Genomic DNA, 288,358 nt, shown 5'->3' on the forward strand with positions numbered 1-288,358 from the left:
ATTCAGATTTTCTTTTTCCAGAGCAAATGGAGGTGGTGGTGGAGGTTCCTTGGGAACTCCCCAAAATCTAGCCGATTTTAAGCGTTAATGAGTAGTAACCGGTAGTAGGGCGGAGATGATCAACGATTTTCATGTCGCGTGGGCAGCACTTTTGGGCCAAATTGTTGTTGTTCCGATCAGAACAAAGAACCCTACCTGCTCTCGCCATCTGTCAACCTGCGCCCTGTGATATCGCCCTTCTGCCTCCTTCTTATCGCATTCGCAAATCGATCGAAAATTTTGAACCATGGACCTCCGCCCGGTTTTGGGTGTGCTGAATCCTCCACACGGCAGCCACTGTGAGGCTTCCCGAGCCCTAGTTCCCGACATCTTTCACCGACCACGACGAAGCGCATTCGGTTGGTTTGATGGGCGGCCTAGCCGTAGTGCTGCTTCCCATTGATTCCGCTTCCACAAATTCCACCATACAGCTCCGGTGCAGGCACAGAGAATGGCGAAATTTCACTTCCGATGTCAATACGAACCTTTAAAACCATCTCCGATAGCACCGTGTGAGAGAGAATGGGTGTGCGAGAGAAACTGCTGAGTTTGGCCGTGCTTTTCTTGCCTGCTTGCTGCGTGGTGGCGGTTGGAAAAACTAAGGGGTGTGTGTTGTGGTTTGGTGTACCGTTTGCGAAACACGGTTAACTTGCTTTCTTTGTCGTTGTGCCTGCCACTAGCGCTCTTGTTGCATTGGGAGAAATATAAGGCGATGGGTTTTTTTTTCTTTTGCCTTTTTTTTAAATAGAGAGCGAGAAAATCATCCAGGAAAATACGTATCGTCCTTTCGCTTTGCACTTTGTGGCAGGATACAGCACAAACAAAAAAAAGGGGGGGAGGGGGGGGGGAGAAAAGAGCACCCACCATAGATGTGGCTTATGCAACGATGAAGTGTTACCATCTAGCTCGCCGTGAAGTTGTGATGAGATGGAACCGGAAGGACTGGGTCTCCGTTTTTCCACTCGTTCTAGCTCGCCGCACGCGCGCTTAAAGTGCTTGAAGCAACATATTTTCGCTTCACCTTGCTTCCACTGTACTTTGTAATAGGCAAACAAATGATGATGGCTTTTCCAGGGCGTACGGTGCCTGCATATGGTGAGATAGAAAGAGAGAGAGAGAGAGAGTTTTCCGATAAAGCATGTTGCAGCACACTTGGGTTCACCTTCAAGCGGTGTAGGGGTGCGAACAACCCACACTCAAAGGAAAGCCACCTACACATACAAAGGAATGAGGGAGAAAAAAATCCACCCACAGCTCTTCAACCCACCCCCCCCCCCACCCCCCCTTCCCTCCCCAGCAGCGTTCTGTGTGTGTTTGTGTGTCTGGCAGTTGGCAGCGGTTTTGAGTGGGAAGAATAACAAAATAAATAAATAATTAACCATTTTTTCCTTGTTTTTTGTTTTGTTTGCTTCACAGGTATGTATTGGCCAAGGGCTATCCTTTCGACGTAATTGGAACGCAGCAAGCATTTTTGTCCTCCTCCGGTGGCGAGAATCTGCAAATCTCAGGAAATCAGCTAGGTAATAGTGGAATTGGCGAAAAGGATCGCTTGATATTGCACATTTAACGATGCGTTCGCTGATTAGCTCGTTAGAGCGACCGTCAAAGGCACTGGATTATTATCGACTGTGTGTGGGTGGGTGCGGGTTCAAATCTTGAAAACCTATTTGCGCTTTGAATTCGTTTTTAATTATCCCAATTATCCCAATTTCTCCATTAAAGAGACGTGAAGCTTGTGCCGGTCACGTGTAAACGAGGTTTGCTTGCTTTTTTGCATTGAGAAGGGGTATCTTTGCTCATTGGGTGAAAATTTTCCACCCACACCCATAGACTTACAAAAAAAAACAAAATGTTCTGTGTGTGGCGGGAGGAAATGGATGACGACAGAATTGTTAGGTTTTTTTTCTGTTCCTTCGCTTGAAGTGTATTGAAGAGGAGCAAAGTTTTGGAACGAACGGAACTGGCCCTTGGAAACAACGCGCAGGAGAAGATTTAACGCGTCGTAAGGAAGTGTTTGGGAGGGGAGGAAGTGGGTTTGAAGGTAGCGGGGGTCGTAGTCAAGGGAGTAATATAACGGAATAAATATGCTTTATGTACGTACGCGCGTTTGTTGAGCCTTATGTGCGGGAAAGCTACACTTTTCCCAGCCCAACATTCCCGGTTGCTGCCAGTGTGGTGTGTGTGTGTGTGTAAAAAAGAGAAAGAGAGAGAGACTGAGGTCGGAAAAATGAGAAGAAAAAAAAAGTTAAAGCCACTTCAAGGCGCAGGGAAAAAGAGCTGCCAGATTGCTTTCCGGGCTGGCTGGCTGGCTGGCTGGCAGCAGCAGCAGAAGAGGAAAAGGAAAAACAAATTCCCTCACTGGGTACGGCTCAGTTTTTCCCGGTAGTACTACTGGTGCTGTTGCGTTGCTGCACCCCGTGCTGTTGTACACACGCAATCTTCGCGGCTTCTTCCGATGGTGGTACAACAATTTCAGTCCAGAGTTGTTGTTTTTTGTTCTTCTCTCTGCACGTCTTTTTCTTTCATCTCTTCTGCCCTGCTTCCTACTCGCTCCTTTTCACAAGGGTGTAACTGTGTTTGTGTGTGTGCGTGTTTTTTTCTCAACACCCCACCCCCGATATTGTTGAACCCTGACAGCATCATTATGTATTCCGGACTTCGATGGATTATTTTTAAAACCATTCAAACCTCCTCCACGCTAACCGCACGTTTGTCGCGCTTGTGGCGGTGCTTATCATTCGGTTGGTTACGGGCAAAATCACAATAGTGTGCTGGGGCGCTGTACTTAGAAGGAAGAAGAATGTTTTACAACTACGTGAAACCCCTCATTGTTGGTACAAACATTTATTTTTACAAGGTAAAACGTAATTGTATAGGCATGATCTTAAGCAAATATAGCAATATGGCCTTCTTGATGAAACAAATAAAATAAAATTTAAACGAATTGATATGCAAGGGGAGAGGTGTTTAGTGGATGGATGTGTTTGGTGAGAAAAAATTGAAACATTTCGTTTCTGCTCAAGACTATCGAAAGTTTTCCTTAAAACTCTGTACGTTATTCGATACCTTGGGGCTTGCTGCCTGGGCTCTTTCATAGTAAGAATATAGGATTTTTATTTTGTTCTTTCTCCTTAACAGTACATTGCTTGTTCCTTAATCCTATAACAGTACATTGCTAAAATTTATGCCTTGGGTATGTGGTGGGTCAAGCATCCATTAGCATGCCCAAAGACACACAAAATTGTGCTCGAAAAACGATATTTAAAAAAAAAACTTAAATGATCCTGGTCACGGCACCAAACATGCATCCCCGTACAAAGGGTTGTACCCCTTTTGGAAATATGTATGATTGTGTGTGTGTGTGTGTGCCTTAGAGATCTTTCTTTCTCTCGTCTCTTTAGTTTTAAATTTTACAAAAACAATACGGCCAGAATTTTTTGAAAAAAAATCTAAATTAAATTTCGAAGAATCCTTATCACAACACTAAAGGTGTTCTCTTCTAAAACTATCTAGCCCTTTCGATGTGAGTGTATGCGTGTGTGTTAGTGTGTGACTGCGTTGGAGGTTGTTCTTTCTTACCCTTTTTTATTTTAACCTAAGAACTAAGGAAGGACCTAAAGGATTCTGGTCACAGTACCAAATATGCTCCCTCATGGAAGAAATTATCCCTTATCGATTGTGATCGCGATTAAATGTGTAAGTCTTAAGTGTTTCTTATTTTTTTCTTCACTCGAAACCACACTAAAAAAATAACAAAAAAGAAATACAAATTTCAGCAATACGGCCAGGCCGTCCTTTATAAAAAAAAAAAACAATTTCGAAGGATCCTGGTCACCGGCACCAAAGCTGTTTTCTCGTGCAAGAGAGTAGCCCCCTATCAAACCTACTTTTGCGTTGGTGTATGCGTTTCCTTATTTTCCCCTATTGCTTGAAATATCATTATGTTTGCTTTAAGATACAAAGGTAGAATAAAAAATCTCGAAGGATCCTGGTCACCGGCACCAAATGCGTTACAGGCAAGTAGCTGCATACAGGATCTGCGTTTGGGCTTGAGTGTGTGAGAGTTTTTCTTTACTATACTCTTTAAAATGTGTCAGGGAAATGGAAAAAAAAAACTTAAAATCGCAAAACAGGATCCTGGTCACGGCACCAAACCGCGTCTTCGCCTACCAAAGGAGTAACTAGTATCGAAATAATGTGTTAACGTTTCTGCATTTTTCTTCCCAGTTTTCCCCGGTTTCTTAAATTGCACCGGGAGCGAAAGTAAATAGTGTATGACCGCACCACCCACCCTTCTGTTACACCATTCTACATTCTTCGGTTCGGCCCGGCAATGGTTCACCCGATTGTTGCAACAACGTTGCCTGTGTGCAGACCCCGGTATCGTGTTGCATTTATATATGTAGGTCTCTCGGGTAGATAGACAAGACTTTTGCCGGTGGTTGGTACCCACACACCTTCCCCTCACTAGGCACACGGGCAGAATGGGGCTTCTGCTTCGGTGCATAAACCGCGTGTCGTTGCTGCGGTCGCGTGCGCTGCATTGTCAATCTTGTCAGCAAAGCTTCGCACCGATCGTCCATTGCTCGGTAGCGCCGCGTACCTATACATATGTATAAGGAAGGGAACAAGAGAGAGAGAGAGAGAGGTGGAGAGAGTCGGCTAGTAAAAGAAAGATATGGAAGTGAGAAAGAGCCGCAGTACGAGTTGAACACATGGGCCGCGCGCGCGTTGCATATGATGCCGTTCGATGCCTAATTCGATTCGCCCTTTGCATCGTACAACCGATGCACCAGCCGGTATAAATAACTGTGGGCAGTGACTGCGTGTGCGTACCTGTGCGTCACGACATGCGTTTATGTACACAACCATGTTCGTCCACTCGGTATTCCGTCCGTCCTCCCGGCCGGTGCAAACTGCACTCGAACCGTTGCAGTCCAACATTAAAGAAACACACACGCACGCACCGAGCGCACTACGAGTTGCTTCACGTTCTTTCTCTCTTTCCCATGCACCTTGGGGGGGTTCTTTAGATAGAGAGGCGCCGCAGTGGATGGTGAAGACTTTTCACACCGCGAAACGGGTTTGATCGAACCCATTGCACCGTTTTGCTGCGATTTCTATTCAATTTCGGTGTGCAATCGGGGGAATGCAACTTCACCGGGAAAAAGGTCTCATAATGTACTGCTTCTCCCTGTCTGCTCAACACCTCCACCCTTGGATCTTACCCCACGCTTACCTTCGGGAAGGGTGTTTCTATCCGCTGGATCCTCCTTCAGAATAATGTCCACTTGGCGTGGTATGTGTGTGTGTTTGTGGAGTGGGAAAAAGAGAAGAGAATTAGTTTGGTGAATGTTGTATGATATGTTCTGGTCGATGTTGCTGCCATTATAGGTAACTAATAATCCAGAAGTACCAGCACTGGGGGCTCTGCAGCAGCAACAACAAAAAGCTCTGGTAACATTTCAACGCACTAATTGGAACGCGAATCCGGACCAGGCTCGAGATCAGGGTTCATGAATCAATCCCTCGATACTACTGTGAGGTGAGTTGTGTGTGTAGCAAAGGGACTGCTACCCGGCGGATATCCTGGCGCGTCCCAATTCTGGGCAATGAGGATATATGCTAGGCTGTCGATAGTGCTGGTGAGGCGAGCGCTTCCGTGTGGTCGATGTCTAGCAGCTGTCCGGGGAATAGCTCTTCGGTCCGAAACGCCACCAGTCAGTAAGACAGAGAAGCAGCATACACACACGGTGCATTTATAAATACATAGCGGAAAATCAAACACAAACAGGCCGTGTAGTAGCCGGCTGTTGGAAAGGAAACGGGCGATAGTGCGCTGGCGAAGAACGAGAGCGATACTGTTGCCAATATATTGCCTCCCAAGAAAAAAAAAAACGATGCCGGTGGCGAACTCTATGGGAGGTGTGTGTGTGTGTGGACCTCGCTATATTTAAGGTATTAATCTAAACAGGGCAATGCTGGGTGGCATTACTGAGCCTTTTTTTCCCTACAGGTCTACAGACCCTGCTCAAACAAATAGTTCCGAACATTACATCATGATGACGAGTCGAGGATGGCCTGGACAAAACATTTGATGGTCCCGGGGCTAACTAGCGCCTACTGATAAAGCGACTCTTTCATTAGTCATCGCTCAGCAGTGGAGCGGTGATAATGTCTGGTCTGCCCTGCCATGTTGCACACGGTCATCTCCAATTTCTGGAGGCTTTTGCTTTTTCTTTGGAGGGCGAGAACTCCCTACCGCTGCTTGTGAATCCTCGCAAAAGCTCTCCCATCTTCAAGTCCTCTCTCGTGTATTGAGGTGATGCTGTTGTGCATCAGCTGAGCCATAACTCCCTAGTCTCAACGCCAACCACTTCAACGTTTGACTTCTTACCAGCACTGGCATGGAGCGAGTCCCGACCACCCTACAAGAGCAGCTACTCCAACTGATAACTCCATATGCGATACACATCTCCATCGGTTCTTGTTTCGGTAGCAAGGAAAACCAAGAACTCGGTTCCATATGAGTGTTGGTCGTCCAACCAACTTAGTTGTAAGAACAGTGTTAAAAATGCTGTGTGAGTGTGTGTGTGTGTTTGTCCGCGTTATGTCACCAAGGGAAAAGGGAGAAGGTGCGGTTATCTCGAGCATTCGCCGTTACATTGTATATTAACAGCAATAATGGCTGCCAAGGAATTGGGTGCCTCCATGTATATAAACATATTAGGAAGAAAAACGGGAAACGCAACTCTACCCTCAGCGCAGAATTTACTTGTTCGCCCCGTTTTTTTTGTATGTTCTAATTCACTCTCTCTCTCTGCTTTTGAGTGTGTATGCGTGTGTGTGCAACATCAAACTGTTCAAGCACAACACGAGTGGAACTGAGAAGCGGAGGGTGAGTTCGCTTGTCTCTGATGTAACATGTGTTACGATAGAGTATATCACCCAAGGTCATTCCCAAGCGAACGATTTCGTTGCTTTTTGGAACGTTTTTTGACTAAGATTTGACCGTCCAAACACGGTCAAAAACCATTAAAAATAGCAGACGGATTTGACCATTTGCTCTTCACAGGCTCTCACTCTCTTTTCCTTTGCAAAAAAATGGTCAAAAAACGGTTACTTTATTGACTGTATTTGCATGGGAGACGAACAGGCATATACAAGCAAAAAAAAGTATATATGGTGTTGTTCCTTGTTTGGCTTGGTTTTGCTTTGTCGCCAACGCGTTTTTTTGGTGGTATTTATTTCATGTTCGCTCTTGTTCTTCACACGTGTTTGTTCTTGTCGCTTTCTTCTATGTGTAGGATGGATGATTGCACCAGAGGAGACGTTTTGTGGCTAGGCTAGGGGCGAAGTGTGAGGTGTATCGATATTGTGCGAATTAGTTTGCGCGGGTTTTGTTCCAGGCGAGTGCAGACGCTTTTTTTTACAGGAGCTGTAGTAAATAGGTAAGTAAGAACGGGAATAGAACTTGGTTATGATCGGATTTACCTTGTTTGTTTGATGTGTTTACGATTTGAACCACCGAGGCTGTGTCGTATGTGATTGTTATGAGATAGGTTTTGTTCTAAGCTATGCATGTTGAGAATTATACCGTATGTGTACCGTGTCTGTGAAAAGACGATACAATTTAATGGAAAAAGCTTGCCAACTATGCATACCGTTTTGACAATTTGTTTGTAGGAACCGATAATGCAAATTATTTTGCATTAACAAATAAGCGTTTCTTTGTTTGATGTTTTAAAAGTAATCGGGAATCATGTCTTAAGAAAAAAATTAGCAATTATATTCAGTTAAGCTCTATTTTTTTTTTATTTTGCATTGTCCTGTATCATTGGGACATGTTTAAACGTGCACGCACAGCACAACTTGCTGCAATTCGCGCGACATGCCTCCAGAACGGAAAGTAGAATAAAAATTTACAGCGTTTAACTTGTTAAATATTTACTTTCTCACAAAAGCAGGCTCAGTTTTAGTAAAGTTATCTCTTAATTTGTAATTTGATATGCATGTATATAGCAAAAATACGGTTGTTATGGCTTATGTATATATTCAACAGCAAAAGTTCCTCTTCTCATCTCATTCCTCTTTTAAACACTCAATCCACCCAACCGCATGGAAATTTCCATAGAGTTCTCCTCGCTTTCCTCGGTTCCACTTACTCCTTCATAACATCCGATCTGCAAATATCCTTACCCTGACCTCACGCATGTAGGAAGGAGGATATCCTTACCCTGACCTCACGCATGTAGGAAGGAGGATATCCTTACCCTGACCTCACGCATGTAGGAAGGAGGATATCCTTACCCTGACCTCACGCATGTAGGAAGGAGGATATCCTTACCCTGACCTCACGCATGTAGGAAGGAGGATATCCTTACCCTGACCTCACGCATGTAGGAAGGAGGATATCCTTACCCTGACCTCACGGATGCAAGGAAGAACAAAAGATTACCCTGGCCGATCGTAACAAATTCGCGAGTATTGGGCTGTGTACGCATCGGTCAGGGTGCATAACTACTCATGCTGACTCTCCTTCGCATTGCGGACTCCTTCGCACTGCTTAAAAATTGCAGTGCTATTCCAAAAAGGATATAAAAAGGGGTTGCAACCCTAATTAACGAGAGTTGTCTTAAAACCTTCGTACACAAGAGTTGTTGTAACCATCGGAAAGTTCAGTTGCTAACCTAAGCTATCAGTTACGCGTCACACAAGCAAATAAAGTGTTATAGTGAAAACCAATTCAGATTGCTTCAATCATTGTGTCGAAACAACAGTTGAAAATCATAACATCAAACTTTGCAAAAGATTCGAAATGGAAACGACAAATAAGGAGGACATGTGGTGTGAGGACACCTACGAAGAAGTTGGTACAAACCAAGTTCCAACCATTCAGTTTCCAAATAGTAAGTCAGGTAAAGTGTTTTTTTTTTTATGTTCAAATAATATAAATTACATTTTCCTTTGCAGTTCCAAACCTCCAAATAATCAAAATAATAGGGGAACCACAGCTCAATTCCACGAACAATAATAATAACCTTGCAGTCGACATGCAGCCATGTAGTAAGTTTCAAAGCGGTCAAAACGATTCGGTTCTTTTTAATTATATAGCATTATTTTTAACTTTCAGATTCTTCTTGTCATGCCAACACCGAGAAATGCGCGGATCGAGCAATCCAACCAGATGAAATTTGCGGCAATGAACAAAGTATGTGTTACTTTTTGAGTATTTTGTCTATGTGATACGATGTGCGAATTTTAAAATATTCTCATTTTTATTATAGCTAACAAAAGAGCAAAATTGTCTTCAGAAGCAGAGATTGCGGAGCTTAGAGCCAAAGTGGATCGGTTAGAGAAAGAAAATAAGTATTTAAAGGATCTTATAGACAATAAACTTGATATACTTATTAGAAATTCAGCCCGGCATCGAGAAGCCGTAGAGGAGTTAGTCGCTGTAAGTTGTCCTAGGCAAGGTCTACTTTCTAGGAACGAATTTGAGCTAGCCAAGCTTAATACAAAAGAAGAATTAGATACCTTTGAGCAATCGATTAGCACTGACCCATCATTTAAAGAAAATGTAGTTAGGTATTTGCAGAGGCAAATAACAGTCGCAGATGTAGACAGTCGATTACATGAAGCGCTTGATTTACTTTTTACTCGACCATTTTTTGCCACAATCAGGTGGACTGGAAAAAGTAAGCCGGGATCAACGAAGATAGAGTTAAGGAAGTGTGAAGGCATACTTCTTCTGTTAAAAGAAATAGGAAGTAATGCGAGAGTTTTAGCAACTCCCAAATACGTTGCAGATTTTTTAAAAATTCGTCTTAAGCACGCTCCGTCTCGAGCTAACCTTTCTCCTACCAAACACACTTCTCTTCATAAAAAAGAAATTAATTCATTAATCATTAAGTACTTATCATGTAGACGACCACCGACATAAATGATATTTATTTATTTATTGAGTATTACGGTCCGATGCCGTATTGTCAATATAAATGATATCTCTCTGAAAAATTATTATTAATATCGAGTTGTTGTTTCTTTCTTAAATAATTTGCTATACACTAATTAAGATCTTATTTAGTTTCATTGCATATCTTCTTCTTCTTCTTCTGTGGCACTACAACCTCGAGAGGTCTCGGCCTGCCATTTCTGGCTTTCTGTGACTTAATTTTACCCGTAGAAAAGTAGTCAGCCTTTCGTACGGGGAGGCGGTCTGGATGGGATTTGAACCCCGGCCCTGCCGTGTTAAGACCGGCGCCGCTGTCGCCTCGGCCACCGGACCGCCGCAATATGGGTAAATAAATGTGATACTTCTCATGAAATGAACTACATATTTATTATCTAAATTGAATTCACAGCACATCTACTCTATCAATGTGTGTATTAAAGGAACAAACACTATTTCTTGCACAGAGCTGGTTGGAAGAGCTACTAACTTACACAGTTTTTGATCAGTGTATATTTCGAACGTAGTTTCTGGCAAAGCATTATTGAAGCTTTTGAATATAAACATTTCACTTGATTCAATTGGGTCATCGAACACTAACTCTTTCGAATTTAGTTTTGGTCCTCTGATACATATTTTGTTGTTACATGTTTCTAAAACATGATTTGCTGAATGAAATTTAACGATACTATTGTCTTTTGACGGCGGTCCGGTGGCCGAGGCGACAGCGGCGCCGGTCTTAACACGGCAGGGCCGGGGTTCAAATCCCATCCAGACCGCCTCCCCGTACGAAAGGCTGACTACTTTTCTACGGGTAAAATTAAGTCACAGAAAGCCAGAAATGGCAGGCCGAGACCTCTCGAGGTTGTAGTGCCACAGAAGAAGAAGAAGAATTGTCTTTTGTTAAAAACCAACAATTTCTTTGGTCATTTTGCAATACAAAATCTTCTGTTACAGTTACACTGATTGTTTTCTTTTTTTCACTTATTAACGGATAACAAGCATCTTTACTTTTAGGAATCTTAAATTCATCCAACTCTGCGAGTCTGTTAATGGCTTGTTCCAAGCTCTTCCATCCACTACGGAGAAGACGTTTCAAAAATTGAAGATGGTTTTCAAAAGGATTTGTCGAAATTAGTGATAGTGACCCAAACCTGAGCATTTCATCATAAATATGTTGCAAATTATGAAAATTGCTTGTCATGTACTGTCTGCCATACACGCTAGGGAAGTTTTCAACAAATTTGTTTAGTAACTGACCTGCAACGTGCCATTTACTTTTATGAACTGTTGAAGAAAACAGTGTAATGGCACAAAACAGTAGCATGAAGTGTTTGTACACCTCAACAGGCAGATGATCTTTAATGATGACAAATGACGCGTAATGCAAAAAAAATACGCACTCGGATGCTTTCCAATGATTGAGGTATTTGAGATGGCGTTGTTTCCTATGTACTTCAAGAGGTTTTAGTACTTTTTGAAAAGCCTCCGAAATCCGTTCGCATTGTTTTTCCGTCCATCGTTTTATGCCCAATGTACCGTCTCGCCATCCCAGAAGCAACCGCTTTGTTGCTCCTAAGTCAATAAGATGCATCCGATCTGTTACACATATATCTTCAATAATGTCGAAAAATAGAATGTCCAACAGAGGGGTGTACACTTTGCGGTGTCCGGGATAAGCGTCATTTCTGAATGCTGAATGTTCGTTTTGGAGCATTTAAACCGACAAATGTAACTCTATGGCCCAAATACTCTCCTTCAATAGTACATTTTAAACAGCTTCCGTAGCCGGTGTGGCTAGTAACACCTATAAAAAAATTAATTTAAAAAGGACTTTATACGCTGTTACATGCAATAATTGAAAAATATTTTACCTTTCACAAACGACCTTGCCGGCGTGTCAGCAACTATGGCCAAAAGCTAAACGGCGACATTTTCACCGTGCATGTCTAAACCTTTGGATATTAAATCATTCAATTCCTCAACCATTGGGCGGAGATACTGTTCGGTGCTCTCTGGTTTTTTTATAGCCGCAAAAAATAGCAACAGTCATTACCGGTGCTTTTGAATCCTCTACTATTTTAAAAAGTATTGGCCAGAATTTCATTGCAGAACTGTTATGCAACGGTAATCCATCAATGGATATAGTCAGCGTCAGTTGCTTCGAAGGCGGCTTGTCGTATATATGCGCGAAAATAATTTAAAATTTCAAATTATGGTTAAACATACACAATTTTTTTGACATTTCTAAAACTATTTACCGGTAGTAATTACACAAACTCTTTTTAATGCCATGGTACCAAAATTGTCCTCCTCCAATTTCCATTATTTCTGACGATGCGTCGCGTTTCGTTTGCAGCAAGGTTTTAGCAGTTGCAGGGACTTTTACATTAACCTTTCGGAATAACTTTAACACCATGTCAATGGACTTATGCGTGGCATTTGTTGACAATGCCCAATATCGAATTCCGTCTACTACGGACAACTTATCCAGCGTTAGAGCATTGTCATTTTTCAAAAAACTATCGTCATCCTCATCATCATTGTCAGAAAACATGTAATCTACCAATGGTTCATCTTCTTCCTCAATTTGGGGTTCATTTATACCGATTGGTGGTACTGTAGATTCATCTTCAAATAGATCTAAAGGTAACGATTGGGGGCCTAGAATGGAATCAATGATTTATTATTTGTCAACAGCATTGAGCACAACATGGGCTTACATGTTTCAGCTTGTGTCGCTTCTTGTCCAATTTCAACTGATGGATTCAGCGCCTTAAACTTGTTCGACCGCCGGTAAAATCTTCCACTTTTCCGTGCACGTTTTATATCCGACATTTAAAAAAAAAATCAAAATGTTCACATAAAACCATAAACTTCACACAAAACTTCTGCCTGTTCGCAAGTTGACATGAAACCACAATAACACTAAACGAAGGTAAAATACGATGAAGAATGTAAAGAAGAGTCAGCGACGTGTTATAGAAAAGAAAATCGGTTAACATGCACGCACACAAATGTACAGAACCGCCGGTTATGAGAGTGCAGCGTATGAGTTTGTACGGTCAAATCTCTGACCGTTTCTTGACTGAGAAAAAATAAAGCCGCCGTCGTACTCGCAATCTCTCGCGTTGCTATCTCAGCGTGGGAATAACTGAGAACGATTAGACAGAGAGAACACTTTTGTTCGAAAACGGTCAAAACTGTCTCGTTGGGTTATATTGTCACCAATTTACCACACCAGCAGCACAGTGCAGCTCTCACACCGACCGACACCCTCACTTCACGCGGATTCAAACGCGCTAAAAACACAAACTTTGATTAGCAGGCTTGTGTGTGTGTGTGTGTGTGCTTTTTTTTGTCTGTTGCCATATTTATTTCGCAACTTTGGTTGTAGAATGAAACTCACTTTGGGCAAGACGCGAGAAGAAGTGTAAGGTTGGGAGATGTGACGAAAAACGGTTAAAAAGTCTTTTCGCTTATCAGCGCTGCTGTTTGCACTAGTAAAAGCAAACACAAGTGATAACTGATGAAACAAAACACAGGCACTTGAGTTTATACTAGCTGGTTGAGAGACTCGACGAACTCGTTGGTCCAGCATAGATTTTGGTTCAAATTGCGATTTTTTTTTCTCATGACTCTCACTCTGTCTCTCTCTCTCTCACACTCTCTCTGTCTCGTTTACTCCCCCATATGGTGAAAGGGAAATAATTACCATTTTAAGTGATTAAACAGATAGTAGCACCGAAGAGTGAGTGACGCGTCACAACTATGGATTGTAGCAATAGGTGACACTTAGAGTAGAGCGGGTAGGTGAGACCAAATGGGAGCATTTTGTTTTTGCTTTTAAGGCTAGTTTAAGGCTTGTTAAAGGTAAAATTATTCCACCAGTACAATGTCTACTACTGTTCGAGTAGCTTGTCAAGAGATTACTTTGTTGATCCTGAGCATCGCTACCCTTTGTGTCCGTTCCCGTCTAAGGGCGAGTTTAAGGCTAGTTAAAGGTAAATTCTTCCTCCAGTATATCGTCTAGAGAGAGAGAGTTCTGTTCGCTGTTCAAGGATCCAGTCCGTAGATTACCTGGTTGGTCCTGAGCTTTACTGCCCTTTTATGTCCTTTCCTTTATTAAGGCAAGTTTAAGGCTTTTTAAAGCTAAAGACATTAAATCCATCCTCACCATCTTCAAAGCTCTCTTTATTGATCTAGTTACATTGTGTAAATATGACGCTACATTCTAGTTTCGGTACACTGAGATACATCTCGCTCTCTCTCTCTCTCTTTTGGTGGGCTAAGCCTCGGAGCCAGCCACTCATTTCATCATCAATTCCACAGCAAGCAGCAATGCTATGCCGCCCATGCCATTTTAGGTGCAAACACACCGTTCCGCTGTTCGGTTCACTTTACCCAACAGTCGTCGTCACCTCTTATTCTAGACCGAGGGGAGTACTCTCACCGTGCCACGAGGTCAACTGGTTTGAAAAACGGAAAAAAGAATCATCAAAAGAAAGACAGAGAGAGAGAGCACGAGAATGAGATAGAGAATGAGCAATAATGATAATATAGCATGCAACTCTGTTAGTAGCGAAGAAGCAGCAACTATGGAAAATCTATTCCCTCTGTTGTGTTGATTTGGAACGGCGCGCGCACTCTACACTCTCTCACGTTGGACCTAAGAAAGTAATGTGCCGGTACAGAATGAGACACAGGCGATATGCTTCTATCTCGTTTTTCGTTAGCAGCTGTTTTTGCCGACGCCTGCCTGTTGTGTTGGCTGGCGCTGGCCGAGGTCTGTCTCCCCCACTTACCAACAAGCCTGGCCACGTTTGCTGTGCACCGCAGAGCAACCAGAGAGAGAGAGCAAGAGAGAGGACTCACGAAATTTTGGTCGTTTGGGGGTACGATTTTAATTACCTGTGAGGTAGTTGACGGTTGAGTTTGACTGTCAAACGGTCAGTGAACGTTAGTGTTCCAAAATGGACCATTTCGACAGTTTGTGGATTGAAGCTTCAATAGAAAAGAGATTGTTTAGGACTCTTTTTAACTAGGAGATGCATGTTGGGAGCAGGGACGGAATAGCATAAAGTCGTAACTGTTCTGGAACCACTCCCGGTAAGGTGTCCACAAGCGTGATCTCTAGTCGTCACTCAGATCTCTGAAGGAACTCATTCTCGTACAGACATCGCAAGAGCCGTACTATTTCTGGTGGTGTAGTACATGATGCTTTGGGTCTCTTAACCCGATGTTGCATTCCAGCTGCAACTGTCGCCGGTGTTAGTCGCCTGGTCTCTGGTACGGTTCGTTCGTTTACTACTTCTCTCCTTTCCTATTTTTGAGTGAACGTTTGCCCCAATGTAGCCTGGCCTATCTGCCTAGACCGTTTCAGGCAAATGTGGACGTATGGGTTGGGGAAGCTGAAAGCAAAAACCGGGAGAAAGTTCGCCTTTCGGACGCGTAGAGTATCGCCATCGATTTGTAAAGACGATCGATAGTAACGAAGCCGCGGTGGTGTTGGTTGGCGGGCGTGGGATAATCAGAGGGCAGCGAGTAGTAGTTGGCCCAGAGCGGCCTCGGTGCATAGTTGGTGGACTTTCACCCTAACCTTGCTTCGGTCCGGTACATCATGCACCGAGCTTTCCACCAAGGAGAATATATATATATAGAGAGAGAGAGAGAAGGAGAGTAAGAGAGCGAGTGGGGACGAGAATATGGGGGATAGACGAGTGCATTCAACCGGTCTAACGTATCTCCCATCGCTTATCGCGTGAACCAACGCTGTCTGTTGTGTACAGTGTACATGTGGAAGTCGACGGGGCGCATATGTGCTCCTAGCCTAGCCCAATCGTTCGTTTTGTGGCCACAGTTTTCCCGTTGTGAAACATTGGTGATTTACCTGCGAAGTCGCCCATATTAGCCGGTAATATATACATGCCCGGAAGCAGGTGACGTCCGTTCGATTCCGAACCGAAGGTTAATATGGTGTTCACTTTTCATGCGAATGTCTGGATATATCCCGAGTCTGGACTCCGGACAATATAACCGTCAACTTCTTACTTTATTACTAATATTTCTGCCGTATGAAACGTATCCGGAACGATGATCTCAACCTAGAACCTCCGGCTCAAAATGACGTTATCCGGGCTCAAGTTGGAAGCATGGTTCCTGTGTGCGTGTGTGTGTGTTTCATTCTTTTATTTCCTATCATCATCTTCTGCTTTTCGTGTCCGAGTCAAGCCCAGAGATTCGGTTCCGCGGACCAATTTTATCGGCTTCAGACTTACTTTACCCACTTTCCCACTTCTCTACACATCATCACCATCGTCAGCTGCCATCTGCCACCATTGCGCCACACCGCCGCACCTCAGTAAACTGAACAACGACGAGCAGTGGCAACGCGCGCGCTTGTAGAGTAACGACAGCACACGCTGGGCCCCAGGTAGTTGAGGGGCTTTTACTTGCTCTTTTCCTTACTTACTTTTTCGCTTCGCACTGCTCTTATACCTCTCCGGTCGCCATTTTATAGCCATTTTAATTAGAGTGTTTGGTGGTTTTGCCGTTTCGTTTTGTGTTGCGCTCGCACGACCTGCTACCATGTTTTGTGTGTTTGTTGTCGGCTTTGTTTCTTTCGACCGATGCGTTTGGTGGTTGGATTTGGTTCCGATGCAGCGTTTGTTGAGAGTCGGTCATATTGAGGTTAGGAATTAAAGTGAGCAATTGTGCCGATGGCTTGTGCGGTTGTGTTGTACAGCCTGTATATCGGTAGAAGCGAGACTACTTTCGATGTCATCTTGCATATAGAGATCTTGACTTGACTTCAGATATTTGAGGACATACCGTTTCTGATGGCGACTCTTAGATATTTAATGAATGCTGCAGGACCTAACCTGTCCCAAGTGTGGATAAACGTGATAAAAGAGGACTTGTTACCAACGACGGCAATTCTTCCATACCCTTAAATGCTCATAGGACCTAACCTCTCTCCCAAATGTGGATAAATGTGATTTAAAGAGGACTTGTTACCAACTACCGCAGTAGTGTGTGTGTATGCAGTGTTAAGTGTACAAGAAGGGTTTTTCTCAATTTTCTTTCCCCCATTTGTGTGTGTGTGCGTGCTTCTTGTGAAGCAGGAATAAAAAGAAAACCTTTACCGAATCGAAGAAAAGCACCTGTGAGTACATTCGCGCAACGTTATCAAGCGAAACGCGAACCTCAAGGTGGCGATGGCACGGTGAGGAGGTGTAATGCGAGAACCACACATTTCTGCCGAGACCCGAGACCCGAAACCGGTAAACACATCCCCCACACATACAAACGTCCTTTACATTATATACAGCGTGTAGATGCGTGAGAGCTGGTGAGAGTATAGCTGACCGTTTCGATCCGCGGTACGTCGGAGAAGACTTGAATGAAAAGCCGCAACACTGACGGTTTTCGTAGTCGGCGTCGTCCGGGGAACTTGAATGAGTGGTATGGAGTTGGGATAATCGCCCTGGAACATTGTGATGAGTGCTTGTGCACTCTCACGCTTGGTCTCACTCTCTCTCTTTCTCGCTTCTTCTTTCTCTTTATCCATATCGCGGGCTCTCTCTCTCTCTTCCACACTGGCGCGAATCATCTGAGATCGGGTTTCTCGGGAGGGGGTGGGTGGCTTTGGTTGGGTCTGGGCCGGTCTTGGACCACCAAATTGGTCCATTCCGGAACGGTGCTGCAGCATTTTGTGTCGTGCGTTTCACGGCATGCGACGGCCCGCCGAGAGGTGCTTTCGCCGTGTATAACACTCACCCTAGTTGTGTTGCGTTGCAGGGTGCGCTGGTTAGTGATTTACCGGACACACAACCGACACAAAACCTTGAACGTGAAGGTTTATCCCGGCTCGTGGTTTTAGTTAACCCTCTTCTGTACCCGTAATCCGGATGCTATCGGTGGTGGTGGAGCTTGCGGCAGAGTGACACGGGTTAGTCGGGTACTAGCAAACACCGCCAACCATCTACCATCAGCAACTTCAACTCGCTTTTGGTGGGTACTTTGCACCGTTAGTTGTGTTACAGATACGTGTACAATAGATAGACCTACCGTGATGGTGCGTGCGTGTGTTTTGTGAATGTCTGCTAGAGGAAGAAATAAGAGAGGCTTACAGGGGAGGAGTAAAGCAAAAGAAGGTGATCCAGAAGAAATCAGCAAGGAGAACACAAAGGAAGAGTGGTTGAGTGGGTGATGCTCCAGCAAACCCGCAATCGCCAAAAGAAGAAGCAGTAAGAGATAGATAGGCTCCGGAGAATGAGAAATGAGCACAGAGCTACGACGATTTGCCACCGCCGATTCGCATCGACATCAGCTTCTTTGGGTCGCTTTTGCATTGTTGCAGGCAACCACAACTGGCCGACTGGCCGAGGTACCTGTAGAGGTGCGTGTGTGTGTGTTAGTGTGTTAGGGTTTGCGCCTAAACCCCAAACAGTGTGAGGTGTTCCGAGGTTTGAGAAGCGACGCCGTACACCTCGCGCCCACTATCGGGCCTCTGATCAACTATCAAACGTCAGCAGCAGCAGCAGCAGCAGTAGTAGCAGTAGTAGCTGCTGTAACCTCGGCTAAAGAAAACAGAGTGTAGTGTGTTGTATCTCTTTCACCAATGTGGTGCACGTGAGTGCGACAGGAGGGTGGTGGTGTTCGAGGGCGGGGGTTATATTATATAGGGTACAGTGCGCGGTGCAGTCTAGTGTTTCCTGCTTCCGGATGTGGTAGACGTTGATAATAGAGAGGTTGTGGGCGCTAGCGCACCGGGCCACCGATCAATTTGTTTCCCGAGTCTGCTTCAATGAAGAACAAGCAGCAGCAACAACCGGCACCAAAGAAGCAGAAGAAGCAGCAGCAGCAGCAACCGCAGCAGCAGCAGCAGCAGCAGCATTTGCTGCGCCAAGAACAACCCGAGCAGCAGCAGCAAAGCCTGCGTACATCACCTACTACTCCTCGCTACTATCAGCAACAATATCAAGAACCGCACCAAAAGAGAAGCCTGGACGATATCATGCTGAGCTCGTACTACATCTATGTGAGTAGCAAGCTTGTCATTAACACGTGCATTTTGAGGGGGGGGGGGGGGGGGAACAAGGGACCCAAGGTGACAAGATCTCCTCCTCCGTGTGTGACTGCTGCCAAGTCTCCAGACAAAATCATCCAGGTTTCGGTGGGTGGCCTGTCTAACAATATGTGAGATTAGACGAAACAGGGCAGAGCAGTGGTCGACAAACAGTGCGTCTTCTCACAACTCAATGTTTGTCGCTTCTTCTTTGCCAATGCTGATGCTCTGGCGTTTTACAAAACAAGATGCAAAAGGGCAGGGCAGGGATGTGGGGGGTTGGAACTCTGCGGGGCTTGTTATAGGGTGACGATAAGAATAGATTTGTGCGGCTGAAACAACAGATCTGTGTTAACAACAACGTCACCACCTCTGCCCTCCTTCACCACGTTCCTCACCGGTGGTCCGTTCCTGAGAGACTCATGCGAGACGGAGAAGCGGAGCTAGTAGTGGACATTAACAGCACACCACCAGCAAGAAGCTGCCGATCGGTATTTTTGCGAGGAATGTGAAATCACTTGTATCACGCTGGTGTGTGTGTGAGTTTTGTTGGTGTTGGGTGGGAGTGATGGAGGAAGGTTGAGGTAATCGCAGAGAGTGAGAAACTAGGAGCTGACTTCACTGCGACGCGGCAAACACCATTCATATACTCCGGTTTCCGTAGCACCCGTGCAGCACCCAAGCAGGCAGATCCCCCCCAGGAAAGTTGTCCGAGGCGGCATGTCTGAGGTAGAGCCAGGGATGACTGTGCGTGTGTGTGTGTATGGTATGGAGTGGAAATAAATCAAATAGAGGAGGGTGAACGGACCGAACGATGCGAATGGGCGAACGTGATTATCTCTCTCGACGGCTACGTGGGTCTCGGCGTTCAATTTTTTTTTCTTTCTGCTATTTCGTATGTTGTTGCTGTTGCTGCGGCCTGCATTTGATGTGGAGCCCGCACACTGCTGGCGCACTACCGCACAGGCCACCTTCATCTTTGCAGCGGGATGTGTTGTTGGTACCGCTGGAATATTCCATTCCCATCGCTAGCTGTGCTAGCCAAATGAACCTAGAGATGGGCAGCCCCGGTGACAGCGAGATCCAAATGGATGGTGTGTGTGTGTGTATATCGAGCCTGTATGGTTGAGGGATGGCAGGGTTGCGTTGATGGGAGAATGGTAAGCAGTGTCGATCGTCTACCTGCTTCCCTGGGCTAGTTCCATTGAGGTCCCTTCCGTCGAGTGGAGGTAGTTCCGTTGTCTCTCTGCACTGTTCTGGTTTTGTCTGTGCTTGCCTACGTGTATGCGCTACTCTGACGTTTCTGAAGATTGGGAACCTAATGTGTTGCAACTTCCCTGAGCTATCCATGACTAAGAATATCTCGGATGTCATCTTCTTGCTGGACGAGCAATAGACCGTCCAGTGTGTGTTACCCGATATCTCCGTCTCCGTCAAAGTCAAAGTCTGCGCAACCCCCCCTCCCCACCTCCCCCTCTCCTTTCCCGGTTGCTCATCGTTAACCAGGTATAAAACAATGTCTCTTCTGCGCCTACACTGTTGCGCGTCCTAAAATAGGACCGCAGGTGAAGGTAGCCAGAAACATCTCCTATCACCTCGAGTATGGCGTTGAATCATTTCACTCTCCGGCCGGTTGGGGGCCGGAAGCAGTGGGACTTGGATTGGAGAGCTGCACCCAGCATATGGGGCAGTACGCTAATAAGTCTTGGACCTTGTCGTGTATCGTCTTCGTATCGCCAATGGCCATATTGTCTCTGACGTCATTGCAGTAGGCGGACAGAGCACTGTGGACGTGGGACGGCGTCCCCCATACCACGATGGACCGTCACCTTCCTTCGACCATTTCGGACGATATTCAATTAGGGTTCCGTTGCCACCGGACCTTGCCGGTTTGTAGAAACAAATCAAGCACTCACACACACACGCGCGCATTGAGGCGAACGGTGACTGGGCGTGTTGGGGAGACGACCCGTAAATGCTACCGACGTCAGCAAGATGGCGAATATTGTATACAATTTGGACATTGCCGAAGTCGTACTAGTCCGGGGACTTTGGAAGATGATTTACCCCTCATTGCGAGGGAAGGCGCGTGAGTGAGGGATAGAAAAGCGCTTCTTCTTGATCAGCACTTGGTGCGCACATTCTTAAAACGGGACCAGATGGGAGGCGGGCGACTGCCCACCCACACGAGGCCTCAGTAATGCATGCATCCACAGTTTTGCTGGCTCAAAATGGCGATCCACAAACGACGCAATCCGTTATCAGAAAGCAGCAGCGGGGGGGATCTCGCTGCCCAACCAGGTCTCGAAGCACTGTTTTGCCCGTGCTCGCTTTCGTTCAAGAACGGTTGGCAAACCTTGAAGAATGGTCGGCGTAGACCGGACGGTTGTACCGTTGCTTTTTTTTCTTGCTGGAAGATGTCTTTTTAACTCCATTGGACTCTTAGGCTGTAGGGAAAGTTAGCCAGCCAAACATTCTATTTGACTGGGAGTTATGAATAGTCCAGGAATAGCCAATGATTATCCGGCTAGCTCCAATAATTTCTAACCATTGAAAAGGTTGAGTCCGTGACAGAGAGAGCGAGAGAGAGAGATAGAGAGAGAGATTTTCGTAGCTGGAAGCGTGACTTGGGATATTGGTAGGCCTTTTGAAGGCGTAGGTGAAACGGACACAGCTCCGGTGCTAGTTTGTACTTACGTTTGTGTTTGTGTGAATTTGTAGGGCTTTCGAATCGCGAAAAGCTATCCCCGCACATGCTCTTCCTACCCTCATCACCTTCTCCATGAAGATGGTTCGTATACACGGGTTTGCGGGATTGCCGCCCCATGTCAGATGGTTATGATGGTCATCAGGGCCTTCTGCCATTGGTAAGGGTTTTGTTGTGTGGGGCACCAGCACCTTTTACGTGTGCGGCTGTTATATGTCTGTGTGTTTTAGGCTTCGGGCTTTTAATAACTGCACTTGCAACCCTGAGTACCAGTGCGCATGATTATGCTTGTGTGTATGTGCCGAAGGTGGTGTGTGTACTTTGGGGAGCACATTGCCTTTCTCTTCTTCGATGCGGTTTCACCGCTTCGCCATTAGATCTTCATCTACCGGGAAGGCCTAGATTTGCTCCAGACAAACTACTCTACTCCCAACTCTTGGGGTACTACCGATGAGAGGGGCCTGTATATCTGATCGCATACATAGCATACACTGCTACCTCTGTGGAGCGTTTCGCGACTAGAATTGTATCCGTAGCCCGCGTTTTGGAGACCAGGGCCTCCCCTAATCACATATGCACTCCGAATTGTGGTTTTGTACGCCCGCCTGTCTCATCTCCGTTCGACGGACGGGCTTTTTCACATTCTTCTGGATATCGGCCTCACCGCTTCTTCCCGTGTACCGGGTTTTGGTACATATTTCAACGACGTGTCCCAAACCTTCACCTCTCCTCCAGCTCCTACCCGTCTTCGTGTTCCGGAGCTCCCCCATCAGGTGAGGCTGTGTTCGGTACCGTCGATTTAATGTAGCCCGCTCTCTGGTTTTCGAACTACTGCCGAACAAAGTCGAGTTAGGTAGGCAGATAGATAGAGGTGTATGTCTGGGTCGGTGTGTGTGTGTGTGCATGTGCTGGGAAGTGTTAAAGGAAGGTAGACAAGGGAAGCGAGATTTTGTGGATCATCCGCACAGCGTCGGTATCTCCCTTTGTTTCTCACGCCCATCTCTTCCGGGCCGTTTCCTCCGGTATCCCGGTCCTCAGGAATCACGGAACGCCATTGTAAATGGTGGGCATTGCATGAGAGATTGTGTGAGCGCAAAAGCCCTTTTTCGCCAATGGTTTTTCTCCATCTTTTACTGTGCTTCATCTGGACTCGCCTGCTCTCACTCGCGCCGGACACACAGATAAACGCAGCGGCACGCATACTCAAGCCGAGTTTTGCTCCGAGTATTATAAAGTGCGGTGTGTTGTGTGTTCTCTACCTGCCGCTTGTTTTTTGGGGCATGACTATCCCGCGCCGTTTGGAAAAGTTTTGCGTTAGGCGATCTTTCTTTTTCCTTTTGCTTTCAAGGGAGTTTTTTGGAGTGAGATGCTCTACACGTTACAGATTTGCAACACAACCCTAGCCTCGAAACGCTCCTAGTGCCCGAATCGTGCCGAGTCGTCCGGAGCGGGGCATCATCAGCATAAGCAGATACAGCAGCCTCCAAAGGCACGGTGCTGACTGGCGAATTGCGTGAAAGGACCCGGGGAACTATCTAAGCGAACCGTGGAAGAAACAGAAACCAATATCGGAGAGAAAAATGCCTTTCATTTTAAATCACCTCTCAGGGTTTTGCTTCTGGAGGAAAGTCCCCACACTACTGCTTCTCTATGAGCTCCTATTTTTGTCCTCGCGCACTCGACATTTTCGTCGAAAGGCAGCGAAAGAGGGGGCGCCCGTGGGACACCTATGGCGCGGTATGCAAAGACTGTGTCTCGTCTTCTTCACCCTGCTGGATGGAAAATTATTGCGAGCCGACGTCCGAAAGCATACCGAGATATAACCTCACAAATGGGTTGGGGTTCGCCGTCCCACAACTCTTCTGCGTGCATACACTCCACCTGAACCTGGAGCGCTCCGGCAAATTAAATCCGTGTGGTGGCTCTGTGTGTTTTCTGTTTTCCTTTCGCCCAAGTTTGTGGAGCTCTGCTGTTACTACTCCAACTCTGACTCTAACTCTATCAAACTGCCTACCAAAAGGGACCTCTCCCGGTTTTGCGCTCTGTCTTGTAGAATTCGTCGTGCGTACCAGGGTGTGTGTGTGTTCTCTGCTCTCTTTCCCGTACTTGACCGGTGGTGCCTAAAACGGGCTGAACGCCGGAGGTAGGTTAGAATGGCGAGGGAACGTTGTATAGAGATGAGGGAGATGAAATTCAACTCCCACCCTCCCCCTACCTGACTCCAACATTGGACCTTCACCTCCCAATAATGTGCCGCTCGTTGTTGTTCGGTGTATAAAGGTTTGAATTAATTATTGTCGGGTCGATTCGCAGCAGCTTCGCCCGTTAAAGTTGCGCATACGGGTTTCCAAACCCCGTATGGAGGTGTAGGTGGATTGGGCGCCGGGAGTGTGGGCTGCGGAAGGAAAGCGATGAATGTAATGAGACTCGGCAAACGGTTGATGTCTACAGCACACACACACAGCGGGAACCTCCGGGCCTTCAGGGAGGTACAGGAAAGGCCTAGAGCGAGACCCTATTAGCAGCTCCACCCAGACCCCTGTACGTTGTGGGATGGGAGAATTGGAAATTTGACATTCGCTTTGGAAAGGTTAGGTGCAACGAGCTTGAATCCGAGCAGATGAGCATGCCGTTAGATGCAATAGGATGGGTAAGCGAGAGCTGTAAGAGAGAAAGGGAGAGCGAGAGAAATGGAGAGGCAGCCACGCATTCCAATGTAATTGAAGATCCGGTGTAGGTCTTCGCAAGCTTGAAAAGCTTCAACCGTAGCCATCAAAGCTGCAAAAATGAATGAGCTCTTGTACAAAAACTGTCAAATATCTGACCTGTACTAGTTGTCGATGTTGGACAACAGATAGAGAACTGTCAATATAGAGGCTGGATTGAATTCTTGTAAAGCTGTCCAATCGGTAGTATATCTGATCTCGACCGATTGTCGATGGCCGATAACAAATCAAATCTGTCGGTTAGTAACCTACATACCCTCAGACATTCTCCCAGATGGCGCTCTTGTGCAACTGTCAAATAGTAGTCTGATGTGTCATTTTCTACGTGCCAAAGCTAATCCTTATCCGCAATTCCCTGAAGATGGCGTTCGGTCTTCCGCGTAGGAAGGAAATAAATAAATGTATTGCTGCTCTCTATATATATCTCTCTCTCTCTCTTTCGCTTGATCATTTTCTCTTCTTCTTTCTCGCTGCCTCTCTTTCTTTCTCCAGTCTTATCACGGACATTTTCTGTACCACCTGTATACCGCTCACATCTTCTTTAGCGTTACCGGCTGTTGTCCTTGAATGATCAGCGGGTGCGTCTTCGATTTCAACTTTCCCTCCACAATCTTCCCGTCCTTGCTTGCGGTGTTGCCCCCGAGAAGTTCGAAATATCCAGTTTTTTTTGCGTGCCCACTTCTTCCTCTTCCTCTTGCTCCGTAACACACGCACACAAGCGTATATGTGTCCGTCAAGTAAGAAGGTGAAAACTCGCATAAATCAACCTCCGTGCGGTGCACACGCAGGAGTCGGTCCCAGGTCCAGTGTCCGGCTACAGTACGGTGCCGGCTCAAAAGCAAATGAACTAGGTTTCTTTCAGCTTTTCTGTATGGATGTGTGTTGGTTTTGGCTGCATCGAATGGCCCCTTCGGAACTTCGAGGGACTTTATTAATTTCTCCTCAATAAAAACTACCCCCGAGAAGAAAAAAAACATGGCGCCCGCACCATGTGCTTTTTTGAGCCAATTTTTGCTGTATTGTTGCCGAAAATGGTTGTTCGGCTCGCACACACATGATGATGATGACCTTACGAAAAATGTCCGAGATAAGACCGAAGGGCCTGTTCAAAGTTGAAGTCACGCTCCGAAACTCGCTCTCGCACCAAGTGGGGCCATATTGTCGTGGACGTCGCACTGAGAACCGGCGTCTGGTGCATATTGAACAAACGTTTGATTTTTATGAAATGTTTGAGGCTTTAGAATTGAGATTTTTGTTCTCTACATGATGCGTTCTCCTCTGTGGTGTTGATGTGTTTCCCGGTGTGCAAAGTTTCTTTCCATTTGCCTGCCTTTCGCTTGGCTCCGCTAGTGTGTGCGGCATTTTGTTTTTCCTTCTAGTTGGTCCGGTGGTCGAGCTTATCGGTTTCGGTTCGTGGACGAGAATGGATCACGTGGATAGTAATGCCGAGTGGAGGGCAGTACCGAGAAGTGGAGGAGAGTATAAGCGCCAGTAGTTGATGACGGCACGAAGACGGCCATTTTGTGTGTGTCTCGGTCGGCTGTGCCATTAGTTTGCCATTTTGCTACCGCCACTCTCACTCACGCCCTTTTTTTTGCGTGAACTGCCTGCTGCTCCACTGAGCAGCTCGAGGTAGCAGAGTTGGAGACGAGACGAGCGTGTTATACCGTGCCGATACCTCGGGCAGAAGAAAAAAGGCAAGCGCCACACGAGTAGCGCGAGAGCACGGCAAGGGTTTTGATTGGGGATAGGGTGTTAGGTAGGTGGTGGTCGGGGTAGAAATGGAACAGAAAATGACGCGCGCGCGTGTACACAAACTTCAAGCGAATGTTAATATTTATAGGTACGTGCCCGAGCGCATACTATCTCGACCGAAGCGTCCTCGACCAGCCAACCCTCCACCACCTCGGCCGGGGAGAATCGGCCCCAGACGTCGTTTATCGCGTCCAGCAAAGGGGGGGGTCTCGTTACCAAGCCCAGCGGTGTTGTTATAAAGTACCGTGCTTCGCACGATGTCACCCCGGGTTGACAAGGAGTTTGTGAGAGGCGCTTCGATTTTGGGACCTTCTCTCCACAAAAAAAAAGACGACCCTTGTTTGAGCCTACCAGAAGGGAAAGCGAAACGAGGACCTGAAGGAGAGATTTGAGTAGGGTCCAACGGTTGGCGTTTCGGAACGCAAATAAATAAATTCTTCACCCGGTGACCACCGTGTCCACCTTCCAGAAACCCCATATCGGCCCCTCTTTCAGAATTCATGGAGTCTATAGAATCAGTGATATGTGCCGGGGCCGGAGCTGTGCAGGAGAAAGGTGGCGGAGAGGGATTAAGGCAATCGTGCACACACACACACACGCGCGGACACACATTGGTAGTTTATTTGTGATGCTAACCGATGACAACCAGCGCTCAATCGCGGGCTCACGCCATTGCGTGTGAACACATTTACGCTAGCGAAATCGATCCACCAACACGCACGGGACACTAGTGTGTGTCTGTGTACGTGATTTAATTCAACGGATCTGTGACTTAAGGGGAAACGAAGGGTTCTCCGCGGACAATGATCTCCGGTGTGATACAAAGGGAAGGGTCTATGCTTCATTTCTGTTCCTGTAAAATAATTTAAACAAAAAAAAGTGTAAGGAACAGAACTGGGCAGTATTCGATTAACCTTATCCGTGCTAATCCGCATGAAGCGTGTTTTAATGTTGCTTTTTGATTAGTTTTCTGAGGTGGTTTTTTCAAGATAACTGCTTAAAGTCTAGATGTACTTAATAATCCTTAATAATGTACCCGGATAATCCAAAGTAAGGCGCTTGACAGTACCTTACAGCAGCTGTAAATGCTGCTACGTTCATCTCGGAGTACGAGTATCAAGGGCACGGATAAACCATTATCCCGAGTAACAAGCATTAAGTATGTCCATGTGGATGTCCTCAATAGACTATTAAGGCTGGGTCTCTCTGCGTTATGCCCATGACATGACCAGTCTCGACCAAAGCCTGGAGCTCACTGTGCAGCTCATAAAACTCGCCAATTCAGTAGCTCCTTGATTATCCTTCTTTGCATACGGGTCCAAAGATACTTCTGAGATTGTCCTCTCCAATCATCAGTATTGGACAGAGTCCATGTCTTAGAGATGACCATGGCTGTAGTATGACCGATTGGTAGCCTCAGCACAATTTAGCTCATATCAACATTTATGTTGCTTTTGATGGCTATTTTCGGCGCCAGATAGATGAAAGGTGTTGATCTTGATGAGGAGCGATCACCCAACCGTACAACACTCCTGGGAAAATCGATGTCTGTTGGCGAGACCTAGACATCTCTTGACTAGTGATGTCATCATAATTTTGGATGTCTTATTTTATACAAGACACCTCAAACCAATGATGTCATCAGTCTTTGCCACTATCTGGATTCAGACTAATAGAAGTTTGTCACCTCTGAGTCTCGGATGGCTTTGTTCAGCGTCAGGTTGAAGGGAAGACTCACCATCCTGTCGCAGATCCTTGGTGGTTAAGAGTGATGTCCCTTCACCTGACATTGGGCATCATCATTCTAGTCTAGTGAGCTTGTCTTGAGGGATTTTTTGGTAATCTTATCCGATAGTATTACAACTTTAATTTTCTGTTTTAATAGGAAAATTGTTGCCATTTTTGACACACTTTTACTCTTATTAAACAACGCAGATAACAGAGAATTTTAAAAAGAAGAAACCCGAAAGAGTGTGAAGCAAACGAAGCGCTGAAATAAAATAGCATTTTACTGTGTGTACGCGCTTCAAATAACCAAATCGAAAGTTTCACCATTACGCGCGTACCAATTTTGGGGTTCACAAATTAAAACGTGAAGCGAAAACGAAACATCGTGCGAGCGGTTTAACTGCAAAACGCACGGCCGGTGCGTTTTTATTTCTTTTTTTTTGTTTTGTTTTATTACTGGTGTCCGCGTGCCAAAGAAGCTACGGTTTAAATGAGAAATGATTGAAGAAAATGCACAGCAAACGCCAAAAGCACCGGAGATTTTAAAGACCCAAAAAGCAATCAGCAACAACACAGCGCGTAAAAACAAAAGGAAGTAGAAAATTAAAATAATAAAAACCTTGGTCGAACTGGGAAGCATAAAACTGGCAAAGAAAAGCAACACGAGAACGAACTTCATTCTTGTTTCTATTCTCTTCTCTTCTCTTGTTTGCTTCTCATTTTTGGTGTGGAGAAATAATGGAGGTAGGGAAGGGGAGCAAAGAAGTGGAGGAATAAGAGGAGGAATGGGGGGGGGGTCTGAAGAATTACCGCCTCCTCCTTCCTTCTTCTACTAACCTCATGGGGTGTTCATCATCATCAGGACAGGGAGACTAGCGGATTGGATTGCATACTTTGAAAGCATACTTTTAGTTGTTCTGTTTTACGTTGCGTTTCCTCTTTCCTTCTTTTCTCTTCTTATGTCTTTGTTTTCTTTTTTTTCTTTGCTTCTTTTTCTTCTTCCCCTTTTCTTTCTTTCTCTTTTTTTCCTTTTTTCGTTCTTTCTTTTTTTTTGCTTACGTTTTTTCCCTCCTATTTTTTCATAATTTTTCCCCTTTCTCCGATTTTGCTCATCCTGAGCGCGAATTACTCCAGCCGGAAGCCGCTCTTCATTATCTGAATTTTGGACTAATTTGCAAAACATAAAAAAAATAATTGAAAGGATGTTCGCGTTGCGAAAGGCGAAAGTAAAACAGCTAGCAGCATGACAGTGTTGCTGCACGCAATTATACGAATGGTCAGGAATGTTTATGAACGCAACTAACAGTGACCTTTTCCGAATGATTATATGGTGTCCTTTTTATTTTACTTTAATTATACTTTTTGTTCGGGCGTAAGTGTTCTTCAGCGAGCTTGGTTAACGCCAATCCTGGAGAATGTGCTTCGCACCGCCAAACATTAAATCGAGGCACGAAGCCAAATTGGTCATTTGCACGAAAAGCAGGGGATGCACACGTGTTTCCTTTCTGTGTTAATGTTGGTTGCACGGTAGCTGATGTGTCCTTTCTCGGGGACTTCGAGGGATAAGGATGTGCACACCGAGATTTTCCCCCAAACCCTTGGAACCGATGTGTGTTTCCTTTGAATGTCTTGTGCGAAATTCTAATATGAATCTCTCACTCGCTCTCACGCTCTCTCTCTCTCTCTCGCTTTCAGATTTTGTCCTCCTCAAATATCTCATCTGAATATCCTTTTACGCTTGAATGGATTCGAAAGCCGGGGGTTTTTTTTCGGCTACCAGTTCCCGGCGACTATCGTTATGTCTGTGTTACATTTGTGACGTACCTGAACCACCATCTTTTCACACTTTTTCGCGAATAGGCGAAAAAGGGCGCAAGAGAAAAAAATAGCTGTGCAAAAGTATCCTTGGAACACTAGAAGTAGGGTGCGAACATTGAATGTGGCTGTGTGGTTGGGTTGTAGTTTCTCTCTTTCTACCTCTCTAGAGTAAGAAATCTTCGCAAACATCGCTAAGAGACAGAGAAAAAAAAACAATTCAAATCAGAAAGGATATTCCACAAGATGTATATAATGCAAGTGAGATAGATAAATATCTCCTTCTTCTTTACTCTTCTCCAATCGCTCTCTCGCTCTCTTTCTCGTTATGGAACCCCACTTATACTGCTCAGGCAAACAATACCAACAAGGTGGTTCTTTGAATAAAAATTAGAGCAACTACCGGCACGTTTCATCCTTCTCTGTTGAAGGATCCGTTCGCTGGAATGGTTATGTGTGTGAGTGCTACAATGTATTGGTAGTAGCAGCTCGGTGTAGGTTAGGCAAGGACGAGGGAGAGAGAGGAAGTGATCGGGACACGGGGACGACGCCCCACGGTCATGGTTCGCGAGCGACATCATCGTCATCCTTCTTGGAAGGCCATAAAGGAAATAGGATATACCATTACCCTCGAGCGCGCGCCCTTTCATCCTCTCGTCCCGTTTGGTCCTTCCGACCAGGCCGAAGCCTAGAAGCGTTTCGGAAGCAAAACATGTGGTTTCTCTCTGTATTGGTGTGTTTTGTATTTTCCTTTTATGCAGTTCAGTTTTCATTTGCCTTGCGCCTTATTATTGTCCTTGATGTCCTTTATTTTTGCCTTGCTGGTCGGGTATATGCATACATACCTTCATTTATGTGCGTGAAGGATGTTCGGAATCGGAAGAGAAATGTGAAGTAGCCGAACATGGCATTCTCGTTGGTGGTGACGCAGTTTTTTTCGGAACAGCTCAGAATTCTGAACTCTCTTTTCACACGATAATCGCACCCGCTTCCGGGAAATGTTCTGCTGCAGCCATCGGGCAGGCATCAGACCACCGTTAGTGGACTACTATCACTAGCCAACTTGTTCATCGTTAGCAGCTTCAAAGATGATGATGCGTTTTTAGGGTCAAATGGTGCAGAAGGGTTTGTTCTTCGCTCGTAATGCGTCACACACACATTTGAGGGTGATCCTTGGAGATGAAGAAGCGAAGAGCGAGGACCTAGAAACAATGGACCTTCCTAGCTGTTCCGAGTAGTGGAAGCGAATATTAAACGCGTAAAATGCGTCCCTCCTTAAACATTTAGTTGGTCTCCAGCGTGATATGGCTCGGGTATTGCGTGTTTATTTCCTCCAAGGATTTAACCTACCAGGGGGGGCACCAGAGTCTTGCACCTTTGGGCAGATGTTCCGCAGCACCGACTGTTACCAACAGGATATGTCCTTATGGCGCTTGGTTTATTTGAGCAAACTTTTTACATCAACACGTTGCGGTAACAGTCCGTAGTTTAGTGGGTTATGTTGCCGGTTGCGAGCACCGGTCTGGTAGCAGCTTCAAATCTCATTCGGACTCTAGAACCGTTGGATGTTAACCTTCTTCAAAAATCCTTACTGGTAGGAGATGTTAAATGACACATTTGACAGCCGACTGACAGCTGTCAATTTGAAGCAATGGATGATCCTATAATATATAGCTATTATGCTTTATTTTTCAACTATCTAATGTTAACAGATGTCATCAAGATTTCTTAAATATTTGTCAGGCGCTATAACCGCTTCGCGGTCTTGGTCTTCTTCATAAGTCCCCGAAACCGCAAGCGGTTTAGTGCCGTCGTCTGCCAATCCATTATCCTGAACATTCTGGTAGAATTTACCTCCCCTGTCGAGGTGTACTTTACAGACTGAGTCGCCCAGCACCGTTCTCATGACATGTCCAACTCACCAGAGTCTAGCGAGTGAGGTGATCTCACCGTACAGTTCGTAGAGAACACGTCTCTGTAGTATTTGACATCAAGCTACTGATGTTTATCCAAGTCACAACGAACTTAGTGGTAGAAAGCTCTAACCAGTATACATGAGGCTTCGTCCGAGATCGCGAGTACCTCTAAGGCGTTGTTTCACAATTGTGCAAAGATGATGTGATTGCGGCTAGTTGGATGGAGGAGGAGGGGCCGCGGGGGTGTTTGACACACATAAAACGTCACCGGGTTTTGCGCTGGTTGGCGGCACCCATTTGGCAAATGAAGATAGAGCGATAGAGCGACTATTGGTTGTATTTCGTTGTTTTGCTTTCTTTTAACCTTTAGCTTGACATGCTCTAGCCGAGCTCTTCTCTTTACTAAAGGCGCTCGATAAAGAGAGTACCGACGTGTTTTGCGTTTCTGTTGGTTAGTGCTACTGATTGTTATGTGTGTGTGTGTTTGTTTTTTGTTCGCCATTTGCGGTAGCGATAACAACATGGCATAATCGTTGCACTCCGTGTTCATTTTCGTTCCAATAGACTCGGTCATATGAGAGGAAGGCTGATGAGGAGGACTTACGGGAGGTTGTGTGTGTCTGTGTTGCTAAAGGGTGAGGGCAGTTTTAATGGGTACCGTGGGTTGTTATTTCATGCAAGTGGATACAACTATAACCACCCTTTAGCGTGTAGGAATATCCATTATTTCATCAAGAAAGCCAACAAAAAAGCACGAACCTCACTTGCGCAGTTAAGAAAACAAAAAATCTTCTCCCTCCACACCCAGAGGTCCCAGAGCTCAGTAAGTTGCTTTCACCCATCACCTTATTCATCCGCTAACAAGGTTCAAACAAGCGCTCCGGTAAAGTCACCGATGTTGGTGGTGGTCCACACACACACTGAAGAATGAATCTTAAATAAAGCGAGCAGATTTTGCACAGCTCGGGAAGGATTTGCATTGGTTTGCTATTGTCCAAAACTTTCACTTTCATTTTCAGGGATCGGAGTTCTCAACCGAAAGAGTTCAAATGGCTTTTTTCAGTTCATCGAATCTTAGCCGCCATATTGAAATCGGAGGGGTCTACGAAATATCATAACAAAAAGGTCGATTCAATGCTTGAGCACGTGTCCTGACGATCCGACGTGACAGAGAACATGGTAGATTGATAAAAGTGATATTAAAATGAACGTCACTGTATGCTAGAAAATGTCAAAATGGCTGCAAATTAGGTTTTGCTGAACTAATTTTCACATTCCGCTTTAGCTCGTGTCAAGAGTTGCTTAAAAGCGTGACTAATGTGTTGTTTTACACCCAAATATGGTCATAGGTTTCTCTTTTACTTCCTCTTTCTCACATCTGTCACTGTTTTCGGTTTTCCCCCCGCTCTATTGCTTGACGTATTTCTTGTTCAATTTTATGAGTTTTTTTTCCCACTTATTCTTCTTCGCTTCTCGGTTTTGATACGTTACGTAGCATCTGCCTTTTCTTCTTCGCCTTGTTTTTCTATCCGCCTTCGCTTCTTCCCCGTTGTACATTACGCGTTCAATCATTTGACGTTGACCGCGGCATTAAATGAGTGACCTGACACGCCACCCTGCACATGTGTTGGTGAGTGAACACGCGTGCGCGTTCACTCACTGCACGTCATTGAATAAATCAAACCGTTTTTCTGTGATGGGTTTTGTTTCAACAGGCACTCACCTGGGTACCGGGTACCTCATTCGGAAACCTCTCAACACTGGGTTGTGGAGAATTGGAGATGGTTTTTTTGTTGTTGTTATTTCTCACATCGATTATCGATGATGATGTACGATCGGCTGAGTTTATTTTCTTTATACGCCTATGTGTGTGTGGGAAGAGCCAAGCAACAATGATGGTGGGGCGCCATAAGTGATTGAAACAAATTATCCACTAATAACTGATAAGTCGAAAAGTGTGAGGTGCAATTGCGAGTGTTATGTATTAATCTACTACATCCCCGGGGTAGATTAAGGTCAGGTAGCTCGCTCGGGTCTGGAAGGTTTCAAGTACTACCGGGTTTATACTTTAAGGTTCGCTTGTTTGTCAACCTAGAATGCTAGTGGTTGGGGGGTAGAGCACGCAGCTTCACGTGACATAATACTGATGGCAGGGTGTAACGATGACAGTTAACGGCAATTAATGTCTACTGACATGAGTGTGAGATGTATGCCAACAATCAACTTTAATGCTAATACACTTCGTTACGCTCTTGATTGAGCAAGATCAACAAAACACCTCTCAGAACATCAAAATAATCGGCTTCTGTCAAGCAATAAATCAAAATTAACAGTCAGAGCTTGGCTAGCTGCCAGAGCACGCATACGGTGGCACGCGCTTCTCTGGTCTATCGTGCGTGACGGTCCAAACGTCACTGATAGCAAAAATGGATGTGCACTAGAGTGGAGCTCTCTCGCTCTCTGCAATACAGCCCCAAACCAAAGGACTCATGGGTGTTTCTGTTGCTCGGGGAAGGAACTCATCGGCAGCGCTTGAATGTGGTGCCGCCGGTGCGTATATTTACGCTACCTTTATGGTTTGTTTTGATCTTACCAGATGCCTCTCGTTCACTCTCTAACTCACTTTCTCTCCCTGTCTCTCTCGCGCCCACAAACACACACTGCTATGAAATGAAACCACCCTTTATACAAACATCACACAGAGCGCGTGTGGATAAGGGACTCTCTGGAATGATATGGGATTTGGGTTGTGTTGTTGCTGTTATTTCTGTAGCGGCGAACATGACCTTAAATCAAATGCATATGTGTGTGTGAGTGTGTTTGTTTTAAATACACTCACAACACTGTAGGACTACCGATTATAATGGGCATTAGCTTATGAGGCCTTTTTTGCGTTCCTCTCCGTCTCTCTATCTCGATCGAAGATGGTGGCGACACCGACCTAACCGACGGGCTTATTTATATCACCGACGACCGACGGTATTGGTTTTTTTTGCGTTACCAAACCGTCACTGTTAATATGATCGGAACTATCGGTTTTGTAAGTTTGGCGATGAAACTAACTGTAGCGACGGCCGGGCTGCGGTATTGACTGTTTGAAGATGGCGCTACGTCCTTGATTATACAGATGTCATTTGGTTTTGTTTGGAAGATCGTATAAATATATAAGATTCTATTGGGGATCTAACTGGAGATCTTGGCAGCTTAATATCGGCTAGACACGACTAGAGTCTAAGATACCTTAATTTGATAAAGGTGATGCACCGCTCAGACTCGACCGGTGCGGCATCCATGTTTGCCGAAGTGACGCAAATGTGTCAGCCATTATCGTTGGCCGTAATTATGCTAATATTTGCGCAAGGTTGTATTTGTGCGATCCACACCCGAGCAATGGTTCGTCCCATTGCATTGTACGCAATGTTCCCAATAGAAACTGTCCGACAACGGTCCAACCAACCTAAATCTCCCCACATTAGTTGCGTTAGTTTCCATTATAACTGTGTCTGTGTGTATGTGTGCGCGCGTGTGGATTCTTTTTTTTTCGCAATGCGTTTTATATTGCGATTAAACTTCCGTGTGAGTGCCTTAGGCCGTGTTTGGTTCGCCGGAGACTCTTCGCGCCAAGTCAGCTCTGGTAGAACTGGTTCTATATATACGGTAGGCCGAATACGGTGGTGCCCTTTTACCCACCGTAGCTTGTGGAGCTATCGCCGACCTGCATATGACACATGATATGTGCGCGTCGTTGCCACCGCTTACCAGAGGCACCACAGATATCGCCGCACGAGACATCTTCTGAGCCACGGTATCTGAACGCACACTCAGCACTGCTGCGTCGTCGTCTAGCCCTGGTACAGTGAGTGTCCGAGAGGCGTTGTCGCAGGGTCCACTCGCTTCGCTCTAGCTCTCACACGCTCGCCTCTGTAGCAGCGAACCGAACCTCGGTCCTGTGTGTGGTCCCTGTGTGCGGTGCGGGTCGATAGGTATCAGGCAAAACTAAGACAAAGCTCTCCACGCTCATTTGCATCGGGTCGCCACTCGCCGTATGCAACTGGCGGCATCCGCACCCCTGCGCCCCTGCGCGGATATATCGTAGAGAGCCTCACACCAATACCAATTAACCCGTAACATCCGCGGGGTGAGACTATTTAGTGCTTCCGTCTGACCGCCGACCGTCTACGCACACGGGGTTAATGGTGGCCCGTTTTGGGCTGAGCAGCGAATGAGCAGTGCCTCTTCTTGGGTGTTACCCTTAAAATGGGTGTACAGAGAGTAAGAGGTGTAGATGTGTGGAGATTTGGTTAGGTTTGATGGTGTTCCGCAGGCCCAACCGCAGCCCCAAACCAGCAGTGGCTCTGATCGGAGCTAATGATAACGATCCATAAATTAATTGCCTAGTTTACTGCTGTGGATTGGTGGTTTCCACCCAGCTGCATCAAATCCAATATTTGTTTCTGAGCTTGTAACTACACACAGACACACTCGAGCGGGGCGTGTAGTTGCAATCAGTGGAGCAAATATGTTTGTGCAGCCCACTAACAGGCGACACACTCAATCGCATTTACAAGTCATACGAATGTCCCTACAGTAACGACGTTTTGTGCGTAGTCTTTCGCTGTTGGATGGGGTGTTTTTTTTTTTTGGGAGGGAGGAATTCCTGAGCTCGATTTTTAAAGCGCCCTCGGAATTTGGAAAGTCATGCCCCATATGCACCTCTTCAGGGTTTTTTGTCGGATGACTCAAGCATTGATAAAGATTGTCCGAGGTGAATTTGAAGGAATTGGGGAAAAGTTTAGAGTGATATGGCGCTGCTCAGAGTAGGGCGTTAGAGGGGATGAAGATTTTCTGGTGAGATATCTGAGTTTCTGAGGATCTCTTCTCAACAAGTCAGATCAGGTGGCTGCGTAATTCTCATAGCTTCGACATCAGTAGCTAGACTTCACGAACTGTCCAGAACTTGAAGCAGTTCTTCCGATCCGCATATCCACAATAGCCAAGGACTCTGAGCCAACGAACTTCGAACCGTGTCCTTCAAGCTTTCGCAGTCTCTCTGATTGTCATCTCCATGTTGATAGACAATACGGTGACGACCCGTTCATAATGAAATAGAAAATAATTCTACATTATGATGGTGGTCCTCCGCAGGAGTCGCTTCAGGTAACTCTAACGGCTAGCGTGATTCTGATAGAAAAACCTTCACTCGGTGAATCTGGCAAGTTATTTCTCTGGTAGTCTCCCCGTTTTGGTACGTGCACCATGTTATACACACCGGATCGATTGTCTGAGAGCCGCTGATCGGATAGAAACAGAGGAATTTTCAGATCGGCGATATGGTGTGAGCGAGTGAGCACAGCAACAGCAAATGGTGGGGTGTGCTGTGTGCAAGCTAAGCATGATATGCCTCACTGCGCTAATACATCTCGTCGCTCCCCGCACCCCTGGCGGAGGGTTTGATGATGGGGTGTTGGAAGGGTGGTTGCTAAAGCGCTGACGCGCGACCCCAAAAACTTACTGTGTCGCTGTACACCGCTGCTGGTCGGTCGCTGGTGTACGTTCGACGGGGAAAATACGCGAAAAACGAAGGCAGAAAAGCAGCGATTGCTGCTGAGGCGCGGCGAGTGTTATAGCACCATTCTCTCGCCATTCAATGATGGGGTGGACGGAGTAGAGGGCCTTATAGTGGTGAGGTACATGGGTGGAGAGGTGCGGTCGCGGAGTTTTCCTCCTCCCTATAATCTGCACACAAATACAACCGGATCCTAGAGAGAGAGAGAGTGAGAGAGAGAGAGAGAGATAGAGAGAGAGAGAGAGAGAGAGAGAGAGAGAGAGAGAGAGCGAGAAAAGGTACAACGAGGGTGTGAAAAGGGTGTGAGGGACTGCGGGAAGTGCTGCGGGACCAGGAAGGGCAGCAAACGGTTGGTTGAAAGATTGAACAACTTTCCAGCCTATATATTTGTTGGGTTATGGTACGGTGTCTTTTCCCGCTCGCACGCGTTCGTTCAACTACGCTTTGGGAGTTGACCGAACGTAGACGAAATGGAACGTCAATTGATCCGTGTCGGGTCGTCGGTATGCACGGCGGCCAGTGAGTCTCCGTGTGCGCAGTGATTCTGAACTCCCGCACCGAAAATGCTCAAGTGACCAGCATGATTTTAGTTTAGCTCTCCGCCTTTCCAATGCGTTCCAGCACAACGGCAACGGAGGATATCCCAAACTGCTCTCTTCAAGGAGGAAACAGGGATATGGACTAGCCGTGTGTTAGTCTTTTTCACACCTGTCATTTTCCTGTGGAGCATGAGGCGAAAAAAGAAGGGGTAGAGAGATTGTTCGAGTGTGTCCGAAACCGATTCCCGGGTATCCTTTGTTGCTAGTACCGAGGGACCTGGAACAAGCTCTGGAATTTGTAGATCTATATCGCGAAACGGGGACCCCGGTTAGCATCCAATTAAAATGGCGCCCAGATGATCGAGGTCCCATAAGCTACTCTTAAGCTATTCGTGATGACCAACATTAACTGTTATGCTTATATTTCCATATCTGTTTCCTGCAGAGTTCTCAATTTCTGTAGGACTATTCGGGTCTTCTTTACCTCTACCAATATTGTCCTCTGTGTATCACCGCTCATGACTAGGTTAAAGCTTCCCGGACCTGGAAGGACAATTTCGATCGATAGGGACTCCCAGCAACAACAGCAAAGGAAAGAAACAGGAAAGAATGTCGAAAGCCATACAAGGAAGCATTATTCGCAGCCAGAACATATCGCGGCAGGGTACATGGCGGGTAATGTCCGCAGGATGTAGCGGGTCGACTGTCGCGAACACATTTAAAAACACACACACAGACACACACGGCTAATGTACATGGTGGAAAGATAGTTTCATCGAGCCAAGAAACTGCACACACCCTCATCACCTCCTCCCTCCGCCTTTAGAACTTTTCCTCCCCGCGCGGAGGACATTGGTTACGTCGTGCGTCGTGCACTGTCACACACTGTTCCGGCTGTGACAATGTCGAAGGGATATGAAGTCCTCTCGGTGCGGTGAAAAGCGGAGACCGCCACTCCGAAAAAGGCCGTCATTGCGCGTGTTGTTTGTATGAAAAAATAAAACATAAAACGAGCAGTTTTGTAGGGTTTGTGCGCTACTCTAGTGATGCGGCAACAAACCATCATGCACATCTGCATTGCCCACCTCACCATTATACCAACCTTCCTACCGCAGCAGGCCTTTCTCTCTCTCTCTCTCTCTCTCTCTCTCTCTTTCTCTCTCTCCATTGCATTGTGAAGCCAATTGGCCGCCCCGAAAGAAGTGAAAAAAAAATATGCGAAGGTACTTTTTGATGCAAGATGGTGGTGTGAGGAACGAAAGAGTAATGAACGTGCACATCGCATCATACCTCCCTCATCCTCGGGTTTGTAGACCCCGGCCCGGTGTGTGGCGGCTATGACGGCCACAAATCGACCGAAAAGAAAGCGTATCGCCACTGCTGCTGATGACGACGCTGCGGCCGCCACCACCACCACCGCTACCACCATCAGCCATCTTGGCCAATGTGTGTGTTGTTTGCCGCCGTCAGCCATATTGTTTCCGATTGTTGCCGACGACGATGACGGGGGTTGCCGTGTGTGTGTGTGTATGTGCGCTGCTGTGCGGTGTGTTACGTTTTGGTAGATTTTTTTTTTTTGCTGTTCGTCTTCTCCGTCCGACAGGAGTAGTGTGAGTAGGGTGAGACGGGTAAGCAAATGGCGGGCGTTGAGGGGATAGAATTGTTTTGTTCCTTTGTACCGCCCGGTACTCGGATGTATCTGCATTATCTGTTTGATTCGAAATTCTACCGAACTATAGATGGGGCTACCCGGTTCCAAAGAAATATCCTACCGGCGCTCGGATGTGTAGCTGTAGTAGTATTGCTTGTATTTTCCTACACCAGTAGGCCACGTGCTGGTAAATTTTATTGTACTTTAATTCGCCAGCGCGCGAGTGTGCGCGAGGGGATGTTGGTTCACCCACCTGAAAATAATAATATTTATTTATTTATGTTGTTGTTTTGTTGTTGCCTGCCCATATCCAATCCATCTCGCACGGTTTTCTCACGGCGCGGCGCTGGTTGACGATATGTAACCAATCAGTGTTGATGTTATTGCTTGGATACGGTATGCACGGGGAGAAGGATGGAGGTACGCGGTTCACGCGGGTAGACGGGGGAGGGGAGAGGGGGGATGGAGTGGTGGACTGGTTTGTCAAAAGCATGGAGATTCAATTGCGCAAGAAGCCGGAGACCAGCATTGATGAAACGGTTTGCATGTGTGTGTGTGTATTGCAGAGAGAGAGAACGCGCACTGGTTAAATGATTAAATGAGAAAGCGAGATGGCGCGACATGTTTCAAGCTGCGGGTGCGTGCGTGCGCTTCCGCTCCGATGTTCTCAATTTTGAGCATATACCCAGCTGAAAATTAAGGGGAAATTATACTACGCGCGAATCACACGCACACACGCACACAAGCCTACCTGTATCGTACACACAGCGCCTTAATAATGTGTGCCCGTTTATGGCAGTGGAAATGTGATTCGTTTCAATTACATTTTTAACTATCCATGAAGATATTCGATGTACAGTCATTAGAATCGCCAAAATCTGTCAACATTTTGTCACTAAGGTTTCGGCTTGCGATTGTGTGCGTGAGAGTGTACATTTGCACAACAAAAGTTTGACAGCCCTGCCGAGTGTCAAATCGCCACACACTGACCAGTAGCAGATCGGTCCCCGATGCCTACTATGTGTAGTGTGGCGAGATACGCCTGCGTCTGGTTCTCTCGCTCTCTTTCTCTCTCTCTCTCTCTCGCGCGCGCTCTCGCTCTCTCTTTTGCTAACCCGTCTCACTCGCACTCACGTTCTATTGGTTTTGCGGGCTGTTTGTCAAACAGAGATAGCATGCGAGAGAGAGAGAGAGTGAGAGAGCGCACGAATGTGTGAGCTAGAGAGGACGCTACTTAGCTCTCGGTGTAGTCGCGCCGCGCGTGCTCTTATGTGTGTTTGTGTGTAAAGTTAGTCTCGTCTCGATGTGCGAGAAGAGAAGCTAGTCCAGAGTTTCAGTGCAGCCTGTCAGTGACGACGACGGACGGACGAAAGGAACCGCTCAATTTTTCTTTTTTTTTTGGTTACCGTACATCTGCTTCTTCTTCTACACAAGCAACATCATCCAATCGGGCACAGCACCCGTGTCACAATCAAACCACCATCCAAATTCAAACCCCGCGCGCCGCGCTATAGCGAGCAGTGTGAATTTGCTGCCAAACACACGCGTTGCAAAGGCAGTGTGAGTTTCACAGCAAACGGCGCATAAACAATCGTTCGTGAAAAGGGAGAGCAGAAACAATCTCTATCCGCCCGCGCGACATCTTGAAAAGTTCAACGAAGCGCCATCAGGAGTAGTGTACAGTGTGTGCCGCGTGTGTGTGTGTGTTCCGAGTTTGTTCCTATTTGCGCCTAGAATACAGCGCCGCCGCCACGCCAATCACACCGAATTCTCGCCATTATTAGCGGCGCTCTCTCGGATACACACCAAATCAAACGTCAAGTGTTGTTTGCGCGCGCGTGTGTGTGTTACGGGGAGGGGGGGTAGAGCGCGAAACGCGTAGTAGTAGTAGTAGCGTTCAGAGAAGTAGTGCAGCCCAGGAGTAGCAGCACCAGTAGCAGCGCGCAACCAGCAACGGCCTTTTTTGCCTCTATTCGTCGAACAGTGTACGCTAACCGGGGTACACGACCACGTTACCGGAAAGAGAGCATCAGCCGAAAACCAGCCCGAACAAACGTCGGTTAGAAGAGCCGTCTCTTCCGTAACGAGCGCGGGCGCCTAGAAAGCAACGAGCGCAAGGGAAGCCATGTTGTCCATACGGTAATAGGAAGAAGTGGTTTGGAAATTCTCAGGCCCCCGTTTTGTTGGTAATTGTGATTGCCTGTGTGTGTGTGTGTGTGTGTGGGAAAAAGGGAAGGGACGGGATTTGAACCTTTTTTTTCGCGAATCAGAGTCGTCGGCGCGTGAGACGGAGGTGCGACAGAGACGGGCGAACGATTCCCTTTTCCTCTCCGTTCGCTGTTCAGAGTTGTCAGTTGTGTGTGGACCGAGGATCTCTCAGGCACGCTTTCGCTGAAATTAATGGACGTTGGTGGTACACACTCCGGACCCTGATGTACCTCTGTTTTTTTCGGGTTTTCTCTGTGTGTGCGTGATTGAGCCTTCTGAGCATCAAATTTAATTCTTGATTGATATTTTGCAGGCAAATGCAAACATTCAGGTCATAACATACCTTGGTCCTAGACAGAGTTCTTTCTTCATATTTCGACAAGCAATATCTTTAACTTCAAATTACAAAGACTCTCTCTTCCTAATGGAAGGACATCACGTAGAAGGATCTTGAAATATGGGGACACTCTTCTTAGTTTCCGGATTCTCATGATAGACAGTGTTTCAGAATGTATGCCTAGATAACGACCACCATAAAGCTCTCTGTATCGGTGGATCGATGTATCTCTTGAACCTCCTAAAAGCTGTTAAAGTAATGGATTCTCTAAATATGTATCATTAGTTTGGCAAACTCAATCATAAATGGCTATTTCAACTTCCGAATATTAAAAACCCTGTAAGGTATATCGTCTGACTGGCAGCTGCGGGTATATCGAATAATGTTGCAGTAATTGTACCAGGCCGCCATGATGGATTGTCGGTTGTGTTGTTTTGTACGAATCAACAAATGACCGATACCATGTGTATGTATATGTGTATGTGTCGCGCTCTCTATCGTGACGTTTCCAATTCATAATCGTGTAACCCTGTTTCTTGTCGCCCTGTGTGATGTTACGTATGCCTTGCCTTACTCACCAGTACAGCGCCCCAGGTGTGTCTCCCTTGTGCCTACACAACCACCAACGGTTCCTTGCGCTGTTTGTATCTATGTATATGTGTGTGTGTGTGTGTCCATGGGTCTAATCTTTTACCGGTGTCCTTTTCCCGGTACCTACCTATTGGTTTAACTGCTTCTGTGTTTGTGCGGGTTTAATGTTTAGCTTTGCGCTTTCAATATGGGTAGACATTTCCGTTTTGAACTTGTCCGTCTATAAGACCTATCAGCTCTCTTACCATCTTCTTCTTCTTCCTTGGCACTACAACCTCGAAAGGTCTCGGCCTGCCATTTCTGGCTTTCTGTGACTTGATTTTACCCATAGCAAAGCGGTCCGGATGGGATTTGAACCCCGGTCCTGCCGTGTGAAGACCGGCGCTGCTGTCGCCTCGCCTTCCGGGTCGCCCCAGGCATACCATAGGCATAGCAAAACAGCAGATCGATTCTTGCTAACCGGAACCGAAAATGCTCGCTGCATTGTGACGGCAATAGATGCGAGAGCGTTCCTCTTCCTCCATACCTACCATTATCTGTCTTTATAGCGTGTTCTCATGTTCTTCCTTACTTGTTTTCTATTCCTCTTTCTATCGGTTCCCTGGTGTGACAGATGTCGGCCGGTACGCAGCTGCAGATGGCACCACAAACAACAATAGTACAACAAGTTGGCCAGGTCGACCAATCTTCATCACACCATCACCATACGTCGTCGCACCATCTCCAGCAGCAGCAGCAGCAACAGCAGCAATCGCATCATCACCATCAGCCGCATTTTAACAGTGGCAATCAGCAACAGCAGCAACACCATCAGCAGCAAGTGACAACGGTGCTGAGCACGCACCAGCAGCAACAGCAGACGTCTGCTGCCGCCACGGCAGCACTCGCTGCTGTCCTGTGCGGTGCTGGTAGTGGCAACGGTGGTGGCGGCGGCAGCGGTGGTGGCAGCGGCAACGGCAGCAGTGGCGGCAGCGGTGGAACCTCTGTTAACAGTGTGGGAGGAGGAGGTGGTGGTGGTGGTGGTGGAGCAGCAGCAGGCAGTGGGGGCAATAATAGCGGGGCAACGGGGAACAGTGCCGGCAGCAAAGGAGGGTCCCTGGTCGATACGGCACAGCCGACAACGACCACCGCAACGGCGACCGCTGGAGTGGCGGTAGCGACGGCAACGCCACCCGGCACCACGCCCGCCCTGCATCCACCCGTCCAGGTCGGTAACCTCCAGCAGCAGCAGCATCATCACGCCCATCACGCGAACCAACACCATAACAACAACAAGGATCAGGACTCGAACATGAGCACCGGTTCGTCGCACAGTGATAAGGAGCCGGAAGCGATCATGAGCAGTCCGGCGGCCGGAGCAGCAGCACTGACGGTCGTCGCCACCACCACCACCACCACCCCGACCACGGAGAAGGTAGCGCGGGTGGCCTCGGAACGCAAACGGAAACGGAAGGCCCCGGACGATAATGGGGGACCGGGCGGTGGAGGTGGCACCGGTGGTGGTGGACCGGGAAGCGGTACGGGCGGGGGTCATTTTCGTGATAGTAGAGATAATATTAAGGGTCTGCGGTTGACGCTGCCACACCACAGTGATAATAAGAAGATAAAAGATTTTTTTTCTAAACACCCCGGGCTACCGACGGTGGCCTCGCTCCGCGTGTCCAGTAGTAGTAGTAATAGCCCGTTAGCCGGTGGTGTTACGTGCATCACCTCGATCAGCTCGGTCGGTACCGGTGGCGTTACCACCAATGCGGTCGGCGGTTCACTAGGAGCATTATCCAATTCCCCGCACGTGGATCCGGGTGGCGGTGGGAACGTCGGGTCCACCACCGGCCCTACGCGGAAAAGTCCTAACCCGCAGCAGCAGCAGCAGCAGCAGCAACAGTCACCCCACACTGGTGGTCAATATCCCATGTACCCTCCTAGTCCGCAAACGCCACTCTTGGGCGCCAGCATCGGGGCCAATGGTAACAGTGGCCACAACAACACCGGTACACCCCTGCAGCAGCAACCGCCGGACATGTTTAGCAGTAGTCGGACGCAGCTGCAACAGCAGCAGCAGGTTGCGACCGGTGCGGTCGCTGCAACGGTAGTCTCAACCCCATCGACACCGTCAGCCGGTGGGATCAGTAGCAGCGGCAGCAGTAATAACAACAACAACAATTCTTCCGTACAACAACAAGTTCCTCCATCTGTGTCGGCAGCCATGGCGGCGGCTGCAGCGGTCGAGGCGGCCAAAGCGGCCGCCGCAACGTCTACCCCCTCAGCAACGACGGTACTGTCGCCGATCATTACCCCGCTCGTCAGTGCGACCGCCTCGACCGGTGTGACGGGGTCGGGTGTGTCGTTGCAGCAGCAGCAGCTACAGCAGTACCAGCCGATCGTGCTGGTGGCGAACAACGCTAACAACACTTCGCTAATGCACCAGAAACAGTCGCCATCGGTGGTCGGGTCGACTACCGCCAGTCAGCAGAAGCAGCAGCAAGGCACCCAGCAGCAGCAGCAGCAGCAATCGGCGTCGGTAGGGACGCAGCGTGATTCCCAGAAGCAGACGACGGCAGCCCAGACGGGCAGTGCGTCAACGAACCATCAGCTGCACAGCACCAACCCGACGGCAGGAACGGTGATCAGTACCGGTAGCGGTAACAACTGCAACACTGCCCCCACCGACCATCACCACCAGCAGCGAGTCACGCTTGTGTCGTGCAGTACCAGCAGCAATAGCAGTAGTAACGGGGGTGGTGTGACCGGAGCAATCGGTGCCACGGTCACGACGGGGTCAAACACCCCTAGCACTGACCAGACGATCGGCAGCACCAACACGCCACTGATCACGACCTCCGTTGCGACCTCGACGACCAGCAACAATAACAACAGTGCCGGCGGTGTTACTGGCACCAGCGGTGGCCAGAACAACAGCAATTCCATACTCCAGCTGCCGGGTGGGGCCGTCGTCACCACCACCACCAACAAGTCAATTGCGCAAAAGTTGCAGCATCAGCAATCGACCGTCGCGACAAACACGACACCGGGCGGTGGTGCGCAACAGCAGCAGAGTGATAGCAGCAGCTCGAGCAATAACAATAACAGCAGTAACAACAACAACAACAACAACAACAATGGTAGCAACTTTGGCAGCAAGTTCGGGCAGCAGCAACCATCCACACCGACGACACCGACGGCAACCACCACCACCCTGATGCTGACCAAGTTCGTGCAGACGGATCTGACGCAGGCGGACATTACCGAGCGGGACCACGACTTCGAGAGCAGTCGGACGCGGGTCGACGAACTGTCGCGGTTGTCGGACGAGCAAAAGTGTCAGCTGAACGTGCACCAGAAGGCGATCGAGCAGCACAAGAGCCAGATCAGCAAGTGTGTCGAGGTGGTGAAAAAGCTGCTGAAGCAGAAGAGCAACATCGAGAAGAAGGAGGCGCGCCAGAAGTGCATGCAGAACCGGCTACGGCTCGGACAGTTTGTGACGCAACGGGTTGGCGCCACGTTCCAGGAGAACTGGACCGACGGTTACGCCTTTCAGGAGCTGGCGAAGTAAGTCTGAACATTTTGCTTTCACTTTCCCGGTGTATGTAACTGTGTATCTGTCCTTCTTTCCCCCGCACCTTACAGACGCCAGGAAGAGATCACTGCCGAACGGGAGGAAATCGATCGCCAGAAGAAGCTGCTAATGAAGAAGCGGCCCACCAACAGTGAGGGTGGCCGAAAGCGGAACAATTCCTCGGCGACCGGTGCCGGGTCGGCCGGTACTGGTGGTGCAGGTGATAGGGGTGGCACCGGTCCGGGCAGTACCGGTGTCGGTACGGGTGCGGTCGTTGCGATGGGCAGCGGGGGAGTGGTTGGTGGCAGTGCGGGCAATGTCGGGGGCGGTGGAAGTGGGTCGGCGCTGCATAATGGCAACGACAGTACGTTCCTGAAGCCGGACCCGGTAGTCAGCAGCAACAGCACGTTCACGCTGCAGGAGTACTACGAGTGTGACGAGATACTGAAGCTGCGCCAGAGTGCACTGAAGAAGGAGGACGCTGACCTGCAGCTCGAGATGGAGAAGCTGGAGCGGGAGCGTAATCTGCACATCCGCGAGCTGAAGCGAATACACAACGAGGATCAGGTGGGTTTGTTGGTTTGATGGTGCTTCTGCTATATTACAATTGTTGGTCTAACGTGTTGCCTCTATCTCTCGGCTGCAGTCACGATTCAACAATCATCCGGTGCTGAATGATCGGTACCTGTTGCTGATGCTACTTGGCAAGGGTGGCTTCTCCGAGGTGCACAAAGCGTTCGACCTGAAGGAGCAGCGGTACGTGGCATGCAAGGTGCACCAGCTAAACAAAGACTGGAAGGAGGACAAGAAGGCGAACTATATCAAGTGAGTAGATTGTTGCTAGATATGCTCTTGCGCCTTGGTTTAGGACCTCTCGAGCAATAGCTTGAAGCGAAGACAGGTCAGACCCATCTTCAGTTGTAGACCCAGACTTTTGAACTCTGTTAAAATCTTCCCATATCAACCGTTGTACGTTATCAACCTATCTCTCCGCCCTTTCACGTTATCTGCACAGACATGCACTGCGGGAGTACAACATCCACAAGGCACTGGACCATCCGCGGGTGGTGAAGCTGTACGATGTGTTCGAAATCGATGCCAACTCGTTCTGCACCGTGCTGGAGTACTGTGACGGGCACGATCTGGACTTTTACCTGAAGCAGCACAAAACCATCCCGGAGAAGGAGGCCCGCTCGATCATTATGCAGGTGCGTCCCTACCTAACAAGCGCGTCAAGAAGTCCATCAAGGTTAATCGTTCTTGTTTGCTCTCTTGTCCCCCTGCAGGTCGTATCGGCACTCAAGTATCTGAACGAGATCAAACCGCCGATCATACATTACGATCTGAAGCCGGGCAACATTCTCCTGACCGAGGGCAATGTGTGCGGTGAGATCAAAATTACCGACTTCGGTCTGTCGAAGGTGATGGACGAAGAGAACTATAATCCCGACCATGGTATGGACCTTACGTCACAAGGTGCTGGAACTTATTGGTGAGCAACGCAAGCGCAGTGAGCCCCCTCCTACCCCGGTGGCGTGTGTGTGTCTGTGTGTGTGTGTGTGTGTGCGTGGGGGTGGGGTTAGCGACCTCCTCCAGAGAACTAGCGACAAAACGATTAAGTAGATCGCAAACAAATGGTAGCATTATATGTGGCGTAACGTAACAAATTTGCTTCATTGTTTAGTATAGAAATTGGGGGCACCAAAGCCGTTTTTAAAAGTGGTTGGATTGTGGTTTTAGAACAGTTGAGTTGAAAGCTGTGTGTACAGTCTTTCTTCTTCTTTTTTTTTAGTAATTTACCAACCAAGCCATATACTAATTCTCTGTGTCCTTTTTGTTCTGCTCCCCATTGCTTCTACCATCGCTCGATGCAACGATCCTCTGTTGCGCGGTCTCAGGTATCTGCCACCGGAGTGTTTCGTTGTCGGTAAGAATCCACCGAAAATCTCGTCCAAGGTGGACGTCTGGAGCGTTGGCGTCATCTTTTACCAGTGTCTGTACGGGAAGAAACCGTTCGGCCACAACCAGTCCCAGGCGACGATCCTGGAAGAGAACACAATCCTCAAGGCGACCGAGGTGCAGTTCGCCAACAAACCGACCGTGTCGAATGAGGCGAAGGTAAGATAGATCGTGCCCCCACCTCGGTATGGAGCCATGTGCTTTACGGGCGCTAATTCGCGTTGTCGTCCCTCGTTCACAGAGCTTCATACGCGGGTGTCTCGCGTACCGAAAGGAAGACCGTATGGATGTGTTCGCACTGGCCAAGCACGAGTATCTGCAGCCGCCGGTGTCGAAGCACAATCGGTCGTCGAACGCGCAGAACCAGCACGCCGGTGGACAGAACAGCAGCAGCAGTGGTACCGGTGCCGGTGGTGGTGGTGGCGGTGGCGGCGGCGGCGGTGGAGGTTCGGGTGGGTCGGGCGGTGCCGGTGGTAATCAGGTCGGGCAGCAGACGTCCTTTTCCACCGGCATGTTCGGCAACATGAACCAGTCCAGCTCGTCTTAGCTATTTTTCAACCACAGTGGCAAACTGTTGCCACCACCAGCAGCAGCCTCAACGACCTGCGGAACTGTCGCCTCCTCGATCTCACCATCCTCCTTGTCGCCTGTGGTCAGTGCGGCCGCCAACTCCACCGCACCATCCACCGCGTGTTCCACCAGCGGCACCACGAACCCGCTATCCGCCGGTGGTGGTGCCGTCTCTAGCCAGCCCACCAAAAGCTCGCTTAAGCTGCTTGCCGGTGGGCCCCCAGCACCGCCGGCTCCTCCTCCACCGGCTCCACCACCGCCCCCCATCATTGGTGGCAGCAATCGTGTGATAATGGCGAACGGTGAACCGAAAACACGGAACGAGCGTATCGTGCTGATGGCGGCCAGTGAAACGATCGCCACACTACCGATCGCGGTTAGCAGTACCGGCAGCAGCACTACCACCGCTACGGGCACTACTGGCTTTTTCAGTTTGCACGCTAAGAAGGGTATCATCATTCCGACACCGCTAGCAAGCCGCACGACGAACGGTCGGCGTTTGCTGCATACGGTCGATGAGCTTCCTGCCGTGGTGCCATCGTTCAACCACAAGCCGGTGACGGCTGCCGGACCGGTGACCAGGTGTGGCCGGAAAAGTATCATCTTTAAGCAGCAGCAGCAGCAGCAGCAGGAACAACAGCAACAACATCCGCTCAATACTAACAACAATCAATCGCTTCTACTGCGCCGTCAAACGGACACGGCGAGCAAGCAACAGCAGCAGCCACAGCTGCTGCAGTTCCAACCGTTGCAGGACCACCTACCACCACTGCCACCGAACCATTACGGTGTGGGTGAGGTTGGTGCGGGTAGTCGGAATGGTTGCAGCGTGCTGCTACAGTGCAACAACATCAATCAACCGCTGCTCGGCCTTACCACCACGGCCGTCGCTAAGGGTGGCGTTAAAAGGCAGCAACACCTTCTACTGCTGCGCGATGGAGGAGGAGTAGGAGGAGGGGCAGGAGGCGGTGGAGGAGTGGGTGGCACGTTTGGCCGGCCGGCTGGCGGAACCGGCGGCATCAATCACCATCTGCTGCTCCCACCTGCCGGCGCACCCACACCAGCGGTGTTGGCCTCCACCGCCTCCCCACCACCTTCCCCAGCGTCGTCGTCCTCTTCCACGGTTGTGGCGGCAGCAGCAGCTGCGGCGGCGGCCGCAGCCGCCCACGCATTGCTGGCCGGCCGACGGCACTGCTGGCGAACCGATTAGCGACAGCTGGCAGATTACACCAACCAACACGGGACCGGTGAAGTCTGTGTACGTGTGTGTGTGTGTGAGCGTTGGATGGGCCTCCTCCTGTGTGTGTGCGCGGAAATGCATCCCAGAAACTACTTGCAGCGAAGATAGAAGAAAAAAAAGTCACACATTCCTCCCCACCCCTCCCCTATTGCATACAAACACATGCACACACAAACACACAGGCCAGCACACATGTACACACATACACAAATACACTCACATTACCGAAGGCGTCAAAGAGACAGAGAGAAAACTACCGGATCTGGGACATCAATCATAAACGTAAAGAAAACCACACAACTACTACTACAACTACACAACAACTACTACTACTACTACTATTACTATTAATAGCAGATAGAGGACGCAAGCACAGGCGCGCAGAAGAGGGAGGAGGGAAGGGTCGTCGACCCATTTGTAAAGCGATATAGGATAAGTAGCCACCGTTTTGCTCTGATTTTTCTTTTGTTGATTATCAACCGCCCCATTCTGCGAAAATAATTTAATTTCGGGGAAAAAAAAACCCGGATAGGATTGTACATAATAGTTGCGGGGGGGGGGGTTTGTTTTTTGCAGTGCTCTGCCTTTGTTTTAGAGCCTCTCTTAGAGCCAGCGTAGGTTTGCAGGGAACCTCCCACTACGTGTACAGTTGTTCAGCGCGCGCACCCCCAAAACAGCTCCCCGGGGTCGGTGGCGTCGTGTATCCTGTTGCAGTACCAATCCTGCTAGCAGTCCGTCGTAATCGCCTTTTTTAGTGCCAAAAAAAAAAAACATACAAAAAGAACAACTCCGGAAGCCGAGCAAGTGAAGAGTGGGGGAAAGGGGGTGGATAGTAGCATAAGGATATGCTCTTTTTTGTTCCTCACATCAGTAAAATTTTGCATGTGTGCCCGTGTGTTTGATTCACCTAGAGGCAGACGGGGAGGTGTCGAGGAATGCAGGATGGGTTTGGCTTTAGATTCATTTTAAAATTGGCTTTAAAGCTTAAAAGGTGAATTGCTTGTGCATTTCCTTATCTAGGAAATGTAACCCTAATTGCTATTAAGGTAATAATTGCCTATGCCTTTTTAAATGATCCTCAAACATCCATCAACTAAGTCATGTAATGATGCGCGGACGTCACGCGACTAGGTTCTATTAGATTACCCTTTAGATGGTAATTTCACTATTTTAATCAGTTTATACGATTTTTTTTAACTTGATTTTCCATTCCTAAACAGAAAAAGAGAGAGAGAGAGAGAGAGTGATCCACACAAGATCGGTCACATGGTTGATATAAAAGCAGAAAAGTAGGTTTTAGTTTACTAGAACTAGAACACACACCCACACATACACCCATAGCAGGATTTGTCAAAGGAGCTTATTTTGAGGGGTTTGCGCCCTACTTGCGCTACCTTGAGTTTTGTTAGCGAGCAAAGCCTACTATCCCCCCGTTTTTATTTTATCTCAACGTAAATTATTGCTTTTTAGATCACACCTCGGCGACTCGGCGCAGAAGGGACAACAAGAAGGAGAAGGAAAAGAGCGGATTATCTTAGACGCACGAGCCTAGCATAATATCAGCCATGGGGGGAGAGGGTGGTGTAGGACGATTCTCAAGGCAGGAGAAACAGTGGAGGGAGGTGTGTGCGCACTGCTTAGTAATGAACAGGAAAAGCAAAAGAGAGAGAGAGAGAGGGAGAGGGCGTACTAGAGAGCAAAACGGTTTGGGTTAAATACATACACACACCCTTGTACAGGACACGGCGTAAGCAAAGCACGGTCTAGTTTTTAAGAGCATATTAAATGTAACGACAAATAGCAACATCCCCTACACCCCTTGGAAAAGGCAACAGAGCAAACACTTTGTAGGGTTTTGTAAAAAATAGAAAGGAAAAGAAGAAGTAATAAAAGCATAACAAAAAAAGGGGAAAAAGAGCGACGCTCGCTTCGTTAGTAGGTAGGGCGGGTGGAGAACCGAGCAAAGATGAATTAGCGGATCCTTTCCTTCCTTCTCTACCTACCGCTCACACACACATCCAAGTATGCCTCCGTCGCCACCATCCCCCGCTTTCCCCCTTTACACACCCCCCCACCATCACTATCACCTTACACGGCTCTTAAAACAGCATCAAGTCCCTTAAAAAAAAAACAAGAATTGTAAATGTTGGAGCAAAATCGACGAACAATTGCATACTATGCCACATAAGAGGATGCGCGGTACCTAGAACGTTGCGGTGGTGTAGCAGGAAGAACGAAACAAACCAATGCACTTACACAACACCACCCAGGGCATCCCAGGGCGCGCTGGGAAAGGAGCGAAAGGAGCATGGGATCGTTTATGCTTTTGTTCTAATTTTGTACTATTGTAAATATAAACTGATCTTCTGTGAGAGAACTTAAGCCGTGTGGACACGTCAATGGTTTGGCCTTTTGTTTTGCGCGGTGTCCGACAGACCGAATTTCTTCCTTCTGCCTTTTTTCCTTAATTCCTTGTCGTTGCGCTGTGTGTTGCTTTTAAAAAAAGGCAGTCAAATTTAAAGAGAAAAAAAAAACACTCGTCGTCGTCCCACTAACTCTACCCCCCCTAAAACCGCCACATCTCATACCGGTCCTCAAATCCGTTTTATAAGTAAAGCCGGGCGGCACTCATACAAGGGTAGTGTTGAAAACAGAAAAGTTTGAATAAATGAAGTTAGAAAAAATACGAGAAGAGACAAAACCAACAGCCCCACCCCCACCCACCCCCTTACCCTCTGTAAGGTTCGGCAGGACACTCCGCGTGATACTCATATAGTCATTACGGTATACTTCCTAACTATACAAGTTGAAGAAGAAAAAAAGGAGGAAGCGTATTACAAAAACAAAACTACAAAAATTCAAGCAATTCAAACGCCACAAAACACAAACACAAACACACTGAGAAGCAATGCATTTTCTTTCTTTCACTTGCGCAAGTGAGAGAGATGGCGTGGGGCGCAGAACAAATCCGGGGAGGAAGCAAAACGATACAAATATTTATACAAACACTACTACTAGCCCGGTGTACCCAGGGATGTGTACTAGCTCGCCGACAACTGTAAGCAATCTATAATAGAAGGAAACAAAATGGGAACACAATTGTTGTACTGTTTTTTTTTCTTCTGTTTGTTCGATTTTTTCTCCGTTCCGTTTTTTGTTTGCCTCTGCTTGTTGTTATTCTTCTTACATTCAAGGAGCGATAGGCTGGTCTTATTGGTCCCCATGAAACACACCTACCTACAACGATACAACAAATGGGAGAAAATGGAGGCAGGCGAAGTATGTAGCAGAAGCAATAGGATTGAAATTCCATCGTACACAGCACAGTTTGCTGCCCTTTTTGAGCGCACTGTGCTTAGTTTATACCCAACTCAAACACAAACACAAAAAAAAGGGGGACCGAGAGAAAGTTTTGTGTGCGTGTGTGTTTAATGTGGTTTGAATGTTTGCGGCCAAAGGGTTTAAGTTGTGATGGACGCTGTTGTTAGCTGTGTTTATGGCCGCGTGTCAGGGAATGGAGATATGGTCCTCCGAGCTCAATAATTATGAATATTTTTTTTGTTTTAATCCACTAGAGAAAGGGAGAGAGAGAGAACAAACAAAACAGAGAGTCGCAGAGAAGGCAATACCCTGCATACAAAGACAGACACCCACACACGCTCATTGTTCGATTGTTTATTGCTTGTAAATAGCAGGACGAGGAACGAGACAGACATTTGTAGAACAAAATGAGAATAATGTAACGAGAGAGAGAGAAGAGGATATCCGCGTCATTTTTTTCTCAATAGTTTCCAATAGTGGGGTGGTGAAAGCCTAGAGCTAAGGAACATCTCAGGATGTGCCGCGCCGGCGTGTCCTGGCTAATCAAAGACGGTAATCAAACACGGTAGTGAGGAGATTACAGAGAGCCGCCTCTCGCTAGGTACGGGACGAGTGCTACTAGGAGCTGCAACTAAAATTTTGATAAAAGGAAAATTTAAGAAATCAACAAAACGAAACAACTAAAGCAAAATCAAATCACTCCAAGCTCTCTCTCTGATGCTCATTTACCTTTTAGTGAGTAATAGTATGGGCGTTTTTTAGCTACGCGGGTGGGATGCATACACATAATCCATAATCCCGCGTGATGTGGAGCTAAACCAGTGCAAGGACACACTCCAAAACACAAATACGTATATGAGATGCGTCTGCCGACCGCGAGATGTGCAAGAAGGGCACATCCCCCCCCCCCCCACCCTTAAAAGCGTATTTGGTTGACACCGCGGGAAACAATATCTAGGCATGCCATACCCTTCTCTCATTGGTGAGCCAAAGGCAAATGGGTTGAATGGGTAGGGTAGCTTCCCCAAGCAACAACTCAAGCAACAAAACCAAAACGGAACGCCGAAACCCTCACTCAAACCGGGAAAACTCTCACAGCGAATTGGCAAAGGGAAGAAAATTTAAGGCAAATTGACACGTTGCGCGAGACAGGTTCTCTAGGCTAGGCAGATATTGTAGGAATGGCAATAACACAAAAACCCGTGGCTGGTTTTTTTGTGGTGGGGGTGCTAGGGCAAGAAAAAGGATCGGTAACTTGTAGCTGCTGTACATAAAAAAAACGCTATAAGATTAGAACGCGATGTTGCTGTGTTCTAGATGGCAATAGCCCCATAGCCTCTGGGTGTACCGGCCAATCGGCGCGGATAGCGGTGAAGATGATGGATAAAAAAAAGGCGAAGACTCTTGAAACACGCAGGAAGGAAGGAAGGAAGGAAAACTTACACAAGGCTAAAAAAACAAATTATTATGGATAATGGGTAAATAAAATATTATAATTCTAGAAGCAAAACCTACCACTCACCGGTGCAAAACGAAAACCGATAAACCCGCGGGTGATGTGAAGCAACCGTAACTGGATGAACGAGCAGCCTCATTCCCTTCCTTTAATTGTGCGTGCCCGCACACGCTAGACAGTTAATGTTAAATAAAATAAAATTACAATGTAATAATACAATACACCCGCGCCACTAGCAGAAGAAGGGGGAGTATAGGGTAGTGAAAGGAGGGGAGGAGGAAGGGCGCGGGGGTGCGGGGATTAACCGGGGGTTCAGATGGCGGGGGGCGGGGGGAAGGAAAGTGATTAGAGCAATGCGCGGGGGAACCATTCCCTGTGTGAGCGTGTACGTGTGTGTGTGTGTGTAGAAAATGAAAAGCAAAAGAAAAGATCAACAGAAACAAAGGGAAAATCGAAACGAAGCAAAAATTAAGGTAATAAGGCTGGCAAATAATAATAGTGGCTGTTGGTGTGTGCAAATGGAAGAAAAAAAAGAGAAAAACAAGGGAAGCGATGTGAAAAGAGGAAGGAAAAGAAGCAACAAAAACATTTAATAAATTTAAAGTAATAAATATAATAAATAAAAGAACTATTGATTAATAAAGCAGAAGGGAGGGGAAAAAAGATGAAAAGGAAAAGAGAAAAAAAGCACAGCACCACCCAAAACACAGTCAGAGAAAAAAAACACACACACACACACAGAGAAACACAAGCGCAAGAAGGAAGTAAAGGAAACGGGGGTAGGAAAAGCAAGGAGAGCTAAAGGGTAGAAGAGAAGGAGCGAGCGAGAAAGAAATGAAAAAAATGAAGAAGAAAAAAAAACCGCGAATACAGATAAATAATTATAATAAATTATTTAAGATATGAAAAAAATCTTCTATATGTAATAATAATTATTAAAAAATTGAAATAAAAAAAAATAAATATTTAAAAAATTACCAATCGAGCGCGCGAAAAACGAAAAAGGAGATAAAATCTGTCGCAATAGCAATGCAAAAACAAGCAAAAAAAAAAAGAAACAAACATACAAAAACATAACAAACTCTCTTTTGACTTTGGTACTTTTATTTTATTTTTTATGTTTTTCTTGTATGTATGTGTGAGTGTGTGTTACTGTGCTGTTTAGTTTTCAATTTTGTTGCTTTAATTTTTTGTTCGTTAAAACGAGCGTAAATATCACCTAGATAATAACATTTAATTTAAGTGTTTAATTTTTTTTTACCTATTAACAGTGTTTTTCAGAACACAAAACAAGTGCCTGTATGTTTAAAACAATGTGCCAGTCGAGATGTTACTGGCCAAAACAGCTTATTGCTATAAACATGGAGACACTTGTTGACGTACACTGAAAAACTCTGTCAATATTGGTAAAACACTGACTTGCAGATACTGTTTCGAAACAAAGTCACACACAGGGCGCTGCTGACTATTCAGATACGGTTGACATCAAGTTACGGACACCAGAAATACCTGACCAGTACCTCTCGTTGATGTAGTGTTAAAGGTAGAGGAGTGGAAAACCTTACATTTACCAGTGATCTTGGTAAACCCAGAAGTTCTTCACGTTCAAATTTTGATGTGCTAATTACAACTGTCTTGGAAAAGTTTCTACATCAAACGTCAGGTAAGTTTTTTTTTCCTTTTTATTGGATTGGCTTACCGAATTTCAGAGATCTACGGACTATACTTCAAGTGGACTTGTAGCTTCCTTTCCGTAGTTTACCCGTAGCTGCTATGGTCCGCGGCAGCCCTGGAACAAGGTAGCGTAGCAGGTCTCCACATCCAGATAACAGGTAAAATTAACCAAGGAAGTTGAAAATGGCAGACCCACTCCTCTCACTAGCTATTCACAGCCTAAATAAACGACTTTGATTGGGGAGTCTCTTGTGGAGAGGTACCAAGGACCATAGCTGGTAGAGTGGTCTGGTGAATTTAGTCTTAGGATTGTTACTGGATGGGAATAAGCTGATCTCCATTAGACGTTCTATTAACCATTAAACTTTGTTTGTACTCTGTAAAAAGAACCGATATGTAATTGGATGGATCATATGGGCACAAAGTGATGGAAAAGTTTTAGAATTGTAATGCAAACGGTATTCCTTGACTTAAATTTACCTGTAGCTGGATAGTCAGTTCCGGGTACGAGGGGACGGGGTCCGCACAGGATTTAATATCCAAAATTACCTTCTCAAGGTGGCGAACGTCGATAAGACACGGTGCCAGGTAGGTAATCGTTTGCTAGAAATCTGTCGTTAGTAGGAATCCGAGCCTTAGGTTGATAGGTTGGACTCCATCCGCAGCCCTCGAGATCGCTGGGCTGCAAGACTATAGTTCTAGACTCGTGTCAGCAGAGGACTAGCATCAGTCTTCTGTCGTGTTGTTGAAGTCTTCTGGATCGCAGGAGACTGTGGAGGCCATAGTAGTCACAATTTTCCTTAATGGCCTTTCCTTGGTTGAGGCACGCTTGATGTGGTATCCACGAACCAAGTAACATAAAATACCTAGAGGGTCGTTACTCAAAGGATGTCTGGATCTGACAGGAATAGTCAGGATTTTTTTTAAATTTAAGAATTTATAATATTATTTAACTTAATCAGTTAAAATTACTGTTCTTCTAATCTAAAATACAAAAAAGCAGTTAATCGCCATCGCCTAGCTACAACAACCAAGCAACCCTGTCGAAGCTGTCTGTTGTCACCTTTGTAGGGATGGGCAGATCCGCCGCCGGAGTCGAGTCCGGATCCTGATTCCGCCCTCCGGTTTTTTTTTATCTAGGGGGGGGGGGGGGGGGGGTTAGGTGCATGGCTGGGGCTGTATGTGCAAAGCCATGTGAAGATTTTGCCATATGAAGACCGGCCCCGCATCCTGCGGCAGGAAACATACTGATTCCGTATGACCCGTATGAGCCGTATGACCTGTGAGGTAGGCAGAAAATGGTAGGAGGAAAATGCGCCATTACCGAAGGTAACACTTGCATTACTAAAGCAAGGTATTGCTTGCATTACCAAAGCCAAAAAATCATTATCAGCCCATGTTTTCACCTCTTCACAATAAATCAGTAAAAACTTATGTATAAAAAATCAATTTCAGAATCAAGAAAAAAAATCAGCATCAAAACAAACTCCGGACTCGTTTTTTATTCCAGAATCGTTTTGATTCCGGACTCATTTTGGATCCCGACTCGTTTTTTATTCCGCGCTCCGGATTCCCGTTCTGCTGCAAATGTATGTGTCGTGCACACTGTTCTGCGTTATCTCCTCTCTTCTTTGTCCTTGCCAGACGGTTGCTTGGTGGTATAATTTACGGGTAGAATTTTGGAGGCGACGGGGAAACTCCTCTTCTTTTTTTGCTTTCGCTTACTGTGTTTCTTTTTTCTTTAACAGCGGCTGCTTACTCGTCGTTGGTTTTGCACATCTTCTTTTTCTATTCTTACTCGGTAAACGTTACAATTTTTTCTTCTATTTTGTAATAGCGCACCAACACAGACATGCGCAAATCGCTTTGAAGTACATTCGTTACAGATTGTTTTACAGGATAGTCTGACCATGGTAAATTTGTTTGGGTGCATAAACCTTTAAATGATTTTGATCATGAAACTTCAACCTGTGCATTTTAAATTCTTAACCTGTGCCGATCTGCTTTAATGAGATTTGAGCAGTTTTCTCCCAGTCTTCTTCTTTTTTTTAAGCGCCGTTTTGTTATTGTTCTTTTTTAAAGCATCTTTAGCATCGGACTGTTAGAATTTAGCTTTTATTTCTCGTTTGCAATATTTCCTGATATGAATGTAAAATTTCTATTCATGTTAATACTAAATTTATATCATCCTTTGAATGATGATATGAAACTTGTGTCAAAGTGAATAAAGTCTTATATATATTTATTTATAATTCCAGTATTACGGCATGACGCCGTATTGTAGTATGCGAATAAAGTCTCTTAAACCAAAAAACTTTTTTTTAATTTCAATTTTTTCCGGAATCGAGAATCGTGCGTCATCAATAGGAGTCGGAAACATATTAAACGAGTGAATAGAAAGCATATGCATCTATTCCATAGAAAATGGCATGGACTTTAAATCATTTGAAGGTGTGAGTTTAAACACCCAAACAAATTTACCAAATTTGAGTAAACAGCCGCTGCGAAATGAAAAAGAAACACAGTAAGCGAAAGTAAAAAAAGAAGAGGAGTTTCCCCGTCGCCTCCAAAATTCTACCCGGAAATTATACCACCAAGCAACCGTCTGGCAAGGACAAAGAAGAGAGGAGATAACGCAGAACAGTGTGCACGACACATACATTTGCAGCAGAACGGGAATCCGGAGCGCGGAGTCGAAAATGAGTCCGGAACCAAAATGATTGTGGAACCAAAACGAGCCCGGAATCAAAATGATTCCGGAACTGGTCGGAATCGTTCTTTCAGATCGAATCGGACTCATTTATAGGCTGGATCGGATCGGAATCGTGATTCGAACCGGAGCGCCCATCCCTACACCCTTGGCAACTCGGTCGTACGCAAACGCGCACAGGTGCTTCCTGACAGTTCTCGAGCCGCTAGTGCTGTCAAAAAACACTCGAACCCGTTTTTTGGTCGACGCGGTCCCCTGGATTCCCTATTCCCTATTTCGGCACCAGCCAAAGGAGGCTGTGCAGTTTACGTTTCCATCGCGGGCGTTGTGTGCGTGCGTGTGGGCGCATTCGTGATAAGCGGCAGTCCGTGGTCAGCCACAATCCGAAAGCCTGCAGCAATCAAACAACAGACAACAAGTCAAGTGGTTGTGTGATAAATCGCCCCCAAAACATACACGGCACACCAATCCCGGCCGTGTAAAAGAGACAGGGACAGTGTGTGTGTGTGCACCCGGGGAACGAAGAAAGATAAGCAGCACGACACTTACACACGCATTCAGCCGAACAGACACACGGCTTTTGGGGTGCTGCTGCTGCTGGTTGCCAGAGAACTCAGTAAAATAAAATGGCCGGAACGCAACGAACCGTCACCGTAATGGTGGGCCTCCTGCTGGCCACGCTGGCCAGCGGACACTCGGATACGACCAGCGTACATCTGACGAAGGACAACTTTCAGACGGAGATCGATGGTGCCAACTACTTCGTCATGTTCTACGCACCATGGTAAGTGTTTCTGTGTGCGTGTGCGTGTGCAGCTTTGATTTATTTTTACAAAAACCGGTTCTAGCTAATAGCGGGCGTCTCGCACCGCCATAAGATTCTGATGCTTACCTATTCTTCTCTGTTCCTTGACGCTTCTTCGCGTCTGCCTAGGTGCGACTACTGCAAGAAGCTGGCCCCGACCTGGGCCTCCCTAGCCGAGGCCCGCAACGGTGATGCGGACGGGCTGGTAAAGATTGGCCGGGTCGACTGTACGACCGATGGGGATCTCTGCACGCAGCACGACATCACCGGCTACCCGATGCTGAAGTTGTTCCGCAAGGGTGCAGCGACCGGTGACGGTGGCACCAAGTACCGTGGCGGACGCGATCTGGCCCAGTTTAATGCGTTCCTGGACGAGCAGCTGGCGACGGTGGCCGGTGAGGGTGCGAAGGATGGGGAGGATGGTTCGCAGGAAGACTTGCCGGATGCACCGCCGACCCCGGTCTCACCGCTTACCGAGCTGACCGAGGACACGTTCGCGAAGCACGTCTCGAGCGGGAAACACTTTGTGAAGTTCTACGCCCCTTGGTGTGGACACTGCACGAAGCTGGCACCGACCTGGGAGGAGCTAGCCCGCAGCTTGGAACACGAGCGCGATATCCGCGTGTCGAAGATTGACTGCACCCAGTACCGGCCCATCTGTACGGACTTTGAGGTTAAGGGCTATCCGACGCTGCTCTGGATCGAGGATGGCAAGAAGATCGAGAAGTACACGGGACCTCGCACTCATGCCGACCTGAAGCAGTACGTGTCCCGGATGGCCGGTGGACTGAAGGAGGACGAACAGCAGGCAGAGCAGCAGGGTGATAAGAAGAAGGAGGAAGGCACACTCGAGGCTGGTGCCGAGCGGGATGACAATCGGTCGGTGGTGGTGCAGCTGAGCGAAGGCGATTTTACGCACGCCATCGCAAAGGGTGTGACGGTGGTGAAGTTCTATGCGCCCTGGTGCGGACACTGTATGAGGCTCGCGCCGACCTGGGAACAGCTGGCGGAGAAGCTGGCCGCCCGGGACGATGTGAAGATTGCGAAGGTGGACTGTACGGTGGACGCGAACAAGGAGCTGTGCGGCGAGCAGGAGGTGAACGGGTATCCGACCGTCTTTCTGTACCGTGAGGGTGAGAAGGTGACCGAGTACTTCGGCCACCGGTCGCTGGACGATTTGCACGAGTTTGTGATGCAGCATCTGCAGGACCATGGATCGCACGATGAGCTGTAGACAGACTGGCGTCCGGTTCCCCGGTCGTAATGCCGTTCCGTTTTGTTGCATTTAATTGTAATGTCGTGTCGAGTCAACTGTAAGGTTGAGAAGAGCCCTATTTTGGAAATTGAGTGTGGGTTTTAGGGTGGAAAGCAGGAGAAAGTCTTCAAAATTCAACGGAATAGTTTTTTTTCACACAAGGTTGCACACCGCCGAGGGTCACTGGTGAGAGAAAGGGAGAAATACATTACAAAGAAATATACATTGCGGGTGACGGCTATCAAAACCACCACCAACTATATTTGATCATTTTTCTTAGCTTGTCTAAGTCCATCTAAAATTACCAAATTTCAATTTAATCCATTTGATTTTGAAAACCTCCGAGCGAAAAGAAACAGCGTATTTTGCAAGCACGTAGAACTGGCGAACCCTGCAGTGGTAAAGCGCCATCTAGGTGTCAGAGTTTAAATCTGCTAATCTTGTTCCGCTAGCTAAACTTAGGCAGTGCTCTGGTAGCCATGCAACATGTACGACAGACATAAACCCTACCTGTGTAATGTGCCATGGTGCTCTGCTCGAAGCTAGACTACTGACTTCGAAGTCATACAAATGCAGACAAATAGGGATGAGTGACATATTAATTATTTCCATAATTGTTTAACACTGTTACATCACTTACATAGAGGCCCTGTCTGGTTCATTACTTCAGATAGACTGCCAGACCATAGGACGCGAACGTCTGTTTGTTGTTGGCGCATGTCTTGTACGATAGTTGTCAGAGTGCAATTCGTCTTGTTATGCAATTCGTAACTTTTTGCAGGGCTTTAGAAGGTTTATTACAGAGAACATCGTTTTAGATAGACATTTGCTATTGGATAGACACCTGATAGACTTATGTTGAGGCTCGAAAAGAGGACTATCGGCAAGATCAGTAAGGAGAAGAGAATTACATGCCTTCATGAGTCAAGATTTCAACAAAATTTATTACCACTTGAATCTCGACCACTCTGGTGTAAAGAAAGGGCACTAAGGTGGTAGACTCAGCTGGAGAAGTCGGAATCCAAATCCAATCAAGAACGTGTACGCACGATTGACTATCGAGCTACAGGTGAAACCAAGTCACAGAGAGCCAGCATTGGCAGGCTAAGACTTCTCGAGGTTGTAGTGCCAAGAAAGAAACAGAAGATGTAAAGGAAATCTACCAAACATGATCATCAACCCATGGGCGGTCCATGGTGGTAGATACGGCAGCGGCGCAAGTCTTCACACGGTAGAATCGGTCTTCAAATCTAATCCGGACCGTTCCCCCCACAGGAGGACTGACTATTCAACTATGCGGTATCAATAAATTTGGTAAGCCAGAAATGGCAGGCATGACCTTAAGAGATCGTTAGACCAAGAAAGAAGAAGAATAAGAAGAAGTGGACCACCAAAGTGGTTTGTCAGGCCGAGAAAGAAGAAAATGAAGAATCCTAAATCCTATACATAACCTTATAAAGACTTGAGTAAAAGGACCTTCTCCAATCATAATCGTCAAGCCTATATATAACTCTTTCGAGGCTTCAGGGTTATGATCGGAAGATGTCCCTTACTTGTGATTTGACCAAATAAAATTTATTAACCATTGCTCAGGATCGTTGGAAGAGTGGCCGACTCACGATAGAATATTTATCAATGATCTTCTCCATTTTCTGAGCACTGAGGCCTCTTTGAAGTAGGCTACACTACCTTACAGTGGAAGTTCGCCGGGAAATTAATATCGCAGGAAAACTCTCTATGAGACCTTTGTGCTTTAAGCGGACCGAGAATAGAGGTCTTCACACGTCACCAGCGTGTGTCGAAATCCGTCTGGACCGTTGCCTCGTACGCAGCACTGACAGACAGACAGAGACCTCTCGAGATGCTAAAGAAGAAGAGGAACAGAAGGACCTTCCCAGTGGTGTCCAAGTAGGCTTCATCTTCCGAAAGGTTGGACGATCTTCTCTCGAGTCTCAGCTAACCAGGACCCAAAGAACCACTTGGTAGATTGTGCTGGATCCAGAGGTCAAGTTTGGTGAAGAGACCTGATGACATAGGTCCTCGAATTTCTTCATCCGAACACTGTTGTTGCATGTCCGGAATTAAATCCCCTTTGGTCATTTTAAATCAAACCAAAGTTGGGATGAATCGCTAGGACCCGAAGGTCATCGTAAGTGAAACATCGTTAAAATTAAAGCACGCGCTATTCTTCTGTAAAATTAGCATACTTGATATACGCTCACCCCTCCCCAGAGGTCTTCTTACTTAACACAATGTCCTAGAAATGCACCCTATACTTAATTCTCCACCAACCTAGCTCCTGCTCGCACCAACCGCGCGTGCCTTGTGCCCGTCTTGGAGATTGCGCTGAGCCTATTAAACGCACTCGGGCTTCTTCTGGGCCCGCTGTTGTTGTCACCAACATATGCATGTTACCCTAAAACCAAGCACACAGATTCCGTTGCATACAGTTGTGTACGGTGGTGGTGTGGCCAACGATCGACACAACAATTGGCCCGATGTGACGTGTGGTTACATGCCGTCCCGGAGACGGGCAAGACACATGCCGCATGCTGTGGCGTCGTTAAATGTGCACACATAATTGAGCCCGGCACTATTCATGTAAATCGTCGACGCCAATCGATTTGTCGCCAATTGTCAATCCGTTTGGTTGGTTGGCTCCTGCTGCGAGTCGCGCTCGCCCAACTAACTTCTCGTCAACCCATGCAACCCGGCATTCGGTCGCGTCGGACATTTGCGGTTTTCCGCCCGCAATGGTTTCCCCGGTTCCGAGCTGACGCTACAAAAACGCACGTGGCCGTTTGGTTTGTCCTCGTCGCTGTACCGATGTGTCAAGCCCGGAATCCTTCCCGCGCCATCCTTCCCGCCGATGTGACAAATCCCTTTCGATCAGACAGTTTCCGCCATCCCGTATCGCCCACGGTCCGCACCATCCGTTGCCCCGAACGACAGCGACGGACCGTACCCGCCGTACGAATCGAATGTAAATAATATCCACCAATTATCGCAATTAAATTAATTCGACTCCAAATAAGTGAGCGATTGTTGTCGTCGCCCGCGTCTCCCTCGAAGGCTGTCGAGGCTATTTAGCTGAGATGGAGAAGGCACGGCAGCTAGACGATTTGCGATTTGCGAGTGTCGCGTGTTTTGTTGTTGCGTTGGTGTGCGTGCGTAACTCATGGCGGTACGCGGTTTGACAGAGACTTTTGTGGTCTGCTGGCGTTGAAAAGCAGGGAAAACAAAACGATTTTCACGTGTGGTGACAGGTATCAGCTTGAAATACATTCGCACCTAGTACATGTGGTTAAATTAGGTCAGTGAGGGCTGCGTATTTAGGCTGGTTGTACGATGTCCTCGATGCGTTTAATTTAATTTGGTTTGGTGCGATTTGGATTTCGGTTATGGGGCTTGATACTAGAACTAGTTAATAAGTTGCAGGTTGCAGAAGAGGCTTTGTGATATCTGATTGTGTCCTCGCCCTTTTAAAACTCTAATTGCAATATTCATCTGTTTATAATGGTAGTTGTTGTCAGATGTAACAGATTCTTGAGCTCTAGACGCAAGTAATCCTTTATGAAAATGCTCAATAAAACAGGCCAAAACTTAGTTACTTCATGGAAGATAGTATCAGCAGGATTTTTAGAATCTATTGGAAAAATAATACTGTGTCCCAACATATGTGCTTATGCCATAAGAATTACTCCTAAAAATCTCAGGATATGATCCCAGAATTCTTGGTCAGAGTAGCGGACGTAGCTGAGTATTTCTGTGCACTGATGTAGTGAATATCATCCAGACCGCCCTCCCGTACGTAGGGCTGATTACTTTGCTACGGGTAAAATTCAGTCACAAAAAGCCAGAAATAGCAGGCCAAGACCTGTCGAGGTTGTAGCGCCAAGAAAGAAGAAGAAGAAGATGTAGTGAATGGACATTATGTTAAGCCAAAGAAAAAGACTCCACTAATCATAGACGAGAAAATAACAATTTTAAAGCAATTTCTGGAATTCTGTCAGATGTATCTGCAGAGGTACCCTAAGCAGTTTGTTGAGCCTATGCTGCTTAGCTAGCAAAACATTTGTGTTCCTTTTATATTTACATATGTACAGGCACTAGAGTTCAATAGACTGGGTGGATATGCATTCAATAATTTACACAGGATGTCTGTGACTTAGTAGCGCATTACGTATCTTGGAGGCCTTAGGCGGAATCATAACAGCTCGAGCGTGTGAGATTTCGAGAGGAACAGCGATGAGGAATATCTCTGGGGGCACCACACGAGACCTCTTCATAATGCAACTTACACGAGACCTCTAATATCAGGCACATTAAATTTTAATAGTGGAGGCCTTTCGGTAACTCGGAATATCTAGTAGAGGACGCAGTGCTACCTAGTGAGGGTAGAGCGTGATGGTGAAGACAAGGCTGGTTAGTTGCTAGAGCTACTTTATGGAGAAGAGCTTGTTGTAGAGCTACTTTGTGACTTTGTGAGCTTCCTATTGATGTCAGGGGTACCTAGTATCGGCACATATTCCTGAAGAGAGGAGAGATTCATAGTGAGAACATAGCTTTCTAGAGATGACAGGGCTACCTAGTATCGATGGAGCTACTTAGTGCGGACTTCGCTTCTTTGTAAGAGAGAGCTGCCTAGCAAGGTACATATACTGAGGTACAGCTATTTTGGAAAGAATACAGTCTCCAAGTAAGGACAGGGCAACTTTTTATCGGCAGAGCTACTTACAGTAGAGCTTCATACAGAGGATAGAGCTATCTAGAGATGGGGTAGACCTACCTAGATATAGGGTAGAGCTGCCTTGAGAGAGGATAGACCTACCTAGCTAGAGGCTAGGCCTAGGTAGAGCTTCCAAGTATCGGTATAGTAAGTTTGTGAGACCACAACTACTTAGTGAGTGCACAGCTCCAAATTGACGATCTTTTTCGCGTGCGATCAAGTATCGGCATGGATACTTACTGAGAACAGAACAATCTAGTTCGGACAGAGCATCCTTGTGAGAGTCTAGGTGCCTATCAAGGGTAGAGCTACTTTATGGCGCAGAACTACATAGTGAGGACAAAGCTAGAAGACAAAGAAGCATATGGCTTCATATTAGATCGTATAATAGCTCTAGCTTCATCTGTAGCTCCATCGATTATTATTAATAGTTTATTAAGGTGAAGCCTCAATGAAATTCTCGAGCTCACTGCCCCAAACACTAGCTGCTGTGATGAAGATATCAAGCACCTAACCTCACATTTACACACCGAACGTCACTTGCCAGGCGAGATGAAAAACACACACAAAACAAACTTCGTAAACGAGCTAAGTGCAGTTCGGAAAACTGCTGCCTGTGCTTGCCTGAAGGTAGGCAAGAAAAAAGTTCTAATCAAATGGTTCTGCTTGTAGCCATCCAACCTATCCACCCACATGCCCACGTGCATACGCATCCGCCAGTCACACATGTCACTGTTGCGAACGATGGTTAAATGAATTTGCGTGTGAAAAGCGAACGGCGTACGGTAAGGCACAGTGCGGGTCGTAATAAATGTCATTAAGCCTATTAAGCAGTGTATGGGGTACCTCGGGACAACTCGTCGAGTACTTCACATCTTTACTCTCTCTCTCGCTCTCTCTTTCTCTCTCTGTCTTTCTCTCGTGTGCGTGTATGTGTGGGTTTGTTTAGTTCGCGTGTACGGTGGTATGCTTTTAGTCAATTAGTCACACGGTGTTGGACGGGGTTCGTTCACTTCCCGGGCTGCTGTCAAACTTCACTTGACAGAAGAAGCATTACACTACGTACACTCACACACACACACGCACCTTTCCCATCATCAGGAGCTTCATCGTGCGCAGGTTGCCGACATGCTGCCGAAACGTTGATTCAATTTCGTTTTGCTTCTTTCGGAGAAGGTCTGTTTTTTTTGGGGGGGGGGGGTGGTTTTGTTTCGGTAACCGGTACCGGGTATTTTGCATATTTTGGGTGCCACGAGGATCTAGGACGTGCTCGATTGTGACTAACACCGATACAAGCGGCCCGGGGGTTCTCATCATCGATTTCATCTCGTTTCTCTGTAACGCTCGTGCGTTGGTTGCGATGGTTTTGGCGGGTCGGTTGAACTCTGTGGAGGTTCAGTTTTTTGAAGTCCTCAAAATTGATTAGCTAATTCAGTTAATTTCTTCACCCCAAACCAAGTAAGTTAGTGTAAGTAAGTGGAACCGGGTTTTGAAGTGATGCTCACTCGGTCGGGAGCATCGATGGACCATCCTCTCTGGAACAGATCCCTGAACGGTACAAGGAACGGGTGAATCAAGGTCCTCCAAATTGGACTTGTTACATTGAGTGAGTGAGCTTAAATCAATCTAATGTGTGCGATATCCACTCATGGCCCTGAAATGCATCACTCATCGGATGCAGGACCGCATGTTCGCAAATCGAACATGCATCAACACTACTTGCGTCCGTCCAGCTCGAAGATAGATTGCGGTTCCCGGCAACCCCCGGGTACGGCCGAGTTCATGAGTCATCCCAGCCCAGTGGCCGATGATTGATGTTTTGCGCTGGCCTATGTGGGCCTCCCGTTTGCCGATTTGCCCCATCACGGTCCAGAATTTGAGGCGCGTAACGTAAACAAGAAAACTAGGAATGGTTGCTTGCCATTCCGCAGTGGTTTTTTTTTTCTTTCCTGCCTGCTTTCTTCCTTTCGCTTTACTTTCACCATCGTCGGCGGAATGTAGAAAGGCAATGAATGATGATTACCAAACTCGGGCCCGCGTGACCGAGTGGTGCCGTGGAACAGTTTTGTTGCTCGCGAATCTAACTTTTAAGATCTGGTCGGTTAGGAGACGATGGCCGGGCGAGATGAGGTTAAGTGCAAGTAAATGGAGAAGTATTTCTGTGGGGGTTTTTTTTTTGTTTGCTACTATAAACTTGACACTTCTGATGAATGGTGATATTTCGCCGGACTTCACAAGGTAGTGTGAGTGAAAGTTATTGATAAACACAATGTGGTAGTAGCGTAGTTAGAGAGCGTTGGGGAATTTATGCCTTGGTGTGGAGTCCGGTATAGTCCCGGCAAAGGAAGGACTGCTGCGCCGGGCAGTAATAACATTAAAGTCGTTATGACGATCTCCGATAACTAAAAGCTCTTAAAGAAGGTCGTCTTCAAGATGGTGGAATTATATCTACATGCGATAATGCTCTGCGTTATAGAATTCGCATATAAAACAGAATGACTGCAATGAAGTTCTTCAAGGGTTTATAAAAGCACAAGTGGCCCGGGATAAGGTGCCCATTCACGGATTGGAGAAGGAAATGTCTCCAAACCTTTGTGAAATATACTCTGTCTTGTATTATCTACCCTGTAACTTAGGTTTAAGCAATACAGCCAGGATTTTTTGGGAATGCTCAAAGAGTTCTTCTAGATCTCTAGATGAGACGGTATAAGTTGTTGATGGTCTATCCTGAATTTCCTGGTCCCTGAATTTATATCTTGGTAGAATATATTGGGCGATAACGGCGCCGATCAGCCAGACCACCTCCCCGTACGGGTAAAAATAAGTCACAGAGAGCCAGCATTGGTGAGACCTTTCGAGGTTGTAGTGCCGAGGAAGAAGAAGAAGAAGAAGAATATCTTATCCAGTTACTTCAGAGAAAAAGATTCGGCAGCTGAAAGTAATGTGCGCGATCAAAATCTCCAAGAGTTCTCCAAGGTCTCTAGATGAGATGGCCTGCTGGTACAGTTGTTGGTGGTCCATCCGACTTCTTCGATTTATATCTTGGTAGAATATCTTGGCGAAAATCAAAATGATGGTGGCACCATCAGCTGCCCTGCTAACAATCACTGATTTACGCAGGGGTGATACACAGATAGGTAACCGCACCTTCGAAGTCGTCCGAAACTTCGTCTATCTGGGGTCAAAAGTCAGCCAACCGATGAGAATGACACCGGACGACCCAGCCCGCAAAGTCCTTTTAGGCCGTCCACACGGACAGAGGAGGCGTGGTAGGCTCAAATTGAGATGGAGTGATGGCGTTGATGCGTCCGCCAGAATGGCCGGGATAACGGATTGGCAGACGACGGCGCTAAACCGTGTGCGGTATCGAGGATTGTTGCAGCAGGCCAAGACCGCAAAGCGGTTGTAGCGCCTGATAAGTAAGTAAGTAAGAATATCTTGTCCAGTTCCTCTAAAGAAAATAATTCGGCAATTGGAATTAATGTCAATGAATCTGCAATGAAGATCTCCAAGAATTCTCCAAAGTCTCTAGATGATGCAGTCTGATGGTACCATCAGTTGTTGATGGTCCATCCGAGTTCTTCAATTTATATTTTGGTTGAATATCTTATACAGTTACTCCAGAGAAAAAGATTCGACAGTTTGAAGTAATGTCAAAGAATTTGCAATGAAGATAGAGAGTTCTTCAAGGTCTCTAGATGTTGCAGTTGTTGATGGTCTATCCGAGTTCTTCGATTTTTGTCTAAGTAGAATATCCTTTCCAGTTAGTACAAAGCAAAGAATTTACGTCATTGTAATGGCATTGAATCTGTGATGAAGATCTCCAAGAGTTCCAAAAGGTCTCTAGATGATGTGGTCTGATCAGTTGCTGATCAGTGCTGAGACCATCAGTTGCTTATGGTCTATCCGAATTCGTCTCTCTAGCTATTCCAGCCTAGACTACCCCAGAGGCAGACGAACATTACAGCCCAAAATCTCCCGAAGTTGTGGTGCCATAAGAAGAAGAAGGATATCTTATTTAGCTCCTCCAAATGAATGGATTCAAGAATTACGAATTTCTAGCTATTCCAGACCAAGATCTCGCCAAAACATGAACATAAAGAAACTTGTACTTGCACATTGAGTTAGTGTTCCGTGATGCAGTACTTGGGCTTTTCACTATTTTGTTAATAATTTGTTTATCATTCTTTGAAATATTTAAATTGGTGTGCTGACATTTATAGGAAATCTGGACCTTTTGGAGCCATTTACTCCCGGATTAAGTCAACATTTTCGCACTATCTCAAAAAACGAGATCTCCGTTACCGAAATGAAGTAGCATTGAAGGAAAACAAAAACTTAAGCTCGTCTAGTCTAACTTTAAAATTTTGGACTGAACCATTTTCAAAACCATATTAGCTAGGAGAATAGTGAAAACTGAACACAGATTCAGAACGACAGTAAATTGATTCTTTTATTGACATTCCACCATGTTCCTGCTTCTTATATTGATGAGTGGCAACCCACTATAACCATTGCAAGGTAAGGACAGGCAGACAACGAGAAAACAGCCCCTCCAGCACGATTGTCGCCCACGAGTGCGTGTGTGTGTGTAGGCAGTAATAGTCGCATCTTGGGAAAGGAAAACAAACAAACACACAAAACGCGAACTAGTCGAGCCAAGGCGTGACACAGAAAGCATCAAGCACATGCAGCAGCGTCCCCCAAACGAGAAAGATCGAATGCCACCCCACAAAACGCATTTTTCCCGAAGGACGTTTTATACACCACTTCCTGGGGAAGGGGGAACGAAAACCTTGGCGAAACCGGGCGACATAATGGTTGTGTGCAAGGAACCTTCCCTCCAGCTTTTCTCCAGCAGCGGTCTCTCTATCTCCATAACTTCGTCTGCGTCTTCGTAACTGTACCGGTCCGGGGACCTTCACGTGATGCAGAAGCGCCCATTTCCGTCGAGTCGTGACGAGTAGAAGATGGATGCAAGAGTCCCCTCCCGCCCCCTCCCAGGAACATCAAGCCCCCCCACCCCCTTCCTCCGGTCATCCTGAGGCGGTAAGTCCTGGGTGTGCGCGCACCGTTTGATGTGTGTCCCCGGGATGAATCGCTGTCAGTTCGCCTGATCATAAGGCAGTGCCAATGTGATGGGAAGGATTCCATTTTGCACATTTCTCCCGAGGCCTTCCCGTCAAAAAGACGCTTTAAGAGATGCAGCGACACACACACACACACACACGCAAATCGTGATGCAAACGAGAGAGAGAAAGAAGAAAAGAAAGAAAAACAAAATGGAGGCATAATGCACATGGCCGCTTATTTACACGCGTTTTCCGGCAGGAAGAGGACGGATGCGGATTCGCCAGAGTCCTCCGGGTCCCCTTTCGGCGAGCTTTATTATGCTCGCCAATGAATGAACCCGGCTATGGAGAGCGATTTTCCATAACCATAACCTCTCGAACGATGCAAGATGGCCGCCGGTGGCGGGTACAGTGGACAACGGAGGGGAGACCGAGGTCCTGGTTTTTAAAAGCTGCACTACTACGAGGTACAAGTAAACAAACCTTGCACAAAACAAAGCACACACACACACACACACATAGAGAGTGCGGGGAAAAGAGTATGTCGCGGATCTTCATCCTAGCGACAGCGACAAACAGGACATGCCAGGGAATCCATTAACCAGATGAATAGCTGCCAGAAATGCAATACACCTCTACGCATACCCTTTCGCAGTCCCTCGGTTCATAGAATAGTGCGAGAGAGTACTCCCCCCCCACCTCCCGGGTTTTGCACTTACCTTTACTGTGATTACCACCGCTACCTGCACTATTCTTGCTGCCTCTCACCCAACTACCTTTGGCTGCTCCTCAGGATCGGCTCATTTATCGTCATCAGCGGGTCCCTTTTTGTAGGAGGCTACTCCTTCGATGCAACAAATAAAGCGTATGGGAGAGAGAGGGGAAGGAGGAAGATCTAAGGGAGAGGGAAAGGAAGGATACATCATCGTTTTCGTGTGCTCACGTACACGACCGAGGCTCAACAGAAGAAAAAAAACACATACACACACACATAAAAACTTGTTTCTGTTCCTAGAAGAACCCAAGGATAAGCCAATCGGTCTTGACTGCCTGTGGGCCAGCTTCTGCCTGATGCAGAGCCCTTAAACCGGGCAGGAAGCGAGAGGTTAGGAAGGGAGCAGAGGGGGTGGAGGGGGGGGGGAGGGAGGATAGCAAATTATTTCCGATGCTTCCGCACATCATCAGGCTCACGAAACCGGCAACACGTGGCTGCAGTAGTACTAGTTGTAGTAACCAGCGCCAGAATGCGAAACCAGTGTCTCCATTCGTGATTGGCTCTAGGTCCCTCCCTTTTCGAGTGGATCGGCAAGTGGACGGCGGGGCCGAGTACCGGACAGCAGGACAGTCTATTTACGGGTAGCGCACCCGATTAACCGTCCTTGTTGGTGTTTAAATATTTAAAGCCGCTCGCTCCGGCTGCAGCGAACGGTGTACGGTGTATTGATATGGATGAGAATCCTTGTTGTTGTTGTTGTGGGCTGTTGTGGGAAGAAAATAAATGTACACCAACATTTTACATGTCGCAGTCAAGTGTTAGTGTGGTTGAACGGCTTGAGAAAGTGTGGTTGGGGTGAGCTTGTAACGATATCTACCTACCTGCGTAATGACTTAATGCACGATTGCGAGTTAGTTGCGCCTTGAACGTATGCAACCATCACCACACCATGACGCGTCAAAAGGTTAGTAGTATAGTGGGAGCTGTTAGTACATAGTTACAAGATTTACAAATTGTTACTAATTTGGAGGGAATTTAAACAAATCCAGTGTCTGGTAAATGTTTGATGGAGTAATTTTACGAGCTTTGAAGACATTAGACTAGTATTGTGATGTTTTATATAATTCATTCATTTACAATTTTTCGTAGTTTTCCTGTCTTAGCGAATATCTGAAGTATTATGCAGTATATACAGTAGACAATATAGTTTTTTTTCCTTAGCACTACAACCTCGAGAGGTCTCGGCCTGCGATTTCTGGCTTTTTGTGACTTAATTTTATCCGTAGTTAAGTAGTCCCTAGTTAAGTAGTTAGAGCCCTAGCAATACGGCCAGGCCGTCCCTTATGAATAAAAAAAGAAGTAGTCAGCCCTACGTACGGGGGAGACGGTCTGGATGGGATTTGAACCCCGGTCTTGCAGTGTGAAGACCGGCGCCGCTATCGCCTCGGCCACCTGACCGCCCCAGACTATATGCTAAGAACACCTAATTTTGTCAAAGTGAGGTATGGAAGTTTCCATGACTGAGTATCCAGCTATAGGTAAAATCAAGTCAAATAAAGCCAGAGATCGTCAAAGCCGAGATCTTTCGAGGTTTTAGGGCAATATAAGAAAATAAAATGGAGCAAATATTCAACCAGGTGATTGATTTATTTAGAAACCCTAATTAAAAATCTTGAAAAAAAATAAGAATTTTGCTTACAAATCAGAGACTAGAACCGGTTTAAGGTCTTGGTCTGCTGAAGAAGTCCTAGAAGCTGCTCACAATCTAGAGCAGTCGTCTGCCAGTCCAATATATTTGCTTTTATGAAGACTCAACGTACACGTCTCCGTCCGAACTTCGGCCTAACGAGATTTTTCTGTCTATGTGAACGATTTTGCAAGACTTTAAGGGAGTGGTCATCTGGTGGCATTCTCATGACGTTACAAGCCCGAAGCTTGGTGAGTCTGCATCGACTCGGTAGAGCTCATCATCGGCCTACCACGCATTTGAGGCCAAATATCCTTCTGAGGATGTACCTCTTCAACACGGCTAAGAGAAGTTCAAGAAATTAACACTGATTGTGATTGATTATGATTAGCCTAATTAACTACCTCATATCTCGGCCTTTCTGGCGGACGAGTCCACGCCATCTCTTCATCTGATCTTATCGAGCCATCTCCTCTGTGCATGCAGAAGGTTTTAATAGATAAGAGATTTAATATTTAATAGATAAGATATATAGCGCGCTAAGAGCTTGTCAGCGTAACAGTTCGTCTATTATTCTTCTCAACTTGCAGATGGATTGCGGCTTGGAAGAAAAATCCATGAAACTTCTGATTACTCTACGATTCTGATGCTCTACGTCGGTCGGTATAGTTAGACGAAAAAATTGAACCACTCATAAAATTTGAAAAATACAAAGTCCTGTGACCTAAGATCTAAGTCGTAAGACTGTCCTAAATGTCTTAACAGTGTACCTCATATAATGGCTTTTGTGGCAGATGAGTCTACGCCATATCTCCATCTTAACCTCACTGTGTATGCAGCAGGCCTCAGAAGACTTCACGAGCTGGGTCGTCTGGTGAAATTCTCTTGACATGACTACACGATGGTAATATATATATACAGCTCGTAAAGCTCGTCATCGCAATCCGTTGTGTTTCTTCATTTACGAGGTCAAAAATTCCACTCGGGATGATCCTCTCGAACGTGGGTAAGAGAAGTTCGAGATGTTACTTCTGATTCTCTGAATTAAACATATGAATGACCTAATTAACCTAGTTCTAGATCTAATTATCCAATATAAAGTAAGACGAAATTGGAAAAAATATCAAATTTAAATATTAATAAACAAATGTCTTAACTGTTCTGGGGATCTCCTCGTTACATCTTTGATCTTCAACATGGGCTATCCTGGTTATCAGAAAGGTTGGAATACTTTTTACGTTTTAAATATCATTCTGAATTGTACCAGAGCTTGCAACGCAACAGTAGTTACAAAAATCAATTAACAAAATGAACCAATTCCATTCGCCGTCACTGTGCAAAGGCTACAGTATATAGCATAAAGCCTCTCATATTAATGGTTAAGTAGCTAGCGTCTGTTAGATTCTTGGTACGAATAAAAGTTGTGGAGTTTAAAATTCTGCATAACCTCTCGCTACAACTAAACATCTGTCTAAAGTAGTCTGTTAGGACACTTCTTATCTTCCTTGCGCACAACTGTTTACATCCGCTCGCTACACTTGCAACTCTCCCTGCAGAACCTTCCCAAAACATAGTGTCTGCAGTGCTGCACTTTTTCTCTATCTCCCATTTTGGTGCACATTCCTCGTTCTGGTATGGTTTGATGCACCGAAGTTTTGCAAAACACAAAAAAGGAAAGTAGAAACAAAAAAAAAAAAGAAGTGAGGTTATGTTTACGTACCCCCAACGTTTTGTTGACAAAAACCCGGAGCACCGGAGAATGCATTTCCCCGGCCAGTGGCGTTCGCAGGTTTGCTAAGAAGGAAAGTAAACGGTTAGTAAACCACCCGGGTGCCTGGCCGGTTTTGCCCTAGCGAGCTGCATAATTTATGTACTCCGCATAAGGATAACCGCTCCCCTTCCTTCCACACTCCCTCCCATCCTCCCTCTCATCTCCTCGCGGTCAATTTTCCTGGGTCACCTCGCGCGGCCCTGCACATTGACCTGTCGATTGATGGGAGGTCACTGCTGGACATTGCGCCTAATGCATATGCAACCGAATTCGGAGCCCATTAATGGTGACCAAAACGTTTAACTCCAGAGCTGTAAAAGATCCGACTGTGTGTGAGTGAGTTAGTGATTGTGATCGCAAACATTTAAACCTCCAAAAAAGTAGGGCAAAAAAAGGAATGCATTGCACCTTGCTTGTAATGTGTCGCTTTGATTTGATCAAATCGAATCCTCGAAAACAACAAATAAAAAAAAAAAAATACCCCAGGCCAATTCTGGATGGCAATTGTTTGACTTCGGGTTTTTCTGATTGCTTTTTCTTCGCACCCAGCAGAACTCAGCACGGGTATCACTCGCAGCAGTTGATTTGTGGAAGGTGCACTCAGCACGAGAGGCTCAGAAGTTCGCGGGCTCAGATTTTATGGTGGGATGCTTTGTTTTAAACAAGATTATATATTATTTATTATCTATACGAAAGTACTACTTATTAAATTATAAATTAATTTAATTAGTGATAATTTTGTGTGTTTGATTAGAAATCAACTAACCGTAATAAGCCAACGTGTTCCCCAGCAAGGCTACGGCGGTATAGAAATGGGAAAATTGAGTGATCCAAATGTTCGTGTGAGATCGGTACTCACGATGACCCTTCCGAATAGTGGTCGAGATACGGTGGTAAAAATTGTTTAAACTATTTTGGCAATAAAAAGAAACAAGAAGAGATAGTCAGTCCTCTCTCCGGGGGAATGGTCCGGATGGGATTTGAGCCCCGGTCTAGCAATTTTAAAATGATTAATTAACCTGATTGTTGCACTTACGTAAGCCTAGGAGGTTTTTTTTTTATTTACAGCATTTAAAGGATTTTGGTTTTCTTCAAATCATCAATTGCATTATTATTGGTTTGAAACTGAGAGGAATTAAAAAGAAAACTAGGAAAGCTATTTCCACGAACTTTCTGGCAGCACTCCGAATCACACTTCTCTATTTTTACTATGTGCATACTTATGTCTCTGCATGTCCTTTTTTCTTGTATTGAACGTTTATGAAGGAGAACCTGGGATTTCCCTTTTTGGTATGTTTGAGGCATGGAAGCATTGGATCTTTGATTTTCTTCTTCTTCTAAGCTTAACGATGCTGGTCATGTAATAGATTATTGAACTTTTCATGGTTTCTTTTTCTTCTTCTCCTTGGCACTACAAATTCGAGATGTCTCGGTCTGCCATTACTGGTTTTCTGTGACATGATTTAATCCGTAGCAAAGTAGTCAACCCTGCGTACGGCGAGGCGGTCTGGATGGGATTTTAATCTCGGTCCTGCCGTGTGAAGACCGGCGCCGTTATCGTCTCGGCCATCGGACCGCCCCAAGCTTATTTATACCACGTGGCTGAATTGTCAGTCCTTGGTGCGGGGAACGGTTCAGATTCTCTGTGCGAGTGAAAGGTGTCTCAAAACTTCTTGGAAATATTAAGCTAACATTGATTCTTTTCATTCCCTACAGTTCTTTTTTTTTATTTATTTTTCTTAAATCTCCTACTTCAAGGCCCGGAACGCTTTTTACATAGTAGTGTGTAGGGTTTTTAAATATTTTTTTTAGCGTGGTGATGTATTTTGATGTGTAGAATGTTCCTTAAACTCAAAGGCTGAAGACTTTCTTTTCGGAAGCTTTATTGGTAATGCTTTATTTCGCAACCGTGGTTCAGCATCAGCATAAGATATGCTGATAATACGACTACGGCCCGTCTGACTAAATAATAAATAAATAAGTAAGTAAATAAATAAATAAATAAACAAAAAAATAATTAATCAAAAATAGGTTAATAAATAAGTAAATAAAAACAGATGATTCGTTATTTTGCAATTCAGTTTTCATTTTGATAAATAGTTTGTGACGATATCTTTCAGAATTTCTAAATTAAGATATTATGCCCAATGCTTCTGTACTCCTTCTGTTATGCATACAGTTAAAACAATCAGACCTGAGAGATATCAGAGTATTCCACGTGTAACGCAGATTTTATTTGCCTGAAAATTATGATGGCTTTTAAATATGTATCCTCGGCAAGTGATGTTATGATTCGTATTTACGCGTATTTAACGCGGAGTGCGTATAACAGCAGAAACCAATGGTTGGCCGTATTTTGGGCATCAAAATTGAATAATTGGCATGTAATTGTTAGCAAAATTATTGCGACCTTACCAGTTCAAATGGGTGGTCTCCAAACTCTCTAAACCTTGACTCTATAGTTTATGGGGCGCTGATGAAAAATACACCAACCGTACTTCCAATAATACAAGAGTTAATGAATGGAAAAAAAATTGAGATGCTTTCCATGGCGACTGTAGCATTAGCTTGTTGAAGTAGAATTGAACCTATTTTTAGAGAATATTGTCGATTGTGTTGCAATTTTGCCCATTTGCTCTGCACCGCACAACCCACCATGCGCACACGATGCGCTCACCGCACGAAGCACACGGCACGGCCGAAAGCCCGCGAAAGCCACTCACGGCAAACGCTCGCTGCAAGGTCCGCCCGCACGTTCGCTCGCTCGTAACGGGCCAGAACCAACCGGCCGTTCGCAGTCCGTTTGGAGCGCTCCGCGTGCGAGCACACAGGTACGAACAGCAGGGCCGAAGCGAACAACACGGGAGCCGGAGCGTGCGCGTGTGTCACCCAGGACCCCGGGACGCGTACAGCGGTGATTAGGGCACGAGCCTTGGCCTAGCCTGGCCGGTCGGACGCGGTTTTAGTAGCAGTCCGGGTGTCGATCGGTGCGCATCACAGCAAGCGAAAACCTCCTTCCGTTCGTTTTTCTTTTTGTTGTTGGCTAGGAGGCCACCGGGTCCGGGGGTCGCCCAGGACGACCAGTGCCGTATTCCGTTACTTTGCGAAGAAGCGTTTGCTAACGTCAAGAAACCAGACACGCACGCACGCACGTGGTTTTTTTTTTAAATCTTGTTCAACGATTCAACTTCAACTAAACAAAAAATAGTGCATTTAACACTTAAGAAAGCCACAGATCCTGCTAACCTAACGTGAAGAACAAGCGGGTGGAACAAACGGTGTGATATTGTGTACTTGTGTTGGCGGGCGTACGAGTGTGATTATAGAGAAGCGGGATTTAGATTTAAACTAAAACTGAAACATCGCCGAGCACAACCGCAAAAGGAAAATCAGCGCCCCCTCATATGTACTGTCTTCCTTCAAAAGCAAAGCAGCAAGAGGGCAGGAGGAGGGTAGTGAAGAGGCCCGCCTGAGGTGGTGGTGGGTAGGCAATATAGAATCCCTAAAATGGCAGTCTAATATGTTTTTTCTCCGCGATCCGCGCGCGCCACCGCCGAACCACCTTCGCTTCACTCCAATCCACATATACAAAGTCAAAGCGTGTGTTCTCTCCTTCTTCGTGTCAACCTAGCGTGCGCGCCTCAAAAGCAGCCTCTTCTCATACAGAGGAGAGATAAGTGCAGTTTTAAAGTGTACACCACACACACACACACACACACACACACACACACACACACAGACACATATATGTGAGGAGGGCTGCTGTCACACACTTTCCGAATCACGCCGCCCGCACGGTCGTTTTATCTCGGATAACCCCACCACCCCTCTCTCTCTCTCTCTCTCTCTCTCTCTCTCTCGACCTCCCCCCACCCTTCCTGTCTCTCACTTGCGACTGTGATCTCCCTAATCGATCAAAAACCGATCAGAAGAGAGATTCGAACTCACCACCACCCCAAACAACACACACCGGGTGTGTCTCGGTTTTTGGCCGCCTTCCTGCTGCGCTTTCACGTACGACCGATCGGGGTCCCGGCCGATCGGACGGTTACAGGTCGGTTTTTGTGTGTGCTGTACACCGTCCGCGCATTTACTCTCGTGACCTGCGGTGCACCATGGGGTTGTGCGCTACGGTGAAAGTGCTGCTCACTTAGCGACAGGCCTAGCTAGGCTCAGGTTTTTTTTTCCTGTAAGGCTAGATACGATCGATCGATCAGCTGCTGGTTGGTTTGAATTTTGGCTATACACTCAGTGGGAGAGAGAGACAAGCTTGAGCATCGTTATCGTGATCGTGCCCACTTTTTAGCACACCACCACCTCTTCCTCCTTCTCCACCCTCTCTCCCTGCCGCTCTGTCTTGTGATCGCGCCATCGAAGCGACTTAGTCTACCAAACGATCGTTGTATCGGAATTTGTTTCCCACTGTGTGGCGGGTTCTGTTTCTGCTTTCGATTCCTGCCTGTCTGTGTGCGAGTGGTGATCGCACTCACACGACACGGCACGCAAAAAAAAAAACCCAAATTCGGCAAATCTCTGTTTGTTAAACTGTTTCACTGTTTCAAGATTGTGTACGGTTCGATGGGCGTGTTTGGAGGGTAATGGTGGGGTGGTCGATGGATACGGGTTGATTAACAAAAAGCAAACAATCGTAACAGTACGCATATCTGTTTTGAAGGTCTTACAACCGTTTGTCTTTACCTTTGAGCCGTGGAAGGTTCATTTGAGGTTCATTTATTTTCGCTTGTATTTGAGTTTTAATTTGTGGTAGTTAGTTTAAGAGCGCGTGTGTGTGTGTGATAAAATGGTTGACTTTTCCTTTCGGTGGAAAACCACCCACATTATGAACGTCAAACACCAGGCGCCTCCAGGGGAAAGAAAAACAAAAGCTTGATTCGGTGTTCGATTTTCTTATTATTTGACGGCCTGCGTTGGTGTGCGTGTTTGTGCTTCGATCAATAAGGTTTTTGTGTGCGTGCGTGTGTTTTACCGCCTCGTGTTGTGTGACGATCGATTTGTTTTTTTTTCCCCCGTTGGGCTTTTCCCGATCATTGGCCCGTGTGATCGTGTGTGTGTGCGTGTGTGATTCGAAACCGTTTTCAAAAATGTGACGTGCGATAGTGAACGAAACAAACAAAACACACAAATCAAATCGATGCCCACACGAGATGCTCTTCGATCAAACCAATCAAACTTACCCGTGAAACCAGTTTTTTTTTCCTTTCTGTGACCTCTTCCCAAACGACCCTCCGAAAGCTCCACCCCCCCATTCGAACGAAACACCTTCGCCAATCAACGCACGGGAAACGGATGGGAGAAGGAAAAATCACACACACTCCCAAGCAAGCATTCCCGACGGGGATGTTGGGTTGAGTGCGCACTGTGGCGAGGAAATTGCGAAAATGCTACAATCAACCCGAAAAGGTGTGCGAGAGATTTGGTAAGTCCTAGTGATAAGAATGAACACAAAACAGAAGAAGAATCTTAAAATAGAGTATAAATGAATCTTTGCTATGATGGGATTGATGTTTGATTTGTTTTAATGGTGATTTTTTTTATCTATAAGGAACCTGGCCTGGCCGTATTGCTTAATGGTGATTTGAATATGAGTTAAAACTGATCAAGTTTAATAATTGGTTCAAATAATATGAAAGGAGTTTTGGGGGTTGAGAGGATCTAACTTTTATTTCCTTAAAGTGATGATTAAACTATGTCGTTACAGTAATTTAAAGCTATTTAAACTCATAATTATAAAAACAAATTATTCTTTTTATATTCCTGTGCTAACAACTTGCGATAAAAATACCGTCGGTAAATGGTTTTCTCGCACCTAAAAGCCGCATACAGAGGATCAGATTTTAAAGAAGAAATATTCAGTGAAGGATAAAAAAATAATACCACTTGATTTATTAAAATTGTAGAGCTGATATTCAACGAATTAACTGAAATTTCTTGCTGATATGCTTATTCGGAGTGTTGGGAAAGAGAGGATATTATTGCATCAAAACTTTGGCTTACATTAACTTTTTGACGTACTATTCCATAACAATTGGTCATAATAAAATAGAAAACAAAACAAGATCTTTAAAAAAAAAATTCAAAAAAAAAATAGGATTTGTCTTAATTGTTTTGGTGAATTATTTCTTTAAAAAGAAATTATTTTTTTCACCTGATTTTTGAATATATTTTTGGGAGCTTTTGATTCGACCTTCTTTTTAGTTTTTTTTTATTCTAGTCTCTATTTGGTTTTGAATTTAATGCGATGGGTGGTTTATATTTTTGATCCAATAATGAATAGCTGATGCTGTTTGAATTGTTTGAACCTATTTCTAGCAGGTAGATTAGTTTGTGGTTTTTGGTGGAGAAGTTTTAAAAATTATGTGCCTAAGAAAAATGTTTTTGGGTTAAATTCAAATTTTTTAAACCAAAACATCTACCACCTAGGGGGAGGGTATAGCGATTCTAGCTATTTTCCAACAGTTCGATACCAGTTTTGTATCACAAATTTGTTTTTAGTCTCAAAATAGACCTCTGTTTTTGGCGGTGTTTTTCCTCACAGAGCATTATTTTTAAAACCTTTTTTAATAGAGAAAAAACTGGATTCGAGTTAGGGTAAAATTTATTAAGCCATGATGTAGTTAACACAGTATTTTGTGTCATCAAGCTTATAGAGAACTGAGATTTTTTTTAAATGACAACAGTTACCTATCTCAAAATATTTCAACTCACAGACGGAAAGGTCTGACAGTTTGTCAAATCTATACACATATCTTTTAAGGGTAAGACATTTATTGCAAATCATAAAAATTTAATTCATATGGCACCATCTACGTGTAAGGACAATGACTTATCTTCCCATCTGTTAGTACAAAGCGGTAAAAACAAGAGATTTGAAATTGAATAGCAGAGTAGCTTTATTGTTTTGTTCAGCACTGTAGATAGCGCAATGGAACGAGAATCTTTAAAAAATCTTCGTTTTTATTTAAAAATTGAATCCTTTTTTAATTAACCCGTCTAAAATTGCTGTATAAAACTGATTTTTGAACAAATCATCTAAGTGTTTCTATCCACGTGTCTTTTGAATATTCCTGTACCAGGAAAGTCTGCCTGAAGCCGTTCGATGGTCACACATGTTTCATGAAGTGATTAATTTACAAATCGAATTGGGCAATGTCACTCTTTGTCGATATTACTCAACAGCTCAATTTACAAGTACTTTCTCCACATTACTCCATATGAACAGGACAAAGTATATGGTAAGGTGGATATATCTTGCACCATTTCATAGCATAGGTTTCAGGAACTGCAGAACAGAAATGTCGTATTTTATCAGTAAATTGTCCATTTTATCTTGATCCGAGTGTTGAAAACTCTGGTACATGCATGCATCCAGGCGCACGTTGGGGAATTATTTTTCTCTGGTAAAGGACCTGTACCGGAACACGTCAGTAAAACCATTTCTTGATACGCTTCATGATAACTGGGCACATGGCCGGAAAGAACTGGAATCTGTTGCAATTCCTCAATTCTTGCCAGCAGAGAGAAGTTACCACAGAATTGTTCCCAAGCATTTCTCGGCTGACTGTACTTGGACTGAGATATTTGTGGCCAGATATTCCTGTACATAGATTCCAGTTAATGTCTAACATAGTAGAATCAAGTTCTATATAAAACATGTTACATGGCATCGTTTTTCCGAGTCTAGAAATCGGTTCGAACGGCAGTTATTACACAGCTTCATCAATCAAAACATTCGTGGAAAATAAAAGAAAAATCCCTAACTTTGTAGGGGAAAGATTAAGATCAGCCTGGCTGTAGATATCTTAATCCTCTGATGCGTGGCTTGCATCATAACAAATTACTTTACTAAAAAAGTGAGTGACTTTGGAACAATAAATAATATTTAATAACAAATTATCTACTTGTGCCACTTCAAAAGCGAATAATGAGCTCCACTCTCACCACAGTAGCCTGAACTTCAATATTTTAAATCTAATAAATAGCGCTTAATGACGTCCAACGCCGGTTGCTCTCTGGGACGAGGCAATGTGAGGCAATGCCGATGCATAGCAATTACCGCCCGAGTGTACAGCGTCTAACAGTGTTTCGGAGCTATCCATAATCCTGTGCTGTATGTAAGAAAAACTCTTAACAAGCCGCCCGAGTCCTACGCCGAACACTGTGTGTTAATATACCTGGGCTTTCGACAGCTTCCAACGCTAGACTAGTCATATAAAAGTTGGTGAGTGGGTTGAGGCGTGTGTGTGTTTGTGTGTGGGTTGCATCATTGAGACGAGTTTCACACAATTGACCTTTGCCCTTTGGGTGTCCTCTCCCACCTCATCACCACCTCCCCCCCCCACACTCATACACGTGCTCCAGGGAAAAGAGATCGTTGGGAGCAATGTTGATTGTTATTGTTTTCTATTTGAGATCATTTTCAATCCTTCCCAACCCCATGAGCCGGTTCCACCTCACGGTATTGGTGATGATATAAATATGATGCCGAGTGTTTTCTTTCCTTTTTCTGCTGGGAAAATTCTCCCTCCTTCACTCAAATGACTTAAAGTGTTCGTGCAATTTTGAATATGTGCCCGGGATTGTCGTCTTAACGTTTCGACTTTACGCGCGCCTCCACGCGACATTCCTTTAGAAAATTCTGCGAGTGGGTGGGTGGGAGGATAAGGTGGGCGGAACAAGAGGAGTACCTGCCGAAGAAAAAACTCGGAAACAGAAACTTCAGCCCAACGCGGATCAGGAATTCGGTACCGGGACCGAGAAAAATTGGAAACATACTGCCGTGCGCCATCTTCTTCCTGGGAGAAAGCGTGATATGCCTTTGCTGCGTTCGCTCTCTCCGACCACGTAGGTGTCCACTAGGGGTTGGGGGTGGAAACGAAACGATAGCTCGTAATAATGAATATATAATCCTGGACACAATTTTTGCTAATAGAAAGCTGAGCGCTCAATGTAAAACATCACGCCCATTTTGTTTTTTTCTTCTCTCTAGTCCAGCAAGCTTGCCTTTCAGTCAGGAAAAAGGGCAACAAAAATGAAAGCAAAACGTGTGCAGAGATAAATGTCACCGAACCTTGGCCACTAAAAAAAGAAAGGAAGAGCACAAAACAAAGCCGATAGACGCATAGAAAACAAAATGGCCAAGATGGATGGCAAGAAACGGGGGGGAAAACCGGGTGTGGGGTAAAAAATGGAATGGGAGGAGGGGGGAGGGGGTTTCTTTCAAATTTTCCTAAGAGTGTCTTGCTCCTTCCTCCTCTCCCTCCGGTGCCTCCTCTCAACCACCCTTCCCTCGGTTGCCCTCGGGTATCGTTTAAGTATCCTTTTTCATGGGAAACCCTTTTCTGTCTGTTCTGGTGTGTATGTGTTTTTCGGTCAGGGATTTTTTCTTAAAACAATTTTTGCCTCCGTCAAGACGACGCCTGTTGTTGTGTGATAGAAATTGAAACAAAAACTGTTGTGTTTTTTCGTTCATATTTTATTTTTGAGTATTTTTTTTTGGTCGGTCCAACTTGTTGAAAACCTCGAGTAAAATATTTCAATAAAATATGTATTAAGAAGGTATTTTTTCCAAGTGTCTTTTATTGGCCGAGTAAGCTGTAAAGAATAATAAAACCCCCAAATTTGGAACAAAGACTGTAATTTTAAACACACTTTAAATTTTTATCTGTCACATTGCTAAATTTTCCTCCATATTACATAAGCATACGAACAGCTAAGGAAAACATTTTTCTCCATTATTGTAATTGCTTTAAAAATTGTAAAAAAAAATGCCAGCTGCTTGCTGACTTCCATTCATGTAGATATAGTTTAAAATAAATTTAATAAATGTTTTACACTCCCTGCCATACAGTTTTTAAGGGCAAGATGCGGAGTTTTGTTTCATATTTTGTTTTTTAGTGTTTTTTTCGTAAGTTTTTAGTCAATTTTTTTATGAATTAAGTTATTTTAGCAACTTCTCAATTTATGTATTTCTATAGAAGAAGCGACACCGGGAAGAAGTGCAAAAAATTGATAAGTGAAGAGTAAAGTCTAGAAATAGCGGACGCACTTTGCTTCGTACATCGGTCAGCAGAAAATCAAAAATATTTTTTATGAAATCTGGAAAAATTTTTTTTGGAGAAGTTAAATGTAACCGAATATTGAAAAAAAAAAGCAAAATTCATCCCACCGCCCAAGTCAATCATGGAAAACAGCTTTGAAAAGAAACGCTTTAAAATAGTTTTGTCTCGACGGTTGTCCACGGTCTTAAATGTTTGAAATTATAGAGGTCCCTAATGGACCTCTTTTTGGACCCGTTCAGTTCTTGCCGCACAAAAGTTAAGGTTCTCTATTGACCCTCAAACCTACCCTTGATCCTTTACTCCATAGCTCATACAAAATATTTTTACTTCTATACTACACTCTTACTCAGCAACTGCCCATATACCCAAACAAATTACATCCAGTTTTTTTTCATATAGCAACAGCTCCAGTTGAAATAGAAGCATTTAAGCAGTAAATTCTCATGAAACTGCTGTGTGTGTTCCCAAAGACAAAATTGTATGGTTATGATGTCCTAGCAGCGCTGACAAGTTCCGATGAAATTACTCTAAATGCTATGAATTTTGGGTCCTTAACTGTTCTTATTTGAATGATGCAAACCGATGCATTTAGTTAAATTTAATTATTTAAACTAAGAATTGCTTGTATTATTATTTATTAATTATGCCGGCTTGAAGCCGTATTGTCGGCACCGCATGTGCTGACGAAATACAAATGTCAAAAACAAAAAATTCACAAAGAAATTACCAAGGCATTTCCTCCCTGATATTTAGCCTTATCCCGGGCATGCTCGGTTGAAGAATTGTTTATATTTTTTATAATTTTTGTGTGTGGAATCCGACAATGCTTAACGTAATTTTATATCTTTTTTTCTATGGGTAAAATCTGATTTAAAAGGTTTAAATTTTTATAATGGAATTTGTAATGGAGTCACTTATTGAAATATTTCAAATGAACTGAGGAATAAATCATGCCCACTGTGCCACTTTGCAATCATATAAGGGAATCGCATGACTTATTAAAATGATTTCATTATTTCTTCCAATTTCCAATAGATTAAACTGGAGTTTGTCAAATTTCACTGTCACATTGAAAATTGTCTCCTTACTAAATGAAAGATTCCCCTATATGATTACAACGCATTCCACAATGGTCTTAAAATATTTCACTATTTACTAAAAACATTATTTGTAGGTTTTACGGTCGAATACGGTCTAGATGCACCTTCTTTCTTTCTTTTATTATTTTTTTATTAATCTAACCGGTCTTGCCTGGTTTTCTATTTCAAACAATTTTGAACAACATTTTATGTTATATTGAACTACCGTTTTTTATCTTGAATTGTGTTCAGAAAGCCAAAAAATGGCTATGTGAAAGTGGTCGCTCAACTTCAGAAATCCCGGCCCTTTTGGTAAAGTTACCAACCGGTAGTTTTTAAAGTGTTAGAAAAGGCTTTTCTTTGTTATAAGAAAAAAAATCTTCAGACATAATTATGCCAAAAAGTATCGCAAAACACCAATGCTAAGTTGTGCAAAATTCAGGGTGCAGCTGTAGCAAGTGGCTGCAATCCCGAACATTGCTTCCATCATGTAATCACTTGTTTTATAACACTGAGAAACACTGTGAAGCAGCAATGGTAAGATTATTGCATATACCTGCTGGCAGGCTGTCACAGACACTTGCATCTTACGCCTACAGCTATGCAATCCGCATTACAAAATTACCATTTCATAATCTTATCCAGTCCGTGTTTGGCCCACGCGTTTTGTGCATGGGTTGGGAGAAACCACTCCATACACAAACACACTCACACACAAACACACGTACAAAACGCCAATAAATGAAGCATTTAAATGTATAAAGGACGAATCGGTCGCCATCGCAAGCAAGAAGTTGGCAACCGCTTGTTAGTGATTTCGATTTGCTGCTTTTCTTCTGGCTTAGGTTGGGGAGGGGTGGGCGCAAAAACGGACCGGGGAAATGGATTCGTTGAAGCGTAACGGAAAAAGGCACCCGGAATGATGATCGGTTGGAAAATCGAAATCGAAATCCGAGCTGTCTGCCCTCGCCCCCACCCGCCCGAATGCTGCCAGCTGCATTCGGAAATGCAATCGAAAAGTGCATCCGATGTTGGGTTTGTGTGTCCCTATTTTTTTTATTATTTTGCTTTTCAGTGTTGTATTATTTATTTCAATCGATTCTCCTTCTTCTTGAATCTCTTGCTCTCTCTCTCTCATACAAACACATACAATCAACTCGTGACAGTTCTATCGGAAAAAGGGCCAACGAATTTTATTGCTTTCGCTTTGTTCTACCGCATCTGCTGATCGCCCAAAAGCAGCCCCGGAGGGAGGTTTGGGTGTTGCTTCTTGTACGGCAAATGCCCATCCATGTGGGTGGAAAATTTCCGTTCTAGGTGAATTTTCCCACCCACACGTTTCCCCCGTTTTTCCCAACCGCTCTCCAATTGATAAAATGGACAGTTGGCTCTCGAACAGCACCGAATTGCTGCAGAATAAAATGTCCCGATAAAATTTTGGGTTGTTATGGAGGGGTGAGTGGTGCAAGGGAAAGAGGAAAAATGGGGGTGAATTACCCCAAAACAAAGAAAACACACGCACAAACACACACAAAAAAACACGTGCAAAATAATAACAACGGCTGGCAGGCATTTATGCATGCTAAAATATTCCGACATTCAGCATAATATAATTGACGCGCTGCGCCTGTGGTCAGTTCGACGAAATAGACAGGTTTGATTGGGGTGGTGAGGTAGGTGGTTGAGAGGGGGGGGGGGGGGAAGAGTGGTGGCGAAGGGTAGAGAAGGGTGGAGCAGAGAATTGTATGTCGAACCGAAATAGAGGAAAATGGTGGTACGAAAACGGTGCGCTGTAAGGGTAGCTAGGCTCGAAATTGCGAAATGTGTGTGAGAGAAAGTTTGTAATGTAATTCCCATTGAGGAATCTTGTTTTTCTTTCCCTTGTTCAGCACCCTCTGCCTTCCCTTCGCCCCCCCCCCCCCCTCATCACACTCATCTATCTATCGTTTGATGCTAAAAATGTTTAACATTGCGGACATTACTGGGGAATGATTTCATGAGTGAGTGAATGGCGCTCGGAATGATATTTTATAACCGAAACGCCTGCATATATGCAAACCGAGTGGGCGGTTTTGTTTAACATAGAATGGGTTTTTTGTTGTACTCCTTATAGCGAAATGGACTGCGCACCTTGCTCTGCGTACAATTAAACTGAAGATAATAATAAGCTTTTCTGTGGGTTAAATGGTAGCAGAAAGGAAGAACTGGAAATGTGTGTTAATTAAATGTAGGTTATTGCCTTTATTTAATTGAGTTGTCCGGTATTAGTCTCATCACATGACTAGGCCCCAGAATTAGCAAACCATAGAAAGAGAGCCTAGAACAGGTACTAGACGGCCTCTTTCTAGTTAAAAGTCATAAAGTCAACTTAAAAACTATAGAACAAAGTTCTCTCTTATCGGGTTGTCTGGTGATGCTCTCGTCATATGATTAAGCTACGGTGCTCTTTTGGTGGGCTCCTATGGAATCTGTCCTTTGGTTGAAGCTCCTTTAGTCCCGCAAAAGAAAGAAAATAACAAAGAACTCTTAAACTGGGTTGTATGGGAATGCTCTCGTGACATGTTAAGGCCATCAAAATTTGAATCGTCTACTGGACGCTTTAGATGAGTTTTTTAAGATTTTTGCTATGCAGTCTTCTAAACGAAGTTAAAATTCTTTTGCCTCACCAAAGTAATGGAAAGAATTCTCAAGTTATCTCAGGTTGTTCGGTGGTATTTTTATGACATGACTAGGCCACAAGAATTTGAAAGTGTACTGCCCATCTAGTGTCTCTTTGGTGAGCTTCTTTGGCCCTTCTTCATCTTCCTTGGCACTACAACCTCGAGAGCCATTTCTGCCTCCGGGATGGGATTTGAGTCCCGGTCCTTGGTTCTTTCCTTTGAAATATTCGATGCAGTTAAGCTCCTTGATGGAGTGCTCCTTGAGTTAAAATCCTACAAAATAATGGAAAGAACAAATAATTATCATACTAGGCTGTCCGGTTACATCCGCATGAGTCGCATAGGCCTAATCAATTTCAAGTATCTACTGTGCTCTTTATATGTGTTCACTTTTTAGTTATTTCCTCTAAAGACTTATTTTAGGTTAAAGCCCCTTTGGTCCATAAAAAGCGAGGAAAGATAGGGAAATTTTAAACTAGGTTGTCGGGTGATGTTCTTGGGAGATGTTTAAAATGTGTAGAACCCAATACATTATTTAGATGAGCTTTTTGGGGTTTTCTTATTAAGTCTTCTATTAAGTTAATGCTCTATACTTTTCTATCAGTGAGTTTGTTCCTCTGCGCACTTTTTTGAAATTGAAACAGCAAAGAACTTTTTCTGTACTGTCAAACGGGGTTGTCCGGTGATATTCTCATGAAATAACTAGGATACCAGAATTGTAAGAGACAACTGAGCTTCTTTGGTGGGTTGCTTTGGTTCTTTCCGTTGGAATTTGCTCAGCAACAAAGGTAAGAACCCTTAATTGGATTGTCTGGCAACTTTCTCATGGCGTGACTATATAACCCGAATTTGAAGAATTCAATACTCTAAACTTTCCTATCAGTGAGATTCTTTAATTATTCCCTCTGTGGGGCTCTTTGCAATTAAAGCTGACTTGGCCCACAAAAGAAAGAGAAGGAATAGAGAAAGGTTTTACAGCTAGGTTGTCTGATGATATTCTCATAAAAAAGATACCTTGTTGAACATCAATATCACAAAAGTCTTTGTCTATAACAAATAATCTCGAGAATGTTTCCACTCTACTTAGCCCACTCGGTCGCGATTCTGCAGAACCTTTGTCAGTGCAGTCAAAATGTACGTCTATTCCTCGGGCGGTACACGCTCTCGCAGTCGGCCGGGTCTGTATTCACAAATCGAAATAATTAATTAGCTTCAATTTGAAGCATCACACAATTTATTAAATGATGAAAAATTAAGCTTAAAAGCGCGTTTACAAATATCGATTCACAGCACGCTTCGCTGGGAAGATCTAGTCGCGTCTTTAGCTCTCTTATGGAGGGGGATAGAAAGGGATAGAAGCTCTTTAACTTCCATTTTCCGCTGCGGAGTTGGTCCGGAGCGTAGCCGTGAACGTCGTAGCGACCGGATCGAAGACTTCAATAAACCGGGCGAACGTTTACCAGGCAATCGGCCCAACTCTGAAAAGGGCGGATGGGAAAACCTTTGCGGATCGGAGAAGAACGATTTCGGTAACTAACGGTTTTCTGTTTCAACTTCCACCAGATGTCTCTCCTCCTGCGTCTAGCCTCCCACCCTCCCCACCCAAAAGCATGATTTACAGCGGCTTCGGCAATACTCCCACCGGCCGTAAGACCGACAGAAGCGCGCGACGTTTCGCTTCGAGACGGGTGACTAAAAGTGTGGTTACAAGATATACCGAGCGGCAACAGCACGCCCATTTTCGCTCCCGCATTTTATCGTTTTTTATGCGGTGCGGTGGTTTTGGCACCCACTGCCCACCATCTTCCGCTCCTGCACCACCTTCCACCCTTCTGCGGCTCCCCGAGGAGGGGAAGAAGAAAGGGCGATCGGGTGAGGTGAGGCGGGCGCGAAGGCGTCGTAAAGTTGGTTTCGCGAAATGACCAATATTTGTACCGCGTGTGAAAAAGCGATAAAGATAAATTTATGCACTTGCGGCAGCCCCCTTGCAGCGGGCACCCCGTCCACCCGGGTTTACCTACCACCCGACTGTCGTGTCCGGTTTTGATGGGGCAACGAAGCCGTGTGACAAATCCCCAACCAACGTACATTGTTCCACGGAGCTCGAATAAACTGTTAAAAAGCTTCGTCCATTCGCTTCTTTTTCCCGTTCCGTGAGTTTTGCGTAGTTTTGTTGTTGTTTGGTGTAAATATGAAAGCTACCCACTGTGATAAGCAGCCTGCACTGTATGCAATATTTTGACAACAAATTTTGGGTTGGACTTCTGTGTTGCCAACGCTTATCGGACGCACATTCAAATAAAACCTGCCATCTGGGAAGCGTATTTCTACCGCGTCCCGATACACTTAAGCTAATGTTAACGCATCTAAATGCAAGTGGGGGATGGAAATAAAACTTTTTCTGTTCGTTTGTGGACATTTTCAGAAATTATAGTAGGCGTGTGAGTGAGAAGAATAAAATCAAAGCGAAAAGTATCAAGGCAATCAAATTGAACTTAATGTGCCTATTGGATTTTGGCTATGACTGTATCGATACATCGCGGGGAATCGCGATGGTGGGTTGTGGAAGGGAGAGGATGATGCTGTGGAACAAAACAAAAAAAAAGGGATACATTTCGAAGGGATTTTCCGGAATGCCGCGCTTTTTCCCCTAACGATCGGATATTGGTAGCAATTTCTTCTTATCATCCTGTTGTTTATGGGCTCTGTTATAGTTTCCTATCTCTGACAAGTGTTGTTGTGCGCTTTTGTTTTCGATGGTTTTTATTTTATTTTAACTATCAAAATATACATACAGCAACATTATTTTTTATTTAAAATGTAGGAAATTTAAATATTAAATTAAAACAAAATGGTCTAAAAATATTTTTGAAGTATAAGTAAATGATAAAAGATGGGAAAACAACTAGAAAAAAGGAAAATTAATTTACAAATAAGATGAAAGATAAAAGAAAAAAACAAAAATAGAAAAAAAATAATTTAAAATTCAGTAACAGAGGGTCAAAGATATGAAAAGAGAACAAAACAAAAAGTGAAACGTAAAACAAAATTATTTAAAATAATAGTCCAAGAGGAAAAATAAAACATTGTGCGAAGAGAACAACGAAACAAAATTAGAAATAAAGGTTAAAGGAAAATACTGAATATATGAAAAAATTTAAAATTTACGAAGATGAGAACAATGGAAAACGTTGTAAAAAAAAGCTTATGATGAATCAATACAACAGAAAAAAATTAATAAAGAAGAAAATAGGAAAACCAGGGGAAGTGAAAAAGATAAAACTGAAAAAGTATAACAAATCATTTTTTTAAGAAAATCAAATAATTTGTGTAAATAGAATGAAAACAAATGATAAAAAGGTTAACAACTAGAAAGTGAAAACCGAAAGAAAAGAAATATTATTTCAAGATATGACAGTACAAGATAAAAAAATTAAAACAGAAGAAAAAAAGACTTTTACTTTGAAGTATATAAAAAATACAAGAGTTGAGAATAGATAGAAGTAAATATAAGATCATTTCACAAAAATTAAAAAAATGAACAAAAAATAATAAAATTTAGGAAAAATTGGAAAAGAGCAAGATTATATATTTATAAGAATGATAATTGAGAACTGAAAAATATTTTGAAAGTGACTTTAAATGACAAATAAAATTTGAAGAAAGGAGAAAAATTTAGTAAATAATTTCATGTAAACTGCCGAAGATAAAAGAAAAAAAAAAACAAAGAAAAGAACATGAAACAACGTTTTAAAAAAGGCAGATTTTTTTTAAATTTTTAAACGAAAACAAGAAAAAGATTAAAATGAAAATATTATAACGATAAAAATGGATTACTACATTGAAATGAATTCTTAAATGATGAAAATTTAAAAGAAAAAATAAAAGTACATAAAATGATGTTATTTCAAATAAATCGATGCAGGATAAAATGCATAATCAGCTAAGTTAGAGTATAAAATTGAAGAACATGTTGCATAATCAAAAGAAGAAAACAAAAACAACTAGGAGGATATTACATAAAAAGAAAACACGCACCGCACGTGACCGTCTACAGGACGTGCTAGGCGGCTAGGACTGCTGCCCTGGAGTTTTATACGAGGGTTGTGGCAAAAACTTGCCGATTAGAGCTGACGAAAATTTAAAGTGATGAAGAAAACAGCTAAAGCAAAACGAAACCCCCTCCCCGTAAACGCACACACCCAAACAGAAGCAACAAATAAAACCCACCGGCAGATATACGGAGTGGGTAAAATACGGTGACAGTTCCGGGCGTAAAGTAACGATTTTTAGCAGCACATCGTTTTTCTTGAGAAGTTTTGGAGATTGGCTAAAATTCTTCGCCCGGGACGACGGGTCGGAGATTCGCTTACGGTACAAAGGTCTGTCGGGGTGTATGGGAAGGGGGGACGGAAGGCACGGGACGAAGCTAATTTATTGACCTATCGAGGGTGTGTGGGTGAGTGTCGGATTCCCGGTGCGCGCACCTAGTTGCAGCGTCACTGAAATAGGATCCTTTCTGTTGGGGTTTTGCCAGGATTGATAAGTTACTTTCCTAGCTGCGGAGAACCCTGCAGTATGAGATGGAATTGTGAGAAAGCAGGCGAAAGAATGATAGCAAGAGATAGAATTATAAATCGATATGAAGTGGTAGAAAAAATTGAACTAAATCCTTGCAAATAGTTGCTAAAGGACAGCTAAAGGCTTCCCTAGAACACCTTACAGCTCAAGAAATTATGTCAAATCAATGTCAGGATTGTGAAATTCTGTACCGAACACAAATATTTCACAACTCACTGCGTTCGATTGGAGCACTTCCGTCCCTACCAAAAGCACCCCTCCTCGCTCCTGCTCTATCCTTAACTTATCGGCCATTGTGCAGGCGCCATCTTTTTTTTGTCTTGCCTTGTTTTTGTCCCTCGCACACACTTTTTTTTGGTTGATTTGTTTTGTTTTTGTTTCGCCGAAAAGTAATTTCTGCAAGTCACCTCGCAACACTCCGAAAAACCGAGCGGAGTGCACAAAGTCTTCCCCACGGTCTGTGGGGCCAATCCGCCATCTTTAACCGCCCCGTCTCTAGCTAAAGGTGACTTGCGTTGCGATGAGCAGCAACCAATAAATATGCTGGAACGATGATTTAGCTGATCTAACGGTCGGTAACGGCAACCGGCGATGGGGATTTTGCCCGCGAGAGTGACACCGGAATCTGTTTCTGGTGGCGATTTATAGCCGAAGGACCGGAAAGGACATGGCAAAACATGGTGAAGCATAATTTTTTTATGGCCCATATTGCGATAGAAGATGCTGTTTTTTTTTTCTTGCATGGTGAGAACGAACGATTGCGATCAAAGTAGATGGTTGGGTTCGGGGGATTCGGAAGCTAGACCAAATCATACTTTATTTGTTGTTTTTCGATAAAGGACGGACTTCTTTTTTTTTTGAGGGGAGGCATTAAATTTAGCACTGCAAAATGGATGGAATTTGTAATGGTTTTCTATCAACAATATCTGTATCGGATTTAAGGTGCAAGGGTAAAATTAGATGCAATTGATTTATTTATTAAGGTAGCTTATTAAGGTATAAATAAGATCAAGCTTAGGTAGCTGGATAAGTGGAGACTACCGAGTGCTGTGAGCTTTTTAATATTTACTGTATATTTTTATTCTGTAAAGGATCATTTCAACAACAAAGACAGATATTTCGTTTCGGTAGCTATTAATATCATCTTTATCAAGTGACATTTCAACAGTACTGTCAAACCGTGCTGTTTTATTTACACTTTCCAGTGTGTATAGCTGGTGGCATTAAAAGATGTTTATTAGATGGGTTGAACGGTTTCATGTTTATCACATGATAATGACGTTCTTAACAGTCATTACCGTACAGTGACGGACAAAAAAAAGGTTTGCTTCATTTGAAAAATTTAAGTAGTTTAAGAATTTTTATGTAATTTAGTCCGTGGTGTGGTGGTCGAGGTGGTTGTAGCGACTGGTTTTCACACGGCAGTACCTGTTATCGATTACCACCCGGGACCATCCTCCCAATCTCGAAACAATCAGTCAATCTTTCAGGGAAGCCAGTAACAGCAAGCCAAGACCTTTTGAGAGGTTATAGAATCAATTAAGAAAAGTGTGGGTGTTGTTGGTGTGTCCAACTATCCAACTACGAATATGAAGTCAGTAATTATATGTCAAGACAAGACCCTTATAGGCCTTCAAATCTCAGTTCCTATAACAGCTGTTTTCCACATGGCAAAATTATACAAATTGAGGTCATTAACTTTTGAAATCGACGATTAACGATTAACGATTAATGTTAAGAAAAAAGTGTATGCTAGCTGCTTTCAAACATTTTGAGAAACAGCAGCTGAAACTATCGAAACAGATCATTTGTCGAGTATTTTTTCGAACTAGTTTTTTGGATTTTTACTTAAAATAAACTGTAGTAATGCTTAAGTCGGTGACTAGTTTTGTTGCTCAGTGTGAATGGCGAGTTAGCAACATAGCAGCCTTAAAATGTCAAAACATATACGAAAAAAATGACTTAGATTGTCATGGAACCCATAATAATTTCTTAGGTCATTACTGTTAATGTAAAAATACGATAATTTCTGAACGAAAACTTAATTACTGATGTATCTTTCTCTAAATTTCAGAACAATAAAATTTAATGAAAGTTTTGAAAGTAGTAGTATCAATATCGGAAAGTAAGGTGATCATATTGTTATGTCCGTCACTGTAGCATGTAGGAACATTCACTTTTGCGGGAGAAAAAATATAAAATTTAAGCAATATTGACAATTTTTTTTGTAATTTGCGTAAAATTTTAGAAATTTTTTGATTGATTTATTTAAATATTTGTTAACTCATGTTTAATATTTTGTTCTAAATTTATCATACGGGCATGATCATGATCATGATTTTTTGTATTTTTTTTGTTTGTCTATTTTAAAATATTTTTAAACATTTTTACATGCACAAAAATGATATTGTATCAAACCAATATTTTTTTATTTTAGTGAGATGAAAAGGTAAAAAGGGCCAACAGGAACCAAAACGGTGGTTTTAGTGTTAATGTAACGGAAACCTATTTTCAAATAATTGTGTGTATCTGTGTTTAATGACTGTGCAGATCACTGAAGCGGGACGGTTGAAGGTGAGGGCGAGAGTTATAAACAAAAAACCTAACTTTTCCTAAGATATTCCCAAGCCAAAAACGTGTGAAATAGAGGGACACAGAGAGAAAGAGAGAAAGAGAGAGAGAGAGAGAGATAGACAACCGGTGTCGTACGATGTCGATCGTGCCACGAAACTTCAATCACAGCCTTACTCCTGCACGCAACCAGCAACTGTCCACTGTGTCCCATTTTCCACCGGGGCCTAGCCCGGTTTTTTGGTCCCCCAGGGGAGGGGAGCCTTGAATTTGCACTTGGAAGTATTCCGATTGGTAGCGACCGATTGTGACCGAGTCGCAGTTGGGTGAGGAAGTTGGTTCTGGGCAGGATGAACTTTTCGAGTACCCGCACTATCCTCACCGACGGTCGCACACGGTGACGAAAAGTTGTTTCCAGCAGCCGAGCTGAGCCTTCCAATCTCTGAGGCACGCTGCGCTGAAGTGTGTGCGAGAGCTCGGGGAGTGTGCCGGTGGACCGAAACCGCGTGAAGAAGAAGAACTTTTAGAATAATCCTCCAGCTCCATTCGCCGGAAAAGGCTCGCGAAAAGCGTGGAGCGGGTTTTGCTTGTAAAATGTCCCTCCGGGCGATGGTTTGAGTTTAAGTTTATCCTTCTGCAAGACACGCTCGACTCAAAAACTAAAGACGGCGGGAGCGTAGTAGTGAAGCAGCTTTAGTTTAATGTCCCCGGACGGAGCTTCTAGTTGTGTGTGTGTGTGTGTGGCTGTTGCTTACTATTGCTGCAGCACAGAACAATTCCACGGTTGGAGTAGTTCCTGTTGTGTGTTTTTTGTTCTCTCTCCCCAACTATTAAGTCTTGCTTTCGTACCTTTTTGCTCTGCTGTCTCTGGATTTTCTTCTTTGTTTCGCTTGTGTGTTTTTTGTGTTGTTTGCTGGGTACGATTTGCAACTTGTTCAACTTCTGAAGAAGTCTTTGTGGAAAGCTTTACAATACAACCAGCCACTGCTAAGACATTGGCTGATTGCTGCTGAAGGTTGCAGAAGAAATTTGGTTAAAGTGGGGAATAGAGGAGGTATGAGTTATCTCAAGACAATTTTTCAGTGAGGGAGAAGAAATCGATTGTTTAAAAAATTATTGTAAAATCTTACAAAAATGTATATAACCAAGAACATTTCCTGGTTAGGTGGATGTTGGTAAGATCTCACTTTGCTATCACCAAGGCCCTAAGCCAGGGAAATGGAATTGCCTATTTTCTCTTTTACCTGGCGCTAGCGAAGAGCATCTGAAACTTGGAGATACCTCCAACCGTCAGCGGGGCAGCTTCTGTAAGGCAATCCAGAGTCCTGGCATACGCTGATGTCATAGACATTATTAGTTTGGGATTCTCCTATGCAGCGGAAGCTTATCATCCCTAGACGAGATTACCGAGGTCATTAAACCTAACTAATGGAGACACCACCAGCAAGCCTTGTTACTAAATAATGTTCTTCGTAGGGCATATGTACTGGTGATATGACAATCAATTTAGATAGATGTTGAGGCTGACAGGCTGAGTTTACATCTCCATTCAAAACACCTGAAGGCCTTTGAGACATGGACTCTGTCTAATTCATCTTGTTTGTCAAGATGCTCAAAAGTATATGCAAGTAAGGATAATGAAGGACCCGTTCAAAATGATGAGCTCTACTGGCTGTATGGTGCTCTCATCTGCGAATTAGCCAATGCCGACCATGAGCTGACCGGTGAGGGCAACTAATGTCATGAGAATTCACTCAAAGACTTTTTTTTGGTCCGTCCACTCCAGACAGAGCTGTAGTGAAGACGTTGGACTCGCGTCCACCACCATTATTTATATTATGTCGACGACGTCTTAAAGCTTAACCATAAAACCAGTTAATGGACTTTGTTTTTAACGATCCATCAATCGTTTCTTTTATTCTAAGCAGGAGAAAAGGACTTACTGTCTCAAGATCATCGAATTAATCATCCCAGTGCTCTTTTTTTTCTTACGGTTTTGACCGGTTTGTGTTACTCAAAACTATTTAATTTGCTATAAAAAACTGCTATAAAAAGCAATAGCTCTTACTTAGTATTGTATGGTGAATTATAAAAATGTTGTACACTTAACGCACACTTATTTTTGGACATGGAGACATTTAGTTTTTGATTTTATGATGTCGAATACAGTGTTCAAAGAATGTATTTTTGGGTTTTACTTTAATTTTAAATGAAGATTAAATTTTATGTTAAATGGTTTGCTATAATTTTATAGCAACCTATTTTCATGGGAAAACGATATAGCACTGCAACATTTTTGAAATTGGATTTATTTCACAACTAATTTAAGCTTTTCCAGTCATTTATCATTACATTCCGTAGTGTATAGTGTGCGTTTTATAGCAGACTAAATGATAGGTTCATATCATATTTCGTGGGGTGCTCTGTTGCATTTTCGTTGATATTTTTTTTTTTTTGAGAGCATCGCTTGGAATTCTTTTCACTCTCCATACATTATCAAAGTCTTTAATTGGTCTTAAAAATCGATTTCGGACCGGGTTGCAGTAGGTAGGGTATTTAAAGTCTTAAAAGGGCTGTAGTAATACTTTATTAGAACCTTATTGAACTTTCATGCTTAGAACCACTTTCAATGAAACAAATAATGGATAAAAAGTTTAGTTAAACTTAAAATGCTGCTTGAGCAATAGCGGAAGGACATTTGCATGTTAATATACGCTGTTTTTTTATTTGTTTCATTATTTTCTCTACCTTTGATCGCGTACGCGTCTTTGTATTTTCGAAACGTCACCCATCTTCAGGAATAAAGGAAAAAAAAAACATCCCACTCTTCAATCGCTAGTGTAGTGCAAGGTGTTGTGCAGGTGAACGGGATGTGCTTTTTCGATTATCTTTTCACAAAGCGGTAAACAAGGTAAAACAATCCTTCGCGGGAGAAATGGCCGGATGGTGCGATGGTTCCACTCCCGAGAAATGAGGGAGAGTAACACAAAAAATAAAAAATAAAAGCAAAGAATGTGAAAGTATTAACATATTTTCCCTCTGTCAGGAAAATCACCCAGCGATGAAGGGGGGGGGGGGGGGATGGGAAAGCATGGGAAGGGACGGGGCACTTGAAATAGAAGAAGGCAACACTTCACCTTACACGTTCAGAAGCAGCACAAAAAAAAAAGCAAAATTCCCGGGAAAAAGATCATTTATTCGGAGTAAATTTCATACCCACACCTTAATACACCCTCCCATCCACCGAACCCCCGGCGCTTTTTGGCAGTCCTAAAGCAGGGTGTGAAAATTTTCAATACCCATGTGAAACCGTTTAGCGGGTGGAAAAACGAAACCTCCCACGAGTGTGGTAAACACTTGAGATCTGCACCCGCTCGTACTAAGCTGACAGACGGCTCGCTTTCTCTCTGTCGCTCTTACAAACGGAACACTACAACAGCGGAACAAGCGGTGGTGGAAGGCTGGAAAGACGCAGAATCCGTATGTCAAGGGCTATAGCTTCCACCGTCCAAAGCTGGCGAAGACTTGCCCGTTATTCCTTTGTAAAGCTCATCTCCAACGAATATTGCAATTGTGTGAACGTGCGTCTGTGGAGGGAAGGCAAGCAACAACATGAAAGAAAACAAAATGGAGGAATCCTTCCACCATTGCTTCGCCGTGAGACGTTAAGGTTAAGCACACGCACAACAACAAATATCCTTGCAATATCCTCCACCAAAGTAGCAACAAAAAAAGGGACTCGAGAGAGAGAGCACGAGGGCAAAGTCATCCTAATCCTGCTAACCATCGTCACCTCGGCAAAGCACGCCGACCGGGGATTAGTTGCCGACCCGGACCCGGTTCGCCCGAAAAACTCTGGAAGGGGAGAGAAGAATTTCAGGTTCTTCGCTATCCCAAAAAAAAAACTTTCACAACGTTGGGTAACATATGCCACGAACGCGAAATGTTCGAACGTCATTAGCAGCAGATTAGCAGCGGCAATACTTCGCCCACTTCGCTATACTCCAATATCCCAATGGTCTTGACGTACTCATTCAAATGGGGCGGTAAGGGAGAAAGAGTTTCCGGGTGGGGGGTTTTGGTTGAACGTTATGCGTTACAGCACATGGAACGGTTCAATATAGCCGGCTGGGGCCAGAGTTCTACCCACCCCCCATACGGACGTACAAGCCAGCTTTGCTATTTAAGGGTTAGTTTGGTGTTTTGAAGTGCTCCTGAGAAGGCCTTCTTAGTAGTAGAAGATCATCTAGACAAGCTATGTTCATATCAAGTCCTTACATGCTTACCCAGGTTTTGTGGGACCCTTATTGTTGTTGTTTGTGCACGCCGGTTCCCAAGCGCAGCTTCCAGAAATTAGTGGATATACCGAAACATAAAGTTAGCTTGTTAGGACATCAGGAACTCTGGACGATTAAGACCGAGCATTACCCCTGGAATCCGTTTCCCAAAACACAACCCGATGGTGCAAGTTAAGCTACAAAAAAACATACATTAAAAAGAAGAGCTTCCCAAAGTTTTCCCGGACATCACGCGTTACGCGGAGATCATCAGCGTTATGCTGGGACCGGAGTTTTGCGACACCCTCGTACTCTAGATGTCAATTTCCGACCCGACCCGCTTTATGAAGCTGCCCGAAAAGTATTTGACGTCAAATTCTACCAGCGCCAGAAGTGTGGTGTTGGTGGCGTTGTAAAATTTGTTCCACCGTACCGAAGACGGATGAAGCTGTTTTGTGTGTACGTGTGTGTGTGTGTGCGCTGTACGGTAAGACGATGTCAGAAGCATCGGTCTCGGACGTACATCCGGTTGGAGACGTGTCATGTACATTCACCAATACACACACACACATACACACTGAAGTTCGTTGGAGTAGGTGTTGGAAACGTGCTGACAGCGGAGAAACGTGTCAACGATGCGGTGGGTAAAAATGGCGCACACGGACTTGAATAGTTTAATGTCATTTTCTGTTACAAATTTAACGCTTCCCGTCCGTTCGTTTGCCTGTCGGCTGCCCTCGGAGGCACCGGGTGTTTTTGGCTTGAGGGCGGGCGACAAGAATTCGCAAACCGTGCTCCATATGTCGGTTTTCTGGCGAAATGTCTCTGGAGGTGATGAACGGCAAGCGCCAAGGATCGGTTTGATACGACGTTTGACGCGTATCCCTCCGGTCTGCCGGAAGCGACGCACAATGGCGCCCTTATGGCGTTCCGGTGTTGTGACGGTATCGTCGAGCGGCGTATACACCCGGACATATCCTCCAATCAGTCAGCGCAATACAAATCATGCTCACGTATCGAACGGCGTAGAAATTTCAATACAACACAAAGCATCTTCCAATTCCCTCGTTTCACCGACTTCGACTCTGCAATGGAGGCGTGTGAGTTGCCGGGACTTTGCATGAAGCTGTCACCGTTGGGAAGTGACACTTCAGTCCCACAATAAAATATAAATCCTTCAATCTTACGCCCGCCAGCCAAAACTCCTGAGCAGGTAGTTGGGGATTTTTTTTTTAATTTTCCACCAATTCCTCTACTCGGGTCCGGTCCCCGGGTATAATCAAACCACGACCAAACCTGATTGGTTGACGTCCCGCCGGGTGGCAAATGCTTTAGCTACGCCGCGCTCCGACAAATTAGTCCTTCGCGAGCCGGGCAGTCCCTGCTGGCTGGCGGGATTGCGCGCATCTCAATTTAAATAATTTGGCCCTTATTACCTGTACAAACTATGGGACCGTCCGGGGCGTTGATGTTTTTCGTCCCGGTCGGATTCGGTCGTTTAATTTTGGGACGCGTCGGTGTGTTAAATCAAATCTGCACTAACCCCACGGATGCGGGGAAATTGAATTCGAAAGTCCAAACTGGTGCGAGCGAACGGATACGGAAGGTTGGAGATTGGGATGGAAAGTTCTTGGACCCTTTTTTGGAAGACTTTCAAACCCTGGAAAAGGAGAGAGAGAGAGATAGAGAGAGTGAGAAGGGAAGAATAAGGGGATAAAGCGCACACCGAAACACCGGAGCATACTAACGAAGGGAGATTAAATTAAAAATCGGCTTTCCGGTAGAAGCTTGCCCTATGAGAGTTTCGCAGTGTGACGCAGCGTGTGATACTGGCTCGCTCCCGACTGATTTGTGGAACGGGATGTGTGGATTACTGTGTTGAGCAGTCCTTTATAACCCTTTTTCATGGGTTAATTCATTCCCTCCCGGAGGTCCACTGAACATAGCTCAGCATCTTCGAGGTGGAAGTTGAGCGATGAGTGGTCAAGTGTAGGAGTCATCAAACAGGAACAAAACCAACAGAAAACACCCTAATGAAGTTCACTATCAAAAGTGGGACGAATCTCTTTTTAACAAGAAGTGTTGGACGTCATTCAACTGCATCTACTCTATCCGGTGAAGCTGACAAAATTTAATCTGGATTACACATAAGACTTGGAGCGCTGAAGCAACCATGGTTGAGACATGGATCAAGAGTCCCTAAATACTGCTTCGAAAGCCCTTCAATTTTAATTCTAGTCTGTTAGGTATAAGCATTTCTACCAAGTCAAACATCAGAGGACCAAGAGTAAAAACTGTACCTAACATGATGTCCCAAGTAGACAGAATACTCAATCGCCCGGCTGATATAGTGTATGCCAACTGAGGTTTTTGTCGATTAGGTGACGTCACAAATATAGAAAATTTTACTGTGTGTCGTAAGATTTAACTTCCTGATAGAGAAGGGATCGAAGAGTTCAACTTCAGAGGAGAACCTTCTAGACCAGTGATTAAGTCCAACTTGGTGTAGGGGACTGCTGTGTGAGACATCGACATCTTGTTCTATGAGTCACAGTTGTAGTATTTCTTGCTTATCTGGATCGCAGTAACTCAGATGTCTGAAGTTCAAGTACTTGATATCAACTTCCTAAAATAATGACTTGGATTCTTGTTCGATGAGTGACAGTAACTGTTTAAACATTTCTTGTTTGCCTGATGTCCTCATTAGAGATGTCTGATATCTTGAATATCAGGCTTTGCACCAGACATCGGCTCTCTAAAATAATGACATGACTTTTTTTTCTATGAATCGATAGTAGCTTTTGTAGTATGCTCATTCAGTCTGATGTCTTAGGACCAAGTATTTAACATCTTACTACGTTTAGTTAATTTCTTGAAGAAGTTATTGTCTAACCTCAAAGCCTCTGGCTCTCTCTCTCTCTCTCTCTTATTTGCGTCACCAGAATAAGAGATTCAAGAGCTCTACACTGCCAGTGGAAGTGAGGTTTGCCGAGCAGCGATCAAAGTCTAGTCACGTTTCGATGGCTTCCGTGTTGGACATCATGTAGACGAGTTATACGGTGGCTGATGTAGCGTTTATTGTTAACTGTGTGCACCTTTTTGTGATGTACGTGATGTTTGCCAACTTTGGAGTAGCTTCTTGATGGGGGTTTTTATCTCACCTCACAGACCCTAGAAGAGCAAATGCATATTTAGAGCATACACTAGAGTTAGAGATTTAAGAACTCTAACCCCTCCGCCACATGTAGATGTGAGATTTCGCGAACTACAACCCAAAGTCACGCCACGTTTCGATGGTTCCCGTGTCGGACGTCGGCCGGTCCAGAAACATTGCATTGCCCCGTCCAAAGAAGTAGGAAAGACTATCCCGACCACGCGACAGCCACAAATTTGAAGGTGCGTCGGTGGCGTTACCCTAGACCCTAGGGGCGTTGCGTAGCCAAAGCGCACCATGTTAAGCACGACACGCGGTAACTGGACGCCCGGCCCGGCGTGTCACCTTACCGGCGTGTGGACAAGTTCGTGCTCAGGCACGGTGTTCGTGTAATGCGATCAGCGGGTTTGCGGCACTAGCAGCGCAACGTTACGCGCTCCGGCGTTGAGCCACGTTCCGCACCGGCGCAAATGTTCCGGGTGAACATTCCGCTGAACATCAAAATGGCGGTAGGCCGCTTAGTTTGTTTCGGGTGGTGTAATGTTTCCCTGGTCGCGCACCGTACGGTCGGTCGGTTTGGGTGAGATGACGCGAATGGACGTGACGTTGACTCATGTCCGGTGAAAGTTGAGTCACGGCTTGGTGCACTCCGTACCGATCGACAACTTCGGCTAAGTTTCTGGACTCTGGACTAATGGGAGCTAGTTGTGATACATTAGCGTTGGTAGGATTTGGAAGATAAGATTGAGGACACTTGAAGTGCCGAAATGTCTCATCACATGGGACCACAACTCTCGAAAGCCTGCAAACCAAAGCCGATTTCTCAAGAGCTTTCCTGAGTATTGTTTTTCCTCTCTCGGTCTCGCTCTCTCGCTATGTTTGCGTACAAAAGTATCCCAAAAAGATACTTCAGCTTCTTGGAAAGCAATTTGAAAGAGGAAAAACTGGGAAGAAAAAAGTCCGCGCAGTTGGGAAAACAAAACCCTACCCTGTCACTCCCTTCTTAAAGCGATTTCATTTACTTTGGTAAAAAGAACCCTCTTCCCCACTGCTCCCACACCCTTCCTCACGCTGCAGCTAAAGTCCGGGCTGGCCAGTGTTTGTTTGTTTGCATTTCATCTGATTGCTTGTCTTGCTCGGGGCCTTCCTCCACAACCCGATGGGAGGGGGAAGGATTGGTTGGTGCAAAGTGGGTTGGGGGGCTTACATTCTTTGGACCCCCAAAAATGAGTAACAAAAATCCTACACACATACACACTCACGCACACGCAGCCTTATACAAAAACTCTCTGTGTTTAAAAAACCGTTTGATGGCTTCCGGCAGGGCAAAAGAGAAAAGGAACGAAGGAAAAAAAACAGGAAAATGGTGAAAATTTGGTGCGTCTGTTGATTTTCCGTTTTGTTTCGCTTACCACCACGTCGCGGTTATAGGGTTGAGTTATTTTATTTTATGCTTTGCCTTTTTGTTGTTGTTTGAAGTAGTGAAAATGTTTACACATTACGACCCACCGGATCTGGATCGGCTCGCAGCCGACCCATCACCGTGAGGAACTAGGGGTGGATGTGGGAGGGGGGGGGGAGGCTGTTTTGAGTGTGAGCGTTTAACTTCTTAATTAAGTTTGATGGCCGTGTGCCGGGGTCGCTTAGCGACGTGAATTGGCAGGCGGGGTCTGCGCACCCCGGTGCAATTATTGCACCAGTTGCGAAGCAGTTTTGTGCGGGCCGTACGATTGGTGTGGTTAATTTAAACTGTTTACTTAAGCGAAGTGAAGCGCTGGTGTTTTGAAAATGCTTGTTAATGGAGTTTGAAATATTAATTTTAAAATCTAGAAACTTAAAGTGATTGACGGCAGTAGAAAGCTCTTGAAAATCTATCTGAAAATCTCAGTAAGCCCCATTGTCCAGAAGGCTTTGACGGCCAATTTGATAATTTCCTAGATTAATTATCTCTTTTAACTAGAAGGGCTTTGTAGTTAAAAATGATCTCGGTCATTCAAGCTTCATCTGCTAAGAAATCTTTTAGTCGAAGAGGTTTTGTGGCACATTCCTTAGCTATCAAGAGATTTGAGCTAAATAGAATTCTTGTTATATGTGAGAAGCCTCATCTACTTTGATATATCATCCTTCATGGAACTTAGACTTAAAGCACTTCCTGTTATCACAGAGGCCTCATCTACTACAAGACCATCAAGAGACGTCTAAAGGAAAATTTTCCAACAAAGACAGAATAAACTACCTCGATCTCGTTGTTCAAGGGACTTCGGGTATTAAAACATATTTGGGCTCATACACCAAGGAATAATGTTTTATAAAAAATTAGCAACCAACAGTCCACGGTATCAAACAAGCTTCGTCTCATGTAAAACCACGTAGTTCAAGGAACTTCGCCTTTTGCTGGACCTTGTTTTCAATGAGACTTGGTCTACCACGAGCATTCGTTGTCCATCCCTCTTCAACCAATAATCCTTGGTGTCGAAGGAGCCTCATCTGCGAAGAGGTCTTGCGTCCAATGAACTTTGATAGCTAACAAACCTCGTTATCAAAGATACCTTCTAGGCCCATTAAGACACTCCGTATCAAAGAGACCTCATTGTTCCATTCGATACCGTCACTGAAAGGATTTTGACTACCAAGAGACGATGGTATCAAAAACGCTTCGTCAAAGACTTTTACTGGACCTTGTTAGCAAAGAGACCTCGTCTACTAAGATGACTCGTTGTTCAACCCTATTCTAATAAGAGATATTGGAGTCGCAGATGCTTCATTTATCAAGAGACGTCGGCAACAAAGAGGTCTCGTTGTACAAAGGATCTAACCTACAAAGAGTCCTTATCATTCAAATAACCCTACTTGTCTAAGGAATCTTGGTGGTCTCGCAGTCGACAAGGTCTCGTCGCCCAACGTTCAATGTTTCTATTATCTCATCTTTCAATGTCGTATTGGAAGATACACCGTAATCCACTTCTCAACTATTCTGTGACTTCTAATAGACCTCGGTTTTCATAAAGGCCTCGAAGACTTCGACGCCGTGGAGGTCAAACATTCATCAAAGAGTTCCCTTCTACAACGAGACCTCGGAGTGAATGGGCCTCAATTTCCAAACAACTTCGACGTCACAGAAGTCTCACTGCCCTCAAGAACTACCATGAAAATAAAAACTTTGTCCTATGCGGACATGGCTTGTGTGCTCAAAAGATTCCAATAGTCATGCTCTGAGGTCTATATTTAAAACCAACAGGATAGAGCGAGAGAGAGAGAGCGAGAAAGAGAGAGAGAGAGAGAGTTAAAAGGGTCTCGGCTATCATTGTCCAAGGGACTTGGACTTGAAAAAAGAATTATCCCATCTGCTCATCTTCTTGATCGACTTCACATCTACTAGATCTCGTAGACGTAGATCTTAATGGCTACTTCTTCAATTAACGAGGGAAAAAGGGATATAGAGATTGAGAGAGAAAGAGAAAGAGAGAGAGAGAGAGAAAAAAAGAGACAGCGTTTAAGAGAAAGAGAGAGATAGTAATATATATCTGTTTTTTTTTTTATTCATGAAGGACGACCTCCAGTATTGATGGACAAATCTGTATAAATGAATATTAAAAATGAGACATAACCCGTATCAAAAATAAATATCATAACTGAATAAATATTGTAAAGTTCGTAAGAGTTCTCTCGAGGCTCTTCAAATGAAGGGACATTAATACGCTGACCGCTTTTCGAAAAAAGAATACCTCATTCTCCGTATCTACCTGTTTCCTCCCTTGCCATCACCAGCATTTAATTCTTCAGTTCTTTGAAAACATTAAACTTTTACTGATGTTTGTGTGTTTGTGTGTGTGTCTGTGGGCATGTTTTTATTTCTTTGCAAACAAATAAAAACCATTCTTGGAGGAGGGAATGAAGCATTTTCTGCGGATATGGATGCTGCCGGGAGGGATTTGGGTTCTTCTACCCCAATATTTTAAGCAGCTTATATTCTGGGAAGGGCCAAACCGGTGCAAGAGTCCGTTTTTTTTCGTAATAGTACCAGGTTTTACGATTTAATTGACCATTCGAAGCGGACAAACGTGTTCTAATCGGAAGCAACCAAACACACCGAGCGAGCGGGACATTAAACCAATTTACGCCGTCCGTAAGATGCGATAAAAGCGACTTTAGGGAAAGTATTTTATGCGCCATTTTCTCTTTTTGATTATTGCAGTAAACCATTAAAAAGCCTGCAGTTTAAATAGGTGAACTGTGGTAGTGTCGTGGGAAATGGTGATTTATTTATGATTGTTTAATTGATGTAGATAAATAAAGCTGCATCAAGCAGCAAAGCTTATTACCGCGCTGTTAGGCCGGGCGCTATTAAGGCACAGTTTGAAGGATTCGCATTTAATCCTCCGCCAAGTAGAGTTCCACTTCAATCTTCCACGGGATGGATGGATTTCTTCGTTTTTGTTTTATCTCCCTTTGGCCAATTTATCGTCCGTTTTGGCCGGTGGTAGCATCCGGCGGGTGGTCCACCCGCGGCTCTACGATGGCCGCAAGCTATGCGTATCGGTTGCGTATTTTCTTTTGCTCTACCGCATTCACCACACCGTGATGGCGAGCACATTCTTCTCGCGTTTTCGTACGCATTCCGCCGGGCTTTCCCCTAGCGGTGTGTGTGTGTGTGTGTGTGTGTGTGTGTGTGTGTGTGTGTGTGTGTGTGTGTGTGGCAGCCGTGATGGAAAGCTCCTGTCGTACGCGAGAATGGCCTTTTAATACCCGGCTCACAGTGGTGTAAAGTGAGAAAAGTCACAACGGCACAGAACGTCGCTCGCACGTCCACCACGTTCAGCGGGGGTGTCTATTTTTTATTTTACATCCCGTCGCACTGGGTGATAAATAAATATATATAAACACACACACACACACAAACTTACCCACAAAACCTTCTTTTCATTTCAATGCGAAATGGAAGTTTTTTTTGCCTGCTGTTGCTGTCCTTCAATTTTTTTGCTTCTCGCGTTTGTGTGTGTGTGTGTGTGTGGCCAATACAACAGTGAGTGAAAAGAAGGTGAAAGATAAGGCGCCTCCATTAAGTGTAGTATAGGATTTTCCCAGGGAAATGTTACTAACGGTGCCTTTAAAGGAGCACGAGCACGGGAATGCGAAAGGTGAACTGTCAGGTGAGGTGGCAGTTTCGTTTTGGTGTTTAACTGTAAAATGATTTAAATTTGCCCATGACAGGTGGTAAGGCCGGCCTGATGGGTGATTTTGTTGGGACATATGGGCAGAAGCAAATAAATTCCTAACAAAGCTAAAAAACGGAACAAAAGATAAATAGAAAATAAGGCTAAAGCCGGAATAGTTGCCCTCTTCCCACGCACGGGCTCATTTTTGGAACTGAGTTACGCAGTTACGACTTTAGCCGAAAATCGTTAGATAGAACAAAGTTTAAAAAACGGAACAAAAGATAAATAGGAAGTAGAATACAAATCCATACATAACATGAACAATATAAGTTAAAAAATAAATAAAGAAAAAGGTAAGTTAGAAATGAAGAAGTAAAGAAATAAAGAAATAAAGGAATAAAGAAATAAAGAAATAAAGAACAAATTAAAAAGGAAATAAATAAGTAAATAAAATAAAAAGCCCCTACTTTGACCTTCTGTTCTACCTACCACAGCTGCCCGTTTATACATTCTGGAGCACTTTTCACCGTAATAACACCGAGTAATAGCTCACTGTAATAACAGTTTTACAGCTCGTAACTGTCACAACGCAATGTTCCCAATCGGGGTGTTTTTTTTTTGTTGCAATAAGAAAAGCTTAATTTTGTCACTACCACATTGAACCCCCTTTCTGAGCCAGATGAAGGGGAACACAAACGAAAAATAGGAAAACAATTAAATTCTTCATCTGTCACCATGTGAAGGACGGTGGTAGAATCGAACTCACGAACTCATATCGTTGCATCGTGCTCGTAAAAATCATTTTTTCCACACACACATACACATGGCATGGCTCGTTAACCGCTTCGTACGTGCTGCGTCGGATGCAATCGACGAATCGGTCAGCGTTTACGAGCGGTTCGTGCCCGGGGCCAAATTGGTGTGTGAGATTTAATTGTAAAGACGTGTGTATATTTCCACCGGGAGGAAAGCCTGCTGCTAGTGACAGCAACGGTACAGAAACGTAAATAAAACCCATGTACCCTTAGTGTATGTGTGATTTTAACAGAAGTCAACGAAGCGTACGATTTATTTATCTTTTTTTTTGTTGTTTTGTTCAACCCATTTTCACTCAACTAAACTACTAATAGTTTGAATGGAAAGAAGCATAAGAAAAAGCTGACCGGGTAGAAAAAGTTCGAAATGCTACACTAACTGCATGGGTGTTTGTGTGTGTGTGTATGTGTACTGAGCATACTCCTCGAGTCCTCGAAACCGGACGACAAACCGGGGACAAGCGCCTAGCATGAAGGAAGTAGGGCAAGTAAGAAGGAAGCAGCAGCAGCAGAAGTGGAGCGGGGTTCGGCAAAGAGACTAACGAAGCAATTTATTTTTCAAAAACGTAATGAGAAAAGGCACTGGGACCGAGACGCAGACCGTGCTCGGCCGTGTGGCGTGTGAAATAAAACGGAAATAAAAGCTTAAACACCTTTTTATGCTTTCGTCCGGTGACTTTTTTCGTTGTTGTTGCTGTTGTCTTAGCTGTAACCTCTTGGGTGATAGGAGGGAGGATTGAAGGGGGAGGGAGAGTGGACAACGTGGGTTAATAATCTAAAAAGGTGACATACGGAAAAAAGCCGCTGCGGGAAAACCCATCCCCCCCCGGACACCCGGAGCGGCAAAGGTCCAGCGAAAGACCGGGCGGGGAGGAGGAAACCTCGACAGTTCATACGAAACGATTAGAGCGGAAAAAGGAAAAGTTTTTTTGTGGACGAGTTTTTGCCTCCGTTTTCCTTCTTCTTGGGCTCGTTTGTTTTTTTTTCTCTTCTTCTTCCATCTCCGGAATGGAAACGATTTGAGATTCGAAAATTTTCAGCTAGAAGTTTCTACGAAATGGGGGTTTTTGTTGCTGTTGTTGCTGTGTTTCTGTTTCAAAGTGTAGATATAATTGTTACGGTGCTCTATGTGCAGTTCACATGATGTCTGGTTGAAGTGCTGACCAGTCCTGGCCAGCACCGAACGCAAATGCTTCTTAATAAAGTGCATATGTACTGCTTGTTGCAGTCATTAAGGCGTTTGACTCGATCGGTGTGAATGAAAATTGCAAACTTTTATATCTGCGATAAGACAACAAATATTCGAGCACCTAGTCGAAATAGTAGCACACGAATCAGCTTGTCAATAAAGTGCTCGAAACTGCAACCCAACTGTCCCATTTTCTGAGTGGGCATGTCCTCAACTAGTCGGAAATATTAGCAGCCTTTTTTATAAAAATACAAGCAACTGCTTCAAATGTCTGGCAGGAAGTAAAATTTTGTTTTTTTTTTTACGTTTAACGTGAAACTATCAATTCTAGCACCTGCTCGAATTAGTAAACTAAATACAAATCGAAAAATTGTGCGTGTCAGCATATAACTTATCTATTTCCAGAATGTAACAATTCTGCCAAAGCAATCTTTGCATAGAATAGCTTATAAAAATCCCCAACATATACACAAAAGAATTGTTTTATTTAAAGAGATTATTTAAAAACATTTTTTTTATTTTGCCTCGTAAATCAAACTGAAATTAACATCTAAATTTTTTTTAGATTTTTTAAACAATGAATTTACTTCCATTTTTCTTAAATTAACAATTCATTAATGACTTTAACCATTTGTTTTTTTTACTTAATTTAAAAAGATTTATACCTAAAAAGCTGCAAGATTTTCATATCAACTGATAAGCAAAACACTAAACATTATTTCAACTTGTTCTTGTCGAGCAGCTGCTCGAAAGTAAATCAAAACAAACAATTGTAGGAGCTTCTGGGGCACTTCTTCTTCCTTGGCCTTAAAACCTCGAGAGGCCTGCCATTTCTGGCATTCGGTGACTTGATTTTACCCGTAGCAAAGGTGTCAGCCCTGCGTACGGGGAGGCGGTCTGGATGGGATTTGAATCCCGGTCCGGCCGTGTGACCGGCGCCGTTATTGCCTCGGCCACCGGACCGAGGTAATCTCTATCTGAGGCATTGGTAATCGTATAATACTGGCGCCCCAGAGATGTAAACGGAAGTTTTTTTCAATCATTTCAATACAAGGTTTATGTTACTGCTATACTCATTTAGCACGCTGATATCCTACTTAGAAAATTATGATGTATATTCCTCCGACTGACGATCTGTCCAGATGAAATGAGTGTTATCACACGCTATAGGATGAGATTGGTTTATCGTTGGAAACAATGTTTTAAATATATTATTAATGAAGCTATCATAGAGCTCACTGCTCGACATCTGCTCGATGTTTGAAACAGTTCGATTGGCGTTAACTATTGCAGCATTCAGCAGTTTGAGGTTGTCTGTTTACTTTACAGAGCCCGCAATTTTGATCGCTGCTTCCCTAAGCGCCCAGAAAGTATGCAAGGCACGCAACAAAACTACTATTTATTATTTTTCCCCCTCCCGACAGCCGCGATGTATTAACTAAATGAGAAAATGTCGCCTGGGAGAAGAAAGCTAGGGTTTGGTGTTCGGCTGCGGAGGAGAAGTTTTTTCATCGAATTTTTCCTCACTATCCTCGTTGCCTGCACATTCCACCATCGCACCCGTCTAATGACCATTAGGCATCAGCATCGTTATTACTACATGCCATCACTGTTATACTTCTACACACATACATATACACATACTTGCTCTACTCGAATTGATTGTCAGAAATAGTCCTCGCTCACCCGGCTCGCGAACGATAAGCCGAGGCAGGGACGATTAGATGTTTGTTTCTCTGTCGCTACTCGGAATGAGTCGAGGTAAGTTGGCACCTTGGAAAAGTGAAAGGAAAAGCGAAACAATTTCAAGAGAAAAAGGAAGCAAAATGGAAGAAAAAGCACAGCAGAACAAAATGAAATCCCGTGTTCTTGGGATCACAGAGCCGGACTTTGTGTGTGTGTGTGCGAGCGGTGGAGGAATAGATGGAGAGGAAGGGGAGAGTCGGAAGGTAGTCGGAAGGTAGCCGAATGGGGCGTGATGGAAAATTAGTCATTCACGTTTTTTTTTCGCTCTGGAATGGGAAGGAAAATCGGCGGTGGGTGGTTGGGTGGATGGATGAGAAAATTCCTCTACTTGGGCTAATAGATGGAAATTTGTCCGCCTCGTTGTTCGCGCGTTTGCTTGTGTGTGTGTGTGTAGTTGCAAACAATTTGATTTTCCACAAACCACCTCATCACCCCCTTTTCCCGGTAATCACTAATTTTAGCGCGCACTACCAAAAACACGAAACACGGTATGAAAATCAAATTTCCCCTTAGTTAGATCGAACAGTTAGATAAGTGATGAGGGTGGGAGGGGATGGCGGGAGGAATAGGGGTGTAATATTGTGACTCACCGGAAGTTTCGTGGAAAACTCACTAGGTTTGGGGGGAGAAACTTAATTAGCGGTCCCAAATCGGGTAAAGTGGGTGAGGCTCGGAAGCGCTTCTGACGTGAGTGACGCGTGGGGTGTGGTGGAGGATGACAGCTAATATGGGGGGGGGGGGGGGAGAGGGAGAAGGAGGGTTGGGGGTGAGAGCGCGTGTGGCTAGGATAGGTTTTCATAACGATCCGAAACATGACACCATCAATTAAGCTGTCTCGCTGTGATCATCTACCTTCACAAACCCTTCACTAGAGTCTTCACTCAGTAATAGCTCCAGGACACCCAGGTGGGTGTCGGAAGCGAAGGGCTGTGGGAAGTGTGGGGTGTAAATTTTCAAACCGACACTTTTCAATCAGCGGCTATATAGGTTCATTCTCGGTTAACGATTGTGGCCCGAGCTCATCGGCAATAGAAAAAAGCGAAAGCTGGGATAACTCCCGGAAAGCAGAGGAGCAGAGGCGAGCAGTACACACCTCAACAATGTACCAAGACGCTTGCCGAGGGTTCTAAAGGCGCAATCAAATGACGAGCGCAACGGGCAACAAAGTGTGTGAGCCCGGCTTTGCGGTTAGCCGATTGTGTATTGCTCTATCATACCGGTGCACCGGTGTTGAGCTGTCAAATATCTTCCCGCCGCCTGAGTCTGAGTCAGACTTGATGACTTTGCGCCCGCTCGGTGTAGTTTAGGGTGCCACACGACACCTCACCACATGTGTAGCGTGCGCCGGCAGATTATCTCTTTATATTTTCTCACCCTTTGCGTCCGCCGACCGAGGGATGTGGGCAATGATGCCTGGTTGCCAGATATTAATACCACCGAAACACCTTACACCGTAGCAAGAGCCGGTCCGGGCAACCGAGGGACTCGTGCGGATCGTGGAGCAGGAGTCTAGATCAAATTACACACATTAGATGACAGCAGTTAGCCATGCGATTAATAGCGTTATGATGCGTGTTATTCCACGCGAACTGTGCAGTTTGATCGAGGGTGAGCGCGGGAGGACCTTAATTTCTCGTCGATCGATTGAGATGTCTCGAACCGTACGCCGGACACCTGATGCCGACCTGATGCCAGATGTTCTAGAAGAAGGTTTTGCAAAAACAAACCAGTATAGTCTCGTAGGAGCTGTAGGTGGAGGTGGTCATGTTAGACATCGTACAGCCAGAAGTCTGGTTGATGAGCAATAGGAGCTGTTTTGTTTTGACTGATGCGTCTGATTCGGTACCGGAGATGGAAGTGATCCGCTAGACGAGCTTCAGTCGATCCTTCTGGACCATTTCAATTGCAAGTAATCTAGATCTAGGTCCACAATATCTAGAGAGTTGGAATAGCGCGGAAACCCAGCCTAGAGATATCTCCACAACATTGTCACACCATCGCGAGCTCTAGTTCCGATCGTTCCGTTGTTCGGGTGTTTAGCAGACATCTCACAACCCCAAAAACAAGCCACTTCCAGCTGCGTTGACAAGTGTTCCAAACAACACGGAAGCCCTGTTTCCAGTCCACTCCTTCCCATGCTTCCCTCTCCCTTAAAAAGGGGGGGTTTGGTTTTGCTGTTGTTGTTCTTGTTACGGTGTGAAGGTGAAGGTGGGCCTTTTTGAAATGTGTCGCCAAGTTCGGAACCCAGCTTCTCCAACCGAGACACGCAGCTTACCGTGCAAGACCCTGACCCTGAGCAGGTGGTGGTGGTGGTGGTGGTGGCGGAGTCCGGGAGGGTTAGGTAATGTAACACAGCACTAGACGCTAGACGAGGCCGTCCCGCGTACCGATGCCGAATAAAGTCATACCGGGGCGCTAAATCTTGCCTGGCGACTTAGCGTTACGTTACGGTTGGCTCGTGGGAGTAACAGCAAGTGAAAGAGTTCGCAAGAGTTTGAGTGCTGGCGCAGCATGGACCGGGAAGCATGGGGATGTGGTGCGTGTATGGGCGTGTAGTTACGATCCGAAAGCTTCTAGAGGGAGACGAACAGCGAGAGAGAGAAAGAGAGAGAGAGAAAGAGCGAGAGTATGGAGGAGCTTAGCGTGTGAATCGATCGTGGTTGACGTGGTTCCTGGTAGGTAGATGCGGTACGCATGACAGCCAACGAACGAACGGTAGAACTGGAGGGTACCGGAGGGTCTGGGCTGGAGAAATCAGAGCAAGTTTCTTCTTCTTTTAGCGGCCGTATTCATCCATATCTGATTCCTGGTCGGTGTGTCCGTGAACAGCAGCACAGTAGTAATGGTGGGTAGCCGTCGTACCGGTGATTGAGACGTTTCGCTCGAACTTTGTAGACTTGCCGAACGAATGTAATACAGCGTCGCTTATCGGATGAGCACTGATGCCGGTGAAATGTTTAGATTAGTCGTTGGAATTTTTTTGACAGATGTGTGTGATCAAGCAGCAGACCGCCCTGAGATTTGCTGCGAGATCTCTCGCGAAGGTTTGTGTGGCGTTTGGATTGATGAGTGACAGCGGTGGTTGGTGCTAGCACACACGAATGATTCACACCAGAGGCACGTATCGGACTGCAAGAGTTATAAAGAGTTGCCGTTTGACACACGTTGCGACAAGTACGATTTGGCTTCCTAGGGGGTTTTTGGAGCGAACTCCAAACCCTCAAGGTCGTGTCGGAGTAAAGTGAATCGCAGTAGGTCTTCCTGTTTCGCTTGTTCACCAGCAGCAGCAGCACCAGTCAATCATCGTACACTCCCCCAAACACACACACACATACTTTGGAGGAGCGGTGTTGAATAGGCGACCTCGCGCCGGTTCTTGGCGTGCTGTTGGGACCTTTTCAATCGCGCGCGCGGGAAGCGTTGGCGTCGGCGTTTCGTGCTCACGAGCGCCTATAAGCCGTCGATATCCGCTGCCGAAATCGGACACGGGCGTGGGGGAACATAACTCTAGGCCGGTCGGCGGACCAGCGGGTATTACCAATAATAATTTTCCATCCCTAATGCGCCCTCGCCACTGACGCGTAAAGCTGGAGTCGTAATGTACTGGCGAAGGCGCGCCACTGCGGCACGATTTTAGACGAAACTCCGAGCCGGACAGACCCCGGGTGAGCAGGTGGACGACACGCTGGACGATGAAGAAACGTGGCCACGCACACACGACAGCGATGATGGAAGCGGCCGGAGCGGAACGTGTGAAGAGACGGGAATGCCGTTGCCGTTGTTTTTGACGCTTAGATTCATTTCAATTTACAGTTTATGCCCGTGTGTTCTTGTTCGTTCGGTTGAGATTTTCGGCGGTCTTACTCTATGATTGAGAGGTTATGGCTCTCTGTGTTTTTTTTTTTTCGTTTCTAAATTCCGTCTCCGTCTTCTGCTAACTTCGGCTTGTCGAGGTAGTTCCATGGACCTTACACCAGGAGAAGATTATTACTAAATCGTATCGTCGAAGGTAAACTGGCTGGGAGTTTTGACTGTACCAAACACACACATAGATACACACTCGTTGAAAGTGTTCTGGCAATGGCACGGGTGCAGTGCAGGGTTCTCCATAAAGCGGGGGCATTGTGCTAATTTGGATATAAATTTGAAATGAGAGATTTTATGACGCTTCCGCTCGAGGGAGTAATGATCAGAGACGCGAATTTTGTGGTGACGCAGTGCGATCTTTGAGACAGAGATTATCATTATGACATGACCAATTTGGTATCAAATCTCATCCGGACCATTATTTCAGATCTTTTGCCCAGAAAAAGTTCCAAACTATCATAACCTGAGGAGAAATACTCACGGAGAGTAGCATTTTGATCAGTTTGATGATAATGTTTGCTGAGTCTAATGGTGGATAATAGTGGTGGACTATCAGAATTCACTTATAAAATCAAGGACCAACGTTCGGAGATTTCAGTTTACCTGCATTTTCGTTAGTTTGGCGCTAGATAAGGTCTTCCGGCGCTACTTGAAGGAGCGAACTTTGGTAGACAAGATAATTTAGATCTTGGTATGTACTGATTTTACGGACATTATTGAGGTTGAGTCATGATGTTTATTTCTCCTGCGTATCAGAAGTTCTAGTAGGCGGTTCACAGCCTCGGGATTAAGATAAACCTATAAACCTCTTGGGGGTCTTTAGCGAAATGAACTCAGAAATCCAAAGTGATAGTGGGACCACCAGTGACCCTGCTTACAATCACTGATTTCCCCTGGATGGCACTTTTGAAGTCAAATGATAACATATCGCCAACAATACAGGTATAGAGATATATTTTCTGAAGTGTCCGTTCTGACTGCAACAAGTCATACAATAGCTTGAGGATATTCTTCTTCTTATTCCTTGGTTCAAGGTTGTAGACCATGAAAAGTCTCGACCTGCCACTTCTGGCTTTCTGTGGCTTGATTTTACCCGTAGCAAAGCAGTCAGCTCTGCGTACCAGAAGGCGGTCTGGATGGGATTTGAACCCCGGTCCTGCCGTTGAGGATATGTTTTTACTAAAACCACCTGTAACGGTCGACCACGTTGGAACTGTTTGGAACGTGTATAGTCCCAAGCGATACCACACCACAGTGAAGACTCGAAGAATCGAATTCCATCCGGACCTTTACTCCGCACAGGGGACCGACTTTTCAACTACGTGCTATCCATAAGTCTAGTAAGCCATTAGAATGCCGGCATAACTTAAGGTGTTTAAGCCTCTCAGATATGGTGGAGAGACTCTGTTCAAAACTGAAGAAATCTTCACTGATGAAAGCCCTAACGACTTTTTAAAATCATCCGTACAGATAGAGGAGGTACAAATTAAGATGAAGGGATGGCGTTGATGATTGATCCACCTAACTCACCGAGGTATTAGATTGGGTAGCCGATGACACTTGCGACTAATTAGTACGCAATGTTTCCTATGCAGTGACCTCCATCATACCATTCCAAGACCTGTTGTGCAATATGTTGACGAATCAAATTCATCAGCAGCAACGCAGCAAACCCTGCTCCCAGCAAAGGCACAGCAGCCACAAAAGCGTTGGTCTAGGTGGAAGGACTCGCTTTTGCATCCAGCCGTACGACCCGTAGCGATTGTTAGCTTGGCGGCACCGATAATAATAGTAATAACTCGACAACTCGTCGAGTTCGGTCTCGGTGATGTTTTGAGGAGGTGAAGTCTCCACCAACCAAACAACAAAGCACACACACATACAGAGATACAACAGCCCGACGGCAAAGCAAAATCAGGACAAAACAAAAGAATGCACAAGTCACCCGGGAGGGGGTGCGGACAAAAGGCGAACGCGCACCCAACCATTAGAAGTTTCGCGGATGCGTGTGTTAATTAAGACGGCACGTTTTGCGAAGCTGAAGCCATCGCCGGGACGCTCCAGTATGTTGGTCCAGGCAGTAGGAGATAGGGGCAGGGGGGGCAACTGACCCATGACAGCTCTGGCCATCGATCGCATCAAGATCGGTTTTCGATCGGAACGGTGATAATGATTATGACGATGACGAGCCACATAGATTTGCTTGCAGCAGTGTGTGTATGTCCGTACGTCCGTCCGCACACTCCGTCCCTCACTCACTCGCAGTCTCCCTTAACCTTCGCAGCACCGAGCAGGGGAGTTTTCGAAATCTGGTCGCGTCGTGTGGTTTATAATTTGTTTGTATTGATTATTTTACCTGTGTGCTTTTTGGAGCTATTTTTTTGGTGCTTGTGTGTGTGTCCGGCTGTTCTTGTACTGCTGCTTCTAGTTCTCGAGTTTGACCCGATGACACAGCGCAAAACAGTGATTGTGTGTGTGTGTGTGTGTGTGTGTTTATGTGTGTGTGTGTGTGTGTGTGTGTGTGTGTGTGTGTGTGTGTGTGTGTGTGTGTGTGTGTGTGTGTGTGTGTGTGTGTGTGTGTGTATGGAGTGGCACGTTGACGATCTCTTTCACTGGGGCGTGCGTGTCATGCAGGTAGGATACGTATACGAGCGTGTGGCAACGGCCAACCAAACCTTGGACATGTGTCGATTTAGCAGGTTTGCTGGATAGTTTGTCCCTTGGGGAGGGTCCTCTATCTACACTTGCTAGCGCACATTCCCAGGCCGGCAATCTCCGGCATCGTATCGCATTAACATAAATCAATCCTCTTATCGAAATGACACACCACGGACGCTCCCCAGGAACTATCAAACTACTTCGACCACTAGTATCGCTGGGCTCCAACGTCCGGTAGCAAAATGGTGGCACTATCTGGACCGTGCCCTGCTACTACTCCACTTGAAGAGTGTGTGTTTTTGCGCTTCGTGAGCGGGTTGCCTAAAAGTGTGATCTTACAAAAACTTCAGGCCTAACTGCGCACGGGAAGGAAGATGGCAAGGTAGGAAGATGTGGAACGAGGAACCATTTATTTGCCTTGATGTTTTATGCAATTCGCATCGATCCGGTGTGTGTGTGTGTTCGTCCTGGTTTCCGCAAACCGTGCTTCCTAGAACATTATCATAAACGAATAGGATTTTCGGACATTCTCGGTATCTTGTGCCTCAGAGAGATAGGAGATTCCGGTGGCCGAATCGGTAGGCGTCTGCCGGAAGGTTTACTTACACCGAACAACCACACCGGGGCCTACGGGGTGAGGTCGGTGGCGGTTGTGAGACGATTTATGCTACTTTTGCCATCGCTTCTAATTCCAAAAACCCCGGGAAGTTGGTCCGGTAGATCATTCGCCTGTCAACGGGTCGTGTGGCAGCATCGGTAATATATTGCCCGGAAAGGTAATTGATTACTCATTTATTACCTTTTTGCCTAAAACTCCGCCCGTAAACAGCGAACCACGTCCTGGCGTCCGGGCCCACGGTCCGATGGCATTCAATTATCCGTTCTCTGGCGCACACACACACACACCAAGCGGCAAAGCATTCCCTTGGCAAAATGGAAGCAAATACCGGATCCTGTGTAGGGTGTAATTAGCCGCCGGGGCGGGCGCTGTCCACCGTAAGTCGGCAAAACGGTGGTGCAGGCATTCGGTGGGCTTTTCTCCATCCGGACCCAATGATTAGTGAGACTTTCGGAAAGGTTTTTAGGTGCTTAGTGCGCTTCTGTCGTCTGCTAGCCAACGAAAAACGGTTGGGCCGTGAAATAGAAATGGCGAAATATGTGGTATGATTTACTTTTCGATTCGGACGGTTTGATGGTTCCAAAGCAAAGAATGTTTTATAAGAATTTGGAAGTTTTTGTTTCGCTCAGGAAACGAACGAAACTCCGTGTTCATTGAACGGCGAACTTTTTTATCTATGTTTATTGTCCTCTGCTTTTTTTACTACTACTATTCTGAATTACTCAAGTCATCAAGTGTGAAGTAATTTATTAAAACGTGCCCATTATGGTTTTTTGTTGTTCTTGAGACATAGCTCAACACCTTCCTCTTGCGGTCTTTATTATATAAGCATTTTTTGTTGTCTTAAACCATCATCATCATCAACAGTGGTACACGGTGGATCTCATCCGTCATTTCTCTTTCATATTTAATTTCTCACTTAATAACAGGCAAATTTATGAACAAATGCTTATAATAGGAAAAAAGAGGTTTTTAGTTTCCAATTTTTATAAGTAGATTTTTGAATTTATATATCATTTTATAAATTATTTATATTTATTGAAACCTAATTTATTATAAGTCATTTGTAGTTATTGGTTCCTTTACATTAGTACTTTATTTATTTCAACAAAGACCTTCATTTTACTTCTTTGAAAAAATGGAAACGGTATATGCTGCTGGTGGTGAGATTCAAACCCTGACCTTTCGATGTGCGGGACCAAACGCTTGATCGATGCACCGTATCGATCGTTCTGATGAGAACGGCTAAGAACAAGGTTTTGTTTTATTTTTTTTTTTATAATGCCTATCATTTTTTTTGAGCTGAACTCTCCTAGATATCGGCTACTAGATTTAGTATGTTTTACAAAATATCTTAAAGCTTTTAAATATTCTCTTACGATATCCGATTGCACAAGTTTGATGTGTTAGCAAATTTTTCTCCATTACGGATATCTCATAAAAATGCTTGAGGGTGTCTTTATTCGTCATAGAGTAATAAATTCCTGTTTGTATCTCCCTCTAGCTTAAAAAACGCTTCATGAATCAAAGAGCGAACGAAACATTGAAGCTACCACAAAAAAAAAGCGCTCAGCCCAATAATTTTTGAAAAGCCAAGTATTTTTTTTTTGCATCTGTCGCGTAAACATATCGTTCGCATACAGAGTACAGACATCCAGTGCAGACGGTCCCAGTTGTGTGTGTGTATGTGAGTGTTCATGGCACTCCGAAGCTGCTGGAAGCTGTTAAGAAAATGCAGAGCAAATGCAGCTGCCCCATACCGGTGGAGGTTTCCAGTTTCGGTGACGTTAAATTGAGGTTAAACTGAACGTACCTCACGGCCGTGTACTTGCAGCGGGAAAAAATTGGACCTCTTTTTTTCAACGTGTTCACGTGAAGCACTCACATTTGGGGGGACAAAAAAGTCTCAATATTTTCAACCACAAAATGTAAGAGATAGAAGCAACAGCACTAAAAATGGTTAGATATTTTTTCCCCCCTTACGATGTTTTTTACCTATAGGAGATGTTTTGTAACTTGTAACCCTATTTACAGGGTTTGCATTAGCACGATTCGCTGTAGCTGCTCTAAAGGCGTCGTCATGAAGAAATCATTCAAGAAAATCTTTTCACATCAAAATAGCGCTATATTTTTTGCTCTTTCTTCTGAATAAATATAAATCCAAATTTTGCTGAAATATTATAATAACCGCCGTACCGCCCCCCGTATACTGATACGGATTATCATGCCAATCCACACACAAACTAACACTCAAAGAGCGCTCGGGCTTCGTGCGTGTGCGAGAGATTTGAACCCACGATCAAAGCGCGGGTTGAGAGATATTCTGTCACAACAATACCGGACACCGCCCTTAACCACTAGACCATTCAGCTCTCTCACCACTGGCTCGGTTAGAACGCAACCTGCTTCTACTCGCTAAGCACCGCGCCAGGATAAAGCTTAGCGTATCACTGCATTTGATGGCGCTCACTCGCATAAAAAAAACAGCTCGTGCGCGTTCTTCTCGGTACAGATTTCAAAGCACTTTAAGCAATATCTCGAATTGATGAGTATGGGAAAGCAACGACACAAAAAAAAGGGAAGAACGAAAGCTATCAAATAAATACAGATAAGTCTCAACGCTCATATATCGCCTAGTAAATCATGGTAAGCAAGTGCGGCAGCGGGAGTGGCTTTTTTTGTCGTTGGTAGCTTCTGTGTGCGCCCGTGTAGGAGCAACATGCCTCTCATTCATTTTGATCTCGAGCAAAATCCGTCCCCCGAGCATATCTGGGCAGCAACATACATCAGATGGGCCCAGAATGAAGGAAAACCAAAGCCCCGTATCGCCTGCTGGATGCGTCCACCCACACTGCGTGAAAGTAGAGAGTTGGCAAAAAAAAAAAACGAAATAGAAAACAGGGAAAATGTTGGCATGAATTTCAAGTGAAAATCAATCATCATACGCGCGCGCCCCGGTACGTTTCCACGGCCCGCGGGATGAGCTTTAGAATTTGGGGAAGAAGATGGTGAAGTAAAGCGGGACGCGCTATAAACATCCCAAGAATATGTTTCTATACATTCACGGGCATGACGCAGAAGAAGAAAAAGAATGCTCTTAACAAAAAAGAAAAATTCAACCCACACCTCCCATAAAGGCTCAGGAGTGAATGGAAAAGCTCAAGCAATAGAGCGCTCGAAAAAAAAATACAGAAACCTCGTAGAATGTTTAGAGATTGACGTGAAATGATGTAAAAGCGAGCGTAGGACAACTGGACGGGCGGACGGTGGCGCTGTGGGAACGTGGGAACCAATTTAGAAAAATTCTGATCCGCTCGCTCGCTTCTGTCGCCTTCGCGCCATGTTTAGATCGCGATTCATCAACTTAATTTCCCAACAATCTCTCATGCCTGTGCCTTCTTCGACGTTGCGAAGACGGAGACGGTGGATGGTGGCGAGTGCCGGAGAACAAACAGACGATACGACAAATTCACTCCCAATACTTCCCAAATCTCCCTTTCTCCATCCCTGCTGGGCAAACAATTCCCTCCAAACCTCCTTTTTTCCCTTAATCTCTTCTCTTTTTGCACAAAAAAAACCCGTGCCAATCGTTATCATCTTGCCCCGTTGATAACGTGCTTCATTTTTTTGCTGTTGTGCGTGCCTGCTTCACTCTTCGCTCGGCAGGATTTGTGCTAGAAAATTTGCTTGCGACAGCGAACAACCGTGCGTACACAACACCGTATTGTGGTCTGTTTTCTGCAATGAAATCAGCACAAAAATGAAGTAAAAAAAAGTGATGATGATGACACAAGAGTAAATAAGAGGAAAAGAACACGCGCGCACACACAGCCACACAGGCATCGAGAATCTCGCCGAGGGGGATACTCGCTACTCGATCATGTTGTTTATTTTAGTTCCACAAAGTCCTCAATCCGAGCCCGGTGGCGTGGATTATCTGTATGGCGGTGGTTTTATTTGATATTTAATGATTTTCAAAACAATTCAATGGGTATGTTTTGGATAGAATAAAAACAAACAAACACTATAAGAGCTGTTTAATTTATTGTGTTTTATGGTTACAGAGAAATAGAAAAAAAGCCAATTAGAGAAAAATAAAAATAAACGGAAAAACAAAAAAAACGGAACAGGAACGAGTAGAAGAAGTATGGAAAAATAGAAGAACACGAAAAACATCATTGAATTTTGAAGACAAGACAAAATAAGAAAAAAAAATAAATAAAAACGGAGCTCAAAAGGCTCAAGCTGATGTAAGTTATCACAATCACACCAGTAAACAAAGTAAATTACAACAAAAAACCAAAATAAAAGAAATACTGCAGAAGAGAGCATAAAAAATATTATAATATCAAGCATATCAAGCGAAATAATAGGAAAATGTGTAGAAAGCTGTAAAATAAAGACACAAAAGTAAAACAAATAAAAAACACACATAAAAACACACAGATGAATGTTACTGCATTCAGAAAACAAAATAAATAAAAGAAAATAATTTAAATATAACTGAGATTAAAGGAAAAAGCAAACGAAATTAAAGTAAATTAAACATATAAAAAAGATTTTTAAATACGAGCAAGCACAAAACTAATTGTTTGAAAAAATATTCAAAGAAAAAAAATAGAATAATCAAAAGGATAAAACAAAAACACAATGAAAATCTTGAACGAAATCTGTCTCTATGAAAACAAAAGTAAACAAAAAAAAAAGCCGAACCATGAAAAAAGTTTTTGAATTTAGCAAACATGATGATAAGAAACAGATAAAAAAAATAAAATGTTTAGAAAATATAAAAATTCTAAATAAAAAAAGATTTAAGACTTCTAAAAATGGAAAACGAAAAAATACACAAAAAATAAATAAAAATACTCCCAAGAAAATTAAAATTAGCAACACAAAGGATAATAAATCACTTGGAATACATGTAAAAGGAAGGAAACATGATAAACATCATAAAAGGTAAGACAACATGAGGAAGGAAAAGCAATAAAAACAATATATTGAAAATTTCATTAAATAAACAATAAGAAATGAGATAAGGAAACACAATAATAAACCGAGCAACAGTAAACAAATACAACAAATATTTAAAAAAATAATGGAACAACCTGCAAACGAATCCTTAGCAAAATAACTAAAAATACACTAGAGACAAAGATTACAAAAATTTATGAAAAAAATAATAAAAGAGAAATGCTAAAACAACACTCCATTCAGAACAGAAAACAACGGAAGAATCAAAATTTAAACATCAATAAAAAATTAGGGAAGAGTAAAGAATAAACACACAACAAAAATTAGAAAAAAAAGTACAGAAATAAAAAATAATTAAATTAAAAGTTAATAAGAGGAAATATTTCAAAATAATAGAAAAACAAATATATTATAAAGTTAATTAAAAAGAAACATGAACATAAGGCAGCAACAGGCACAAAGTAAGTAAAACAGCAAAAAAGCAAAATTTAAAACAGCAAAATAAATGTTTAAAGATGATAAAAAATAGGAGAAATAAAAAGCACACCAAAGAAGCACAATGAAAACCTTACCACAGAAGTATAACAAATGAAGAATAAAACAGAAGAAAAAATCAATTTCAAGACAATATAACACGAAAAAAAAGGAAAAAGAAAAACTAAAAATTAAAAGAATGTATCAAAAAGAGAAATGAAGTAAAACATTGAAAAGAGTAACATAGAAAACACAAGAATATAAAAATAAACAATGAAAAAAGTTAAGAATTATTAAAAAGACGTTTAAATTGGATGAAACGAACATTGAAATGAGCTCAGCATAACAAACTTCGTAACAAACAAATCAGCTAAAAAAACTCACAAAACGAAAGCATAAAACCCAAACCCAAAGCATAGTTAAACCTCAAATCAAGTGAACGAAAACACAACACATACATCAAACCATAACCTCAAAGCAAATTGTCGGTAAATCCTTTAACCAACAGTGATTACACACACACAGGAGAAACGGGGCAAAAATGCAAACGAATGCAATATTGGTTCGCGGATTGTTTTTTCTCCTTCTTCTTCCTACGCTTAGGCGTGTCCGTTTGTTTTTGTCGGTTCCGTTCGATTTTCCCTGCAATTTTTTAAGCACACAGACCCGGACAACTTTGCTTCTGTTTGCTGGTGAACAAAAAAAAAAAAAAAAAAGACGGTGGAAAGTCAACGCTGCTTTTACTGCTGCCGGCTATGTATTATCATCGGGTGGGGATGGGTTTGGTGTATTGTAAAGAGTTGCTTTGCTTAACGGGCTAGAATCGGGTTGGGCTGGAAAATCCGTTTGTTCTCTCTCATTTGATTGCACCTTTTTTCGCCAGCGATCGAGAGTCTGTGGCTGCGCGAGTGCTGGTTGTGGCAAAAAAAAAGTTGAACCACATATACACAAACCTACGCCAGCCATATATCGTTTGTGAACGGGATGTGGGATTTGGCTTTCGCGCGCTTAATTGTGCCCTGGGTTTTAATGGTGGGCCTTGGTGGTTCTGGGCGCTGGTAGCTGTCTTTGGCAGACGCGGAATAACATTCGATTTTGGGCTGAGCCTGCGCCGCGTGCGGAAATTCAATCTTTTCTACCCCCCTCCTCAATCTGCAACAGAAGGGGGTGGAAGATGAAGAAGGGTGGAGATGAAGAGGGGTGGGGGTACTGCCAGTGACATGGCCGTAAGCGAAAGCCAGGACGGAACGCGGAAGCGAAACAGGGTGGGCGTTTTTCGATAATCAGCTTCAGGAATAGATAAAGAAAATTCGCCGAAATTGTAAAATGATGGCGTCGGATGGGTGTGTTGAAAGCCTCGCCGGGAGGGATTTTTCTTTCCCTTTGTTGGTGCTAGTCTTCTTACCTTGCCAAGATGGGGGAAGAATAGTACATTCAGGGCAGATTTTCACCAAAGTTTTGCAAAAGCACCCGGCACCGAAGAATGCTCCGTCCCGGTTCTTGCTGTGATCGCAGAAATTGAAACACAACGAAAGGAAAAAAAAACACACACACACACAAAATCGGTACAGGGGTTTTTAAGAAGTAGAACACCACCGACCAAACCAGTCTCCTCCCTAACAACAGTGTAAAACAAAATGGTACAGAATAAGTAATTGCAGCAAGGAACGAAACAAAAGCAAACAGGGAGGAATAAAATAAATAACAAAGTGATCTTGGACGAGCCAACACGCAATGGAATGGAAAATTATTGTCTCGCTCCATGTTCGTTTGGACCATCCCCCAGGCGGCAAGGCAACGGCAAACCACCCACTGTTGGTAGGCTTGTTAAGCAATTGAAACAAGCGATTAAACAGGCGCTTTAGAAAACCGCCTAGATGTAGGCAATTCGCAGTTTATTTTTTGGGGGGATACAGTTTGTAAAATATGCAGGTCTTTTACTAGAAGGGTCAGGGTCATGGACCTGTTGAAACAGACAATCTTGAGAAAATATAGAACCTTTTAAATTCCAGTTCTCACATACTTTTCTGATATATGGACTCTGTCCAAAACTGAGGAATCCCTCTTAACCATGTCCAGAAAGTTGTTTGGCCCCTTATATGTGGAAGGATAATGGAGGAGTCGTTACAATGACGAGCTCTACCAACTGAACGGTGATCTCATTATTTTACAGCCTATCACTCTCATCCATCTCCTAGTCATGAGAATAACACCGGACGACCCAGACCGTAATCAGTTAAGGTCGTCGATATGGACAGAGAAGTCGTAGTAGGTCCATGTTACACGATAGCGTGGAAATGTCCAGATCTAAGGTTGGCAGATACGAAATATGTTTTTACATTTTAATGGTCCAATGGCTTTCATACGGAAGGACCGGGGTTCAAATCCCTTTCGGACCGTTTCGCCGAGAGGAGGGATGACTATCCAACTACTTAATATCATTAAGACTAGTAAGCTATAAATGGCAAGCATGACCTAAGAGGTCGTTAGGCGAGATGAGAGAGAGAGAGAGATAAGGGAGAGAGAGAGACCATTCTGATGATAAAAAAGGAACGATAGCTGGTTTTTTTTAGCTCCTCCTAGCCGCGTTCCAGAGTAACTTCTCTTCTTCTCAGGTTTAAGGTACTTTTACCAGAGGCTGTTTGATCTCGTAAGTGTGGAATATCAATGGAGGACGATAAGCTCTTAAAGTTGTATATGAGATTATCATGAGAATGGCACTAGACGACTCACACTGTAAAACCTTTTTAGCCTACGTCCTCATGGACAGAACTGGATTAAAAGTCCATCAGAATGGTTTGGATAATAAAATTGGAAGATGTGCTAGACCTCGGGTGATATCGAGGATTTGATTGTCGGTTCTGTTGTGTTGTGTTGTGTGGCCCCATCCTGACAGAAGATTTATTAGTGAGTCAAACTTTATTATTATTGAAGTTAAACAGATCAGCATAGCTGTTTAAGAGAGTCGGAGAAATGTACCGACTGCAATGGGAGTAGACTTCTTTCGCAATAATTCTTTAAATGACCAGCTAGTGTCTCGGCTAAATCTCAAATCTCGCAGACACTACGAGTCTTGATCTGAGCTAGCAGCAATATTGGGAGTTTAAACAGAGGCCAAGAATGTTCAGGAGTCGTCCATTCAAACGTCAAGGCCTTCCTGTTACTCAAAAGATATTGATTAGTATTTTGATGATCAAAGTCCTAGAGTTCCATTAGACACACATCACGAGGAGAAATTGTCAAGATATCTTCAAAGAGTACGTTTATCGTTCGCTGAAGATGGAGGACGAACCAGTTTTTCATCGTCTTCATAAAGCAAGTGTTCATTAGGCGATAATACATTTGTTCGTTCAGGTTCTAGTTTTGCCGTTTTCTGCTTATCTCCCTAGTCCTTAAACTATTCTCTTTTACCTTTTATCATTCTTTCTATTTATTCTAACAAAGATCATTCGGTGTGTGTGTGGACGTGTGGGAGCACCTGACCAACGATGCTTGCGCCTTACTCATTATATCAACAGCAGACCCAGACAGCCGTTTCTTACCTTACACCACTAGCTCTAGCTAATGATAATTGATACCCGACGTTGGTAGCGCACTCGTAGTGGCGGTTGAATCAGGCAGGACCTACCGTGTGGAAAATAAATCATCCGACCCTTATCTCCCAACACGGGTGCGAGTTAGATAGGAAGAAAAATTCAATGATTTCCAGGGCTATGATAACAGTGGGGAGCGGTAGAATATATTTTTCTGAAGTCTCCTTCTGCTTTTTTTGGTTAGCGCTCACCTTTTTCCCGAGAGAAACGCCATAATATGATCCATTTTCTAGGACACATTGTTACATGAAGGAAGCTAGAAGAATAAAAATATAGAAGGACAAAATTGGAGGAAGTTTTCGCTTTTTGGGCGACACAAAAAAGCAGGGGGGGGGGGGTACTGTACGAGGCAGAGAAAAAAGTCGTTGAGATAATTTTTTGGTTCGTTCGCCGACCATTATCCTTATCATTGTCATCAGCCCTGCCACCTCTGTCCAGGTCGTTCGCCAACACGAACCGTCCCTGGGGCCCATTTTGTTGCGCTTCGAAGTGGCGAGTGTGTGTGTGTGTGTGGCAAGGAAACGCTTCACAGGCTTTTTCACGGTCACCGGAAGTCAGACCAGCGAAGCGAAGACGGTTTCGTGTAGCCTGTTTTACGGCTACAGCGGACAGCCAACCAAGAGCGCACAGAGAGCATCATTTTTATTCACCGTCTCTTTCATGCGTAATTCATTCTCTCACTTTCGCTCCCTCTTGCTAAAAAAACAAAACTAAATAAATAAATAAGTACACTGCTATGTATGGCGTTGAGTGATTCCGTTCCCGGCAGGTCCTTCCTTCCCACTGTAATTTTTATTATTCAATACGCTCTTACTTCGCTGGACACGTTTGTCGCCGGCGAGCAAAACGTAACGCTAGACTCGGGAGAATAAAAGGAAGCAAACTCGCACCCGAGTCACATCTCCACGCACTACACAAAAAAAAAGAGATAAAATTCTAAAAATTCGTCCCGATAGACCGCTAACCGGACAATCTATTTTTTGTTGGGTCTGTTGGGTCCATCTGTAACTGGTTGCCTGTTCTGCTTGACAGAGCCCGGCGAGGAAACAGACAATCTGGAACAGGTTCAAAGGTCGCCCCGGTACACAATCCTTTCAATCCTCTTTGCTACATTCGGGACAAGTGACTTGCTTTTTTGTTCCCCTTTGGTCGAGATGCAAATGACAGTGTGTGTCAGAGAGAGAGAGAGAGAGAGAGAGAGAGAGAAAAAAGAGAGCAAGTGAGAAGGAACAAATCAAGGTAACACCTGACACAGGTTGTTTATTTCCCGTCTCTTCAACTCTTTCGCTCTCTCACTCCCACATACTCATCTGCCTAATGCTAACCGTTGCAATATTCACGATTTTTGACATTTTTTTGTTGTTGCTTTCAGGAAAAAAAAATTTCCTGTAAAGATAAGGCACAAAAGATAAAAATAAGATGGGTCGAGGAAGAAAAAAAATCGTTACCCACGTGAAAGAATTTGCTGTTTTCCAAGAATGTTTTACACAAAACAATTTAAACCCTTCGGAAGAATTTGGTTTTCCATTTTGTTCGATTTATTTTGTTGCTTTTTATCGTTTTTGTAAACAAGCGAAGAAAATCCTTAAATCACTCCACCTTCTTTTTATTGCAAACACACGCACCATAGCCCGCAAAAAAAAAACATAGGCACGTTTTCGTAAAGAATGGCACAATTTTTAAGGGTTTCGCTGTTACGCCTACCGAAGCCTTAACCCATTGATAGGAGATTAGAAATCGCTTTACGGACAAAATGTCGATTGTGTGCCGAATTATTGGACCAGTTAAGGGACGTCAGCGGATCACCTACTCATCGGTGCGATATTAGAGGGGACTTGGCTCGACGTTCCGAACGGTATCATCCCTACCTCACATTCGAGTGACAAGTAATTGCCCCATATTTTGACTAGTTTTGATCATCGAATTCTTGACGATTACTGAACTTGATTTGAAGTTTCCGCATGTCTTGCGCAGTTCCCGGAGCTCTGCTGCATGAATAAATATCAAACTTTGTTTTAAAAACCCCATTACACCGAGGTATGGTGGAAGTAATCGAAAACCTTGTTGCCTTTCGTTTTGCCGGAAAGTTATCTAAGTCGAGCCAGAATTTATTCTGACAGTCGCCCGAAAATGTCTTCTACCACTAACTTCATTGCGCGGGTTTGGGTAGGGTGAATTCTGCTGACTAAGAAAGAAAGGTATGTCCGGAGCCCGGGCAGCACCAGGGCGGAGCGCACGACCAAAAATAGATGATCGGTAACGTGGCATCAACGTGTCCGGAATGTGTTTTTTGGGGGAAAAATTCCCTCGACTATAGTACCACCGGTACCTAAACGCAGACATTCCCTAACAAGTCGCTGTGTCCGTTTTGCGTCTGCTTTTGCGTCACTCTACACGCCCGAAGTCCTGCCGGTAGTTCTCGCTGAAGTACTGCCACTCAACCTGACATCTTATCGTTATTTTTTTTTGCTTTTACTTTCAGAACCGTTCGCCAGCCCGCACAGAAAACCGAGGAAGCGATGATTTTTTGCAAACGGCAAATTCGTGTGTGAAGTTTTGCACGCATCCTGGAACAACACGGTGTCAGCAGGTCCCGAGCAGTTTGATCCGAAACCGGCCTTCCGAGCACGTTCGCTCGATTCGGCAGTGGGGGGAATCTTTCAATGGTCGATTTATTGGACGGACTTGTGTTATTTAGGGACCTGGACTTAAACGGAGGACGCTCAATTGTGTGTGTGTTTTTTTATCGTTTACTTAAGTTTATACCTCTGCTTTTAATATGTGAGTCCTTCTTTTTCTTCCCAAAGTAGTGCTTAATGAAATCCGTAACCCTGGGATGTTAAAAGTCATACAGCTGCGGACACAAGGTGTATCAAACAGTGACAGCAGTGAGAGCGACATGAAGTGTTTCAGTGCATTCTGTCTGTTAACAGCTCGAAAATTCGATATAGTGAACTTATAAACCCCCCAAAAAAAAGTGAAAAATCATAAAAGAAAAACAGAAACATCATCAACAACAATGCAAAATTTATCAAAAGAAAGTGCAAAAAATATAACTTGTGCATGCTCTTAAGAATATTAAAGAAAACGAAGAAAAAAAACAGTTGTATAAACGAAGCGACAGGCATAGTAAAGTTTAAAACAGAACAGAAGTGAAGCGAAAAGCAGTGAAAAGAAATTTTGGCAAATAGCAAACTTGAAGCTCACTCAACATTCTTCGCGAGAACCTGGCTAGCGTCGATGGAATATTTCACAATTCATAAGAGCACGCTGCACTAAGCACCTCGCGCCCATCTACAGTGAGAGAGAGAGAGATAGAGAGAGGGAGAAACTGTCAACGTCAGCCAAATATACATCCAAACGAAGCCTTTTTTGGGGACTCCGTCCCTGCGAAGAAAGCTTCCTCCGGACTCGCTATTCATCGGCAGTGTGTGCAGTGTTGTAGAGCTGGTGAAGATATCTTCACCAGAGGCTTCACTGGACCATTGCACCAGTCAGATTGAATAAAACAACAGTACGTGTGAGTGGCGGTGTGTGAGTACGGCAAAGAAAAGTGGAAGCTCAGACACGTTCCAAGTGAAGATTGGCAGCTGTTGGTGGTGGTGGTGGTGGTTGTGGCAGTGATGACGATGGTGACGGTGTGAGAACAAAAAGTGCTTCCGTGTCGGAATTCCTTCCGATTTGTCAGCGGTTTTGTCGGCTTTTTCGGTGTGCGTGTGTGTGTGTGTGGGGTTCGAAATTGTTCGAACACCCAGCGTCCAGGCGGAAATAAGAAGCAGAGCCACCGTTTCCACACTCACCATCCGGCGTCTCTAGTGTGCGAGGGACCGCGTGTGTGTGTCAGTGCGTGAGTGTGTTAGAGCTGCTGCTGCTGCTGCTGCTGCTACCGCTGCTGCCGTTGTTTGAGGTCGTTTGAATGGCTTACGGGGCGAGTACGGCGAGCGTGTACCAACTGCTGCTGCTGCTGCTGCCACGACCGCAAAATGGCTAGATTCTACCAGACGGCTACATTCGGCAAACTGTTTCACAAATGGATTGAAGGTAGGTGTGTTGCTGTGCGTTGAATGTGTCTGTGTTTTTTTTTTGCTCGTGTGTGCCTGTGTAGTAGGAGGATTTGCGCTTTGCTTGTTCTAGCATTCGTACCCTCAGGAACGGAGCTCCAGAGAGCGCTGAAGTTGGCGAAGGTGAGTCTGCAGCTGTTTGAGCGCGATCGATCAACCGGACGACCGGACCGAAAACCGATCCGATCGGAACAGTCGGCTTGACAGCTGTCAAACGAAACTACTGCTGGATGGGGGGCCGTTGGCGATATGAATAGTTGATAACGTTTCCATCCAGCTTCCAGTGATTTATGGATAGTTTCCTTCTGGCTTTGATTCACCGATTGGATAATCACAGCTGTGTGCTACAATGCGGTTATTCTATTTCGCATTACAAGTACGGACAATGGCTAGTCGTTAGGTTTTATGATGTTTGGATCGTAAACCCAACCTTTCTTTCTCATATCATTCGTATTACTTGGATTGTGTGCAAGTAAGTTGGACGAGAGCGTTAAGCTTAGGGATCCAGACAAAAAAATATATTGGTAGGACTCACAAAGGACATAAGTACTCCTTCTAAGTATAGTTTTAGGAAACACGGAATCGGAGCGAGAAGCGTGTGTAAAATATTAGAAAAAAAGCTGGTTGGAAGCTTGTAGTCATAGCTGTGGAAAGTTTTATCTAGTCTCTGATAGCTCTACTAAGAGTGAAATCAGTGACTAGTTTAGCCGTACATTTCTATCCTGGTCAACTTTATTAGTGAGAAATTATACGAATTCAATTCCCATGACTGGATCAAATCAGAATGTACCTCATTTGGGAATTCTTGGAAAATCTAACAACTTTTGAAACGATAAATCAACACTCACACATCAGCGTAGGATATCTGAATGCCATTCGCAGTTTTAGTCTTCTTCTACTCTTTTCTGACCTTTTTTCCGAGAATAGAGACCTGACCTCTGGTTCAGTTTAACATAGTTTCCAATCGGAATGGTTGCTATAGACCTCCCTCATAATTTAAATTGTTCCTAAAAATTTAGTTTGTTTTTGACAAAGGCATGCAAATGTTTTAATTGCTTTACTGATGGATGATGACAGTTGCCGAACCAAGGCGTTTGACAGCCCGTAACTATCTAGTGGCTTTCCCTCCCACGTTACGGATATGATATCCGTGCTTCAAACTTGCATAATAACCCTCGATATAGGAATCCGTATTCCATCTTGGCCCGCTCTACTAAGTACATCTATTAGACAGGTCCAGCATTTCACAGGACTGCCTTCTTTCTCTGACAGGTTTGACCCATTTCTCCCAATCAACAAGATTTATATGTTGATCAAAGCGATGAGACGTGCGAATTTTATAAAAATAAGAGATCTTATTTTAATGTTCGCCACTGTATGGACCGGGGTTCAAATCCCATCTAGTCCGAATCCCCGTACGTAGGGCTGACTACTTTACTACGGGTAAAATGAAGTCACAGAAAGCCAGAAATGGCAGGCCGAGACCTCTCGAGGTTGTAGTGCCAAGAAAGAAGAAGAAGTATACTGGAAGTCTTGAGTATATGTATTCTAACAGCTTTTGTTGGATAAAGTAGGTTTCTGGTCGTTCAATATCTCGCCAGCGAAAGTCAATAAATTCTTGGCAGAATTCCAAGAGTGGATAGCTGACTAGAAGTATCTAGTTATTAAACTAGTTAGTAACCGTTGGCATCAGTTACTAGAAGATTGTTCATAATGATATAAATTAAGAGCACATTTAATAACCTCATTAGAGACAACTTCACCTGCCATCAGAACCGAATCCTTGGTAACTCCCGAGGCTGTGATATCTTCCAGTGTACCATTAAATGCTGCAACATCTGCAAACAAATGAAATCTTATCTACCGTTGCTTGCACATACACACACACACACCGTAAAATAAAACCCAAGGATTAACCTCAGAGGATCCCCAGAATGTCCGCAAGGTCTTGCGCTATTGTACCGTAAAGCATCGAGGACACGATCGTGAAATGATGTTCGCTCGCTTTTTACACACGTCTCGTTAAACTGTATGATGGCACCAGCCAACAATACTATTCCCAGTTATTCCGACCCTAGTTACCGGAAGCAGCAGTAGTAGTTCGACCACGGCAGCGGTCGTAATACTCGAGAACCTCGACGGCGTTTTTGCGACCGTCGAAATAAAGTCTTGCCCACGCTCGATTTGACAATGCTGGAATGAAATAAAATGACGTATAGTAAAGAACAAATAAGGCTGATACAAGGACTGGGTGTGGAGGAGGGGGGGGGGAGGATTAAGAGCACACACACACACATACACCCACCAAGAGTACAGAAAAATGCGCCACCCACAAAATGGTGATTCACCATTGAATCGTTTTGCTCCGCTCCGCGAAGTCGAATTTATTCCTCCAATATCCTTTCTTGCATCTATCCTTGTAATACACACACACACACACACACACACACAGATACATACATAACCGTGTGCAAGCACAGAATCGCTTTTCGCATCATTAGGCAATGGCAGGGTGGCGAATTGTTGTGGTGTCGCTTCACTTTTTCCTCTTGATCGATTCGATCGAGCGTACCCAAAAGGGCTGCCATTTTGGAACGGTAGCTTTTACGTCCAGCAAGTTGTGGTTGTGGTGGTGGAGGTACAAAAAAAAGGAGAAGGAAGGTGAGGTGGGCGATAAATTTCGCTCGTTTCACTATAACGCCCTGCAACACACGCGCTTCGCCTTACGCTGGTGTGGCGCTAGTGTTGCGCGGGACAACCATACAAAATGGAGGATATGGAGCGAGAGAGCGCGCGCTGTGGGGGGATACATAAAAAGGACATGGCGCGTAACGATTTCGATACGGGCGGTGGTGGCAGATAGCGCCGTAAGAGGCGGAGGATTTTGGTGCCACCAAGCGCAGGAAAAAACGAAGAGGAAGATGAATAAGTTTATATGAAAAGCAGACAAAAACCCCTTGCAAAAAGCTTCGGTACACGAATGGGATTGTGATTATATTTTTATATTTCCCTTTTTCGCTGCTGTATCTGTAAAGCATTCGCAGGAAAGAATGGCTACCGGCGGTGGAGGTTACGGCGAACATCGATAAAAAAGCGATAAACTGCTCCGCCAGTGTCTGTGCCCAATCGGTTTCCGGTGAGGATACGAGTCAGGAGGACCTTGTGACAATTCGATTCCGAGCGATAGATTTTCCACTGGTTTCCGGGATCATCCGCAACTGGCTTGTGGATGTGTTGACTGGTACGTCATACAAATACACACCGACGTCAGCTGGGAGGTGCTAGTTAGGTTATGGGGATGAGAATTGGAGGTGTAAAAACGTATAATGCCCGGGTTTTCGGAATTCGTACATCACGCTCGGCTCGGAAAGGAAAAAATAAAGCTCCACCCGACCGAAGTTGAGTGCTAATTACGTTACTGACTGCTATAAAGACACACCTCATAGGTTTGCCACTGGACATTGGTGCTGTGACCTTGCTATCCGGCGTACGCTTTATTACTGCTACCGGCCCAATTTGCACCGCCTGAATGTATGCAAATTAATCCATGATAAATCCATCGACAAGAAGCAACCAAAGAGTAAGCGGGGAAAAAAATCGCCTACGATCTCTCTTTTTTCCCGGGGGGAACTTAATTCGTGTTTCGTGCGTTAATTCTGTCATCGCTACTTACACAAAACAATTATGTACAAAAGTGGTCAATAAAGCAACAAGGGCGGCCCGGTGGTAAAGGCGACAACGGTGCCGGTCTTCATACGGCAGGACCGGGATTCATATCTCATCTGGACCGTTCCCCCGTAGTGAGGACTGACTATCCAACTACGTGATATCATTAAGTTTAGTAAGCCAGAAATGGCAGGCATGACCTTAAGAGGTATTTAGAACACGAGGAGAGATAGAGAAAGCAACAGAGCTCATTGGCTATTTGAAGACCTCAGAACCTCTCGTGGTATAGTGTCGTCGTCTGCCAATCCAATATAAAGGCTATTCTGACAGATGCATTAATATTCAGTCTCGGGTTGGGCTTGTCACGGCTCGTCTATCCATGTGGACGACCTGAAACTGAGTTTATGTCAGATGAAGCAGGGTCATCCGAAAGCGATTAAAATTGTGGTCCTTCTTTGGAGAGCAGAACAGAACCGACAGTGATGAACACGGCTAACGATCACTCTCTTGATCTATCTTTCATGGGTACGGTCTTACTGCTCTCTCTCTCACTCTTCCGCATCTAATTAGAGCGAGAGTAAAGAGAGCTTTGTACTCGTGCTGATAAGCTTCACTGGTGTCTGCCATGTCTAATTTACTACATGAAGGCGAAATCTTTGTACTGTTCGTAGATCTCATCATTTTAGTGGCTCCTCAGCTGTCATAGCAAACATCCTTCTGAGCTACTTCTTCTAAAATAAGTCTAGCAGTAGAATTCTTGAGGACAGAGTTCGTGTCTGAGATGTGAACATGGCGATTTTTTCTTCTTCCTTAACACTACAACCTTGAAAGGTCTCGGCCTGCCATTTCTGGCTTTCTGTGACTTTATTTTACCCATAGTAAAGTAATTAGCCTTACGTACGGGGAGACGGTCTGGATGGGATTTGAACCCTGACCCTACCGTGTGAAGACCGGCACCGTTGTAGCCTCTACCGCAGGACTGCTCCAGTGCGATTAGCTATATGCAATTTCGGACTAATCTGTACAATAAGCAGTCACCGTGACAGGTGTTTTGAGTGGGGAAGTTTCCTCAAGCCTTACGCGTATCTCAAATCACTCAAAAGTAAGTAGCTATCGTAGCCTACTTTTGACCCAAGATATGTGAAATTTAGAATGACTTTAAAAGGGCGACCACCTCACCTGTATACTCTGCTGCAAAAATCGGTGTTGGTTGGTAGGGCCACTAGTGATGCCCCCATCGCTTGGTTGTGCGCCTCTTTGAACTTCAACCCAATGTTTAATGCCATCTATTGGTATTGATAGGCTTCTACCTATCTCAATATTCAGGTTCTCCAACCTCCACCAATGGTGTCTGAATTTTCAGCGTAAGTCGAAATTCTGGATTGACTCACAATGGTCACAATGGCTCACAGGATGGTCACAATGTTGCTTTCTTGGAGTTCGCAACCGGATGGCCATCTCCAGATGGCCCTATATAGTCTCAGATTGAAGAGAAGCGAAGGAGGCCCATCTCTCTGGCGTTGTTCCTTGACAGTTCCCGTGGGAAGCCATGCCACGATTCCAAATGACCTTACAACATCGTAAGTGGCTATGCTGTCACGTGAGGTTTTTTAAAATTATTGAAGAGATGACTAGAGTGTAGCAAATGCTCTGTCATTAAAGCAACCTGACTAAAACTTGAAGATGTTGTCTGTAGTAGAGCTCAAGCATACAATCATAATAATGTAAAGTTAAAATCATTTGAAGATATTTTTCCGGACTATAAAATGGCGCACTGCTCCTATTGTACCTATTTTACCCTCTTTGTCACCTTTGATCTACTCCTGTTTTTTGCTCTTTTCTCATCCCCTCCCCCTCTTCCAAAACTACCCCGTACAGTATTACGTATTACGGCTGCACCATCGACAACTCCTTTTTTTAATTGGCTAGTGGGTGCTGGCTAAGGCCTTGCATAATAATGGCCAGCAATATGGTGGCCCTCGAGAAATTAAGAAGGCAACAAGCAATCACTCACTCCTTCCAGTTTTCCTTCGGGTCGACCGTCACCAGGCGGTTTGACGCCCGATGCCCGAAAGGTCAGCCTTATTAAACATTCAATTTACATTTTGCCCCAACCACACCATCGAGCGTGCCTTTCTGCCTTTGGCGAGCTTGCTACATTTAATTAGTACTTCCTTCTGCCTCTTTTTTTCTTTCGCTGCTGTTGTCCTTCTTTTCTTACCCTTAAAAAAAGAAGAAGGACCAAAAACTTCAGACGACATGTTTGATAGATAGGGCACAAAAATAGAAGATGCTCTATGGACGTCATTAAAATTCTGTTGTGCCGAACGACTCAACTTTTGGTACGGTGCCCGGTTCTTGTGGACTCACAAAAGAAAGAAGAAGAAAAAAACTGAGGACGCCCTGAGCATGTCCCCGACGTTCTGCAGCGCTCTTGGGAGGCTTGGTGTGGGCGGATAATCAATCGCAGCACAGCCGTGAGCCGAGTCGCGCCTGCCCATTATCCGCGTATGTCCTTCCGGAGTTACCGACAAGGTACCGACACGGTACCTTTGACGGTCAACAGGGGAGGGGGGGGGGGGTGCGAGGGAAACAGTGTCAGCGGCAGTGAGGTCCCATTCTGCACTTACCTGCTCGATTACGAAATTGACAAATGGCACCAGGTTCGGGCCGGTGTACTCGTTCGCCAAAAAGGTCGAATGCTATAAATTATAAATTATTGCTCCACTCGGTCGTACACTCGCGCCCGCCAGCGCATCCGCACCCGGGTTCCGGTTTGGGAATGAATGGGAAAATTTTCCCAACCAAGACTTCGGGCTGGGTGAGCTGAAAACGGGGCCAGTGGCTGGTCGGTGGTGAACTTCAAGTTTTATGCTAATGAATGAACATGGGCGGGTTCTAGGCGATCTGAACTGAAGCAGCCAGCCTACTACTTCCGTGCCCACGCTCTGGGACGCCCTCTAGTGTTGGACGTCCGAAAGGTTTGCCTACGGGCGTGCTCTCGTGCTGTCTATCTCTGCTGGTACTCGGTGGTGCTAAATCAAAACCTCAGTGTGACTCTGGAGTGTGTGTGTTTGTTTTTTTTTGGAAGTGCGTGGCGTATCTGATAGCCACCTACACGCACTGTACTTGCGGATGCGGTAAAAATTCGATCATCGAAACCGCTAGGTAACAGTCCCATTTCCCAACAGCGCTCTTGCCGCCGAGTGTACAAGTTTATCTGCGAAAGTTCATCTGCGAGCAAAAGGTTGTTACGGGCAGCACCAAACCCGACGTTGGAGGGGGGTGGTGGAAAGCATAAACAAACCGCATGTATAGACTTCAAGAACGGTGTGTGTGTGTGTGTGAGAGAGAAACCTGAGACCAAATACCATAAAATATGTAAATGAAGATAGATAGATGGAGAAAAAAGCCCTGCAATCGTGGGATGAAGAACCCTGCACCTCGCATGCTAACTAATGAGCTAATTCTAGCTCCTTTACCGATGGGTACGTTTGTGTGTGTATTCAATTCCAACGATATCGGAGGTTACCGAGCCACTCGCAACTTGCACCGTAAATAAACCCCCCCGGGGCAGACAGAAGTAGGTGAATAAATATTTGAAAACAAATCGTGCTGATGAAACATTCATCGCTTCACAACTGGACCCGGTGGGATGCTACACATAGGGAGTTCCTCCCGCTGTTTCCACTGAAAAACGGGGTATTGTTTTGTGTTTTTCTTTTCTTCTGGAGGCTTTTCGAAAGGGGATAAATGTTTAAAAAAGCAAAGCGTTTAAGTTACGGGCGCAGTAAATTCGCCATCATAATAAGCTATCGTGTGTTGGAGACTGGTAGAAGCTAGTTTGCAATAAGCTTCCATTTTATCAGATTTCAAAGAGGAAGGTTTGCGTGATGTTCGGTTTGTTTGGAATTGTGGTGGGATGTTTTAGGACTAACGGATCCAAAGCTGGTACCAGGCGTCTCCATTTGCACTACGCTTTGGACGAGAGTCCTTCTACTTTTAATTCTCAATCAATTCTCGCTTTAGAATAAGTTTCAATAATTTTTTTCTTGATCCTGGTACAGATTCTACATATTGGAAAATGTAGGGTAGTTTCTTACGTTACCTGTTATTCCGAAGCAGTGATCTGACTTCGGAGACAGTAGGAGCTGTATGTGAATCTTCTCCAAAAAAAGGTGGATGTCCAAGACGAAGTCCGTGAAGCGACCCCTTCGACAAGGCCCCTTCGACGAGGCCCCTTCTACGAGGCCTTGCCGAAGAGGCCCATCCGACGAAGCCCTTTTGAAGAATGAGATATTCCGGAAATCGATTTGATTTTGGAATCTCACTGACATAGCCAGTTAAATTCGTGAATCCAGAATTCTCATCATTATTCCGAGCACATGAGCAGGACATCATGGTGGTCCACAATATTCCGGAATCGCTTACCTTTTCGCTTTATATTATGGATGAGCTCGTTGAACGAAAACCAAGCTTTGGACAGCAAAAAATAAAATTGACAAAATCCCAAGCCATTCAGAATCACTAACCTTGAGAATGTTTTCTGAAGATCATGGAAGTGTTTCTTTGAGAATCCTGGAGTTGGAGAAATAATAATCCTAAGTTCAAAAACACGCGACAGTGTAAAAAGATCAAGATTAAATCCAATATACCTGAGGATCTTATGCTGAGAATCTCGATGTTATTTGAGCTGTTGAGTTGGAGATCTCCAGTCCCAAAAAAAAGTTTTATTAAATCCTGAACTATACTCATTCAATAAATGAGCTTTGAGGTTATGCTACTAAATAGAGGCTCACTCTCATAACATCAACTAATACCCAAAAGCAAACGTTCGCAATGTTTGTTTTAGATTAGTAAATAAAATCAAATCAGCTTTCAAGTTCTGCTGTCCAACATTAAGCCTCCACGACCTTCCGCTTACGAAATCGATGTTCGTTTGGTTGAAATAGCCACACAGCAACGGCTTATCTGGCAAGCCCCGACGGTTAGCCACAAATCGCGTATCGCAATTTCGCTCTCCCTCTCGCTCACACGCACGCAGATCCACACGCTCTTGATCTAGTGAAGCAGATCCTGTAAACGCTGTACTTCAAACCAATCGGTTGCGAGGGTTGAAATCCTGCACAGGATGAGAGAGGGAGACGGAGATTGAATGGAGGAGATTTGTCGTGTACGAATAGGTGTAGTTGTAACCTCGGGTTGGGTGCGTCTGAACATAAAGTCGGACACACGCACGGCCGCTGCATCACCCCAACAAATCCCCACCATCAGCTAGCTCATCGGAGGGATGAGGCTGGAGTTTGAGGATTTTTGGAAAGCCCGGACAACCAGGATTGCCGCCCGGTACAGCTTAGCGACGTAATGGGACTGCCCGTTCCACACACACACTCACATATAGGTTGGTCGATTTAAATTGGTTCGTGAAGAGTCCGTGGACATCCTGGGACTGGTGTATCCTCTGGCCAGTATCCTTCCAGGAATTTTCACGCTGCACGCCGTTGCTACAAAAAGTTGAGCCTACCGAGGATGAATCGAGCAGCATTTTGCTGACCGATGGAAGATGTTTGGGGAACCTGAAGTCCTGAACCACAGTCCACGTAGGTGCTTCAGAGGCTCCAGGCTCGTAGGGATGGGATTGGGAGAGCTCTTGTTGATTGGCACTTGCTTGCAATCGAGTTCAATTAATGTGTAGCTGTGGTGTGTTGTGAACTTTACCCCCAGTTTTTCCTTCTCATCACACACACACCCACACATGCAAACTTGACTCGTGTTCTAGGAGCTATTTTGTGCCGCTGTTGGGATGGTTATGTCCAGCAATCGGCCATTTTTTCAAACAGGAAAAAAAATCCCTACCTAGGACAACACACAATAGCCGGGCAGAGCGATGGCCCCATTTGTGGTCGGATGCAGGGAGATGGCCTCCACAATTGAGAGTTACCGCCATGTTCTCCCAGCCCCCAGCAACCCGAACCGCCCCCCCCCCCCCCGGGGAACATGGCAAAACCCTGGGTCTGTCGCAATGCATTATTGACTGGCACAGTGGTTGCCACTTTAAACGCTTGCTGGGTCGATGCCTGCTGGACTGCCGACGGCCGTTGGCCATTCTTCGGTCCCTAAGCCGTGGTTGTGAGGTGGGGAAGATACGCTGCATAAGCCATAAAAGGCTCTGTGATCGATTATTTTTCAATTCGATTCAACGCTGTACCAACCATCATCCCCTTGATGGTGATGGTGCTGGAAAAGATTCCGCTGCCGCGGGATGCAACAGGCCACACTGCTCGGTACAGTGGGTGACGCAGATTGAGCTTATCGTGATTGGACGAGTGGAGCGGAGTGGTCCCGGAGTGCATCCGGGAGCTGGACGTTGAACGTTGACGTTCGGGCTCGGCCAAACCTGCGGTGGAAGAGTATTTGCTAAATTGAGTTATCCAATTATGCATTGTCCATTCGTCAATGAACGTCCAACGGTTCAATGGCACTTTTTTATTACACTTTAACGCAGCTGCTTTAATGTGACTGCCGGGTGGCTGTTGTCCACGTCCAATGGGTTATCGCTGAGTCGTGGGGAAGCTTAATTGTGGATAACAGGAACAGAAATGGCTGTGTGGACAAGACATTCTGGTGCTCTTTGTCGGGACCAAGGAGCTTGTCTAGCGTTCCTGCAGAGGATCAGATCGGTTAGGCAGAAGAGACGGGATCAGGTTTTAAATTCCCTCCAGGGACCATCTCGCTGGACACAGGGGATTGACTTTGGACCTTTAGTCGTTGGATTATTCAAGTTGGGAGTATGTTACTGCATGATGCTGAAAAAAACCCATTTCGTAAAGATCCTGGAGTTCTAATATATGAGTAGATCGAGCAGTCAATGTTGAAGATTTTATCTTATTTATTAATGCTAACAATCCTGGGTTTCATAGACCAGTTTTGACTGTATTATTTTGAATCGTATTATTCTTTTCAGTAAAGAACTCTTCTTTTTGCCAAGTCTTCTTCTCTTTGTGAGGATGTACAGCGGACTTCGCTAAAGTTCAGGTTTCTGAGCGCTCCGGTACTAGTCCGTGATTGTGACATGCACACTATCCAATCCTATGAAAAATATTTTGACCAACAACTGGAGGTCATAAGCACATAAAGCCAAGTCATATTTTTAAATCCCGTCAATCTCAAAATTCAATCTCAAGAGTTCATCTTCTTCACTGGCACGACAATCGCGAGAGGACTCGGCCTGCCACATTTCTGACTTTGTGTGACTTGTTTTACAGGCAGCAAAGTAGTAAGTCCTGCGTATGGGGTGGAACGGTCTGGATGGGATTTGAACCCCGGTCCAGCCACCGGACCGCCTCTTAACAGAGTAGATCGAGCCAAATATAAAATACGATAAATCAATTTTCAATCTGATTGCTGTTTAAATGGCTTCCTAATATTCGCCAAGCTTGAGAATCGCTCATGAGAATCGTTAGTGGTAGATCAAGTCCCTTGGAGGTCTTAAGCAGAATAAAAGTTGCAGGCCTCTAACGCGTCGTATCTGCTGACTGAACTAGAGTTATAGGCCAAACGGATCGAGACTTCCAGAACTACACTATAAGCTAAAATACACCCCTGAACGAGGTTCCTTGAAAGCTCAGAACCCCAGGCATTAGCTTAGTTTGCTTAAACTATTATCTGTTCTTGGATGAAGCGTTAGAAGTTGAATTGTGGACAGTGTCCAAAGAGTCAATGTAGTCAATTTTTGCCTATTACATTCAGTCTTGGAGGTCATTAAATTCTATTTCTCAATATCTACTTTAGACGACAAAAATGCAGTAGCGTTTGAGGTACGAGGCTGAGAAGGCGCTAAGGCCACTATTTTGAGTTTCTTTCTCTTATTTCCCGTTATTCCCGTCGCATTGAACAAATAAAGTGGATTGTAAAACTCGGCTGGCGTTTGTTGCGTAAGCAACAAGAACATTATCACGCTATTCTATTGGGCGACTATTCAGATTTTTAGATCGGTATACATCGGTCAAAACTGTTTGGAAGGAGAGGTTCCGAACAGTGATTACAGCATTTAGCACCGTGTGATAATTGCTTGCGAGAAGCATTATAGATGACAGTTTTTGAGGGATAGTGAGTGTGGAAGTTCTTAAGCAGAGGAGAATTAAAAAAAACTGGTTAACACCTCCCGCACGAAGATCAAGTACTGACTAACTCTCGATCTCGATAGCCTCCAAATTAATTCTCTTCATTGGCTCTCTCTCTCTCTCTCTCTCTCTCTCATTTTTCGGCATCATCTTACCAGGGGAAAGACGCCATGACGCCAGTAGCAGCAGCAGCCGTCGCAGCCGCAGCCACATCGCAGTAGCTGCCCCATCATCAACATCAACGCACCATACCCGAGCCCACCGCAGGTCGTCGCCCGCTAGCCGTGCTCACCGCCGAGTCATCAACGTACACCGCACACGCCACGCTCACAACCGCCACGGAACGGACCGGAGCCATGAACGAGTCGGAGTGTGCCAGCCTGCTCGCATCCGTACAGTGGACGGATCCGACCAATCTGGTCTCGCTGGCGGTGCTGGCGTTCATCAACGTGCTCGTCATCGTCGGCAACTGTCTAGTGATTGCGGCCGTCCTCTGCTCGCACAAGCTGCGCAGTGTAACCAATTTTTTCATCGTTAGTCTAGCCGTTGCTGATTTATTAGTCGGATTAGCTGTATTGCCATTTTCGGCCACCTGGGAGGTGTTTAAGGTAGGTTTCGGGTGGTCGGTACGGTGTGTACTTAGCTTCTTGCGACGCAATCTTTGGCGTGCACTATTTTCCAGTTTTCTCTTTCCGATGTAAAGCTTCACGCATTTGCCCGCTAGCATTAGGTTGCTCTAGGGTTGCTGTTTGGCCACCTCTCGGCTCGCGCAAGGTGTGTTTCCCTGGAAACACGGCCCGATTAAACGGGGACGCCGATTTTCTATGCAAATTTTAAAGTGCAATCGTCCCTCGTTCTCCACTCGCCATGCCTGCATCGGAGAGATCCCTTCCCTGTCACCCTTAGACATAGAGTCACACGGGGCGACAAGGTGCCAGCTAACGATAGTGACATGCCGCGACAGTAATAATGGGCTTCGTGTTGTCAAAACCCTTAGAGGACTACCCAGACAAAGCTACACGGCTTCAACTCCAAAGCATCTGGCTGCGAGATATTCCAAGAATCGCCAACTCTTCAGGATATCTGGAACTCGCCTCAGTTCACAGTACCGCTTTGAACAACAACAAAAAACAAACTCGCTCTACGCTTTACTGCTAGGACACGCAAAACCTTCAAGGGTTAACGGTCCCTACCACGACTCAAAACTTGTCGCGACATGGCTAGTCACGAGCGTAAACATCTTGCCGAAAACAATCTTCGCATACACCGATTGTGTTCGAACACCGGTGATGATGTTGGCGCTGCATTTACATTTGCAACTTCACCCACTCTCTTTCTCTCTCTCTCTCTCTCTCTCTCTCATCTCCGCTTTTGAAGGTGCGATTGGGAAGCGTTCAACAAAACGTGCACCAGCAGTTAGCCACGAAATGGCAATAAAACGACATCCAATTGAAGTCGTCAAAATGATCGTCAATTTGTGTGTGTGTGTGTATGTGTGTGTGTCGGTGTGTTTCGGTGTGTTCAACACACGAAGCCCGCTCAGAAGGCACGTGCCGTGTCGGTGAAGATAATGCTGCCCAGATTGCTCTAGAACTCGTGCGATGGGAATGGCTGTCCACTTTTGTACGACGGTTAGGCCACTCATTAGGCCACCCGAACCGCCCGAATGATAGCACTCAATTTTTGCACGAGCTTGTGAGTGTGGGGGACGGTTTTTCATAAAGATTTGATTAAGTGGTTAAGTCACTAATGGGGGGAAAATTGGTGTCTGTGTAACTGTTTCGATTTACTGATAGCGCGCAAACCCGTTCGTACAACTGGCCTTATAATTGCAAAAACAAGTACCCTTGAAGTTCAAGCTAATCTCCAAAGCTGAAGTTCAAGCAGTCTCAGAATAGCTGAGAAGAAGGTGTTTTTCATAAAGGTTCTGATGGAGTGGTTAGATGCACAATTGGGGAATGAATGGATGAATGAGCAACTCTTTCGATTTACTGATCGCAAACCCGTTCGTTTATCAGTCGTAATAGGTGTTCTGAGGTTCAAGCTCCAAAGTTGAAGTTCATGTCGGTGTATCAAATAATTAGAAGTTCATTCCCTCAGAATAGCTAGAACTAGCAAATGATTGAGGGACTAACCAAGAATTACCCACATTGATCAAATTCCTACAACACAGCTACCCATCAGTGCTGAGGATCCGGAGACCCATCCCGACCAGATTCTAAGCTAAAATTATCTTTAAGATCGATATGAAGCAACATTGAAGGTTCCCGGTAGTGTCTGTTGTTTTTGGCTATTATAAACTTTCGAAATTCAATCCAACTGCGAGCGTGTACCACCTTTTACCGTATCGGGGCGCTTGTCAATCCGTGTCATGTGTCAAAATCATGTGTACACATCCAGACACGCACGATGCTGACGTAGATGAAACGGCATTACCAGCAGCGCTTAATACGTTGCAGCTTAATTAAATTGTGCCGATAGGATGGTCCGAAACCTAGCCACCTCAGTCCACCCCCCCCCCGCAAAACCACAAATGACGCTCGACGATGTTTATGACCCATTCTCCAAGCGTTTAACCGCCAGCCGTACCCGAATCGTTATCGGTTATCGTATGTACGTGTACACTCCAGCAGAACACACTCGCAACACCGTCCGAAGCAATTTCGTAATGTCCAGACAGCAGCACCCTGATGCCTCGGTGTGTTGGATCGTGTGTGTGTGTGTGTGTGTGTTCTGCTGTGTAGCAATATCCCGGAGCCCACTACGTGATCGGTCGTTGATTGAGATTATTAATTCCAAAACGCTCTCTTCCTCACGCTACCTTTCGGGACGCACAGATCTGGATTTTCGAGGCTTTTGGGAGTATGAGAGAGAGAGAGAGAGAGAGAGAGAGAGAGAGAGAGGCGGAGAGAGAGCGAGAGGATAAGATGTTATCTGCCTGTGTGAGCGATATGGTTTGAATGGGTCGAGCATAAAAGAACAATAACGAAGTGGTCTAGCTGTAGGGTGTTTCAGGTTGGGAATAGCTTGGTTGGGACCTTGTATCCCAGGATTGTGTCGAAAAACCGCAACGATCCGCCCGACCAATCCCGCCAGCCAGAATCCACAAGAAACCGCACCGGAAACGAATGTGATCCTTCTCCACACACGTGGCTGGAGGTACGGACAGATGACTGGCAGACGATAAACTGCAGTTTACCAGATACAGGATCTGCTGGTGAAGTGAATCAGTGATTCATTTTCCCCCACCTTCCCTCCCATTCAAATTCTTCACCACCAATTCTCGCCGAATGTACGTTCAAACAGCATATGCTCCCGGTGGGGCTATATACGCATCCTCAAAACGTGGCAGCTCCGGCACGGGCAAACATAACACAACCCCTTTAAGGAGCGGTGGCTGAGTGTGTACGAGCTTCGGACGTATGCAGAATTGAAGGGAAGCACACGCACACACCCACCAGTACACCGAGGAAAGATTCTAGCGCCGGGTGAAAGAAAGTAGGTCCGCCGCTCCAGGGAAACGAGGCAGGCCAAAAAACCCCCGAAACTCAATATTCATTCAAATTTATTCAGATTTCTTATCAATCCTTCTGTCCCGTGGTGTTGTCGGTGCCATCGTGTGCGAGGGAGTGTATTAAAAATCACAGCTCCTACCGTACCTTAGTGCTCCCCCCCCCCCCCATGTCCCAAAAGAGTGGGGACGGGAAGGACCTTGGGACCTCTTATTCGGCATGTGAATCATAAATTTACAGCTACTGAAAACAAGGGAAAAAAAAGATAAAAATGCCATTTTTGAGGGTTGGAAAATGAGTTTCGCTTCATGTTCGTGAGAATAGGAGGTGAGGTCTTCGCCATCAACATTGGAGAACAAAACGAAAAAAACGAACTAGAGAAGAAATCCAAACCTCCAACCAAAGTCTCAGCTACTCAAACACACGCGGACGGTTCTCCGGAGGAAAAAAGGGGAAAACGAGGTTAGAAAAAATCCTAACCCAACGCTAGGTTCTGGTGAGATATTCTGAAGATGCGAGCGGTTAGCAGGACGGATCGGGTCCTATCAGAAATTCAACGAATAACAAATAGACAGGAATAAGAGCGCGAGCGAGCAAGAGAGCGAAAGGCCCCAAGAAGCTCAACTGTAAACGAAGCACCACCGCCAGGATCATATTTGGGTAAGGCTTCAAAGTTTTTTTTTCTTCCTGTGGACCGAAGACACTGAGGACTGATACCGTGCGAGCTCTGATAGCGGCAGTAACTCCCAGAGCAGATACCGGGCGCGGTTGGATGGTGTGTGGGGGCAAAGCAGGGCATGGAACAGGCAGAAAAAATAGAATTTCTCCAAGGATGATCTGCGCCATCTTGCTAGCTTCGTGGAAAGGTTAATCGCTACAGTGGACCCCTCTCACTTGTCCTTACCGCTTACCTCTCACTTGCCCTTACCTCCTCACTGAGTAGAAAGCGATGGAGGCTTCTTCTTGGCGTGCTTCGTTTTGGGCGTGCTCCGATCCTTATCATGGTCGGTTCGCCTATGTGCGAACTCCCATCCCACCTTCTTCATCAGCTGCTCCTTCCCGTCCCCTTCTCCCGCAACTCTCCCTTTCTCCACAACCGCCAGCCTTCTCCTCCCGCCCGGTATGGAGCTGGTGCCGGGGATCACTCCGTGTACCGTTGCAGATTGAATTATCTTATAAATTGGCTTTATTATGAAAGCCAATAATTTTATCTGATAAAGGTTGCGTAACCCTATTTCGCTTCTTTTCATCTGCTTCATCTGCAGGAAGATGCCCACCCACCCTGCTCATCTTCCCCTTCTTGTCCTATATCACTACCCCGCATTCCCTTTACTTCGGCTGGTGAAGAAGCCGTGTTAGCACTCACTTGCACTTGATTCGTTGTTCGGGAGCGTACTTTTTCTTGCTGTTGTTGTTTGCATCTATTTTCACACGCGCAGAGAAATCCCTTCCCCTGCCCTATCCACCACCGGTCTGGTGACATGTGACCTGGAGAGTGTGTGTGTGTGAGTGTTTTGAGCGCATGTGATAAACACAGATAAGGATTCATTTGCGAGTGGTACCGGCACTGCGAGACTAATCTAGCTGCGGTTTGGAGGGTTTTTTTTTGTTCTTTCTAGCCAGCCGAAACAGAGTGAAAGAGGAGAAAAGCATTTCATTAAAACAGGCGCATAATAAGCTGTTAGAAAGTGAGTTTTGCTCAGCTAAAGTGTGCTTTAGGGTTTGGGTTGTTGACCGGATTGCATACTTAAAGGCGTGTCGAAAAGTTTTGTGTGGTTTTTAATTAAAATTTTTATGTTCCATTTTTTGTTTTGGTTAATTTTTACATTCACCTAAAGATATGAAATTTGCATTACAAAGGAAAAAAATTGCTACAAAAACTGTGGGAATTAGAATAATTATATAATCTTGCCTGCATTTGAACTACAGGATTTAATATTACAATTTTCGAGCATGCATTTAAATTTCACGAATTAAACAGTAGACAATTAAGGATTAAGATTAGGACTACTCGACTGTTATACACTTACACGAACTACTCGAATTACATGTAAATCATTATGGACAAACGAATACACAGTTGCAAACCGACCAGCGATACGAGTGCACACAGTCTCACTTCAATCCTCAAAATATATCACAACCACCCCCTTTCGTGAACATTTTCACATTTGTTGGTCCTTCGAACCGGATCGTGATATACGGAGAGGAAGTTTCATTCTGCAACCAAGAGTGGAACTCGGTATACGGAAATTGTGCAAGTCATTACGTGACAAATTCGCCATCGCATTCGGCCCCGCGTCAAGGGCAACGGTCGGTTACACTCCACCATTTCGAATTTCGCGCCAACGAGTTGTTCGTTACCGTCGTGTGATATTTCGTGTGATATTTTCGAGAAGCAATGGATAAGAAAATCAAGGCAGTGCAGTTGAAGAAAAGGATTGCTGTGGAAAGCATTAAATCCATGGAGCGGTTCCAGACGGATTTCCAACCCAACGACGCCCAACAGATTCCGGAGGTGTTAGAGAATTTGGAATCGCATCAGGCAGGGTTCTTCGCCGCTATTTCTAAACTGGAGGAACTCGACGAAAGTGATGCAACAATCGAAGCGTGCATTATGGAGAGAATCCACTTCGAGGAACGTTGCAGGAAGCTGAAATCATTTTTACGTGCAAATCAACCCAAGGAAGAAGGAGCGGTCAACGATACGACAGGTTTGGCTTCGTCGACACTCGCTTTTGGTCGACCGCACGCACCAAACCTACGCTTACCCAAAATCGAGCTTCCAACGTTCGATGGAGATCATACGAAATGGCTGTCGTTCCGCGATCGCTTCCTTGCTATGATCGACGCTTCGCCTGAGCTTCCGTCCATCGCAAAACTGCAGTACTTACTTTCATCGCTAAAAGGAGAGGCTGCACTACCCTTCGAGCACACACCTCTAACGGAAGACAATTACGCAATCACATGGGCTGCTCTGCTTAAACGGTACGACAACTCGCGTCTACTAATCCGTGAGTATTATCGGAAAATGCACTATCTCCCCGGAGTGCATTCGGTGTGCGTGGATAAGCTTTCCCACTTGGTGGATGAATTCACGCGCTTCGTGAACGGATTAGTGAAGTTAAAGGAACCGGTAGATTCGTGGGATACACCGCTGTCGAATATGCTGCTTATGAAGTTAGATCGGGAAACGCTGTTGGCTTGGGAAAAGCATTCGGTACACTTCACGCGGGACAAATACAAGGATGTGATCGAGTTTGTTCAAGATCGGATCCAAATCTTGAAATCGACCAACACTTTCGTGATGGATCAAAGCGCTGGTGGTACCAAGGTGGCCGGCAACAGTCGGCAGCCAGTGCAACGACGGTTCATCGCGTATGCAGCTACTTCTCGCCCGGCTCCTGTTCCTTCGTCTGCCCTCATCCAACCGCCAAAGTGTCCACTGGAGTGTTCCGAAGGTCACACTTTGCGCAACTGCCCAGTGTTCACAGGTAAAGAAGTTCAGCAACGACGAGACATTGTTGCAACGAATCGACTGTGCTGGAATTGTTTGAGCAGCAATCATCAGGTGAGGGAGTGTAAATCGGAATTTTCGTGTCGCATATGTCGGGAGCGTCATCACAGCTTATTGCATCACACTCCACGCTACACTCCTCCCACAACGGTTACAATGTCTGCTCAAACGGATGACGACAATGTGTTCCTTGCAACGGCAAACATCCAAATCAAGGATGACTACGGCAACATCCACGAAGCAAGGGCTTTATTGGATTCGGGTTCCACATCGAATTTCATCGCGGAAGACCTAGCTCGAAGGCTGTTGACCAGTCGCAAAAGGGTCAACGTCGCTGTTTCGGGCATCGGCAATTCGGTACAGCTGGTCAAGGGTTCGATCGTCGCCACCGTTCACTCCAAGACACAACCCTTCTCAACGGAAATGGCGTTCCTGGTTCTGGACACGCCATGTACAAACATTCCTACTTCACCAACGGACATCTCTTCATGGGAAATGCCGGATGTGGCATTGGCGGACAGCACCTTTAATCATCCGGGGCAAGTCGATATCGTCATCGGAGGCGATACGTTCTGGGAGCTGCACACCGGTCGCAAGCGCTCTATTGGCAGAGGCAAGCCGTGGCTGATTGAAACCCGTTTCGGTTGGGTTGTCAGCGGCATCTCTCATCATATATCAGCCGGTCCGCGGCTGTGTCATCTTTCTGCACACGATGCCACATTGGAGGAGATCCTGCATCGATTCTGGGAGAGCGAAACCATAGCCGAGGATCCTGTGCTATCGGTCGAGGAGAATGCTTGCGAAAAGCATTTCGCTGCAACAACTGTTCGCACTACAAGTGGAAGGTATGTCGTTCGTTTGCCTTTTAACCCCAATCCTAATGTCGTTTTAGGAGAGTCGAAACAAATAGCTGATCATAGATTGCGTAGTATGGAACGGCGGTTGAACAGTAATCCTACAATGAAAAAGGAGTATGCCAAATTCATGAGAGAATACGAACAGTTGGGGCATATGAAACGACTTACCAGTCCTGCAGATGATTCGATAGATCACTATTACCTTCCACACCATGCCGTTGTTAAAGAGTCGAGCACAACCACGAAGGTTCGCGTCGTGTTCGATGCATCGTGCAAAACGTCGAGTGGTTACTCGTTGAACGACAAACTCATGGTGGGACCAGTCGTTCAAGAAGATCTCCTATCGATCATCCTTCGGTTCCGTTCTCGTGCCATCGCATTGTCTGCCGACGTAGAGAAGATGTATCGGCAAATTTTACACAGTCCCGATGATTGTAGATATCTGCGCATCCGGTACAGAGAAGATCCTGCTGAACCCATCTCAACCTTTGAACTACAGACGGTTACGTACGGCACAGCATCAGCTCCTTTTCTAGCTACAAGGACCTTGAAACAAGCTGCTATTGACAACAAGGAAGAGTACCCGCTGGCAGTGAACGCTGTCCTAAACGACTTCTACGTTGATGATTTGTTAACGGGTACCGATGATATCTATGAAGCGATTGAAATGCAGAAGCAGATATCAGGCATGTTAAATTCAGCTGGTTTCACACTGAAGAAATGGGCTTCAAACCGCACCGAAGCATTGCAAACCGTGCCGTCTGAAGATGTAGCAGTTCAACTAACGCATGAATGGAAGGATTCGAAGCAGGTTTCCACGTTAGGTATCATGTGGGAACCAGCTGCTGACACTCTACGTTTTCGGATCGATATACCACCTACACCATCCCGCATGACAAAAAGGCTAGTTTTGTCATACATAGCTAAAATATTCGATCCCCTCGGGTTGCTGGGTCCAACGATCATCATCGCCAAAATGTTCATGCAGCAACTGTGGGCTCTAAAGCAGAACGGAAGATCGTGGGATTGGGACAGCGAGCTACCATCGCACCTACAGCAAGAATGGTTGAACTTCCACTCTACCTTATCCTCACTGCGCAACCTGAGAATACCACGGTACATAGCTCAACGCACGGCCACAAGTCTGCAAATACACATCTTTGCTGACGCATCACAACTAGCATACGGCGCTTGTTGTTACATCCGCGCTGAAGGCTTGGAAGGAGTCACCGTACAGCTGCTAACAGCCAAGTCGAAAGTCGTCGCATTATCTAACTCACACTCTATAGCTAGGTTGGAATTATGTGCAGCGCGATTGGCCACACTCCTACACGAGAAGGTGATTAATTCACTGAAGGTTTCTGCTACTACAATCTGTTGGACCGACTCAATGACTGTACTTCACTGGTTGAACTCCGTACCAAATCGCTGGAAGCCGTTCGTAGCCAACAGGGTGGCTAAAATCCAGCAAACTTCCGGCATACAGTGCTGGAAGCATGTTCCAGGCACCGACAATCCAGCAGACGACATCTCGCGTGGCTTAACACCAGAGAAACTATTGGCATGTGAACGCTGGTGGCACGGGCCACATTGGTTAGCACGCAACGCTGAAGATTGGCCACAAAACACTTCACCACCAAACGAGGCTGAGAGCGCAGAGGAGGAGAGGTTAACTTCACCACGGGTTGCAACAACATCTACAATCTGCGAATTTCGGAACAGGTTGTTTTCCCGAATTTCGGCTTACCACACACTGCAAAGGGTTGTTGCATACGGCTTGCGCTTTATTCATAACGCGAAGCTTCACAAGGGAAATACGGCACATTCAAAACACATACCACCTCTCACTACGGACGAACTCAAGGCGGCAGAACTCAAACTGTGTTACCTATCACAACGAGACACTTTCTTCGAGGAGATACAAGCCCTACAGAAGGGCAAAGAGATTCCAAAGAACTCCAAACTGAAGTGGATCTCACCCTTCATCGACATCGACGGGATCCTGCGCATCGGTGGCCGGCTCACTAACGCACAACTAACAGAAGCAGAAAAACACCCGGTCATCTTATCTTCAAAGCACCCACTTGCCGCACTACTAGCTGTTTCGATTCACTTGCAAAAGTTGCATGCTGCACCACAATTGCTGCTATCTACTCTGCGCCAAAGATTTTGGATTATTGGTGGTCGCAATTTGTGCAAATCCGTGTACCACACTTGCCACGCGTGTTTTAAGGTAAAACCAACACTCATCAAACAAACTATCGCCGATCTGCCAACATCACGCGTCACACCAACAAGGCCATTCTCGGTATGCGGAGTGGATTACTGCGGGCCAATCTACCTAAAACCAACCATCCGCAACAGAAGTCCGATCAAAGCATACATCGCTATTTTTGTATGTTTTTCAACACGAGCGGTACACATCGAACTGGTTGGCGATTTAACCTCAACAGCATTCATAAATGCACTTCGTCGTTTGGTTGCACGCCGCGGTCAAATCAGGGAACTTCACTCCGACAATGCAACCACATTCAAGGGAGCCGCGCACGAGCTGAATCGCATCTACAAGATGCTTAAATGCGACGAACACGATCGAGCTGCAATATTTGATTGGTGCGCGACGAATCAGATGAAGTGGAAATTCATCCCACCGAGAGCGCCGCATTTTGGAGGTTTATGGGAGGCAGCGGTGAAAGCAGCTAAAAAACACATCATTAGAACCATCGGCACTACAAGCATCACGCAGGAGAACATGCTTACCTTGCTTGCCCAGGTAGAGCAATGTTTAAATTCACGGCCAATAACACCTTTATCCGATGAGCCGTGTGATTTAGAACCACTGACACCGGGCCACTTCCTTGTCGGTGGCAATATGCAAGCGGTACCAGACATCGATTACACCAATACGCCGAGCAATCACCTGAAGGAATACCAATTGGTACAAAAACATCTCCAATCGATTTGGGCCCGATGGTATCCGGAGTATCTGCAACAGTTACAAGCCCGGGCCAAATATTGTTCCGGTAAAGCAGCCGTCCTACAACAAAATCAATTGGTGATTATTAAGGAAGACAATGTTCATCCTACCTCTTGGCCCATGGGGCGCATCGTTGCAGTACATCCAGGAAAGGACGGGGTAGTTCGCGTTGTTACACTGCGCACTGCTTCAGGGAAGCATATCGTCCGCGCAGCTAATCGTCTAGCTGTTCTACCAAATCCAGACCCGCTAAGTCATCTTGAAACCACGGAAACCACATGCACTGATTAATGCGCACTTGTAAACCACGCTACATTGTTTACATTCACAAGTGTCAATCACGGATCAAGATAAACAAACACACGCCCACACGCACCCACATATACACACACACACATGATAACAGGCAGATAGGAGATAAGCATTGCGTCAGGAGTACACGATTAGTTTTGAATTCACATTTGCATGAAATTTAAAGAAGTTCCTTCTTTGGTGGCCGGGAATGTGGGAATTAGAATAATTATATAATCTTGCCTGCATTTGAACTACAGGATTTAATATTACAATTTTCGAGCATGCATTTAAATTTCACGAATTAAACAGTAGACAATTAAGGATTAAGATTAGGACTACTCGACTGTTATACACTTACACGAACTACTCGAATTACATGTAAATCATTATGGACAAACGAATACACAGTTGCAAACCGACCAGCGATACGAGTGCACACAGTCTCACTTCAATCCTCAAAATATATCACAACCACCCCCTTTCGTGAACATTTTCACAAAAACATTTTCATTTTGTGTTGGATTTGCTCTCCATAAGACGCTTTATGGAACGGTTGTGTTTTATTGCCTTATTCTTTTTAGATTTTATGTATTTTGGCTCTCTTCTTATTATTTTATTGTATATTCATTTTTCGCATCTATTTTAACGCGTAAAGGCGATGAATATTTGACGATTTGTCATGTAGCTTGCATACTTTAAGGCGTTTTCAGTTGTTTGTTGTTTTCGAGATTTTTTCATTTTTCTAAAAAAATTATTCACAAAATACAGTTTTAATAGGCAGATCTTGTACTTTTTAAATACACAATTTAAGGCAATTATGTGAAATTTTATGCTGTTTTGGCAAAAAAAAAGTTTTGTTGCCTTCATTTTGGCTATATGGATTACAATGCTCAGTAATATGCAATCACGCATCACATAATTTATTTATTTTTTCCCAAAATAATCATGACATAATACTTATAAACCTGATTGCATACCTTAACTGTTTTTTTTAATTTAAATAGTAAAGTTGTTCTCAAAACGAATCCTTTTCCATTTTATTAATACATTTGTTTGCTGCTGGTTTAATATACATTATTAAGCGCAATGGTATGCAATACGCGTTACTCAATAAATAAACTAGTCCACAACTGGTTTTGTTTCATTGATGGTTTCTCATGCCGGTAATAAAATTCAAAACTTACATTCTTTATCTTCGCAACGTAACGCCTAATGTTATGCAATACGCATTACAAAATTAGACAATGTTGCCCTCAAAGCATACAATTAAGCATTTACTATCAATTTTTAGTAGGTTGTTCTCCCATTTTTCACTCCAAAAACACATTAAAATCCAAAAACAAAACAAAAAACACTTCAAACAGTTTTCAATGTACACCATTTAAAGCGAAACCATTTGCAAAAAAGGATGGAAAACCAATACCCATACCTATACACGCGATCATCAAAAAAAAAAAAAAAATGAAAAATCGCAAAGCAAAAACTGCTACGTAATAGAAAAAGAGATATAATGACCCCATCCTTTTTCCTATTCGTTTCATTTTGTTTAATTTTTCTCTTCTTGCATCTCAGACTCCGATGAACCATGGCCGTGTATGTGTGATGATAAGAACGTTGCCTTCTTGCCTGGTTTCGAAACGAAGAACGCTAGGTCATATTGTCACCTGCTACCTAGCATCCATACCACCACCTCCCCTTCTTGTCTCTAAAGATGCATCACCCCTCTGGGGGGATGGGCAATAAAAAAAAGAAAAATGGTATCAGTTACGGGGGGGTGGTGGTTGCAAAATCATTCAATATCCGCCCTCGTACCGCGAAAGTGCGAAGGTGTCAAAAGGTGTGCAAGGATAAAACGAATCCTGCACGATTATGGGTGGGTGGGTAGGAAAGAGAACACCCACTTTCCTCCCGGACGCAGAGGCCATTCACTTGAATCCCCCTGGGCGAGGTGGTGGATAGGGTGTGTAAGCCATCATCATCATCATCATCATCATTCTGCCCTATTCCAATTCGATTTGGCCTCCACGAGGACTTCCAAAGCCAGGGGGTGAAGGGAGGGAGTGGGGAAGGCAGGGAAAATGGGAGGTGGTAAGGTAAATGTGAAATGAAAACGCCTCAATCAGCAGAATTCGACTCGAATCACTGGGGCAACTGTGGCGACGGTCGACAACCGACAGCTCACTTCGTCGGTTAATTAAGTTTGAAGTGAACTTTCTCTCTCTCTCGCTCTCTCTCTCTCTCTCTCTCTCGCTTTCTCTCTCGGTCTGATTAGCTGCTTGCAGTTTAGTTGCGAATATAGACGATACTCGCGCGACACTCCATTCGAGCCATCGACACACTTTGAAGGGATTTCCCGAGTTTCGCTTTTCATTTGTTGAATCATTTAAATTGCATTTCGCGCCGTTCTTTTCTGTGACCATTATCGCTGTACCATCCATCCATACAGTTTGCTTCGTTTTCTGCCACCTCGTCCCCTCTCCAAGATTTTATTTTATTTCCTTTTTTTCCGGTTTTTTGTTGTTGTGAGAACAGTTTTCTTTTATCCCTTTTAGCATCCATAGTCCGTTCACGGTCTCTACGCTTTCAGCTTTCTTTCCTCGCCCCTGCTCATTTCTTGCAAATGTGTTTCTGATGACTTTCGCGAAACGATTGGGATAACTTTTTTTTGCCTACCCGCTTCGTTCGTTCGTTTGCTCTTTCCATTTTAACTTTAAGTTACAGCTTAGCGTAATGCGCTCGTACTTCGTATTTTAAACTATAAATGTAGAACAATAACAAAATAAAATAAAAACCCCTGATGCCAAATTTCTTTTAAACGGAAAGCATCTGGAGCAATCGAAAGAAGGGCCGCTTCTAATTTTAAACCCGGGTTCGTCGCTTACGTGTCTACCGAATGCCACCGAGAGCCGACAGAACGTTAAACAACTCGCATGATACGTACCGTCTGCACCACACGAGTTAGCGAGTCGATTTGCTAGCGTATCTGTGTGTGTCGTTTTTCCCGGAGCACCAGGATGTGTGTTGGAAGTTTAGCGATAAAAATGATCACTAATGCTTTCCTGTCCCCGCGAACGCGAGCGGAAGCACACACAAATAAATCAAAAAAACAGAAAAAACGGCAAAACTCCGCTGTAATCCTTTTGCACTCGGTGCCAAAAAATCATTCGACCCGAACAAACAAAAAAACAAGCATACGACCAGCGTGCATGCAAGAGACATGGCACGTTTGATAGCCAAACGACAAACACCGACAACTGTAAAAAAGGTAACGAGTCAAAAGTTTCCCATAAGGTAGCTTGTGGGCAGCCGTTCTGAGTTTTTTTTTCAAACACGGCGTGAAGTTTTTCTTTATTTTAGTTTTGGCCCGAATTTTTTGTTGTTGGCCACTTTTTTTTTACGACCGCTTAAATCGTTGCAGCGAGGTTTTTAATGGATGCATTATGGTGGATGGTGGTTTTTGCTTTTGTATGGCTTTTTGATAGGCGGATCACTGTGGGCAATCGCACGTCTAAGCTGTAGATAATTTTTATTTTCCGGTCAAACTATTGGATTAAAAAAAAATATTTAAAAGTTATAACATATTTATAACAACAACAGATGGAAACTTTTTTTCGTCAATTTTAAATAAGTCTAATTTTCGAACCTTTTTAGCAACTTCTATACGTAGATTTGTTTTGATATCTTTTTTAAAATATATTTTTCAAAATTGGTTCATTTTATTTCTTGCTGTAAAAGTAATAATTTTGACGTTATCACATAAATAATACAATAAATCAATTAAAATTCAACAAAAAAAAATAAATTTAAACTTCAACTTCAACTGCTAAATTAAATCAGCATCTTGCTAAAATCAAAAATCGCAATTGCCCAAGGTTTAAACAGGATTACGTTAGCTCTGACATCTTCTCTCAAACTATGAAGAAATGAATATTCGCAGATTTTAAAGATGATAAAGATTTTGTACTTGGAGTGGTACATCACCATAAGTACTGGGCGCCTCCATAGCAATGATGATCTTGGTAGAAGAATCCACTTTCACTGACCAAATAATTTTTTATTTTGGAGTGCAGCTTACCGTACTGCTATAATTTGCCTATTTGAAGACGTAGATTTTTCTTCAAAGACACAGCAATTTTCCAGCAATTTTAAGTTTTTTTCGCATCTTTATTTGTTTATAGCTGAACAGTTTGTAATCCACCAATAAATAAGGGAAGGAACGTTAAGGATGAGATTGCATTCTTTTGACCATCCTTAAATTTTATGTTACAGATTGTTAAATTGATTACAAGTGCCAACGACAACGGACATGACACTTTCACAAATAGAATTTTTATAGATACAGCATCGGTTATTTTCTTATTGAACTCTTTTTTATTAGCAGTACGGTCAGGCCGTTCCACATAAATAAAAAAATAACTTTTTTTTAATTTTTGTCCAAGCAAAACCTCACTATGGAGCAACAAATTTTACATATATTTTTGTAGATAAAAAATCAACTAGGTGCCTTATCGATAAAATTACCGATAAATTGATCGGGTTTGTAAAACCCTGTCATAAAAAAATGTTTTTTTTTCCCGACAATCGTTCTGAAGCACCCATTGTGCAGGTGGAAAGTTTAGTATGGGTTTATACGACTGAATGATTGACAGGCTATTTTTAATGATAAGAACACACATACACCGAGAAGTGGAATTATTAGTACACGCATTTAAACTGATGCTTTCGTTTCTCGATACATCGCAAAACGTGCTACTTAGTAAGCCAATCGATTACATTATTGCGCCTAGATGGCGGCACTCCGGACGACGTACGTGGCGGCATTGCATAATTATGACCGATCACCGTTTTTTTTCTTTACTATTACGCTGCGCCCTGGTCTGAATATGGCGTCGCATTTTTTAAAGCTTTCTCCCTTTTCCCCTCTCTATAAGTGTATGTGTTTGTGTGCGAGTGGGAGTGTGTATGTGTGTTCTTTTACCACTCGGGGCTGTGGCCTTTTAGCTCATTGTTGCTATTCGACACCGAAGCTAAAGCCTACTCAAACCAACGCATGCAAAGCACAGTGCCGACCGCCATTTCTAGATTTACACCCGCTTTCTCTGTACCATTCACCCCACCCCCATCACTCTCACTTCCGCTTCCGAACATGGACCGGGCGAAAAACTTTGGACAACTCCAAGTTTCGAGCGATTGTGCAAAATTGTGCTCCATCGCTCCCAGTTGCGCGGGCACGTGTAGTGGTTTAATAAAACCGGCCGCCATATTCTTCTCCTTTCTGGAAAACTCCAAGGCGAAAAAAAACAAGAGAAGCAAAACGAGGAATACAACAAAAACAATAGAACGTAAGCGCAAAAGCTTTCCCCGGTACGATTAAAGCAGTTCCCTAACGGCGACCGAGGTTTGTTCTACTTTGCCGTTTTCAAGGCACTTTTCACGAGTGAGAAGTTGCTCCTTACAATAGTTTAGTCTTGCTTCTTGGTGTTGTTGTGCTTCTTTTTTTCCTTTGGAGGGTAGTTCGTACCGGGTGTGTTGTTGGGCGTGGTGTGAGTTTGGTTGGCCAACTTTATCCCTACTGCAGGGCACCTGCCTTATCAAGGATAGGCTGGGCACTGTTCGTGCATCATTAAGGTATCCGAGCTGGATTGGTTCGCGTGTGCCAGCAGAAGGTCGCATCCGTTTCCGAAAAGGGTGCTGCACATGTCCATTACTTGTTTTTGGACTCTCTGGTAATATGGGAATGGGACCCAACTTTAATTACGGACCACCTGCAAAGTACGGACTCGGCAGAAATAATGGTTACGACCTTCGCCTGTGGAAGGGAGTTCATCGCCGTTGACACGGTTTATCGATTCGGTACGGGTGCTTTGATTTATCTGCACCTCGAGGTGCATTGGTTAAGGTGCTGTTCAGCTTCGGACCGTTGGCGTTAGTGGTGATGATATATGCTAAATAAGCACGAAGAGAAGTAACGCCAAGGTAAGAGTTTGAACTTCAATAACCGTTTCTGCTTTCGGATTGAAAGCATTAGGAGATGAATTGTGGCGTAGTTCAAGCTGTTGGTCCTTCAATATCTTCAACTTGCGAGAGATCCTAATAGTCTGATAAAGGGAAAGGGGCAACAGTCTTATGCGAGTGCATGGAGCTTTAGTCATAGTGGACCTCCAATAGATTCCCTGGAACTTTTCTTGAAGATTCTTAAAAAGCAACGCTAGGGTTGTTAGTGTTCTGTTGATGAATGCTTATTAAACACGAATAGGAGATGGATGCATTCAACAGATTAGAGCTTTAATATCCCTTTTAGGGATGGAGAGCATTAAAAAGTAATACCCGCTGCAGTGCATTGTGCTTCCTCTACAATATCTTTGTACCTTGGAGAATTTCTTGGAGAGATCTTAATAGTCTGATATCTTCAGTAATGGATGCAACAGTATCTCAGGGCGTTTTCTAGTGCCTACAGATTCGGTAATTGTATATAGACTTTATTGAGCTCCAGTTAAACTCCACTCTAAGCAACACGATACTGGATTTCTTGGATACTGGAAATGAGAAACAAAGAAAAAAGGAGGAGAAAAAAGAGAGAAAAACGAGACAGAAATGAGAGAACAATTAGCGAGATTTAAAAAAAATGAGAGTGAATGGAGGGAGCGTTAAAGAATCCATAAAGGGATGAGAGATATTCGAGAGAGAAATAAGAGAAAATCGAGAGAATAATGAGAAAGAATCGAGAGAGCAATTAAAAAGAAATGAGAAAGAAATGGCAGAGAAATCAAAGCGAATCGGGAGAGAAAAAAAGAGAATCGAAAGAGAATTGAGAGAGAAATAAGAGAGAGACTTGTGCGAGAGAAATGATTCTATTGATTCTGCTTCATTTCTCTCTCATTTCTCTTTCGATTTTCACTCAATTTTCTCTCACTTTGCTCATTTTTTTTTCTACCATTCCTCCCTCATTCTTTTCTCATTCATCCCTCGATTCTCTCTCATTCATCCCTCGATTCTCTCTCATTTCTTTCTCGATTCTCTCTCATTTCTCTCTCAATTCTCGCTCATTTCTCTCTCATTTCTCCTTCGATTCTCTCTTGATTTTCTTTTGATTCTCCATCGTTTCTCTCACAATTCTCTCTCATTTCGCTCTTATTTTGTTACCATTTCTATCTCAATTCTCCCTCGATTTTCTCTTTTTGTACTCTTATTTTTTTGCCATTTCTCTCTCATTCCTCGCATTATCCCTCTCATTATTCTCTCAATTTTCGTTCATATTTCTCTCATTTTTATCTCGATTTTTGTTGGATTATCTGTCATTTCTCTTACGGTACTCTCTCATTCTGCCTCATTTATCTCTAATTATCAAAACTAACCGGTCTAGCAACTAATTTTGTTAGGCCGATTCAGTCTTCGTTATGCCATTTTGAGATTCAGGATAGCAAATTGCATGTTTATGGTGGCATTTTGAAATATGGTGAAAACATTCAGACGCTTTATGATGACTGATTGGCTGCGTAAAACCCAATAGTTGTAAATTGGGGTGGGGCTGGTGGTAGATGCGATAGCGGCGCCGATCTTCACACGGCAGGACCGGGGTTCAAATCTGATCTGAGCCGTTCCCCCGTAGTAAGGACTGAGTATTCAACTATGCGATAACAATAACTATAGTAAGCAAAGCATGCTAGGCATGACCTAAGAGGTCGTTAGGCCAAGAAACATGAAGAAGGAGAAGAAGCTTTCAATACTTTAGTCAACCTTAAGTGTGTGTTTAGGATTCCTTAGACGCAATGTAAATATTATTGATTCTTACTTTAATTCTGCATCTTCCTTCAATATCTCTATCGTACAAGATTTCCTTGAAGAATATCTTGGGTAAGGATCGCAATGTCTCAAAGCGGTCTCTCTCCCTTCCATAACTCATTAAAGTGCATATATAGTGAGTAGTACACTGTCAACATTGTGCTGACATTCGCCACACAAAGGTGAAAACAGTATCCTTTTCCTGTTTTTCCTAGTTTTGCTACGTATATGTGTGCCTAGCTTTGCGAAACGCAAAACCCCCATACCCCATGCTTATCGCGTCACGTTTGGTAGACGGGTCCACCGGATAAACCCTGGGGTGGCAGAACGCACCCAGAAGAGGTGCGTGAGAACAACGACCAGCTGGCCCCCGATACCTGATTGGATGTCGTCCGGGGTACGTGACGCACGGGCCACCGACCGCACGGCCCGATCCCAAAAGGATAACCAGCATGTGCCAAATGGAAGCTACCAGGCAAAAGCACCCACCCCCCATTGGGATCGTTACCATAAATCCGGACCGTAACAGCACCCGGTCACCTTAACTCCCTGTCTTCCATGGATTGGTGTAGGTGCTATATAACGTCCAGCTTTGACGGCTTTGGCAGTGTAGTTCCGAGGGTTTGGGAGTAATGTAAGCTTCGAAACCCCCCTTTTCAGCGCACCACCGGTACCAGAGAGCAGCACACGGTGCTGTAAATAAAATACAGCAAATACACGACTATTTATGCATGAATTTAAACGTTACCCTTCCCTCCCCAAAGGCGAGAAACAGAAAAGGCGTCGCGCGCAACGAAATGGAAGGCCTATCTGGAAGGAGCAGCCCAGAAACGAATAAATAATAAACGAACCTCGTGCTCAGATTCACTTCCAATGTGAGCTCCAACAAAACAAAAAAACAGAGAGCCCCAAAAACCCCTTTTTTAGCTTTCGGAAGGTCGAGTTTCGTTGATTTGGCTGAGGCTTTTTTTCTACTTCTTCTTGGCGGTGTCCAAGGACCAATAGCCTCCGTACTGCTGCATCGTTTGTTCGGAGTGTGTGAAGCGTGTGTAGTTGCGAGTCCTAGTCTTCGTGTGTGTGTGTGTGTGTGGTAGACAAAAACAAATAAAAGCACTCCAAGCGCACATCCTCGAGTGAAGTACCGAAGCAGCGTTGAGCACGGCCGTACAAGTATATGTGTCTGGAGGCCGTTTATTAGCTTCTCCGGCACTGCCAACCGCCTTTAACCTAACACGTACACAACGCGTTTTGCAACAGTAAGTTCTCCTTTCCCTCTCTCTCTCTCTCTCTCTCTCACGGCTTGCTCGCTTTCTCACACACTTCACCAACCACAGCGAGTTTATTCGCACGTTCACACGGAACCGACGGACCACAACGCGGTGATTAAAACACGTTTTGTGTAAAAGTGATAATGCGATTAGGTGATAATTGAAAATTTATAATTCATTCGCTCCAGCGAACGGTGGTGCACATTCGGTCAGTTCTACAGTTTAAGGTCTCATGCCGTTTTTTGTTTTTTGGTTTTGCGAACACGCTTCATCGCCGTGATTTGTTTTTTGCCGCGTCTTCGCACCATAACTCGAGGTTAGTGTGCCGCCAAAGCTAACAGAAAGAAGACGAAAAAAAAACCTCGCTCTCCTGGGGCACACTCGGTGGTAGAGTAATTGGTAGGTTTAGCTTGGTCCGCCGCCATTTTGCTTTCTTCCCGGTAGCTTCGGTAGATTTATTGCCCGGGCAGGGTTATTATCGGTGGTTGTGTTCTTAAGGTTTTTGCGTACCGAGGCCGGCAAGTGGCCGTAAAGCCTTAAGCAAAGAAGCCGCGTTTTATGGTTTGGTTAATCGAACAAGAGCAAGACAGAGATAGAGACAAAACAAACACACCCCGGGCCGCAGGTTAAATTTCCCAACTGACTGTTGCGGGCGTGCTCGTACGAATCCTTTATTTCGGGTGGGTGTGTGTGTGTGAGGAAGGTCCGCGCGTAATGGTAGGGAAGAGTTCTTCATGCACGCACACACGCAGACACACCTTCAAATGTGTGGGACGCACGAGATCCAGATGCAATATTGGTCCCGCGAAAAAGTGCTTTATCGACTATTTTGTGCTTCTTGGAGTTATTCTTGGAGATTTCGTTTATTTTTTTTGCTGCCGCTTCATACTTTGCAGTATTTATCGAAGTCAACGCACAAGCTCTTACTCTCTCTTTCTCTCTCTCTCTCTCTCTCTCTCTCTCTCTCTCTTTCATTCTTTCAATTGACCGCAAAGCATAATTTCTTGTCCACTTTTCGTGTCCCTTTATATTCAATTCATTTCCCTCGAGAGGACTTTCCCCAAGCGATATTGGGGTATTGGGTGGTGCAGAGAGTGGGAGTGGTGGTGGTGAAGTGGAGGCGGGAAATTGCGTATCGTCCGGGTATCGATTTTCGACCGACCGTGCCGTTCGAGTGGACCCGTGGACCCGTCCACTTGTGAGGTTGTGAAGTGCATTCAACTGCGGCGAAATCCCTCTTTCTTGCTTTGAGGAGGGCGAGAAGAGCGAGGAGGTGGAGGGAAGCGGGTAGGAGGATTTAGAAGAGTGTATGGTAGGGTGGGAGTTTCGTTTACGATATTTTTATTCTTCAGCGTTCAGGGGTTTTTTTCCTCTGTTGCGTTGGGCGATTGGTACTTAGCGGTTCTTGTTAATTGACCACTTGACGTATTTCGCTTTCACTTGGTCTCGCGCGCTATCTCTCTCTTTCTATCGATCTCGCTCTATCTCTCACACAGTCACAGTTGTACACACATCTACAATGACACACTCGATCACTTTGTCGAAGAGGATCACAATGGTTGGACACGTAAGCGCCATTTGTACCGAGTGAATTTAATTCCCATTCACGAACTTAAAGGTCTCTCTCTGCCTCTCTCTTACACACGGCATAAGAGACAGCTACCCACAAATACTCGCTTGCATGTAAATACTTTGCATAATGTATGTTTGAAGTACACCGCAAACATGTAATTCATTTCAAATGTGTAATAAACCTCAAAAAACACGTCAAATGGGTCGGTCCGCCCGAAAGCTCGTCCTGGGACTCGTCGGTACTCCAACGCGTCCAAAGCATTCAACGGCAAATACTGTGCCTGGGTTTAAATAAATATTTTCTCACATCCCAGCGTAACCTACTGTGATCTGTTTGTGGTTTTTTGTCGGAAGCGTTCCGGTAATTTTGACGTAACTACCCGGAGCCCTAGAGCTTCCCGAGCTCCCAGCAAAACCTGCCAGCTTAATTACGCCATTTTGTAGTTGAGAGTTATTGAAGCAGTTCTTACTGAAGCATACTTTCGCGGTATTCCGATGCTTCGAATCTAGCCGGGGTAAAGAATTCCCGATCCGGGAGCCCGCCCCGGAAGTTCATCCTTCCGGTTCGGGAAGTGCGTACTGAGGCGGCTATTTTTCATATTGGAGAAGACATCCGGACTTCCAAATCTGAAGCACATCGCTTGTTTTTTGCCTTACTTTTGGATGGTGGTTGATGGTCGTGTGGAACATCGTCAGGATCGTCTGAGTCCTCTGCTGAACCAACAAAAAAAAAAAAAACACACCCGGCTGTCGGGTTGTGCTGGCTGATGCTCTGTCACCTACCGGATGATGTGACGCCCCTCAGAAAGGGACATCATTTATGTGCAAATGAGATTATGTGCCGTGTAGCATCGTGTCGCCCACCATTTCGGTTCGATGCACCACCAAACACCGTTGGGAGTTATTTGGTGTACTTTACTGTCAATAGTCGTTTTGTACGCTCTCTCTCTCTCTCACACACTCTCTTTTTTACGGAAACGCTTTTAATCTTCGTCCTCTGTGGATTCACGTGCGTAGGTTTGTATGTTTGTGTGGAACTTGTTTGGAATATACATAAGCTTAACACTGTTTGTCACCGAAACGTTTAGTCTGTTGATTGCATTAGGTTAAAACCAGTAAGTTATCGGTTGACATAATCAGGGGTTTTGTGGGTGTGAAGTGACCTGGAAACGATATTCTGATATTTGTTAGCTAGAACGTGGTAGAATCCTATTTGAAATCCCATTTCTGTCAGCTGGCTTTGATATTTGCGAGGGACTTAGTGAGATGCAGTGAGAAGTACACTAGAAACTGGAAGTAACCTCCAAACTTTTAGACTTCGATCATGGCGTTCTGGTGGTAGAGGTGATAGAGGCACCGATCTTCAGACCGTTGGAACAGGATATCAAATCCCATCTAGATCGCCTTAAAGTACGTAAAACTGATTATTTCCAGCAGTGGGAAAAAAAGAAAAGAAGATTCTCCCTGCAGACATTGTCAAGGACATAATCTTGTAATAATTTGCTTCAAAAATTTGAACTTTCAAAGTTCGCAGTTTTTGTCTTTTTTTTCTAGACATTAAAACCTCAAATTAATTCCAAAGTTCCCAGTTTTACGTTATTTAAGACATATGTTGACTTCTGTGTGTGTATGTATGTATAGCAAATCGTGAAGTACTAGGCGTCTCCATCCTGAGTCATTATATTCCTTAGTATGGATTATGTAATTTATGGCTAATGGTTGTACATGATGTTATGCACCTCAAGATAACAATTCAGCCTTTCAAATATCTTGTTTAATTTACTCCATTCGATCAAGTAACAGAACTGGGATGATATGCTGGGATTATCGTACCTCAAGATTCCGCTAGAGGGCGCCTTACGAGAAAGTACGGGAGATGCGATCGCGACTCATGACATAACTCCAATGTTTCATATCCATCACAATACCAACCCGTCTTATGTAACGCAAAAATTCTGCTACCTTCTTCACAGGTTTGGATATTCGGTGACGTCTGGTGCCGTATCTGGCTGGCGGTCGATGTCTGGATGTGTACCGCCTCGATACTGAACCTGTGCGCCATCTCGCTGGACCGGTACGTCGCCGTTACCCGGCCGGTCACCTATCCGAGCATAATGTCGACCAGGCGCGCCAAGTCGCTCATCGCCGGGCTGTGGGTGTTGTCCTTCGTGATCTGCTTTCCGCCGCTGGTCGGGTGGAAGGAACAGAATGTAAGTACCGTCGCAAATCGGGTCGTGCGGAAGCAAATGCGGCGGACGGAAGCGAGGTTAAAAGAATAAAAGGCAGAAAACCCCCGAGACACTACACACTAACAGCCTTTTGCGGTTTTGTCGGTGACGCTGCGGTGCCGGATGTCCGGAGATGAGATGTGATGTCCGGATCACATTCGCATCCCGGGGACCTGTCCTGACCTTTTGCCACCTCGGTACCGGCCGGACCGATAGTATGGGGGAAATGTCCGACCAGTGCAGAGTCTCGCGGTTTCTTATATATATATTAGCCTTTTGCCACCGGCAGGAAGGTAAACCTTCAGGAACGCGAAACCACGAACAAACAGAAAATGGGAAAAAGTAATTATTTTTAGCTTTCTTTCCATCCATCCCTCCCGTTAAAGGTTCTGGCTTTCTTTGACCAGACCACCGTTTTCCACCACCACCTCCACCACCTAAGGGTAATGCTCTTCCGCTAATCGGGGCGAGCTCCAGAGCGGCGTTTGAGACTTCCTGATGCCAGTGGACCACACCAGTCGGATGCCTTTGGTCGGGCTTGTGTGTGCTTGTGTACTTGCCAGGCTTGAGAGCTCTTCTGTAAAGTAAGCTTCCCAGGTCAGGTGAAACTTTTTCTTGGACACCGACCCGCACTGCTACCTTAGGGCCTGCTATTAGCTGGGCCGGGCGAAACTCACCACTTCAATTGTGCCTTCAGCGGAGATCTGATGCTGCTAAGCTCCACTTTCCGACGCTCACTCGCTTCCGTCGCCGTTGGGCAAAGACTCATCAAGGCATAGATTAATTTCCTGCCCAGCATCCTTGGGCATCCTGGGCAAGGGCCCGGGCACACAAACACCCGGGCTGAAGCAAATGGAAAACACAACCGCCCGCAATCTCGGGAAGTGAGGCACGCGATGTTTGACAGGCAAAAAAGGAAAAAAGCCAACACGAAAAAAAAAAATAAAGATCCTGACGAATAGTCACAGATTGAATCAATCAACGTGAACTTTGGTGGAGTACGGCGTCGTTGTATACTCGTACCAGATGCAAATAAACGCTCTGCTCGTTAAAGAGATAGTACGTTTGAACAGGCCATTAAATGCAGTGGGCAGGGATAGAGTTTAAACCGATTTGGTACAGCACGCTTCAACAGTTCCGAAACACGACCAAGAGCTTTAAGACACACACACACACTCACACACACTGTGTCCACATCCATTCACAGCACCCGAGAGTTGAGCCTGACCACCAGGTATTATCCGTAGGTGTCAGCTCCCTATGGCTGCTGTGTGTCTTCCTGTTTTGCGAGCGATTTAGCAAATTAATTACACAAACTATCACGCATCAACTACACTCCTGAATCTCCGAAACTCCTATCTGTGCCTTCACATCTCTCTCAATTTAACTTTAACCCTGTTCCCGTCTTCCCACCTAAATGCCTACCCTCTCTCTATACATGCAACACGTCATACACAATCTACACACCTACTGCTCCTTATCTTTAGCTCGGTCGCTCGCTCGTTCACACACTCTATCTCTCTCTCTCTCATTCTCCACGCCAGGTGAAAGAGAACGTTTATTATCAATACGGAAACTACACACTGGTGTCGGTGACACCGTCCCCCGCGCCTCCACTTCCCTGTCCCTGGACGTGCGAGCTGACGAACGACGCCGGTTACGTCGTCTACTCGGCGCTCGGCTCCTTCTACATTCCCATGTTCGTGATGCTGTTCTTCTACTGGCGGATCTACCGGGCAGCGGTCCGGACGACACGCGCCATCAATCAGGGCTTTCGCACCACCAAAGGTAAGCGAACAAACTCCGTAGAAAACCTTCCCTCTTCCTCCGACCCACCAACCCCCTCCCCCCCTTTCTCAGACCCCTTTACTCCAGCTGCCATTTTGTTATTCCCCGCCATTAATCCTCGTTTTTTTGTTGTTGTGTTTGTTTGACGGTATTTCTTTCTGTTTTGTTTACTTCTGTTATTTCTTCTTGCAAAACAAATGCCATCCCCATCGTTTCACCTCTGTCTCCACACCCCCCCTCACTCCCGCGCCCGGCAGTATTAGCCGTAGCCCAACCCGCAAAAGAACGCAAAACGAAACAAAATCAATCAACACCTATTAACTCCTAGGCTAGTATACACCTTCGGCCATACTTCCCGAACTAACGCTCATCCACGCGTCACTGTATCCGGACACATATAGAGATGTTCCCAGTTTTTGTTCGTTTTCGTTGTGTGCGTCTGTGAGTGTCTGTGTGGATGAATTCATGTTTTGGTTTGGTGTACTGTTAGACATCTCTGTACATTGTTAGTTTATCCCCTCGTGGATACCTTCCCCCCCCCCCCTCACCGTGTCCCTGCTGCCAGCTTTGACAGCTACTAAACACACACTAACACGCTATCACCGGGGTCCGAGGGCCAATTCGGGCATCGCTCACTCCACCGATCCATATTGTACAGCATCGATACCACGCACTGTCCATGCCTCCATAAGCCCTACCTGGTCCTGCTTTAACAGCTCGCTTCATCTCGCTTCATCACACCTGCCGGTTCGAGCCGGTTCGTGTAATGTGTTTTATTTTTAGTAGGTGCTCGCTAGTGACACATACCTTCGCACACCTCTTCACGTACGCTTCTGTTGGATATCTGTTTCACCGCTGCTTCACATTCATCCCATCAGGAGTCCTGGAGTAGAGAGCCTGTTAATCATGTATCGCAAACCAGCTCCATAGTCCCCTCCATCGCCCACACGGTGTAAATCTGAGTCACCGGTAACACTTTAATAGCTATATGTGCTTGCAGCTTTCAGCCTGCAGTAGGTTGATAGGGCTGAGGATGGCAAAGCATGCTGGCTTTATTGATTTTTAATTCGACGAAGATGCGTTGGTTTGGAAGACAGTGGCGCACCAGTAGCAAAGTGGATTGAATGCATTGCCTAATGAATTGTGACATATGTGCGTGAGAGAGAGAGAGAAAGACAGAGAGAATAGGAAGGAATGCGTCATCTCGAAATAATTTGCTGATGTATTCAGCAATGCAGGCGGTTGCCAGAGTCCGCCTTTCGCCATCTTTCCAGTTGATTACGCTACTTCGACATGTGAGGAATTACTGTAACTAACTTTCGCTGCCGACCAACAAACAGTTCCGGTTGCAGGGGGGGCTCTAGAAAAGAGTCTCTGAGAAAGAGAAGTCCTTGAGGGTGCGAGAGCTGGTGGTGGGCAGAGTTGATGTAAAAAACTTTCTCGTCCTCGAATGGCGCAAAACCGCCCATACAGCCGGGATGCAGTCATGAATAATCAAAACATAATGAATGCATCTTCCCACCCCACCTCTCCCGCTACCACCAACCAACTGCTGGTACCTTATAGGCCAGCACTTCCAAGACGAAGACCTGATGCCTGATGATGCGCCTTTGTGTCCTGGTGATGCGTGCTGCTCACGAGGACGTGTGCCCGTGGAGCATTTGCAGATGATGGTAGCGCAGAATCTTGGTGCAGCAAGACCTAGAAGAAGCAACCGAATCACTGAGCTAGAATGAGATAAGAGATAGTTCAACCTGAAATACTGGTTTCATGTCCAGCAGCACTCAACACCCAACCGCTGTGAAAACAATTCCGAAAGTATCTGATGCGAATGAAGACACACACACACACACATACTAGCTGAGTGTGTATGTGTGTGCTCTTGTTGTGATACCTGGGTTTTGGGTACGCAGCGTCCAGCTCCCATTAAACATTCGCAAGAGTTCTGATTGAGTCTGACGAGGGTCAAATCGATCGCACTTCGGTTAGCCATGCGCTCGAATAAACTCGCATCAAAATCACTTGCCACTTGCTCCGGTTGCGGGATGGCTAATGGGAGTTCAACGATTCCTCTCCACAAAACGCACCTGTCACTGACAGTCCCGGGGCCTGGCCATCGTCATCGAACCTGATACCGGTCACCGTATGCCGTCACAATGGTCTCGGCCGAGAAATGAACGTAAATCCCTGCGCTGCGCTCGCCTACATCCCACCGGAGCACTCTGTCACTTCCTTTCCAGTAATTAGATAACGCTGGACACTCGTCAGTAGGCGAGGTAAGGTAGTGTGCAGGCAGGAGGTAGAAGCAGCAGCAAACACTTTCTCGCACGTGAGTCTCCGTGGCACATGTTTCGGGTCGCTACGGTATATAACCATTTATCAATCTGCAGTACGTGTGTGCGTGCGGTTCATTTTACACTGTCTGCAGGCTGGAGAACCGAACCCGACCGGACAGTTCAATGAGGCATAGATCAACCCACCAAAAAAAGAGAAAACCACATGGCACACGGACCAAGACATTCCGAATGTCGCGACTGCGATGCGATACTTACCGCCGAAGCGATTCCCCATTCTTTGGGATGCGCTGACGCAAAGAAAAAAGCTACTCACCCACAAAAACACACACACACTCGTGGTTGAGAAGCGTGAAAGGGATAGAGAGTGAGAGAAACAGAGGGAAGAGTCGTTGCCGTTTGGACTAATTGAATTGCATCTTCATTTTTCGCTTCCGTGCTTCCGGTTTTTCGGAGGCCCTAATCGACTCACTTCGGGGTGACGTTATTTCTGTAATTAAATTTCCCACTGCTACACTACATGTTGCTACTCCACGCCAAACCGTTGGTATGCAAGGCGTGTGCTCTTTCTCTCTCTCTGTCCGCCTTCCACAATCTTGCTACCATTTTCGGCTGCTAAATGGGCGTAAAACGGGTGTCCCTTTTTTGCCGTTCCACTGTGGGCGAGACTTCCCATCCCAGGCTATTGGGCAGCTGCTGCTAGTAGAATGGGTTTCACTTAATGGGCTTCCCTCAATCTCAATCCGTGCTGCGTGTCAGCGCTTATTGCACATCGAGCCTCGGCTCGGTGGAGCAACTTCTGCCCGGCGGTACCTTATCCGACAGCTGGAACGCATTTTTCATCAACTTCTGTAACCGGTTCGAAAAGCGGGTAATAATCGCATCGCCATCGGGTTTTAGAAGAAATTCTTTAAAAAATGGGTGTTTTTTTTTGCTGTCAACGAAAAGGTTTAAGGGAGATGCGGCTACGGCTGTGGGAGAAGATGGGATATTAATTAATTTCTTAAACGACATTATATTTCGACCTGCTGTTGGGATTTTTTGCAGTAAAGTTTTACCGAATAAATATTGCATACGATAGCCGGGTTTGGATGTGATTGGGTCGTTGAAACTCATTCGCATGGTTTGGTCCAAGCTGGAAATATGTCTGGTAGGGCTAGTCATGGCACTGACGTTCTTGAGAGCGGGACTGACTTAGATGGCCTTAGTCTGCTGTTTTATTACTATAAATTTTAGATCTTTGAAACTGTTCTCTTGACAAACTAGCTTCAAGTTAATTTAATCCTCAAAATGACTTCAAAACTTAAAATAATGCTCGTGTCTTTGAAGGATACTGTCCTTAAATGTCTAGAATCCAATTCGATGCTTCGGTCTTTTCTAGTTCACATGCACTTCAACCCATTGCTGGTCTTTGTCTGGTGCAGAAGCCCTCTATTTCGCTTGAGGTAGAACCAATATCCCAGACTTTCTGTAGGCTGCATCAACGTCATCATTTCTCAGCTTTGGCCTACCATACGTCCATCGTTCTTGTGAACGACCTTAAAATTCTTTTTAGTCTTGGCCGTCAGGAGCTAGGAGATCATGATATGACTAACCATACAGAGTCTTCCTCAGATTTGACCTACCACTCCTCCTGTGGTCTTATGTACAACCTTGAAAGCCTTTTTGGACCAAGTCATCAAGAACAGAGTCCAAGAGGTCATGCTATAATTAGCCCTAAAAAGTCCAATATACAATCTATTACTCTTTTAGGCCTGCTGCAGAAGTCCTCGATAACGCTCAAAGTCGATTGCCGTACTTTGCCAATGTCCTGGCCTTTTAAGAAGAAACATCTCTCTATCTCAAATTGAAACTACCAGGCCCTTCTGTGTCATTGTGGACGATCTTAAAAGACTTTACGGGTTCAGTTGGTCAAAGCCAATCTCAGCATTAGCCCACCCGGGTGATAATCATTCAATCCATTACTGATCTAAGCCTTTTACAGAAGTGCTGGATGCTGCTAACGCACAAGCCAATATCCTTGATTTTCTGTGAGTCGCATCAACGCCATCACTGTTCAGCAGTGAAACACTATACCTCCATTTCTTGCGGACAACCATAAAAACTTTTCCGTGCTTGGTCGTTAGGAGCCTAACTAGGAAGTATGACAAACCCTCCAGTCCTCCTCAGTTTTGACATACTATACCTCCACGGTCCTAGCGGACAACCTTAAAAGTCTTTTTGGGCTATGTTGTGCCATTCGTTATCTATGACCAATCCACCAGAGACCATCGTACTATCTATCACTGATCTTGATCTTGTGCAGAAGTCTTCAATAACGCTCACAATCGATCGCCGTCCTCTGCCAAAATCCAGGACTTTTTGAAGCACACATCATAACTCCTACTAAAATTGGGCCTACCAGGCCTCCACTGTTCTGGAGGACAATCTTAAAAAGCTTTTCGGGCTAGGCCATCAGGAGAAGTTTTCATGACATAAACATCCTAGCAGAGGTTATCAAACAATTTTTTACTATTCTAGGATTTTTGGAGAAGTCATCGACTCACAGTCGAGTCAATATCTCGGCCTTTTTTATAGAACGCATGGACGCTATCATCTATCAAACTTACAATCTTTTTCCTTTGAGGTCTTTAAAAGACTTGACGCGTTGGGCTGTCCGGTGCGATTCGCATGACATGATCAACCCACCAGAAGTCATCTTAGATCTCAGCAATATAAGTGGGCATGTATTCTCTCTCCTTATCTTTTTCATTCTCTCTTTTAATATTCATCTTTTTCCTCCCCTTCACTATCGTGCTCATATTTCTATTATCTCTTCTTCATTGTTTGCCCTCGACATTCGTCATCCACTTCCAGCACCGATCTCTTGGGAAGCATTGGTCCGACTCCACCATTTTGGCCTATAATCAACTCAATCCTCACCATCGAACCGATCCACCAGACTCTTTTCAATCAACGCAAATTAAACCTGTCGGATCGACCAAACCGTTTATTGTTTGCTCACCGTTTCTGTTGGTTGCAGCCCTTTGCTACCGAATCCTTCCCAAATCCGTGCAGTTCGTGCTGCCATCAAATCGTCACCTTCGCCACATACACACACACACACACACACACACACACACACACACACACACACAAACGATCATCTCAACACATTGGGCTCGAAAAAAAGCTCGGCAAAATGCCCGAGAGCAATCCCAACAACACTGCCTGCCAAAACAAACATCAGCTCACTATCCTAGCGGTGCCCTCCTGCAACAGGCATTTCAACTGTGTAAATCGTTTGTGCCTAAATTGCAATCCTGCCAGCCAATACCTGAACAACAACCAAGATAAGGCAGGGACTCCTCTCGATACCGATACACACATACGTCTACACACATTTACACATCTACACACATACACACTCGAAATTGGATGTGCTGCTACATCTGCTTACAGTTACCCGCTCGTTCCGTTTATGGATTGTTTCCTCACAACCCACAGCCACAACCTTCGGCTCTGGCGCTGGAGTATTCTTTCCCAATGTTGGTTGTACGTTTGACCTCACCGCCCGGGTCTATCCCCAATAGTTGGTTGAAAGAGTTTTTCGAGCTGTTTTGCAACGTTTGTTTGTTCGATTTTGCATTTCGTTCTCCATCTCTGTGTGTGTGTGTCCGTACATGTGTTTGTGTATATTTGATTTGTTTGTTTGCTCCCAGTACTGTGCAGCGAAACTTCATCGAGCTTTCAGTTTCGGATATATGGTTTGGAGATTGCTGTTTGTTTCTTGTTCCTTTTTTATACTTGCAACGAAGTTGTACTTCTTCAATTTACCATCGTTCAGAATTCTTGCTCTCTATCTCACTGATTTTGCATGTTCTCTATCGCTCCTTATATCTTTCCAACATTTTCTCTCTCTCTATTTCTCCTTCTCTTTCACTGTACTGTTGGTTAGAGTTTTGTGAATGCTCCTTGATTGCAGATATCCGATATCCCAGATCCTTCTTACCAGTTGGTTTAGGGTTTCCACCGAGCCCAAAAACTCATTGGCCCTCAACCACACCGGTCCGTCTGCTCGATCTGCAGCACAATAAAATGGGATAATGGTAGTCTCACGCTCGGTCTTCGGTTCGGTGATGGATGGTCCCATGGCACCCTGGAGAGAAAATCCTTCCAGAGCCACGAGCCGCAACAGCAAAAAATCCTCCCAACGCCCCTTGGGCCTAGGCCGACGGCTTAACGCGTCTAATGAATCAGTAAGCTAATCGAGGTGATTAGTGTCATTTGCACTCGAAACGCAGAGCCGCTGATGATATTGAAGTCATTTGTAGCCGGGCTTCGTTCTAGGACGCTTGGGACTTGGGCGCGAAAGTTGGCAAACACAAAAAGTTTGGATGGTACATCTGGTTTGTGTGTAATGGTTGGCTGTAACAGAGCGTAAAGGCTAGTTGCAGTTAAAGCTGAACAGTACTAATCCGTTTTGTTCAATTTGATTAGTCGGATCACTTCTTTATCATCGAACCTGAAGCATGATTCGAGATTCTTCGAGCTCTTCTTGATGAAGAAATTATTTGATTCACTTGTAATTTGCTGTCTTGGTTGTATGTATGTTTATGATTTAAAATCCTTCCTTGCTGAGAGATGTTCACCAAAGAGAACATCAGGATAACTACAGATGACTACGTAGAGCTGATAAACACTATATCCTGGAATAACTAACAATGTAGCTAATGATAGGCAACCTTTGCCAACAGCTCTACGAAAAGTTAAAAAACGACTTTACGATACAATATGTCTGGCCTCCAAAGTCCTCAACTTCGCGAATTATTTAGTATAGGGCGTAGTTGAAAAAGACACCAATCGACACTTCCAGTTAAAACTGTTCTAGAGGTCATTTTCGAGGTAACTTAAGCATCAATTTATTCGAGGTGGCCTGCATCAGGACCAAAGCTGTGATCGTTGCTAATGATGGCTATTTTGAGTGAATCTGGTTGATAGGATTGAAAATAATAGATGCAAGGAAGATGTTCTCTTAACTCAACTGTTAATTTGATCCTGGACCCTCTGTAGTTCTTTTATATTTGTAGACCAAATGACTTGACTCCTCGTTCAGTATGTTCATGTCTTCAGAAATCTAACATCGTTTCTTACATGAGGATTCTTTGGAGGTTCCTCAGATATTAGAATTTCTTGATACAAATGGTTTTTACCAACAATTTACATCAAGCACACCATTTCATCAAACTCTTCGTAATCTCCAATATCTGTTCAGAATTCTTCTCTTTGAAGTACTTCTATGTGAAGAATTTATAGTAATGGACTGCTTTTTCTTCTTTATTGGCTCTAAAATCTCCAAAAGTCTTCATCCACCATTTTAGGCTTCCTAGACTTAATTAAACCCTAGAATAAAAAGTCAGTCCTATGTCCGGGCCTCGATACTACTCGTGAGAACTAGAGTAGTACGGGAGTACTAGAGTACTACTCGTGGAAGACTACCTTTAAGATCCCCTGAATGTTTGTAGTAGAAAGGAGACATAGTGAGTTTAATTTGGATAAATCCCCCCAAAAAAACTCATAATTGCATACTTTTAGGCGCCTTAAATCAGCAGTAAATTGTTAGGTATCTCTCGCTCTTTCTCTCGCGAACCTTTTATCTTACTGTTTAAAGTCTATTATCGTGCGTACTCATCACATCCCTACAGCGAACACTTCCCGTATCACCAGCGGACATTAATCAAAGTGTCGTCAATGCTGCTCTTTAGATCATCATATTCAATTCACACCTTCTTTTCGCATCTGTAGTATCCCTCCCACCACGGTAGTTTCAATACACCTTTACGTTCTCCCTATGTGTGTGTGTTTGTGAATGTGAACTCCATTGTTTGATTTTTATTTTGAGCCTCCCTTTCCATTCCTTGTGCGCTACTTCCATTTTTATCCCGTCTGTACGGCACACCTGCCAGGATTTGTTGATATATTTACCAAGTTGGTTACTTATTCATGCAATCACCTATAGCAAACGATCGATTTACATTCGCTCCCCCTCCTTCTTAGACTCCACTTGCTCGCCCCGTTATATCTGTTCCCTTCCTTAGTACACTTCCTCAGCAGCGCCATCTTTTGTAAATCTTGTTCAACTTCCCAAGACTCCCTCATTCTTCCCTGTATCTATCACTGTGCGTGCGTGTGTATGTGTGGCTGTGAGGATTTCCAACAAAATCACACTCTCCCCCCAATATCCTTCCCCCACTCCTCTCGACCCTTAATACTAACACACGAGTTCTCCCCAGTCTCGTTTGCTCTTGCTCTCTCGCTCGCTCGCTCTCCTGTTTACGCGTTCATCTTAGCTACTGTTTTGTGTCATTTATTATAATCACATTTTGCTATTCGGCCAGTTCGGTAGTTCGGGTTTGTTTTTGTTTTATTATGCTGCAAAAATTGGAATGTTTGTTTGGTTGTGTTTTCTTTTTTACGTTAGAGTTGCGTTTTCAAATTCTTCATACTTTTTCCCCCTTCCAACATGCACACCGACCCCTCTTACCGACCAATATCCCCTCCCGAACCTCTAAAAAAACAAACGAAATGTTAACCCTGTGAACTTCTAGATTAAGTCATCCGTTTGCTCCATAATGTACATGTCAGCGTGTGGTTGCCTTCTGTTGTATTTTATTTTCCTAGAAGCATTTGCGAGACATTCCGTATTCCGTGTAGTGACTGTTACGGGTAGACATACACGCACAACCAACAATGTGTGTGTGTGTGTGTGGGCGGGTTTTTGGGAATGTGTTTGGTCTTTCGTCCTTGTAATTATGATAGATTTGTTTTATGTTGAATTTTCGATTTATCGCTACACCCACCGTAAATCCTGCTCCCTAGCTCCCGACGTGGTCCTAAAACCGATCAGTCGGCCGTTAAAGTTTTGTGGTCGTTGTCCCCCTTTCGAAGCCAATCGGAAGGAAAGCTCACCACTGATGACGGCCGTCCCGTATCGTTCGCTCCTAGCTCGCTAACTCATGTTCCACCCCTTTTTATAGTTCACGTTGTTTGATTGGGGTTTTTCGTTTTTTGGTTTTGTTTTTAAATGTGCTCTCCTGCTCTCTCTCTCTCTCTCTCTTTCTCTCTCACCTCCACCCCGTGTTTGTACTCCAAACCATGGTAATGTTCCAACGTTTGAGTTATAATGAGTAATGTGTACCAATACAATTATACATATATACTTTAGCGATAACCAAAGTTTTAATGCGTGCCACCACCAACACCAAACCAACAAAAAAAAAAACCATTACCAAAACAAAAATTATGCTCTTTATATACAAAAAAAATCATACCGGAATGCTGTTTGCTGAGTTTGCGTTTGCATTTGGAATGAAGGAAAGTTGTGTTTCACATCATTATATATATATATATATATTTCTTTAATATCTATATCGTATGTTTTACTACATGATTGCGATCGACAACCGTTTTACATATCTGCAACCGTTTCCAATATGTTCTGTGTTCTGTGCAAGCCAATTTACGTAATTCGACGATCGTACACGATGCGGTACCGTTCGTCCATTTTTTTGTCTGCGAATGTGTTTTTTGTTTCACTTCCGTACTGTTTTACGCTCAATCTTAATTTTTTTTGTTTCAATCTTTCTTAAATTTTTTATTTGGGTTGTTTGTTTTCTTCTTTTTCTTTTCTATTTTTTTGTACTTTTGGTTGTTGTTTGAGTCTTTGGTTTTTAATGTCTTTTCTATTTTTTTCATAGTTACAAGATTTCGATTCATATAATGGAATTGTTAAATCATATAGAGGAATGTTTTAAATAAATAGTAGAGTATTGCTAGTAAGTAGTGAAACTTTGCAATCATAAAATGGAATTTTGCATACATTTGGGGGCAAATTTGCAATTCGACTGGGGAACTTTTATTAATTAGCTGTGAGAGAAGGAAGATGTAAATAAATTAAAGATAAAAAGCACGAGAATGCACCCCCTAGAATCTCTGTGATTTTTGTGGGACAGTGTGTTTTCTATGTGGTCAAAAATTATTTAATAAATACATTGTTAATTGCTGCTTAATGCTGTTTCCATACACCGAGGAGAATATGATTAATATACATTGTAACAAGTGATTTACCTGGCTTAAATTCAGTTTATTCCTGCTGTACTGACTATCTTTCCCCGTTAACAATTTTCCAACGAACCAATGTTCCGTTACCATCAGAGAACGCTGGAAAGTCATAGATTGTTCGCTCCTTGTGCGACCAAAACTAATTACATATCCCCCTAATGCCAAAATCAATGGTCAGGGTAGGGGACAAGGAATTTAATCGAACAATAAGTAATATTTCAATCGTCTATTCAACCATTTTCCACCACACGGAAAGCACACTGTGGAAGTTTGGAAAAATGTTTGCAATTTGCATACATTTAGGCGTATTTCCGTAGATGGGCTTCTCGAGTCTATTATCAAATCAAAATTTTCAACTATAGGTATTCATATTAAACCAGTTCAAATGTGAAATATAGGGCGTGAGGAAGTAAACAGGAGATTCATTGCCATATTTTTAATTTTACAGTTAAAAAGCAGTGATGCAAAACTAGCAATACCGCCAGGCCGTTCTTTATGAATAAAAAAAAGCAGTGATATGGAGAGGGCTAAATAGATATTTTAGAGGTCAAACTGTTTTTGATTACTCTGATGCATAAGTCGAGTCGAGAATCTCGTTGAAGTTTATGTTCACTTGATCAGTCAGGAGATCCATCGCTTATTGGCGGTATAAGATAGAGAGTCATAAGATACATATTCAAATAATGAGTTTCCGGGGAAACCTAGCAACTTGGTGCACCTCCTACGGAATGGTCGATAAAACATCCGAGTTGCAATTGCCCTCTTACTGTATACAAAATTCCATTAAAGTATGGTAAAGTTCTACAGCTGACTAGCCTTACACAACTTGTTTTTTGAACCATTCGCCTAATTGATTGAAAAGTCCCATTGCATGAATCGGACCCACTGTATTACTTGAACCTTGATTAGAGTTTGTGCAAATTGTTTTTTTTTTATTTATTTATCTGGTTTTTGATACTACCAGTTCAGTGTGTAATGATTTGTATCGTTATATATTTCCTGTCAGCAAGAAAATTTATTCTAGAAATTGTGCAACAAACAAAACAAAAAACCATTTTTAATACTTAAACCGTGTAGCTGAGTTTGCGTAAGCGGCCCACCCGTGTGTATGTGTGTGTGTGCGACCCGTCCTACGGAGCAGAGTTTGTGTGCATGTGTTCATCAAGACCGTTCACGGATGAAGAATGTATATAAACATAAAACAAACAAAAAACTGAAACCTTATTATTCAACTTAATGCATACTGAGTTGCGAATGTTTATTGGAAAGTGTGTATGTTTCCCGAATGAAAAACCAAAACCAAACAACCAAAAAAAAAACAAAATAACCAACATCAACACCAAAAAACTGCATACATCAAACAGAAAACATCAAAACAGAACAGAAAGTCAGCAACACAGATGTGAAACAAAACTGCTCCAAAAGAAACCAATACCACCAACACTACAATTGTTTTCTAATACAAACAGTTACTACCACTACTACTACTACTACTATCACAAGCTGTCATGTTTGCTTATACTACTACCACAATAACTACTACTATTGCTACAACTACTACCACCACTAGAGCTATAACAACAGAAAGATCGCGATCAAACAAAGGCAACTGTCAGTGGCAACAACATGTAAACAACATTACCTATACAGAACAGTAACAACACTCCCACCAACTCACGCGGCTGGAAATGAATGTCCAAAAAATAAACGTATACAATCCGCAGTACACAGTGCGCTCCTCGTTGAGTTTGACACGCCTGGTTCGCGTTCTCATCACACAAGCTAGATACAATAACGAGCATGCGAAAAATGGAACGAACGAACGAAAATCCGAATTTATTACTATTGCTTACCCATTTTGTGCACGAACGGTCACGGTCAACGACCTGGCGGTAGTGAGACGAGCTGGATGACGTCGGCAGACCTAGGCAAGTTCGCAGACTAGTAGAAGACGCTTTTGCTACGCCTGTAGTTGCGAAACCACCAGCTTGAACTAGCGGCCACTCACACAAACTACAACACATACACCCACATGAACACGTCTTGCTTCCTACTACTTTTGTCCCCGGTCACCGGGGTGAGAGACACAACAAATGTCAAGGGAAAACGAAATGTCCGGAGCAACGCCAGAGATCTAGGCTGTGGTGTGAAGTGCACTCTAGCGGCTCGAGTGACACTTGACACATGTGTTACAATAACAATGGTAGCAGTAGGATACCGGATACCGGCCCACACACACAGAGACATCATAAACTTACTCACACGCACACACACACATTTACACGTTTAGACACGTATCAAATGTTCGAGTGTAGTAGACAGACTCATGCTGTGCAAAAGTTCACCTGGACTTCGGTGTGTTCGGGTTGGCTAAAAATCACCACAACAACAGCAACAACATCCACACAATGATCCACTACTTGCCGATCGCGGTCACTAACACACGGTAACAACAGTGCGTGCAGTTTAGTTGTCACATCACATCACCTAACACCATCCTACCATATACGATGCATCTACTAACAACAGTCAACAACAGCTCCACTCCACTATCAACATTACAAAAAGTCACTAACTCTACGATCCTCTACCACCACTACCACCACCATAACCACCACCAATACCACTATAACCATTGTAAAACAATTGCCAAAAAAAAAAAGAAGATAAAACCGAACATTTTGCCACAGTATTTTTTACCCACCATAGACAGATGTACAGCTGAGTTTTGCAAGTCAATAAATTTCTCTTCTCTGTTCTCCCTCTCTCTTTAACCCCCCCTACGCCAACTGTGTGCTTGTGACTAATGTGAATGTGTGCGTGCGTGTGTGTGTGGATGTGTGTGTGTGCTACTGTGTGAATGATGGCTACCCGGGGTCGTCCGCTTGACCGATCCGCAATGGAACGGTTGGCCCTCCATAATGTCCCCCGTTCAAAAACTCTCGTCCACCATTACCTTCCTCCTGCTCCTTCTTCTCCCACCCCCCCTCCCCATCCCTTCCCCTATTCACACCCCCTTTCCGAACGCAAATTCCTTCCCTTACGCTGTTATTTGTAGGTGGCAAGAACAATCTCGACGATAGTCTGACGCTGCGGATGCACCGCGGTAAAGGTGTTGCCTCACTGATGGAGTCAACGATACGGGCCCAGAACGCGGTCCGCATGTCGCTGGAAGGTTCGGGCCGGGGGCCACCACCACCACCACCACCCCTCACACCGCCACCTCACTCGATGCAGCAAGCGGCAGGAGGGCCACCGTCCCACCAACCCGACGCGTCCCAGAACGGTGGCACCAGTACGGACGGTGGCAGTAGCGGTACCTCACCGAATCCTCAAATATCGATCTCACGTGCCTCGAGCGGAAGCGTGGTCGTGTTGCCGTGTCCACGGCCCAGCACCGCACCGAACGCGTCGGCACCCGGGTTGCAGATATCGCTGCACAACCACCATCACCATCACCATCATCACCATCACCACCACAGCTACCATGGACCGACGACGACCGGCACCGCGTCCTCCTCACAATCATCCTCCGCCCAGTCCGGCGGGCGCCATCAGTCGACGGGCAGCAGTCGGCGCAAGAGCGTGTTCAAGGAGGCACCGGTCGGCGTATCCCGCGACCTGTCGCCCAACTCCTCCAAAAAGCTCGGCAAAAAGCATCTCAAGGTACAGGTGAAACGGTTCCGGATGGAGACGAAGGCAGCCAAAACGCTTGGCATCATTGTCGGTGGGTTCATCTTCTGCTGGCTACCGTTCTTCACCATGTACCTGACGCGCGCATTCTGTGCCGAGTGTATCAACAGCTTACTGTTCTCGGTACTGTTCTGGCTCGGGTACTGTAATTCGGCGGTAAACCCGTTCATCTACGCACTATTCTCGAAAGACTTCCGGCAGGCGTTCAAGCGCATCATTCTGCGGTGTCTCTGCTCGAAGCGGTTGAAGCTGAATCTGTTGCTGAAAAAGAATTCGGCGCACAATAACACGACGAACCATTCGTACAGCCCGTCGGCGTTTACACCGATCGCGTCGACGCCTCGCACCGAGATCGCGGAGAGTGGGGTGGCGGGTGGGGTGTTCAGATGACGCGCCAGTCACCCCACGATGGGGACCACGGCCATGGCTCTGCTGAGTGCGTCCGGGTCCACCGTCGGTGTTGAGAGGCAGAAGCAGCAGCAGCAGCAGCAGAAGCAGTTGCTTCAGGTCCACTCATCGGCAGCGAACAGTGCGTCCGTGTCGCCGACACCGACCTTGGTAGGGTTGGTCGGGGCGGACGACAGTGTGGAGGACGACGATACGAGGCTGCGGCCACCGACCCATCGTGGTGATCAAACGACCGAGAGTAGCTTCGACGATGATGAAGGTGACGATGGTGAGGTGGAGAAGGAAGAGGAGCAGATGGCACAGCGTCCTGACAAGTGTTCAGTGCCGGTAGCCACTATTGTTGAACGCTGTCAAACATCTGACCGACTGCTATCATCACTGGACGGTGTTAGTGCAGAGCAGAGTGTTATACTACTGCACGATATCTCACCGACAGTGACAGGCGATACAGGCCGAGAGGGCCGGCCATACACATCCTCAATTACGTACCTGTAAGACAGGTATCGAATGATATCGCCATCACCCAGACATCAACAACTTATCGGCCAACAAACTACCAAGCCACGCACACAACCCACACACACATGCATCCCAAATACCGTGTTTCGCGGTAACAGTAGTAGTAGCAGGTAGCACTACCTTTAGTGAGTGAAATGTCAATCAGCAAAGCAAAGCAAAAAAAACAGCATACATCAACACACACAGGGTATTAGCACGGTAAGCGCAGACGGCACTTGGGAACTTCCAGCAAGTTCGCGAAGTCCCTCCGGGGATGTATGTGACGCGGGATGGTAGACGTTAAGCAGCCGGGCCTGTATTTAGCACGCCCTGGAACGGCTGGATCGGTTTAAAAACAGTATTCTTCTTACGCTTGTATGTACGTGTTGCGTGTTGCGTTTGACATTAAGTACGATACTCAGTATCCCGGGGTGAGGGTTTTTTTGTACGTCTAACGTCCAGGAAGACGTTTCCAGCCCACCCATGCCTACGCGTCCGGCACCATACAAGAAGGATGCCGGATGCGGAGGCAGCAGCAGCAGCAGCAGCAGCATGTGGTAGCAACAAATCCTGACAAAGAAGTTATATTAATGATGATAACAATTATTCGGTAAACATGAGAAACATTAGCATCAATAATAATGGATACTAGTAATAACTGTAGCGTACTAATCAGCGTAAGTCGTAGTCGTGTAAGGCAGCGTAATAATAATGGTGATTGATAATTGATAACGATAACAATAAAACACACACAACAATCTCCCGATTGCCATGTTACGCGCGACAAAATAAACCTGCCGGTCACGAAACAGCGATATTCCGGGGTATACAGATGCCTGATCTGGCCGAAGATGTATCCTGCCTGATCTGCTCATCTGTTCCATCGTTTCGTCGGTGTTTTTTTTTACTTCGCATGTCTAGACTTTTAAATTTCAAGGTTTAAGGTTCAACAACTGCCAACCGTCATTTTGAATTTGACAGTTAATTTCAAATTTAAAATAATCATTCGTGAGCTTTTTTGGGAGCTCCAAAACAGGGGTAAATGTGTCAAAATAAGTAATAAGTGAATCGAAAAGGCTCATTGGCACCAAAACTTCCTAGGATTCAGCTGATATTATTTTGCTCAAGAAGCGGGACATCGAGAAACAACTTGTTGTGCTGTTCTTTTTTTTTTCATCAAAGCCTCAAGGACTCGGCTCAGCTATTTAATTGAATCATCTGTCTACTAAGTGTAGTAAAAAAAAGAGCAGGGTGTATTTAATCCTTACCTCCAACGTGCAACGATCTGGCCAAAACGGTTACATACATCTTCCAGCAAATGATTTCACCTAGCATGGCGCCATGTTGGCTATTTCTGTCTGATACGGTGTAACTGTCAGCTGAATTGTTTCCCGGCTGTGTTTTTTTTCCCCCCCAATCGATGTACAAACAAGCGTGATCGAGCAATCACGTACCGGGAAGTTGTTCCGTTGAGTGTCAGGTCAGGATGCGATAAGCAGCGTTACGGATCAACGGCAACACCATGCAACCCATACAAAATGGCGCCCAAGACGAGCGGGGCCAAAACCAAACAAATCAAAACCACAAACTCCTCATTAGTTATGCCTTCGTGGAGCAAAGCAAAAACCACCCTCCCCCTCTTGGTGTCTTCCGGCTTCCGGCATCGGGCAGGCAGTTGACGCCATTGCGCGGGATTGCAATAACGGGGGGGTTGAGGGTTTGCTGACAGACTACGCTGTTACGCAAAGCACGTCGCCATTTCTATCGCCTAGCTTTTCTGGGTGATGGAGAGGTTTCGAAGGAGAGAGGTGGAGGAAGATGGAGTTATTCGTCCTCGTTCTTTTCTATCTTCTCTGCCACGTGTACGCCCGCCGCGTGTCTGTCTGTCCGCCATGTTTGTGCTGTTGCGTAGTGGTAAAAGGCGAACCGATAGTATAGCGAATAAGGACAAACAAAAGAAGGAGGTGAAGGGACGTGGAAAGGGGGCTATGAAATAGACAAACATACAAGCAAAACAAAAACAAATCCCAAGAGTTGCACATGGACATTATCGTTTCTAGACCACAACAAAAAAAGAACGCAGATGGCAACCCGTCTACAGCCATAATCTAGTCCTGGTGAGAAGGAGTTACTATAAGAAGAGCGCGGTGAGAGCAAAAAAGAGATAAAAACCAATATTTATAAACACTGGCGCCCCCTAGTGTGAAAGCTTACGTCAAGCACTTCAAGACGCGTCAGGCTAGGGGGTGATAGAGACACAGACACAGAGAGAGAGGAGGAATACGATAGACTAAACAAAAGCCAAAAGGAGAAGAATATCATTCGGTGTAGTTGTTTACATCAAGCGGGACAAACACTAAGCGAGGTGAGATGAGTGACGTTCGGTGTTACGGTTTCGGTGGTTTGTGTGTATACCAAACAAAACCGATACAAAAACGCACCCACGTACACACTTAATCGCTTCGGCAGACAATCAAACAGCTCCTGGACAGCAGGAAAGCCATTAAACGCGTTGCCTTCCGGTATGGTGTGTCCGGTGCCTGGTTAGAGCGAGGAAAAGAAAACAATTCTAACGCCAAGTGACGGTTGCACACCGTCAGCTACCTTTTGTGAGGTGTGACAACCAGCAAACAAAATGGCAGAAGGGTAGCAGTTTACGCTATCCCACCACTACACACAGCCCAGTGCTAATTGACATTCCTGTCATTGTGTTTGGTTTAGCCTCGCGGGTGAGTTTTCCTTTTTTTTTCACCGTTCGGCACGCGTAATCGCGTACACTTGTCACCCGTTTGTCAATCACGTGCTTTGCTGTTGCCGCACGGATAACCCTGTAGCGTGGATGGACCGAGAAAGAAAATACGGAATCGGAATCTTCAATGCCGGTGAACAAACCCGGTGAACAAACTTGGCGACCGAGATTTTACGATCCACGATGGTGGAACAAACTTTATTTTTTTATTTTGTGCATCCAGATTTGAGTAGCGTTTTGTTATCCTGGTCATCGTGTGTCGCGTCCGTGTGACGGTCGGGTCCATATTTTATACAGCTCATGTGGTTTTTTTGGTTTTAGGGGAGCTTTACGATATTTTTTGTGACGATTTAATGACCCCAAAAAACCACAACCACGGCATAACCGTAAAGCAGTAAGTTTCTAAGGGGACAAATACGTGTGAGATGGATTAGAACGAGAGGGAGAGAGAGAGATAGTGAGAGAGATAAAAATGGGACAGTATGCTGGAGATGTAATGCGATTTGAAGTTCAGGGTATTCTAGAGTTTTTTACGCTTCCTGGTACGGTTTCCTGATATATTAAACTTTTTTTTTTCGTCCCTACGATGCTCTTTCCCGTTTTCAAAATATTTTTAAATTTGTTTTAATATAAAATTGATTTAGAATTCTTTCACAAAAAAGGATTTATAAAATTCAATAAAAAAACAGATGTTAAAAAAATCAATTGAAATATACCCGGGAAACCATCCTATGCTATAAGCTATGGGACGCAAACAAACATTCTAAGAAATTTTAAGAATATCCCTGCAACGCATACAACTGTATGTAAAAACATGCTTGAAACAAAACGAATATCGAAGCATTTTGGAAAACATGTAAAAACACTGGGAAAACCCTGTAATAATTCGCCAACCAAAATCAAAATGGGGACAAAAAAACCGAGCGACAAGCAACAATACACTGCTTTCAATTTCTATACCTGCACCTATATCGTAAATATATTGCGTAGGAATAAATTCATCTTTTTTTTTCATCAGTTGGTAATAATGATGATTTTTTAACAACGCTGAATTTTTCTACAAATATGTAAATTGAAGTAGAAATTTCACGGAGTTTATGAAAAATATTGTACCATTTTCTACGGCCACATCTTCACATGTGTTTGTTTTTAATATGTGTCAACAAGGTACCAGAACACAAAAATTCAGAACTCAAAAATCTATGATTTGCATTTGCGAGTTTTCACTTAAAATTCATCCCATCACGGTGAAACTACACTCATGGGCTCAGGAAAGCTTTTATTATGGATTTTGATAGCGCAGTTTCGTACCATGAATTTTTTTCCACTAAGTTCTGATTCACTCAGTGGTTACATAGCTTCGGAATATTTTTAGAAAAGGACTTAAAAAACTTAGATAAGGTGAGAGTATAATCTATTAGGAGTTGTTCTTAAATGCTATTAATCAGTGGTTGGTCCTCAACTTATTCCATTTTATCGAAGATAATAAATTGAATGTTATTTGTATGCTCTAGCGAAAAGAATATTTTTTTAAGGGATTTTCTAGTTTTTGTTGGTACTGGCCCTGTGTCTGCAAGCTCACGTTGACTGCTCAGAGAGAATATATTATTATCCATATAAGATCGGCGTCATACAAGGCGTTCCCCTGGAGAATAAAAATTGACAAGACCATCACCAAAGCATTTAAACAGTAAAAAACATATCAAACCACTGATGAGTTCCCTGCAAAAAATAACTACTCAATATTAAAATAACTCGCGGGCGGTCCGGTGGCCGAGGCGACAGCGGCGCCGGTCTTCACACGGCAGGGCCGGGGTTCAAATTCCATCCAGACCGCCTCCCCGTACGAAAGGCTGACTACTTTTCTACGGGTAAAATTAAGTCACAGAAAGCCAGAAATGGCAGGCCGAGACCTCTCGAGGTTGTAGTGCCACAGAAGAAGAAGATTAAAATAACTCAAAATTTCTAGCATATTTCATAAATCTGAAAAACATGAAATATCTGGAATTTATTTATTAAAAAAAAGAAAGATACAAACTGATAAGCAGGAATACCTTTAAAAGCAATACGTTAAAAAGTAAGTTATAGGTGCAGCTGTAGGAAATGGTATCAGTGTAGGTTTCTGCTTGGAAAAACTAAATCCCCTCTATCACAGCCATCTTTCGTTTGGATTACTTTTATGTATTGTGCGACCTATGTTTTAGAGCTTTTAGCTTTACGTGAAAGCTTTATCTGCTTGCGATGCTGTGAGTGTGTGTGCGGTCGTGCATACATTTCAGGCGCGTTTTGACTGACAGCATCATAGCAGCAACTGCACGCGCGTGCACCGCTCACCACGATACAGGGTGTTTCAAACTGTTTTTAATACCCTTTCCGATGGTTGCTTTATATTTTTGATTTTTCCTCGAGGTTTTTGAGGGTTTTCTTGTCAATTTTGATTTTATACTGATGGGATTACGACACAAATGCTGATAGCTCTCTGAACAAACTCAGAGGCAAAACAAGCCATCGCCATATGTGTTAGATGTTTTCTAGAGCATAAATTCGAACAGATCCAAGAAAAACCGTTGGTTTCGGTTATTTTCCGAGCTTCTTTAGCCGGATCAGCTTATATTATCAATGCGTTGTAAAAAATTAAACAAAAAAAAATTAAAAAAATATACAGTGCTAATATTATATTTATTTGAATTTGACGCAGTTATCTAGATTTATGTTGAATTTCATCAATGTTTTAGCACATAAATTCTTCAAAATTGTTACAATGTAATGATTCATTTAACAACCAATCTACCAAAATGGTATGTTTGGTTGTGAAATGCTTCGGGATGACTTTACTTGTTTTGATGTAACAGCTCAGAACATTTGAAAGAAGCTGTTTACAAAAGGACTTTAAAAACATGTTTCCTCCTCAAAACAGAGTTTAAAAAAATTCTTAGAACAAATGAAGATTACACGAAGGCTAATGACTCGATTTTTTATATATTATTCAAAAAGAACATCTGTTTCTTTCTTAAGCCCTAACATATCTGGGACACAGTCAATATCATGAGAAAGCTTATACAAACTTTCGACATACCTTGTAACAATAATCAGGGAATGGGTAAAAAAAACGTTCAGCCGAAATTAAAATTATTTGGGAAAATCATCATCGTAATCCTCCGGAATACCCTGTAGCTTGACTTTTTTAAACACTCTCCCTTATTCCCTTAGCCGCACCTGTTTTACCTTTCCTTCTTCCTTTTCCCATTCCTTACCTTCAAATACACACACAGGGAGGTACATCTTGTGTTGTTTATCCACCGCACAAAACACGTGTTGTTGGCGTGAGGACTCGCCTGATGATGAGGAAGAGGGGTACAGGAGGATGGAACGGGTGGGAAGGGAGAGGAGGATGCTACAGCACAGAGAGCATTATCATTATTATTTTGCAGTCACGTTAAATCTTTGCTTCGCCAACACACAGCTCTACCTCGGTAACATGGGCAAGCGTGTTTCACGTGCGTTGCTGGACGCCTACAGTGTATGCAATCGATGCGCCCCCATGGGTAGGCAATCGAAAGTTTGCCTGCATCGTAAAAGATTTTTGTGCTTTTGTTTTGATTAGTTTTTTTTTGTGAGCGTATACTAAACGTTTATTCCGATTGTTTTTCCCCCTCATTTTCTTTTTCTCTCTCTCTTTCTCTTTCTCTCTCTCTCTCTTTCTCGCCTCACACCTCATCCTTTCCGTTTTTATCCCGTTTTCCACTGCGGTCGTATCGTGCGCGCGCGTGTGTGTGTGTATGTGTGCCTGTTCACGCAGGCATGGGCAATCGATTCGATGACAATCGGCTCACGCTACGGATACATCGAGGCCGTGGTTCAACGAGCGCACCACTGCACGAATCGCCGCACAGCAATGGGAGCACGCACAGTACCACCACCAGCATCGGTAGTGCATCGCCCGAGCGGCTGTCTCGCTACTCGACCCGTAGCAAAATGGCCGGCCACGGTACCGGTACGGCCGGGCATCCGGTCGCCCATCACGAGAAGATCAAGATCTCCGTCTCGTACCCGTCGACGGAGAATGTGGCCCAGAGCTGTCACGGTGACACGTCCGCCGGTACGTCCACGATGGCCGGTGGCTCATCGAGCAGTTCCGGACCGGCCGGTGCGAAGCTCCTGTACGCCGTCCACTACTCCTCGGCGAACGGGCGCGAAAGTAACGCGTCCCAGATCTTTCGCCGACCGTCCAAAGAGCAGCAGATCGGTAACGTACTCGGTGGCTCAACCCAGTACCTGACCGTGTCCGAGCAGCAACAGCAGCAACAACAGCAACATCGGGAACGAGGCAGCAGCTTCCTATCGCCCCGTGCCAGCAAACGGATGGGTAAGCGCAACATCAAGGCACAGGTGAAACGGTTCCGAATGGAAACGAAAGCGGCCAAAACGTTAGCGATCATCGTGGGCCTGTTTGTGCTCTGCTGGTTACCCTTCTTCACGATGTATCTGGTCCGGCCGTTCTGTGACGACTGCATCAACGAGCTACTGTTCTCGATCGTGTTCTGGATCGGGTACTGTAACTCAGCCATAAACCCAATGATCTACGCTCTCTTCTCCAAGGACTTTCGGTTCGCGTTCAAGCGCATCATCTGTCGGTGTTTCTGCTCCGGTGGGCGGTTCCCGGGTGCGGTTGGTAGTCGCCGTGGTTCGGACATGTCGCAGATGAGGGCACACGGGGGCCGCACGCCGAGCATTTCGCCGAGTGCGGCCGCCCAGTCACTGTGCGACGATAGTGATCCGGTTGGGGGTGATCTGTCCGACTCCAGATGACGAACGTCGTATGCGCCCAGCATCAGTTCCACCTCGAGTCCGGGCTGTGGGATGATGCTGCTAGCGAACTCGGCAGGTGGTGGAGGACCTAGTGGAGGATCAGGTGGAGGAGCTCCCGGGAGCGCTGCTGGTGAGCAGGGGCATGGTGGAAGGAGTAGTGTTAGCAGTGTGGGAACGGTCTGCATCACTAGTAGTAGCACAACGACTTCCCATACACTAACAGCCGCCGGTCCTAGCTCATCCTCGGGCACAGGCGGGGTAGGCAGTACCGTACGCACCCCGAACGTGTACGATATCTGCCATCCGCTCGTGATGGAAAATCCTGCCAGTGGTAGTGTGGGGCCGCTGCAGAGTCATCCACTAGCGCCGCTAGCGTCACCGCTCCGGAGCCGCCTCGAGCCGGAGTCCTCCTCTGGGCGGAGTCTTCGGCGGCTAAACATTTGATCGTTTTGGGAGCGCTCCATCTGGCACTTTTGCGACCAGAGCTAAGGGAACGCCAACGAAAAGGGAGGATGGGGGGGGGGACGGGGTCGGGGAGGCGAAAGGGAAGAGCCACCATGTATATAAGCCATACGTCACCCAGCATATCATACTAATTAGCCGCCGTCGTCGAAAAACAAAAAACACACACACAGCATTAGGACTTGTGTTTGGGTTCTGTCCGTGTGTTTGTGTTAGTCCGTGTTAACCTTCTATTGTAACTAGCAGAATGTAAATGTTTTATTGTATGATACGGGTACAAGGGGTGTACAACACCTTCCGGACACAACAGTACCGGACAATAGACGACGACTACTACACAACACAGCAACAGGAAACGAAACTTTGCAATATCTCGACTCTGGCTCCTCTGGTTCCCTAGCTCCTACATCCTACGACTAGCACTTGAGACGTGAAGTGTAATCCGGAATTGGGTCACGCAAAACGGAGAACTTTTCCTTCCGCTTTCCTCACACCCCTCTCCCCCTCTTCCCCTCTTCCCCTCTTCCCCTCTTCCGTTCCTCCGCTCCAGAAATCACAACACCCATTACAGCTAATTAGCAGGACAATGCATGACAAACAACAAGGGAGTTAGTAAATTGATGTAGAACAAATGGAGATACGGGGAACCAGTGCGTGTGTGTGTGTGAATGTGTATGCTCTTTCATTCTCACTCTCTCTCACTCTCTCTCGATTAAAAATGATTTGCATCCGTGTGTTGAACACGATGCAGGAACATGGATGGGAAATTTACGAACATCACGCCATCATTAGCCGCTGGCCGAGGATTCAAGACGGCGGCGGTGCGGGAACCACTGCAGGAGGACCGTGGGAAGATACAATGAAAACAATAATTTTCTAAACTTCAACTCACACAATCCACAGTGCTTGGAAGCGGTTTGAAGCGGTCCGGAGCAGTGTTGTGGAGTGAGTGTGAGAGCTTTGATAAGACACGCCACACTCCGCAGGGCCACAGGTTGTCCTGTCAGTCAACGAGGCACCGCTCTGCTTCCTTGAGGTTAGACAAACAACGGCGTAACGGTGTGTAGGGGCCGAGCGAGGAGTTTGTTAGTGTTTCTTCCACGCTGGCATGAGAAGTTTTCTTGTTTATCATGCGATAAGCGAGATAGCACGCGAAAAAGAGTAAGAGAGAGAGAGATCGAGAGGAAGAGCGTTGAAGTCACGCAGTCCTGTTTGTAAATTAAAATCGTTCGCCCTTCCTCCCCAGTTTGTGTGATGTGTGGAAGAAGAAGCGTTACACTTTACAACAGAAACAAAACACACACACACACACAAGCACACATGAACACAACAGAAACAAAGGGGCTTTTTCCTTCCGGTTTCAGCAGTGCACTGTGTACGGTGTGCACTACCACAACCCGAAAAGACTTGAATACGCAACGGACGGCTTTCCGGCATTGAAGCGTCCGTGCTGCAGCTAAGCGCCTGCAGGGTAGGCAATACGCAATACGCATCGCCCGCGTAACGCTTTCCGAAAGGCACGAACGACCGAAAGAGACAGGAATAATGATAGTGAGAAAAAACACAAAACAAAATCATTAAATATTATAACAAACAAACAAAAACAAGGGTAAACTAAATCTTATTCTTCATATTATATAAAAAAAACCTTTTATACGAAACAAAAGCAAAGGTTTATACCTTAAAAAAACATGTATCTATATCTATATGTGTCTGTGTAAGCATGTATGTAACGGAAGCAAACACACGCAAACACGCATCTAAAGCAAAACGAGTACAATATGCGCCTACTAATTGTTGTTTCTTGTTGTCTAGTTGATCTTCTTGTCGTACCGTGTATATGCATCAGATGCATCTTCAACGACCAGTCGTAGGGTTGGGCGACTGGACTGTTAAGAAAAAAAAACAATGGAAGCAACAACAAAAGAAAAATTACACGTCCGAGCAGGAAAAATGAGGCAAGCATCGTACTCGTGCTGAGCAGTTCCCCTCGACAAAGAAAAACTAACTAATAAGGAACCATTACATGTTACGCATGAAAGAGGCAAGGTAAGGTAGTGAGCTAGCTACAAAAATCCATAAAATTACAGGGTTTTTGGAGGATACGATAAACAGGTACGTTGAGATATTGATTTGTTCAGGCATATAATTGACTCGAGATGCTTTGATTGGCGGAAATGAGTTGGAAACTATCGGGGAGAGTTCCGAACTAGAATATCAACCACTGGTGAAGATCTCTCCCCACCAGGCGGCTAATCTTGGAGAAGATGGCGGAGCAGCAGGTACCCTCTTACCATCTCTTTAACGATTTTAAAGCATATCGAAGCGAGGGGCAGATAATGTCCCTTGAAGGCTCTAAGAAGAATGAAAGTTAGAGGCTCCTATAACATCGAGTCTGCTGAAAGAACCAGAGTCAGATATCAATTGGAAAATAAATATGAGGCCCTTCATGAAGTTCAGGTCCCTCCTAATGATTGAGGCTAGCAGGACCTCTTAGCCTGAGGGGGATCCTTGGAATATCAGGACTCTAAGCAATCTGGTAAGTAGTATCTATAAGCTCCTTTGGAATCTCGACCCGACACAAGTTTAACGGGCTTATAAAATTACTAGAAGTTGGAGTTGGAATCTTCAAGGGATCATCTTCTTTAAGTTTGAACCTATATCCTGGCATAAGCTGATGATTTGATCATTTGATAATATGTGGCTTTCCTATGTTCTCCTACGAGCTTGCCAAAGAATCGAGGAGATAAACAAGTCAGCAATCCTGTTGTCAAATAGGGATGAGATTATCAAATCTCTGAATTCTTCAAAAACTTTATCGGAGGTCTCTTAGATCTAAAGTAAAGGTGTTGAGGTACAAGCAATGGTTTCAAGGGTACTAAGGATACTACATAATGAAGAAACTACTCCACTCAAAATACCTGTAGTGACGGACTTTGATACATGAACTCCACCAAAAGCTGACAATTTTCTTTTAACCGTGCTCGAGAGGAAGATGCTCAGAAGGATGTCTGTAAGGACAATAGAGGAACGGCCAAAATAATGAGCTCTCTATCGAGATTCTCTATGATCTCAGTATTATACAGCTAATCGGACTCGCCTGACTCCGGTGAGCTGATCAAGTCACGAGAATGTCATCGGACAACCCAGGTTTCCAAGTCTTTTCCAGGTCGTCCATAGAGGGGTCATGGTTGGCCCAAATTGAAAAGGAGTGACCTGTCCATCAGAAAGGTCGGGAATCAGATTGGTAGACGAGGGCGCTAGACCGTGAGACGATGTGCTGTTCGATAGTGTTGTATAAACCTCAGGTTTCGGTTCACCTAACCGGAGCTGTAGCCTGTTAAGACATGCTGACCGCGTCATCTCACCCAATCTCACGAATCATCAATATACCTGAGCAAATCACAACTACAACGACGCACTTGTCAGCTGTATCCTCGAAAAACCCCCTCGCAAAACTGTTGAACCGCGAGGGCGAAGAAAAGTTTATTTATGGTAAACATTTAGTATCGTTACACTCGTATAAGAAGCTTCCAGGGGACAGAAAAAAGAAGAAAAACAAAACAAAAGTTAAAGAAAAATGGCGGCGCTTCGATCCCTCTCGCAATACAAACAAACAAAAAACTCACTGTTTCACTGTTACGTGTGTCTGTGTGTTACGTTTGCGCGATGCTGTTGCAATGGTAAGGGTGAAATCGCACACTTAAAAATTAACGCACACGCACGCACGCACCTGTTGCTGTTGGAAGGTTTAAGCAAGCGTGCGTGAACACACCTGTTAAACAAATGTAAATGTAGCACAAAACAACAAAGAGAGGAAAAAAACAAAAGAAGAAGGAGAAAGAAGAAAAGAGGAAGAAACTTACCCAAAAGGCAACAACAAAAAAGTATCGAAGAGAAAAGAAGGAGGAAAAAAAAAAGAAAAACAAAACGTGTATTGAAGGAGCTTCAGTCAAGGTGTAATCTGCAGTTCAAACAACTGTAGCGAGGAGCATATGTAGAAATAAATGAAATTGCTTAAAACGATAGAATTTACATAAAAAACTATAATGTGAATATAACTTATATAGCAAAACCAAAACAACAAAAACGAGAGAGAGAGAGAGAGAGAGAGAGAAAGAAAGAAAGAAGAGAAAAAACTGAAATAAAAAATGAAACATATAAAACAGAAGTGAAGAGAACAAAAAATAAAAAAGACAAACAAAAACAAGACATTGTTTTAAGAGTATGAGAAGACAAAGGAAGCAAGAAGTAGGACTAAGCAACAGAACACAAACACACTAAAGAAAAAGCCAACTCACGAACATTGAAAACATAAAAGCAAACATAATCATACAAAAGCATACATTCGTTTGTCATATTTAAATATGTCTAGAAGGAGAACAGGAAAACCAACACACACACACACATACACTAAGACTAATCAATGTGTGAGATAGCTATCAGCATAGGCATCTAAACGTCCGTGTTTGCTATTGCTCTTTTCGTCATTCTTCTACCATCAAACCTCTTGAAAATTCTTCCTTTATACAGTGTGTGTTTCGGATCATTTTAGCAAGCGTCTACATGTTTAGAACAATCAACCAGTTTGGAGATAACCCATAAGCAATCTATGGCTTATTAGTGTTATTTACAGAGACTCACTCATTGTTTTCAACATGGAGACACTTGTTACAACACCCAAGAAACACTGTGAACACACAACCCTAACCCTCACGGTTTCCAGCTTTCCTTGAGAAAATAAATGGAAAATAAAGAAGAAAAAACGAAGACAAACTATCCTTCAGAAAGCAGTAACAACACAACTTAAAGCAAGCAAAGAAACAACAATACAATCATGAAAAGATAAAAGAAATAGAGAGAAAAGAAAAGAGAGAAAGACAGAGAGAAGAAGATATAGCAAAAGCGGGTTAAAAATAAACAACAAAAAAAGTGAAATCAGAAATATAAATATAAGAATGTAAGCAGAAAACAAAAGAGGAGTAAAAACGAAGGGGAAAAGAGGAAAAAACGAGAGGAGAAAACGAAGCATGCAAACAGAATGTAACCTGCAAAGAAAGGAAGCAAGGGAGAGAGAGAGAGAGAGAGAGAGAGAGAGAGAAAGCGAGTAACGAAGATCAACATTCCAAATAAACCACAGACAAATAGATTCAATTTGTTCAAACAAAATACCTAACCACCTGGGTGTGTGTGTGTTTTTATTTCCAACATTCGAATTCTACGCCTCTTACAACTACGCTAACTATACTAAATTCCTAAGCAATGTTTAATGGGGTTGCCGATGCTTACAGGCTACTTATTCAAATCATTCACGCTGTGACGATCCCTCTTTCTTTTTTGTTTCCAACCAACGAAGCGCCCTTATCTTCTAACAGCTAGTTTGATTACGTTGAATCATGTTTTTTGTTTTCCGCTCGGGTTTCTTTAATAAGCTAAGAAACGAGAAAGAAAGTGCCTTATCTTCTACTCTTCCTGTATGTATCATCGCCCTATTCTCCAATGATTCATGTGCCACCAACGTGGTTGTGCACGTCCCAGATATGTGTGATTGTGGAGTCAACGCCACAACACATTCAAAAGGATAAGTATAGCCTTCAGCTTCCAAATCACGCTCAACTGGACGGACAGTAAACCTGCGACACCAGAGAGCAAGATGGAGGGGCAAAAATCAGTCTTTTCTTCCCTTTCTATTCGGGATTTCTTCCCTCCTTAAATTCAAACCATTTCCGGTCCAGCAACTGGTTGCTTCTCGCCGTACTGGAACATCTCGGGAGCGATTGTGGCGGGTCCGGTACTACCCGTGGATGTATGGGAGCAGGGCCAGCAGGTGTTAACGCTCGGTGAGCTAGAACCGGACGAACACACCGAGGAAGTCATCGAGTTGGGGCATACACCGGGCAACACCTTGTGTGCGTAATCATCCTGCCCCGGTAGGCAGAGCAGCACTACACCAGCGGCAGACAGTGCGACTAGCGCAATGTTCCACAGCACCCAACCAAGCCCGATAGTGTTCAGCAGCACCGGAAGTATCCGTACGCACAGGTACACCGAACCCCAGCAGATAGCGGTAGCGATCGTTCGTAGTGCGAACAGATTCTCATCGGCTACTTCAGCTGCGAGCAGTGTTGCGGGCTGCCGATAGAACCCGAGCGCATACGCAACAAACACGAGCACGAAGCATAGGAACGGCCACTCACTGTAAGCATCGGACGGGTCGAGGTTCCGTGTACGACGCTCGTGGCAGTGCCAACCGAGTGCAAGGGTAGCCAACGCCATCAGCAGCGAACACAGCACCAGCACCGTCCGTGGATGAAGCGGTGAATTAAGGTAACGACTAAACACTACCGCCAGGGTAAAGATGGCCACCAATATGGCGGCAGCTTGTTCGGGCGATCGGTGCACCTGCTGTCCAGCCAGCTCAAGCACATCGGCCAGATAGAACATCATCGGCAGTGCACCGACGAACGCTTGGAACGCAAACAGGGCGAGCAGTGGTATGAGCAGGGTCAGATTCGCCTGACGCTTAACCGCTTCGATCAGTCCCGGTCCGGGTTGTTGCCACCGGGCAAGACATTCTTGCAGACCGGGCTGGACCGTTGGTTCGTGGGTACGCTGCAAGATGAGTGCCGCCTGCGACACACGCCCAGTCACGCAAAGGTATCGCGCAGATTCGGGCAGGAAAAGAAGTCCTGCGAAGGCCAGTGTTGGTAGTACGCCCCAACGCACTGCATTCCACATCGGATCCACTGGTTGCGGGAGTAAGTCTGTGAAAGTGAAGAAGCATGTTAATACACACACACAACCACATCCCAATTGAGACCATCAGAGAACGGACTTACCGGCACCGAATCGTAGCAGAACGCCGAACGGAAAGGCTGTCGCTAGAATTTCGTCCAACGGTGGTCGGTTCGGTGTCGTTAGACGACTCGCTGATCCAAACTCATCCACGTACGAGGGTACCAGGGTGAACGCGATACCGGCCGATATGCCGGCCAGTATGCGAGCTGCACTAGCACTCCAGAAGGTCGCTCCAAATGCGTCCAGCGCACTGGCCCCGATCGCGAGCAGTGATGCCGTCAGCAGGAACGCTTTCGTACCGATCCAGCGGTAAGAGCGATGGACGACACAGACCGTCACGGTGATTACGATGGCTGGTGTGGCGGCAAGGGAGATGCTCCAGTTGTCTAGCAGGGGGAGCGGAACGGGCTGGGAGGATGGTAAGGTTGAACGGCGGAAGGTTCCACTGCTCCAGCCCACCATTGTGCCGGCCGTGGCGTACGTTAGGGCAGCTGTTGGAAAGATATCGATATTATTAAAAATTGCCCTAGATGTCAAGAAGGGGCCTCTGAGTTGTGAGATGGATGAGATGTCTGAGATCAGAAAATGTCTTAAACTAGGGCATTTGTAGAAAGAATTCATCCCTTTTCAAAGTCATCGATTGGTCAGGCCTAAATGTTGAAATAATTCGCTTTTATTAAAAATAGTCTGGATACCAAAATTTTCCACTAGAAAAAAGATGTCTATATAGCAATACGGCCAGGCCGTTCTTTATGAATAAAAAAAAAAAAAAAAAAAAAAAAAAAAAAAAAAAAACGATGTCTATATGTCAATAATTGGCTTAGATGTACAACTGTTCAAATAATACAAGGCTTCTATATCATAGCGGTCATGATGTGGTTAAATGAGGTGTTTGAATAATTCGCCATCATTAAAAACTGTTAAGATGTCTGGAGAAGAACTACATATCTGAGGATTGCTCGGCTATTGAAAGATCCAAGACTAGAAGCCTAGATGTATGAAAGGGACCTATATTTCTGAACTTAGGACAGAAGCTCAAATAATACTCCATTATTTAAAACTGCCTAGATGTCAAGAATGAGCTTATCTAAATTTTGAAAGAATTCGCCACTAGAAAAAAATCTCTATATCTAGAATGAAAATAGACGTCTGACCTATAGGAGCAGTTACAAGAAATCGCTACTGCAAGCAGTGTCTAGATGTCTGGCAGAGGCCTGGATATCTGACCTAGAGGAGCTGTTGAGAGAAGTTTGTCCAGATGTCCAAGGCCTAGACGTCCAAGAAGGGGCCTGGATGTCTGAGGTATCAGAACCCAAGAGGTGGCCTTACTTTATCAACAAATGTGTAAAGGTCAAATGGACCCAGTGGTCTAAGAATAACTCTGAAAACTCTATCATTACGTTTGATATGATGAAAACACCTTGATCAATGGCCCAGGATGTACTTTATCAGTGCAGATGAATTGCGCGTCCCATTGCACTTTGAAATGGCGCTCCACAAAAGTTATGGCGGAGTGCTGACCTAGAATTTGTCACCACTACTCCTGTCTACATACATCCATTCCAGCTTCCAGAAAACGTTGAAACCATTTTAATCTATTTCTTTATCATCCTTCTGAAGGTTTATCTTACTTAGGTTCTGCGTTCTCAAAAACCAAATACAAAATGGAAAATTATTCCATCTTTAACTGTAACCAAAACCGCAACAGGTTCAATTTCGCATCTCTTTAAAATAAATCTTCCGAAAATGTTTCCTCCGGGTCGCAAACTTTTTTTTTCCACTCGCCCGAAACACAAAACACAAAGCGCCTGCTTTTGTTCGGGGCGAGTTCTCCCAGGAAAGCAAAACAAAAAGCTTGAGGAGCTATCTTCACTCGACTCGACTTGCTGCTACCACTAAGCAGGGGATTATTGTTTTGGGCCCCGTACTGGATGGAAAGTTTTTCGTGTGGATCAAGTACAGTGCACGAGATACGATACTCGCCTAAAGGGAGCGTGCAGCATTTGGGACACAAAAAGGTATAAAACTTTCTGTTTTGCAGGTTTCCTGGTTGTTTTCGGTTTCTTACTTATGACCAACTGCCCAAAAGTGGACTAATGGATGGTGAGATCTCCAGGGTGCTAGATTTCTTGGACGTTCCAGAGATGCTAATGCAGCTACTTACCGACCAAGGTGTACAGTATGGATGTCCATCGTTCGTTGAGCAGTGGTTTACGCATCTTCACTGAGCTATTGCTGTCAATACTGCTACTGCTGCTGCTGCTTTGATTGCTGATGATGTGGCGGGAAGAGTTCTGAGGCTGTACCTTACCAAACTCGCGTCCCATTACACACTAGCTTTACTTGACACTCGCATAAACAGAAAACTCTACCACAAGTTCAAGCTACCAGACACTCAAATGCGCACTTTAAATAAACTATTCTCCAATAATTTTGTTCACTTGGAGACCTCACCAAAATACGTCTTCACCGGGCAAGGAACGTCACACGACTTACACGTCGAAACTCTGCTGGAACTAGGCAATACTGGCTTCAAGAACGGGCCTACCCCGTCCTATCGCTCTCGTTCTCACCACCCAGCTCCAGACTGCACTGGAAAGGGAAAAGAGGACGAATCGAAAAAATCTGCTTCACTAGGCAGATAACCGAGCCCCACACAACCATAGCGTCAGACGCCGGCAACGTGAATTTGGAGCGGCGGTTTGTTCTATAGCGTGAGGCTTCGAAGTTTTTTTTTCTTGCTTTTTTTGGGGGCATCGAAGGTGATAACGCGCCTACGAGTCGAACCACACACACACACAGAGATAAACGATGCGATTACCCGAAGACGCCACCGGCGCTGTCTCAGTGATTCTCGGATCTTCCATCACGCGTTCTGCTGCTGTAGCTACGGGAGCGTCCACGAAGGTGGAAGGCAAATGGCGGCCGGCTGACAGCTGTCAATAATAAATTATTTAGTTGAATTATGCAGTTCGAGAGCTCGGTTTCGTTGATAACAAACACACACACACACACGAATCTTCACTGTCGCAATACGACCTACATGCGATACCTTTCGAGCTCAAACGGCCGACAGAAAAACTTGGTTTGCAGGAGTTCTTATCGTGGGTACGCACATACATCTGAAGACGAGCGTTAGAAGAAGGCCGAGTTCGGTATAACCCATTCCGTTCTTGTTCAGCCTTTTGAACGATGCAGTTTCCCGTGGCCCCTCTCTCTATACTCACGCCTTACAACCACGAGACCACTCACACACACACATACACACACTCAGCTAATCGGCCGTGATTAGCATTCTAGCGTGGAAGCTCCAGAACAAACTGTCAGTCAGGCGGCCATGCCGCTCGCTTATCTCCCGGGAATGGGATGTGTGACGTATCCGCTGTGTAGGTGGTATGGCGGGAGTGATCAGGAGGGCCGGGTCCTGACATCGTACGATGTTTTGGCCAATCCGTGACTGCCGACTGATCGCCGACCTTCGGCAGGCGAATAGAAGGAGAACAAAAATAAAACCAGTGAGTCAAGCAAATCAAGCTCATCACTTCCGCCGTATTCTTTTGCAAACCATAAACAATAATAGTTGTGGGCACGATGGCGGCATCTTACAACGTAATGCGAGCGAGAACACGCGATCAGAACGAGGATTCATCGCGACCGGTCGCAGGAAGGCGTAATGTTTTCCTACTTCAAGCTTGTTTACTGCTCGCGTCATCCGCGGCAGAAGGACTTTGCCGACTGTTTATCCGCAAATCTGGTCATGTTTGTTTTCCTGGTATAGTTGTGATTTGAAGACGGCATGCATGCATTCGGCGTGTGACGAGCGATACAAAACGGGTTTGTTTGACACAACTTGGACATGGTTTTCCGTTGTACTAATGTGGGAGAGGAACGAGAAGTCTGGACGGGCTATTAGACGCCACGGTATGGAACAGGTTTTTATAGTTTGCTACTACAGGCAGAACAAGCTTCCTGTGCTGGAACGTCATAACTGAGGAGAGGGCAAAACAAAAATAATAAATAAGTTTAGCGTTGAAGGAGGTGGTACGGCATCGATTGAGTATTATGCAGGGTGTTAACATCAGTTAAATGATGTCCAGGAATAAACAAGCAAGCCTTAAAGAATACAGTATTGTTGAAATAATGAATGAAGTGAAGAATGAAGAGACTTTGAGAAAAAAAACAAGATGAGGTAGAATCAGGTATGAGAACTATGATTTTAATATGTGCAACAAGACAACAGAGAATGTAAGAGTAACTTCTAACAAAAAGTGAGATTTCCAGTGCTACTAGTAATAACAGAATTCTAGGTTCAAGTGCGATGCGAGGTTGAGGAGCTGCGAACAGAAAAAGGCTGCGAAGATTTGAGATACAGAAATCCTATCCCTTAATCAAAGCTCATCAATGTTTTGAGATCATATAAGGTGCTTCTGTTCTGTCCTTCTTATGTTTGTCCTAAATTTTCTTCAATAAAATTCTCCAGCCGGCGCCGGAAGTTTGAAAGCGCAATCCTCCGACATCGATAGCCTCAAGCGTGTTCAAATCTGCTTCACGGTCCTCCACGCTAGAGTGAAATGTAAGGCAGATTCGCTTTGGCACAACTAATTCGAGAGTTTCTGGCTTTCTTTCTAAGTTCCCCTTGGCTGGGAAAGTTAATCCAACGTTCATCACAAAGACGTTCAAAGACTGATCTTCTTCTTCCTTGGCACTACAACCTCGAATGGTCTCGGCTTTCCATTTCTGGCTCTCTGTGACTTGATTTTACCCGTAGTAAAGTAGTCAGCCCAGCGTACGGGGAGACGGTCTGGATGGGATTTAAACACCGGTCCTGCCATGAGAAGTCCGGCGCCATTATCACCTCGGCCACCGGACCGCCCCTCAAAGACTGTTAGAGATCCTCACATTTTTAGACACAGCAGATAGAAACTATAGAGCAGATCTATCCTTCATATGGTAGGTCCAGCGACCTAAGAGGCTTGTATGTCCTCTAAATCTCTATCTCTAGCAAATTGAAACTCTATATCCATACTATTCAACAACAACAAACAAACATCTCGAAAATTATTGGCAATCAATCAAAACTCATTCATCGACGTCAAAAATCTGAACCGCAGTATTAGTCGTTTCTTCCAAGAAAAGCTTGTGCCGATTCCTGAAGCCGATACACTTTTTGACTTCTAAATGACGTATTCAACGTTTGGCAAAGTTCCTTCAATATTATGTTAGGCTTGCAACCATAGAATAACCTCTTCTTTAGCTACCATTTTCCCAGATTTGCAATGAAACTAGTCGAATTTAATAATTCGCTATTGACCCTGGGCCGGCCAAGGGACCCCTTACAGTTCCTCGGTGGCCTACAGAAGACTCTCACTATATGATGGAAATGATTCTAAACAATCCTCGTGCGTAGTAGGCTAAATTGCGTAATGAGTGTCATCAACCAGATGGTCCCCAATTTCGATGACTCCTATGTACTCCAACCAACCGAAAAACATCACCACACACACACACACACACACATCATTACTGATACACCTAACGCCAACGGATTACCGGGACGAAATTCGAGCCAACACTAAGCGATATCCCTCCGGTCCAGCGAATGCTTTCCAGTCCATTTCAGTCCATACAGACGGTACCAGTTGAAATGGTACTCGGTCTGCTCGGGAGGACAATTTGCATTCATGCCAATCTGTGCGTCCGGGGGTACCGGAACGGTCTGCATTTGCTCCCCCGATGACAGTGATTATACCGATCAATCCATCCAACTGTCAGGCACCATTCTCGGAAGCAACACCTGGCTGGCACCCGGCCCCGGCCATGACGATAGATCCTTGTGGCTACGTATGTGTGTGTGTGTGTGTGTGTGTGTGTGTGTGTGTGTGTGTGTGTGTGTGTGTGTGTGTGTGTGTGTGTGTGTGTGTGTGTGTGTGTGTGTGTGTGTGTGTATGTGTGCCACTTAATGGCGTCGGAACAATGGCATTCACGGCGAGCGATTTAGTGGGATGCATTGGTGTTGACGCTGTTGCGCACTGCTGTCCGGAACGGAACCGGAAGTAGTACAGTGGCCGTCAGTGGACCTACCCGGCACAGCGTATGCAAGTAATTTGTCCTGCTGCACTTGTGACATGCAGGCGCGTGCTAGTTCCCGTGTGTGTGTGTGTGTGGATTTCAATGAACGGCCATTCTTCACCGGGGACGAGACGGTTGGTGTTGAGTTTGTGTTGAAGCTACATCCGAACGGTGCAGAAATCTATTTTTAACCACTCTCTAACCGCTCGGACAGATCTCATGTGCGTTTTTGTGTTTGTGTGAATGCGGTTTGATTAGATTGCAAAGCTCTACGGTGAAATAGTTGCAGCAATGAAACGGTCGTCCGATTGGTCCCGCTCTCTCTCTCTCTCTCTCTCTCTTACTTTCTTCTATCATTCTCGTGCATAGACCTCTGATGCATACAAAAACTGATTCGGGGTCGTCCATAAATTCCGTATCCCTCTGATAGGGAGATCTTCAGAATGCGGTAAGTCTTGGAGAAGATGGCCGAGCAGTAGCTACACTCCTATCAGCTCTCTTCATTGATTTTGATGCTGCATATGTGTTCATAGCCGGGGTTAAACGGTACGACGCAGCTTGAGCTCATTTGGAATCTCGGCCATGCTTATTAGGTTTGTTATAATGACAATGACCAACATCACGTGTTAGTCAGAGTTAAAGCACCAAAGTTAGCACTAATAACAATATTTGCGCCGATCTTCACACGGTAGGACCGGAGTTCAAATCCCATCCGGACGGACCATTCCCCCATAGTGAGGGCTGGCTATCCAATTACGTGGTATCATTCAGTCTGGTAATCCAAAAAAATGGCAGGCATAAACTAAAAGACCCGTTAGAAAGAAGAAGCAGAAAAACAATATGGATGTAGGGATACACTCAAGGATTCTAGGTTCCGTCAGCTTAAGGAAACTCTTTTACTTAAAGCAACTTGTACCGGAATCGAGCCAAAGTTTTAACGGCACTCATGCATAGATTAATTTTGCTAGATTCGACTCTTGAAAAAACGCAAATGCTCCTTGCCACAAGAGTGTCAGTTGCCTATAGAACACTTAAACTACTTTGATACGTGTCTGAGAAATCTGAAATTCTGGTATTCATGAAACGTTATTGAATGCTTCGTGTGATCTTAAATACGAAGACTATCACTTCAACTGTATCTAAGCAAATCAGTTTGAACAGTAAAATGAGTTTCACGTAAAATCATTGCGTATGCATAAAGCATAGCATTTTAACAGCAATTGAAATGATAACATGTGGTCAACAATTAATCAGTATTCAGTATTTAGTATGTTAAGCTCAAAACGGAAAAATGCATACCTAAAAATTAATTTGAGTTATGAACTACCCTGTATGCCTATATTATAGACACTGTGATTTCAGATGACAAGTGAAAATAACCCTACAGGACAAAACGCAATGGGCTAGATTTTCCCTCTGTCATACATCCAAAAGACATTCTAAAATAACTTATGCCACTACTTTCCAGACGGTAGTTCACCAAATCTGAGTTTTTTTTTATTCTATATTTTTATAGCTCTTACTGGACCTTCACAATCCATTGATCCCCTGTCTTGACCAGAGACAGATTGAATAAGGTCTCGCAAACCAAAGCTTGTTCAACAAATTTTGTTTGGAGGCTGGCGAGGTTTATTTGGAATTTTTTTGATCGGAATTAAGCCACCAAAACCGTCGAAAAAAGCATGGCGAAGGTGAGTCTTATTGTTATCGCAAAGATGGATAGTCAGTCCTCACTATGAGGGAACGGGCCCAGATGAGATTTGAACCCCCGGTCCTGCCGTGTGAAGACCGGCGCCGCTGTCGAATATACCAGCTCGACTTATCTACCGAGATCTACCAGATCTACCGAGCCGTCCCTCTCTAGACCTCCTGAATAAAAACCCTAGAATGGATCCTTAGACCTCCTAGATAAAAATGTGTAAGATGTTGCAAGGCTATAATCTACTATTTCCGATCATCAGGATAGTCTGGAACTTTCCCATGGAAATTCCGCCCATTTCCCATGGCGCTCAAATATATAACTGACGACTGTCATACAAGTAGATGTTCCAAAAATAATTTATAACAATATAATTTGTTGACGATAACACTATGTAACGCATCGTAACTCTAGAGCAGTGTCAATGAGTGTCAAACTCATTTCATGAGCGTTCCGCATTTCCACATTTTCGATGATTTGCAGGCCGCATATGGAACTTAAAAAGAAAATTAATATGGTTTATCAAAATGCGTTTTATAAATATGGTTCCCTTTAGATATCTCTCATTTACGTATGTAATTTAATTTTATTTTAATGCAGTATTTTTACTTATTTTTACTAGTTTTTTTACTTATTTATTTAACAAATTTATTTGACAATTAATTAGATTTATCTTTTGAAATCTGGTAACGTATGTTCTTCATAAGTTCATTGATGTTGTTAATTTTTGTGAACACTCAATTTTTAAGACATTGCTTAAATTTTGATCTGTCAATCTCGTTCTATGAGCTAATTTATTTGCTTTCTTGTGTGAAAATAGTGTTTCACAAAGGCACGTGCTACCAAAGAAGCTCAAAATTTCCGCTGTCCTTTTTTATAATGAGAGATTTATCTTCAATATAGCAGGACACGGCAGGGCTCCCGACTTTTCGATATTATTCTTTAAATACCGAGTCATTTTAAAAATGAATTACTATAGAAAGAAAATAAAAAGAAAAAAGATGCTAGAACTCTTTTAAATCAAGAAATCTTTTTTCAAACTCCTTTCTTAGATCGAAAATTTTTGAGACGTATTTACCGAATTTGAAACCTGCAAACTTTTTTTTTGTCTTCAGCTTTTTATTATTATTTTTTATTTCATCTCATCTTGATGAACATGGGATTCAAATAGTTCCAGCTTTGCTATGAACGCTTTTAGTGAATCGTACATATTTGTTATAAGTTGGTTTTTCCTTTGAAGTTTTAAATTTAAGGCATTTTATGTATCATTTTATATATTTTATATATTTATTAACCTTATCAAAAGTGCTAGTGTCAAAAAGCTTAGTGACAAGATTGTTGTTCTTTTCTGAAAAATATATTCCACTTAGATTGATTTTCAATATCGCGGGCCGCATAAAAAAGTCTACGTGGGCCGCCACTTTGACATACCTGCTCTAGTGGAAACGTCCCTCCATCGAGCGTTACGTTGCTTATGGACGACTCGTTGGCTGCTGTGAAAGCGCTGTCCGTGGGGACATCCAGATCCACAACCAAAAACCCCTTTCACTGCTCGTAAACGCTTAATGCGCCCGATAGGGTAGGCAACACGCATCACACATCTTCACTGACAGCATTACCGACGGGCGCCCGCCCGGTACAAAAGCTGTACCGAACGATTGGCAAAATTGAGTTTACCCTCCCAATGTGTATGTGCGTGTGTGCGTGTGTCCCTCACGCCTTCCTCATCTTATCTGCAATGAGCATGAGGCAACAAAACGGCACTCAACTCGGATGCTTCCTTCTCGGACGTCCCAGCACACAACGCTGACGATGACGGTTTTGAACCGTGATTAAGAGAGCTCTCGTGTACCGACCGGCGATCTGACCAGCTGCTGACCAGCCGACCACCGCCGAACAATGAGAAACCCTGTACTGCACCGTACCGGTACGGTGGCACGGTTTTCGCCCGGGTCCCGGGATATCTCTGTCAGTGTCATCGGCAAACGGAAACCGATTAAAGCCGCAAAAGCCATTGCCCATTGTGTGTGTGTGTGCCGCTTGCTACATGTGTGTGAACACCCACGACCAAAATTAGCTCCGGCTAGAACATGTTTCGGATATTGTGCGCCAGGCCCACCCATAACTCTGTACATGGCGCACGTAGGGCAGTAGGCGGGTGTCACATCCTGTCACCATTATCAGGAGGTTCAGGAGTTGTCGCCCGAGTTGTTGAACAATTTATTAGAATGATATCGAATATCAGTGTGTGTGTGTTTTTTTTCTGTTCCTTCACTCGCCCTTTTTTCTCGCTCTCTTTATCACACACGCGAGCGTAAAGTGCACAGCGAAACGGAACCTTGGAGCGATATCTGTATCTCGGGAAAGTCCCAAAACGGAAGAAGCAAAGTTATGTCAACTGCAGACTATTCTGGCCCGGGTTCCGGGGTGACGATGTCATACGTGTGTGTGTGTGTTTGTGTGCCTTGAAGAGGGTTTGGAACACGGGCAGGATCTAAACGAATCGCACATTAAGGATATGACCGACGGCTATACTGGCTTTATTGCCGGTCGTTGAGGTTTCATCTGCTTAGCTTGGGATTTTGTGTGGATTTTTATTTAGGAATGTGATTAGGAAGTGTTTACCTACCGAAGGGATGTCTAGATATTGCTCAGGTCACTCAGATAGATCTCACAAAAAAACTGTCTTATTAAGGACATCAGGACTTCAGAAGGTTAGAGCAATGAGTTCCTATGAACCTATCAAAGGGATGTTCCCTCCGAGCCACTCAAAGACCTCACATCCAAATTGTCTGCTTAAGTTCGTCAGGGCTTCAAAAGGTTGGAGTAATAACTTCCCAAAAATACGACCAGGAACTCACACAAATATGAGGAAATGGAGCGATATCCGGGCTCCACTAAACCCTCCCTAAGCTGTACTACACATGGAACAGGAAATGGGTACATATCGCTCAATCATTCAAAAAACCCGATTATTGAGTAAACGGTGATGCTCGCTTAAAGGGTTTCGAATAGAGATAGTAATAATCGCTCTTTCCAAAGGGTTAAAAAGAGTATAAGGATTTGAGTCTTGCATTCTCTCTCTAGAGATTCTTCTTCTTTTTCTTCTTCTTCTCCTTTGGCCTAACGACCTCTTAGGCCATGCTTGCCATTTCTGGCTTACTAGACTCATTAATACCGCAAAGTTGGATAGTCAGTCCTCACTATGGGGGAACGGATGGGATTTGAACCCCGGCCTTGCCTTGTGAAGATCGGTTACGTTATCGCATTTACCACCAGGCCGCCCTATGAATCTAGCGATTCTTTTTATTATTCCTTTGGGTTTCATATATCTATCTCTTTCTCTCTCTATGGCGACTAGTGACTCACTCCTTTTGGTTTCAGCTCACTCAATAAGAGTGGGTTCGAGAAGGAATTAAGGAGGAGTAACAAAAACCACACACTAACTCTTGTTGAGTGAGTTCAAACCAATAGGAATAAGTCGCTATCCGGTACATAGAGCGAGAGTCATAAAAACCCCTTATGCTGAATTGAAACCATAAACTCCTTTGCAGCATTAAACTCACTCACTCACTGGTTTCGAATCATTTCATGAAACTATTATATCACTCACTGGAATGTTTCAATTGAATAGTGGAATATTGCAATCCCGTTGAGGAAAGTTGCAATCATACAATCGAATGGTGCATTCAGTTAGGGGAAAATTTGCAATCAGCTGTGATTCAAAAGCGCCATTATATGATTCGAAGCCTTGTATAACCGTAGTAAGAGAGTTGGAGTGAACCTCAGACCACCTTCACCAAGTTTGATTAAAGTTAAACAAAAAAATCAAACAACATATTTTTTTTAATTCTTTATTGTTCGTAAGTTCGTAACGCAATAGGGTTGAGGGGGGGAAAAAACACAAAAAAAAAACAAAAGACGAGTAATAAAAGGAAGGACTGTATAAAGGGTAACGTTGGGCGCTGTTGGGCCGAGTGCTTCTGTTTTACATGCAACTCGGCACGCGCCACTGTTCACGCTGGTGAACGTCATGTAGTTTTTTTTTTATTTTTTTAATACATTTTCCATGTATGTTGCAGTTGCTTGATTACGTTGCTATCCCGAGGTCCCACTGTTGGCGTCATGTTCGAGGTGGTGTTGGCTGGTGTTTCTTCGTTAGGCACAACCGTTGTCGGTGATGTTTAGATGCGCCTTTGGACGAGCGGCTCGGACAACCAGGATGGAGCTGCTGTTGTGTGGTTGTCTGTCCGGCGCACGGCATCACTGCAAGCTTCGCTCGACGTTCCGGGCTTGGACGGTGTATGTACGGTGTTTCCTTTCCGCGTGTTAGCTTAGCTGAGGCGTGGTTGAATTTGAAAGGAGCCGGAACGGGCTCGCTGCTTATCTCTTTTTTTGGGGGAAAGATCGAATGACAGCTATTCGCTTGCAGGACCCATGCGCTAGTGATATACCTTAGGTGCATAGTCCAGCTCGTCCGTGATGGAGACTTTTACTTAATTAACTACCTTCTTCTGGGAGTGTATGGCTATTCCTTTCTGGAAAACGAAGCGGGAAAACTCCATCCATCCCTGTTCGGTGCGATTGCACCGTGGAAGGCGTGAGACAATCCCTGTTCTATAAAAGGTGATGGCATATAGGTGTTGCACTCAAAACTAGCACTTGCTGAGGTTGGGGTACGATTCTTGGAAGTCTCCATCGGTATAGTGCCGGGACCTTACGGGAGATATCGTCCGGCATGGCGGGAAGCGAACGGGACACGATTGGGACGAGTAATACTGGAAGTGGTGGCGATCTGCCACGTAGCTTCGTTTGGATAACAAGGGGTAGAAGGCGCAAGAATTGTTCGAGTATTTGGTTCGAGTATTGTTAGGTTAGCTTACAACAGGGTTTGTGTGTGTGTTGTCCTTGGTCCTTTGCGACCGAAAAGTCGGCAGTAGACGGGTCAGACGACTCACAATTTAGTAGTGGTTGTCCCATCGGCCATCGTAGCTACCATCGTCTTCATGGCCAGCCGGAGCCCAGGCACCGGAACCGGCACGTGCACTAGCCTCCGCGATGGCGGCGTAGTGGGCGGCCTTAGCGTGCTGCACTTCGGGCGTCTCCACCGGCACACCGTTGTGGATGACCGGGATGTGCTGCGGGTAGTACGAGTGTGCGTGAGCGGGCGCATATCCCTGAGCCTTAGCGACAGCAGCAAAGTGTGCGGCCTTGGCGTGCTGCACTTCCGGCGTCTCGACTGGCACACCGTTCTTGATGACCGGGATGTGCTGCGGGTAGTGGGCGGCATGGCTGACGGCATGGACGGCATGCGAGTGAGCAACGGTCACCGGGGCGACGGCATGATGGTTGGCACGGGCAGCAGCATGAGCGGCAGCATGGGCAGCTTTAGCGTGGGCAACTTCGGGCGTGTCCGGGATCGGTCCAGCCTGGGCATGTCCGTATCCGAGAGCCTTAGCGTGAGCGGCAGCATGTTCGGCCTTAGCGTGAGCGACTTCAGGCGTATCCAGTGGGACTCCATTGTGTCCAAGCACAACCGGGGCAGCGGCAGCGTAAGTCCAGGGTGCGTACAGCGAACGCTTGTGCAGACGAGCCTTGGCGGCAGCGTGAGCGGCGAAGTGAGCGGCCTTAGCAGCCTGCACTTCCGGCGTCTCGATCGGGGCACCGTTGTGGCCCAGCACAACCGGTGCGTAGGCGTACGCGTTCCAGGCCGGCACGGCAACGGCGTGCGGGGCCGGTCCCTTCGGCAGGTTCGTGCCCGACACCTGGAAACCGTGGATCGGGTCGGCCGTGTACTTCACGCTCTGGACGTGTCCGTTCGCATCGACGTACGAGTAGCCACCGTGCGTAATACCGTGCGCATCCTTCGTTTCGTGCTTCTGCGAGTTCGGCTCGGCGTACCCGTACGAGTAGCCACCGATACCGTCGTGCGCTTGGTACTGCGACGACAGCGCCACACCGAGGTAGGAAGCGGAAGCCGTGGCCGTGGCCAGCAGCAGCACAGCAGATCCCAGCACCTGCGACGAATCAAGAACAAGCAAAGACAGGGGGGTTTGAGTGACGAGTTAACGGGGCTTCGGCCCTTCTTCCTGGAACAGGAGGAACAACAGCAGGAAGTGTCTCCACAGTGTGGTTGATTGATGATGCTAGACTGCAGTAACACAGCTCGGTGCCGAATTTCCTGGAGTCACTTCCTGAAGCGAACCACCCGATCGGTGTTAACTACTTACGAATGCCTTCATTTTGATGTTCACTTTGATATGCACTTCACTACAAAAAAAAAACGAACACGACACACACACTCACACTAATGCTCACGGGCACAAATGCACAACTCTTATGTCACTTCCGGTCGGTGTTTGATCACTAGTTGAAGCGAACGTTGTCGGGTGTTACTAGTTTGCAACCGTGTAGGGCTAGATTTTGAGTGCTGAAACCTCCTAGGAGTGTTGGACTCTAGGACTGTTTGCGGACTGTGCCTCAACAATGCGTCGGGACAGCATTTTATAGTCGATCGGTCCCCGGTTCGGCGATTCCGAAAGGCGTGAGTGAGAGAGCGAGAGAGAGAGAGAGCGAGAGCACGCAGAACACACACCGAAACTAACGCTGCCGGTGCTGGTAACGGTGCGCCGTTGTACGGGGGAGTAGGACAGGGCTCTGTCTAAAGCCAAACGCGTTCGGCTGAAACGTCCTCCCTGCCGCCAGCCTGCCCGAACCGACAACGTACGGCAAGTTCATCCAATTCCAATCGCAAACGCACACACCTCTCCGGGCTCCGGCGGTGCCTTCCCGATGTTTGGTACACGAGCGGGAAACTCTTGGGCCTGGGCCTAACCATTACTCCCTAATCTTGATGCTTGATCGCGGTGTACTAGGTGGAGGGGGGGGGGGAGGGGGAAGCTGGGTGTGCAGAGGAAAACGATCGATAGTGTATTGGTTTTGCAGTGTTGCGGTATACCGTCCGGCTTCGTTGCGCCATGTGCTTTGCGCCCGGGGTTTTTGGGCTTCGAGAAAGGTAGCAAGAGAATGAGAGTGAGGAGGGTGATGTGGAGGAGGGTCCAGGGAAACGGAAAAATAGTTCGACATCAGTATATACCTGTGCCGCCCTCGCACATTATTAGGCGGCACTGGTAAAATTATGGAATTGGATGCCCCTTCAGTCAAGCCCAACGTCAACAGTAGCTGCAGGTGCCGATACCGTCGAGGTCTAGAGGGACGTAGAGTCTTTTTTTTTTCGTAGTTGCTGGACGCCGACTCCCCTGAAGTGGAAGAGTTTGCGAGTGAGAGTACACGGAAGGTAAGCGATATTTTTCGGGAAAGGGTTGCATTCGATTCTTCGGACTACCGTGGCTTCGGTCCGAGGTATGCCCACTCCACAGCATGGCAAGAACCTCACCTCAATGCATACACACACCTCACAGTGTTCGATCGTCAATGATCGAGCGGGTAGATTAAATGAGCGACCGGAGCGGAAAACCGCAAGCACCGCGCGGCAGCAGGAACAGAATTCCGAAAAGAATTCCGAAAGCTACGAAAAGACAGCGCCAGAAGTTGGGGACCTCACCTTTGGAGGAGGCCGTCACTGGACCTACAGATCAGGTGAGATGGTTGTGCGGGGAGGGGGGGCACGCGACAGCAGCCAGTGCAACAGGCGCACCGTTGCAGTCGCCTGCACACGCTTGGGTAATGAGAACGTCCGCCGTTGTTCCCTCACCAGCGTGGAGTCCACGAGTCCACGCCGCCGAAAAGATGGCGACGTTTCGACGACGCAATAAAGTGTCAAGAAATTGTTGGCGATTTATGCCGTGTGGGAGGGTGGCAATGGCAGACGAAAAACCAAATCCGAGGGGGAGTAAATATCTTGGGAATGGCTTTATTTAAGTGCGCTGATCGCGTTCTTCGCCTCCGGTTCGGCTCGTTATTTTTTTTTTTTGTTTCTGCTTCACGCTGCGCTACCGCTGCATCAAATTATCCGGTCCTGTTCTTTTCGGTTTTCCCTTTCGTCTGCGCACGTTCCTTGGTCGGGTGGAGTTGCCCTACGGGTGTGGAATGCATCGCAAATTGGATGCGTGCCTGTGTGGCTGTGTGTTGAGCATGTGCATGAGGCGAGCGATTTGTGCACAAGACGCAACCCAACCCTGCTCAACCGTACGCGAAAAACCGAGAAAGTAAAAGGAGTTTTGGAGCTGTTTTGCGAAGTTCCTGGTGGCAGAATGTCTGGAGACTGGCCGCGGGTGTGAGTTGTTGCACTCAGGAGGAATCAAGAAGCCGTGTTCTAGAACCTTCCGGGTTGTAAAACCTGACGTACGGATGTCCAATTAATGGACATGACATTTTGGAGAGTGATGGGTACGTTTGGAGGATCTCTTATTATTTTATGACAAGCTTCAAGTTTATTGTATACAGGCTGTCATACACAGGAAACCTGGTTTTAGAAACCGGATATTCTGGATATTTAAAGGAGTATTGATACTGTTGGGCTCTTGTGGCTTGATCGCATCTAAAATCCAATCAAGTTCACATTAAGAGCAAACTAGCTTGTTGTAAGAACGTTCTGGAATTCTGGTTAAGAATTTACTGTCGATTAGAAGGGTCTTCATAAATTTTATTTCGAATGTCACTTTCAAAGTATTCGATATTGGGACTTTCAGTGAGGCCCAATTATCTTATTGGTACCAGAACATTCTAGAATCCATTTAAAAATTCAATAGTTATCAGATCAGCAAATTCTTCACAAATGAAAGTTCTTATGTCACTTTTTACATTGTGACTATCAGTGAGGTTCAAACTATTTTCCGTAAAATATACAGGGATTCTTGAGATATCTCCTCAAGCCTCAAATTCACCGATCGTATACAATAGTATAAAACTTATGGACTTTGAGAGAAATCTTAAAACATTCGTTCCATACAATGTTCCAGAAATGCTTAAGATATCTTCTCAAGCCTCGTATGCCACTATCCTAGTAAAACTAAAACGTTTGAGTATTCTGATTAAAAATGTACAAGTAATCAGAAGAGTTTTTAGAAGGTTTAATAACTGATGCCACATTATACATTTGACACTAGCAGTGAGGTCCAAGCAAGGTTCTGTACAATATTCAGGGATTCTTAAGCTATCTCCTCAAGACTTCAGATATTTGTTCACGCCTCACATCCACAACCCAAAATGATTCCAGAACATTCTATAATTCTGTTTAAGAAGTTACTAGCAATCAGAAGTGTCTTCAAAAATTGAAGTTCTGATATCACTTTTAACATTGAGACTATCGAAAGGTCGAAAAGATCCATTTCGTACAATATCTCAAAGATTATTCAGATATCTCCCCAAGACTTCAGCTAGTTGATCACGCCTCACATCCACCAATGAAAGTAACTCTAGAACATTCTCGAATTGTGCCTTATAATTTACTAGCAATCAGAAGATTCTTTAGAAAATGGTATTCCTGAGACATTTCGTGAGGTCTTAAACAATATCCCAAAAATTCTTCAGAATTCTTCACGCTAGCCGCTCTAGAACGTTCTAGAATTCAACAGAACAATTCGCTAGCCACCCTCACACTCTTCAGAATATCTTATGTCACATTGAAAGTATACAACACAAGGACTTTATGAGATCTACTCAAAAACCCGAACCAGAATAAGACCAGCCCCATTCCTCAAGATGAAAAAAAATCTGCAAAACTGCATTCCATGCAATAGCACCCAAAAAAAAAATTCTTCAGCTATCTTCTCACGCCTCAGATAGCTAGTGACGTCCACCCACCGGCCTGCTGCCAGTAAACAGCACCGGTGCTAATAGTAGTAATAGGCGCATGCCGTAATTGACGCTACGCTGCACTCATTTGATTGCGTACCTTGTGTAATAAATCGCAGGTGAGTATGGAAATGTGGCTCACTGTCGTGGCGGTGGCCTTGCTTTCGCTTTCGGTACGCGGAAACGAGCGATTGCGATGTGTGTGTGTTTTTTTTTTTTGCGCCACCCTCTTTTTTCCCATCCCATCATCAGCCGGAACCAGCCGTTCTAGGGCTGCCCGGTGTGCTCCACTTCTTCTTCGCCGTTCAACCTTGAGCACGATGCGTCTCGCTCTGCTCGACCGGATTCCAGCAGCCACCGAAGTTCCTCCCTTATCAGGGTGCTCTGTACGAAGACGCACCGTAATGCGGACCAGGGACGACATTCCAGCGAACTGCCGTTGGTGGGTGTCGTAGGTCACACTCGGTGTAGTGCAGTAGTAACGGTATATCCCACGCAACGCGTCCCTTCTGAACTGAGCTAAGCTAGGAAAGGGTGTCTACAGTTAGCCTCCACGTCTTCCAGATGGACGTACTGTAGCTCAGTGACGCTTAATAGCTTGATGATTGAGCGGATTCAGTTTGGATAACGGCTTGATCTCGTTTTCTCCCTTTCCAGTTTCCCGCTCTAGTCCACAACGCGGGAAGGTTGCACTTGAACGTAAGAAATCACCAGAAATTAATCAACGCAAGAAAACAAGTTCCTTATCCAAGCCAAGTTATCGATCGTCATCAGCACCATCATGATCGCCTTCCTCGTCTTGAGCTCAAGGTGATACCAGTTACTAATCACCCTTTTTATTCGTCATTCGTCGATCGGATGAGATTTTGCACCGTCAGAGAAAACGGTGGAGATCGGTTCGGAACCGGGCGGGGGGTAGGGACTGTTTATGGCCATCGTTATGCCACCAGGCAATCGGAATTAGCTTACGGTAAGAAAGCGAGAGCGCGAAGAAACTAGAGTTAAATTTTTGGAGCAATCATAGAGGCCGGAGCTGACGAAACGATGCCAGTCCTCCAAACAAATCGTCAAATTTCGCATAAACATTCCGGGACTGACGAGTCTCCACCGAGTCTATACACGTGCGTGTGAGCTCTCCTTTGGTCGGTTTCATTCTTTCGTTCATTATTTTAATTGAGCACCGGTCGATCGGTGATGCGTGAGCACGAAACGAAACGCCGGGAAAGCTTTCCAAACCGAACAGTCGAAAACCCAATTTCGTCGTCGTGGTCTCACCCAACCATATTGGATTTGCAAAACCCCCGCGAGGGAAAACTTGACTGAACACGAAGAAGACGGATGGAAACTAGCGAAGAGGAAACCGACGAGAAGGTAACCCACCACTAAGGGGGTATGGGGATTTTCACGCACGACTAGAGATGAGTCGGTCTGCCGGCTTGAAGAACTTGCACGGGGTCTCTACTCCCCTTTTCCCGATTGCAAGCGGGCCCTTTTTTTTCCATGCCGTTGGGTGTGCCGAGGGCTGTGGAAATTTGTGGTGTGCGCCCTCTATTCGGAAGCGGTTGGTTAAGCGCTCAACGGTGGCCGGTTTCCGTTCTGCTGCCACACGGCGGTCGGCATGCAATTCGATTCAAATTTCGGCCCCATTTCGTTACGATGGGCGCCGGCGATGATCACACTGAACCGCTCACGGAAGCCGGCAGTCGGTAATGGGTTTCTAATGCTGTTTGTTCTCTCACTCTCTTCATGCGCTTCGATTTGCTTTCCAACGTGGGCGATCCTTCCAAGAACTCATTACCGATGGCCGCGAGACGGTCAGGTGGTCGAGGCTGGAAAGCGAAAAAAAAAGGTTTTCGGTACAGTTGAAGGTGCTTAAGCTGCTTAGTGCGGGTGTTACCAAAGTTTTGCGAGGTGCGAGAAAAAGTGTTGGATTGCAAGTTTAACGCCCGTCTGAGTGTGTTTCCTGGCGTCTTGGAGGTCCAGCGACGCAAACCGGAAAGTGTCGGAAAGCAGAATTCTCTAGTGGTAAGCAGCTTTACATTGTTCTATCCATGTGCGTTTCATGTATCCGCTACCGCTCCTATAGCTTAAAGAAAATCAGTTTTGTCATTTATCAAATTAGGAAGAATCTCCCTATTCCTATTACAGAATAGCTCCAAAGAATCCAATAGATTCCCTTGGTACATGCTGAGGGATGAATTAATAATCATTCAATCTTAATCAGCGGTTACTATCATACAACCAAGCCAAGAAAGCCAGAAATGACAGGTCTAAAATTTGAGGTTAAAATGCCAACGTTAAATAACTAGTTGTATTAGTAGCTAGACTAGTTTCATTTCAGTTTTGTGTCGATATTCGGGAATATTTGGTCAACAACAATTTCCTGATTGAGGAGGTATCAAGAATATCTGCAAATCGAGAGTTCCAATACGTCAGGAGACTGCAAACAAGAAGAGGAATTAACTGTTGTCCTCAATAAGTCTAATTAAAAAAAAATCTCATCTCTAGATGTTTCTAAACCTAAACCTGAAGAGTGAGCAGAAGTGTTAGAAGTATTATTCTTGATCAAGAGCTGACTATTGAAAAAGAAACCAAAATTAATAAGACCGGAGTACACTTCAAGACATTCTTGATGATGCTGCCAATTTTTAGAGCTTCTATTTTAGTGATGGAGCTCTCCAGAGGCCGATATATGACGGAGCCGGGTATAAAATCCCATTAGGACCTTTTCCGCTGCCTTCCGAGCTGACTAGAAGATCCAGGATCCTTAGTTCTAGAGAAAAATCTTTGGAGATTATAGTGCTAACGATGAAAAAGTTTCTTCGTAAAGTGATATTCTTGTGTGGTGAAATATGATGACACGTCTGGGTAGAAGGATGTCTAGTCATCTAGTCTACTTTATCTGTCTCGAGACTATACATCGTAATTCATTTTCTGATTATACTTGTAAATTTCTGCAAGATTTGAATTGCAATTCACCGAATTGCTAGAACCAAGGTGAGGGCCTAAGCAAACTGCTTGGTGATTCTCCTGGCACATCAAGACAGTAACACAACTTTAATTTTAAGTATTTAGCACCATCGTAAAGCCCTAGATTTCATACCAAAAATTCATTTTTGTCCAACTCTAATGAGGCGTCGTTTTTAAAAGCATGTCTAGTTATCTATTCTATAAAGCTTTACTCGACACATGTTTTGAGGGGCTCTTGATTGCCCATTTCCTGATTGAAGTAATAGATGGCGCCAAGACTAGAGATCCAATTTGTTGAACTGCTAAACCCAAAAAAAGGAAATAACTAGGCTACTCCATTATTTCTAACTAACGTCAAGAGGTGAAGGGTGGTTCAATTCTTCTTCATCAGTTTCAAAATTGAAGAGTAAAAAAGCCCAGATTTTAGGGTCAAACTAAAGTAACGTACAGTAAAGCTATCGCCCATTTGCTTCTTCTTAGAATAACGAAGGTCCTCCTGTCCACATATGATGGCTTACTAGATTAATTGACATCACACTGCCAAATAGTACGTCCTTACTGCGGCTTGATTGATTGATGCCCTATCTCCTACATGTACTTCAATTCCGTGTATATCTTTCGGAATAATTGATTGATGACTTGATTATCTCCTGATTGATCAGATAGATTTAGATTAGAGTTCCAGTTCGTCTAGCTGCAACAACTTAACTCCATAATAACTCTATACAGTCTACAAATTCTTCAATATTATTTTCATTCAATCGTGGATCGGTGGAACTTCCAGACTCTTGCATCACCGCGAAGTAAAAAATTATCATAACCTGCACAAAGTTTCTCTTCCCATGTTCCATGCTCTGTACCTTTCCCCTTTACGAATCACTTCATCACACCAAGAGAGAGAGAGAGAGAGAGAGAGAGAGAGAGATAGAGAGCGGGAAAAAACGAAAACCACACTGGCACTCACCTAGAATGGTGCGAACAACACACAAGAGCAAGCCACAGGTTGAAAAAGGAAATGCATAAAACCCACGCCCATCCATCCATCCATCCGGACGATATACATGTGTTTAACTTCAGGTTATTTGCAAGAAAGGGCTGCTGCACAGCGGGACGCGAACACCGACGCATGCAGTTGGAGTACCGCGGATGACCTTGGGCACGGAAGCGCGATCGCCACAGTGCTGGAATTTCTGTGTCGTTCGCCGGTTCGCTTCACTGTACGCGCGGGCAAGGGAAACCCAACAAAACCCCCATGAGTTCCTCATACTTTCCGCGTGTGTCTGTGACGGTGTGTGTGTGTGTGTTGCATAATCTGGCTGCTGCTATGCTATGGTTTGAATTCCAAGGCATTCCGTAACACATAATAATCAATAAACGGTCGTGTCGATCGTCGGTGCATTCAGATTGGAGTGGTGCATTCGCAACGCCCACCATTGCCTCTACTTCTGGTGTTTGTCCATATATATATATATCCCTCTCTCTCTCTCACACACATTCACACTTTCAGAACAAACAAAAAAAAAACATTTAAAGCAGTAAATTCTCAATTTAATAAATATCTTAAGCACGCTGCGTCAACCATATTTCTTGCTGCTACCACCACTAGCGGGAGCTACACGCTAGCTCACAAAGAAATTGTGCGAACGTACCAACCGCGGTGTGCCCGGTGAGCATAAGTGGCCGAAGCATAAGCGGCACACACCCAGCACAAATCGCCAGCAGGAAACGACGTACTTAAAAGCTAATGTCCAACCGTGAGCCACCCGTTTGGTGGCGATACGTTACGGAATGTTACGGTGCGCGATAGCAAAGGTAAACCTGATCCTTTGCTGGGCGATGTATGGATGCGGGATGTAGAAACAACAGATCGGATCGGTTGTCAGGGAATGGCCGCTCGCTAATGTTTCATTCTGACAGGCGCTGGCCATCAAAGCGACACTGCCGACTTCCTTCTCCAGCGGGGGCAACCAGAACACGCCGGCAGAACTACCTTTCGCTCCAGCGTGTCTCCAGTGAACCCATATGCTGGACATCTGGTGATGGGTCGGGGTGAGAGGGGAGAGGGGGGAGGGGGATGTTGTAGAACGAGAGCATGCGAACGGACCACACAGATTACCGTTGGGAAGTTGAAGCGGAACGATCGATCACCAATTAGCATAAGATCAATATTAGTCGCACTGTCTAAGGGAACAGGTCCTCGGGAGCATCCGCTAGGCGAGGGAGCGAGAGAGGTGTGTGAAGGTGAATGGTGACCAGGTGGAATGATATGTTAGTGATTAATTAGAGCGACAGATCACCCGCGACACCCGCGGGCCAGTTGTTACAATCAATTCGCGCCACTTAACCCTTGGATGCGCAAGAAGTCTTCCTGGTGCTCTGGCGAATATCTGAGGTATATCTCAAAAGTTATCTTACGACACTTCCAAGAAGATATCTTATCTACCGCTGACTCCAAGCTCTTATCAATCTTCAACTTCCAGGTTTACACTATCTCAAGAATTCTAGGAACAATGCTAAAAAAATCAGGTTCCAGCCCATTTCCGGCATTACATTGTATCGGATGCGGTAACTATCATGTTCTGGTTTTCCTCCACCGAAAGGTTAATCCCGGAATTTATCGCCCTGCGGAATGGCGGTATGGCGCTTTCGCACTACATTGTACGCACCCGAGTCTCCATATGTGTGTGTGTGTGTCTGTTCGAAGTTGGAAGTTATTTGAAAGTAGACCAGAGAAAAAAACCTCCTACGCTACACCTTCCCCTGCACAACGGAGAGCATGGACACACAGGTGGCGTATCTTGCACGATCAATCATAACCATCTGGAAGTCTTGGCGGCGAAGGGAGGTTGTCGGAGACCGTACCCCTGGTGAATGGAGATCTGCGCTTGCGTGTTTTCTAGAATGTGGCGTGAAGCGTGTGGAGAGTGAATGGATTGGGTCGTTGGAAAAGCTTGCGCGCTTTGCGTGGGCCACTGCACCTGTGTGCAGTTTCGTTTGATAAAGCGCTCCGAGGGTCGGTATATACGGTTATTGATATCACATCCTCACTCTCGGCTGACAGTTGTTAACACGCTTACTGACACGGGTTACATGGATTCCGGATTGACATATCGGTACCATTTAGCATAACATCGATTTGATTTGTTTTGTAGTGGAGGTTGAAACAAAACAAAAAAACACGACTGTCACGACTCTTCGCAAGCACCCAATATGGGTAGGAGCGTGTTGAGATAAGTTGAACGAAAGGGTTGCGAGCTGTTTGTTGCTTCCTTGCCGAATGGTTTTTTTTAATTTGCGCTGAGCTGTAATCGTCCGCAGATTGACTTGTCAGAACTCAGGTGTCACCCGGCGGTGACGTTCAACTGAGCCTAGCCTCGGGGATACCAAGAGGTGTGGTGATGTCAGCCGACACAGCACGCAACTGCGAAACAGATGATCTTGAGCAGGGACGTCTCGTACGGTGAACCTTGCGTATGGTGCAGTCTCCCTTCTCCGGTTGACGCCCATCGGACACGTATGTCCTTCGGCCTGTCACTAAGCATAGCAAGCAACTTTCAGCGAAACAATGGAACGCGTTCCAATCTGGCCACAGACTTCCTGGTTGAGGTAGGCCTTTCGGCCCTTTCGGTATATCGTCGTAAGCACCCCCAAAACTAGATCCGGACCTAGATCGCTAGATCTATTCATCAATGTCAACAGGCCGTCATCAGCGTCTGGTGGAACGTTGGTGGCCGTGGATGTGGTTGCGTACTGCGAAGCTATCTAGATTCTCGCCTCTGATCGCCAAGATCAGAGATAAGTAGATTAGCTTGCCTGTCAATTTATTATCTCCGTTTGTTTTGCCTAATGATGTTTGCTACCGGGACTGTGGAGCAAATCCGTTCTAGCTCGACTCGATCAACTCCGTTCCAATTTTTTTTGACGCAAAGGACCAAAACCTAGCTCCGTTTTCGCTGGAGTCTCCCGGCGCGATAAGTCTATCTAGAGGCGCCAATCTCCTTAGGGGGTTACACCCTAATCGTCTACTTAGGGTGCTGCAAGGTCACGCCGTGTACCAGAATTACATTGTCACAGCAACAATCAGTTCCAATTCCAAAAGTTTCCCAGGTTCGGCTTCGATTGCTGATAAATTCATCCGAAACTAGCACCGAACCGCATCGAACATTCAATATTTCGACAACGCGTACCGTTCCTGACATTAGAATTTTCATTCATTTCGGCGTCCATCTGGTTGCGCTACCAATTAAATCGACATACCAGGAATAGGGGGGGAAATTAAAAGGAGAAAAAAAGGTATCGAAAGGGAAGCGAAAGACTACCACCACACCCCGCACAAACCCCTTAAACTCGATTCCCGACTGGAGTCCCATGTGCTGGTGCGCGCGCGATCTAATTAGCTGAACACGAAACCTTGTTAAGCACTGACGGGGCTTGTTAATGCACCGCAAACTAAAACACCCGTGCATTGGTGTCCCTCTCCACCGTTCCGTCAGGTACGGTCTGATTTTTGAATGGAGCTCGGCTTTGGAGTCGGGTTTTTGGTGAGTGGTAGGTGCAGTGGGCCTTGCATTTCACTTCATGGCCCGTTTCCAAACCGTAGCTTACGAGCTCCCGCAATCTGTACAATCCATTCATTGTTCGGTGCTGCGTTGTTGGTCGGTGTACATGAGGACTCTATCTTTCTCTCTCTGTCGCACACTCCCAATACATCAGTACTGGAGCAGCAGGCAGCAGCGTGTACCTTTAATAGCAAGCAGGCATATAGATATTCCTGGAACATGGTCTTAGCTTCCCCGATGCTCTCAGTGCTAATGGCGAAATTGAGAGGGCGAAATGTGATTCGCTTCATGTAAATCTTGGAAGCGGACCTGACTGAAAGATATCGGTTCACGTGTCATACCGCTTACACTGGCCAAGGTTTGCGCTTCCCGAACTGGTTGGTAAGTTGAGCTGTCTGCATCCCAACGCCAATCACGGTTCATCGGAATGCATATTCTTCTAATTAACTGTTTTCTGCCCGAAACAATAGATAATTGATGTAAGGTGCCGTCGTGCTCAGATTGAAGGTCGCCTCGATGCTAGATTTCCAGTGAAAGATTCGACCGGAGTCCAAGCTTCAAAAGATCCGGCCACCATTTACGTCACACGTTTGGTGGTTCTTGATGGTGACCCTCCAATAAAGCAAACAGACGAGCACCTAACTTTATCTCCCAACTACCAGTTGTTTCAATTAACGATTTCTGAGAAATTTGGTCTCGGAAGTAACCACCCCAAAACCGTGATGATGGTGACGATCAAGTGGCTGTGCAAGTGTTCGGCGTTCGCGTTGGCCTGCGAACTTAAAGTGTATTTAAATATCAGGCCAATAAAATGTCGCCCAATATCCACCACCGTCCTCAAGGTTCCGCTCGGGCGCAACGTCATCGTTGTAGCGTTCCCCCCCAAAAAAAAAATGAAATGACCAACCATCCAAAACACCAGCGACCGGATCTTTTCATGCGGAAAACGGTTCACGGGATGTACATTCTTGGGTGGAGAGAATGCCAGCTAGACGTCAGTATCGCTCGGGAACGCAATAAATTCGCAACTCGGAGGTTGGAGCACCAGCGCAAAGCACGAAACCTGTTCACATTTTCGGTCCAAAGCAAAGTGCAATTCGTTTCGCTGCTTTACACCTTTATGAGGCATACACTACTACTGGTTCCACCGGTGTGGTTATTATTGATTCTCTCTCTCTCCCTCTCCCTGTTCGCCGAACCTTCCTTCCAGCGAACCCTCGGTAGGCTAAGAGAAGCTAAAGGCAACAACGCGCAAGAAACATCTCAATCACAGTATCAATTTAACGCTCATTTAACTAATATTATACAGCTCCACCACAAAGCCGATGACATGACGGGTTTTTGGGTGGGCTCAACAACGAAAAAAAAAATACACCCGTCCGAAGCGGCTCCGGTGTTGGGGCTGCCGTGTTGGGACGAAGTAGCTTATTAAGCAGCGTTGGTAGCACGCTAAGCAGCGTACAAGTGCCTACGGCCGAATGGTGGGGTTCGATCAGGGTATTGGAAAGAGTGTAAAGTGAGCTTCTGTTGTGGGTGGGTTGTCAAATTCATAGCCAAACCAAAACCGCCCTCCCCCCCCCCCCCCCACTATCCTTTTGAACCTCCCCTTCCATATAACTCTCTGGAGGGAAAATGGAAAATTCGAAAATTGGCTCCACCGTCAGCACCGTCAATACAACGCAATCGATGCAACCGCAACACACCCTTCTTCCCTCTTTCCCCACCCCTCCTCTCCGCTCCCACATCCCCGGAACATATTTTTCATCTCTACCGCTAGGCTAGCATTCCAATTATTTTTGCCTGTTAAAATTAATTACCAGCCGCCCTGCCGGTAAACCCCACCCGGTGACGACGCCGTCGCACGCCGGGGACATCGCGATCGATGCAGCACCAGGTTGGCTAAATATCGGCGACCAAGACAAAGGACAAGGCACATTTACAAACGATCAAACAAACGGTGGTACGTGGTGTTACGTTTGAGTGCAGTTGAAGCGTTAGCGCTTTTGAAGTGTGTGACTTCCGCTAACAGCCAACCCCTAGCAGGCAAATATTTACAAGGTTAAAACAAAACGAGATGAAAACAAAAAAGGGACAACCAAAAAAAAAACACGGCCAAGCCAATTTGAGGCCGAAATATCCACGTTACAAAATTCAACCGAATTCAAACAGTGTGGAGAGGATTAAGGATTTTTCTTGATGTTTTTTTCCCCTGATGACCGCGTTTCTAGGTATTTCGGCAAAGAGAGAGAGAGAGAGAGAGAGAGAGAGAGAGAGAGAGAGAGAAGTTATCCATAATACGGATTTCCAAACCAAAACCTTGAAGCATGTGCACGTGTCAGTTGATTTTGACCGAAAACAAATAAATAAAACGTATGTATGCTGATGAGAGGTGCTGAGGGAAAGCGGTCAGCGTGGATGGAACAGGATTGATATGTCTTTGATCTGCGTATGTTGGGGAGTCTTCGCAATAACAAATGATATCGCTTGTTAAGATGATGCTTGATGAACACTGGTATCCAATTAAAAATTGCTGTCCGAAAACAAGCAGTTTGAGTTGTTGAAGTGCTATTAGTTTTATTTTGAAGACACGGACGTGTGGTCTACCGTTGCCGGTCCACTAAATTAGAGATTGTTACGAAGTCACGAAGTAGCACGAGAAGGACCAGGATGCTGGTTTCCAGGATCGTAGCGGGACATACCGCGATAAAGAAAAACAAGTTGGAGGACATCCAACATGGACATGAGATCGCCTTGTCCAAAATTAGCTCGGTAACACCTAATATGTAATGGTGGTTGTGGTTTTAGGCTTTAGGAGAGCTGAGAGCATATTGAGAGCATCTATGAAAAGATGCTGATATATTTTATGCCGAACTGACGACGAATGGAGACCTAATGACTTACATCCTCGTACAATGAAGGAGAGTCTGTTACCCTCGAATGGAGTAGCCATTTTGGATATCAAGGGAGTATCCCTTGGATGACTTTTACACGCTCAGACCATATTTATGCTGAGGGTCTCCAGACTCTACGAGCATACCCAAGGACCCAAGAGTTTTTTTTTTGTTATCAAGAACCATACCAATATCCTACTACTTTTCTTTGTCCCAATTTTATCATTAAAAAATGTCAAATAGAGTAGAGCCTCATGTGGCAACTGGCAGTTTAAACTGACGGTATCCATTAAAGGCCTCTCCGCATCTGTAAATAAATTTAAAAAATGCTTCCTAAGCCTTCTACAAGTAATCTACAAGACTATATCACGGCATACAACATAGGCCGTTTGTCCCAATCACCGACAGTATCCTCTCTAAAGGTGAAGATACTCTAAAAAACTGCAAATGGATCCATATTAGCTCCACAGGCTCCAGCTTTACGTATGAATTTAAAGCTAATTTAGAACTCGTTTTTGTTATCAGAAACCATTTTTATATCCTGCTTCTTTCTGAGTGAAACTGATTTAATGTGCTTGTTGAATGCAACTTCCAGGACCTTCTTCTTCTAGCAAGCCTTAAGACTATATCATGGCATATAGAAACCAACAATTCTGGTCATATGTCCTAAAAATAGTAATTCGTATGAAATCCAATAAAATAAATAAAACCTTTGAAAGAGATCATAGAAACAGTTAATAGGCCCCAATTTCAACCAATCGGATGCAAAAGTACTTTAAAGTGTTGTTGAAGTAGTCTTAATAACATGCTTCTTCATCTTGATCAGAGTGCGTTGATGTGCTTTTCGAATCTAGCTTCCTGGGCCTTCTACGGGTAACCTTGAAGACTCTAATACAGCAACCAGCACCATCTGCCCCCATCTCAACATCCATAGCAATGTGGAGTAGAGCCTCATATCTGTAAAGAGATGCCATTGTGACGGCGTACAGTATCAGGTGGCGTAATCAAATTAAAACCGAACCGTCCAAAGATATCTTTCAAAGTGTGCCGCTGACTGCAGTGTGGCAAAAAAAAAAAAATTGAAGATGCTTGTAGATTTGTATCAAGGACTCATCTTCATATCCTTCTTTCGTCGTCTTTGACTCTACACCATCGATAGTAGTTGGCCTACCAGTTCCGGCTTCAAAGACTTGATTGCTGGATAATCAGTTCTACCTACAGGAAACCCCTCAGTAATGTCAAAAATATTACAACTTTCTAGTAATAAACAAACCCCATATTTGACAGCTGTCAGTTAAGAGCAGCGAGTAGCTAGCTACCATCACGAATATCCGCCCAACCCGAACGGAAAATTAATTAAGTTAAAATGTTTTTAATTTTGTAGCAAAAGGCAAAAGCTTTTTCTCCCTTCTTTTGCATAAAAATAGTTCGCTTTCGTCCATTTTAGGGTTTCGTGCAGTTAATCGAACGTTCATGGTATCATGATTGCATCCAATCGATTGTAATTATCGCCCGGCTATAAAGCTAAACGTGCGGTGTTGCTTTAAACGTGCCAAACGCACACACACACAAGCATAGCAATTTGGGAGGAAGGAGCGAAGGAAAAACTGCATTCGGCCACAACAACGCTGGTCGATGGCAGCCACTGGAAATCGTTGGAATGCATTGGCTGCTAAGCGTACCACCGTGCTGCTGGGCGTGTGGTGTTTGTGTGCCTGTGTGTGAGTGGGGTGGTTGAGGGGAGAATTGAAACCAATCAAAATTCGTATCCCAACACCTACGGCTACCTCCATCCAGTCCCCCCAACCTCTTTGCGGTGGGTTCTTGGTGATCTGGTTTCTTTCTTTCCGTGCGGGACCGGGCGTTCTTTGTGGCGTTCGGTCGCGTTACGAAGGTCTGCAATTTCGCGGCCAACGAACCCACCCAAGACACCACCATCGCCACCGGTAGAAGCAACAAAAAACGCAGGCAAAAAAAAACCGAAAGGGAAAAAGGGTGCAATCGCAACGGTATGGTCGGCTATGGTAAAATGGTTTTTGGCCAATCTTCTTCCAAAACCAACCGAAATCGATTAGCGGCCACGATACACAGAAACGCGTGGAGGCCAAACACACAATTAATGGCACAGAGCTGCCGCCACCACTAGAAAAGCAACAAGGGTAAATTTGCGTAGCATTTGGATGGTTTTTTCGCTTGTGTTTGGCAAATTTTCCAACATTGCATTGCTAACGTTTGATTGAACGTTTATGTTGGATTTTTTTGTAATTGAGTTATTCTCCTCACAGTGTTCTTGATGCAATTGAGTCCTAGGTAATTATTCTATTACGCACGTATAAGGGTTATGGAAGCTCAAGAACCGGAGAACAAGGTATCAGCATTAAAAAATCCCGCCTAAAATATCTCAGGGACTCACATCAGGGAATCTCCCAATTCAAAAACACACGCCCTTGGGAAGTTGTCGACAACTTCAAGAACTTAAGGTCCAATATATTGGGGCCACTTCAGGTGATCCGGTAGTAGAGGTGGCGCCAGGTATTTACATGGAAGAACCGGAGTTCGAATTCCTGAGGATTTATTATCCAACTCTGTGACATCAATAAGATGACCGACATGATCTACCAGGTAGTTATTCCAAGAAGAAGATATTGACGCCGCTTATGATCTAGGTGCGAGAATTCTGTACTCTTTCTGGAAGATTTCTGAGTTATCAAGTGCAGTGAATGACCGTCAAGTAAGAAGTATCTTTGGATGACAGCAATTCCGATATTCACACTTCAGAACGGGGTTTGGGGTTTGAATCCCATCCAGACCCAGACGTAGCCTCAATAAATATAGTAAGTATTAAGATAGCCGGCATAACCGAGGAGGTTGTTATGCCAAAAAGAAGATACCGATGCCACTTGTGACCTGTTTGCGGGATATCTTGAGTCTTGAATTACCGAGTCCAACAAATGACTATCCATAGCAGTTTAAGGTTCTCTGGAGGGAGCTCTACTTACTCGGAAAAAAAACTTTGGAATACTTGGTCTATTTTAGACATTGGATTTTATTTGAAAGAAATCTTGGAAACCACAGAGATGTTTTTTTATCTAGCTCACATCGCAGCCGAACTTGTTGTTCTGAATTTCTGATATCCTAAAACATGTTTTGTTGATCAAAAGCTAGTTAGTTAGTCTTGCGTTAGACAACTTTACATGAACGCAAAACCCGAACTTCCTACACCGAAAGCTTCATTCTGTCTACCAAACTGGCAAAGACTATTGGTAAAACTGTACTGTCTAAGGAATTACTTCTTCGAAATATTCCAAGAACCACCTTCCTTTCGCTTCCGTTAGTTAATTCGACTAATTAAGTCTGATCAATAGTTGGGACCGTTAGCTTCCCTTTGGGAGGAGGTTCGTTGAGCAACACTTCAAGAATTCTTAACAACACGTGTGTAGGAAACTAGACTTGAAACAAAACTTAAACTATCAAGAACAACCTCACAACGATACATAGCATCCAGATTGCTCCTTCAACGGCCGCACATCAACAAACGGTCCACAGACGACTGGTCCAAAATAAGGTCTCCCAGAGGTTAGCTTATTTGTGCTATTGGTTCTTCAGACTCTCCGATGCAATTTTCTCAAGCGTCTCGCGAGGAAACACGAAAGATAGACATCGCATCATTATCACCGCCATCATGCCGCAATGGCGTCTTGTTCCGCGTGGAACATCCCGAAAAGGAGTTCTCATTCGTCATTTTAATTAAGAAAAATGTGTTCCCTTTTCATGAGCCACAAACCCCTTTCCGCTTCAAATAACACACACTTACATAGTAAGCGGGGCAATGAAGGGAGCACGGTATAATAACAATAATGGAATGGGAGGGGAGATGAAATGTTTAAATAAAATCCATCGTTAGCTCTTCAGGGTGCTGGTATGCGTTTGACTATCTAATTTTTTTTTTTGTTGGACCACTTGCAACCATCGCCAATCTTCGCTCACACAACCATCGTTCGCCTTCCTAGATGTAATCTAATATTTGCGTGCCCTGGGAAAATGGAAAAGCCGTGCAACTTGCCGAGCAAGGTAAAGTGAGTTAAGAAATTTGACTGAACCGTAGTAAATGGGTTTCGCAACGTTCAAGGATCCCGCAACATTCCCGCCTCCTGTTGACGGGCATCTTGATCAAGATGTAGCTGTCAGCTAAATGAGCTCGTTTGAGATGTTCGAAAACCCGACCGAGATTCGTCCCCAGTGCTCCAGTCCAATGGGAAGTGCAGTTAAATGAGGCTCACCGACTTCCATCAACTCCCGGCGAGCGCGCCACAGGTGATGACACACGCGCGCGCTCGCTCTTGCGAACTTCACGGACAAACAAACAAACTTTCCGGTGCCGGTAAATAAAGCGAGCAGGAAACCGGATGTCGGCAGCACTTGTGGGCCCAACAGCAACCAACCGAAGAAGAAGAAGAAAAAAAACGATGACGAGCCCAACCGTGAAGAAATTGTCCCTTAATCAACAGCACCAGCTGTGACTACTCCGGAGCATCCAGGCTCCTTCCATTGGGGGGGAATGGGAAACGAAAATAAAATAATGATAACAACCCGTATGAACGTTTTCGGTATCCCACGCCCAACCGTGGTGCGTGGATGTGTGGAGATATTTTCGCGATAGGGCGGAAATAAAATTAAGCGAAGTTTAATTTACTTACCCAAATTCGCCAAACCTCCGGACGCACTCGGGTGTCGCATTTCATTCACGGAACACTGGTCCGCCCAAAGCTCCCGGGAGTTGATGGGAGTTGATTAGCTGGCAGTGGGAAGGCTAGACTAGTGTCGACCTAGATGACGCAACAGACGACGACAGGTGCAACTGGTCTGAAGAAAGACGTGCGCTACTACGGGCCTAATGAGAGAAAGAAAGATAGACATCTAAAGCAACAAAAAATCAAGCTATTTCTTCGATTCGCTCACCAAGTATAACGCAGAATTTCAATTCGCCGGAAGCACAGTGGGGAAAAAATCGCCATCACGCACAACACTGTACACGGATAGGAATCTTATAAAACGTGATACCTGCCGGAAGCAGACCGGCAGATTGGGGATTGGATAAAGCTTTAAAGTCGTCTGTTTTTTTTGCTGGTTTTTGCTGAAATGACAGAGTATAGGTGAATTGGAGATGGTTTTTTTATGTGATTTACGAGCTATTATGCGTAGCTGTCATCAAAAAACTCGACGTACGCTTTGACAGTTTGGTCGCTTTTCATGTTCCAAAACTCGTATTTGAGTTGTACGCCTCGATGGGATTAGTTCTTGCAATATTGAGCAGTAGAGTTTTACTCCAGCTTTTGGGGAGGTTGTTTTCTGGATGTTTCAAAATACTTTTAAGAATACCTCGAGGGATAGGTAACCTTTGCAGGATCTTCAATTTAATGCTATCAATATTATGTTCTTCGATTACTTGTCCACCACCTATCTTCTTCTTCTTTCTCGGCAGCTACAATCTTGAAAGATCTCGATCTGCCATTTCTGGCGCTCTGTGACTTTATTTTACTCGTAGTAAAGTAATCAGCTCTAAGTATTCGGAGGCGATAAGGATGGGATTTGAACCACGGCCCTGCCGTGTGAAGATCGGCGCTGTTATCGCCTCGACCACCGGATCGCCCCAATATAGATCCCAGCAAAGGAAGTAATTGCCTAAATATCGCAAAGATTCCCTGCAAGTTTTTATTTACTCGTTACAAACTAAACTCACAAAAAATGAGTATAAGCTTGTGTGTTGTGTGTAAAGATGTGCAAGAACCTTTAAGATATTCAAGGTAAGGATCTGTTGTTGTATGTCATTGAATATCTGTTAGGCCATCTAAGAATACTTATTGCCGGCCTAGTCATAATTCTTCGGACACTTTCGATACGTATACTCCAACGGTCAGTATAACGGCTCCACTTAATTGAGCCATATTCTAGAATTGATCGTACTAGACTAGAGATTTTGATATTTTCGCTTGAGTTAATGGACTGGAGCAAGTAGTCTAAGTAATTTATATAGGAACATCCTGAATTCCAGTGTCAGCCAATTATGTCAAAAATCCTGAAGATCGCGCTTTGGTGATATACAGGTGATATACAGTTAAAACATTCTGTCAGAAATGACGGAAATGGTGCATGCCGTCATCAACACGATCATCCATATTTCCCCATTCCCAAGGAAAATCCTCTCCAAGCCTAAGGGTGTGGCCTCACAAACAATCCAAGCGACTCCGCTCGATCAATCCGTCTGGTATGTAGTACTGGTTTACAAGTATCGTATATCACACGCTGTAATCGATCGCTGCTCCTTCCTGTGTTTTAAGTTCTGTTTTTTTTTTTTGTTCGCCAATCCCGAGGCGCCAAGCAAAGCCGTTCAGTTTTGGAAAGGAATCGAACGATCGGTAGGGCGCACTAATCTGCCGGCGCCATTCGGTCCAAGCGCCCTATCTTTGGGGTGCGATCATGGCCGCGCCCTTAGAACGGAACGGACGCCACCCTTGGCACGCGTTATTTATCGCAACCGGAGTGTCCCCTACCTTTCGGCACGCGGCCGGTACACATTCCTATTTTCCGGGCGGTGGGCTAGGGCGAGAGATTGAGTATGGGATGACATTCCAGACATTCGAACGCGTGTGTGCGCGGGTCTTAGCGCCGCCGGGGCACCGATCGGCCACGCGGGAACCTCGGCTAGAAAGGAAGGACACTGTCACTGGCTCCTGTTACCGATGTCCGCGCTTGGAACGCTACCGGCATCGAGATTGCAATCGGTGCGAGTCTGTTACTCGGCCGGTTGTCATCATAATCTCGTACCACTCGTCAAACTGACAGCCGGCACGTAACCGTAGTATGCGCGTTACGGAAGGGGTTTCTACAGCTACAGAAATAGATAGCGTATTGTGATTATCCTACCGAACTGGAACTGGAACCGATTGTACCCAAGACGCAGTGACAGATCGAAGATCGCTACTGCGTATAGAGCCCCCGTAGGGGCTTGACAGTATAAATTCTGCGATTTCAACTTGTTGTTGGATGGCTTTAAATCAGTTTGATTGAACCCAGGAAGGAGTTTTCGTTTCTCGTTGTCATTACAATGTATAGAGATTTTGTCACAACTTTGTATCGGATTCTTTTCTTCAGCAATCAGTAAATATTCTTAAGACACAAAACATCATATGGCTTGGAAAACAGTAGCGTTTTACTTCACTTAATTGTTGTTGGAGATCATTGCGCTATTCTAGTCGAACCTGTTTGGCATGGAGAAATGTATGATAATAATGTTGTATTTGACAGTTTTATCTGAGGGCAACCTTCGACAGCGGTTATCATAAAACCGGACCTCCTGAATCAGTCCTTCTATGTCTCAAATCGTACCTATAATCTCATATAAGAATTGAAGACTCTCTTTCCGAAGCCTTCTTCTATATGTTCATCATTCCTCCCTTAGGGCAGCATCTTGGAAGGTCGGTTATTTTACTTAACCTTTAACTTACTTATCAAATAGGTTATTGATCAAATGGGAAATTATATTATTTTCAAAAGAAAAAATATGAGGTTAGAACCAAAAATGCTAGACTCTAAGCTGACGTACTAATAGAACTCTCAATCTTTTAGTTAAAATGTCATGTGGTTGTAACAATCCTTATAAGGCTCAATGTGGCTGCTAGGTCAGGTTTATCCTCGAATACGAATACTAGTCAAACAGACTTGAGAACATTTAGAAAAACAGTCGCAAGCTACTTTGCAGGGATTCTTACCAAATCCCGTCATATCACTCTTAGTATCTTCTTCTTGGCTTGTAGATATTATACACTACGATATCTCCTAAGGACTGCTCAAGCGTTGTTTGTAGCAGAACTGTTTCATGGAATAATAGATGCCCCAGCATGTCTTAGATCGTATCAATTTACAAATTCCAAGACCAGTAGCTAGACAGCTAGGATGCTCCTTATTGAATCTCGCAGAAAGCAGTATGCCCATAAAGACCCGGTGAATGCTTGCAGTTCCAATAAACTGTCTGCGTATTTCGACTTTAATCTGTTCGATATCGTTCTTTAAAAAAATCGTTAAGTGTAATACATCCCATCAGTATTTGCACGAATAATTTGAAGGCTACTCGCCAAGCCATACGAATAAATGCAAATGCTTATGCCAACACGAACTCATGACCCTAAACAATACACAAAATAAGTAGAAAAAGTTCAATTGTAGAACAGATTACAAGGAAAAGTTACGTCAAACAACCATCTATTACGAAGCATATCCTAATGTAAATATAACAGAGAAGAATTTTCTGAACCTACAATCCTGACATGCTCCATCCCGGAGCATTTCCAAGGAATAATCTTTAGTTGATGCTAAGTACTCAGAACTTTGAATTGCTTTCATCAATAATTAATTGTAATAAGTAAATGAACCGGCAAAAATGTAGCAACGAATGCATCGTGAACCACATCGAATTGTTCGTTCGTTCGTGTGAAAACCGATCTCGAGAGCAAAAGGGTGAATCAAATTGCATAGCACGGTAACATAAAGTACAGGCTAGCGTTCATCGATTAATAAGAGTTTTCCATTGCCTACAGCGTGAGCTTATTATGTAAACATTAGATGAACAGTTTTTGAAGCACTTTTTCTTTTCAATAACTTGCCAGCGGTCCCGGTGGTAGATGCGACAGCGGCGCCAGTCTTTAACTATCCAACTACGTGGTATCATTGAGTCTAGTAAGCCAGAAATGCCAGGCATGACTTGAAGAGGCCAGTTATCAGGTAACACTATGATGCATTCGTTTTTTTAGATATCTGCAGTCACTTGACTAGAGTCAAGAGTAACACGAGCACCTAAAATGCAATAAAAATGAAAAAAATTAAATAGTAAATAAAAATGAAATTCTGCGTAAAGGTCATCATTCTAAAAACTTACCGACTTGCCTCAGGGAACGAGGTCTTCTACATAGTGATGGTTGGTATTCCAGTGGATTCAGTCCGGCTTTCAATGATCGTATCGGATTTAATCGTCCTCGACTTTACTCTCCCGCTTTTTTCCCCTTGCTGCATTCCATTTTGTAAAGATGTTAAAGTAAAATAAATCAATACTTAACTGTCACACACATGTCAAAACTTGTCCTAAACGTAATCGGCTCAAGCAGCAGGTGTTACCATTCCACATCAGCTATGGAGCAATGCATTTTACAGCGGCAAGGCAATTATGCATAAATCTTCGCTCCGTTTCGTATCCAAGCCACTGCAAAAAAAAATCCCCCTAAGAGGGGAATCGTCCAATATCGTCAAGTTAGCGCTAAAGCAGACGACAAATCACATCTGCTCCGTGTTACCCCTGTGCTGCCCGCCCTGTGGTAAGATCGTGCACGCGACCAGGTGTCTCGAGGCAACCTATAAGAAAGAAAAACCAAGCGCCGTAAGGCCGTCTTGGGGGTTTGTTCTTAATGGCGCCCCCCATTATCTTGTTACACTAACCAGCGCCCCGATGGTTATTATCGTCATAAAATTTACATTCTAAATGATCGATTCGCTCACACGGCTCTTAATTTTGTCGCCCGTAAGTAGGTAAGGGTGCGGCCAACTCACACACACACACACACGCAGACGGCTCGGTGTGTAAGGTAGCACTGGTGGTAATCGGACGTTGCAACGACGATGAATGGCCGGCGAAGTCAACCGGAACCACCACACACCGCAACATTTCCGAAATCGTTCCAAACTGAGGTCTACAAAATACACTACAAGAAATAAGAATAGCACCACCAAGTCTTTTTTGTCAAAATTTTCTACATTCACTTACCGATTGTTCTATTTTCAGTTCAAAATGTTAATACAATCTATTTGAAACCTTTTTGAATCATTATATTGAAATTTTTACTTACCACTTGCAGTTAAGGGATAAAGTCATTAAAATCGAGTACGAAACAAAAATAGCACCACATTGACTTTTGACGAACGGATGCCTATATTACAACAAATAACTAAATTAAATTACTTTTTAAAGATATTATTCTGCCGGGCTTCACACGGGAAGGACCGGGGTTCAAATCTTATCCCGGCCGCTTCTCCGCACGCAGACCTGTGAATATCCAGCTAGGGGTAAAATTAAGGCAATGAAAGCCAGAAACGGTAGGCCAAGACCACTAGAGGTTGTATAGTGTCAAAAAAGGAGATACAAGTAATTATCTCAATTTATTTGCACATCCCGCGTCTATATGAATATCGATCAGTCTGTAGTCACGAGTCCAATTGTTAGCTATTTTCATAACGATGAGAAAGGCACGACTAGAGGGGTTTTCCTAATAGTTAAAGATTAGTAGGACGTACTAGGCAACCAAAATTGATGAACATTTTTATTTATATTTTAAGTATTACGACTTGACGCCGTATTGTCCAAAATTGATTAAAATGTTGTGTGAAAATTATGCTTTAGTTAGTTTAGAGCTATGAATAGCGTCATTTACCAACTGCTAAACGCATCCCGGGCCCTTACAAGACTTGTCATGGTTGAGGCCTCCAAAATTATCAGTTCACCAGCATCAATGTTCCATCTCATATCACACTCGCGATCTATCACGATTGAAGATCGTGTCAAAAATTATTATCAATTCTGTGAACCATCCAAGTTGCACGTCATTTCACAAAAAAATCTACGTGTTTGAATTCTCTCGCCGGGGAAATATTTTAACGGCGATATTTAACCGCTTCGAGTTGTGACGCTCTGTGAAGCCACTGGGATGGCCACTTGGCATTATGATTCCACACGAGTTAAGGATGCTGTCCTCTTTTAGTGACTGATTTGATACTAATATACGCCAATACTTCACGATACGTTAGCATCTCTTCCTACGTATCACAGTGCAGTCGCACTTCTTAACATTTTTGAAGAAGTGTACGTCTTTGGTATATGATTAGAAGGTACTATAACCATTTTGTATTGAAAAAAATGCCTGATAAATGGTTTACTTAGACATCATTCTATCTATTCCCATAAAAGAAGCTAAAACAATTTTTTTTGTCACGACTTACGGTATAAAACACCATCTCTAACGGGAACTGCGCGCAACTGAGTCATCAACAAGAAAACAAAAATGGCCAAAAATCAAGTAAGCAGCTTTGTTTGCTGCTAGGTGGTGCTATTTTTATTTCGCAAATATGTTCGCAAAAATGTTAACATTGTGATTCTTCTTATTTTGGCAAAAATGAATGAGCGCGAGTGGGGAAGGAGGGGGTGGGAGCTCCATCAATTCAGACTTTAGCCCAATTTTGCACGTTTTTGCTTAACTATTACCTAAATTTAAGGTAACTCAGTAGCGAAAAGTGAGTGCCGTGAGTGGGGGGGCATCTATTCAGACGTTAGTCCTTGTTTTTTGCCCTAACGACCCCTTAGGTCATACCTGCCATATCTGGCTTACTAGACTAAATGATACTTCACAGTTAAATAGTCAGCCCTCACTATGTGGGAACGGTCCAGATGGGATTTGAGCCCCGGTCCTGCCGTATGAAGACCGGCGTTGTCGCATCTACCACCGGGCCGCTCCCTTGATTCATTACGAATCAAAAAGGTTCAAAATGGTTTGTTTAAACATTGTAAAGTGCAAATAGATAAATAGGTTAATTAATTTTTACAAATCTTGTCAAAAAACATGCTGGTGCTATTCATATTTCGTGCACTGTGGGTGAAAGAAAGCGACCAAAAAAATCTAATCAATTCGATTGATGATGGAAGGTAAAGCAAAACCTTAATAAAAAAAAAATGGTGGTAATTAGTTCCCGTTTGCCAGTGGTGCGTATGCAATCGTGCAGTTTCGGTTCGGCATCGGTTCACTACACCTACACCGTGTTTTTGATTTTCGTCGCTTACACACGCTTGCACGGCTTCCTCCTACGTGTATATATTAGCTCAATACTAACTCTCCCGTGTCGAAGAAACGAGCGGCAGGAGAAAAAAAAAAGCAGACACACACACCTGTTACTGAAATGGTGCTTTTTTCGGTTGGTGGGTGCATTATTATGCCACCATTTGTGTTGTTTTTTCGTGCCTGGTTCTGTCTCGGTAATCAACTTTACCCGGTAAAGAAGTTATGGAAACGCCGCTTGTTTTTTTGCCAGTCAAAACTCACCTCAATGTTAGGGCGCGCGTGTCGCGTTGTCTGGCACCCCGAGGACTTGACGTTTGCCTGTTAACTACTGCTGCACACTTCCTTGCTTACCGTTCTCGATCGTGTAGGTGTGTTGTGTTGGACGACTCGGCTAACGAGACACTCAGCAGCAGCAGCACCTGCCACAAACAATCGGCTCGTGCAAGTTTATCACGCGCATTCTGTGCTCATTAGTGCGTGTGTTTGTGTGTCGCTAGTGTGGGCGTTTACCGGTTAATCGGTTTGTGTGTTTATCTAATATGTTTGAATGGGGACTTTTTGTCTTTCTCCACCACACTTTCACTACTACTTTCTCGGAAAGTGCATCTTTCGACTGCGACTCGTCACGGGTTAGCACTGTAGTGAGAAGGATACACGATCACATGGAACTGATTATACTATTCATGGGTTCTCTCTTACTCGCTTATCAAACAGGTGTCATCAGTGAAAGGCATTTGTAGGTAAAGGACCCATCACTGGCCACAGCAAAGCAGCAGCCTCAGTCCATCTCTTCATCGCTTTTAAAGCCGTATATGATTGCAGAGCCTGGAAATCTCATAACCACATTACGAATCCCGGCCAAGCCGATAAGGCTTGTAAGAATGACTATGACTATAAATCTCATCTGGGCCGTTCCTCTATAGTAAAGACTGACTATCCAACTACGTGGTATTAATAAGTCTAGTAAGCCGTAAATGGCAGGCAAGACCGAAGAGGTCGTTAGGCCAGTAAAGAAGAAGAAGAAGAAGTCCCGGTACTCACATACGTCTCACATACGGATTTTATACAAAATGAACGAAAAATCCGCGGTAAACAAGAAAATACTCAGAAGTATGTATATGTGGAAGGACGATGGAGGAGACTCTACATTGAGCAGTATAAACTGAACAATGATCTCACTATTATAGAGCGAATCACACTCGTCAGGTTCCGGCGGGATGGTCGTGTCGTGAGTGATGTCGAGGAAGCGTCCACCACCATGGCTAGGATATTGGATTAACAAACAAAGGCGTTAGACCGTCGATGACTTCGAGGTCTTCTACAGCAGGACAAGACGGCGGAGCGGTTGTAGCATCCGATAAAAAATTTGGAAGCAGCAATAAATATTTGGAGAGCAATATGTCCACCTCAAACAGGAGAATGACTCGTCTAGACTGACTATCCCGCTATGAGTATAATCCTGTCATGGCTGTCAGAAATGGCAGGCAGAGAAAATAGAAACGAATCCTTGCCGGAAATTCTCCAGAGGTTTCAGGACATTTAAATCAGTAAAGCCTGCCAGCAATGGTGTTTGTGTCTAACGCTGCCACTGAACAATACCCATACGGAGTATTTCAGTACGGTCGAGGATAAACTTTTCAATTTTTCCATAAAACTGCGCTATTTGAGAAACGGAATATTAGCCTCAACTAAACAAACCACCCATCAGTAAGATAATCATAATCATCAAACCAATTCTAACGAAACAAATTAATCACTGTTATCAGATTAATAGAACCTGCTTTTCCAGATTTCCTGCAAACGGTGTGTTTGAAACGTATTACCCTGGCTTTTTCGATGAAAAGCCCGTTACGGACAACAAACTGGACGGCGAGCGCGCAAAAATCTTGGAATGGTTCCACCATGCAGCGTACGTACCGTTTAACCTTCACCGTTCCTTGGAACCTCGGAACAGCGGAAACGGCAAACATTCCGGAGTACGTGACACCGGGAACCCTGCTGCCTTAACTTAATATTCATCGAGCTTATTATTTACCTTGCTTTCTATCTCGCTCTCTGGCTCGCGAGAATGGCTTATTTTAACAAAAGTTGGAGCCAGAAAGCACCCATCCCACCACCACCGCAAAAACCCCTAGCGATACGGAGAAGTACACCGGGTGCTTCCTTCAAACCCGATAAAACCAATCAGCGTCAACAGAGGACATACTTACTAGAGGCAAGTACAACTCGGCGAACGTTCAATGCACGTCAGTACGAGCAAGTTGATTGTCTTAAATGGAGTTGGGTAAAAAAAAATCAACAAATTCTGGCTAAGTGTCAGCCCGGTTACTGTGCCCCAGCATCCTTCGCCGAACGAATGGAGTCAGCTTCCGATAAGTGAATCTTTCGCCGGTATATTGCAGATTCAGTTCAGATGAACATTCGGTTCACGTTGGGTGTTGTATGCGACCGAGAGCTCCTGTATCTTGCGTACCTATCAAAGCGTAACCCATTCCCATCGGCAGAACCCAACCCCGGACACCCGGTGTACGTGATGCATTGTGCTGCATACACACGTTCGGCGATCGATACGTACAAGACCCGAGCGCTCTCAATCTCCGTTAATCAATGTCAATTTATCATCGCGCGATTGATTTAATTAGAAAGTTTATGGTACACTGGCAGCACTTGGCAGCACAGCGCTGATGATGATAACGCCGGGACCACACTCACGCACACCAATATATTGCGTGGTTTCGGTCCCCGTCGCCGAGTTTAAAAAGCTTCATATATGCAATTATTAAATTACAGTACGATGTTTCCCACCGCTGTACAACCGCGGTCGATTGGTGCACACTTGGAATATGTTATCCTTGCCGTTCCAACAAAACCGGCCTCCATGCTTGTGTGTGAGGCGAATGTCAGCAATGGAGTACCGACTATCACATCCTTCCGGTCTGTTTGCATTAATTAACAGCACCATTGAAGGCTTCCCGGTCCTTGGACGTTGAAGCTGATGAGGCATGACCGGTTCCGGTACAGAAACTCCTGAACCGATCCTACAATCCGGACAGCAACTACACAAGCAACCGACGGATGCGCTCGTTTCTGTTTCAACATCAAGTGGCGTCCGTGTCTTGTTCTACACACTTTGACTTTAATATCCATCCATCCAGGAAGCTCACAAGTCCCGGTTGTCCTCGTCCAAAAACAAACAGCAAAAAAATCCCCAAGCGGATAGAAAAAAAAAGCACTTCACGTCCATTAACATTGGACAAACGGGTCATTTAAATAAATTATGAGCAAAGTTCACAGCCAGCCAGAGATTCCAGTCGTGAGGCGTGCGCCTTGGCAACTTTAAATGATTTTCTGTTCTCCCTGTTTTTTTTATGTATGGAGTTTTTTTTTGTCCTGCTCATTACATCTACACAGAGCCGGGGTGAAGTTACAAGCGAGACTACTGGATACTGGTCGGATGCCTCACAAGTTAGCGGGAAGTCATCGCATACGTTCATCATACTTAAAATATTTAAATGCTTCTGAAGTATTTACAGGGGTCGGTGTGGTGGCGGAGGCTTCAGCGGCGCCGGTCTTCACACGGCAGGGCCAGGGTTCATATCCCATCCAGACCGCCTCCCCGTACGTAAGGCTGACTACTTTGTTACGGGTTAAATCAAGTCACAGAGAGCCAGAAATCGCAGGCCGAGACCTTTTGAGGTTGCAGTGCCAAGAAAGAAGAAGAAAAAGAAGAATGCTTCAAGATTGTTATTTCCTGTAACACGTATGGAAATACTCCAAAGGACAAGATGAGAGTTAGAAAGGCCGATTGTTGCGGACGCGACAAAATAAAATTGAGCTTAACTGACTGGCATGCAAGAGTTAGATGAACAACTTTAAATAACTTAATATCTTTCGTTTAGGATAAATTCTCACCGGCAAATATTATTTAAGGGAAAAAACACAGAGAGGAGAAAGACGAAATTATGGTAACGTGTCAGGACATGTCATAAAATATCTCGAAAAAGGGACAATATCCAGACATTGGAAATCATAAATAGAGGTCATGTGGTAAAATACGAAAGTGAAGAACATGGGCCGAGAAAGGGTTAACGCTAGAACCCAACGCATTCATTATCGTTGCGCAATTAGTTTCACGAAAAAGGGACCAACGCGAAGATCAAGGCACGATCGTAGTGCAGTAAAAAAAAAGATCACTCAACGAATAGGAAAATAAACATATGCACTTGAGTTACAGATAAAGCCTATCGAATATGCATAGGACGATGCGCGATGCATCACCCATGGTCATAAAACGACAGGGTAACGTTAACCGCAATTACCAGACATTGTAACACTATATCTACAAACAGACCTCCCACACTAGCCGACGCCAGGCAAGGATCAAACGCATCGGCATACCGAGTTAGGATAAAGAAGATCGATGTAATGCTATTTCATGTTCTTTTCCCACAGAATGTTAGTATATAAGACAGAGAATAAAGATTTTTGAGAATAAAACAACTTGTAATCTTCACTCCATACGAAGCAGACTTGTGCTTTACGGCTTGTGCGGAAGCGATCGATATTCTCTTTTTCAAGGGAATATCAAAAGGTGTATGTTACTACCTTAAAAGTTAACACCGATGGACATACATACTACTTCGACGGACACCTTTAATGGCGTTAAGAGGCCGATAGGACACCTGTAAATGGCTTCGGAAGACCTCAAGCTCGCAAGCGGCTCCGAACGCGCACAAATACCTCGCTCCCGATCAGAGCAGAATCGATGTGAAAGGAGCTCCAAATTCCTTTCCGCTTAGGAATTTTGCCGAGGGGCAAAATCCTCCATAAACAATTGAACGGCGATACTTACAGAAGGTCCAGGACAAGACACGGGAAGATAATCCACTAATTTGAAATCGATATTTAACCGGCCATGAGAACTAAGGCGCATTCTAATTTTCACGAAGCGCCCCGGATGTTCCGGATGGTCTGGGCATGGTAACGCAGTCAAGCCATCACATGATCACCACTGTACAGCATTATTTTGGAAAGACATAGCTAGCCCAAAATCCAAATGAAGTGTTATAAAAAGGATAATCAAACCTCCACACACAAGTAGCGAGAGCTGTTTTAGGACGCGGTTCCGACGGCTGCACTAGCTTCAAGAGTAATACACATTCTCCTACCTAACCTTCATAAACATTCCCACGGATGAAACAATCTGTCAGTTTGTATGGGATGCATCGATATTATACAAACCTTGCCCAGAACGAACGCGTCAGCTACGCCAAGGTATGTATATATCCATATACCTTGATCTACATCGCCCCTTTACAGGATTCACCGATAGATAGCATACGGCGAGCATATCTTAGCGGTTCGCGCAAACGTTTAAGATATCTGCGGCCATCGATAGCGATTCGCATGTACGATTAGCGAATGACACAAAATGGATAGCGAATCCCGTAGTCGAAAATCATTCAAATTTCGGTTTTTATGTAATTGGGAAGTCGTTGCACACAAAAGTGGTGTGAAAATTAATGTTCATTATTTTAAAGCAAAAGTTTATTGATTTTCAGCGTTGGTTAGAAAAATAATAACAAAACAATGTGAAACATCAGAAGCACAGCCATGTGGAGAATTCAAACATGGACGTATATACACGAATTCAAAATTGATCACGAGGTATCACGAGGTAAAATCCGTTCAGGTAATGAAAATATTTAGTGATTTCTTGTGAATCAGCCTGCTCAATTGGATCTTGTGTGTAGTAGGGTATGATGGTACGGTTCGACTCCTGGAGATGGTAAGCGTCCAGAACATTTACAGCATTTTCTCCTTCTTTCAGGCCTACCAAACCACTGTTTCGGACGTAGATTGATGGATCCTGCTCAACAAAACGCAAGCAGCTAGTTTAGCGCCAACGATTCTTCAAAAATGCAGGCGACTATTAGCCCCAGTGTTTAAGGCGGCCTGTATGCAGCAGTACAGATACCATGTGAATCTAGCTGGTACAACTGTGAGGAACCACTATCAACCGTCTGCAGTACTGGTGGTAAGCACGGACCCTTGCCCCCTTGCCCCCTTGTCCCCTTGTCTAGCTATTCAACATCGCTTCCGGGAAAATTGCCATGCTACTTGTGAGCTGTCGACAGTCAAAAGCTTCGTCATCGTTTGCGTACATTGTATGCGAGTCTCACACCTACGACCCACAGCTGTGAGGATTTAAATTGAGGTTGAATGCGTTGAATACCTGGCCGTTGTAATGACCAGCAATAGAGACCGTTCTCTCAAAGCAATGCATCAGTTTGAAAGTGTTAATCACACGGAGTTCTGCCAAGGACTTGCCCTAGCCCGTGTTTACGTGCAGGATGTGGTGGAACATGGGAAGGAATCACCTACCGGAGAACCGTTACAACCGGTGATGCTGCGTGCGAAGAAATGTGGGCCTAAAAGAAGAAAAAGAAGAAGAAACTAATTATCTGTTTGACATTTACCGGAACATTGTTTTCCGGATATTCATTTCCTTCCCTTAACTTACGAAAAATTCACTTATAAGCACCGTGAAAGCTTGGAATCAACACCTCCCACCGGACGGATTGTTTTCCCACAAGCATTTGACAACAATGTGCATGTAACACAACCAGTGGAGTCCGTGTTGAAATGTTTGAAACGTTTCGCAAAGGAAAAGGATTTATCCCTGGAAGAAAAAAGTAAACAAAATGGCGACATAAGAGAAGAACTCATGGCGACAAAGGCGTAATCCGTTTGCGCCGGAATATTGTTTGCCTGGTCGCGCAGTTACATTGTAACGGAACCGGTTTGAAGGTATGTCAATGCGAGCTGTCAAATGGAACCGTTTGCCGTGCGGTTGTTTGAAGTGTTCATTTCGAAAGATCGTAGTAGGCATGGAAATTGTATGCCGTACACGGTGAGCCCCGCCGAATCGAAACCATATTACGTAATGGAGCCTTTCGAGAAGCTGAACGCACGGACCTCCTCGCCGATAAAAAACATAGAAAATCCGGTCCAAATGGAACGCACGGCCGTCCTGGAGGACATTTCAATGGGGGAGGATACACCCGACGAGCTGCAGGCAACGGTCGTCGTGCCCGTGGTGCCCGTGGTGCCCGAGGAAGCGGACGAAAAAATGGAGGCTACTGGTAAGTGGAACGTGAAGTGATGAAGGATGCAATAATGTCATTCGGTTCTTTCGTTCCTCTCGTTTACGGTGCGCCCCGCTAGAGGACAACTCCACGCTGAAAATGGACGACGCTCCGGCAGAAGATACGGCGGAGTACGATTCACTTGATGACGAGCTGTCTTGGATGCTCGATCAATCATGGAATTCCAGGCGCCCTGCTCGTTCGGATAGCACTCTGGGCATGCTATCGAGGTCGATGTTAAGCTCTAGTGATGAGGACACCCCGGCCGAAAAATGGCCGCCAAATACACCCAGGCAAAAGCGTCGGGTATCGTTTGATGATAGACCAGTAACTTTCGGTGACAGAGGGGTAAAACGCCCTCACCCCCCGGGCCCATCGTCGGATTCGTCCGATGATGACGATAGTTCCTTCTGGGCGTGCTTCCGTCGCAGACAGAAGTCGCCGAAATCTCCCGAGCCGGGGCCATCGGGGCTGCAGAAACGGCGCCCACCAACACCCGGAAAGGATGCCGAGTAATGACGGGGCTCCAAGTTAATTCCTAAAATCCGAACGAACTATCAGTTCTTAATTGTTTACGTTTCGTTAATTAATAAAAATACATAAATCATTGTTTGTAGATGTTGATGAACATTGATGCGTGTTGTTGCGTGTTCTTCTTGGGCACATTACTACAAGCTGACGCTTTCTGGTTGGTTTGATTTGGAGCTGTTCAGCAAAGGGTAGTGTTAGTGTTAGGTCGCGCATAGTAATCGATCCAACCTGGATCGATTATCAAGGCTCTCACGAGATGAAGGAACTCATCTGAGGATTGGGAGAGGGTACGGCGATCTTCAAGAGATGCAAGGCCAAGCAGCCGACATCTGTCCTCGCAACAGGGCAGGACAGAGGATCGATCACCAGTGGTTTTCCGAAGGGCAATCCTAGTGCAGGACCTCTGCACCCGCCCCAAACGATCAAGGTGGATCCTTGCCAACGGGGACCAGATCACCGAGCAATACTCCAGCACAGATCTGACCACTGAACAGAACAAAGTCTTCAAACAGCAGGGATCGGAAAAGTGATGGGACACACGATTCAAAACACCAAGAGTTTTCCTAGACTAAGTGACTATGGAATCAATGTGGTGAGAGAAGGTAAGACCCGTGTCAATCCAAACGCCCAAGTCCTTGATCACCGAAACACGTTTAACAAGAACCTGGCCCAGAGAATCAGGATACACAGAAGGGTCACGGGAACGAGTGAACGTAATCAAGGATTAAGGATAGATTGGAAAACAACACAGTCAGAAGGAGAAGATATAGGATAGAAGATTTTTTTTCGCTGTGCTCCCCGACGCCTCGTGCCGAACTGAGGGTCGCTGACGAATACCTTCTTGGCGGGGCATGAGTCCGGCATCCTCATAACATGCCCCAGCCATCGTATCCTGCCAGTCTTCGCCACCGTCATGATGTCCGGTACGCCGTATAGGTCAGCAAGCTCCTCCACACTCCATGCTCGAACACACCGCCAAAGATGATCCGGAGGATGCGTCGCTCGAACACGCCCAGAGCGTTTGTTTTGTGTTTGTGCACTGGGACGTACTTTTATTTCACATGAAACACAATAAAACGAACATTAAAAACAAACGTAAAATACGAGGCCGCGCGCGAGCCACGTCTGTCCCGGAACCGTGATGAGCAGAGAGTCTTCCAGGATCCGCATGATCCTTCCTCGCGAAACTTCTACGCTCTTAAAGAGCATCCCCGATCGTCGCTAGAGCGAGACAGCCATATCCGCTACACATTGGATGCTGTCAGTTCCCAGACAGCATAGAGCGCACGGTTAGGCTATGTTCTAATCAGGATGCAACAATCATCATCGGAGAACAGGAACGGCGAGAAACTGTTTACGTATCTGTGGCAAATTTGAGGCTGCTGGGTACGGATCTGGTCGAGGCATTTTCATTGTGGTCAGTGCCTATTGACGAGATATGCAACGCCGTCTACACATCGTCTTTGAAGAAGCTACAACAACGCTTTCCCAGGCTATTTGGAGCTGGCATGGGCCTTTGCATAAAGGGAAGCGTTACTCTGCAATTGAAGGAGAATTGTCGTCCGGTTTTCTGTCCCAAGCGTCCGGTTGCGTATGCAATGCTGGATGCAGTTGATCAGGAGCTTGAAAGATTGCAGAAACTGGGAGTAATAACACCGGTTGACTATTCTGATTGGGCCGCACCGATTGTCGTAGTGCGCAAGGCAAACGGTCAAATATGAATCTGTGGAGATTATTCGACCGGACTTAATGGAGCCTTGCATCCCCAGGAGTACCCGCTTCCATTACCTGCAGACATATTCGCTACGCTAGGTAATTGTACTCACTTAAAATTAATTGGATTAATAGGATTGGGTAATTGGATGCCTTTCTTCAGGTCGAAATCGATGAGCAGAGTCGAAGCTTCCTGACGATTAACACACATAAAGGGCTGTATTCCTACAACAGACTGCCACCGGGAATCAAGGTAGCCCCCGCTGCATTCCAACAGCTCATGGATAAAATGCTCGTTGGTGTACGTGGCGGCTCAAGCTATATGGACGACATCATTGTCGGAGGTAGAAGTCAGAAAGAACATGACGCGATTCTAAATAAAACGCTAAATCGCATACAAGAATACGGTTTTACGATACGTGTAGAGAAATGTTCTTTCAATAAGAAGCAAATCAAGTACCTAGGGCATATCATTGATAGTAACGGCATTAGACCCGATCCATCAAAAGTCGAGTCTAATGCGATAGTCAATCTGCCAGCACCATGCGATGTTAGCGAAGTTAGGTCATTCCTCGGTGCAATCAATTATTATGGACGCTTCATACCAAATTTGCGCAACTTACGATATCCGCTAGATGAATTATTAAAAGAAGGGAGAGAGTTTACTTGGTCAGCAGAATGCCAAAGATTTTTTGAAAAATTCAAATCGATATTATCTTCAAACCTTCTGTTGACTCACTACGATCCACGACTCGAAATAGTGGTATCAGCTGATGCGTCTAGTGTTGGTCTGGGAGCAACACTAAGTCACAAATTTCCTAATGGTACAATTAAGGTTGGTCAGCATGCGTCAAGATCCCTCACTAAAGCGGAACAAAAATATAGCCAGATCGATAGGGAAGGATTAGCCATATTCTTCGCAGTTACGAAATTTCATAAGATGATATTCGGTCGACTTTTTCGTCTACAGACAGATCACAGACCTCTACTACGAATATTTGGCAACAAGAAAGGCATCCCAGTTTATACAGCTAACCGATTACAACGTTTTGCCCTAACGCTATTAATGTACGATTTTGATATCGAATACGTGTCAACGGAAATGTTTGGAAATGCCGACATACTATCAAGACTGATAAATAAGCACGATAAGCCGGATGACGACTATGTCATTGCTAATTTGGAATTAGAGAGGGATGTAAAGTCAGTAATCATCCGTAATATTTCATCCTCACCAATTAGTTTCACGGAAATTGCCAAACAGACACTGGAAGTTGCTATGCTATGCGAAGTACTAAAATTCATACAAAGCGGTTGGCCACAAAATACAACTTACGCAGGAGAGTTAGCAAGTTTTTACACAAGAAGAGAAGCCTTGTCAGCAGGAGAAGATTGTATATTATTTGGAGAACGAGTCGTAATTCCTAAAGCACTGCAACAACGATGTCTTAGACAATTTCACCGCGGACACCCAGGCATTCAAAGAATGAAATCGCTAGCTCGTCATCTCCATGGCAGCGTTTGCATATAGATTACGCTGGCCCAGTAGAGGGAGATTATTTTCTCGTGATCGTAGATGCTTATTCAAAATGGCCAGAAATTATAAAAACGTCTAGCACTACCACCTCAGTCACAATTGCTATTTTACGAGGAATATTCGCGCGTTTCGGTATTCCAGTCACATTGGTGAGTGATTACTAGCGAAGCTTTTGCAGACTTTTGTACGCACAATGGCATTCAGCATTTGAAAACGGCACCTTTTCATCCGCAGTCAAATGGTCAAGCTGAGAGATTCGTAGATAGTTTCAAGAGAGCCATGGAAAAGATTTGTGCAGACGATACTTCGCTTACGGAAGCGCTAGATATATTTTTACAAACCTACCGATTTACTCCAAACCCAGCCATTGATGGAAACAAGTCACCAGCCGAGGTCATGTTAGGTCGTAAAATGCGTACAAGTTTTGATCTTTTGCGACCAAGTATAGCTAAAGAAAGGCCAAATGTAGTAGAAAACATGAGAGAATTACGCTAAGGAGATTTTGTATACGTGAAGACCTGCGGAAGAAACAAGTGGAATTGGGAACCGGCAATCGTAACCTTGAAATGTGGAAGTGTTATGTACCAGGTTAGGACTAGCGACCGACGTTTACTTCGTAGGCATATTAATCAGATGCGCAGACGCACAGCACGGTATCACGAATGTAACCATCCTGCACGACCCTTGGCGTTAGATATACTTCTAGACACTTGGAACGTTAAGCCAAGCACGTTACCGTTTTCATCATCTTCTATGTCGTCACCTGTGTCTAAATCTACATCGTCCACATCTTCACCGTCATGGTCATCGTCATCATCGTCGTCTGATTCGTCTTCAGTGTACACATCAAGCTCACCTACATCTGAAGAAGAATCTCCTATCCTGTTGACTACCTGTAATCCCACATACGCATCGGAAGACAACAACGAGGAAATACAGCTGGTACAAGAACCACGTCGATCTTGTAGAAATAAAAGACCTCCGCGATGGTTGAACCAGTACCAGCTATCTTAACAGGGGAAGATGTTATGAACAGGAAAAAAGCATATTGCGCGACATCGTTGCTCTGAGTCGTCTCTACGAGCGATAACATTCAGACGCTAGCTGTCATGAGATGCACGTGCTGCTACAGGGCGCAGCCATCGCGATCCTGTAGCAAGGAGCGAGTGAGGACTTCACAACGGGCGTGCGAACGGGTTGGGTGCGTGCGAGTGCGCTAAGGGCTCAGTACGTTTTAGTTTTAATATAATATGTGTTTTTATATTTGTACGACCGTGACTTTGTTTTATTTGTGTTCATCGGAAAGAACATAAAACTATATCTTCTCCTTCTGATGGTGGTGCCTTTCGGAAAACCACTGGTGATCGATCCTCTGTTCTGCCCTGTTGCGAGGACAGATGTCGGCTGCTTGGCCTTGCATCTCTTGAAGGTCGCCGTACCCTCTCCCAATCCTCAAATGATTTGCTTCATCTCGTGAGAGCCTTGATAATCGATCCAGGTTGGATCGATTACTATGCGCGACCTAACACTTACACTACCCTTTGCTGAACAGCTCCAAATCAAACCAAGCAGAAAGCGTCAGCTTGTAGTAATGTGCCCAAGAAGAACACGCAACAACACGCATCAATGTTCATCAACATCTACAAACAATGATTTATGTATTTTTATTAATTAACAAAACGTAAACAATTAAGAACTGATAGTTCGTTCGGAATTTAGGAATTAACTTGGAGCCCCGTCATTACTCGGCATCCTTTCCGGGTGTTGGTGGGCGCCGTTTCTGCAGCCCCGATGGTCCCGGCTCGGGAGATTTCGGCGACTTCTGTCTGCGACGGAAGCACGCCCAGAAGGAACTATCGTCATCATCGGACGAATCCGACGATGGGCCCGGGGGGTGAGGGCGTTTTACCCCTCTGTCACCGAAAATTACCGGTCTATCATCAAACGATACCCGACGCTTTTGCCTGGGTGTATTTGGCGGCCATTTTTCGGCCGGGGTGTCCTCATCACTAGAGCTTAACATCGATCTCGATAGCATGCCCAGAGTGCTATCCGAACGAGCAGGGCGCCTGGAATTCCATGATTGATCGAGCATCCAAGACAGCTCGTCATCAAGTGAATCGTACTCCGCCGTATCTTCTGCCGGAGCGTCGTCCATTTTCAGCGTGGAGTTGTCCTCTAGCGGGGCGCACCGTAAACGAGAGGAACGAAAGAACCGAATGACATTATTGCATCCTTCATCACTTCACGTTCCACTTACCAGTAGCCTCCATTTTTTCGTCCGCTTCCTCGGGCACCACGGGCACCACGGGCACGACGACCGTTGCCTGCAGCTCGTCGGGTGTATCCTCCCCCATTGAAATGTCCTCCAGGACGGCCGTGCGTTCCATTTGGACCGGATTTTCTATGTTTTTTATCGGCGAGGAGGTCCGTGCGTTCAGCTTCTCGAAAGGCTCCATTACGTAATATGGTTTCGATTCGGCGGGGCTCACCGTGTACGGCATACAATTTCCATGCCTACTACGATCTTTCGAAATGAACACTTCAAACAACCGCACGGCAAACGGTTCCATTTGACAGCTCGCATTGACATACCTTCAAACCGGTTCCGTTACAATGTAACTGCGCGACCAGGCAAAAAATATTCCGGCGCAAACGGATTACGCCTTTGTCGCCATGAGTTCTTCTTTTATGTCGCCATTTTGTTTTCTTTTTTCTTCCAGGGATAAATCCTTTTCCTTTGCGAAACGTTTCAAACATTTCAACACGGACTCCACTGGTTGTGTTACATGCACATTGTTGTCAAATGCTTGTGGGAAAACAATCCGTCCAGTGAAATAGTGAATTTTTCGTAATTAAGGGAAGGAAATGAATATCCGGAAAAAAATTTACCGGTAAATGTCAAACAGATAATTAGTTTCTTCTTTTTTTTCTTCTTTTAGGCCCACATTTCTTCGCACGCGGCATCACCGGTTGTAACGGTTCTCCGGTAGGTGATTCCTTCCCATGTTCCACCACATCCTGCACGTAAACACCGGCTGCATACAGGCCGCCTTAAACACTGGGGCTAATAGTCGCCTGCATTTGTGAAGAATCGTTGGCGCTAAACTAACTGCCTGCGTTTTGTTGAGCAGGATCCATCAATCTACGTCCGAAACAGTGGTTTGTTAGGCCTGAAAGAAGGAGAAAATGCTGTAAATGTTCTGGACGCTTACCATCTCCAGGAGTCGAACCGTACCATCATACCCTACCACACACAAGATCCAATTGAGCAGGCTGATTCACAAGAAATCACTAAATATTTTCATTACCTGAACGGATTTTACCTCGTGATCGCATCAATTTTGAATTCGTGTATATACGTCCATGTTTGAATTCTCCACATGGCTGTGCTTCTGATGTTTCACATTGTTTTGTTATTATTTTTCTAACCAACGCTGAAAATCAATAAACTTTGCTTTATAATAATGAACATTAATTTTCACACCACTTTTGTGTGCAACGACTTCCCAATTACATAAAAACCGAAATTTGAATGATTTTCGACTACGGGATTCGCTATCAATTTTTTTGTGTCATTCGCTAATCGTACATGCGAATCGCTATCGATGGCCGCAGATATCTTAAACGTTTGCGCGAACCGATAAGATATGCTCGCCGTATGCTATCTATCGGTGAATCCTGTAAAGGGGCGATGTAGATCAAGGTATATGGATATATACATACCTTGGCGTAGCTGACGCGTTCGTTCTGGGCAAGGTTTGTATAATATCGATGCATCCCATACAAACTGACAGATTGTTTCATCCGTGGGAATGTTTATGAAGGTTAGGTAGGAGAATGTGTATTACTCTTGAAGCTAGTGCTGCCGTCGGAAACGCATCCTAAAACAGCTCTCGCTACTTGTGTGTGGAGGTTTGATTATCCTTTTTATAACACTTCATTTGGATTTTGGGCTAGCATTGTGTTGCGAACGCGACAAAATAAAATTGTGCTAAAGTGGCTGGCATGCAAGAGTTAGATGAAAAACTTTAAATAACTTAATATCTTTCGTTTAGGATAAATTCTCACCGGAAAATATTATTTTAGGAAAAACCTAAACTCACAGAAAGGCCTCGTACCAAAAGGAAAAATGAAATTATGATAAATAATGATAACGTGTCAGGACATGTCATAAAACAGCTCGAAATTATCCAGACATCAGGAAATCCTAAATAAACTCAGGCCATGTGATAAAATACAAGAGTAAAGAACATAGACCGGAAAAGATTATTGCTACAGCCCAACACATACATTTTCACTGCGCATTTCTTCTTCTTCTTCTTCGGTGGCACTACAACCTCGAAAGGTCTTGGCCTGCCATTTCTGGCTTTCTGTGACTGGTTTTACCCATAGCAAAGTAGTCAACCCTTCGTACGGGGAGGCGGTCTGGATGGGATTTGAACCCCGGTCCTGCCGTGTGAAGACCGGCGCCGCTGTCGCCTCGGCCACCGAACCGCCCCGCATTTAGTTGCGCATTTAGTTTCACAAAAAAGGACCAACGCGAAGATCAAGGTACGATCGTATTATCCGTAGTGTAGTGACGGAAAGATCATTCGCGAATAGAGTAAACGACACACAGGCAAAAAATAAACATACACACTTGCACTATAAATTTAGCCTATCAAAACATGCTATAGGTTTATGTTACTTCAGGTAAAAAGAGGTGCTATCTCTTTTAAACTTTACCTTTCATTCTAACAACCTAACTTTCGGGAATGTTTTAGTATATAAGACAGGGTTTTTTGAGAATAAAATCAACTTGTAATCCAAACCTCAACGAAGAAGCTTGTGTTTCATTGTCAGGGTTTCCATACAGAATCGGGAAAGTTTCACCTTTGCCTTCCCTCCGGATGTTGGTCCCGCACTTTGGTGTCTCCCCACTCCGTCGGAAAAATTAGACGAAATCAAGCCGAGCGAGAACCACGGTTAGATACTTCTCCTGGTTTTCCAGGAAAAAAGGCTAATCGTCTGAGCGAGCTACGGCATTCCCGTTGTCCACGCCGAGTTAGTGAAGTGCAAGTTCGCCGCTTAAAACTTCTCTTGGTTATCCAGAAAAAAAGGTTAGCCGCCTGATTCAAGCAACTCTGACAAGGCCAGGAATCAGCGCGGAGATTTCCCGAATCGATCACTCCTTCGCTTGGTCGATTCGGATTAACAAAAGTCCTATCTGAGCTTCAACGCGCAACGCGCAGCCCAACGAGTAGTCCAATGTGCAACCAACAGTGAATTATGCCTCACTACTATCATCTCCTCCGTCCTCGTCATCGCCGCGACAACCTACGAGCACCAACGCATCCTCACCGGCTAAACATCTGTAAATGGTTTCTTCAACCGACTGAAAGCATCGATGAACCATCAACGGCAAAATGCCTGCAATTACAATCAGGTGTCGTATAATGAGAGCGCGAAACAATTCAATTGATTAAAATATTAGAAAAATTAACTCAAAAGGAGGATTTGAATTTTATCCGGGCTGTTATACGTCGCGTTTATTTGGTAAAACTTGTAGTTTTACGAGGGCCGGAATGTTGCGAACGTGACAAAATAAAATTGAGCTAAAATGACTGGCATGCAAGAGTTACATGAACAACTTTAAATCACTAAATATCTTTCGTTTAGGATAAATTCTCACCGGCAAATATTATTTAAGGAAAAAAAACAGAGAGAGGAGAAAGACGAAATTATGGTAACGTGTCAGGGTATGTCATAAAATATCTCTAAAAAGGGACGATATCCAGACATTGGAAATCATAAAGAGAGGCCATGTGGTAAAATACGAAAGTGAAGAACATGGGCCGAAAAAGGGTTAACGCTAGAACCCAACGCATTCATTATCGTTGCGCAATTAGTTTCACGAAAAAGGGACCAACGCGAAGATCAAGGCACGATCGTAGTGCAGTAAAAAAAAAGATCACTCAACGAATAGGAAAATAAACATATGCACCTGAGCTACAGATAAAGCCTATCGAATATGCATAGGACGATGCGCGATGCATTACCCATGGTCATAAAACGACAGGGTAACGTTAACCGCAATTACCAGACATTGTAACACTATATCTACAAACAGACCTCCCACACTAGCCGACGCCAGGCAAGGATCAAACGCATCGGCATACCGAGTTAGGATAAAGAAGATCGATGTAATGCTCATGTTCATTTCATGTTCTTTTCCCACAGAATGTTAGTATATAAGACAGAGAATAAAGATTTTTGAGAATAAAACAACTTGTAATCTTCACTCCATACGAAACAGACTTGTGCTTTACGGCTTGTGCGGAAGCGATCGATATTCTCTTTTTCAAGGGAATATCAAAAGGTGTATGTTACTACCTTAAGAATTAACACGGGTCTTACCACATTGATTCCATAGTCACTTAGTCAAGGAAAACTCTCGCCCCAAACGATCCCTGCTGTTTGAAGACTTTGATCTGTTCAGTGGTCAGATCTGTGCTGGAGTATTGCTCGGTGATCTGGTCCCCGTTGGCAAGGATCCACCTTGATCGTTTGGGGCGGGTGCAGAGGTCCTGCACTAGGATTGCCCTTCGGAAAACCACTGGTGATCGATCCTCTGTCCTGCCCTGTTGCGAGGACAGATGTCGGCTGCTTGGCCTTGCATCTCTTGAAGATCGCCGTACCCTCTCCCAATCCTCAGATGAGTTCCTTCATCTCGTGAGAGCCTTGATAATCGATCCAGGTTGGATCGATTACTATGCGCGACCTAACACTAACACTACCCTTTGCTGAACAGCTCCAAATCAAACCAACCAGAAAGCGTCAGCTTGTAGTAATGTGCCCAAGAAGAACACGCAACAACACGCATCAATGTTCATCAACATCTACAAACAATGATTTATGTATTTTTATTAATTAACGAAACGTAAACAAGCCCTATCATTACTCGGCATCCTTTGCGGGTGTTGGTGGGCGCCGTTTCTGCAGCCCCGATGGCCCCGGCTCGGGAGATTTCGGCGGCTTCTGTCTGCGACGGAAGCACGCCCAGAAAGAACTATCGTCATCATCGGACGAATCCGACGATGGGCCCGTGGGGTGAGGGCATTTTACCCCTCTGTCACCGAAAATTACCGGTCTATCATCGAACGATACCCGACGGGCGGTTGCAGGTGTTGGTGGGCGCCGTTTCTGCAGCCCCGATGGCCCCGGCTCGGGAGATTTCAGCGGCTTGTGTCTGCGACGAAGGCACTCCCAGAAAGAACTATCGTCATCATCGGACGAATCCGACGATGGGCCCGGGGGGTGAGGGCGTTTTACCCCTCTGTCACCGAAAATTACCGGTCTATCATCAAACGATACCCGACGCTTTTGCCTGGGTGTATATGGCGGCCATTTTTCGGCCGGGGTCCATGAGGACCATCACTAGAGCTTAACATCGATCTCGATAGCATGCCCAGAGTGCTATCCGAACGAGCAGGGCGCCTAGAATTCCATGATTGATCGAGCATCCAACACAGCTCGTCATCAAGTGAATCGTACTCCGCCGTATCTTCTGCCGGGGCGTCGTCCATTTTCAGCGTGGAGTTGTCCTCTAGCGGGGCGCGCCGTAAACGAAAGAAACGAAAGAACCGAATGACATTATTGCATCCTTCATCACTTCACGTTCCACTTACCAGTAGCCTCCATTTTTTCATCCGCTTCCTCGGGCACCACGGGCACGACGACCGTTGCCTGCAGCTCGTCGGGTGTATCCTCCCCCATTGAAATGTCCTCCAGGACGGCCGTGCGTTCCATTTGGACCGGATTTTCTATGTTTTTTATTGGCGAGGAGGTCCGTGTGTTCAGCTTCTTGAAAGGCTCCATTACGTAATATAGTTTCGATTCGGCGGGGCTCACCGTGTACGGCATACAATTTCCATGCCTACTACGATCTTTCGAAATGAACACTTCAAACAACCGCACGGCAAACGGTTCCATTTGACAGCTCGCGTTGACATACCTTCAAACCGGTTCCGTTACAATGTAACTGCGCGACCAGGCAAACAATATTCCGGCGCAAACGGATTACGCCTTGCCGCCATGAGTTGTTCTCTTATGTCGCCATTTTGTTTACTTTTTTCTTCCAGGGATAAATCCTTTTCCTTTGCGAAACGTTTCAAACATTTCAACACGGACTCCACTGGTTGTGATACATGCACATTGTTGTCAAATGCTTGTGGGAAAACAATCCGTCCGGTGGGGGGTGTTGATTCCAAGCTTTCACGGCTTTTTTATTAGTGAATTTTTCGTAATTAAGGGAAGGAAATGATCAGGAAAAATTTTTTTCGGTAAATGTCAAACAGATAATTAGTTTCTTCTTCTTTTTCTTCTTTTAGGCCAACATTTCTTCGCACGCAGCATCACCGGTTGTAACGGTTCTCCGGTAGGTGATTCCTTCCCATGTTCCACCACATCCTGCACGTAAACACCGGCTAGGGCAAGTCCTTGGCAGAACTCCGAGAGATTAACACTTTCAAACTGATACACTACTTCGAGAGAACGGTCTCTATTGCTGGTCATTACAACGGCCCGGTATTCAACGCATTCAACCTCAATTTAAATCCTAACAGCTGTGTGTCGTAAGTGTGAGACTCGCATACAATGTACGCAAACGATGACAAAGCTTTTGACTAACGACAGCTCACATGTAGCATGGCAATTTTCCCGGAAGCGATGTTGAATAGCTAGACAAGGGGGCAAGGGGGCAAGGGTCCGTGCTTACCACCAGTACTGCAGACGGTTGATAGTGGTTCCTCACAGTTGTATCAGCTAGATTCACATGGTATCTATACTGCTGCATACAGGCCGCCTTAAACACTGGGGCTAATAGTCGCCTGCATTTGTGAAGAATCGTTGGCGCTAAACTAACTGCTTGCGTTTTGTTGAGCAGGATCCATCAATCTACGTCCGAAACAGTGGTTTGTTAGGCCTGAAAGAAGGAGAAAATGCTGTAAATTTTCTGGACGATTACCATCTCCAGGAGTCGAACCGTACCATCATACCCTACCACACACAAGATCCAATTGAGCAGGCTGATTCACAAGAAATCACTAAATATTTTCATTACCTGAACGGATTTTACCTCGTGATCGCATCAATTTTGAATTCGTGTATATACGTCCATGTTTGAATTCTCCACATGGCTGTGCTTCTGATGTTTCACATTGTTTTGTTATTATTTTTCTAACCAACGCTGAAAATCAATAAACTTTTGCTTTATAATAATGAACATTAGTTTTCACACCACTTTTGTGTGCAACAACTTCCCAATTACATAAAAACCGAAATTTGAATGATTTTCGACTAAAGTGTGCACGCGATTCTCTATCCATTTTGTGTCATTCGCTAATCGTACATGCGAATCGCTATCGATGGCCGCAGATATCTTAAACGTTTGCGCGAACCGCTAAGATATGCTCGCCGTATGCTATCTATCGGTGAATCCTGTAAAGGGGCGATGTAGATCAAGGTATATGGATATATAGTTACGCATAATAAGACACCGTCAAGTCGCCACGCGCGCACTTTCCGACGCGCATGTCAACAGCGAGCTGGCAACCGGACCCGACACGTGGACACGCGCTTCCGCTCCACGACAGCCGCTACCAGCGAACCAGCCAGGTCAGCTTAACGCCAAAGCGGGTCATTTGCAAAATATTCCAGCCGATGTTAGTCAGTTACGATTCAGAGATCAGGGAATAAAGTAAGCTTTTTGTAAAAAGTACTCCCACCGTGTCGTTTCTATAACTGGCGCAGCCGTATGGAGTCAGCTGAGTGAAAGACTGTGATAACAGTGGAAAAATAACGGACAAACAAAACCGTTGTTAAAGTGTTCCCGCATAAAACATTTTGTGTAACGCAACCTGAGCATTCGCGACAAGCAGACGTCTTCGTCGTCGTGGAATTGAGGAACCCCCTGCAGACTTCACCTGGAGAACCAGCATCGTCAGCCCGGCTTACGCTACACGACAGCAAAACAAATCGTAAGTATTTTTTTCTTTTGTTTGCGTTTACGAAAAATCGTAAATCGAAAGCGCACTACCAGATAGACGCTTCGATTGGAGACGCGTACTACCAGAAAAACGCGTATTCAGCAGTGAAAGTGTTAAAATTATTTGCGTCCCTAAATATTTAGGTAGGGAAGTGACAAGTGTTGTGAACTTCCAACAATCGCGTTCCGCACTACCAGATAGACGGAGGTGATTAGCTTAAAGCCACTACCAGATAGAGCTTTAGGTTTCAATCAATAATTAATGCCAAACTTCAAAGACAAGGTGTTTAAGAAGGCACAAGAATTGCTTCAGGAAAAAGGTTTCAATTCTGAAACTAGTTCAGAATCAGAAGAAAGTGCAGTGTCTGGAGAATATTCCCACGTACCCATAGAAAATTTGGATTTGTCTCTTGATAACCTTGATCTCGCAATGAATTCTCAAGCTCAAACTATCCCAACGGAGAATTTGAGTGACCAGTTGGCTAGTATGATACAAGTTATGGAGAATATTAGTGCAAGGTTAACGCAACATGATTTACAATTCCAAAGTATCTGCAAAAACCAGCGAGTAACTACTCACCCAAATGAACCTATGATTCGGGGAGTGACAATGGCAGGTGATCCGTTCCGTATCCCTGACCCAATTAAAATATTGCCCACTTTTAATGGCAATAAGAGACAACTGTATAGTTGGCTTGAATCAGCACAAAAAACGCTAGATTTATTCGGAAACCTAGTGGCACCCAATATTTTTGAAATCTACGTGACTGCTGTTATAAACAAAATTGAGGGGCATGCTAAGGATATACTATGCACAAATGGGAACCCCAAAACATTCGATGATGTAAAGAAAATACTAACAGAGACTCTTGGTGATAAACAAGAGCTTTCTACCTATAATTGCCAACTATGGCATAACAAAATGGATAATGGCAATGCGCATAAGCATTACCAGAAAACAAAAGAAATCGTTCACAACATAAAATCATTAGCAAAGCAAAATCCAAAGTATGATCAACACTGGGATGCCATAAATGATTTTATAGACGAGTACACCCTAGCAGCATACGTTAGCGGGCTGCAAAAACCATATTTTGGGTACGTACAAGCAGCAGAACCCAAAACAATAGAAAATGCGTATGCATTCATATGCAAGTTTTCCTCAAATGAGTTAAGTAAGAATCTCACTGAAGATAACAAACAATACTCTCGAGCTTCGAGTAGCCTTCGAACTGCAGTGTCTGAAAACAACAAAGGTCTACCCGGAAAAAAAATCTATAATGCAAAAAATGTACAACCCCTGCGGCAGGATTACAAACTTCAAAAATCTACTAACACAGATCCGCCTACCGAACCTATGGAAATAGGGTCATCTAAGAGCAGATTAACTTTAAACAAGAAGCAAATTTTTAATGCAGAAATAACACAGCCTTCCGATAATGACGATTCCGAGACTGAGGAGGGATTGGACATAAATTTTTGCTTAACTCTCCCAGAACTCGAAAATACATAAATTATTTACCTTACATTACATCAAGTAATCAATCAAACAAAAGTTTGAAAATTTTGATTGATTCCGGTGCAAATAAAAATATAATACGACCAGGAATACTATCAAATGTTAAAACAATAACTGGCACTAAAATAAACAACATTGCTGGATGCCGATACGTTAATAAGAAAGGAAGTATCAACTTACTTGGCGATAAGCTTCCAAACCAAATATTTTATGAAATGCAGTTTCACGATTTTTTTGACGCACTGATTGGATCAGAATGCATGGCTAAGAACAAAGCCAAAATAAACTTCGAAGACGAAACATTTGAAATCGGAAACATAAAATTGAAATACGAAAAATATTTCCCTACACTAAAATTATATTCGCACCATATAGAAATGGAAACGACAGTTAATGGTGACTGGTTAGTACCAACATTTCAAAAACTTTGTAACGGAGTTGTGATTGAGCCTGGCTTATATAAAGCCGATAATAACAAAACAATCACCAAAATATTAAGTACACAAAACGTTCTACCTATTATTAAAGGAAAATTGAACTTAACAGTGAACAATTTCGAAACGGTTTCTTCCATTCCATTGCAAAGAGAAAGTGGAATTACAAAAAAAAATCTGAATGAAATAATACGTACCGACCATTTATCATTATTAGAAAAAGATAAATTGTTTGAAACAATTATGGCTAATCAAAAAGTTTTATTAAGAGCTGAAGAGAAATTTACAGCAAAATCGGTGGTAAAACATAAAATTTTAACCACTGATGATAATCCAGTCTACACAAAGTCATATCGATATCCACACGCTTATAAATATGATGTAGAAGAGCAAATTAAGGAATTACTCGATAACGGAATCATTCAACATTCAATTAGCCCTTACTCATCACCAGTTTGGGTTGTTACAAAAAAACTAGATGCGTCCGGAAAACGTAAGGTACGCGTTGTTATTGACTATCGTAAGATCAATGACAAAACGATAGATGATAAATTCCCCATACCTCAAATAGAGGAAATTCTAAATAACCTTGGAAAATCGGTTTATTTTACCACCCTTGATTTGAAATCAGGATTTCACCAAATCGAAATGGATCCTGATCACCAAAAAAAGACAGCTTTTTCAACGGCTCTAGGACATTTCGAGTTCACAAGAATGCCTTTTGGCCTGAAAAACGCTCCGGCAACATTCCAAAGGGTTATGAATAATATTTTAACAAATTTTATCGGATCGATTTGCTATGTGTATTTGGATGATATTATCATAATCGGGAAGAATCTAGAAGATCATCTAGACAATGTTTCAAAAATACTTAAAAGATTAAGTGATTTTAACCTAAAAATTCAATTAGATAAGTGTGAATTTCTTCGCCGAGAAACAGAATTCTTAGGGCATGTCATCACTTCAGACGGCATTAAACCCGATCCAGACAAGATTAGAAAGATTAAAGATTGGAAGCTTCCACGAAGTCGAAAAGAAATAAAACAATTTCTAGGACTCGTTGGTTATTACCGACGATTTATCAAAGACTACTCAAGAATTACAAAACCTCTTACCAAATACTTACAAAAAGATAAAGAAATAAATGTAAGTGACAAAGAATATGAAGAGGCATTTGAAGGATTGAAAAATATTTTAGTCTCGGATCAAATCCTATCTTACCCTGACTTTCAACATCCTTTTATATTAACAACGGATGCAAGCAATTACGCTCTTGGTGCCGTTTTATCACAAGAAATTGATAAAATCAAGAAACCCATTGCTTTTGCTAGCCGTACCCTCAACAAGACCGAGTTGAACTATTCCACAACAGAAAAAGAGACTTTAGCCATCATGTGGGCAGTAAACAAATTCAAACCCTACCTTTATGGTAACAAATTCACTTTAGTTACTGACCATAAACCTCTAGTTTTCATAAAAAATTCAAACAAGAATGCTAAATTGCTTCGATGGCGTTTAGATTTGGAAAATTATGATTACGACGTTGTATATAAAACAGGAAAGACCAACGTAGTGGCTGATGCGCTCAGTAGAAAAGTCGAAATAAACGCTAACGAAATAGAAAATAGCGTTACGATAGATGAAGTATCGCTGGAAAATAATTCCAGTTCTGCTGACACAATACATTCAGCCAGAACATCCGATGATTATTATTTACATTTAACAGAAAGAGCAATCAATACTTACAGAAATCAAATTATTTTCAAAATTACAAATTCAGAATCCGTTGTCAAAGAGCAAATTTTCCCAGGTTACACGAGGACTACTATTTGTTGAGTGACAATTTCTGTCATACGGTTAAATGGACGTGCAAACCCTGCACAATTGCTGTTGTCATTTTTGACGTTCTTATTTTGGCGCCTTCAGCAGCCATTTTGTACATAGTTTCTTTTTGTTTTTCCATCCTTAATAAAGTTAGTTCGTAAGCGTAGCTCTCTCTGAAGTGTCGTGTCCATATAATTCCGTCCGAATTCCACAAAAATCTCATCAGGTTATGGGCCCAGGATTTCGTGTATGACGGTTTATAGTTGCTCTAATAAAAGTGTTGTGTTTTAAAAATGGAATACGAAAACGAAACCGTGCGCGTCCCGCTTTTTGATGGTTCGAACTTCGCATCTTGGAAGTTCCGGATTCAAGTGGTGCTCGAGGAGCATGATTTGCTTGAATGCATCCAGAACGAGATGGAGGAAGTGGAAGAACTTAAAGTGAAAACGGGAGACAGTGACGCCGCTGGTCAGGCGAAGGAAAAGCTGTGTGAAAAGCGCCGGAAGAAGGAACGACGGTGCAAGTCGATCCTTGTATCGCGGATCCATGACAACATGCTGGAGTATGTGCAGGACAAAAAGACCCCGAGAGCGATTTGGCTTGCGTTGGAAAAAGTGTTCGAGCGTCGCAGCACCGCGTGCCGGCTCCACTTGAAGAAAAAGTTATCGACGTTTCGGTACGAAGGGGGCAGTTTACAGGATCATTTCCTAGCATTCGATCGTGTTGTGCGTGATTATAAGGCCACTGGGGCAGTGTTGGAAGAGATCGACGTCGTTTTCCAGTTGATGATGTCCCTTGGGCCGAAATACGCGACGGTTGTGACGGCGCTAGAGACAATTCCGCAAGAGAATTTAACGTTAGAGTTCGTCAAATGCCGGCTCCTCGATGAGGAAGTTAAGTGCAACGATTCGAGTGTAGTGGCTGTTCCGATGAAACGAGAGTCGGCTGCTTTTGTTGGAAAGCCTAAAGTTTTTTCGAAAAGGCAAATGAAATGCTTTGTTTGTCACAAGCCTGGACATAAAGCGAGTGATTGTCCTGAAAAGAAAATGCAGAAGAGCAACAAAAGCAAAGGCAGTGCGAACGTGACGGAGAAGAGTGTGTGTTTTGCCGCCGGTTTGGTTGCTGTAGAAAGCAATGAAGAAGAAGGCAAAGTACAGTGGTTTGCTGATTCGGGTGCCACAGATCACATGGCGAATGATCGAGAACTGTTCGAAGAATTGGTGCCTTTGGAAAATCCGATTGAAATAGCAGTGGCTTTGAACGGAAAGTCTACGATTGCGCAATATTCGGGAACAATCAAAATGATTGGAAAGATCGGAAACCGACGACGTGAGTGTACCTTGAAGAATGTGCTTTTTCTTCCAAACCTACGGTGTAATCTTTTTTCGATCAGGAAAGTAGAGATGGCCGGAATGAAAGTTGTTTTCGAAAAAGGTTGTATAAAAATTCTTCGTGGTTCGGAAGTGATCGCGTGTGGTTCTCGTCATGGTCTCCAATATGAGATGGATTTTTACCGGAAAAGTGATGAGAATTCGGTATTGTATTCATGTGGAAAGATTCTGAAATGTCATGAGCTTTGGCATGAGCGCTTCGGTCATCTAAGCGAGAAAAACCTGGAGAAGATTATATCCAAGAACATGGTGAAAGGAATGTTCAAGTGCGATGGTGATAAAACGGAAACAATCTGTGAAACCTGTGTCGATGCAAAGCAAACAAGAATGCCATTTCGTGAACGCGTAGACAAACGGGCAAAACGTGTGTTGGAAATAATACACAGCGATGTTTGTGGTCCGGTGACACCAGTTGGACACGATGGAAGTAGATTCTTCGTTAGTTTCATCGACGATTGGAGTAGATTTGTGGTCGTGTACACTATGCGCAGGAAGGATGAAGTCTTTGAGTGTTTCAAGTTGTATGAAGCAATGGTTACTGCCAAGTTCGGGGTTGGCATTTCGCGATTAGTTTGTGATAATGGCGGGGAATATCGTAGTGGTGAATTCGACAAGTACTGTAAAGAAAAAGGCATCGTAATGCAGTGTACAATTCCATATACACCAGAACAGAATGGCGTTTCGGAACGGATGAACCGTACCTTGGAAGAAAAGGCCAGGTCGATGCTGTTCACGGCAGGAGTAGACAAGAAGTTCTGGTGTGAAGCCGTGGAGACTGCCGCGTATCTTGTGAACAGGAGCCCAGCAAGTGCCATCATCGATTGTAAGACGCCCTATGAAATGTGGGAGGGTAGAAAACCTGATGTTTCGATGATGAGGGTTTGGGGTAGTCCTGCGTATTGCCACATACCGAAAGAGAACCGGAAGAAACTAGACAAGAAGGCTTGGAAAGGTATTTTCCTTGGGTACCACTGCAACGGATATAGAGTCTGGGACCCGAACCGTCGCAAGGTTATCGCTGCCCGAGATGTCATCGTCAACGAGATTGGAGGTGCTCACAGGCAAGTGGGGCACCAAAAGCATCAATCAACAGAATCTACGGATGACGTGATTCGTATGAGATCTTCAGCAGATGCCGATTGTCCAACTGATCTGGCTGAAGAAATACGACCGGAAGCAGAGACGGGCACTGAATTCGAACCAGCACTGGAGAATGATGAACCTGAGATGAACGAGACCGTCGAAGAATTCGTAGATTGCGATGCAATCGCCGACGAATGTGAAGACTCAGCAGGGGTTGATCATCGTGCCGTGTCTGAAGAAAACAACACTCGGAAGCGTGTGCCACCGTCTTGGCAGAAGGATTACGTGATGAATTTTTCTGCTTATGCTTTAAGTGCTGTTAGTTATGTCGAGAACTATCCAGATTCAGTTGCGGAGATGCGGAAGCGTGACGATTGGGACCAGTGGAATGCGGCTGTACAGGAGGAGATGCTTTCTCACAAGCAGAACAACACCTGGACCCTGTGCGAGTTGCCCGCAGGTAGAAAGCCTATTACTTGCAAGTGGGTGTTTAAGATCAAGAAGGGTGAAGGTGAAGCTCCTGACAGGTACAAAGCAAGACTCGTAGCTCGTGGTTTTACTAAGCGTTATGGCTACGATTATGCTGAGACGTATGCTCCAGTGGCCAAATTGGATTCTGTAAGGACAGTGCTAGCCGTAGCAAACCAGGAACGTCTGCATGTGCATCAGCTTGATGTGAAAACGGCGTTTCTTAACGGAACACTACAAGAAGAAATCTACATGGTTCCTCCGGAAGGACTGTCCATAGGATCGAAGAAACTTGTTTGCCGTCTGAATCGTGCCTTGTACGGACTGAAGCAAGCTTCTCGTGCATGGAACGAACGGTTCCATCAGTTCGTCACCAGGCTTGGTTTCAAGCGCAGCGAAAACGATCAGTGTTTGTACGTGCGAACGGTGAATGACGAACGAATGATCCTAGTCCTCTACGTCGATGATATTCTCATCGTTGGACGAGATGTGGTGGCGATTTCGGAGATCAAGAGCTGTTTTAAGAACGAGTTTGCGATGTCGGATTTTGGTGAAGTGAGCTGCTTTCTTAATATGCGTATTGAGAGGGATGTGGAGAAGCGGTTCATGAGGATTTCTCAGCGAGGATATTTGGAGTCTCTTCTTCAGCGTTTCGGCATGGAAGATTGTAAACCGGTCTCCACACCAATCGAATGCCATCTGAAGCTGGAGAGAGGAATTGAAGCGGAACGAACGGACTACCCTTATCGTGAGCTGGTTGGGTGTTTGGCATACGTTGCCCACACTTCGAGGCCTGATCTATGTGCCGCAGTGAACGTGTTTAGCCAGTTGCAGAGCTGTCCGACGAATGAACACTGGTGCTACTTAAAGCGCATCTTGCGCTATGTGAAAGGCACTCTTGATGTGGGACTCGAGTTTAAAGGAGGACAAGCTGAACCTGCTTTGATTGTTTTCTCAGACGCCGATTGGGGAAACGATATCAACGATCGACGATCGATGAGTGGCTACATCCTGCGAGTGTTTGGAGGTACAGTGGCATGGTTAACGCGTAAGCAACAAACAGTGGCTTTGTCTTCTACTGAGGCCGAGTTTGTTGCGTTGTGCACGGCCGTCTGTGAAGGAATATGGATGAAAAGGTTGTTGGCAGATCTCGGAGTTGTCATCAAAGAACCTGTGCCATATTTCGAAGATAACCAGTCATGTATGCGCGTGGCGGAAGAGCCACGGGATAGTCGTCGAATGAAGCATGTCGACATAAAGTTCAACTTCATCCGAGAACAAGTTAAACGTGGCGACATAACCATCAAGTACGTTCCTTCAGAAAAGCAGTTGGCGGACATCATGACGAAGGGGCTACCGCCTGTAGCATTCAAGCGTCTTGTGGAGGAGATTGGAGTGCGAAGTTCCAGAAATTGAGCAGGGGTGTTGAGTGACAATTTCTGTCATACGGTTAAATGGACGTGCAAACCCTGCACAATTGCTGTTGTCATTTTTGACGTTCTTATTTTGGCGCCTTCAGCAGCCATTTTGTACATAGTTTCTTTTTGTTTTTCCATCCTTAATAAAGTTAGTTCGTAAGCGTAGCTCTCTCTGAAGTGTCGTGTCCATATAATTCCGTCAGAATTCCACAAAAATCTCATCACTATTTGTTCAACATCGTTTAATACTAGCAAAATTACAAATTTTTTGAAAGATCATTCAAATAGAAAACAGAATGCTTTGCTAGCCCCTGAATGTTTACTAAATGTAATCCAACATTCATACAGAAAAAGCTTCTGCAATTCAAACTGCCATTTCGTTATTACGCAAAATATGGTTGAAGACGTGACATCAGAGACAAGGCAAGACAATATTATACGAAAAGAGCACGAAAGAGCACATAGAGGTATGACAGAAGTTGAAAGACAACTTAAACGCTCTTACTTTTTCCCAAACATGATCAAAAGAATCAAACAGCTAATTAATTCATGTACAATTTGTACTCAACATAAATACGAGCGAAAACCATATAATATAAAAATTTCCTCACGCCCAGTAGAAAACGGTCCGTTTCATAGAGTCCACATGGATATTTTTGGAATGGATAAACATTATTATCTTTCTTTAATTTGTGCATTCTCAAAGCACCTTCAGCTTATAGAAATCAAATCCAGAAACATGACGGATATTCGCAATGCCCTTTCACAGTATTGCAGAACTTTCAGACCACCCAGAAAAATTATTTGCGACCATGAAGCCGCTTTCACTAGCATTCAATTTCAAGAATTTCTATCTAACTTTGGTACCGTCATCGAATTCGCCTCGTCGTCAGAGTCGAATGGTCAAATAGAAAAAACTCACAGTACTATTATAGAACTTTTTAATACAAACAAACATAAATTTAACGACAGTCCATCGTCAGAGATAGTGCAAATAGTGAACTCTTTATACAATGATACAGTGCATACAGTCACTACTTTCACTCCAAACGAAATCATTTTCAACCCAGGTTATACGACGAATCCTGCAGAAATGACTGAAAATGCGAACAAAATTTTTCAAGAAGTCACAAAAAGGCTTCAAGAAGCTGCTAAAAGAATGGAAAAAATAACGAAACAGAAGAAAATCCTCCTGTTGTAAATGAAGGAGAGGATGTGTATATTAAGAAAAATACAAGAAAAAAACTAGACCCACTCTTTTCAAAAGCAAAATGTTTGCAAAATCAAGACAAAACTATGAAAATTGCACCGAGAAAAGTAAAACGTAGCAAAAATAAAATTCGACGCATAAGACATTAATTATACATGAAACTAATATTACTTTATCTTTACAGGAACAAAATAAGGATTGGGACCTAACACTGAAGGCATACCAGTACCATAACTATCTTTTTTCTCTTTCAGCATTCTTCCGAAGAAGGCAATAGTCCGGACGATAAGGAGTCTTATTTTTATGAAAACAAATCAGTTTAATATCGTGAAACATAACCATTACAACGTAAAAAAAAGGTAGAGAAAATGAAATTATTAGGGTTGATTTTCATTTTGATGCTATGTAATACAAATGCACAAGAACTAAAAATAACAAATTTAATAGATCAACCAATTCTCATACTAGAAAAACATCCATGTAAAATGCAAATAGGTAACATTAACGTAGTTCATGAAATCAACTTAACAGACATCGAAAATACTATAAATCAGTTAACTCAAGTTGTTTACAGACCAACCAATAGTTCCCTATCCATAATCGCGAAACATAAAATCAGTAATTTGCATTCAAGTTTAATTCACATAAAACCAAGGAAACGTTTAACTAGGAGCATAGAAGCTATAGGGTCGGCTTGGAAATGGATCGGAGGAAGCCCAGATGCTTATGACCGGCAGATTATTAATAGTACAATGAACGAACTCATTGAAAGCAACAACATGCAATTTCTCGTCAACGAACAACTCGGAAACAAAATTAAAGCACTTACAAGCGAGATGGAGCAACTCATAGTACGGAAAAACGACATCGTTCTGAATGAATTTGACATGTTGATGGCATTGATCAATATAGATACGATCAACAATATACTAGACAATATACTAGAAACGATATCGTTGTCTAAAATGTCAATAACAAGCATCAAACTATTGTCTCCTCAAGAAATCGCCATAGTAATACAACTTTTAGCAGATCAAGGAGTTAAGACAGATGTTCCCGACGAAGCCATTACTAACGTTACACCTAAAATCGCAGTTAATCGTGAGAAGCTGTTGTTCATCCTTAAGATCCCTGAGTTACAAAAGGATGAATCAAAAATAATTGAAATCTTTGCGCTCAATCACAATAATTCCACAATTAAACGATATCCGAGGAACCTTCTGCAATACAAACAGAAACTATACACAACAACAAAACCAGAAGAATACGTGCAAAAATACTCCTATGCTTTGGAATTTAAAGACGAATGCATTTATTCTATGGTAATGGGGAGAGAAAGTAATTGTATAATAAATCCGCAATACGCAAACACGTCCATGCTAATAGCAGATAATCTCCTGTTGATTGAGAACGCAGACAGACAGCTCATCAAATCCGATGGTGGCCCTAATGATAGGATACTGACAGGAAATTTCTTACTCACGTTTTCAAATTGTACAATACAATTCCAAGATAAGAAATTTACATCAAAGGAAATTCATGTAAAAAATCCTTCAGTATCTGGAACAACGTTCAACATCGCAATCCATCGGAAAGTTGTAGAAACACCTTTGGCGTCCCTAGACAATAGAACATTGACAAATCGCAAACACATCGAACACATCTACTTGGAACAGTACAAAAACGTTACTTGGAATTGGAGCCTGTTAAGTTAAGCCTGTTGTTAATCTTAAACGTTTGCGCGAACCGCTAAGATATGCTCGCCGTATGCTATCTATCGGTGAATCCTGTAAAGGGGCGATGTAGATCAAGGTATATGGATATATACATACCTTGGCGTAGCTGACGCGTTCGTTCTGGGCAAGGTTTGTATAATATCGATGCATCCCATACAAACTGACAGATTGTTTCATCCGTGGGAATGTTTATGAAGGTTAGGTAGGAGAATGTGTATTACTCTTGAAGCTAGTGCTGCCGTTGAAACCGCATCCTAAAACAGCTCTCGCTACTTGTGTGTGGAGGTTTGATTATCCTTTTTATAACACTTCATTTGGATTTTGGGCTAGCATTGTGTTGCGGACGCGACAAAATAAAATTGTGCTAAACTGGCTGGCATGCAAGAGTTAGACGAAAAACTTTAAATAACTTAATATCTTTCGTTTAGGATAAATTCTCACCGGCAAATATTATTTTAGGAAAAAAAAACCTAAAACCTTTTGGTAGAGAGGCCTCGTACCAAAAGGAAAAATGAAATTATGATAAATAACGATAACGTGTCAGGACATGTCATAAAACAGCTCGAAATTATCCAGACATCAGGAAATCCTAAATAAACTCAGGCCATGTGATAAAATACAAGAGTAAAGAACATAGACCGGAAAAGATTATTGCTACAGCCCAACACATACATTATCACTGTGCATTTAGTTTCACAAAAAAGGACCAACGCGAAGATCGGCGAAGAGACCACTCCGTCGGAAGAATTAGGTGAAATTAAGCCAAGCAAGAACCACGGTTAGATACTTCTCCTGGTTATCCAGGAAAAAAGGCTAATCGTCTGATCGAGCTACGGCATTCCCGTTGTCCACGCCGAGTTAGTGAAGTGCGAGTCCGCCGCTAAAAACTTCTCTTGGTTATCCAGGAAAAATGGTTAGCCGCCTGATTCAAGCAACTCTGACAAGGCTAGGGCTTCGAGCGAACTTACGGTCGTGGTGTGCTGTCGCCAAAAGATCAGCCTCTAACTGAACCCGCACCAAGCAGTGCTTCAAAAGGTTTAGCTTCAAATTCTGCGCTCGTGAAGAATAAAGTGAATTGCAGCGAGTGGAATGGTTAAAATAATACACGTAAGAACTACAGTGCTATAAGTTCACCGATCGAGTGCCGTTGCGATCATATCAATGTGCACAAGTGCAGAACAGAATAAATCGGAGAGCATCAGTGAGTGCCAGTGCGTGATATAAGCTATATATATAAGCAATAAACACGACTCCGAACTAACCCATACCAAAGGGTAATAAAGTTCTTCCAAAAAGGTAGAACTAAACGGAGTTCGTTATTTTACTATCCGAAACAAACTCGTAAGAAACTTTAAATGTTTGAGAAAGAAAACTCTTTAGCGAAGACGTCTATGCTGATGAAAGAAATCGTATTATAGCGTAAATGGTTAACAATCAGTACGTGGTCAACCGCAGAACTGTTGTTATGCGTGTAGCGGATAAAACACGTCCAGTCTCGATGAGTGCAGTAACAGAAGAGAGTCTATATTCTCAAATTGTAATTCGTATCGTATGTTCGTGCTTTGCTATAAAACAAGTGTTAAATCCTTAATTCAGTTCTTGACTTGTGTTGACTATTCTCAATACTCCTCCTCAACGCAAGTTTCTCACTCAGCATATTGTTATTTTGATACTAACGTAGACAACCCTATCATGTTTGTAAGCTTTAGCATTCTAATCCTAGCCAATGGTTTAGTTAATAGATCCGCGATCATTTCTTCCGATGTGCAATATACGCACCTTATTTCTCCTTTCTTAATTTGATCTTTTGTGAAATGATAACGAGTAGCAATGTGCTTTGTTCTTTTACCTAACCTTTCACCCGCTAGCAATTTTAAACAGCTTTGGTTATTTTCGTTAATTACAACTGACTGTTCATCATTTAAATTCTTCAGAAGTAGCTTCAACCATATTGCTTCTTGTATTCCTTCTGATAATGCTACAAATTCTGCCTCAGCTGTTGATAACGTCACGCATGATTGTTTTCGACAAGCCCAACGAACCGTACCTCCATTTACTTTGAAAACATATCCACTGTTGGATTTTCTATCTATTCTGTTCTCGGCCCAATCACAATATCCAATTATTCCACTATTGCTTCCATTTTCACTCAATCGCAAACGATAGGCCAATGTTCCCCTTAAGTATCTGACTACTCGCTTTAGTTCACACCAATCACTCTGTGTGGGTCTAGTTATTTTTTGACTCAGTATAGATACTGCCCCAAATATATCAGGTCTAGTATGTATCGCAATATATAACAATTTGCCTATCAGCTTCTGATACTCCTTATTGTCCGTAAGCTCTTTTGACTCTTCTTCTCTCTTTATGTAACCTGGATCGATCGGAATGCTAGAGGATTTTGCATTGGATAAGCCACTTGACTCAATTACTTCTTTAATATAATTGTGTTGATTGATGAAATAATCTCCTCGCTCATCCTTTTCAACTTCAATTCCAAGGAAGTATCTAATATCCCTTAATACGTTAACTTCAAATGATTTCTGCAACCCAGCAAGTAATGATTCGATCATTTCAATATTCTCTCCGGCGACTATCAAATCGTCTACGTATACTAAGACATAGCACCAATCTTTTGAACATCGTTTCTTATACAAACAAGCATCTGCTAAACAGCTTGTGTATCCCTGACGCTTTAGTTCCTCATCGAGTTTATGGTTCCACGATCTTGCAGCTTGCTTTAATCCGTACAATCCCTTTTTCAACTTACAGACTTTGTTTTCTTCTACTTTCACACCATGTGGGACTTTCATATAGATTTCCTCATCTAGATTACCGTACAGAAACGCGGTTTTTATATCGAACTGCTTAACCACCATTCCTCTCTTTGCCGCAATCCCCATCAGTACACGGAAAGTTGTCTGTTTCACTACTGGACTGGCAAACACCTCATCATAATCAGTGCCAAACTGCTGACTGTATCCTTGCGCACCAACACGAGCTTTGTATCGCAACAAATTTCCGTCCGCATCTTTCTTCGTCTTGAAGATTCATTTGCTGCCTATCGCCTATCGCCCGTGAGGTAGGTCTACCAACGACCATGTCTCGTTTGCTTCGATCGACTTCAGCTCCTCATCCATCGCATGCTTCCAGTCTTCTGCATTTTCTGACGACATTGCTTCGGCATAGTTATTCGGATCGTCCCCAGAAGTTTGGTGCGAGAAAACTGTCAGCGCCCCGTCAGAATCGATTTCTGGTGTCGTATACTCCGAATCACTGGAAACATTCTCTGCTTCATTTGCCAATCTGGATGATGGAACAAACTTGCGATTAATTACATAATCATTGTACCTGCTTGGAAGCTTAAGCTTCCTTCCGCTGCGCCGTGGGGTATCGTTACTCTGATCACACCCACTCGGGATATCTTCCGCTGTACTATGGGATGCGTCTTCTGGTGGTGAAAGATCAATCGGATTATTACATGCGTTATTTGGCTCCTCCTGTCCTTCAGCAAAAACTATTTCAAGAAACTCAACTGGTTTTGTTGCTTTCTTTCCGAACCCTTCACATCGGCCTTCTTCAACGACAATAACATCACGACTTATTATTACTTCGTTGGTAACAGTGTTGAATACTCTAAATCCTTTCGTATTCTGTGCATATCCGAGAAAAATGCATCGATGAGATTTCGGATCGAGTTTTGTTCGTTTTTGCTTTGGCTTATGAACCATTAATGTTGAGCCAAATATCTTAAGATGTCCCAAATATGGTCTTTTACCTGACCATGCTTCTTCTGGAGTGATATTTTCCAGTGCTCTTGTAGGACTCCGATTAATCAAATAAACAGCAGTGTTAACTGCTTCCGCCCAAAATCTCTTTGGTAACTTTGCATCGTTAAGCATGCTTCTTACCTTTTCAACGGTGGCCCGGTTCATCCGCTCGGCGGTTCCATTTTGTTCTGGAGTATATGTACATGTCGTTTGATGACATATTCCATCACGTTCAAAACTCGCTTTCATACTAGCGTTTACATATTCAAGGCCGTTGTCACTCCTGAGTATTTTTATCTTTAGACCAGTCTGGCGCTGTACCATCGCGTTAAACTTCTCATATATTTCCTTTACTTCATCTTTAGACTTGAGGCATGTACACAAATACTTTACTTGTTGCGTCGTCTATAAAAGTCATGAAGTATCTGGAACCACCAATTGACACAGCTTCAAATGGACCGCATAGATCTGAGTGAATCAACTCTAATCTCGTTTTGGCCCTTTCCTTACTTGTAGGAAACGAATCTCGTGCATGTTTGCCTTCGATGCACGCTACACAGGTATACATTTGACTATGCTTAATTTGAATTCCATCTGCCATGCCTTTCAATCTCTGAATGCTTTGGAAATTAAAATGTCCCAATCGTCTGTGCCATATTTCGTTGCTTAGAAAGGTTCTGGATGTTTTATCATTTAAACGGTATAATCCATTTTCAGCAACACCCCATGCGAAAACTTCTCCATTTTCGTCAAGCACGTCACATTTACGATCTGTAAACATAACTGTTGCGAACGCAACAAAATAAAATTGAGCTAAACTGACTGGCATGCAAGAGTTAGATGAAAAACTTTAAATAACTTAATATCTTTCGTTTAGGATAAATTCTCACCGGCAAATATTATTTAAGGAAAAAAAACCTAAACTCACAGAAAAACCTCATACCGTGAGAAAGACGAAATTATGGTAACGTGTCAGGACATGTCATAAAATATCTCGAAAAAGGGACGATATCGAGACATTGGACATCATAAATAAAGGCCATGTGGTAACATACGAAAGTGAAGAACATGGGCCGAAAAAGGGTTAACGCTAGAACCCAACGCATTCATTATCGTTGCGCAATTAGTTTCACGAAAAAGGGACCAACGCGAAGATCAAGGCACGATCGTAGTGCAGTAAAAAAAAAAGATCACTCAACGAATAGGAAAATAAACATATGCACTTGAGCTACAGATATAGCCTATCAAAATATGCATAGGACGATGCGCGATGCATTACCCATGGTCATAAAACGACAGGGTAACGTTAACCGCAATTACCAGACATTGTAACACTATATCTACAAATAGACCTCCCACACTAGCCGACGCCAGGCAAGGATCAAACGCATCGGCATACCGAGTTAGGATAAAGAAGATCGATGTAATGCTATTTCATGTTCTTTTCCCACAGAATGTTAGTATATAAGACAGGATTTTTTGAGAATAAAACAACTTGTAATCTTCACTCCATACGAATCAGACTTGTGCTTTACGGCTTGTACGGAAGCGATCGATATTCTCTTTTTCAAGGGAATATCAAAAGGTGTATGTTACTACCTTGAAAGTTAACACGGGTCTTACCACATTGATTCCATAATCACTTAGTCAAGGAAAACTCTTGGTGTTTTGAAACGTGCGTCCCATCACATTTCCGATCCCTGCTGTTTGAAGACTTTGTTCTGTTCAGTGGTCAGATCTGTGCTGGAGTATTGCTCGGTGATCTGGTCCCCGTTGGCAAGGATCCACCTTGATCGTTTGGGGCGGGTGCAGAGGTCCTGCACTAGGATTGCCCTTCGGAAAACCACTGGTGATCGATCCTCTGTCCTGCCCTGTTACGAGGACAGACGTCGGCTGCTTGGCCTTGCATCTCCAACCTGCATCTGAAGATCGCCGTACCCTCTCCCAATCCTCAGATGAGTTCCTTCATCTCGTGAGAGCCTTGATAATCGATCCAGGTTGGAACGATTACTATGCGCGACCTAACACTAACACTACCCTTTGCTGAACAGCTCCAAATCAAACCAAGCAGAAAGCGTCAGCTTGTAGTAATGTGCCCAAGAAGAACACGCAACAACACGCATCAATGTTCATCAACATCTACAAACAATGATTTATGTATTTTTATTAATTAACGAAACGTAAACAATTAAGAACTGATAGTTCGTTCGGAATTTAGGAATTAACTTGGAGCCACGTCATTACTCGGCATCCTTTGCGGGTGTTGGTGGGCGCCGTTTCTGCAGCCCCGATGGCCCCGGCTCGGGAGATTTCGGCGACTTCTGTCTGCGACGGAAGCACGCCCAGAAAGAACTATCGTCATCATCGGACGAATCCGACGATGGGCCCGTGGGGTGAGGGCATTTTACCCCTCTGTCACCGAAAATTACCGGTCTATCATCGAACGATACCCGACGGGCGGTTGCAGGTGTTGGTGGGCGCCGTTTCTGCAGCCCCGATGGCCCCGGCTCGGGAGATTTCGGCGGCTTCTGTCTGCGACGGAAGCACGCCCAGAAAGAACTATCGTCATCATCGGACGAATCCGACGATGGTCCCGGGTGGTGAGGGCGTTTTACCCCTCTGTCACCGAAAATTACCGGTCTATCATCGAACGATACCCGACGCTTTTGCCTGGGTGTATTTGGCGGCCATTTGTCGGCCGGGGTGTCCTCATCACTAGAGCTTAACATCGATCTCGATAGCATGCCCAGAGTGCTATCCGAACGAGCAGGGCGCCTGGAAATCCATGATTGATCGAGCATCCAACACAGCTCATCATCAAGTGAATCGTACTCCGCCGTATCGTCTGCCGGAGCGTCGTCCATTTTCAGCGTGGAGTTGTCCTCTAGCGGGGCGCGCCGTAAACGAGAGGAACGAAAGAACCGAACGACATTATTGCATCCTTCATCACTTCACGTTCCACTTACCAGTAGCCTCCATGTTTTCGTCCGCTTCCTCGGGCATAACGGGCACGACGACCGTTGCCTGCAGCTCGTCGGGTGTATCCTCCCCCATTGAAATGTCCTCCAGGACGGCCGTGCGTTCCATTTGGACCGGATTTTCTATGTTTTTTATCGGCGTTGAGGTCCGTGCGTTCAGCTTCTCGAAAGGCTCCATTACGTAATATAGTTTCGATTCGGCGGGGCTCACCGTGTACGGCATACAATTTCCATGCCTACTACGATCTTTCGAAATGAACACTTCAAACAACCGCACGGCAAACGGTTCCATTTGACAGCTCGCGTTGACATACCTTCAAACCGGTTCCGTTACAATGTAACTGCGCGACCAGGCAAACAATATTCCGGCGCAAACAGATTACGCCTTGCCGCCATGAGTTCTTCTCTTATGTCGCCATTTTGTTTTCTGTTTTCTTCCAGGGATAAATCCTTTTCCTTTGCGAAATGTTTCAAACATTTCAACACGGACTCCACTGGTTGTGTTACATGCACATTGTTGTCAAATGCTTGTGGGAAAACAATCCGTCCGGTGGGGGGTGTTGATTCCAAGCTTTCACGGTGCTTATTAGTGAATTTTTCGTAAGTTAAGGGAAGGAAATGAATATCCGGAAAAAAATGTTTCGGTAAATGTCAAACAGATAATTAGTTTCTTCTTCTTTTTCTTCTTTTAGGCCCACATTTCTTCGCACGCAGCATCACCGGTTGTAACGGTTCTCCGGTAGGTGATTCCTTCCCATGTTCCACCACATCCTGCACGTAAACACGGGCTAGGGCAAGTCCTTGGCAGAACTCCGTGTGATTAACACTTTCAAACTGATACACTGCTTCCAGTGAACGGTTTCTATTGCCGGTCATTACAACGGCCCGGTATTCAACGCATTCAACCTCAATTTAAATCCTCACAGCTGTGTGTCACAGGTGTGAGACTCGCATACAATGTACGCAAACGATGACGAAGCTTTTGACTGACGACAGTTCACATGTAGCATGGCAATTTTCCCGGAAGCGATGTTGAATAGCTAGACATGGGGGCAAGGGGACAAGGGTTCGTGCTTACTTTTGTGTTTGTGCACTGGTACTTATTTTTATTTCACTTAAAACACAATAAAACGAACATTAAAAACAAACTTAAAATACGAGGCCGCGCGCGAGCCACGTCTGTCCCGGAACCGTGATGAGCAGAGAGTCTTCCAGGATCCGCATGATCCTTCCTCGCGAAACTTCTACGCTCTTAAAGCGCATCCCCGATCGTTGCTAGAGCGAGACAGCCATATCCACTACACATCGGATGCTGTCAGTTCCCAGACAGGTTAGGCTACGTTCTAATCAGGATGCAACATCTCCCCCGGCTAATTGAGCTGATAGGCTCCAAGCCGACGCGGAAGTCTTCTAACTCGAGAAGACCTGCGTGGCAAATCTAACAGCCGCTGAGAGGTCCTACCTATGTAACGGCTGGAAAGGTCGGGAGGATGTAACGATTGGGATGTCGTCACAGGGACATCCGTCGGGGCGCTCGGTGCTAGTGAAATTAATGCGAACGATGACGGTGGTTGCGCGGACGATTCGCACCTGCTTGTCTCCGATGCCGGCTGGGTTGGTTCATGTCGGGAAAACGAAGGCCTTTCCGTTAGCAGCACGTCGAGCGGAATCTGATGCTTCTGGGTTGCACTGCCAGCGACACGTCGCCTTATTTGGTTTATGTGGCGCCGAAGTAAACGTCCGCTGTCCGCAATGACGTCATACATAACTCTTCCACAGCTTCGCACGATCTTTCCAGGTATCCACTTCCAAGAGTTTCGGTGGAACGATTTTGTAGAAACGAGCTCGCCTGGTTGAAATCTCCGCACTGAAATAGAGGAGGGAGCAGATAATGAGTGTGACGAAGGGGGTCGCAACAGCTCCAGTGCTGTTCTGATGGGGCGGCCGAACATTTCCTCAGCAGGAGTTTTCTGTTGGCTCATCTGCGCGTTTGGTGTCGATCTGTATGCCATGAGGAAAAGTTCCAGCGCTTCGTCGAGGGATGTCTCGTCGCTCTGGATCTTCCGCAGCGCTCGTTTGAGTGTATCGACAAAACGCTCCGCCTGACCATTCGATTGTGGGTGGAATGGCGCCGTAGTGACGTGGTCGATCCCGTTGCTGTTGCAAAACTTGGTGCAACGCTTGGTAAATTGGGGCCCGTTGTCACTAACCAGCGTTTCCGGCATACCGAAGCGAGCGAAAATGTTTCGTAGCATGGAAATAGTAGCGGATGTTGTTGTGCTCGATGTTTTGTAGATCTCAGGCCACTTGGAGAAGGCGTCAACAACGACTAAAAAGTATAAACCTTCCGATGGCCCAGCGTAGTCCACGTGTACTCTACGCCAGGTGCCCGTTGGTGTTAGCCATGTCGCTGGTGTCGCTCGAGGGGGTGCTTTTGCGGCTGCCGAACAAGATCCTCACGAGGCCACGTAGCTCATAATATCGTCGTCGATCATCGGCCAATGCAGAAAGCTTCGCGCGATGGCTTTCATTCTCTGCATCCCCGGATGTCCTTTGTGCAGCTGAACTAAACAACGGGAACGCAGCTTCTCCGGGATGACCACTCTCTCCCCGAAAAGTACACAACCCTCAACGGTTGAGAGGGATTCCTTCCGATTGTGGTACCGTGCCAATTCTGCTCCGAAAGAATCGTCATGTGGCCATCCGTCTTGCACGTACTTGTGCACTTTCCGGAGCAATGGGTCAGCCTGTGTAGCTACCTGCACGTCCCTGAAACATAGGGGAAATGAACTGAGCGCGTTAACGGCAACTGACCTTAACTCCTCCTCTAATTCCACGCTTGCGATAACGTATTCGGCTTCAGGTTTCGTGTGGTGTTGATTTAGCCGGGATAACACATCAGCGTTTCCAAATGAGCCTGTTGGTATGTACTCGATGTCCATGTCGTACAGCTGAAGCGTAAGTGCAAACCTTTGGAGCCTGTTTGCCGTGTACGTTGGAATCCCCTTTTTGCTGCCAAATATGCGTACTAGTGGTCGGTGGTCGGTCTGAAGCGTGAAATGACGACCGAATATCATGCGATGAAATTTGGTTACAGCGAAAATTATAGCCAGTCCCTCTCGATCGATTTGGCTATAACCAGCTTCCGCTTTGCTGAGCGCTCTGAATGAATGCTGTACCACTTTTAAGGATCCGTCTGGGTACTTGTGAGATAGAGTTGCCCCTAATCCAACCGAAGATGCATCGGCGGAAACAACTATGTCACGCTTCGGGTCGTAGTGAGTTAGCAAGAGTTCCGATGATAAAAGCGCTTTGAATTGGTCGAACACCTTCTGGCAGTCTGATGTCCACTGAAACGAGCTTCCGTCTAGTAGCAACCTATCGATCGAACCTAGGATAGCGTAAGTTGCGCATGTTTAGGATAAATTTGGCATAAAAATTTATCGCACCGATGAATGACCGAACACCTGTGACGTCTTTCGGAGGAGGTAGCTGTTTCGGGTCACAGGCCTCGGCTGTCGTAGGTCGGGTCGCCGGCCTCGGCTGTCGATGATGTGCCCAAGGTAACGGATTTCCGGCTTGTTGAATGCGCACTTTTCTTTTCGAATGGTAAACCCGTAATCCATTATGCGCTTCAGGGTTTCTTCAAGGGCGGAATCGTGCTCTTCCTGCGTTCTTCCTCCGACGATTACATCATCCATATATGCGGATACTCCATTTACACCGGCAAGCATTTTGTCCATTATTTGTTGGAAAGCACCAAGGGCCACTTTGATGCCTGGAGAGAGCCTGTTATAATGATACAGGCCTCGGTGCGTGTTGCCCAATCCGACAAGTCGCAAGGTGTGATGATCCCGAGATTTTCAAACCGATCTAGCTCCTTGTTTACGGCATCTTCCATCGCGTATGCGACCGGACGTTTCGGACGAAATACTGGTTGGCTATCCTGTCGCAGCTGTAGATGAATTTGCGCTTTGGTGCACAGGCCTGTTCCGTGAAAAACTGTCGGAAATTTTTCCTCCCATGATCGTGGTTCTGCTGTTCTGATGTGATTGCAAAAATTATCCATCGGGATCGTAGCCAAACCGAAAAGATGAATAAGGTCAGCCCCGAGCAACGACAGATCGGCTTTTGACACACGGATTGTTGCTCGCTTGATTACGTTATTTATTTCCACGTTGGCTTCGAACTCACCTTCAAGGCCGAATACATCTCCAGAAGCTGCTTTTGCTCTTACCTTCGGAGGGTTAAGGTGAGGCTTACCCAGTTGCTTCCATAGACGATAGCTGATGACCGAAATGTCCGATCCGGTGTTCAGTTGTAGTCGGGCTGGTTTTTCTCCGATCAGTACGTTGACATACTTGCGGTTCTGCTGCACGCTGCACACGTTGACTCGTACTACTCGAGATGATACGGCACGACGATGATCGAACCGCGGCCGTGCTCTGCGTCGGTGGGCAGAGCTGCAAAACCCTTCTCGATGACCCGTACGTCCACAATCACGGCACTTGTTGGCTCTGTAAGTGCATTCGCGGGTCCAATGAAGGGCACCACAAAGCCAACACGGGGTACGGGGTTTGGAAGTTTCGCTTCGCGGGCCTGATTTGGGGTGACGCTCGGTGTTGTTCCGGTAAAGGTGACGGCTGCCTTTAGCTTGCACCGCATGCACTCTCTCACTAGCATCCGTAGCGATCATTGCACTATCCGCTTTCACGCGCATTAATCGCTGGCAATCCGCTGCTAGCTGCTCCAAGGTGGCGTTCTTCCTGTCTTCGATGGCGGCTAACAATTTCATCCTTATGTCCTGTACGCTTTCGTCCTTCAGCCCACACACAAGGATGAGGCATTTAAAATCTTCCTCCGTTATTGAAGAAAATTCCGCATCGACGCACGCTTTGTGCACTCGACAGGTAAATGCTAGCAGGTCCTCGGTGCGCATTTTCGTTGTATTAAAACACTTGAAGCGCTTGCTTAACACCGACTCCATTTTGACGAAAAGGACGGTTAACTTGTCCACCATTTCGTTAAAGGTGAAATCTCTGGGTGCACGCGGCAATATGAAGTTACTAAAACGGGCGTGTTCGGCGGTTCCAAGTTTGCGTCCAAGGAGTCGAACCTTGGCGGCGTCATCCAAGCGGGAAGCATCTTCTCTGAACAGGTCTACATACCGTGTGTACCATGATGCAAAAGTTATTCCCGCCTCTGGATCGTACCGGAACTCACTAATATTCCCCGCTAGGGCTTCCAATATCAGCTCCGGGTTGCTCGACTTTGACACAGGTTGCTGGTCCGGGGTGTGTGGCTGCATTTGCTGTTGTTGCTGTTGCACGAGCTGTGATAATAACTGCTGTTGCTGTGCCATTTGCTGCTGCTGTTGAACCAGATGCTGTTGCAAAAGTTGCAGCGTTTGTTGCAGCGGCGTTGGATCCGATGACACGTGCTGCACTGGCTGGAGGTTGTTGAACCCGGCATTAAGGATTCCATTTTGTGAGAGACGACGCTGCTCCTCGGTGATAGGCGTCTCTTCTGGGCTGGACATTCTGCGGCGTTTCTCTGCTTGACGTCGATCGTTTCCACTAATTCTCGTCGCCACTATTGTGTTTGTGCACTGGTACTTATTTTTATTTCACTTAAAACACAATAAAACGAACATTAAAAACAAACTTAAAATACGAAGCCGCGCGCAAGCCACGTCTATCCCAGAACCGTGATGAGCAGAGAATGTGTAAGGATCCTCGCGAAACTTCTACGCTCTTAAAGCGCATCCCCGATCGTCGCTAGAGCGGGACAGCCATATCCACTACACATCGGATGCTGTCAGTTCCCAGACGGCATAGAGCGCACGGTTAGGCTACGTTCTAATCAGGATGCAACACATATGCTGCAGATCAACATCTAAAAACAATGATTTATGTATTTTTATTAATTAACGAAACGTAAACAATTAAGAACTGATAGTTCGTTCGGAATTCAGGAATTAACATGGAGCCCCGTCATTACTCGGCATCCTTTGCGGGTGTTGGTGGGCGCCGTTTCTGCAGCCCCGATGGCCCCGGCTCGGGAGATTTCGTCGACTTCTGTCTGCGACGGAAGCACGCCCAGAAGGAACTATCGTCATCATCGAACGAATCCGACGATGGGCCCGGGGGGTGAGGGCGTTTTACCCCTCTGTCACCGAAAGTTACTGGTCTATCATCAAACGATACTCGACGCTTTTGCCTAGGTGTATATGGCGGCCATTTTTCGGCCGGGGTGTCCTCATCACTAGAGCTTAACATCGATCTGATGAGATTTTTGTGGAATTCGGACGGAATTATATGGACACGACACTTCAGAGAGAGCTACGCTTACGAACTAACTTTATTAAGGATGGAAAAACAAAAAAAACTATGTACAAAATGGCTGCTGAAGGCGCCAAAATAAGAACGTCAAAAATGACAACAGCAATTGTGCAGGGTTTGCACGTCCATTTAACCGTATGACAGAAATTGTCACTCAACACCCCTGCTCAATTTCTGGAACTTCGCACTCCAATCTCCTCCACAAGACGCTTGAATGCTACAGGCGGTAGCCCCTTCGTCATGATGTCCGCCAACTGCTTTTCTGAAGGAACGTACTTGATGGTTATGTCGCCACGTTTAACTTGTTCTCGGATGAAGTTGAACTTTATGTCGACATGCTTCATTCGACGACTATCCCGTGGCTCTTCCGCCACGCGCATACATGACTGGTTATCTTCGAAATATGGCACAGGTTCTTTGATGACAACTCCGAGATCTGCCAACAACCTTTTCATCCATATTCCTTCACAGACGGCCGTGCACAACGCAACAAACTCGGCCTCAGTAGAAGACAAAGCCACTGTTTGTTGCTTACGCGTTAACCATGCCACTGTACCTCCAAACACTCGCAGGATGTAGCCACTCATCGATCGTCGATCGTTGATATCGTTTCCCCAATCGGCGTCTGAGAAAACAATCAAAGCAGGTTCAGCTTGTCCTCCTTTAAACTCGAGTCCCACATCAAGAGTGCCTTTCACATAGCGCAAGATGCGCTTTAAGTAGCACCAGTGTTCATTCGTCGGACAGCTCTGTAACTGGCTAAACACGTTCACTGCGGCACATAGATCAGGCCTCGAAGTGTGGGCAACGTATGCCAAACACCCAACCAGCTCACGATAAGGGTAGTCCGTTCGTTCCGCTTCAATTCCTCTCTCCAGCTTCAGATGGCATTCGATTGGTGTGGAGACCGGTTTACAATCTTCCATGCCGAAACGCTGAAGAAGAGACTCCAAATATCCTCGCTGAGAAATCCTCATGAACCGCTTCTCCACATCCCTCTCAATACGCATATTAAGAAAGCAGCTCACTTCACCAAAATCCGACATCGCAAACTCGTTCTTAAAACAGCTCTTGATCTCCGAAATCGCCACCACATCTCGTCCAACGATGAGAATATCATCGACGTAGAGGACTAGGATCATTCGTTCGTCATTCACCGTTCGCACGTACAAACACTGATCGTTTTCGCTGCGCTTGAAACCAAGCCTGGTGACGAACTGATGGAACCGTTCGTTCCATGCACGAGAAGCTTGCTTCAGTCCGTACAAGGCACGATTCAGACGGCAAACAAGTTTCTTCGATCCTATGGACAGTCCTTCCGGAGGAACCATGTAGATTTCTTCTTGTAGTGTTCCGTTAAGAAACGCCGTTTTCACATCAAGCTGATGCACATGCAGACGTTCCTGGTTTGCTACGGCTAGCACTGTCCTTACAGAATCCAATTTGGCCACTGGAGCATACGTCTCAGCATAATCGTAGCCATAACGCTTAGTAAAACCACGAGCTACGAGTCTTGCTTTGTACCTGTCAGGAGCTTCACCTTCACCCTTCTTGATCTTAAACACCCACTTGCAAGTAATAGGCTTTCTACCTGCGGGCAACTCGCACAGGGTCCAGGTGTTGTTCTGCTTGTGAGAAAGCATCTCCTCCTGTACAGCCGCATTCCACTGGTCCCAATCGTCACGCTTCCGCATCTCCGCAACTGAATCTGGATAGTTCTCGACATAACTAACAGCACTTAAAGCATAAGCAGAAAAATTCATCACGTAATCCTTCTGCCAAGACGGTGGCACACGCTTCCGAGTGTTGTTTTCTTCAGACACGGCACGATGATCAACCCCTGCTGAGTCTTCACATTCGTCGGCGATTGCATCGCAATCTACGAATTCTTCGACGGTCTCGTTCATCTCAGGTTCATCATTCTCCAGTGCTGGTTCGAATTCAGTGCCCGTCTCTGCTTCCGGTCGTATTTCTTCAGCCAGATCAGTTGGACAATCGGCATCTGCTGAAGATCCCATACGAATCACGTCATCCGTAGATTCTGTTGATTGATGCTTTTGGTGCCCCACTTGCCTGTGAGCACCTCCAATCTCGTTGACGATGACATCTCGGGCAGCGATAACCTTGCGACGGTTCGGGTCCCAGACTCTATATCCGTTGCAGTGGTACCCAAGGAAAATACCTTTCCAAGCCTTCTTGTCTAGTTTCTTCCGGTTCTCTTTCGGTATGTGGCAATACGCAGGACTACCCCAAACCCTCATCATCGAAACATCAGGTTTTCTACCCTCCCACATTTCATAGGGCGTCTTACAATCGATGATGGCACTTGCTGGGCTCCTGTTCACAAGATACGCGGCAGTCTCCACGGCTTCACACCAGAACTTCTTGTCTACTCCTGCCGTGAACAGCATCGACCTGGCCTTTTCTTCCAAGGTACGGTTCATCCGTTCCGAAACGCCATTCTGTTCTGGTGTATATGGAATTGTACACTGCATTACGATGCCTTTTTCTTTACAGTACTTGTCGAATTCACCACTACGATATTCCCCGCCATTATCACAAACTAATCGCGAAATGCCAACCCCGAACTTGGCAGTAACCATTGCTTCATACAACTTGAAACACTCAAAGACTTCATCCTTCCTGCGCATAGTGTACACGACCACAAATCTACTCCAATCGTCGATGAAACTAACGAAGAATCTACTTCCATCGTGTCCAACTGGTGTCACCGGACCACAAACATCGCTGTGTATTATTTCCAACACACGTTTTGCCCGTTTGTCTACGCGTTCACGAAATGGCATTCTTGTTTGCTTTGCATCGACACAGGTTTCACAGATTGTTTCCGTTTTATCACCATCGCACTTGAACATTCCTTTCACCATGTTCTTGGATATAATCTTCTCCAGGTTTTTCTCGCTTAGATGACCGAAGCGCTCATGCCAAAGCTCATGACATTTCAGAATCTTTCCACATGAATACAATACCGAATTCTCATCACTTTTCCGGTAAAAATCCATCTCATATTGGAGACCATGACGAGAACCACACGCGATCACTTCCGAACCACGAAGAATTTTTATACAACCTTTTTCGAAAACAACTTTCATTCCGGCCATCTCTACTTTCCTGATCGAAAAAAGATTACACCGTAGGTTTGGAAGAAAAAGCACATTCTTCAAGGTACACTCACGTCGTCGGTTTCCGATCTTTCCAATCATTTTGATTGTTCCCGAATATTGCGCAATCGTAGACTTTCCGTTCAAAGCCACTGCTATTTCAATCGGATTTTCCAAAGGCACCAATTCTTCGAACAGTTCTCGATCATTCGCCATGTGATCTGTG

General features: G+C 44.7%; 10 protein-coding genes and 2 long non-coding RNA genes across 26 annotated transcripts; 5 read left to right on the forward strand and 7 right to left on the reverse strand.

Annotated features, from left to right (window-relative positions):
* Positions 1 to 7,856: 7,856 nt before the first annotated feature.
* Positions 7,857 to 8,533, reverse strand: LOC118509261. Its single transcript, XR_004905853.1, has 2 exons — positions 8,467 to 8,533; positions 7,857 to 8,429 (listed from the first exon to the last, which is right to left on the reverse strand). It is a non-coding gene; the product is annotated as an uncharacterized LOC118509261 (long non-coding RNA).
* LOC118509245 lies at positions 8,428 to 9,997 on the forward strand. Its single transcript, XM_036049564.1, has 4 exons — positions 8,428 to 8,948; positions 9,013 to 9,105; positions 9,173 to 9,250; positions 9,327 to 9,997. The coding sequence occupies exons 1-4, from the start codon at positions 8,858 to 8,860 to the stop codon at positions 9,980 to 9,982; spliced, it is 918 nt and encodes a 305-aa protein (XP_035905457.1). The 5' UTR covers positions 8,428 to 8,857; the 3' UTR covers positions 9,983 to 9,997.
* A 2,251-nt stretch (positions 9,998 to 12,248) lies between these two features.
* On the reverse strand, positions 12,249 to 13,486 carry LOC118517602. Its single transcript, XM_036063933.1, has 2 exons — positions 12,715 to 13,486; positions 12,249 to 12,655 (listed from the first exon to the last, which is right to left on the reverse strand). Exons 1-2 carry the CDS (start codon positions 12,827 to 12,829, stop codon positions 12,249 to 12,251), a joined length of 522 nt encoding a protein of 173 aa, XP_035919826.1. The 5' UTR covers positions 12,830 to 13,486.
* A 4,400-nt stretch (positions 13,487 to 17,886) lies between these two features.
* LOC118509231 (serine/threonine-protein kinase tousled-like 1) lies at positions 17,887 to 48,694 on the forward strand. 2 transcript variants are annotated; one of them, XM_036049542.1, is made up of 8 exons: positions 17,887 to 19,034; positions 43,214 to 46,149; positions 46,228 to 46,723; positions 46,803 to 46,981; positions 47,172 to 47,364; positions 47,443 to 47,648; positions 48,055 to 48,274; positions 48,357 to 48,694. In XM_036049542.1, the coding sequence occupies exons 1-8, from the start codon at positions 18,801 to 18,803 to the stop codon at positions 48,660 to 48,662; spliced, it is 4,770 nt and encodes a 1,589-aa protein (XP_035905435.1). In that variant the 5' UTR covers positions 17,887 to 18,800; the 3' UTR covers positions 48,663 to 48,694. The 2 variants fall into 2 exon arrangements, with proteins under 2 accessions (XP_035905435.1, XP_035905442.1); XM_036049549.1 differs by lacking the exon at positions 17,887 to 19,034 and adding an exon at positions 40,720 to 41,603.
* Positions 48,695 to 59,250: 10,556 nt separating this feature from the next.
* On the forward strand, positions 59,251 to 61,408 carry LOC118509265 (thioredoxin domain-containing protein 5 homolog). Its single transcript, XM_036049619.1, has 2 exons — positions 59,251 to 59,870; positions 60,021 to 61,408. The coding sequence occupies exons 1-2, from the start codon at positions 59,713 to 59,715 to the stop codon at positions 61,123 to 61,125; spliced, it is 1,263 nt and encodes a 420-aa protein (XP_035905512.1). The 5' UTR covers positions 59,251 to 59,712; the 3' UTR covers positions 61,126 to 61,408.
* A 16,426-nt stretch (positions 61,409 to 77,834) lies between these two features.
* Positions 77,835 to 198,133, forward strand: LOC118509273 (octopamine receptor Oamb). 13 transcript variants are annotated; one of them, XM_036049711.1, is made up of 7 exons: positions 80,340 to 80,557; positions 131,092 to 131,199; positions 131,420 to 132,650; positions 144,618 to 145,067; positions 168,212 to 168,448; positions 170,011 to 170,254; positions 183,707 to 186,204. In XM_036049711.1, the coding sequence occupies exons 4-7, from the start codon at positions 144,816 to 144,818 to the stop codon at positions 184,729 to 184,731; spliced, it is 1,758 nt and encodes a 585-aa protein (XP_035905604.1). In that variant the 5' UTR covers positions 80,340 to 80,557; positions 131,092 to 131,199; positions 131,420 to 132,650; positions 144,618 to 144,815; the 3' UTR covers positions 184,732 to 186,204. The 13 variants fall into 13 exon arrangements, with proteins under 13 accessions (XP_035905643.1, XP_035905525.1, XP_035905574.1 ...); XM_036049750.1 differs by lacking the exons at positions 80,340 to 80,557; positions 131,092 to 131,199; positions 183,707 to 186,204 and adding exons at positions 77,835 to 77,951; positions 191,796 to 198,133 and having other exon boundaries at positions 131,417 to 132,650; XM_036049632.1 differs by lacking the exons at positions 80,340 to 80,557; positions 131,092 to 131,199 and adding an exon at positions 77,835 to 77,951 and having other exon boundaries at positions 131,417 to 132,650.
* A 288-nt stretch (positions 198,134 to 198,421) lies between these two features.
* Positions 198,422 to 203,259, reverse strand: LOC118509306 (inositol transporter 1-like). Its single transcript, XM_036049758.1, has 5 exons — positions 203,118 to 203,259; positions 202,887 to 203,001; positions 202,230 to 202,657; positions 200,107 to 200,556; positions 198,422 to 200,031 (listed from the first exon to the last, which is right to left on the reverse strand). The coding sequence occupies exons 3-5, from the start codon at positions 202,390 to 202,392 to the stop codon at positions 198,983 to 198,985; spliced, it is 1,662 nt and encodes a 553-aa protein (XP_035905651.1). The 5' UTR covers positions 202,393 to 202,657; positions 202,887 to 203,001; positions 203,118 to 203,259; the 3' UTR covers positions 198,422 to 198,982.
* An 8,414-nt stretch (positions 203,260 to 211,673) lies between these two features.
* LOC118509313 (cuticle protein) lies at positions 211,674 to 214,325 on the reverse strand. The gene is made up of 2 exons (XM_036049769.1): positions 214,064 to 214,325; positions 211,674 to 213,850 (listed from the first exon to the last, which is right to left on the reverse strand). Exons 1-2 carry the CDS (start codon positions 214,073 to 214,075, stop codon positions 212,795 to 212,797), a joined length of 1,068 nt encoding a protein of 355 aa, XP_035905662.1. The 5' UTR covers positions 214,076 to 214,325; the 3' UTR covers positions 211,674 to 212,794.
* Positions 214,326 to 236,443: 22,118 nt separating this feature from the next.
* LOC118509320 lies at positions 236,444 to 240,354 on the reverse strand. 2 transcript variants are annotated; one of them, XR_004905859.1, is made up of 4 exons: positions 240,144 to 240,354; positions 237,178 to 237,411; positions 236,942 to 237,069; positions 236,444 to 236,859 (listed from the first exon to the last, which is right to left on the reverse strand). It is a non-coding gene; the product is annotated as an uncharacterized LOC118509320 (long non-coding RNA). The 2 variants fall into 2 exon arrangements; XR_004905860.1 differs by lacking the exon at positions 240,144 to 240,354 and adding an exon at positions 237,496 to 237,647.
* Positions 240,355 to 246,710: 6,356 nt separating this feature from the next.
* LOC118517660 lies at positions 246,711 to 247,546 on the forward strand. Its single transcript, XM_036064070.1, has 2 exons — positions 246,711 to 247,027; positions 247,110 to 247,546. The coding sequence occupies exons 1-2, from the start codon at positions 246,715 to 246,717 to the stop codon at positions 247,544 to 247,546; spliced, it is 750 nt and encodes a 249-aa protein (XP_035919963.1). The 5' UTR covers positions 246,711 to 246,714.
* Positions 247,547 to 251,467: 3,921 nt separating this feature from the next.
* LOC118517715 lies at positions 251,468 to 253,388 on the reverse strand. Its single transcript, XM_036034527.1, has 3 exons — positions 253,072 to 253,388; positions 252,614 to 252,989; positions 251,468 to 251,750 (listed from the first exon to the last, which is right to left on the reverse strand). Exons 1-3 carry the CDS (start codon positions 253,382 to 253,384, stop codon positions 251,468 to 251,470), a joined length of 972 nt encoding a protein of 323 aa, XP_035890420.1. The 5' UTR covers positions 253,385 to 253,388.
* Positions 253,389 to 274,989: 21,601 nt separating this feature from the next.
* LOC118502389 lies at positions 274,990 to 279,006 on the reverse strand. Its single transcript, XM_036034645.1, has 4 exons — positions 278,658 to 279,006; positions 278,328 to 278,575; positions 275,273 to 275,574; positions 274,990 to 275,227 (listed from the first exon to the last, which is right to left on the reverse strand). The coding sequence occupies exons 1-4, from the start codon at positions 278,959 to 278,961 to the stop codon at positions 274,990 to 274,992; spliced, it is 1,092 nt and encodes a 363-aa protein (XP_035890538.1). The 5' UTR covers positions 278,962 to 279,006.
* Positions 279,007 to 288,358: the final 9,352 nt, after the last annotated feature.

The sequence above is a fragment of the Anopheles stephensi genome, chromosome X (genome assembly GCF_013141755.1).
Source record: "Anopheles stephensi strain Indian chromosome X, UCI_ANSTEP_V1.0, whole genome shotgun sequence".
NCBI classification, from domain to species: domain Eukaryota; kingdom Metazoa; phylum Arthropoda; class Insecta; order Diptera; family Culicidae; genus Anopheles; species Anopheles stephensi.

What these genes read in the sequence shown, in the direction of transcription:
- LOC118517602 (XM_036063933.1), bottom strand. Translation starts at nt 12,829, where the DNA reads ATGTCGGATATAAAACGTGCACGGAAAAGTGGAAGATTTTACCGGCGG. An exon ending in AGCGACACAAGCTGAAACAT is followed by an intron (nt 12,656 to 12,714) that starts GTAAGCCCATGT and finishes ATTCCATTCTAG; the next exon opens with GCCCCCAATCGTTACCTTTA.
- LOC118502389 (XM_036034645.1), bottom strand. Translation starts at nt 278,961, where the DNA reads ATGGAACCGTTTGCCGTGCGGTTGTTTGAAGTGTTCATTTCGAAAGAT. An exon ending in CGAAAACATGGAGGCTACTG is followed by an intron (nt 278,576 to 278,657) that starts GTAAGTGGAACG and finishes GCGCCCCGCTAG; the next exon opens with AGGACAACTCCACGCTGAAA. An exon ending in TATCGTTCGATGATAGACCG is followed by an intron (nt 275,575 to 278,327) that starts GTAATTTTCGGT and finishes GGATATGCACAG; the next exon opens with AATACGAAAGGATTTAGAGT.
- LOC118509245 (XM_036049564.1), top strand. Translation starts at nt 8,858, where the DNA reads ATGGAAACGACAAATAAGGAGGACATGTGGTGTGAGGACACCTACGAA. An exon ending in AGTCGACATGCAGCCATGTA is followed by an intron (nt 9,106 to 9,172) that starts GTAAGTTTCAAA and finishes TTTAACTTTCAG; the next exon opens with ATTCTTCTTGTCATGCCAAC. An exon ending in AATTTGCGGCAATGAACAAA is followed by an intron (nt 9,251 to 9,326) that starts GTATGTGTTACT and finishes TTTTTATTATAG; the next exon opens with CTAACAAAAGAGCAAAATTG.
- LOC118509273 (XM_036049632.1), top strand. Translation starts at nt 144,816, where the DNA reads ATGAACGAGTCGGAGTGTGCCAGCCTGCTCGCATCCGTACAGTGGACG. An exon ending in TCGGGTGGAAGGAACAGAAT is followed by an intron (nt 168,449 to 170,010) that starts GTAAGTACCGTC and finishes TCTCCACGCCAG; the next exon opens with GTGAAAGAGAACGTTTATTA. An exon ending in GGGCTTTCGCACCACCAAAG is followed by an intron (nt 170,255 to 183,706) that starts GTAAGCGAACAA and finishes TGTTATTTGTAG; the next exon opens with GTGGCAAGAACAATCTCGAC.
- LOC118509231 (XM_036049542.1), top strand. Translation starts at nt 18,801, where the DNA reads ATGAAGAACAAGCAGCAGCAACAACCGGCACCAAAGAAGCAGAAGAAG. An exon ending in AAGAAGGCGAACTATATCAA is followed by an intron (nt 46,982 to 47,171) that starts GTGAGTAGATTG and finishes TTATCTGCACAG; the next exon opens with ACATGCACTGCGGGAGTACA. An exon ending in CAAGGTGCTGGAACTTATTG is followed by an intron (nt 47,649 to 48,054) that starts GTGAGCAACGCA and finishes GCGCGGTCTCAG; the next exon opens with GTATCTGCCACCGGAGTGTT.
- LOC118517660 (XM_036064070.1), top strand. Translation starts at nt 246,715, where the DNA reads ATGGAACCGTTTGCCGTGCGGTTGTTTGAAGTGTTCATTTCGAAAGAT. An exon ending in CGAAAAAATGGAGGCTACTG is followed by an intron (nt 247,028 to 247,109) that starts GTAAGTGGAACG and finishes GCGCCCCGCTAG; the next exon opens with AGGACAACTCCACGCTGAAA.
- LOC118509265 (XM_036049619.1), top strand. Translation starts at nt 59,713, where the DNA reads ATGGCCGGAACGCAACGAACCGTCACCGTAATGGTGGGCCTCCTGCTG. An exon ending in GTCATGTTCTACGCACCATG is followed by an intron (nt 59,871 to 60,020) that starts GTAAGTGTTTCT and finishes GCGTCTGCCTAG; the next exon opens with GTGCGACTACTGCAAGAAGC.
- LOC118509306 (XM_036049758.1), bottom strand. Translation starts at nt 202,392, where the DNA reads ATGGGACGCGAGTTTGGTAAGGTACAGCCTCAGAACTCTTCCCGCCAC. An exon ending in CATACTGTACACCTTGGTCG is followed by an intron (nt 200,557 to 202,229) that starts GTAAGTAGCTGC and finishes TCTTTCCAACAG; the next exon opens with CTGCCCTAACGTACGCCACG. An exon ending in TCTGCTACGATTCGGTGCCG is followed by an intron (nt 200,032 to 200,106) that starts GTAAGTCCGTTC and finishes TCACTTTCACAG; the next exon opens with ACTTACTCCCGCAACCAGTG.
- LOC118517715 (XM_036034527.1), bottom strand. Translation starts at nt 253,384, where the DNA reads ATGGAACCGTTTGCCGTGCGGTTGTTTGAAGTGTTCATTTCGAAAGAT. An exon ending in CGAAAAAATGGAGGCTACTG is followed by an intron (nt 252,990 to 253,071) that starts GTAAGTGGAACG and finishes GCGCCCCGCTAG; the next exon opens with AGGACAACTCCACGCTGAAA. An exon ending in AAGTCGCCGAAATCTCCCGA is followed by an intron (nt 251,751 to 252,613) that starts GCCGGGACCATC and finishes TTCTTGTACCAG; the next exon opens with CTGTATTTCCTCGTTGTTGT.